At 47.7% G+C, this 284434-nt stretch overlaps 7 protein-coding genes, 1 long non-coding RNA gene, 2 other non-coding genes and 1 pseudogene across 15 annotated transcripts; 3 read left to right on the top strand and 8 right to left on the bottom strand.

Annotated features, from left to right (window-relative positions):
• Positions 1–18007: 18007 nt before the first annotated feature.
• Cx3cl1 (C-X3-C motif chemokine ligand 1) lies at positions 18008–28495 on the bottom strand. Its single transcript, XM_059262702.1, has 3 exons — positions 28364–28495; positions 22502–22610; positions 18008–20845 (listed from the first exon to the last, which is right to left on the bottom strand). Exons 1-3 carry the CDS (start codon positions 28431–28433, stop codon positions 19849–19851), a joined length of 1176 nt encoding a protein of 391 aa, XP_059118685.1. The 5' UTR covers positions 28434–28495; the 3' UTR covers positions 18008–19848.
• A 10318-nt stretch (positions 28496–38813) lies between these two features.
• On the bottom strand, positions 38814–39812 carry LOC131911169 (guanine nucleotide-binding protein G(I)/G(S)/G(T) subunit beta-1-like; annotated as a pseudogene).
• A 15537-nt stretch (positions 39813–55349) lies between these two features.
• Ccl22 (C-C motif chemokine ligand 22) lies at positions 55350–59349 on the bottom strand. Its single transcript, XM_059262701.1, has 3 exons — positions 59277–59349; positions 58389–58512; positions 55350–55431 (listed from the first exon to the last, which is right to left on the bottom strand). The coding sequence occupies exons 1-3, from the start codon at positions 59347–59349 to the stop codon at positions 55350–55352; spliced, it is 279 nt and encodes a 92-aa protein (XP_059118684.1).
• A 39842-nt stretch (positions 59350–99191) lies between these two features.
• On the top strand, positions 99192–99274 carry Trnal-cag (transfer RNA leucine (anticodon CAG)). The gene has a single exon. It is a non-coding gene; the product is annotated as a tRNA-Leu (tRNA).
• A 274-nt stretch (positions 99275–99548) lies between these two features.
• On the bottom strand, positions 99549–99631 carry Trnal-cag (transfer RNA leucine (anticodon CAG)). The gene has a single exon. It is a non-coding gene; the product is annotated as a tRNA-Leu (tRNA).
• A 9043-nt stretch (positions 99632–108674) lies between these two features.
• Pllp (plasmolipin) lies at positions 108675–128775 on the top strand. Its single transcript, XM_059264581.1, has 4 exons — positions 108675–108831; positions 124794–124967; positions 126940–127062; positions 127972–128775. The coding sequence occupies exons 1-4, from the start codon at positions 108697–108699 to the stop codon at positions 128086–128088; spliced, it is 549 nt and encodes a 182-aa protein (XP_059120564.1). The 5' UTR covers positions 108675–108696; the 3' UTR covers positions 128089–128775.
• Positions 128776–129639: 864 nt separating this feature from the next.
• Positions 129640–130923, bottom strand: LOC131912074 (uncharacterized). Its single transcript, XR_009379513.1, has 2 exons — positions 130154–130923; positions 129640–130107 (listed from the first exon to the last, which is right to left on the bottom strand). It is a non-coding gene; the product is annotated as an uncharacterized LOC131912074 (long non-coding RNA).
• A 174-nt stretch (positions 130924–131097) lies between these two features.
• On the bottom strand, positions 131098–138293 carry Arl2bp (ADP ribosylation factor like GTPase 2 binding protein). Of its 2 annotated transcripts, none has more exons than XM_059264582.1 (6): positions 138034–138293; positions 137283–137344; positions 134023–134129; positions 133046–133131; positions 132373–132469; positions 131098–131353 (listed from the first exon to the last, which is right to left on the bottom strand). In XM_059264582.1, exons 1-6 carry the CDS (start codon positions 138069–138071, stop codon positions 131252–131254), a joined length of 492 nt encoding a protein of 163 aa, XP_059120565.1. In that variant the 5' UTR covers positions 138072–138293; the 3' UTR covers positions 131098–131251. The 2 variants fall into 2 exon arrangements, with proteins under 2 accessions (XP_059120565.1, XP_059120566.1); XM_059264583.1 differs by lacking the exon at positions 138034–138293 and adding an exon at positions 137713–137884.
• A 5733-nt stretch (positions 138294–144026) lies between these two features.
• Positions 144027–202264, bottom strand: Rspry1 (ring finger and SPRY domain containing 1). Of its 3 annotated transcripts, XM_059264576.1 has the most exons (16): positions 201761–202264; positions 193398–193539; positions 186624–187125; positions 180579–180631; positions 179855–179967; positions 176244–176370; positions 175244–175302; positions 170710–170776; positions 169430–169561; positions 167737–167852; positions 166438–166581; positions 158141–158252; positions 154009–154111; positions 153532–153684; positions 150236–150340; positions 144027–145599 (listed from the first exon to the last, which is right to left on the bottom strand). In XM_059264576.1, exons 3-16 carry the CDS (start codon positions 186971–186973, stop codon positions 145503–145505), a joined length of 1731 nt encoding a protein of 576 aa, XP_059120559.1. In that variant the 5' UTR covers positions 186974–187125; positions 193398–193539; positions 201761–202264; the 3' UTR covers positions 144027–145502. The 3 variants fall into 3 exon arrangements, with proteins under 3 accessions (XP_059120559.1, XP_059120557.1, XP_059120560.1); XM_059264574.1 differs by lacking the exon at positions 193398–193539; XM_059264577.1 differs by lacking the exons at positions 144027–145599; positions 150236–150340; positions 193398–193539 and adding an exon at positions 150387–151937.
• Psme3ip1 (proteasome activator subunit 3 interacting protein 1) lies at positions 202204–234250 on the top strand. 3 transcript variants are annotated; one of them, XM_059264580.1, is made up of 8 exons: positions 202204–202521; positions 215465–215555; positions 215973–216128; positions 216798–216896; positions 217448–217570; positions 223193–223322; positions 227367–227431; positions 233369–234250. In XM_059264580.1, exons 3-8 carry the CDS (start codon positions 215999–216001, stop codon positions 233584–233586), a joined length of 765 nt encoding a protein of 254 aa, XP_059120563.1. In that variant the 5' UTR covers positions 202204–202521; positions 215465–215555; positions 215973–215998; the 3' UTR covers positions 233587–234250. The 3 variants fall into 3 exon arrangements, with proteins under 3 accessions (XP_059120563.1, XP_059120561.1, XP_059120562.1); XM_059264578.1 differs by having other exon boundaries at positions 202205–202521; positions 215991–216128; XM_059264579.1 differs by lacking the exon at positions 202204–202521 and adding an exon at positions 202781–203014 and having other exon boundaries at positions 215991–216128.
• A 5702-nt stretch (positions 234251–239952) lies between these two features.
• On the bottom strand, positions 239953–263240 carry Cpne2 (copine 2). Its single transcript, XM_059264573.1, has 15 exons — positions 263031–263240; positions 260580–260759; positions 260127–260201; positions 258383–258454; positions 257036–257119; positions 256693–256782; positions 256121–256219; positions 255669–255755; positions 254466–254525; positions 253455–253588; positions 251906–251960; positions 249270–249321; positions 247984–248117; positions 241505–241741; positions 239953–240362 (listed from the first exon to the last, which is right to left on the bottom strand). The coding sequence occupies exons 1-15, from the start codon at positions 263208–263210 to the stop codon at positions 240255–240257; spliced, it is 1647 nt and encodes a 548-aa protein (XP_059120556.1). The 5' UTR covers positions 263211–263240; the 3' UTR covers positions 239953–240254.
• Between the last annotated feature and the right edge of the window lie 21194 nt (positions 263241–284434).

Raw genomic sequence — 284434 nt, 5'->3', positions numbered from 1 at the left:
CTCTCCCAAAAAGTAACCATCGCCCAGGGCAGTGGCACATGCCTTTAATCTCAGCACCCAGGAAGTAAAGGCAGGTGGATCTCTGTGAGTTCGATGGTAGCCTGGTTTACATAGTGAGTTCTAGGACAGCCAGGACTAAATAGAGAAACCCTTCTCCCCCCACTCCCCCCAAAAAGTAGCCATAAATGGTTCTGTATGGTTTGGATATATGAAATGTCTCCCGAAAGGCTTATATGTTCATGCTGGAGAGATGGCTCAGCAGTTGAGAGCATTTACTGCTCTTCCAGAAGACCCAGGTTTGGTTCCCAGCATCCACTTGTTAGCTCACAACAACCACCTGTAACTCCCCAGTTCCAGGGGACCAGACATCTCCTTCTGAGCACCAGGAATACGTGTGTTATACACACACACACATACAGGAAGCATTCATTCGTGTAAAATAAAGTAAACAAGCATGGCAGTTTGGCTCAGTAGCTAAAGGCACTTGCTGCCAAGCCTGATGACTGGAGTTTGATCCTCGGAACCCACATGGTAGAAGCTGAGAACCAACTCCAGCAAGCTGTCCTCTGACCTACACAGGCACATGGTGGCACATCTCTCTGTCTCTGTCTCTGTCTCTGTCTCTCTCTCACACACACACACACAATAATTTTTTGCAGTGATTTAAAAACAAATTAAAGAGAAAGGTGATTAGCTCACAAGGGTGCTAACATCATTCTTTGGTTTATCCACTGATGAATTCCAACTAAATGGGCTGTGAGAAAATGGGGTGTGCATAAAGGAAGTAGATCACGGGGGGGGGGGCTGTGCCCTGTAAAAGTATCCTGGATCACTTCCTCTGTATCCCGACCTCCTTGAGACAAGCAACCTTGCTCCACCATGTCCCTCTGTCATGCTTTTCTGACTCCACACAGACCTGAGTGAACACACTAAAGACACAAGCCAAGCTAGTCCCTCCTCCTCTGACCTGCCTCCCCCATGTCCTTCCATGTCTGGGTGGCTGTCCCTTTCAGTCCTGAAGGATGTCTCCAAATCTGTCCACTCCTTGAGCATAATATCCTGGAAGATGCGAGACCAGTGCCCCTTGGAGTTAGGAGCAAACGGTAAGCTGGGTACTGGCTGGGACTCCAGTCTACCATTCACTTTGGGTTCAAAGTCACCTCCCTCTGAGCCTTAGTTTCTACATCTGCAAGATGAAAATAATAATAGCACTGACATCAAAAGTCTATGGTGTCTTTTGTGACTATAGCCGGCAAATTGAGGCTGTTCCTGATTTTTAAATGCCATCTATGTGCCGGTGACTCCGACTTTCACAAACTGCAGACTCAAATATCCAGCTTCCTACTCAACACACCAAATAGGCATCTTCAACCCCCATGTCCAAAGCTGAGTTGCTGAGTTCCCGATTCCCTCACTCCCACTCCTATTCCTCTCCCCCATTCTCCACCAGCCCCTTCCTTCCGGCTGAACGGGCCAGAAGCCTGGGTTCTGTCTTACCTCCTCTTCCTCTCTCCCTGCATTACATCTGCTGGAGAGCTCTCAGTGTGGCCGTCAGAGACTCAGAGTCTATTCTCTCTCCCCTGGATTCCTTCATCCACCTCCTGGCCTCTTCTGCCACACTTGCTCTGCACTCCGTCCCCAGCACAGTAGCCCAGAAGTCACTGCTCTTCTGTGCTTAGAAATCTCCCGAGGCTCTGTGTTCACTCAGGGAACAAGCCCACAGCCTTCCTGTGCCACTCTGGCCTTCTTGAGCCTTCCCTACTCTGGCCTCCACACTGACTTCACACTCTCTCCCGGAAGAAAAGTCTGAAGACATCTGCACAGCCTCAAGATCCTTGTTCGGATGTCCCACGAGGCGCCCCTGTTTCAGCCGGCATCTCACACCTCCTGGGCACTTCTTCCTTTCCTGCATTCTACTGCGGACTTCCTCTCGGGTCTGCTTCTTGTCACCTGCTTCCCAGCTGCACCCAGACCATGCTCCCACTGGGTCGAAATGTGTCCTTTGTTCAGTGCAGTTTATCCCCATCCCCCCCCCAAAGTCAGCTGAGAGAGAGGAGTTGTGGGGGGAGGGAGGGAGGGCAAGCTTGGTGTCATTCCTGAGGTAGAGCATATAAGCCTTTGCAAGGCTCTCACTCATGATAATGAGCCTGTCCCCACAACTCTAATGTCTGGGTCTCAGGATACTGAACTCCCTCCAGCGTATAAGTCCCAAGGATCACTTATTCCGTTGCCTGGTTATTTCAAAGGCAGGTGCTTGGTCCTTGAACTGGAACAGTTCAAGGCTCAATTGATGGGTGCAATGAAAGAAGCCATTGAGAAGTCAGCAGTCTGCTCATAGGGTGACAGCTTGTTTGGGCTGCTAGGGCCTCTTTCCTGCCCATTCAGACCCTCTTAGTTCAGCACCAGGGCCAGCGCTAGGCACCCAGGTCTAAGGGGGTGTAGTCTGGACTCTGAGGAACCTACTGGATGTGGCCTGGTTAAAAGGCTTGTGTTGAAGGATCCCCCTGTAACCTTACCCAATCCCAGGTAGATCCAAAGGCCATCAGGAAGATGGGTCAAGCCTCATCAACACTTGGTAATTTGGCCTCATAACCACTTCATGCCTTTCCCTAGCAGACAGGATTGGGAAGGGTGGCTCCTTCGGAGCAGGGTCCAGACCAAGGAACCATGACCCTGGAGACCCCTTTCCAGAGAGAAGCTGGCACCCCACAGCCTCTGCCTCAGCCAGAAGGGGCAGCAGCTTTCTTCTTGTCTTGCTGCACAGCCCCCTCTTCCTGCCACGCCTGGGCTCCTTCCAGCTCTCAGCTGAGTGCCGCTGCTTCTATTTTTAAATGAAACTAGCAGAGCTGAATCCACCTCCACAGATAACTGGAGTTGCATCGGCTTTACAGATTTCTCAGGGAGGACGGACATCTGTCCCATTCATCCTCTCTACTCCCCTTGTCCTCCCCAGCCAGATTCCCCACCTTTTCTCTCCCCAGGAGCAGATGGTGGGGCTCCTTCCTCTTTGCATAGCCCTGGCCATCCTGGAACATGATCTGTAGACCAGGCTGGCCTTGAACTCAGAGATTTGCCTGTCTCTGCCTCCTGAGTGCTGGGATTAAAGGCGTGCGCCATCACCACCAGGTTCTTAGGTGGGTCTTTAAGGATGCACAGGTAGGTCCTGGTGGCACAGGGCTGTAATCCAGCTATTTGGGAGACTGAGGCAGGAGGATCACAAGTTTAAGGCCAGCCTGGGCTACTTAGTGAGACCCTGTTTCAAAATACAAAAGTAAAAGCAGGACTGGACTCCTGCTGCTGGGGAGATGGCTCAGTGGTTAAGAGCACTGGTTGCTCTTTCAGAGGACCTGATTCAAGTGCCTGCACCCATGCGGTGGCTCACAGCTGTCTGTTAACCCCAATCCCAAGGGATGTGACGCCCTCTTCTGGCTGCTGCAGGCACACTAGTGGTACACAGATACCCGTGCAGGCAAAATATCCATACACATAAATAACTGAAATAGTTTCAAAAGAGATGTGAATGAGAGGTATAGCCTTTGTGTCTGGATATATATGAGGTCCTGGGTTCACTCTCAAGCACAAAAAAACAAAACCAAAACCCCAGCATACAGTGGGGAAGGAGATGGTGAGGGAATTGGAGAATAAGGGGAAGTGGTGGAGCAGAAGGGGAGCTTCAGCATGCTGCCCCAGGCTGCTCAGGAATATGAGAAGTCAGACCAACCGAAGGGAACCAGGCCAGTCAGGCACCAGCACTGTGAGCTATGTCCATGTGTCCTCTCCAGGTACCCAGATGTGTTAGCCACGTCCCCGAACATGCAGGTTCTTCTCCAGTCACATCCTCTAGGAAGAGCAGAGTCGGGCATCTGCTGGCCCCACATGTTCCCTTGTACTTCTCTAAGCAATATGTACACCTTAATATACAGTTGTTTCATGGTACCTCAGGGGGTGAAGCCAGGGCTCACTGAGGAGCCCAACATCCAAGGATGTGAAATGACACAGTATTTGCCCAGCCTCTCTGCTCTTCCTCCTACACACTCATCTCTAGATGATCACTTACACTGTGTGAACGGCGTCTACCCAGGACTGCTGGGGAGGAATAAACGATAAGGGAAAAAAGTCCTATGTGATCAACAGAACTTTAATTCTTTATGGAGACAGAACTCGGGGCCCTGTGCATAGACAACAAGCATTCCTCCACTGAGCTACATCCCCAGCCCTGTTTTTTGCTTGTTTGTTCTTTCTTTCTTTCTTTCTTTCTTTCTTTCTTTCTTTCTTTCTTTCTTCCTTCCTTCCTTCCTTCCTTCCTTCCTTCCTTCCTTCCTTTCTTTCTTTCTTTCTTTCTTTCTTTCTTTCTTTCTTTCTTTCTTTCTTTCTTTCTTTTGTTCTTTGAGGCAGGTTTTCTCTGTGTAGCTTTGTGCCTTTCCTGGATCTCGCTCTGTAGATCAGGCTGGCCTCGAACTCACAGAGATCTGCTTGGCTCTGCCTCCTGAGTGCTGGGATTGAAGGCGTGTGCCACCACCTCCCGGCTGTTTGTTCTTTCTTTAAGACAGAGTTATCAAGTGGTGGTGGCACACGCCTTTAATCCCAGCACTCGGGAGGCAGAGCCAGGCAGATCTCTGTGAGTTCGAGGCCAGCCTGGTCTACAGAGTGAGATCCAGGACAGCCATGGCTACACAGAGAAACCCTGTCTCGAAAAACAAACAAACAAACAAACAAACAAAACAAAAAGGCAGGGTCTCACTAAGTAGCCCTGGCTGGCCTGGAACTCATGATGTTGTCGAGGCTGGCCTTGATCTCACAGAGCTCCACCCGACTGTGCCTCTCTATTGTTAGGATTAAGGGTTTGTGCCACCACACCTGATTTGTACGTGATACTTGCTTTGGGCCCGTGGTTGGTTGGTTTTGTGTGTGGACCCCGGGGTATAGGCTGACTGTGTGGAATTCTGAAAGCATCTTTGGTTTTACACTAACAGTGTCACACTGTGTGTGTGTGTGTGTGTGTGTGTGTGTGTGTGTGTCACACCCCCTCACACTGCTCACTTGTCTTATGGGTGCTTACATCTCCCTTCCCATGGCTGTATGTTATTCTATAGAATAAGTACAGCACAAATGACGGAAAGCAAGTTGAGCTTTCTAGAGGCTGACTGCTGCTCAGCCACTTACTACCCGTGTGACTTTGGATATATTCTGGAACCTTCTCTGTGCCTTTGCACACCCACCTGAAAAAGGTTTAAGAATGGACTCTTAGAGCAGGACTTATGAGAGTCTGAAGGCTCACAGCAAGGATGGAGATCTGGCTTGGTGGTTAGCATGCATGAGGCTCTGGTTGCCTTTTCTAACAATACATGCACCACACCACACACCACATCACACACCACATACCACACCATACCACACACCACATACACACATCACACACCACACCACACCCCACATACACACATCACACACCACACCACATACACACACCACATACCACACACACACACACACACCACAGACACACACCACACACACACACACACCACATATACACACACACACCACACCACATACAACCACCACACACACCACACACACACACTCACAAAGCTCATGGCTTTTTGTTTAAGTGGACCTCTCAGGAAGGTGTCAGTGAGATCAGAGCCTCTGGCAGCTAATGATGGCTCTTCCTGTCATCCCCTTCTTAGCCATCACATCGAGGAACAAGATGGGTCGTGTGGATGGCACTCCAATCCTACATATCCGATGGTGTTCGTGACACAGGGGCCACTGGAAAGAGGTCCCATGCACACAGCAGAAAGCCATGTGGACCAGGAAATAGCTTAGGAATGAGCTTAGGTTCTCAGACTGCCCAGAGCTCAGGGCTGCTGGACTCCTCTACTAGCTACCTGTCTAAAGAGGCTGGAGGACAAGCAGGGTATCGTCCAAGCCCAGGCTTCCTGGGAAATCTAGCCAGGCCTAGGAAGCGATATCCTGACAGGATGTGGCAGTGGGTGGAGGCTCACCCAGTTCAGCGGGGACTTGGGTGTATTGCACTGGCAGCCACCGACCTCTCACACCTCATGGAGGCAGTTAGGTATAAGCACCAGACACGCAGCTCCCCGCAGATGGACTGGCTATAAGGGGTACAGCACAGACACATCAGTCTAGGGAGTGCCAAGGGACACAGGTGGCTCTGTCCCTTCCTCTTGTCACTGCTTCCGGTATCCATGGACTGTCACAGAGAGGGGAGCAGGACCCCCCCCCCCCAAGGAGGCTATAGAAGTACTGTGTGTTAGGTTTCAAACCTGGGACAAATGGGTGAGGGGCCTGTTTAACACATCAAAGTGGCCCTGGCTGCCAGGGTCTCCCTGAATCCTTCAGTCCCCACCAGTTACAGGGTGCTCCTGGCTGGCATACCGTGCCCCCTTATCCTAAACTTCTCCAGTGCAGGGGCTGCCTGCCCTTCCCTGTATAATCCAAACCATTTGGACTACCCGGTCCCTGCATCTACTCTCCTTGGGCCTCCAGGTGTTGCACCTGGTTCCCTCCTTCCCCTTCCACTTCCTCCCTCTCCTCACACTCCTCACATGGCATTGCTCAGTCTGGTCATGTCCACTCTGGGCTCTCCCAGATGTCCCTGCCCCGGCTGTGCTCTCCCACGTATCTACAATAAACGTTCTCCTCCACTGTATGCAGGACCACTCATGTTCCTTTCCTTTCTCTTTCTTTCTTTTTTTCCTGTCCAGAGTGGGAAAGCTGATCCTGCCCCTCCCCGGCTGCAGCACTTGAAAGATCAGGCCCTGCACCTCCCCCAGTCGGCACAGTAGAGCTGAGCTGACCCTGTTGATGGAGGTGCGGGGGATCCAGTGCCTCGAACGTGTGTGGGAGATCATCTGCCACATGGTGGATGGCTGAGGGAAAGATGACCTCCCCGACCCATCGCCGCCTGTGGCAGGTGGGAGAGCTGGCCCTGAGGTCACGAGAGTGGGAGAATTGGTACTGCCTCTCACGGGAGCTGCACTCGGGAGAGCAGCATCTGCACCCTGCCGCACAGCACAGTAGAGCGGATCCTCTTGGTGGGGGCGCAGGTGAGCCTGCCCAGAGGGTGTGAGAGCAGGAGAGCCCATCCTGTGCCCCTTGTCTGCCACGTGGTGGCATGGGTGAGGGAAATATGCCCTCCCTCTCACCCCTTGCCACCTGCGGCAGGCAGGCGAGCCAGCCTCTAGATGAGAACCAAAGAGCTGGCCCTGCCCCTCCCCAACTGCGGCAATCAGGAGAGCGGGCCCTGCACCTCTCCTGGGCAGAACAGTAGAGCTGACCCTGGTGGTGTGAGTGTGGGTGAGCTGGACCCGAGGGCGTGAAAGCAGGAGAGCTGGCCCTGCTCCTTGCTGCCTACTGCATTGGGTGAGCTAACCGGGTGGGCCAGGACTAGAGAGCTTGTCCTGATGGTGACCGTGAGGGAAAGCTGGTAGGCTGACCAACCCATGTACCACCCATGTCCAGAACCAGGACTACAAGATAGCCCAGCCCAACATCCACCTCCTCTATGAACTGCTGGAGCACGTGAAGGGGCCAGGCCTGCAGAACCAAAGCTGCAGGATCTCCAGAACACAAGGCAACAGCAGGATATCCAAGGAACCCCAGTGAGAGCCCAGTATTGATAGTGCAGCAGAAGCCGGAGGCCTGGAACCAGACCAACGACTCCCTGCAATGAACACTTGCAAGTAAAGACATATGGACTAAAAGGTAAACTATGTGACCACACTACAGTATGGTGATATTTTATTTGTACTGAAATGTGATTTTATTTGTATGTTAATAAATAAAGTTGCCTGGGGGTCAGAGCTAATAGCAAGCTATAGCAGAGCTGGGTGTTCATGGCGCACGCCTTTAATCCCAGCACTTGGTAGGCAGAGCTAGGTAGATCTCTGTGTGGTCAAGGATACAGCCAGCATTGGAGACACACGCCTTTAATCTCAATACTAACCATAGAAGATCTGGAGGTCTGTACAAACAGGCAGTGATGAGGCGCTCATGTGGTTGGGTTTACAACCAATGAGAAGGCAGAACAGAAAGTCTATATAAAGACAAAAACACAGGAAGTAGGTCTCTTTCGGAGAGGTCTCTCTTGGCTGAAGAGGCTAGCTGCAGCAGACGGGTAAGGCTCTTAGCTCTGATCTTGGCTTTCTTCTCTGCATTGGTTCTGTGTTTCTTATTTAATAAGACAGTTGGTGACATCCACACTACAGCAACCATGCCAAGATTTTTTTGTATGTTTTGTTGTTGTTGTTGTTTGTTTCTGTTTTTACTTTCAAATTTTGTTTTGTTTTGGGGGAGATTTCAAGGGCAGAGAGCAGAAGCAGAAGCAAAGGGACAGGGAGATGAGTGAGATTGGGATGCTTGATGTGAAATCCACAAAGAATCATAAAAAATTTAAAAAAAAAGAGAGAGAGAAAAAGAAAAGGCCTTTGAAAGAAGTGACGCTCGAGTCAAAGGTGACTGGGAGTTAGTAGGGGAACAAAGATGGGCAATCTGTCTATCCCAGGCAAGAGGACCTACAAAGTGTGTGACCCAAGGGGTGGGTGGGTGTGTTAGTCAGGGTCTGTAGAGGAAGAGAACTGATAGAATGATCTGTATATACACAAGGGGAATTCACAAAAAGACTTAGAGGCAGGCCGGGCGGTGGTGGCGCGCGCCTTTAGTCCCAGCACTCGGGAGGCAGAGCCAGGATGATCTCCATGAGTTCGAGGCTAGCTTGGTTTACAGAGTGAGATCCAGGACAGGCACCAAAACTACACGGAGAAACCCTGTCTCCAAAAGCCAAATAAATAAATAAATAAATAAATAAATAAATAAATAAATAAATAAATAAAATACAAAATAAAAGACTTACAGGCTGTGGTGCAGCTGGTCCAACAATGTCTTCTTCTCAACAGAAAGTCCAAGAAACCCGTAGTTGTTCAGGCCACGAGGCCAGAAGTCTCAGCTGGTCTTCAGTATCCGTTGCAATTCCAAAGAAGTAGGCTCTAACGCCAGCGAAGGAACGGACCTGCCAGTGAGAGCAAGGGCAAGAAGGCAAAGAGCAGGGCTTCCTTCCTCCATGTCCGGTGTGTGGGGTGCCAAGAGAAGATGTGGCCCCGATTTAGGTGAGTCTTCCCACCGCAAATGATCCAATCAAGAAAAACCCCTCCCAGGTGTGCCCAGCTGTGTGGGCTTCTATTTAGTTCAAGATGTAGTCAAACTGACAACCAAGAAAAGCCATCACTAGTCCACCCCTTGACGCACACTCGTATCTCCTTATGTCAAATGCAAACAATAACCAGGCCATAATTATGCCTAACAGAATATAATTACCCCACGTACAACCTCAAACACTTCATGCATTTTCAAACAGGTGGCAATGTTGCTTGAGGGACATTCTTTTAGTGTCTCGTAACTTAAATATGAGAGGCACTGATAGTGCCTCAATTAATGTTACATCACATGATAAAGTAATCAAGGAAAGAAAACAGATGTCTGCACAAACACACTCTTAACAAAATACGACAGAAACGTGCATGTGAATTTAATTTTCGTTTCTGCAACTGGTCACGTGGCCTTAGCTGGCATTTCTACCTGCCTTCCTCTACTACCCATTCTGTGTTTCCTCCACCTTCAGCAAGCACCTCCACAGGTTTTAGTTCTTTGTCAGCCTGACTGTATTGGGTTGTCGTAGTTTTAATCACAGGGTGTAATAACTTCAAGAGATGCCCTCACATATCTCCTGCACTCCAGATGTAATTTTCCTTATCTCCAGTGCAAAGCAATCTAATTTCCCCATGGTAATTTGGATCAATCAGTCCTCCTGGCGCTGTTACTTCCTTCCTAGCCTGTTGGCTTAGGCATCAGAAACCCAAAGTGGCCAGTGGTCAGTCTGAGTTTCCAGTTCAGTGAAACGTTTGCTGTATCTCCAGGCTGAGCACTCCCCACTCTGGAACCAAAACTCAGCAGAATTTAAGATCCCTGGAACAGAAAGCAAAAATTTTCTTGTGTGTCAGTAGGGGCGATAGTGAGTGGAACTGTCCCTTTCCACCCTTGAGTAAAGTTTGTGACTGTCAGCTGTCTTTCTCCATGATCCGTTTGTCTTCTGCTCAGGTCAAAGAGGAAGGTTAGAGGGAGATGTGGTGGGAACGCCCCCACCCCCTCACCCCCACCCTGCATCTTTCAAGTCTTGACTGTGGCACTCTTTTGCAATCCCTCCAGGGACGCGATACTGTTTTTGGTTCGCTATTTTCCCTGGTAAAGATAACTACAAAGGCCTTCCATCTAGCTTTTCTAACCATAATAACCCTCGCTCCACAGGCCAGGAAACCAGAGCGGAAATTCTGCTAATTTCTAAGTATATCCATCCCAATTATACTTTCTGGCACTGGGGAAATAACCACAGGATGAGTTCTGTGACCCACTGGACCTACTGTGAGTCGGACGGACTTCAACCGGAAATCCATTGATCATCTGACCTCTATAAACTCCTACTTTAACTGGAGGGCCACAGTGTTTCTTGGGGTCTCCTGGAATTAGAATAAATTCAGAACCAGGGTCCAGCAGACGCAGAAAGTCCAGTTGTTTTCTTTCCCCCAGGGTATAGACACCCTTGTAAAAGGTCATGGGTCCCAAACAACTGGGGAAAGGCATTACATCAAGGTCCTTCCTCAGGGGAACCTGCCTTCCCTTCAGCCAAGGGGTTCTGGGCCTGAACACTGGCTCAAGTCTAAAATCAATTCACAGACCAAGACTCCCTTTTGCCATGATCCAATGTAGCCTTTCTTTCATTTGTTTAAGAATTGTTTCCGGCTGGGCGGTGGTGGCACACACCTCTAATCCCAGCACTCAGGAGGCAGAGCCAGGCAGATCTCTGTGAGTTTGAGTTCAAGGCCAGCCTGGTCTACAGAGTGAGTTCCAGGACAGGCACCAAAACTACACAGAAAACCCTGTCTCGGGAAAAAAAAAAAAAAAAAAAAAAGGAATTGTTTCTGCTTATACAGATCAAGTGAAAATGCAGTCAGCTTCCTATCTATTACATGCTTGGAAACACCATGACTGACTAGTCACTGCCAAAGGTCCATACAGGTCATGCTACTATATAGATATTCACTTTGCTTGTGCTACTCATTACAGGTCAGGCCATTATGGACATTGCTTTGCCTATGGTAACTACAATCACCTTGCCGTTAGCATTCAGTAATGTCACCGGACCGCTGCTACTTTGGGGCCCAATGAAACCCATTGAATTCAATCACCCAATAGCATCTCTGACCCTAAGGTCCGGCCCAAGGAAAGGGCAACTACAAAGCTCTTCAGAGTTGTGTCTGCCCCCTCACCATTTTGCATCTTATAGGATTAGTGAAGGGCATGTCTTCCAGGCCTTCCCACTTCAGAGGATTAGGTTTTACACAAAGTACTCACTCTAGCATCATGGTTCCCCTGAGCCTGAAAATCCCTTCATCACTGTTGTGGGGTATTCACCAGAGAAGACTGCTTGGACATGGGTCTAAGCCAATAGAAAGTCTTTATTAGCCAGCCAGCAACTACACTGGGTGTTTTGGATCCCAGCGTAGCCCCGAGCTTTTCTCAGGGTGAGCTTGTGAGAGCACAAAAACCATGTTCTGGGTTGACGCTTCAGTTAACAAGAACAGTTAGCCTGGCTTTCAAAAGCGTCTTCCTTCTGCGTCCTCTGCACAGGTTGCCTTGCCTAGTATGGCCCAGATTTGGGGTGGGTCTTCCAACCTCAGATGGTCCAATCAAGAAAAATCCCTCACAGGTGTGCCCAGCTTGGGTTTTTAGATGGAATCAGGTTGACTACAGAGAATAGCCATCATAGCAGGGGACATGGATGCAGGGACCACATGGGTGAGCAAAGCTGGGGCTCAGCTGACCAACGGAATCTTCGTAGGACACTGATACAGAAAGTGCTCCGGAACTGTGACAATGCATTCTGAGTCCTGCCCCCAGGTTTCCACGTCTGGACTTAGAGAATGTACCAGAAAAGCATTAGCTTGACCAGAGTGCTTGGCAGAGCTGTGCCTGATGGCGTTAGCATTCTCTCTGTTTATTCCCTTGTGAGCTCATCCAGGTCATTAGAACCCATTTGATGAGTGTCAAAGGCAGCCGAAGGCCCATGTAGATGCCCATGCCCTCTTCATTGAGGGTGGGTAACCAGGAAAGAGCCAGCATGTGGGCAGCATATTTATGTCCATTAAGAGACAGTGTTCAGCTAGGTATGGTGGTGCATGCCTGCAATCCTGGCACTTGGAACCTGGAGATAGGAAGAGCAGGAGTTCAAGGTCATCCTCTGCTATATAACAAGTTCAAGGCCAAATGGATGCCTGTGATACAAGACCTGTGTCCAGATCAGAAGATGCCTTTGAATGGCATCATGCCCAGTCAACCTCCAAGCAGAGGTTGTCTTTCTCGATGGTGCTGGAACCACCAGGATGGACTGGTTATGCTGACTCATAAATAACCTCCAACCCTCCCAGATTAAAACCACAACGGTTTATTTGTTCTAACCCTGCATGTTTGTGTTGATCAGCTGGCCTCTTTCCACAGCCAGACACTCCACGTCCCAGGTACTTCCTGGGCTGAGCCAGTGGTCCCGTGCCTCTTTCTGCATGGCTTTCGTCCCAGAATCCTAACTGGAGGCAATGAAGAAATGACAGGAACATCTGATGGAGAAGCCCCAGCACCCCAGAAACTCAGTATGCTTATATATACAGCTGCACAGGGAGGCGGGGTTGTTACACACGGATACATGAAGAGGCAAGGTGATTGCACACAGCTCAACAGGGAGGCAGGCTTGGCTGATCGCAGTGGGGGCAGGCTCTGCGGAGAAGCAGTCCTTAGGCCATAAACATGGGAGTCGGGGGAGAGAAAGCTCAGGGGGGGCACTGGCTGCACACGCTGTCAATATTTTCACTTGGACCCAAGGAAGGCTTCGCCATCCCTCTGAGCCTCACCTGGGGAAGGCGTTGGCACTCCCACGGGGTTAAGGCATTTGGGTCCTTGACATGGCCATGTGGACCGAGCGCATTCACTGAAGGCTCCACTTGCTCCCTGCAGTGTGGAGGCTCTGATGGAAGTCCATCTAATCAGCCAACACAAACTCCGCCAAGCTGAGACCCACACACTGCTTCCGGTCTTACTCACCAGAGCTGCTGGCTCAGCCCCAACCAGCCCAAGAGGAGTGCCAGGTCATATGCCTGAGAGGCAGCACTCCAGGGACATCAACAACAATCCCAGTCCCCAAGGACTTGAAAAGTTAAAAAGTTCCCTTTCTGTCTAAGCATCTTCAGAGTCTGGTTTGAATTATTTGTGATTCAATAATTTTACTTTACTAGGTTCAAAATGATAGAGAGGAGAAAACCCCTATCCACTTGAACAGCAAGAAACAGCTTGGGGAAATGGTGCAAACTGAGGATTATTCTTTTGTTGACATTTTATTTTTTTTTATTTTATGTTTTTGGTTTTTTTTGTTTTATGTTTATGGATGTGTATCCATGTGCCTGCAGTGTCTGAGAAGGCCAGAAGATGGCGTCAGATTCCCTGAGAATCTGAGACTGGAGTTAGAGATGCTTGTGAACCACCATGTGAGTACTGGGAACCTAACCAGGTTCCTCTGGAAGAGCAGTCAACGCTCCTAACCACTGAGCCATCTCTCCAGCCCCAAATTACAGATTATTCTTATCTGCTTAATAATACCATGATGTCTTTTTTTCTCCCTTCTCCCCTCCCTCTCTCTCCTCCCCTCTTCCTCCTCCTTTTCCTTTTTTTGAGATAGGTCTCACATTATAGCCCTGGCTGGCCTTGAACTCTCAGCAATCCTCCTGCCTCTGCCTCTCTAGTGATGGGACTACAGGCACAAGCAAACAGGAGTGATATCTGGCTCTGACACACTATATTTCTTTACTAAAATGAAGACTGGGAAGACTGTATTTGTTTACGGTCACTCTGTGATTCTATGCTCTTATTTGAATACCCAATAGCAACTGTATTCCCAGATACTTGGGAGGCTGAGGTTGAGAGGATCCTGTGCCTAGTTGTTTGAGGCCAGCCTTGGCAACATGTGATATCCCCCCTCACCACCACCACTACACCTCCCCAGTTAGGCATGGTGGCAATGCCAGCACTTGGGAGGAGAGGCAGGAAGATTGGGGATTCATGGTCACCCTTGGCTACACAGTGAGTTCAAGGCCCATCTGGCCTATGTGAGACCTTGTCTTTTTTGTTTTTCAAAGATGTCCTTTATTATTTATTTGTTATGTGTACGTCTGTGTGTGAGTATGTGTACATGATATGGTGCCTTTGGAAGCCAAGAGGGAGTCAGATCCCCTATACAAACAGTTCTGAGCTGCCTGCCGTGGGTGGGAGAGCTGAGCTCAGGTCCTCCAGGAGAGCAGCGAGTGACTTTAACCACTGAGCCATCTCTTCAGACTCCAAGATCATGTCTTCAAAGCGGTATGCGCGCGCGCGTGTGTGTGTGTGTGTGTGTGTGTGTGTGTGTGTGTGTGTGTGTGTGTGTGAAACCATTTGGAAACATGGATCATGGGTTCTGTTTACTTACTGGGAACCCACTGGGACACATCACTTTTCTTGAATGTTTGGTGAGGATTATGTCATGACTTCTCTACTCTGAGATTAGTTATCATTCTTGTTTTATATAGGAGAAAAAACAAGACCCAGGAAGGGTAAGTAACTTAGTCAAAGTCACACAGCCAGCGAGTCCCATGTTGTATTGTGTCCCTATATTGCTAGAGACAAGGCCCTCATCTGGAACAGTTCTGTGCTGCCCCCTAGGGGCAGCCGAGTGCCCTGGAGGCTGAGGAAGGGCATCTGGAACTCTCCTGGCTGTAGAGGCAGCTCTGACTGGAAAAGTGTTGACATTAGAGGTCCCTCTGGGGTTCTACCCGCTGAACTTGGCTGCTAGTTCAGGCAAGCCAGCCTGGAACTAGGTTTTCAAGTCCCTGGAGTTGAAACATTATTTACTGAGCACGTGTGCATGGACCCTTGAGGCCCCTGAGTTCTCCCCACCACTCAGAGCAGCTGTATGCACGTGCATACCACACACTTGAACATATAACATATACACTCTAAATGCACGTGTGCACACACAACACACACATTCCCTCCCCCCTCTCTCTCTCTCACACACACACACACACCCTCTCCAAAACATCTATTATTCAGCTCAGAGCTGGAAATTCCCAGCCATTGGTTTGTGTGTTTTTCTGCCTGGCCTCACCCTTCTTAGGAATGCACACTGGAGCTACTCTAAGGGCAAAAGGCCTAAGGTGGTGGGAGAGCTGAGGCTGGCTACTGCCTAGGGTCCTGATGCCCTGGGGGGGGGGGGGGGGCGGCGCACCTGCTGCCGCAGGCTTTGAAACTCTGGCCCCATAGCAAAGTCTGAGTGTGAGATGGAGGCAAAGGGCGAGGAAGAGGGGGCTGCAGCTTGATGCTGAAAGTCCAGGCCCACGTTCCCGGGGGCTGAGTGTGAGAGATCTGAGGGGGCTCAGGAGTCTGCACATTTAAGAATCCGGGGCTCATGCTTTCAGAAACAGTGCCAAGTTGGGCATGGTGGCACATGTCCCAGCTCTTGGAAGGGTGAGGCGGGAGGGTAGACTATCTAGGCTTCATTCAGCAGGTAGCTCTGTCCTTTATGCCTGCTGGACTCCTTGCAGTGAGGTAAGTAGGGGGAGGTCAGGGGAGAGCATCAAAGCCAGCCTGGGCCACACAGGGCGAGCTGGTCTCAAAAACCAAAACGAAAGCCCTCAAAGCCTACGGACACATTCCCTAAGATTTGAACTCTGGAGGAAGGCTTGGTCCCGTGCCATCTCTGCAGTACCTGTGGACTGGAGCAAGCCACACTTCTCCATATCTTGCCCCGGGGATGATACACAGGGTCAGGTACTCTACCACTGAGCTGCGCTCTCGGCCCGAGTTCACGATAAAAGTCACTATCACAAGAGTTTGGCACACAGCCTGGCATGTGGAAACCATGAAGAAAGAATGGTCGCTGTCAGCATGATTGCATGGGGTTTCAGAATATCTGCCCTTTCAAACTTGGCATTGGTGGTAGGACTTGCTTTACCTGACTAAGTCTAGCTCGCTAACTGAAAGAGAAAATGCGAGGCCGCAGCGCTGCAAGGTCCCTGGGGAGCCCTGAACCGGGATCCAAGTTTCCCCACTCCCTTCCTCTTCCTGAACTTTCGTAGGACGTAGCGCACACCTCCAGCAATGCCAGCCAAAAGCCCTTGTGGCCACGTCCTGCAGGGCGGGAAGGGCCTGGGACAGCAGGCTGCAGTGGTTCCTTCTTGGATGTGGGAATCAGGTCAGTAGGATGAAGGTCTAAAGAGCTCCCATCGGAGAGGGAGAGCTGACTGCGGCTTGCACGGGGGTGAGGAGGCAGCCCCTCTCCTTCAGGAACTCTTAAGTCCCTGCTCCTGATGCAAATGGGTAGGAAACATTGGGGTGAGGGAGGCCCCAGAACAGAGGGAAGTGAAATCATGACTGTCTTTCCTTGATGTGTTTTTGATAGAGACAGGAGACCCGAGAAACATATCCTTACCCTGGGAAAACCAAGAGGATGAGGGTGACAGATGGAGCCGATGGAGCCCATGAGCCTGGAGCACCGAGAGTGAGAGACGTTGAGATGCAAAGGTTGGGCAGCCTCTAACTCCCACCCTCAACCTCCGCCTGGCACCGTGAGGGAACACAGGCCTAGGGGGTCAGACCTTTCGGAGTCATTGAGAGAATATGAAATAGAAAAATGAATGTATGTGGCCAACTTGCTGAATTGAAATGCTGCCTCTAGTTTTATTTTTAAAGAATGACTTAGTTTTATTTTATGTGCATGTGTGGGTGTGTGCATGTGTATGTTAGGTGCCTATGGAGGCATCAGCTCCCCTGTGAGTTGCTCGAGGTGAATGCTGGGAACCAAACCTGTGTCTTCTACAAGAGCAGCAAGTGCTCGGAACTGCTTACTTAGCTAGCTCCTTCTCCAGCCCCGTGCTGCCTCTGATTTTAAGATGTTCTTGTTAGAAAGATGTTCTGATAGTTAATAACAACAGAATACGTAATCCTAACTACTCAAGAGGTTGAGGCAAGAGGATTATAAGACCTGCCTGGGCTACAGAATGAGTTCAAGGCCAGTGTGAGCAACTCAGACCATGTCTCAAAACAAAATGTTGGAAAAAGTCGAGGGTGCAGATCAGGAGTACCACACCTGCTTAGCATGCTTGAGACCCTGGGTCTTGGTACTACTTCAAAAATAAAGATAAGTAAATAAATATATAAAATGAAGAGAGGAAGGACCCTGCTTTAAAAAAGATATCTATCTTAGAAGTCACGAAAGACACCAATAGGCTGGACTTGACCTGTGGCACCTTTGGGCTGTTCTCAACCTGCACAACAGCTCAAACTTTGGTCATATCTATGAACTTCCTGGTTTCTTGAGAAGAGCCTCTCTCTCTCTCTCTCTCTCTCTCTCTCTCTCTCTCTCTCTCTCTCTCTCTCTCTCTCTCACACACACACACACACACACACACACACACACCCCAAGAATGAGTAGAGACACTATAGAGGAAAATGTGGACACCAGTGGCAGCATTATCAGGAGTACCTAGGTGGTGGTTCGTGGGACACTGCGTAGGACCCACAGGAATCCTGAGTCTTGCCAGACCAAGAGACCAGTCACACCCACATGCATAGAGGCCCAGAGAGGTGAAGGCATTGGCTAACCATTACACAGCAAGGCAGCACCAAGCCAGTCCAGGGCCTGGTTCTCCTTATTCCCATCTGCAGCGCCTTCTATAAAAATCCCTGCCCCTGGTGCAAATGAGCTAGAGACAGGGTCTCAGAACTTGCCCCCTCTCCTGCCCCCCCTCCCACTGCCCCCTCTCCTGCCCCTCCCCAGGCCTGCCCCACAGAAAGCACCCTTATTTGATTCACAAGACTTTAAAATTTTATTAGTAAAATACAAAATGGCACAGACATTGGTAATGATGCTTGAAAAAGCCAAAGGATTAACCAACTCCTTCCAAAGTCCTCCCCAGGTCGTCTTGGCTCTTATCCTGCTGGGGAGAACCCACAAAGTCCGACAAGGGGACCGCATGTCCCAGCAGCTTTCTCAATAGGGAAGGGGGCATCCCAACCCTTGAAGGCTCCCCACTGAAGGAGCCAGGACAAAGTGCACTCAGGCTGATGCTCCTCCAGCCCACAGTGAATACCCTGGAGCCAGACTAGAGCTTGCCACAAGCTTCCCAGGACGGAGGGTCACCAAGGGGCTGGCTTCTTTACTCTGGGACAGAGCCAACTCTTCTGAGCTTCCTGTCAAGGAGGGAGTCACTGGGTGAAGCCCACCCATGGGAGGCTCGGAAGGTAAAGGGTTAGGGCTATTAGGAGCAGGGTTGGGAGAGCTGCCACCAAGGGGCCCTGAGGGGCGAGGTCTGCAAGTCCAGCTCCAGCTGGGGGCGCTGCCCAACTCTTCTTTGCTGGGCATGCTGGAGGCTTCATCAGTCACTCTGTGCCCAGGGCAGAGTCCCTTCCAGGAATTTTCACAGGGCTCTTGGAGAATGTTATGGGAGTTCTGGCCCTGCCTGTAGTGGCGCAAAGGTTGGCATGAACAGTGCTTACAGAGTTGAGACGGGACCCAGCCTCCTAACCACCTGGGCTGTGCACACACATGTGCAGGTCCCTAAACTTAAATCAGGCGCGTGGCTGCTCCAGGTGCTTACCCTGGACTCCCTGCCTCCCAGGCGCTCGTCATCCTCTTCCTTCTGTGACTTGTCCTTCAGGCTGGGCAGACCTGTGGCTGTAACCTTGGTGAGTGGGTTAGGGGTGCCTAGTGAGGACACAGAGGGGCCTTCTGAGTTTAGCCTCTGTTCCTGCAAGTCCCTACCCAACTCAGCCTCCATGTGGGAGCCCACAGGGTAGGACCTGAACTCTCAAGCCACCCCTTGCCAGCCCTCGGAGTCACAGGGTGCAAAGGTGTCTGTCAGTCCAGTGGGATGGCAGTGACTATCAGTGTTGATAGGGCTGGGGTTGCATCCAGGGATGGGGACAAGGATCTCAGAGAAAGTGACGGTATCAGGGCCGTGGGATATTGCCATCTCTGGGCCACGCTTCTTCTGCCGATGGGGCACCTCGTTGTGCAGGTAGCTGAGTGGGGACTAGACCCTGCCTTCAGGTGCAGCATGCCCTCACAGCACAGTCTGGAGGAATGCATCAAAGCCCCGCACAAGCTCATCTCCCTTCCCAGAGAGCTCCAGGAAACACAGCGTTAACCTCATGCAGGAAAGGACACAACACGGTGTGGATGGTGGTGGTGGTGGTGGTGGTGGTGGTGTGCTCTGTACAGGGGACAGGGAGAGATGGGAGAGAGAGCACCGTGGCTGGCCGAGGAGGGGGAGGGGCTGGCGACTGCAGCAATCCCAGGAGACGTGAGGAGGTCAGGGGGACAGGCAGATGGGCCTGACCTGCTGCTTGTGAGATGGACGGACCACGGTGCTCACAGGAAACAGGTGTCACGGGGCTGGGAATTCAATAAATAATTGTTCACTAGGGGTTGGGATGTCAAGGGCCCCTCCAACCAGCCAGCAGCAGAGGAGTCTCTCAAATATAGGTAAGCTGGAAGGCCACCTGCTGTGTCTGATGTGTGGGGAACGGTAAAAGGTAGCCTCCAGGGCCACATCTGGGGGCTTGGAGCACGCGGCTCCTGGAGGACCCAGCCTCCCCATTCCCATTGACCCAGCTTGGGTGAAGGTGGGTATGAGGATGGGGGTCCCCAGACAGCTGTCTGAATCAAACTAGGGACACAGGCAGGCAGGCAGCTCACACCGGCACCAGGACGTATGAGTTACTGCCACAGCTCCGGGGGACATAACGGAGGCCTTCCACCATCTCCCCTGCCATTTTGCGGGGACAGCCCTGGAGGCTCTGGTAGGCAAACATGGCCACCCCCAGACAAAAGAGTAGACCCAGGAAGGCCAGCAGCCCCACTGCCTGCCTACGGGTGGCTGCCTGGGTGTCAGGGACAGGAGTGATAAATACGCTCCGTTTCTGGGGAGCCGAAGTGGCAGGGATGGGCTCCTTTGACTTGGGAAGCCAGCTACCCGAAGGCGTCAGCTCCTGGCTGGGGGTCCCTTCAGAGGAGGTGGGGGCCGCTGAGGGATGGACTGTGTTGCCAGGCCTCCTGTCCTGGAAATCATCAGTATGAGCTTGGCTTGTCTCCTCAGGCCCTAAGGACTCCTCAGGCCCTAGACTGGGGCTCTGTCCCTGGACCCATGTGGGCTGGACTTCAGACCCAACATTCTCCTCCGGGGTTGCATGGAAAGTGATGGGCGCCTGGGTGGATGGAACTGTAGTGGATGGGGGCTCAGTAGACTTCTCCTCAACCTGGAGTCTAGATTCAGATCGGTAGATAGCAGAACTCTGCCAGATGGTGGTAGGGACGGTAGTCTCCTCAAAAATCCCAGTGCTTTGAGGCCTGGTCACAAGCCCTGCATCCTGAGCCTTGGAAGTTAAGGATGATGATGCAGTCACTGCTGCTGGCGGCTGCTGGGAAGTCCCCATTGGACTCTGGGCCTCCTGGGAAATAGTAGTCAGCTCCAAAGGAAGGCCTTTCACTGTGGCTTTAGGCTCTGCCGGAGAAGATGGGGACAGTCCCCTGGTGGGCAGAGTGATCCCAGATGTCATATTAACCAACTTCTCAAACTTGCCACCGTTTTGAGTCGGGGTAGTGGCCTGGCGGTCCAGGTACTTCATGGCGTCTTGGACCCATTGCTCCTTTGTGTCAGCACAGAAGTTTCTGTGCTGTTTCGTCTCCAAGCTACAAGGAAGACAGGGGGCTGGTGATACCCAGATTCTAGACAGCCAGGCTGGGGTGGTGTGGGGCACTGCCCACATACCCTGCAGGGAAGCTGTCCTGACTGACTAGCATGAGGTGTTGGACCCCTCCATGCCCTCTGTCTCCCAGCCCTCATCTGAGACATTAATGCCTGTGGTCTGGAGGGGAACCCACCACCTCAGACCGGGCATTCTCAGCCTGAGGGACTTCCCCTTTCAAAACCAGGAAAGCCCCCAGGCAAATGGGAACCCTACTTCTGTGTTATTGTGAAGCAAAATAAAGGGTAAGCTAGTACCTAGAGAAAGCATCTGAGTCAGAGCAGGCATCTAAAATTCAGGAATAATTACGGGGTCAATAGCCACATCATTACCATCAAGGCAAGCAGCTCTGGATTCTGATATCCCAGCACGCCAGAGGTGTTCTCGGACACCAGTATGTGACAGGGCGGCATAAGTTCTCTGTCCCGTGGTGATGGCTGCTCTCTGGACCCCAACTTCCTCCTCAGGGTTTTGTCCTCAGGCTGAAGCTGCTTCTCAGAGCCAAAGCCGAACAGTATCCTCACTAGGATCTCGAATGTGGTCTACATCTAGAGACTCCCATGAAGCTGTGCGTGGCTGCTTTGTCCCAACAGCAGCTCAGAGCTGACTCTCATTCCACACTACAGCCTCTGCAGGTCATGCCCGGTCTGCACCGCAGCCAGCCAGCACGCTAACCCCATTTAACCAATGGGAAGATGAGGCTGACAGGGATAAAGAAGTGTGCCCAGCTGGGGTATGCTGGGAAGCCATGGCACTCCCAAGGGTGCCATGGTCCCCTCTTCCACTCTCTTAGAAGACAGAGGCAAGTATTTGGGGGTCTCTGGAAGAAGCAGTCTGTGGTGGGGAAGCAGAGGGCAGGCAGAAATGCATTTGGAACCTCACTCCTTGGGGGAGCTGTCTAGGGGACAGGAAGCGCTGGACTTCCGCTAGCAGAGCCTGAGTTCAAAAGGACTCTGGTCATTTCCTGCATGGCTAAGGTTGCTCAGGGGGCCACCGTCGGTCCTGGGGAAGACTCGGACTGAGCAAATGGGCAGTATTCACCATGTGCCCCAGACAGAACGAGGGACCAACCTGACCAGGTAGAAAATGACTGACTGGCCTGTTTCCTGCCCAGAGGGGAACGCTGAGAACTCTCCCGTCGCTTGGTGGCAACCACCCTCGTGCCTTCCAAGGGCTTAGCCAACCATTTCAGTTCCTCCATCTCCTCTCACCCTCTTGCTACCCATCTCCCAGATAAGGCAACTGAGGTGTAGAGGTAGGAAGTGACCAAGGCCCCTGGCTGACCTGCTGGAGTCTGGATCCTGCTCTGGTAGGCCACTCGCTCAGCCTCCTCCATGGGATCTAATGGGCTGAGGGCTGTGTAAACAGGACTCTGGCCTGAGAGGGAGCCCCATCCTGGGTGCTGCCCTGGATCACAGTGGGCCACGCAGGAACCCATTCCTCACCTGTTGTTTGGCACTGATCATAAGGTCAGTGAGGTAGCTTGTGGGCGGGGAACGAGGGGGCACTTGCCAAGGTCTTTGGCAGGAAGCCCAGGATGAGGCAGAGAGGAGAGGGTTGAGATGTTACAGGGCCTTCTGAGGCCCCGAGTGATACCTACATGACGGTGCTCCCACAGGATTCCTGATAGCCGATGAGCAAAGTCTTCGGGATTCGTGAGGTCATCTTCTGGCATATGTTCTTGCATTTCCCCACGCCGAGCTGTTGACCTGAGTCCACAGAGGCCCCCAGTCAGTAGGACCCCTGGGCATCTGGTGTCCCCTCCCATTCCAGCCTCTCCCGGCTATACTCCCAAGCCAGAGCCCTTGACCCACAGCTGACTCATCCTTGATAACCTGCCAGACAGCAAGAGTCTCTGCCTCTGGATTTGTTTTGGACTGATAAAAATAAACCTTTATTTATAAAGCTCCTTTTGTCTGGCACCTAGGAAGTATTTAATTTTGTTGTGGTTGTTTTTCAAGTCAGGGTCTGTCTATGTAGCCCTGGCTGTCCTGGACAGGACACTTCCAGCAGAGTATCCTGTCATCTACTCATTAAGTAGACCAGGCTGGCCTCGAACTCACCAAGATCCACTTGCCTCGCCTCCCGAGTGCTGGGATTAAAGGTATGTGCCGGGAAGGGTTTAATTTTTAAAATGAAGTCATAGCAGAGGAGAGGAATCTAAGGGAGACACAGATCTGCCTATGGTCACCTGGCCTGCGTGGCAAGGGAGTGACCTTGCCCAGTCCCATTCCCTGGCCCGTAGCCTTACCTGCCCCGTCCATCCCTGTCTTTGGCCCTATAAGTCATGTACTTAGCCATCACCCTACACCTGCACCCTCCTCCTCACACATGGATCAGGTAAGCTTGCCTGTCTGGAAATTGGGGGGTCATCTAGTGAGCAGGTGCCCCTGAGTACTGCAGAATGAGTTTGAGATAGGTTCAGGAGAAAAGGCAGGGGGTGGGGCAGGATAGGGGCCAAGGGCATGCAGATAGCTATGTAGCAAAAGCCCCTGGACAGGGGTTTCTAAACGGGTAAACCCCGTTATCTGATATAAACATTTGACATTTTTTGCATTCTATTTTTGTCAATCCCCTTCTAAATCAGTGGTTCTCAACCTTCCTAATGCTGTGACCCCTTAATACAGGTAGTTCCTCATGTTGTGCTGACCCCCCGACCATAAAATCATTTTCATTGCTACTTCATAACTGTAATTTTGTTACTGTTATGAATTGTAATGTAAATATCTGATGTGCAGATGGTCTTAGGTGACCCCTGTGAAAGGATCATTTGAGAACCACTGTTCTAAGTTTCCAGCAGAGTGTCCTGTCATCTGAACAGTGTATACTTATGGAAAATGGGGAGAAAAAATGAGGAAGAGCTTGGATTCTAGATCTGAGTAAAGGCCATGCCAACCATCTAGAACCCAAGACTCCCCAAGAAGCAGTGTGGCGTGACCAAGCTGATCCGGTTCAGTCTTTAGGACCTGGGAGCCCAGTTGTTCCCCAGCTCCCACTAAACCACACTGCTTGTGCACAAATACTTACACACATATGATGTGAAAACACTCTCCATCTTGCCAAGAATGGACACGGGAGGCTGGAGGTGGAGCTCAGGGACACAGTGCTTGCCTAGTAGGCATGAGGATGGTTGTCCTCAGCACAGTCCCTAAAACAGAACTAGCCAAAGGCAAGCACACATCCGGACTTCCTAACCAACTCATCTGTCCACCTTGTGGGAAAGGAAGCTTGGGCTGTGGGTCTAAGCCGGGTCATCAAAGGTCAGCATTAGTAGCTACTGAATTCACTGGCTGAGTTACAATGCTGTCCCCACTTCCCCAAGAACCAGAATATGAAAGTCACAGTTCAGGGCTGGGGAGATGGTCAGCAGGTAAATGTTTGCCACACGAGCTTGAGGACCTGGGTTGGATGCCCCAGAAACGGTGTAGAAAACCAGGCATGGTGGGGGGGGGGCAGAGACAAGCATTGCTGGGGCTCACTGGCCAGCCAGGAGAGAAGAATCAGTGAGCTCCAGACCCCAGGGAAGAGACTGTCTCAAAAACAAGGTGGATAGTGGAGGTAGTTCCTGAGGAACAGCGCTGGGTTGATGTCTGGCCTACATACAGAGACACAGACACAACCCCCACCCAAATTATAGTACAGACTTGCCACCCTCCTCCATCCCCAGTGGACCTAAGAATAACTTAGCTGCACCCCCTCCCCCAAGTCCCTGTGACAGTAGCTTGGTGGCCACTCCTGCCTGGGTCTCGCAGATACCTTCCTGAGAAAGCCCTGAGGTGACCTGAGATAAGAGGAAGAAAAGGAGACTGGCAGGCAAGAGTAAGACAGAGAGGACCACTGCCTGCATCTGCAAAGCTGTGCAGAGCCAAAGCCAGCCTCGGCTGTAAGCCCTGTGGAGGGGAGCAGCACTTGGTTCTACCAGGACAGCCGTGTCACTAACGGGGGGAGGCCTTTCCCTTCTTCAGAACCAAGTCCTCATTTCTAGAAAAGGAGACCGTACTTCTGTGCAGCTAGCCATCTACTGTCCACCCAATGAGTCGGGGGATCAGACTGCATTGTGTCTGTCTCGCTGGCACCATGCATCTCTGCGCTGACCACGACCTGGGTACTCAGTAAATATTCATAAAAATAAAGTAATATTTCAATCTACCTGTCCCTCCTTTAGATTTACCCACTCACCAACGCACCCATCCCTCTATGCACCCATTTACTTATCCATCCGTCATCCACCCATCTTTCTACCTCCTACTTCCTCCGTCCTCCTAGCTACCTTCTACTCATCCCCATCCATCCATCTACCCACCTGCTCATCTGTCACTCTTTCAAAGTCCCGCCCTCCCCATCAATTTCTTTTCACCCACTGCCTGTCACCAATCCACTCACCAGTCATCCATCCATCCATCCATCCATCCATCCATTTCCTGAATCAGCCAGCACCGACTTGAATTATTTCTGAGTCTGTACACAACTTGGAGCTCTCTTGTCTTTAACTCTGAGAGCTTCTTCCTGCAGATGCTGAAATTCTTCGTAGTGATCACTGTTTACTGAGGTAACCAGCAAATGCTGGCTCCTCCCTCTTGCCGGGCCCTGAGCTAGGTGCTATGAGGCATCGGGGGTGAGGGGGTGTAAATGGAGCCTGTCTCTTTCTTCAGAGGGGCCCCAGAGCTACAGGCAGGTAAGATGATGATGATGAGAACCTCTCTGCTAGCACCTACTGTGGTGTGCATCAGATCCCTGAGGTGACCTGAGATAAGAGGAAGAAAAGGAGACTGTGGCAGACAAGAGTAAGACAGAGAGGACCACTGCTCCTCTTAGCTCCCAAGCCCTGCAAAGGGCACATAGTTATCCTCTTCTTACAGATGCAGAAGCTGAAGATCAGAGAGGTTCAGTCACTTGCCCAGAACACCGTCTACTTTGTGGCAGAGCTGGTTTAGTCCTGGTAAAGGATTCAATGTTCTGGCCATAAACAAACATATTAGGATTTACAGGAATGTGAGATAACTTTCAAATATGAGTAATCAGGGGAGGCTTCCTGGAAGAAGTATGCATTAGGTTGTCTGTAAGGAATCATAAGACACACTGGGTCCTAGGTGTGTGAGTAGAGGCTTGAGCCTTTACTCATCTGGGCCCTTCCTTAATTTTCTCACCTTTAAAATGGACGTGACAGTATGGAGTGACTAGAGACTAGATGTTTTTTAATGGCTGGAGCACTCTGCTCTTGGGGAAGCTTTTCTCAATGACCATACTGTTCACATTTCGGACCTGCTCATTCTTTGCTGTGGAGGCTGATGCGTGGACTCTATACCAGGAGCCAAAAATATTGGGACATCTGTAATAATAAAAAAATGTCTCTGGAAATTGCCAATTATCACCTGCGAGGACCATCACCCTAGAGAGAGCTCAGCCATTCCCTAACCTTCTTCCCATAGATGATGTCAACATGGTAGGCAAAGGAGCAGCACATTTCCTATCCCAGCCCTCTCCCAGGAGGCTGAGACAGGAAGAGCATGAGTTTGAGGCCAGCCTGGGCTACATGGAAAGTCCCTGTCTCAGAAGCAAAACGAAAACCAAGCAAAGAGCCCACAAGTGCCCCCCCCCCCAACAATGCTTTTTCCTTCTAATAGACTAAATGGCTGACAGGTTTATTTTTGTGTATACTGCAGTAAAATTTCAGCTGGGCTCCTTAGCCCCTTTACTCACGGCTATGGTCCCAGCACCCAGAAATGTGCTTGTCACCCAGCAGGTGTCCTGCTCGTGTTTGCCAAATGAATGGACAAGATGCACGCAGAAGTGCTTAACCGCATATAAAACCTTGACCAACGGAGAAGTGGGGGAGCTCTTAATTAAATCCACAGGGCCCTGGATCTGACATGAAGCTGTATGCCCCTGCTCCCCTCCACCCCCACTGAGGGTGGGGGAAGCAGGCTGTAACAGCTGAAAGCAAATTTTTTTTTTCTTTTCTCTTTCTTGCTGAGACTTGAGTGGGAGGGGAATGCGTCAGTGCTGGGGGCAGTCTTTTCGGCTCTAACTTGCATTTGCAGGCCTGTTACATAAAGCGCTGAGCGATCGCCTGACATAGCCCTGCAGACCCACATTTGGGGACTGACGCAGATACCCTGCACCAGCCATGCACCTGGCTGCAGCAGCCCTGATGCCTGAGATCCCCCTGCTGGGGAGCTCCAGGGTGGACCTAGCTGAATACCTCACTTAAGGGGAGAAGAAACTGAGGCTCACAAGGGTTGCATCATGCCCACCATCTCCTAGCAAAGCCAGCAGCCACGATTAGGGTCCTCAGACCTCAAACATTTCAGGGTCTTTTTTCCAGCCATGCCTAGGTTTTTCCTACAAGCTTAATAAAAGTGATATCCCACTACCACCGTACACACCCTCCAAAATGCCTCCCTAGACACTGGAGCCTTCTCACCAGCGAGGCAATGGCTACATGGCCAGGCACAGTGGTTGAAGCCAGAGAAGTCAAGACCCAGCTCAGGGACACACAGCAAGGTGATGGCAAAGCATCCTCCATCTGACTCCCACTTCCCCGTGCTCACTGTCTCCAAATATCCCAGGCCTGCAGCCAGAGCTCAGACAGCAGAAAGCTGGGCACAATTTTATTTCACCACCCCCACTCTGCACCCACTCATCACCAGCTCCCTGTGGCACTGGTGATTTAGTTCCATGGAGATATCCTGGAAGCTGGGGGTTGGTTCTTATTCTCCCAGTTTCACTGTGTGCCCTAAGGCAAAGTGCAACCTTCTCTGAGCATCATCCTGCCAAATGGCCTGGACCCTCCCTGAGGATGGGGCTAACTCTCGAGGCAGGGTGGTCATCAGAGGATGCGCAAGCCAGTTGCTCTCTCCTCCATTAAGTCCCTGGGCATCACCCTCTCCTGCCCTGCGTGCTGGCTCTCTATCCATCTCTGGGTCTCCATCTTCCCTTCGTCCCTAGGAATGTCTACACCTTGTACTAGCAGGTAGTGGAGTCCAGAAAACAAGCCCGTGGAGATAAAATATTTCCTAAGCTGGGTTTGGGGGAGGTGGCCAGGATGATGCCCCCATCCAGACAGACAGAGGGACAAGCTGCATGCCAGTATAGAGGCAAGTCCCATCCGCAAGCTGCAGTGACCTTGACCTTAACTACTCCTGGAGGCCTTGAAAAACAGAGCAAAAGAAAGTCCTGACTCTTCTCTGGCCTCGGGCCGGGGCTTATACAGGTTATAGTTAACCTCACTAGGAAGAACTAGCAGAGTCCCCCAGCCAGGAGCCTGCTCAGGGTCTCCCAGCCCTCACTCCTCCCCACACACCTTGTGCCTCCCACAGACCCTCCAAGCTGTCACCCCATTCTTGCCCCAGTAGCCACTGGGATGGCCGGGGCTAGCGGGGACCGAGTTCCCCAGGGAAATGCAGTCTGTACCCCAACACACTCCTCCCTTCTTCCCCAGGCAGGGTCGAGACCCACTCACCTGCCAGCAGGGAGCACAGATGGCAGAACGCGGCGAGGTGCAGCAGCCGAGCGAACAGCGAGGGAGCCATGGCTGGAGTGCAGGAATCCGGTAGGCTAGGAGGCTCCGCCGCGTTGCAGCTCCGAGTAGTCCTCTGCCGCCAGCCTCGGTTGCTTTTTATAATGGACTGGCAGCCTCCGCCCCCGGCGCCTGCAGTGGGAGGCGGTGGGAGGGGAGAGGAAAGAGCCCGTGGCTGCGGCTGGATTCCTCCCGGGTTGCCAGGGAACCATTCGCGCTGAGCTCTGCTCCGGGAGTGGCTGGGCGAGAACCCGGGAGGTGGGGGGTGGGGGGACGGGGGGGGGGCGTTGGGCTACCTTCCCTGGAGAGCCTAGGTCTGGTCTAAGTGGACACTGGGCCCCGCCATACCGGATCTGCCAAGCCCTTTCCTATCTGGGGGCAGTCGGGGTCTTTCGCCCATGTGATGCAGAACCCCCAGCCGTCATCCCTTAGAAGCTCCGAGTACCTTTCCGCCAATGCATCTGTAAGGCTCAGCACAGAACCCGGCAAGAATAATCCAGTCCTGCCTCCTAGGGACAGATGGGGAAACTGAGGCCCAGAGAGGGCACGGAGCATTCCAAATCATACAGAGCTTCACTGTGTAGAATAAACTTATCAGGAACACAGAGAAGAAGACAACAGAGTGGCGATTGCCTAGAACACGGAGAGGACCCAGGCCTTCAGGCCTGCTTAGCTGTTGTTTGCCCGCTCTAGCCTTTGCCCTACCCTCTGCCAGCTCTGCCGTCTGCCAGCAACCAGAATAGCACGACCACGTTATTGTCAGGGTCATGGGCCTCTTGGCTCTCCCTGGACCCTAGCGCAGAGCCTTGGAGAGGTCCTGCCTCCCAGCAGGGCAGCTCTGCCCGCTGTACAAGGAGAGTCTGGCTAATAGAGCTCTGATCTTCTAGAAGCTTCCTCGCTGAGACCAGGCAAGACCCAGCAGCAAGGTCTTGCTTGGGGTACTGCACATAATTTGCTTTCCCAGCAGGCTTCCCTGAAGACAGGGGTACAATCCTGGCAGTCTAGAACAGTTAGCTAGTAGAGCCTCTCCTGTCTCGGGCCAGCAGTGAACTGCGCTACTCTTTTTGGGCTGCTAGCCAGGGGGAAAAACCAGTTTGTCTAGAAAAGAGTCCCAGGCTATGAAGCCAGCTGGATCATGGCCAGGCAGAGAAGTTGCAGCTGCTACACCAGAGGACCTCTTGTTCTCTCCTGCTACCCACTAAAACAGGGCTGGCACCTGGGGTGGGTGTGGGGCAGCGGGACACTTATAGAGTTAGGGGAGGCTCCCCTGGCAGGGGTCAATGTCCAGTTGGGGCCCAGATGACCTTCCCTTTCTTGGCCAGATAAGAAGCTAGGAAGCCTCGTTTTACGGCTTGAGAGACTTTAACAAGGGGTGATAAAAAATGGCGGTGCAGGTCAGGTATGGTACCTCATACTTGGAATCCCAGCACTCAAGAGGCTGCGGGAGGATTGCCTGAAGTTCAAGGCTAGCCTGGGCTACATACATAGTTACGTTTGTATGGCTAAACAAATACAAAAAATCCAGAGACCTAGGCTTCTTTGTGCTGCGCTATGTAAGACAGAAGATGGGATGAGAAGAGGTGGGAGGAGAGAGAGCAGAGGGAAAGAGAAAAAGGGAAGAAAAGGGAGGGCGGGGAAAACCAGGGAGCATTATGGGAAAACAGCACTTGCATTCGTAAGGGAGAAGGATGTAAGAATGGAAACCTGGAATCTTGGACTTGAGGGTGTGCTCCAGAGGACAGTCTGGAGGGACGGGGGAGGACTGGCAGGAGGGATGGGGAGGACTTGCAGCACACAAGCCTGGCCCTGGAGTTGTGGCACAATGTTTGGATTCTGTAACACTGGGAAGGAGTTACTAACTTACTGCGAGCCAAGCACTCTCTTATAAGGTTTCCCACAGTGCTGGAGGTGTAGCTCAGCTGCACAGCACTCACCTGGCAAGCAGAAAGCCTATCCCCAATACCTCAGAACAAAACTTAAGCGTTTTTCCACGACTAACTCCTGTAGTCATGACAACAAACCCAGGGTGTAAGACTAATATCTCTGTCACTGTGGTGGTTCACTTTATGGACAGGGTAGCTGAAGACAGGAAGTGAAGAAGGATGGATTGACCCAGCTAGCTGTTCCTTGGGTTTGAGTCTCCATCCCTTGTCAAGGAACCATCTGACAAGCAAGTGTCGGAATGCCCACACTGTGGGTGAAAAGATAAAAACAGCTTTACTCTAACCCGCTGGGTTCTAGAGACAGCCTGAGCTCCCTGCCGGTTCAGCTTCTTGCTTACGGTGCTTGTCACCACCCATCTCACCCAGGTGTCAAGGAGAAGCTGCTGAGATGCAGTTTGGACACAGTGGCCAGGCTTTCAGGCCACCGGACCCAGTGAAACACAACTCTGCATCCTTAAGGGTCCCACTAGGGCAGGGTGCAGTATCCCCATCTGTACAATGAGATGCTAAGGGCCGCCCCAGCAAGTCCCTGGGGAGTGAATAAAACTAACGGCTTTGCCGGTGCCTGGCATGAAAGAGTGGCACACTCTTTACAACGGTGTTTACAGTGCCCTTGTGTGTGTCTGGGACTGTGGTAAGACAGAGACCCAGGGGCAAGCAAATCAGCCATAATCATTGGCCTCAGTGAGCCCCAGCTCAGTAGCAGGAGGAAGATACAAGGGCCTCCCAAGGACTCTCAGGCTGTGGGCTGAGGCAGGAAGTAAGGAAGCAGTAAACTGGCAGTGTAGCTCAGTGTTAGGGCATTTGTCTGGCACATATGAGGTCCTGGGCTCCATCTCTAGACTATAAAAATAAATAAATAAGAAAGGAAGGAAAAATGGGGCTGGGGTGTGGTTCAATTGGTAGAGTGCTTGCCTAGCCTGGGTTCCATCACCAGAACCACGGGAAACCAGGTGTGCTGGCTAACACCCCTAATCCCAGTACTTGGGAGGTGGAGGCAGGAGGATCTAGATCATCATCAACCACATAGCCTGTGATATATGAGACCCTAGGAGAAGGAGGAAGAGGAGGAGGAGGAGGAGGAGGAGGAGGAGGAGGAGGGGGAAGAGGAGGAGGAAGAGAAGGAGGAGGAGGAGGAGGAGGAGGAAGAAGGAAAGAAAGCAAAGAAGGAGGGAGATGAATTCTTAGCTCAAAGATAAGCAAAGAAGATTTGGTTCCTCAACCTTTCTTTGAAAATTTTCAAACAAAATAGAAGAAAGGCACAAGGGTTTTCATATTTTAACCTCCACGATTCAATGGTTAACATTGTTCATATTTGTTTTATCATTTTTTTTTCTTGGCCAAACTATTGCAAAGTAAATTCTGTCTGCTTGACATTTTGCCCCTAATAGACCAGTGTGCACCTCCATTTTCATTCCTAAGTATGAGACAATTATAACTGTTCCCCTCACAGAGTTGATAGTAAATCTTCTATGTCATCCCATACCCAGTTCACATTCACATTTGTCCCAGAATGTGTTCTTCTCTCTCCTTCCCTACCTCAGATCCCTTTCTTGCTTTCCTTTTGGTCTTCCTTCTTTCTTCATTTCAGGATTTATTTTTACTTTTGTGTAGGTTGGTCTGTGTGTGGCACCTGTGAGTAGGTTCCTGTTGAGGCCAGAACAGAGTGTGAGATCCCCTGGAGAGGGGGTTACCGGCAGTGGTGAGCATGTGACCTGGGTGCTGGGAACTGAGCCCAGGTCCTCTGCAGGAGCAGCAAGTCCTTTAACTGCTGAGCCGTCTTCCCAGCCGTTTTTACCTTTCCTTCTCCCTTCCCCCTCCTCCCTCTTTCACAAGGCCTTGATACATAGCCCAAGTAGGCCTTGAACTCAAAATCCACCTGCCTGAGCCTCACCAGTGCTGGAATATCCAGGCTTGAGTCACAGTTGGCAACTCCTGCTTCCAGTTCTTGAATTAGGTTACCACTAGGTGTGTGCATGGCATGCAGCTATTTTCTGTTCGTCCTTGTGGATCACTTGCATGTTTTTATTTTTATGACATCGACCTTTCGGAGTCAAGACTGTGTTTGAACAATGTTCTCACTCTAACTTATCTGGTTCCTTCCTATGAGTCATCTAATTTTTCCCTTATCCTGTGTGCTTCCTATAAACCAGAACTTTAACCAACGTGTTGGATGAGGTCCCAATACACATTCAAGGAAGACGCTGGGATGAGTAATACTGTGAGGCATGTATGAGCAGAGTGCTCACACTTTTCCTTTTGATGGAATAGATCGATTGTCAGTGAACAAATTGACTTTATTGTCGAAGTACTATTGTCTTGTGACTCACAAACTTTGGGCCATGCCCTAGGCCTATAATATGCATACAGGCAGGCTTGTTGTTTATTGTTCATCCATCCATCCATCTTTCTCTTGTGTAGTCCAGGCTGGTCTAGAATTTACTATATACTCCAGGCTAGCCTTGAGTTTGAGATCCTCTGCCTGCGCTTCCCAAGTGTGCGGTGACACCAGACTTACAAGCAGGGTTCGAACAACTCTCCAGGCAAGGGAGAGCCTGCTCCAGAGGAAGGTGCAGACTCCTTCGTAACAAGGGGGATGTCTACGCCAGTGGCTCTGAGGAAGGGGCTCTAGAGAGGCTGCAGTTGGACCACAAGGAAGGACAGGAAAGCTGGGGAGTGGGGGCGGGGAGGGACTTTGAGCTAAGGAATGACTGGGGAAGCAATTTTAAAGTGTGAAGCACTAAGAAGGGGGCTTCCTCTAGTCGCACTGAGGTGACTCTGAGGCCACCTGGGGGGGGGGCGGTTCACAGCCTTTTCAGGCTCCCTACTCGCCCCCAGCTCTTCTCACTTCACTCTCTCTGGCCAATCAGGAGGGCACAGCCACATTCCCCCCTATCCCCCCTTCCCCCCCCCTCTTCCTCCAGCTCCAACCCATAGACTTACATGCTCAGGAGGCTGTTGACAGTCTGTGCCTATGCCTCAACTCATCTCCTGTTCTTATTTTCGCCTTACTTACTAATTTATTTGTATAAAATGTGCATTTTATTCCATGTCATTATATAGTGGGGTACTTTATGATCAGGGAGCAGATTCTTATGTAGCCCAGGCTATCTTTGAACTCCAGAACCTCCTGCCTCTATCTCATGAGTGTTGAGATGTGAGGCATATTCCCCCAGGCCTCATGTTTTTCTGTGAGAGAGGTGGAACCCAGGACTGCAGACTTGCTAGGCATATACTCAAGGCATACACTCTACCAACGGAGCCGAAACCCAGGACCATGCAGTGTTACCCAAACAACAGACAATGGAGAAGGTTGTTGTTACTGTTTCATTCCAGATGTTGGGTGTTGTTGCCCTATTAAGCATGAAGATGGGTCGGTAAAACTGTCATGCCATTTCAGGGATGTGGAAGGGAAGTCAGCCTGGCATGTATGTTAGCCATGGACAGTAAGATGGGTAGTGAGGCTGTGGAGTTGGGGAAAGGAGACTGACCACATATGGAGAGATGGTGAGTGTGGGGGATACCGAGGAAAGGGATCCTATCTCTGAGGAGCTTCTTAGAGCCTACTGAATTCTCAGGGAAACCAGTGACCCTGGATCCAAAGAGAAACTGGTTTTGCTGCTAGAGGGGAGGGAATCCCTTGCCACAAAACAAGGCATCAGAATTCCCTGAGGGTCTCCCAAACCATTATCTGTGGGATCTTAGGCATGGGCATTATTTAACAGTTTCCCTGGTAAAAAGATCAGATACCCAGATTGAAAAACTCTTGAGCGGTGTGGCATTAGCCTTTACTGTGTGTTCTTACATAGGAAGGGCAGCGTTTTTATTCATATTTTACGCTTATGTGGTGTTTTGAGGTGAGGAAGCCTATCTAAGATCTAGGGAAATGAAGCTACATACCCTGTCCATAAGCCCACTGCTTCTCCATCTAGCAAGCAAGTGCAGAGAAACTCAAGAATAAATATAAAATTGAATCTAAGGTATCAGATTGGCTGTGCTCTTAGGTAAAACTGCTTTTAATCCTCAGACCATGGTCTCACATTTTTTTTTTTCTCTTTGAAATCACATCCCCAGCACCATATAGATGAACTCTTAATGTTTTTTCATCAACAGTTGTATGAAGTACCTTCCCTAATCCTTTATTACCATGGAAGGAGTAGAAACCACACTGAATGCCATCCCTTGGAGCTGTAACAAGCTTTGAGAAGCACGAACAGCATGGTGTTCAAGGTCCTGGCTTTAGTGAGCACAGACACACAGGAGACAGAGTCTCAGCTCATAACAAAACTGAAGACAAAACACTTCATGCCTGCAGAATTCTGAACAAAGACCACAGGCGGTGGAGTTTGGCGTGTGGTGGTTCACACTAATAATCTCAGCCCTTAGGGGGCTGCAGCAGGAGGTTGGGAAGTTCAAGACCAGCCTTGGATGCATTCTAAGACCCTGTCGTACACCAAAATAGAAAGCATATTTTATGCCACTAGGTGCCCATCCAAATCCTGTAATTCAGAAAGGGGGGGGGGGAAGCCTGCCCTTTGCCCAGACGACCACAGGGAACTTCTTAGAATTTTTGTTGGTCATGCCCCAATCCACACCTGATTGCCCCCCAGTAAGTGTGTAGCTACAAAGTCGCATCACAAACCTGAGAAGTGGCACTTTTTTCTTTTTCTTTTTTTATTTTCATGTCAAACTGCTTTATTACATCTTAAATAACAGTACAGTTTAATATAGTATCTATCTTGCATCCAACCTCCAGCCTCCTTGCAATATACTGACTTTAAGATGAAATGCAAAAGCTGAGGAGGGTGCAGATACAGAATTCTGCAATCGTTTGGTGGAGAGAGAAGGGGCGTCACCGTCTCCGCTTTCCCAGGTCCAGGCTTACTGCACAGTTTTGTACATGATACCACTTCAAAACAAAAACAAAACAAAAAAACAAACAGGATTTCTGCTATAGAAAACGGAATAATGAAGCCACTACTGTTGCTACAGGGGTGGGGTGGGGTGGGAGTGGGGGGTGGGGGAGTGTAGGATACAGGGGGAGGGGAGGGCCCACAGAACACTGTGGTCCAAACGCTGCTGCTGCTGCTGAACACGGCTCAAAATGAAAACCATGAAGGTCTGCATGGCGTAAAAGTGGTCTTCCTCCGACGCAAAGGCTATCCCATGGAGACAGGCTTCCAGGAAGTGACAAAGAGGTGGCTTCCCCCCCCCCCAATCCAACAGCCATTATTCCCAACAGAACTGTTACATTTCATTCTGTTTTTGTTTTTTTTTTTTTAAGTAAAGAAAACAGTGACTTACACCATCATTCAAGCTTGTGAAGCCCTTGCTAATTCCAGTATGTGTGCAGAGGAACAACATGAATGGACAGAGCCACCGCTGTCTAAGGACTGAATCCTATATGCACTTCAGAGCACTTCCACAGCGCGCAATTCTAAGAATAAACCCATTCAATACGGGGTGGGGTGGGGGGAGTCAAGTCGTTTAAAACTTGACTTAGGAAATCTGAGATCATTATTTTCAAAACATTGATTTGTACATTGTTTCACATACAAATAACATACTGACTGTCCATGCACAGGACAGGCACCTCTCTGAACAAGTCTCTGACAGGAGGGACAGGATGGCTAGTGTCATGTGACTAAAAACTTCCCTCCAACTTCCCAGGAAACCCTAGGTAAGAGCAGAAACCAGACAGTGAGGACAGGGTAGGAGGGAAGGGTGCCTGGACAGGTTCGCCGCTCAGCAGAGGGGAAGGATGCCGACCAAGCATTCACGGCCACCGCAACCAACGTGTGCGTGGCTAACTTTGCCTCTGAATCTTTTTCCTTCCTATGCTGCGTTGTGTGAAACAGCCATCTGTGACATGAGACAAAACAGAAAACAAAAACCAGGGACAAACCGCATCACTGACAAGTCAGGGTCTGCCGTGAGCTCTGGTTCTCTCGTTCTTTCAGAGGTGAGGCGTGGAGGAAAGCGTTCATTAGGTGTACACTTCCACATCTGTAGTCTACCTCTGAAGGAAGTCAGTGCAGGAACTCAAGCAGGACAGGAATCTGGAGGCAGGAGCTGATGCAGAGGCCATGGAGGGGTGCTGCTTACTGGCTTGCTCCCAATGGCTTTCTCAGCCTGTCTCCCCCACACACCCCTTTTATTGGAAATAGATTCTCTTCTCATATAATATGTCCAGATATGATTTCCACTCCCTCTGCTTCTCCCAGTTCCTCTCCACTTTCCCACCTATCAGGATCCCCTCCCTTTCTGTCTCTTATTAGAAAAGAACATGCTTCTAAGAGATAATATTCAAATAATACACAATATAACAAGGTAAAGACTATCACATCAAATTTGGACAGGACAAGCCAACAGAAGGAAAAGAGCCCAAGAAAAGGCATGAGAATCAGAGACTCATTTACACATGCAGGAGTCCCATAAAAAAATGCTAAATTGCCGGGCGGTGGTGGCGCACGCCTTTAATCCCAGCACTCGGGAGGCAGAGCCAGGCGGATCTCTGTGAGTTCGAGGCCAGCCTGGTCTCCAAAACGAGTTCCAGGAAAGGCGCAAAACTACACAGAGAAACCCTGTCTCGAAAAACCAAAAAAAAAAAAAAAATGCTAAATTGACTCGGGAGGCAGAGCCAGGAGGATCTCTGTGAGTTCGAGGCCAGCCTGGGCCACCAAGTGAGTTCCAGGAAAGGCGCAAAGCTGCACAGAGAAACCCTGTCTTGAAAAACAAAAAACAAAAACCAAAAAAAACCCAAAAAACAAAACAAAAAACCCCACTAAATTGTAAGCCATAATATAGACACAGATGACCTGGTGCAGCCCTGCGCATGCTGCTTCTGTGAGTTCTCATGAGCTTTATTCATGTTGATGAGGGTCTTGTTTTCCTGGTGTCCTCCATCTCCTCTGGCTCTTACACTCTTTCTGCCTCCTCCTCCTCTGGGTTCCTTGAGCTCTGAGGGGAGGGATTTGTTGGAGACATCCCATTTACAGCTGATCATTCCAAGGTCTCTCACTCTTTATGTAATGTCTACCTGTGGGTCTCTGCATTCTTTCCATCTGCTGCAGGAGGAAGCTTCTCTGATGATGGCTGAACAAGGTACTGATTTCATTCCTACACACCCCCCCCCCTTTTGACCAATAGTATTTGGTTTTACCCTAGGTCCCTGGGCTATCTATTCTCTGGTTCTTGGTCAACATAGCAGTATCAGGTATGGGTTCCATCTTGTGGAGTGGACCTTTTGTCAAATAAGTATTGGTTGGTTACCTCCACAAGCTTTGTGCCACCATTGCCCTAGCCTCTCTTATGAGCAGGACAGCAGTGCAGACCAAAGGGTTTGCGACTGGCTTGGTGTTAATGTTTCTCCTTTGGTAGCCTGTAGGGTACTTCCCTGTACCAAAGACACTAGAACGTAGGGGTGAAGGCTCTACGCCCGCACCAGCTTGACTTCTCCATGTTCAGTGAGTTGTGTGGGTGTTGTCTTCAGCAATGGGGCCTTGCTGTCAGTTTGTGGAGAGCAACCTACTGTCTTGGCAACAACCTGGGTTGTTTGGGGGTTCCCATGAAACCCCCTTGACCAATGACTCAATTAGATGAAGCTTCATTTGGTGACAAGAGATGGCCAGTTAGGACTCTGTTATTTGGCAATTTCATTGAGATCACATTCATGTGTGTATATATTTTAGAAAGTTTCTACTGTATTAGGTTTCCATGCTACCCCTCAAACACCCCTTAATTTTGGTTGTTTCTCCCTGTATTCCCCACTCAATTCCTTCTTCCCTCCCCCTCCCCACTTGAACCTCCCATTCCAACACCCCCCAATCTGTCCATAATTATTTATCTAGTCTATTTCCGTTTCCTGATGAGATCTGTTCCCTCTACTCTCACTCTATACCTACCCTCTGTGGTTCTACAGACTGTGAGCTCTGGTTCTCTTAACCACCAAACATAAAGGAATAGATTGAAAGCAGGAAATGTGAATGCTCCCAAAATCCTGCTACAAATGACTTGATATTTAAAAGCAATTATATATAAAGTCTTCAACTAGTTTTTGATAAAGCCACAGAACAGGATCACTGGTCTAAAATGTAAATGAATTCATCAAGAGGCATGTCTGTTTCACAGTCACACTCAGGGTTACCTTCTGATAGCATGTTTTACTGTAGTATTTCCTTTTAAAATTCATCCAGGATGACAAGAAACCAAAGACAATGGCCCAGAAGAAATGTACAATGTGTTTTAGTTTACAGCACAGAGATCCTTCTTTAATGGGAACTGTGTTCCTGGCTTCATCAATGAGTAAAGGGAAAAAGATCTTGCCCCTTTGAAGTTCCGAGGAGAGGTGTGGGTGTCAGAATTAGTATGGTTGGATAGGATATGCTACTGCTTTATAACTCTTCAAGGTTGGAATGGCCTTGCAGTCACTGTGGCACCCACCTGTGGCCTTAGTTCCAGATCTTGAGAAAGCCGTCCCAGGACACTGTTGCTACAGCCATGTCATCTTTAGTCACCCCCAAGCTGATGCAGATGTGGTATCCAGCTAAGACACCTGCTCTGCCAGCTTTGAATGCATACCACATGTTGCAGTTGAAGTCATTGTCATACCCAGTGAGGAGGAGGCAGTGGCCACTCTTGGAGAAGAATAATGCAGATGTGATCCCTCAGATGATGTCATGAGCTCCTGATATGCATGGATGGCAAATAGCACGTAGCATCGTCTGAGCCAGTGGCAAAGGCATTGCCATTGGGAAAGAAACTGAAGGCTTTGACGTGAGACTCGTGTCCTGTAAAGGTCTGCAGGCACACCCCTTTTTGAACATCCTGGAGCTTGGCTGAACTACCACAAGCACCAGAGACAGTCTGGTGTCATGAGGACAGGATCATAGCATCTCAAGTGTGTCCAGTTAATGTGGCTGTCTGCTGGCCTGTCTTCTTGATGTCCCACAGGGCACATGTGGTGTCTCCAGAGCTGGTGACTATCTGATTGTCGACCAGGAAGCAGCCACAGGACAGATAATCTGTGTATTCTGCCATCTCACAACTCTCACACACTCCCTTAGGAAGTTTTCAGATTGTAAATGGAGCAGACATTATCCAGGCCACCAAAGGCCATCTAATTCCCCGAAAGAATGTCTGCATATGTCATGACCCAGGAGGAGTGCAGATGGGTGGCATGGACCTTGTTTATGACGTAGCTGTTCCAAATGATGAGTTTCCCATCATGAGAGGAACTGACAAGGAGTTTGGAGTCTGTGCCTCAGTGCATGGCATAAAGCTTGTCCCATTGTCCCCTCAGCATGCTCCTGGTTCACATCTGGATTATTCCTACTGGACCTCTTGCCTCCCTCTGCCCCTAGTAACTACCATTTTACTTTTTACCTCTGAGAATTTTTTAAAAGTACATTGGATTTTAGTCATTTTCATCCCCTATTACCTTCTCCCATCCCCACAACCCCACCCCTGCTAAAACTCTCTGCTTAGTCAGTGTTCTATTGCTTGAAGAGAAAGCATGCCTACAGCAACTCTTATAAAAGAAAGCATTAATTAAAGCTTGCTAATAGTTTCAGAGGTTTAGTCCCTTATCATCAAGGTGGAGGAATGGTGGTATGCAGGCAGACATGGTGCTGAAGATGTAGCTAAGGGTTCTACATCTAGATCTGCAGGCAGCAGGAAGAGGGAGACACTAGACCAGGCTTGGGATTTTGAAACCTCAAAACCCACCCCCAGTGAAACACTTCCTCCAACAAGGCCACACCTCTTAATCCTTCTCAAATAGTTCCACTCCCTGATGACTAAGCATTCAAATATATGAGCCTATATAGGGGAGGCCATCCTTATTCAAACCACCATATTCCACTCCCTGATCCCCATAGGCTTGTAAGCATATCATAATGCAAAAAAATGCAACAGTCCAACTTCAAAAGATCCCATAGTCTATAACAGTTTCAACGCTGTTAAAAGTCTAAAGTTCAAAGTCTCTTCTGAGATTCATGACAATTTAACTGTGACCCCCTGTAAAATCAAAATTAAAAAAGCAGATTAAATACTTCCAACCTACAATGGCACCAAATATACATTATTATTCCAAAAGGAGGAAAAAGGAGCATAGTGAAAAAATACTGAACCAAAGAAAGACCTAAAACCAGGCAGACAATCTCCAAACTCTGCAGCTCCATGTCTGATGTCAAAGTGCCCTTCAGATCTCCAAATCCTTTCAGTTTTGAGGACTGCAACACACTTCCCTTGGGCTGGTTTCACTTCCTGCTTGCAGCTCTCCTCAGCAAGTATCCCACAGCTCTGGCATCTCCAACATTTTGGGGTCTCTGAGGCAATCCAGGCTTCACTTTCACAGCTTTGTGCAATGTTCTTTCTGGGCCTCCAAGCAGGGACACCCCTGACATATGCCTGGCCTCAGCAGCTTCCCTTAGCCATAGAGGGAGAATCCATAACCCCTTTCTTGTATCCTTGACTCTAAAGCCAGACCCACGTGGCTGAAGCTGCCAGCTTCTGTTGCTTGTTGGGGCTGGAACTTGGCTCCCTTGTTCAAATATACTTTCATCAGCTTTGTGTTCGATGGTTTCCTTCACTGCTAAAGCTTTTCTTTCATTCCTTTTCACAAGCTGGAAGCTTGGTTGGATGGGGTCTTGCCCTGAAGTCATCACTCCCTTTATTCCATCCAGCATTTAGCTTTTCTTTAAACTATATGTCTCACTGGACACCAAGCTTAGCTCTTCCTAGTGTTTCTTTTCTCCTCAAACTGTACATTTTGTATTTTTCCTTGCTCAGCTTTGTTGCAGGATATTTGATCACACGGGGAAATTCTGAGACTGAGTTAATAAAATTAATCTTGGATCGGGGGCAGAGCCAGTGACTAGTTGACAAAGATTAGCCATAGAAAATATGGAGGAGCCAGGAATACAGATAGAGAGATGTACAGGAAGGAGTATGGAGGGACGTAGAGATTCTCAGGCTTTTTTGGTTTGGGATGGATTGAGAGATACTCTCTTGCTGGGTCTCCAGCTGAAAAGGAAGGTCAGCTGGTTGGTTGCTTCTCGGCTTCTCTGATCTATCAGGTTTTCATCCCAACATCTGACTCCTGAGTCTTTATTGGTAAATAGAACAACTCAGATAAAAACAACACAGCTTGCTCCTTTTCATTATGGATCTGCATAAGAGTGGCTGCTAATAACAACACAACACAGTCTATACGAGGCTGCCTTGAAATGTCCTCTGCCAACACCATTAATCCAAAACTCTTCAATTTAGCCTCAGGCAGATTTTTTAGACAAGAGCAGAATGCAGCATATTATTCACCAAACTATCACAAGATTGGCCTCTAGGCCCTTTAATAATATTCTTCCTCTGAAACCACCAGCCCACAGCTGTCACCACCCACAGTAGACTGGGCCCTCCCATAACGATCATTAATCCAGAAAATGCCCCACAGACACACACACAGGCCAGTTTAATAAAGAAAATTCTTTATTGAGGCTTTCTTTTCCCAGATTACTCTACTTTGTGTCAAATTGACAAAACCTAACCAGCATGAGGCCCTGGGGGGACATACTAACATAATTTTGATAAGTGGTCACCTAGTCACTTGACTTCTCCATGACCTATGTCCAAAATGTATGATATCTTCAGCAATGAGGTTTATCACCAAGTTCTGATGGGCAACCATGAGCAATAGCAATAGCTTTTATTGCTTTGGGGACCTCTGTAGACTCCTTGACCAACATCTGGCACTAGGCTTTTTGTTTAATGGCTTTTGGGTTCTGGGAGGAGCATTGCCCTTCTGTGTAAGGTGCCTTCATTCAAACTCTTTTACTAAAAATTGTAGTTTTGATGAGTTTACAAAAGACTAGGTTTCCAACGACTCTTTTGTAAACCCTTAATGTTGGGTATCTCTTCCCCTACTCCCACCTCTGTCCTCCCATACATCCCCTCCCCATTTAAACATTATTCCTCACTTTGTTTATGTGTTTATTGTGTCTTCATGTGTGTGTACATGTCACAATGTGCATGGGGGGTCAGAGGACAATTTGAAAAGGTCATTTCTCTCCTTCCACCATGTGGGTCTGCCTTAGGGTTCTATTGCTGTGAAGAGACACCATGACCATGTCAATTCATATAAAGGAAAATATTTAATTCGGCTGGCTTACAGGTTCAGAGGTTTAGTCCATTCCAGTCATGGCAAGAAGCATGGCAGCCTGCAGGCAGACACGGTGCTGGAGAAGGAGCTGAGAGTCCTACATCTTGATTCAGCAGAAGGAGACTGCCACATGAGGCCCAGCTGGAGTGTGTAAGACCTCAAAGCCCACCTCCACAGTGACACATTTACTCCAACAAGGCCATCCCTCCTAATAGTGCCACTTCCTATGAGCCAATCATTCAAACATGAGTCTCTGGGGCCATACCTATTCAAACCACCACAGGATCCCAGGGATTGGACTCAGCTCATCTGGCAAGCACTTTTACCACAGACCTATCTCTCTGGCCCCACTTGATGGTTTTTACCCCTTATTCCCCTTTCCACCAGCATGTCACCTGTGTTTTACTATTCCCCGCTCCCTTGAGGCTTTCTTCTCCCAAATCCCTTTCTGGGCTGCAGAGATTGCTCAGAGGTTAAGAGTATGCATCGCTCTTGTAGAGAGACCCTGGGTTTGGTTCCCATTACCCACAGTTTGCCTGAAACTCCAGTTCCCTCTGGGCACTGAGCAAATGTGGTACACATCAACTCACACAGACACAGACACACACACACACAATAATAATAATAATAAAATAATAATAATAATAATAAATATTTTAAAAATACCTATCTTCAGGCATTTTTGTAATTCTAAAAAATTGTTAATGTGTTACTGTTGCAGCTGTATGTGCTTCATGGAGATGCACATGTGCCACAGCTTGTGTGTGGAGGTCAGAGGACAGTTCTGTGGAGCCAGTTACCTCCTTCCACAGTCACACAGGTTCCAGGGTTTGAACTCACGTCACTAAGCTTTTCCAGCAAGCACCTTTATCTTCTGAGCCATCTCGCTGACCCTCCGTTACCATTTGCAGTTCTTTTGGGAACTCTCTGTTCAGTTCCATAACCTGCTTTCTAACTGGGTTTGTTAGAAACATAATAGGGTCTTACTACACAGCTTTGACTGGCTTGGAACTCACAGGGTAGACCAGGCTGGCCTCAAACTCACAGAAACCCACCTGCCTCTGCCTCCTGAGTGCTGGAATTAAGGGGATGGACCACCATGCCCAACTAAGGTTTATGGTTTCTTGATGTTTAATTTTTTTTTTAAATCAACTCTGTGTAGGCAAGTGCATGTGTGCTTGTGCCCTCAGAAACCCAAGGAGGTGTCAGATCCCCTGGAACTAGAATTACAGGTGTTGTTTACCACCTGACATAGGTGCTGGGACCCGAAAGGACCCTGAGGTCAGCACAAGACATACCAAGACCAAGTTCTCAGCACAAAGGAAATGTATTTGCCCCAGAGGGACAGAAGGCCGGGAATAAGAGACAAAGACAGGAGACAGAGGACCAGGGAGAAGGGGAAGGGAACAAGGGAGGGGGAAGGGATATTTGCCTTGGAGGGACAAAGGACTGCCTCTGGGTAGAGAGGAGATAGACATGGTTTATAGGAAAATGGCAGTTTATAAAGGTACAAGGAGGAAACCCCGTGATAGGATGAGGTGTTTAATTTTAATTAGGCATGTTAATTAGGGTAGCCAAAAGGGGACTTTTGATTGTTGGACCTCAATACTTCGATAGCTGGACCTTGGTAGTCAGCTTCAGGAGGAGGAAGTGGCCAAATAAAGGAGTAGACCTTGGTGGCTAGCTTTAAGAAGGTAATAGGCGGGCAGTGGTGGCGCACGCCTTTAATCCCAGCACTCGGGAGGCAGAGCCAGGCGGATCTCTGTGAGTTCGAGGCCAGCCTGGGCTACCAAGTGAGTTCCAGGAAAAGGCGCAAAGCTACACAGAGAAACCGTGTCTCGAAAAACCAAAAAAAAAGAGAAAAGGTAATGGGTTTTAGCAAGAAAGAGGGAATAGGGGAAGGGCAAGGCCCACCAGAGCAATGTTTGCCTCGCTCTGGCCTGCTAGAGCCCCTTCAGGACTCAAACTCTGGTCCCCTGCAAACCCAGCAAGGGCTCTTAACCTCTAAGCCATCTCTCCAGCTCCCCGCTTCCCTCTTCAAAGTGACTGTGGATGGGATTGTTTCCCTGGTTTGTCTCTGATATTTAGGATGACTAGTGGTTTGGGCATGTTAATTTTGTAACCTGCCGTTTTGTTGAAAATGTTTGTAAGATCTGAGAGTCTTTGGGGTCTCACACACAGAATCATATCATCTGCAGATATGGATACTTTGACTTTTTCGTTCCTGTTTGTGTCCCTTTTATTTCTTCCTCTTGTCTTATTGCTGTAGCTAAGACTTTAAGCACGATATTGAACAGAAGTAAGTGTCTTGTTTGTTCCTGATCTTAGTGGGGAATGCTTTGGTTTTTGTTTTTTTCTTCTTCTATTTATCGTGATAGTGGATGTAGCTGTGTCATTTATAGCCTATCATTTTAAAATATGTTTTCTCTATCCCTAGTCCCTTCGGGGCTTTTATTTTGAAGGGATGTCAGAGTTTATGAAAGACTTCTTTTGTATCTGTTGAAATAGTCATGTGATTCCCATCTTTAGTCCATTTATGTAATAAATTATATTTATTGATTGCTGTATATGGAATTATCTTTGCTTGTCTGAAATGAAGCCACCTTGATCAGAGTGAATGATCTTTTTGATGTGGTATTGAATTTGGTTTATATTATATTGAGAATTTTTACATCTATCTTCATTGGGGAGATTGAGCTATAATTTTGTTTGTTGTATATTTATCTGGTTTTTGTATCTGAATAAAACTGGCTTCCTAAAAAAAATTTGAAAGTGTTCCTTTACTAATTTTTAAAATTTAAATTTTATTTGTTTATTAATGTCAGGTGTGGGTGCTCAGAGAAGCAAGAGGACACTTCTTAGGTTCTCTCTTACCACCTTTATGTAGATTCCAGGAACCAAACTCAGGCTGCTGGGCTTACACAGCAAGGACCTTTACTTGACCCTCCTCCTTTTCAGTTTTATGAAATAACTTGATATTGTTATCCATTCTTCTTTTTGCAGAGCTGGTATAATTCTGTATTGAGTTCACCTGGCCCAGGCCTCTTTTCAGTTGGGATATTTTCTTTTTTAATTATTACTGCAATCATGTTCCTTGTCATAGATGTGTTTAACTTTGTTAGGTAGTTGTCTTAGTTAGGATTTCTATGGCTGTGAAGAGACACCATGACCACACAACTCTTATAAAGGAAAACATTTCACTGGGGCTGGCTTACAGTTTCAGAGGTTTAGTCCATTATCATCATGGTGGGAAACATGGTGGCATGCAGACAGACATGGTGCTGGAGAAGGAGCTGAGAGTTCTACATCTTGAATCACAGGCAGAAGAAGGAGATTGTGTGCCACACTGGGCACAGCTTGAGCATACATGAGACCTCAAAGCCCACCCCATCACTGACACACTTCCTCCTACAAGGCCACACCCTCCAACAAAGCCACACTTCCTAATAGTGCCAATCTCTATGGGCCTATGGGGGCAATTTTCTTTTAAAGCACCACAGTCATAATCATCTAGAACAGTGGTTCTCAACCTATGAGTCGTGACCCCTTTCACATGGGGTACATATAAGACATTCTGCATATCAGATATTTACATTATGATTCATAACAGCACAATTACAGTTATGAAGTAGCAATGTAATAGTTCTATGGTTGGGTGTCACCACATGAGAGTCACAGGGTTAGGAAGTTTGAGAACCAATGATCTAGAAAGTCATACACTTCTGTTAGATCTTCCAGTTTAGATGAGTTATACTCATTTGAATCTTAAAACACATCCTCGTGGTTTTCTGAATCTCCTCTGCTGTGATGTCTTCTTTCTCTTCTTTTTGTACATTGGGGCTTTCCCACCTTTCTTCTGATTAATTGACTGAGGGTTTACCAGCCCCGCCTTTTTAAAGAACCAGCTCTTTGCTTCATTGATTCCTTGTATTTATTTCATTGATTTCTGCCCTGATCTTAATGCATCTTGAGCTTTTGACTCCTCTTAAGGCAGTCTAGGTCTGTGGTAGAGCACATACCTTGCAAGAATGAAGCCCTTGGTTCAATCACCACTGGGGGTGGGGGTGGGTGAGGGGTGGCAAAAAAGAATGAACAAGAGCAAAAGTCCTATTACAAACAGAAGAATACAATAGTTATCTTTGTGAGTGGGTAATTCTATTTCCCTTGGTATAGTGTCCTCGGAGGTCACGCATGTGATAGCCTGTGTCAGCATTCCCTTCTTTAAATGCTGAGTAATATTCCACCGTGGCTGTGCACATCTGATGTCTACTCTCCTGCTGATGGACACTTAGGTTAGGTCCACCTTTGGACACCTGCAAAGAGTGTTACAGTGCACATGAATGTGTACCCTGCTTTCAATTTGTTTGTATGTATACATGTCACCCACAGGTGAAACTGTGGGTCACATGACTGTGGGGTCACATGACTGTATCACTTCATTTCTGGAAGAAGAGCCAGTGATTTCACCAGCAGCTGCATCGGTCTGTACTCCAAGTACCTGTGCCCAGGAGTTCAAATTTCTCCACATTCTTGCCAACACGTGTTATTTTTCAGGTTTCCTGTTGTATTTCCTTTTTCTTTCTCTCTCTCTCTCTCTCTTTCTTTCTTTCTTCCTTCCTTCCTTTCTTTCTTTCTTTCTTCCTTTCTTCCTTTCTTTCTGGTTTTATTTGTTTGTTTTTGTTTTTTGAAACAGGATTTCTCTGTGTAGTTTTTCAAGACCAGGCTGGCCTCGAGCTCACAGAGATCCGCCTGGCTCTGCCTCCCAAGTGCTGGGATTAAAGGCGTGTGCCACCACCGCCCGGCCTTCCTGTTGTATTTTCTGTGGATTTTATTCCCATTTCTCCAAGGAGTGGTGATGTTACGCATATTCCCATCTGTTTTCTTGGCCACTTGTGTATCTTCTGTGGAGAAAGGTCTCTTCAGTCCCTCCGAGACAAGACAGGAGACAGGGAGGATTTGAAAGGACATGGGAAGGGAAAGGAGCCCCTCCATCTAGAGACTAGTTGAAGCCTCTAGCCAGCACAATTAACCTTGGCACGAGGAGTCAACACAGCAACCACACTTCTTTCTAACAGACATTGTACGTTAGCACAGCAGCAAGCCTGAGACCTGAGCGCCTATGACTTGGGGAGGGGTCTGCTCCACTCCCAGACATTCTCGGGAAATCTCAAACACTAACTTTGTTCACAGTGATGCGGACTTATCAAGTGTGGTCCTGCCAGATGCTCCTCAGGAACCGCCCCAGGATCCCACCTGGATTCCCTAGCAACCCTTTAGAGATAAAGCCTCAGAACTCATCAGGCTGGTAGATGCCGAAAGACAACACGGCAGCACTGTCTTTGAGAAGCACCCAACCCATGCACTCCGCTTCATCTTTCCTCTTGAGTTCCTCTCCATTAACCCCTGTAGCTAGAGTTTTCCTGCCTGGCCCACAGTCAGGACAAATCTCTCTCACCTGCCAGTCCCACAGCCGCTCAGACCCAACCAAGTAAACACAGAGACTTATATTGGTTACAAACCATATGGCCGTGGCAGGCTTCTTGCTAACTGTTCTTACAGCTTAAATTAATCCATTTCTATAAATCTATACCTTGCCACGTGGCTCATGGCTTACCGGCATCTTCACACGCTGTTTGTCATCGTGGCGGCTGGCAGTGTCTCTCTGACTCAGCTTTATTTATTTATACTCTACTCCACTTCCCTGCTTTATTTTTCTCCTTGTCCCGCCTATACTTCCTGCCTGGCCACTGGCTAATCAGTGATTTATTTATTGACCAATCAGCAGCACACTTGACATACAGACCATCCCACAGCAAAACCCTGCTTCAAAATCTATTAAGTCAACTCCAAGGTGGCTTCCCATTGACTTGTCCTGGGATTCTCTTCTGTGCCAAAGGCAAGGACCTGGTTTCTCCTGAGCAGAGCTCTCTGAGAACTCTTCAGGGTGCTGTGGGCACCGTTCCTGTCACTGCTGACACCTTGTCTATTTTGTTACTGGGTTGGTGTCTGGGATCTTCTTGTCTTCTCAGGTTCTCACTGATGCCCACTGTTTTCCTCCTTGCTCACACAGAGAGAACTGAGGCTCCAGGACAGAGCATCTTGGTTCACCCTCAGAAGCACTGCATCAGCCTGAAAACTGATGTAAGTCCTTCCAGATGCTTCCTCACGGCAAGTGCTCTGCCTCTGCAAAGACTGCCTGGAGAGTCCAGAGAAGCAGACGTGAAGGGAGCCTGTAGCTAGAGTTTTCCTGCCTGGCCCACAGTCAGGACAAATCTCTCTCACTCGCCAGTCCCACAGCCGCTCAGACCCAACCAAGTAAACACAGAGACTTATATTGCTTACAAACTGTATGGCCGTGGCACGCTTCTTGCTAACTGTTCTTCTATCTTAAATTAATCCATTTCTATAAATCTATACCTTGCCATGTGGCTCGTGGCTTACCGGCATCTTCACATGCTGCTTGTCATGACGGCAGCTGGCAGTGTCTCCCTCACTCAGCCTTCCACTTCCCAGAATTCTCCTCTCTCCTTGTCCCGCCTATACTTCCTGCCTGGCCACTGGCCAATCAGTGTTTTATTTATACAGAACAATATCCACAGCAGGAGCCCTTGTTGATAGGATGTAAAAGGACTAGAGTCGGGACAAGACACCCCAAGGCCGAGTTCTCAGCACAAAGGAGATATATTTGCCCCAGAGGGACAAAGGCTGGGAATAAGAGACAAAGACAGGAGACAGAGGACAAAGAAGAAGGGGAAGGGAACAAGGGAGGAATGAAGGGATACTTGCCCCGGAGGGACAAAGGACTGCCTCTGGATAGAGAGGAGACAGACATGGCTCATAGGAAAATGGCAATGTATAAAGGTAAAGGGGGAAACTCCATATTAGAATGAGGTGTTTAATTTTAATTAGGCATGTTAATTAGGGTTGTCAAAGGTAGGGTTTTTGATTGCTGGACCTCAATACTTTGATAGCTGGACCTTGGTAGTCAGCTTTAGGAGGAGGAAGTGGCCAAATAAGGGAACAGGCCTTGGTGGCTAGCTTTAAGAAGGTAATGGTTTTTAGCCCATAGGAAAATGGCAAGTTATAAAGGGACAAGGGGAAACTCCATGTTAGGATGAGCATGTTAATTAGGTGAGCCAAAAGGGGCTTCAGAACTTTGATAACTGGACCTTGGTGGTCAGTCTCAGGAGAAAGAAGTAGCTAAATAAGGGAATAGACCTTTAGGACTGTAATCTAGCAGTTTAGGAATGAAGAGGGAATGGGGGAGGGCAAGGTCTGCCAGACCTATGTTTACCAACTTGGGCCTACTAGAGACCTTCAGGATGCCTGTGGTTGATGCTTACACTCAAGAAAACACAAGACATTGAACCTGAAGAATTCTTCTTTCTTGCCTGGGCAGTGTGAGATATATGTGTGTGGTGGTTTGAATGAAAATGACCACCATAGACTGATAGGGTGGGGCATTATTGGAGGTGTGGTCTTGTTGGAGGAAATGTGTCATGGAGGGTTGTAGCTAGAGTTTTCCTGCCTGGCCCACAGTCAGGGCAAATCTCTCTCACCTGCCAGTCCCACAGCCACTCAGACCCGACCAAGTAAACACAGAGACTTATATTGGTTACAAACTGTATGGCCGTGGCAGGCTTCTTGCTAACTGTTCTTATAGCTTAAATTAATCCATTTCCATTAATCTATACATTGCCACATGGCTCGTGGCTTACCAGCATCTTCACATGCTGCTTGTCCTGGTGGCGGCTGGCAGTGTCTCTCTGACTCAGCCTTCCACTTCCCAGCTTTATTCTCCTCCTTGTCCCGCCTATACTTCCTGCCTAGCCAACGGCCAATCAGTGTTTTATTGATTAATCAGCAACACATTTGCCATACATCCCACAGCAGAGGGTGGGCTTTGAGGTCTCAGATGCTCAAGCCACACCCAGTGTCTCACTCTCTTCCTGCTGCCTGCCTCTCAGCTACCTCTCCAGCACCATGTCTGCCAGCATGCAACCATGCTTCCCACCATGACAATAATGGACTAAACTCTGAACTGTAAAAGAGCCCCCCAGTTAAGTGTTTTCCTTTGTAAGAGTTGCCATGGACAGCTGGACAGTTTTGGCCACATCTTTAATCCCAGCACTCAGGAGGCAGAGGCAAGTGGAGCTCTGTGAGATTGAGGCCAGCCTGCTCTACAGAGCTAGTTCTAGGGCAGTCAGGGCTACACAGAGAAACTCTGTCTCAAAAAACTTAAAAATAGTCATGATGTCTCTTCACAGCAATAAAAACGCTAACCAAGACAGAAGTTGGTACCAGGAACTGGGATATTGTGATAGGCCTGACCATGCTTTTGTTCGGAAGAAAGTGGACTTTGGAACTTTGAATTAGAAAAATAGTTGAGTGCTTAAGTGGAGCTTAATGGGCCGTCCTAGTAAGAGCATGGAAGGCAGTGGTGCTGAGGGTGATGTGAACTGTGGGGGCCTGGCTCAAGAGGTTTCACAGGAGAAGAAGTATGTGGCCTAGAGACCATTCTCGTGATATTTTGGCTAAGAATGTGGTTGCTTTCTGCCTTTGTCCAGAAAAATCTGTCTGAGGTTACATTGAAGAGTTTTGGATTAATTGAACTAGCAGAGGAAATCTCAAAACAGCCTAGTAATGACTCTGTCATTCACTCTTATGCAGATCTATAATGAAAAGGAGCAAACTGAGCAAGGAAAAAAACAAAATGTACAGTTTGAGGAGAAAGGGGGCACCAGGAAGTTGAATGGAGCTAAGTCCTGCGTTCAAGGAGATAAACAGATGAAAGGAAATCCTGATGTTAAATGGAAAAAGTGAGTGGTGACCTCAGGGTCACCTAAGCAAGCTAAGCCTCCAACTTGTGAAAAGGAATTAAAGAAAAGTTTAGAGCTGGGGGTGGTGATGCACACCTTTAGTACTAGCACTCCAGAGTCAGAGGCAGACAGATCTCTGAGTTTGAGACCAGCCTGGTCTACAGATCCAGTTTCAGGACAGCCACACTTAGGTGGTGAAGGAAACCATTGAAAACAGAAAGCGGGTGAAAATGTATTTGAAAGAGGGGGTCATGTTTCAGCCCCAGCAAGCAGCAGAGCTTGGTGGCTTTGGCCATGTGGTTCTGGCTTTAGAGTCAAGGATAGAAGAAAGGGGTTACAGAATCTCCCTCTTTGACTAAGAAATGTAGATGGAATTTTCTCCAGTCCTGCCTTGCCCAACAGTCCAGATGATCTATCCCATCCATGGTCCCACAGCTGCTTATAAAATAATTACGCAGAGGCTTATATTAATTACAAACTGTATGGCCTATGGCTTTGGCTTCTTGCTAGCTAGCTCTTTCATCTTAAATTAATCCATTTTTATAAATCTACATGTTGCCACGTGGCTGTAGCATTACTGGTCTGCTGGCATCTTGTTGCTCCTTCAGCGGCGGGCTCGAGTCTCTCTAGACTCTACCCTTCTTCTCTCTGAATCTTTGCTTGGATTTTCCACTTTGCTGTAAGCTTTCTTGCCATAGGCCAAAACAGTTTTATTTATTATCCAACAAGAGCCACACATATTCACAGCATACAGAAACGTACCCCACAGCAAAGGAAAGCCACTGAGGCCAGATCAGGGGTGTCCCTACATGGAGGCCTAGAAAGGCCATTGTGTGAAGCTGTAAAGGTGAAGCTTGGATTGCCTTGGAGACCCTAAGTGTCAGAGATGTTGGAGATGCCAGTGTTGTGGGACACCTGCCAAGAAAAGCTGCTAACAGGAAGTGGAACCAGCCCAAGAGAAAAAAAAATGTGTTGCAGTCAACAAAACTGAAAGGAGTTGGAGATCTGAAGAACATTTTGGCATCAGACATGGAGATGCAGAGTTTGGAGTTTGCCCAGCTGGTTTTGGTCTTGCTGTGGTCCATTTCCATAGCCTTCCTCACTACGCTCCCTTTCCTCCCTTTTGGAATGATAATGTATATTCTGTGCCGTTACATGTTGGAAGTATGTAATCTACTTTTTGGTTTTGGTTTTATAGAGCATTATAGTTAAGAGATTTCATGAGTCTCAGAAGAGACTTTGAACTTTGGGCTTTTAGACAGTGCAGAGACTGATAAAGATTATGAAGACTTTTGAAATTGAACTAAATGCATTTTGCATTATGATATGGCTACAATCCTATGGGGACCAGGGAGTGGAATGTGGTGGTTTGAATAAAAATGGCCCCCATAGACTCATGAGGAGTGGCACTATTAAAAGGTGTGGCCTTGTTGGAGGAAGTGTGTCACTGGGGGCGGGCTTTGGGGTTTCAGATGCTCAAGCCAGACCCAGTGTCTCACTCTCCTCCTGCTGCCTGCTTGTTCAGATGTAGAACTCTCAGCTACCTCTCCAGCAACGTGTCTGCCTCATGCTACCCTGCTTCCTTCCATGACAATAATGGACTAAACCTCTGAACTGTAAGCCAGCCCCTATTAAGTGTTTCATTATGAGAGTTGCTGTGGTCATGGTGTCTCCTCACAGCAATAGAAACCCTAAGACAGTGTGAGGACCCAAGAAAGGGGCTGGGCCTGTGAAGAACTGAGCAACCTCAGAGAGTCCCCCACAGCCTGACTCTGTTTCCCAGCTTCCTGTGCAGTCAGGATGCCCATGTGACTGAGTCCTGCCAAGGTAACATGGCACAATGGGTGTATACTCTTTTCATCATCCCACAAACCTCCCTTCTCTTCCAGGGAGGAGTTCAGACACTGGAGGAGGGGAGGACCAGGAGAAGGAAGGCTCTAGGTCCCTGGATATCCACCTGGGAGGCTGTCCATTGATCAGACTGTTGGATGTGTCTATATGAGAAAGAACTGTCCTATTGAATGAACATTCTAGGCCTAGCTCTGGACCTGGGGATGAACAGTGATCTTGTGCATGGCTAAGCCAGGTTAGTGGAAGCTTGGAGACAAATCCCTGGCTTTCCTTTTGGTATTTGTGTACCCGCCTCCCAAGCCTTGTATCCACCCATAGGTTGACCTTACACAAGTCTCTTTATATTTAAATGTCAAACCTTCTCCAGTAAGTGGCATGAGTCATGGGGCCCCATCCTATTTCACAGTGACACAGATGACAAGGAACCAAGGCAGACACTGTTGGTGAACATTTATTTTCCCAGAAGTAGGAGAGGAGGTGGATCTCAGGATACTTGAGGCTCTGTGCATGGGCAGTGGGCAGATTAGCATTAATGGTGCTCCTGGTTGGCAGATGCTCCTCCTGGGTTCTGGAGGGACATGAGCCCCAGACACAGCTGTGGCTGGCAGTATAAGTCCCTTGGTTTGGATTGAGCCCTCCGTGGTCCCTTCTTCTGTTAGCTGAGGCTCAGAGAGGTAAAGCAATGTCCTCAGGGTCACATAATCCAGTCATTCTGCTAAGCTGAGCCACATTCCCTCCAGAGAAGCAAGCAGCTTTATTCCATCCCCCAGGACACTCCCCAGGGAAGCACAAATGAGTCCTAAACCCTTGGCGTGGCCCAATCACTCAAGAATAATTCCCAACCAAGCTCTTTACCTTAATTATGCCACCACTGCAGCTACCACAGCCAGCTGCTTTCTGAGGACAAGAATGCATGGCCTTCCCTGAGTCCAGTTCCTAAAACACCCCAATTCATCTATTTGGCCTCCGACATAGTTATCCTCTTTTCCTATATAAATATGACTAGAGCTTATAATACCAAGCCACGGCAGCCATTGACGCCATAGCATAAATTTGATTATCAGTTATTCAGTCAAGGAGTCAGGAGAAGTAGAGTGAGGAGGAAGAAAGAGTTAAAAAAAAAAAACCCTAACATATGGTTAAAGAGGGATGGAAGTAAAGTTAGGGTTTCACAGTTGACGTACATAGTCCCTTTCTAACAACCCGGGTCTCTGTGTTGACAGGAAACTGTCCTGTATCTAGGGGTGGGGGGAATGTACTTTTATTGATGGAGTCTGCAGCTCCTTTCAGAATTCTGATTCTGAGTCTGCCCCTGTGCTCCCTGCCCCATGCCTCCGTGCTCCCTGCCCCATGCTCCCTGCCCCATGCCCCTGTGCTCCCTGCCCCATAGCCCTGTTCTCCCTGCCCCATGCCCCCGTGCTCCCTACCCCATGCCCCCGTGCTCCCTGCCCCATGCTCCCTGCTCCATGCCCCTGTGCTCCCTGCCCCATAGCCCTGTGCTCCCTGACCCATAGCCCTGTGCTCTCTGACCCATGCCCCGTGCTCCTTGCCCCATGCCCCGTGCTCCCTGGCCCATGCTGGAGACCAGGAGACAGGAGGAACTCTGGTGGAGACCTCGGCCTAACCCCAGGGCTTGATGGATTAGCCTGAAATCCTGAGAATTCTACTGAGAGAAGGAGGAAGCCATGGAAGTCTGAAGAATGAGGCTTGGCGGGTGCCCACCAGGACTGACTGAAGCCTGAGAGGTGAGTGGCTGGATGAGTGCAAGTGGCAAGAATAACATTCTGGATATCAGCAACCTTCCAGGAAGTGGAACTGAGTAGCACAGACTTGAAGCATGTGGGTCTTCCCTAGGCTGGGGAAAGGGAAGCACCCAGATCTGCAGGACCAGAGCACCAAAGCAAGGGCTGTAGCCTTAGCTAAAGCAGTGCGGAGGGGATGCTGGGAAAGGGCTGGCCAGAATGTGCTCCCTCAGCTGCCATGTTGGCTAGAGGGGCTGGAGGGGAGGTGGGAGGACCAGGGGCCTGGCAGAGTGAGGACCAGGGCATGGAGGCTGGCGAAGGCAGCATTGTTGGCAAGGCTCTTGCTGGACGGCAGCGGGATAGGACTTGCTGAGCCTTCCTGGAGTGGCCATGCCCATGGTCATCAGGCCTTCCTCACTAGGTCAGTTTGGAGAGAATCCTCTTCACCCAGGACACGTTGGGGTCAGCACAGATGTCCCGGTTCTTGAAGGTTATCAAACTGTGAGAGACACAGGGAGTGAGCAGTAGCATTAGTGGGCTGGAGACAAAAGGATGGACTTGGGAGCTGGCCTAGCTGGATGGGATTCTAGGTTTACTCCTTGTTAGCAACTCAGGTAACTTCTCTGAGCCCTGGTTTCCACCTCTATAAAATGGGGTGACAGTCCTGCCCAGCTGCGTGAGATTTTGATGAAGCTATCAGGATACATACTGACCTGCAAGGGTCACAGCACATAGTAGGTGCTATATAATTGTGTCAGAAGATGTCCTCAACTTTTTACATTGGCTTTTGTTTCTCTCTCTCTCTCTCTCTCTCTCTCTCTCTCTCTCTCTCTCTCTCTCTCTCTCTCTCTCTCTCTTTGTGTGTGTGTGTGTGTGTGTGTGTGTGTGTGTGTGTGTGATGGATGCATGTGCACAGGCATGTAGAGACCAGAGGTTAACATAGAGTGTCTCTCTCACTTGCTGTCCATCTTATGTTTAAATACAATTCACTGACATTGAAGTTCCAATTCAGCTAGACTGGCTGGCCAGCAGTATTTCTGTCTTTGCCTCCCCAGCACTCGGATTACAGGCACATGCTGCCAGATCTGGCTTTTTTGCGTGAGTGCTAAGGATCCAAACTTAGGATCCTCTAGCAAGCACTTTACTGACTGGGCAATTTCCTGGATCCCTTTTATAATAGCTTTCTTAATTCTTACAACAATTTCACGTGTCCCTAGTCTACCCACAGATGTAAAGAAATTTGGCCGAATATAAGGAGTAAAGTATGTCTGAGGTGGGGACTGGACTGTGACTGAAGAACGTCCCTTCCAGGCCTCTTTGAGAGTCCTAGAGCATCTGGTGGAGAAATAAGGTTCGCCTGTGGTGATGGAAGAGTTAACTGTCAGTCAACAGTATCTAGGATCACTTTGGAGACCTCTGGGCATGCCCATGGGGATATCTTATTTTAAGTGATGTGAGAAGACCCATCTTAATTGTGGGTGGGACTCTTCCCCGGGCAGTAGAGCCTGGATAAAGTGGAGACATGAGCTGAGCACGTGCATCATCCCTCTCTGTCTCCTGGTTGTGGATGAGAGTGACCAGCTGCTCCTGCCACCTTGATTTCCCTGCCCCGATGGCCTGCACCATGAACTGTGGGCTAAAACCAACCCTTTCTCTCCTAAGCTGTTCTTGTCAGAGTATTTTATCACAGCAATTAGAAAAGAAACTCAGTCGCCCACCAAGTGTGGCCCCAAGGCTCCTGCCCTGCACAGTCATAACAAGTACTGGGCCAGACCTGGCCATGGAAGCTGGAGTTGGCAAGGTGGGTACAGGCGGGCTGGGGCCTCTTCTCCCTTTCCATAGCTGCATCCAGCCATCCAGCTGAGAGCTGCTGGATCCCACATCCCTGACCTGTCCTTGTGTCACAGACGACAAATAAACAGTGCCCGAGGACAACAGCAACACTGAGCTTGGCTTTTTTCTTTTTTTGAGACAGGGTCTCTCTACATAGCCCTTACTGTCCTGGAACTCACTATGTAGACCAGGCTAGCCTTGAACTCACAGAGATCCACCTGCCTCTGCCTCCCAATGCTGGGATTAAAGGTGTGGGCCACCACGGCCAGCCTGAGCTTGACTTCTTGGGCATCTTATGCAAGGCTGGTCCCTCCCTATGCGTTCATCTCCCCATCTGTCAAGCTGTATTTTTTCTAGAGTTCCTTTAGGCTCTGAGTCCGAGGATCACTAGGTCTGTCCTTCACTGAGCATCTATTGTGTTACAGGCCAGAGCTCTGTGACTTCCACTTGCCGTAGCTGCCCTGTGATGCTGAAGAGACCCTTAAGCTCATGCCACCTCGGCAGTGTGCAAGGGAACCAGACGGACAGTGATTGCCGCACAGGGCTGTTTCTAGCTAAGGGCTTATGTGCCTTGTGCTCAGCACACAATCTTTCTGCACTTGGGGAAAGGGGAGTTATGGCTCTACTGAAGTGGTGAAGAACAGTCTCAGAGCTGAAGGGCCAGAACCTTGGGAGGGCTCCTGCTCTGCCCTTCTTAATCCTTCTCCAGTAGACATCTCTAAGAGATGGAGTTAGCTGTGGGAGGAGGGAGCGAAGATAGAGAGCCCAAGGGGTGGGGTCATGACCCCAAATCCAAGAACTATCCAATAGGTGATGTGGCTGGAAGTAGGCTCTAAGGGATTAGACGCAGCCAGATGGGCTACCACAGGAAAAGATGGGTCCTCCTGCCAGGTGGAGAAAGCCGGGGTGCAGAGGGAAGAGAACACTCCTCCCAGGAATACAGGAGCAGCCTGGGAAGCCTTGCCCCATGCTCTTCTTTAGTGAGCCTGCTTGTCATTCCCCTTGCTGAGCCTAAGTCCTCTTCCCTTTCCTGAACCTGGGTCCCTTTCTCTTTGCTGAGCCTAGATCCCTTCTCTTTGCTAAGCCTGAGTCCCCTTCCCTTTGCTGAGCGTGGGTCTCACCTGCAAAATGGTCTAACCTCCCGTAGAATTGCTTCAAAGACTGAATGAGTCACATAGGTAGTGCTCAGGATAGCCTGAGCACATGGGTGTCAGCACTTAATAGTATGTCTCTGGCCAAAACGGCTACCTGGAAGAATTCCGGGGGACTGGGAGGACTCAGAATGTCTCAGCAGGGAGTGACTCTAGGCATGCTGCTTGTACCCCTACACCCACACTGCTTCCCATCAACAACAGCCTGTGGCTGTGTACTGCCCACATGTCCATGCCATGCTGGGGTGGTACCCATCTATTCAGCTGCCATCCACAGGTCTGTCATGTTACAGATGTTCAACAATATCTGTTGAATGGTACCATCATTTTGGGATTTAGAACATCCAAGCCTGCCTAAACCATCCCATTCAGCCAAGCCTCCTTGCATTGAAGCTCGCTACATCCTGCCCACCCTTGGTCCACATCTGTCAGGCCCCTCCTCCAAAGCCCTGTGGCCCAGCTTCCTACTCACACAACACCAGGCTTGCGGCAGGACTTGGAGGTCCAGAAGAACTCCTTCACTACACGTAATGGCAATGGACGACGGATATAGTCTCTGCAGCAAATAGTGTCTTCCACGTTGGTACCATAGGGACCTGGTGGAGGGGTACCCAGGGCACATTAGCTGGAGTGCAGAGATTATGGCCCCAGCCATAATCACAGACTGACCTATAGGGGAAAGATTCTCTTCCACACCGATGGATATCTTCTAGGCCTCATACAGAGATGCCACTGAGGGCTCAGCAGAGTCAGACTCAAGGCTCAGTCAGAAGACAGTCACGACAGACCTGGTTCGAGTCCCACTCTGCCCCTGAGTGACCCTAATCACTTGTCATCTCCAAGGCCCATGGAAGAATACCAGTTCCACAGAGCTGTGCTTACATGGGGGCTCTCCAGAAACTTGACCCTGTGAGCAACAACTGGTTGGTTGTAGTTGCCTCATTCTACTGTGGAGACCCTTCTCGTCCAGCCCCAAACAGGGGTGTTGATAATGTGATAGGAAAGAGGGGTCAGGACCCTGCGTTGACCTCAGGCTCCAGAGCAAACCTTGGCTAAGAGTGTCTCTACCTTCCCCAACTGATACCTCGTAGGTCCTGTATCTACTTCAAGAGCCCCTATATTTGAGCTGTCTGGGCAACAGGGTCCCCAGGCCTTGCATATCACAACCCCCAAACCAACTGAGGCAGATCCTAAGCCAAACCTTCCTGACTACCCACTTTATAAATGGGCCCATTTAGAAGTAGTAGCGCTAGCCCAGGGATGCGCCAGAGCTAGCCCAAAGCCACAAGAGCCAATGGCAGACTCACTCTGGCGCTCTTCCTAGACACTCCAGTGTCCACCCTCCTCCTCCCCAGCTCACCTGCATCGGATGTCTGCAGGGCCACAGCAAGAAGGATGAGAGCCACGAGGAGCGGGGTCCGCAGGCTGGCCATGCTGTATCTGTTCTTGCCAGGTGTCTTCTGGCCAGAGGACAGGGAGGCCTGGTACTTAAACACTCTCTCCACCCACTGGTTCAGATATCTTAGTCACCACCAAGCCTGACATTCATGCCCTAAAAGAAGAAGTCCTACTTCCCCAGATGGGAGATCCAAGGACGGGGAACTACTCAGGGGGACTGCCACTCATCCAGACTATGGGTCTCCAGAGACTTGTAAAGTCCCCTCAGCGGTGCTCTCCAGAGGCTCTTTGCCCTGTGACCTCAGCCATGTCGCCAGGGGTCTCCTGGTAGAGCTGGGGAGCCCGACAAAGCCCCACTGCCCCACTCAGTGGCTGTCGGCACATGAATAGCGGACAAGCACAGACTGTTGCCTGGAGCTGAGGCCTTCTTCATGCCTCAAGGCCAGGCATCAGAGTCTCTTTTCAAAGGTGGAGCCCATGAGCCCTTTGGGTCAGGCTTTTGCCCCATAGCCTGACTTCTAGGGTTTCTCAGAAAACTCAGCCTCACCGGCTCACGCGGGGTGCCCCTCAGCCTGCACAGAACCTGCACCTCTCAGTCCTTCCTCGCCCACTTCATCCCCCCCTTGCCTTCCCACTGGCTCGACTTGCTTTGCATACAGCCCCTAGTCCCTAGTCCTGTCCAGCTCCCCCACCTGCGTGGACACCGACAGGTTCCCCTCCCCACGCTGCAGCCGGAGTGAGTGTGCGGACTCCGGGCCCTGTGGCCCTTTCCTACTTTAAAACCCTCCTGGGGCTCCCCATTCTCCTGAGGTCTGAACCCAAACTCCCCACTAGGACCCTTAGGGCCACTTTTCCAAAACCATTTCCCACAGTCAGAGGGACCACACCACACTACTAAACAGTTCCTCAAAGGGTTCTGTGGCCTGACCCTGACGATGTTTCCACTTTCTACGTCTCTACTGCAGAAACTCCTACTCAAACGTCAAGGGCTGCTTGAAATGTCACTTCTTTGGTAAGCCTACTTACTCAGGACTTCACATTCTCCATGTGACCTGGAATGTGGCCCAAGAGGAGCCAGAGGAGACTTTCTTCTAAGCACAGGACAGCTGATCTCTTTTCATCCTCAGGATTCAACCTGTTGAGCTGTCTGAAGCTGTCTGTGTGGCCCAGGTTCCCAGTTTTGTGAACTGTCACCTGTACTGGGGTGGGCTTTGGTCATGCAGCTGTCTTTGAATAATTTTTGCTCCTGTAAGTAACCTTTCACCCATATTCCTGTGAGTAACCTCCCAAAAACTCATTGTTCACCAAATTGGACCTCAGTGGTGAGGTCTTCGGGTTTGGTCTGTCTTTGGGTTCCATGTCTGGGGTGAGTAGTTGTGTATGTTGCATCTCCCCGTGTAAAGTCTTGTCACATAACATTCAGCAAATTAGAAAGTTCTAGAGATGGATGGCAGCCATAGTTGCAAACATCTGAACACACCTAATGCTGCTGAGAATACTTCACATGGTTTGAAATACTAAATATGTGTTGTGTATTGCATACCAGAAATGTGGCCCTCTCCAAGTCAAACCAAGCTTCCAGCACTAATTTCTAGTTAGAGAAAATACAGGAGTTGGATATGGTGGCTTACACGTGTATTCTCAGCTGCTGGGGAGGGTGGAGAAAAGGGTTGCTTAGGCCCATGAGTTCAAAACCATCTGGGTAGTATAATGAGATCTAGTCTTTAACAAAATAACAACAAAAAACTGGAAGAAGATAAGTTACTCCACAAAAGCAATTTGCCAAACCCCAAAGGACCTTCAAATCAGCTGCCCCAGATTTTATAGTGTGTGTGTGTGTGTGTGTGTGTGTGTGTGTGTGTGTGTACATACATCTATGCTTCAAAAATTAGGGCTGGTCATGGTGGTATATACCTGTAATTCTAGCACTCAGAAGGCTGAGGCAGGAGGATGCCTGTGAGTTTGAGACCAGTCAATGACCCTACAATACAAAGCTGGGGTTGCAGAGATGGTTCAGTGGACAAAGTGCCTGTTGTGCATGTGTGAAGACCTGAGTTTTGGTCCCCCAGACCCACAAAGGTCAGACACATGACTGCAATCCAAGTGCTCCATGATGAGATGGGAAGTGGAGCCAGGAGGGTCCTTAGAAGCTAACCTGACTCACAAAGTGATGAACAAGAAACTCTGTCACAAAAAAAGGTAGAAGGCGAGTGCCAACGCCCGATACTGACCTCTATCAAAGACCTTCCGAAGCCTGGCATGGTAACTCACTCACAGTCTCAACATCTGAGTGTGAGATAGGAAGATCACCATGAGTTTGAAGCTAGTCAGAGCTAGACAGTGAGTTCTAGGGAAGCATGGGCTAGATTTAGATCCAGCCTCAAAAAAATAAAACAAAACCAAAGACCTTCCAGAAATAATTGGGGAAACTGGAATGCAGACTGGTATTGACTGCTATTGTTTCTTAGAGTAGATTTGCTTCATGCATTGAAGACCTCAGGGTGTGTAAGGGATGGTCGCGTTCCCAAAGACGGCACACAGAGGTATTTAGGAGTGAGAATCATGATTTCACAGTTGGGGGAAAATACATGGTGGTAAATGTAAAATGTGTATGTGACACCTTTGGCTGTGGTATCAAATGCACACATGTGTACATAGATTGATATAGAGAGTACTGTGTATATATAGACTTATATGCATGTGCGAGATAAGTATGTGCCCGAGATGTATATGTGAATGTACACGTGTGTGTCTAGAGGGGGAAGCAAAGCCAAAATGGTAAGATGAAGTCGCTAACAATGGTGGGACTTGGTCACATGCTGAGCTAGTCTAACAGCACACTTGACCATCAAACGTGTATCTCATTGAGCTTGGTGGTACACTCCTATAGTTCCAGCACTCAGGATGCTGAGGCAGGAGAATCAAGAGTTTGAAGATAGCCTGGGCTACATAATAAGACCCTATCTTGAAAACAAAAAAACCAAAAGCAAAGATCTGTCTTTGTTTTGAGACAGGGTCTTGCTGTGAAGCCAGGCTGGGCTCTAGCTTACAGCCATTCTCCTGCCTCCATCTCCTGGGTGCTGGGAATACAGGTGTGTATCACCATGGTTCATGCCAAAAATAAAGGGTGTGTGTGTGTGAGTGTATGTGTGTGTGTGTGTGTGTGTGTGTGTGTGTGTGTGTGTGTGTGTGTGTAATAGAGTCTCATTATATTGTCCAGACTGATTTCTTTATGTTGTTCAAACTTCTGAACTCAAGTGATCCTTCTGCCTCAGCCAAAAAATTTCTCTTTAAAAGACTTTTTTTTGCATTTATTTCTTTACTTATTGGGAATATGGGGGCAAGATCTATGCTTCCATCATGTAGATTCTTGGAATTAATCTCTAGTCATCAAGTTCGGCACCAGCACCTCTGCCCTCTGAGCCATATCGCCGGCCCAAGAATTATTTTTGCATGTGAAACTCCTCTGTGAGCAACGGCTATCAGAAGAGCAGTGTAAGCAAGTAACCCTTGGGGCTTTCTTATGGGGCCTCTTAGGGCCCAGGGCCCTCCATGGTGGGCCTGGGGGTCTCCCCCTGGAGAACACCTGGGTCCCCAGGGACTTGGCAGGTCCCAAAGCTCTCATCCTGGCCCAGCTTGTGGGCTTAGTGCTGGCCCCATTCTCCCTGCCCTGGGCACACCTGCAGCCTGGCAACCTCTGGCTACCAGGGCTCTTGGCCTCCCTGACTGGAGGAGGGGCGGATATGGAGTTAAAGGAGCCCTGATGCCCAGTCAGAGCACAGAGCATGGGGATGAGCTTTCAAGGGAAGGAGGGGGAATTCTTGGGGCTGCGTGTGGTAAAGCCCCAGGACATACAGTGGTGGTAGGGATAGGGACGGGTCTCTAATGATGAAGGGGCTGATCTCTCCTCCTCCTGGTGGTCACACTGCCTCACTTTGTACCTTACAAGGTATAGAATCTCCCAGATAGTCCTCTTGTCCCAACTTCTTTTTTTGTTTGTTTGTTTAAATTAATGTTTGTTTGTTTTGGAGAAAAGATCTCACTATGTCGCCCCAGCTGGCCTCTGTAGACCAGTCACTATGTAGACTAGGCTGACCTCAAACTTGCAATGGTCTTCTTGTCTCTGCCTCCAGAGTATTGGAGTTACAGTTGTGTGCTAGCATTCCAAGCTCTAAATTAATTTTTATTTTTATTTATTAAAAGCATAAAGTAGGAGTGGGGTCTGATAATACACACCTTTAATACCAGCACAGGAAAGACAGCAACAAGTGGATCTCTGTGGCTTTGAGGCCAATCTGATCTACATAGTGATTTCCAGGACAGCAAGGGCTATCCTGTCTAAACACACACACACACACACACACACACACACACACACACACACACACACACCCAATAACAGCATGAAAACCATAAAGCAGAACCTGGCAGCAAGTACCTGTCATTCCAGGTGCTTAGGAGGCTGAGGCAGGAGGATTGCTTGAAGCCTAAGAGTTAAGGATCTGCCTGGGCATCATAGCAAGACTCCAGAGAGACAGAGGAGAGGGAGATGGGGAGATAACTTAGCAAAGTGCTTGTGCTCAAACACGAGGACCTAAGTTCAGATCCCCAATAACCGAGTAAAAAGCCAGCGACAGTGGCTGGGGCCATAGAGACAGGAAACTCCTTGGGGCCTACTGGCCAGCAGGAACAATTCAGTGAAAGCCATAAACTCCAGGTTCAGAGATAGACCTTAACTCAAAAAATAAGGCGAGGGCTAGAGAGATGGTAGCTCAGCTGTTTAAAATGCATACCCTACTGCAGGGGATCTGAGTTCAGCTCCCAGCATTCCCATCAGGTGGCTCACAACCACCTGTAACTCCAGGTCCAGGAGATCAGATGCCCTCTTCTGGCCTTTTGGAGAACTGCACTCATGTGCATATACCCACATACACACACACACACACACACACACACACACACACACACACACACACACACTTTAAAAATTAAAAGTTACACCTTAAGGCAGGGCATGGTGGCACACACCTTTAATCCTAGCACTCAGGAGGCAGAGGCAGGTAGGTCTCTATGACTTTGAAGCCAGCTGGGTCTACAAAGTAAGTTCTAGGACAGCCAGGGCTGTTATGCAGAGAACCCTGTCTTGAAAAACAAACACAAACACAAAAACAAAAACAAAAAATACTTCTTAAAAAATAAGATGGAGAGTGATTGAAGAAGTCACCTGACATGGCTTGAACCCTCCACATGCACATGTACACACACACACACACACACACACACACCAAAAGAAGAAGGAAGGGGGAATAAGAGGAAAGAGAGGAGGGAAGAAAAGAGGAAACGAGGAAGGAGGGGAGGAAGAAAGGAAGGAAAGAGGAAGGGAGTAGAGAGGAAAGAGGGAGAAGGGGAGGGGTGCTCAGCAAACATGACCTTGCTTCTTTTCACCTACAATGCATGTTGGCTGCAGTCCCCTGAGCCCCATTGTCCTTCACAGTTCCGTGGTTCTCTGCTGCGTACATAGGGTACATGGTCAATGTCCCACTGGTAGACAAACTGGGGTTTTCTAGATTTTGCCTTTACATAAAAGTGCCCAAAGTTCCTTGAGCGAATTTCCAGGGGGAAGACATGTGGTAGATAATTCCTAGAAGTAGGGCGTCTGGGCTTTTGCTTTGATTGCAACTCAAAAAGAAAGTCTTTGACCTGAGCAGCCACAGGAACTTCCTCCTTTCAGCTAAGCAGGGGGTGCCCCAGGTGAGGGGTCCCCATGCATGCAGAGGACTGTGATGGTGCTCTGTTCTGAAGCCTCCCCCGGCATCATGCCGTGCCTCTCTTTGGCTGGGCGGAGATGGGCTTCCCAGTTTGACTCAGGAGCAGGGAAGGAAAACACACTTTGGAAAGAGACAGGAGCGAAGCCAGGTTCTGGCAAAGCCGGGGCCCTATGAGCAAAAGAGCAGTAAGAACCAGTAAGGAGGCGCGCTTCAAAGCTTTAACGCTGAGCCTAGACGCCACATGGGCCAAACCAGGAATGAAGCAGATATGAAACTCTGGGATAAAGAGAGGGCTGGGATGGAGAAGTGAAAGCCTTTTGGAGCTAATTGGCCCAAAGATGACATCACTACCGTAACGATATTTAATAGTAATTCCAGCTGTGATACAGTTTGGATCTAGAATATTCTCCAAATGTCCCTGTGTTCATGTGCTTGGCTCCCCAGTCACTGGCACTTCTTTTTGGCCTATCCCGCCCTTAAGAGGTAAGACCTGATTGACGGGAGATGGGCAGGTTCTGCAGTACACACTCCTACCAGTATGTGCTGTCTCAACACAGGCCCAAAGCAGCGGGGCCAAATGGAGATGAAATATCCAAAACAGTGAACCAAAATATACCTTTTTTCTTTATAAATTGCTTACCTGGGCTTGTATTACAGTGACAGATGCTGGTTAACAAAAATGAGGACTATCATATGAATATTGAATGAATATTGCATACACATCTCATACATGCAATATCTTTGATTCTTTGGGGTGTAGGTACAGGAAGGAGTGAGATTTCCAGGTTATATGCTAACTGTATTTGACTTCTTGAGAGCTTACAGAACTGTGTCCAGGGAGACCTGGTAATTTCCATCTCCTCCAGTAATGTGTGATAGTTCTGTTTTATAGTTCCTCACCCTTGACTGTCTCAATTATGGACAGCATGGTGGGTGTGAGGTGGTGTCCTGTGGTTTTGTGTACTGGTGTTGAGCATCTTATCATGTGCTTATTGGACGTTTGTTCAACTTCTTTGGAAAAAACAAAATCTGCCTGTGTCCTTTGTCCATTTTAAAGTCAGACTGTCTGAACAGCGTTTGATGTGGGTATTAGAACTCCATCATGCATGTGATTTGCAAATGGTCCCTTCCGTTCTTTGTGCTATCTCTTTGCTTGCTGGGAATCCCCACTGTGATGACCTCTAATTTGTCTATTTATTTGGTTCCTGTGTTTGCATGGCATACCAAACCATTGCTGAGTCCACGGCCATGCAGGTTGCCTATAAACAAGACATTGCCTCCCATGTTTTCTTCTAGGAGTTTTATAGTGTTATCTCCTCTGGTAAGCTCTTCAACCCATCTGGGGTGATAATATGTGTACCTGCCTGCACACTCAGCTGTTAGGTCCACTTACTTTTCAAGATTTATTTATTTTTTAAGCATTTATTTACTCTGTTTGGCTTGTATATGTGTGTGCCTGAGTGTTTGTGTGTATGTGTACCGCCTGTTGCACAGAAGCCCATGGAGGTCAGAAGAAAGCATTGGATCCCCTGGAACTAGAGTTATAGGTGATTTGTGAGCCACCATGTGGGTGCTGGGAACTGAACCCGGGTCCTCTGGAAGAGCAACAAGTGCTCTTCATCGCTGAGCCATCTCTCCAGGCCCAGAAGTACTTATTGAAAAGACTATTTCCCCCCTTAGATTGTCATGGCACACTTGTCAAAAACCAGCTGCTTTAAATGTACGGACTTGGTTTTAGATTCTCAGACTCCATTGTCTTGATTGCTGTGGTGTATCATAATTCTCTCCTCTGGCCTTTTCTCTCTCCTTCTATTCTCTGCCCCTTTCCCTTCCTTTTTTTTTTCCATTTAATTTCTTCTTCTGATCTCAGAAGGAGTCTTGCAGTGTAGCTTTTTACTGAAGTAAAAACAATCCTTTTACCTCAGTCTCTCAAGTGCTGGTACCACAAGTGCTGGCCACCAGCCTGGCCTTATCTTTTATATTGACAAGTCTTTCAGACTTAGAGGTGAGAGTTTTAGGACCCACTGCCCAGGTTAAACAGTAGATAACATTTTACTGTATTTTGGTTCCTCTCTTTAGTTATCTTTTTTTGGTCATTAGGATGTTAATTATTTTTGATACAATCAAAGCTGGTCATCTCACCCTTTGCCCTTCCCTTTCTCTGTGTGTAACCACAAAACCAGGACCCTGAAAGTCACTGGGGATCCTTCCCTAAGCATACGTTTGTAAGTTTTGAGCTTTGTAAATAAAACACAGCACTGTTTTGAGTTGCTGTGTTGTGTTCCATAAGGTTTTAATCAGCTTTTGGGGTTTTTTTGTTGTTGTTGTTGTTTTAAGTGTCTGTTTGCATCTTCTCTCTTGCTGCCCTGGTGATCCCCGGGGCCCTATACTTACATTTTCATGGTCCAAGTCCCTCATTGCCCAGCATCTAGGTTGTTTCCAGGTTTTCCTTACTGACGGCTCTTTCATCACGCTGAGGCATCCCTGTGTGTGTTTGCCTCCTTCCTCTCTTCATCTCTTCACTCCCTCTTTGCTCCTTTGGGGGCTTTATGTAGTTCTTGATGGCCTCAAACCTACCATCTTCCTGCCTCAGTCTCCTTGAGTGCTGGAGTTACAGGCACAGTCCACTGCCTCTGGCTTCTCGTTCTTTTGCTCTGAGCTTGGCTCTCTTTAAGGATTCTGCTTTCCTGTAGCCTTCTGAGAAGAGGCTGCTGTTCCCACACAGCTGTCCCCTACAGGGCTGGGGCTGGGAAAGGCACTCCCTTGCTCTTCGTGGCTTCTTCTGAGCCATCTCCTCCCCAAAAGCCCGTGCTTCCTTGCTAGGCACCCAACACCCTCTGCCCTCTACCACCTACTTTCTTCCTTGGTGACAATGACAGCTGCCAGCTCATGGTCACTCTCTTCACCAGGGTTCTCGATAACAGTACATTCAGTAATCGTTCTTCTTGGTTCCACAGCCCCCTCCCTTCCAGGGAACTTGTGCCTCACATCCTCAGCCTCTGCTGCTCACGGTCAGGCCCTTGACCATGTCAGCACTGGTAGCTGCTCCAACGTGATCTCCACTTCAAACTCTCCACAGCCATCCCCATCTCACCCTCCACTGAACTCCAGCCATCCAGCCCCAAGGGCTGAATCGGTCCCTTGTCCCTGGCTCCCTGACATGTTCATTATCTTGTCCTTACTTCAGCTTCTCTGCCTCAAGTAGTGTTTGCCTATACCCTCAATGTGCATTCTTGATATCTCCCTCTCTTTCTTGGAGAATCCAGGGCCCCAGGGAAGGCCCATCCCCACCAACTTTGTGCCTGCCTTGGTGCAGCCAAGCAGAGCTATGGAAGAACTGATCTTGTCAACTGCTGGTCCAGGCCACAGCCTCCTTTCATCCATAGTGCTGGCCCCAACCTTATCCTAGTTCCCCAAATCAGCCATCTCCCAGTCAGATGCAGGGGGTTTTCTCACAGGAAACTTGAAGTGGGTGTTCCCGGCCAAGTGCAGGTCTCTGGGTTGAAAGTGGCTCTCCTGTGCTCAGCTGATGAGCTAGGGCAGGAAAACAACATTGCTTTGGGTGTGCTGTGTTGTGTTCCAGAGCGTGGATGGCTCTTCTGGTCCAGGCCTGGAAGCCAAGGGTGTCTGCTCTGATCACATTCAGTCACGTGACCTTCCATCCACGCACAAGAGGCTGGGAAGGGGCCCGAAGAAGGAGGTGGTTTGATGAGGGCCAGACTGTCTCCAGGGTGATTAGTGACGAGGCCAGGGTAAAGTGACATACACTTCAGGACCTTGTCCAGAGTGCACATTGCGCTCCAGCCTGGGTCCCTAAAGCAAGGCCCACTGCAAACTCCCGAGTGCTTTTGTCTGAGTCCCTTCAGAAGCCCAGCAGCCTTCACCCTCCTCCGGCCTCTTTAACAGTTTGGTGCGTTGTGTGGATTGCTGATTTGGGTTTTAGTGTGGCATAAAAATGGCAGGTACGCTAGAGCCTGTAGGATGTGACCTGTGTGCTAACGCCCCAGGTCCCAGAGATACAGCTGTCTTGTCTCTACTCCCGGCTAACCGTGAGTGCGGCTTGTGGGTGAGTGACCCTTGCTGCTGCCGGGTTGTTTTGGGGATCGAGGACGTCTATGCTCTTGGTCTCACACAATTCACAATAGCCACTGGTCCTGGAAGTGTGTGGATAACCCTTGGAAAGACCCACACTGGAGAGGTGGTGATGCGGGGCCCAGGGAAGCCCCCGCTTGTAGTACTCAGACAAGAGGTGCTCCCTAAAATTAGGTCAGGAGATGGCATCCTTCTGGAAGGGAAGCAGAAAGGGGAAGCAAAGAAAAGCTAAATCATCGCGGTATGAGGGGAAGAAAGAAAACCCCAGACATTCATCCAAGGCCCACGGTTCTTTCCACAGCCTATCCTGGCATGTTCTGTCCTGGTCAAACAACACATAAACAACACGTAGGGACAGAAGTGACATGATCATTTCTGTAGGTGCAGAGAAGGCCAGCAAAATTCCACATCTCTTCATAATAAAAGCCCTGAATGGACTGGGAACAGAAGGAACACAACTCAGTATGATGAAGGCAGCATACACCTAAGCTAGAGCCAGCACTGTATGACATGGCCACGACCCAGGAGCATTTTCTCTAAGATCAGGAGTCAGCTAGGGACGCCCAATCTCACTTTTCTTATTTCATATAGTACTTCAAGCATTAGCTGGATCAATCAGAAAGAAAGAAAAGGGTTTACAGATAGGAAGTGAAGAAGTCAGTTTGTCCCTGTTTGCAACCCACAGGATCCTATGGGGAAATACCCTGACGACTTCAAAGAAAGTGCTTAGATCTGGTGAAATTGTCATCGGAGTAGCAGGTAGGGAAGTCAAGATACAAAGATAAATACCTTTCCTGTAGACCAACACACTTGCGGAGAAAGGAATCGGGCAGAATGATGCCTCTGACAGTGGTCTAAATAAATAAACTCGTAGGAATAAACCAAGCCAAGGAGGTAAAATATCACCACAGTGAAAATGTTAAACCACTGAGGAGCCTCACTAGAACTATTCTGGTGGAAGATCTACCTCCCCTCCCCTCCCCCATCTTTTTCTCTAAAACTGCCCTTTCAAAGCCCGCCAAATACAGTTCCTCCCCAAGAGAGGCTCAAGACCCCTCCCACAGGGTATATAAGCTGCATCCCAGAAAACAGACACATGGTTCTTCCGGTCTCTCAGTCTCTCGTCCCAGTCTCCTCTCTGAGGAGCCAGGGAATCACCCCAGATGCTTTATCTAGTAAACCTGGGCTTTTCCAATTCGGTCTGATTCAGTTTAATTTGGATTGCTGTGTCGGCAGAGAGGCCTTCGGGTGCAATAACTTATCAAGAACCTTTGTAAAAGGGAAGAATATAGACCCCAGAAAATGAGCCATCTTCTTCTTTTTCATGAGTGGTTTGTGTCCATCACATCTTACCCCAGAACGGCAGGGTCCTATGTCTGTAGGCACACATCCCCTATGCCTGCACATCGAACAGTGTGCAGCACCATGCCACCAGACACAGTCTTCCTAAGGGTGCAGGATGGGAGTGTGGCAGTGTGCCACGTTCTTCCACTCTCCAAGACAAGTTTATGTGGGTCTTTGATACTGCAGGAGCAGATTCCATCTTATCAGCACACACCTCTGTTAATCTCATATATAACATGCAGTAATGTGATAAGGACCTGTTGAAGCTAGTTGTGGTAGAAGTCAGCAGTAAAATGTTAAAGCCAAAGATGGAGGCAGGAGGATCATGAATTCACTGCCTACCCCAGCTACTTCTCTCTCTCTCTCTCTCTCTCTCTCTCTCTCTCTCAAAATAAATAAGAATCAGGCTGAGGCCGGGCAGCGGTGGTACACACCTCTAATCCCAGCACTCAGGGGGTGGGGTAGAGCCAGGCAGATCTCTGTGAGTTTGAGGCCAGTCTGGTCTACAGAGCGAGACCCAGGACAGGCACCAAAACTACACAGAGAAACCTTGTCTCGAAAAACCAAAAAAAGGAAAAAAAAAAAAAAAAAAAAAAAAAGAATCAGGCTGAAGAGATTGTTCAGCAGTTAAGAGTACTGGTTGTTCTTCTAAAAGACCAAGGTTCATTCCTAATACCCATTACAGCTTACAACTGACTATAATTCCAGTTCCAGGAATTCTGATGCCCTCTTGACCTCTGTGTACTCTGCATGCACATAGTGCACAGACATACATGTAGGCAAAATACTCATACACATAAGATTTTAAAAATAATAATTAATTAAAATAAATTCTCTGTCAAACAATAAAAATAAATAAGTAATGCTGTGGCAGAGACTGGCCCCCATAAGCTCGTATGTTTGAATATTTAGTTCCCCATTGGTGGAACTGTTTGGGAAGGATTAGAAGGTGTGACCTTGTTGGAAGAGGAGGCCAACATCAAGTACCTCCTCACTATTAGGAGGCACAGTTTGGAGCACACAGTTAGGGCTTGTCTAGTTACCCTTGCCTCAAGAAAAGAGCCGTGACTCAGCTAGAAATGCACAAACAAAACCTGGAGAAAGATAGCATCATAAATAATTCTAATTTGGAGGACAGTGATGGAAATGTTGTTCTGTATGCTGTGAATGTGTGTTGTTCTGATTTCGTTGATAAATAAAACACTGATTGGCCAGTAGCCAGACAGGAAGTATAGTATAGGCAGAATAAGCAGAGAGGAGAATTCTGGGAACAAGAAAGCTGAGTCAGGGGTCACCAGCCAGACACAGAGGAAGCAAGATGTGAAGGCAGAACTGAGAAAAGGTACCAAGTCATGTGGCTAAACATAAATAAGAATTATAGGTTAATTTAAGTGTAAGAGCTAGTCAATAGTTAGCCTGAGCTAATAGCCGAGGAGTTTTAATTAATCTAAACTTCTGTGTGTTTACTTGGGTCCAAGCGGCCAAGGACTGGAGAAAACTTCAGCTATAGGACAGCTTGGTAAAGTGTTTTGAGCTTCACATCTTAGAAGGCTTATATAACCCAGGAGGCATAATATATATACACATGAGGTAGCAGCAACTAGAATCATCCACCAGAAGAACTACATGGATGCCCTTGACATTGCCTTGGTTACTTTTCTGTTGCTGTGATAAGACACACAGGACCAAGGCAACTTATAAAAGAAAGTATTCAGTTTGGGCTAATAACCTCGGCGTGTTAGAGTTCATGATGATGGAACCAAGGCATGGTGGCAGGAACAGCCAAGAGCTTAAATCTTGATCCATAAAAAAGAGAAAGTACGATGGTTTGAATAAGAATGGCCCCACAGGCTCATATATCTGAATTCTTGTTCCATAGTTGGTGGAACTGTTTGGGAAGGATTGGGATGTGTGGCATTGTTGGAGGGGGTGTGTTACTAAGGGCCAACTTTGAGGTTTAAAAAGCCCCCACCATTCCTAGTTTGTTCTCTCTGCCTCATGCTTGTGGGTCAGGATGTGAACTCTCAGCTACTGCCTGCATGCCTGATGCCATGTTCCTCACCATGACAGCCATAGAGTGTAGCCCCTGAAGCTGTTAGGTCCCCAGTCAACTTTCGTCGGTAAGTTGTCTTGGTCATGATGTCTATCACAGAAAAGTAACTAAGATAGGCAGAGGGAGAGAGGGAGGAGAGAGAGAGAAAGGGGGATGGAGAGAGAGAGAGAGAGAGAGAGAGAGAGAGAGAGAGAGAGAGAATACCCTGGGAATGATATAGGTGTTTGAAACCTCAAAGCACCTCTAGTGATATACCCCCCAAAAGGTCACACCTAATCCTTCCCAAACAGTTCCACTGGGGACAGCTGTTCCAGTTCCCAGTTGCAGCTGGGGACCAAGTATTCAAATATGAGCCTATGGGGGCCATTCTCATTTAAGCCATCATACATTAATTTTAACTTTTACTTTTTAAATGATTTTTTAATTTAAATTACAATTACATCATTCCCACCTTCCCTTTCCTTCTTCTAACCCTTCCAATGTAGCCCCCCTTTCTCTCTCAAATTAATGACTTCTCTTTCTTTAATTATTCATATATATACATTATGTATGTATGTATATAAAGCCTGCTCAGTCTGAACAATTTTTTATGTATATATAATCTCAGGACTGACCACATGGTATTGGATACCCAATTGGTGTGCTCTTCCCTGGGGAAGACTATTTTTCCCACTCAGCATTCTTTAGTTACCTGGAGCTCCCTGTCTAGGGTTGAGGCCTCATGAGTTTTGCCCCTTTCGATTTAGCATGTCTGTTGGGTCATCACTGTTCAGGTCTTGCTTAGGCAGCCATGTTGATGGTCAGCTTTCACCTTTGAAGCAAAATTTAGAACTGTTGGCTGAGTAGGGTGAATCTACAGTATTGACAAAAATCAAAAGTTTAGACCTCATACAAATTTAGAGAGCTGTGTTATCATAAATACTGCAAGCAGATTTATTGTTTCTGTGAAAATGTATCTTATATATACAATAAAAAAAGACCTACTGAGTCAGGTCAAGCAGATACAGGCCAGGGTTCCTAATAGTGGGATTGCCTGAATGGCACATTTAGCAACTATCTGCCTTTTGGTTTGCCCTTTCTCTCCATGCAGGATCCTCTTTTAAAAACTCTTGACCGTTGTTTTTATTATTTTCCCAGGTGCTTATCTAGATCTTTTTACAGAGGGTAGGCAGCGTTCCTAAACACCCATGTTGTCTACCTCAAGTGCTGCTTGGTCTCAGGACCAGCAGCTAAGGGGACACTTACGCAGATTCTATCGCTTGTATGGACTTTCCTCAGAAGGGCAGTCAGGCACAGCTGTGTGGATCGGGTGGGGTTCCCTTGTGAGCTGGCCTCACCCTCAGTCTCTGTGAGGTGTTTCTCTTCCTCTTCCTGGGGTGCTGCTGTGGGTACATCTGCACTTCTCCACTCTTAGTGAGGTTGTTCAAGCTCTTCCATATTCCACCTAGCCCACAGCGGAGGAGGAACAGGATTGTTCTCTGACCTGTTGGTCCATTGCTTAGCTGGCTCTACTGTGGCCACAGCTGCTGTTATCTGGCTGCTGAGATGGCCTCATGTGCTCACGGGTCTCTCTGTATGTTCTAAATCTTCGTGTATCTAATTTTATAGGTTTTTTAAATTATATGTAAAGTTTAGAGAAGCCACTCTCTTTTCAGTTGCAGATGCCTAGGGAATTAACTGTACTAAAACGTGGTAAAATAGCTGCTTACAAAGCATCCATTCAAAGGGTTTTAACATAAACAGTCACTTGTGTGAACTTTGACTTTGTTAAGATATTTTCCTGGGGCTGGAGACATGGCTTAGTGATTAAGACTGTGCTTCAAATATTAGGACTGGAGTTTGCAATCCCAGCACACATGTGACAGGCCAGGTGCTCCACAAATTCCCATAATTCCAGATCCAAGTGCAACAGAACAGGAGGGTTGCTGTGGCTTGCTCAGCCTAGTTGACACAGCAGAGTACCAGATTTGGGAGGTGGCCCTGCCTCGGGAGGAATAGGCGAGGCCAATGAGATGGCTCCAGGGGTAAAGGCACTCACTGGAAGTCTGGGCACCTGTGTCTTATTCCCAGGAACCACATGGTAGGGAAGAACTGCCTCCTGAAAGTAGTCTCTGACCTCCCCCCTCTCCACGGTGTGAACCCATGCTCACACACTGTTTTAGTGAGGGTTACTATTGTTGTGAAGAAATAACATGACCAAGGCAACTCTTATAAAAAGAAAGCATTTAACTGAGGCTTGCTTACAGTTTCAGGGGGTTAGTCCACTATCATCGTGGCAGAAAGCATGGGAGCATGCAGGCAGACACGGTGCTAGAGAAGTAACTAAGAGTTCTACATCCAGATCTGCAGGCAGCAGGAGGAGAGAGACACTAGGCCTGGCTTGGGCTCTTGAAACCTCAAAGCCTACCCCCAGAGACACACTTCCTCCTCCAACAAGGCCACACCTCCTAATCCTTCTCAAATAGTGTCATTCTCAGATGACTAAGCATTCAAATATATGAGCCTACAAAGGCCATTCTTATTCAAACCACCACACACACACACACACACACACAATAAATAAATGAATGATTAAACAAATTTTTAAAAATTTTATTGCCAGAGGGGGATAGAGGACACTCAATGCCTTCTTCTGGTCTCCATGTGACCTGTGCACATAAACTCACACAGATACATACATACACACAAACAAAGAATCTTTCTAAAAATGAAAGTCTCTTAGTCAAAAGTCTGAAGCACAAAAAACAACAAAAAAAAAAAGCCCGAAAACTTTACAAACAAAACATAAAATCTTGACTTTTAAGTCAATTACAAAATGTTAGTAAGAGTAGAAGCTTCTAGAGAGACGGCTCAGTGGTTAAAAGCATTTACTGCTCCACCAAAGGGCTTGGTTCAGTTCTTAGTACCCACCTGGGGCCTCTCACAACCTCCTGTAATTCCAGTTCCAGGAAACCCAGTGCCCTCTTCTGGCCTCTGTGAGCACCCACATGTTGTGGTGCACATAAACTCACACAGACACACACATACACATAATTTTTAAAAGAAAGATGAAAGAGCAGAACAGTATCTTTAAGGACGTCTTGTGTCAGATGCAGGGTTTAGGTTTTAGTTTTACATCAGTGCTGTAGTAGTGGAACACCAACATTTTTTATTAGCAAATCTTGGTTTATTAATTTCCAAACTGTAGATTTTTATAATTAGGGGAGAGGTACTTTTCCCCCTTGTTTTATTTTAAGCCTTAGTCTAAATCTATGTCAAAGAAATTATTTTTCCCAGTTAAGTACAGAAAGATCCAAGAGCATCAGGTAGAGGATAGAGTTTCAAGATGTCAGAACAGCCATCACTACACAATGCCAATATACAAATCCACCCTCAAACAGCCATGGGCACCGACTCACTGTGGGCTTTAAAGGCAAACAGCTGACAGCACCTTTCTCAGCAGCCCTGCAATTTTCCACAGTTGATGAAATAGCTTATGGATGATGGAGAAATAAAAATCAAATTTTAAACATAATCTGGGCATCCATCACTTACATTTTGAATTTTTAGAAAAATGAATTACATCTTGTGGTGATTTGAAAGAAAATGACTCCAAAGGGAGTGGCACTATGAGTAGGTGTGGCCTTGTTGGAATAGGTATGACCTTGTTGGAGGAAGTGTGTCACTGTGGAGGTGGGCTTTCAGGTCTCATATATGCTCAAGATACCACCCAGTGTCTTAGTTCACTGCCTGTTACCTGCAAGATGTAGAACTCTCAGTTCCTTTTCCAGCACCATGTCTGCCTGCACACTGCAGGCATCATTGTGACAATGAACTCAATCTCCGAACTGTAAGCCACTCAGTTAAATGTTTTTCTTTATAAGAGTTGCTGTAGTCACTGGGTGGTGGTGGCGCACGCCTTTAATCCCTGGAGGCAGAGCCAGGCAGAACTCTGTGAGTCAAAGGCTAGCACGGTCTACAGAGCGAGATCCAGGACAGGCATCAAAATTACACAGAGAAACCTCGTCTCAAAAAACAAAACAAACAAACAAACAAAAAAAAAAACCAACAAAAAAGAGTTGCTGTAGTCATGGTGTCTCCTCACAGCAACAGAGATCCTAACTAAGACACATCTGATTTTTAAAAATATTTGTTTTATTTTTATTTATTTGTGTGTGTACACATGTGGGTGTCCTCAGGAACCAGAAGAGGGTATTAGATCCCCTTGAGCTGGAGTTATAGGTGATTGTGAGCTGTTCAATGTAGATGCCTGGAACCAAACTCCAGTCCTCTGCAAGAACAATAAATGATTCATTCTAGTTACTAGGAGGCATCTCTTAGAGAAGCAGGGCACAAAGGGAGGAGGATCTACAGCTGTTTCTGGGTGCTCTATTTAAAAGGACAACTGATGAGTTTAAATTCAGCTTCAGAGTTTTAAGTAAAAGGAAAGGAAAGGACATAGGTAATTAAGATAAACTCTATGTATAAATGTGTCTTGGGACTGGAGAGATATCTCAGTGGTTGAGAGCACTTGCTCTTGTAGAAGACTCAGGTTTGGCTCTGAGCACCCACATGGCAGTTCATAGCCATCCATAATTACAGTTTCAGAGAATCCAACACTCACTTTTGGCCTCTGGGGGCACCAGGCATGCATGTGGTGCACAGACATACATGGAGGCAAAACACACAATGCATACAAAATGAAAATAAATTTTAAATCTTAAATAATTTTAAATAAAGAAAGGCCCGTGAAATGGCTTACTATGTGAAAGTGCTTGCCACCAAGTCTAACGACCTGAGTGCCTTCCCTGGGACCCACATGGTGAAAGGGGACATAAAATAATCACTCAGAAGCTTATGTTAATTATAACTGTATGGCCATTAGCTCAGGCTTATTACTGACTAGCTCTTACACTTAAATTAACCCACTGTTCTTATTTATGTTTAGACATGTGGCTTGGTACCTTTTCTCAGTTCTGCCTTGTCATCTTGCTTCCACTGTGTCTGGCTGGTGACTCCTGACCCAGCCTTCCTCTTCCCAGAATTCTCATCTGCTTGCCCCACCTATACTTCCTGCCTGGCTACTGGCCAATCAGCGTTTTATTTATCAACCAATCAGAGCAACACACATTCACAGCGTACAAAACATCCCACAGCATCTCAACACATCAAGGAAACAGCAAAAGAAAAATGGAAGATGTGTTCAGATGGAGAGGGAGTGCGTACATCCTGTTCTATAAGGAAGAAACGAGACTTCTTTCTCCAACAGCAGAAAGGGCAGGCTCCTTAGTGCATTGTTGATGCTGAAATTGTCACATAATGCTGGAGACCGTAAATATACATACCTGTAGCCACTGTGTTTCATTCAAAACAGATCTGAAAACTGAAAATATGAACAAAATTTCTAATAGCATTTTGGCGGGTTTTGTCTGTCAGAGTTACGTTGTGTATGTCCTAAGAACATGTTCTGCTGTGAGCCAATTGAGTTTAGTGACTATAAACCAGTACCCTAAATCTCAAATTGCTTTTCTGTGAATAAAGCCATTTTTATCTCGCTGATTCTACAGTGTACATACACACTACAGTGTATATTAAGATAGCTAATTTGGGGACTGGTGAGGCCACACAGTGGGTAAAGGCACTTGTGGCATCATCCTGGAGCCCTGAATTCAGTCTCCAGATCCCACGTAAAGGTGGAAGGGGAGAACCAACTCCACCACATCGAGTTCCAATTTAGAATTTTTTGACCATTTAACAAAAGCATATTTAAATTCTCATTTTTTGTTACCCTGACTACTTAAAAACAAGTAAAGGGCTGGAGAGATGCTTCAGTGCTTAGGAGCAATGGTTGCTTTTCAGGGGTTTGAGGTTCCATCTCTCCAGCATGGAGATGGAACCTCAAATCTCTGTAACTCCAGTCCCAGGGGATTCAACTCCATCTTCTGGCCTCCACAGGCACAGCACACATGTGGAGCAGAGGCAGACATCAGGCAAAACACCCATACACATAAAATAAAACTGAAGGTTAAAAAGAAATTTTTGTAAATAGATTTTTTCCCTACAATATATTCTGATCATGGTTTCCCCTCCCTCATACCCTCCTGGATCCTCCTCACATCCCCACCTATCCAACTCCATGACTTCTTTCTCTCTAGAAAACCAACAGGCAACATAAAATGAAATACAGATAAGTAAACAAATCAGAATAGAAAAAAATAATCAGAGGGGGAAAAATCAGAAAATGAGAAGCATACACACACACACACACACACACACACACACACACACACCATAAAAAACATAAAATTGGAAACCTTAATACATAAGCAAAAGACTAAGTTTAAAAAAGATTGCCCAGACAAAGCATACAGAACAACAACAAAAACCCTCAATTTGAGTTGGCCATCTATTGCTAGGCACGGGCCCTGCCCTGGAGTGTGCTTTGTAGACCCAGTGAGACTCCGTTGGAGAGAACGAGTTTTCCTTTGTGAGCAGTTGTCAGTTGGAGATGGCTTCTCCAACAGGGATGAGAGGTCATATCTACTTCCTCCTCTCAGTGCTGGGTCCCCCATCGGGCTTGGACTTGAGTAGACCCTGTGTATGGGGCCACAGTGTCTGTGAGTTCATGTGTACACCAGTCCTGTTGTGTCTGGAAGGCATTGTTTCCTTGTTTTATTGTTTTCCATCCCCACTGGTTCTTACACTCTTTCTGATTCCTCTTCCACAAAGTTCCCCGAGCCCTGAGGGGAGGAATTCGATGGAGACATCTCATATAGGACTGGGTATCCCAAAATCTCTCACTCTCTACACATTGTCCAGTCATGGGTCTCTATGATTGTTTCCATCTCCTGTGAGTGGAAGATTCTCGGATGATGGCTGAGCAAGACACTGATCTACAGATAGAGCAGAATGTTGTTAGGAGTCACTTCATTGCTGTGTCCTTTAGCAGAACAATTGTATTTAGTTGTCCCCTAGGTCCATGTCCTATCTAGTTCCAGGTTCTTGGTCACCCAAGCAACGTCAGGTACAGGTCCCTCTCATGGAGCGGGCCTTAAATCCAATCAGATAGTAATAGTTGGTTACTCCCACAACTTTGTGCCCCTATTGCACTAGGAGATCATGTAGGCAGGTCACCTTGTAGACTGAAGGGTTTATAGTTGAGTTGGTGTTTACATTTCCCTCGGGTAGCATGCAGACTACAGTGTGCACTCTTCAGTAGGGATGCAGGCTCTTAGTGGGCACCAGCTTGACTTCTCCATGTTCAATGAGTTGTCTAAGTGTTGTCTTCAGCAATGGGGCCTTACCATCAGTTTGATAGAGAGCAACCTACACTCTTGGTAATAGCCTGAATTGTTTGGGGGTTTCCATGAGGCCCTTTTGGCCAACAACTCAATTAGATGTAACCCATTCCTGGCACTGGAAATTGCATTTGGGGGTAACTTAGATTTTTCATATATGTATATATGAAGAAGCTTCTACTGTGCTTGTTTCCATATGACTCTTCAAATGGCCCCTAGTTTCAGATGTCCCTCCCTGTATTTTCTTCCTTATCACCCTCTCCATCTATTATTCCCATTCCAGCCTTCCTCTGGAAATCCTTCCCTCCCACCCAGTTCATTACTCTATACCTAACCTCTGTGGTTATACATGTTGTATAACCTATCATGCCTATCAAAGGCTTAAAAGCTAACATCGGGCATATAAACAAATACAGGCCATCTTTGTCTTTTGGGGTCTGGGTTACATCACTCGGGATGATTTTTGTAATTCCACCATTTACCTGTAACTTTCATGATGTGTTGCTGTTGTTTTTCAAAACTGGGGTTTCTCTGTGTAGCCTTGGCTGTCCTGGAACTTGCTCTGTAGACCAGGCTGGCCTCAAACTCACAAAGATCTGCCTGCCTCTGCCTCTTGAGTGCTGGAATTAAAGGCGTGTGCCACTACCACCCAGCATGATTTCATTTTTTTAACAGCTGAGTAATATTCTGTTGTGTAAATATTTTTTTTATCCATTCTTCTATTGACAGACATTTAGACTGTTTAAATAGAGCAGCAGTGATCATGGATGAGCAACTGTCTCTGCGGTAGGATGTAGAGTCCTTTGGGTATATGCCCAAGAGTGGCATAACCAGATTTTGAGGTGGATCTATTCTCAGCTTCCTGAGGAACCATCACACTGATTTCTACAGTGGCTGTGCAAGCTTGCACTCCCACAGGCAAGCCCACATCCTTGCTAGCACGAGCTGTCATTTCTTTTAATGATGTTGGCCATTCTGACTTGTATAAAAAGAAATCTCAAAGTGGTTTTAATTTACATTTTCCTGATAGCTAAGAATGTTGAACATTTCTTCAAGTATTTCTCAGCCATTTGTGTTTTATCTTTTGAAAACTCTGTTTAGATCTGTACCCATTTTTTAAATTGGGTTATTTGTTTTCTTAATGTCTAGTTTTTTTAGTTCTTTATTTTTTTTTAGATATTAGCCATCTAACCGATGTGTAAGTGCTAAAGATCTTTTCCCATTCTGGGACCTGCCACTTGGCCCAAATGACTGTCCTTTGCCATACAAAAGCTTCTCAGTTTCATGAGGTCCTATTTATTAATTGTCGTTCTTAGTGCCTGTGATATCAGTGTTCTGTTCAGAAGTTCTTCCTGTGCCAGTGAATTCAAGACTATTCTCAATTTTTCTTCTATCAGATTCAAGGTATCTGGTCTTACATTGAGGGCTATGGTCCATTTGGAATTGAGTTTTGTGCAGGGTAATAAATATGGTTCTATTAGCGTACTTCTACATGTAACCATCCTGTTTGACCAGCACAATTTGTGGAGATGCTTTCCTTTTTCCAGTGTGTATTTCTGGCTTTTTTATTTTTTTATTTTTTTGGTTTTTTGAGACAGGGTTTCTCTGCTTAGCCCTGGCTGTTCTGGAAATCACTCTGTAGACCAGGCTGGCCTTGAACTCAGAGATCTACCCGCCTCTGCCTCCAGAATTCTGGGATTAAAGGCATGTGCCACCACTGCCTGGCCTACTGGCTTCTTTATTAAAGATCAGATGTCCTTAGGTGTGTGAACTTATGTCTGAGTCTTAAATTCAATTCCATTGATCAACATGTCTATATTTATGCCAATACTATACTATTTTTACTACTATAACTCTATAGTACAGTTTGAAATTGGGCATGGTGATACCTTCAACAGTTCTTTTATTCAGGATTTTTTTTTTACTACCCTGGATTTTTTGTGTTTCCATATGAAGCTGAAAATTGTCCTTTTAATTTCTGTGAAGAATTGTGTTGGAATTTTGATAAAGATTGCATTGAATCTTTGGATCTAAAGATTGCATTGAATTTTACTTTTGTTAGGATGGCCATTTTTACTCTATTAATCTTACTGATCTGTGAGCATAGGAGGTCTTTCCATCTTCTTACATCTCCTTCAATTTCTTTCTTCAATATCTTAAAGTTTTTTTTATTATGCAAGTCTTTCCCTTGCTTGGTTAGAGTTACCACAAGATATTTTTTGAGGTTCCTGTTAAGTGTGTTGTTTGTCTGATTTCTTTCTCAGTCCATTTGCCATTTAGGCACAGACAGTCTCATGGTTTTTGTGTGCTAATTTTGTATCCTCTACTTTGCTGCAAGTGTTTATCAGCCATAGAAGTTTCCTGGTGGAGTTTGGAGTTGATTTATGTATGCAACCATATCGTCTACAAATATCAAAATCTAGATAGTCAATATAAAACTTTGTAGCTTAACAAAACTTTTATCTTACATCTGTAATAAATGTAATTTTAAATAAACTATTTATACTCTTAGTATTTTAGATATTATCTCTCCAAAAACAATATTTACAAGATATCTTGTATGAATTGTCTTGATTTTTTCTCCTCAACCTCAGTTTCCAGAATTAAAATGATAGTTTCAGGCGGGGCGGTGGTGGCGCATGCCTTTAATCCCAGCACTTGAGAGGCAGAGCCAGGCAGATCTCTGTGAGTTCGAGGCCAGCCTGGTCTCCAAAGCGAGTTCCAGGAAAGGCGCAAAGCTACACAGAGAAACCCTGTCTCGAAAAAACCAAAAAAAAAAAAAAAAAAAAAGATAGTTTCAATCATTTTGTCATTAGTATTTAATGTGTGTTTGTGTGCTAGTTGGTACTGTGCATCTGGAAAGAGGGAGTCTTAATAGAGAAAATGCCTCCATAGGATTGGTCTGTAGGCAAGCCTGTGGGGTACTGTCTTGATTAATGATTGATGGGAGAGGGCCCTGCCCATGTGGATGGTGCCACCCCTGGGCAGCTTGTGCTGGGTTGTACAAGAACACAGGCTGAGCAAGCCATGAGGAGCAAGCCAATGAGCAGCACCCCTCTGTGGCTTTAGTCCTGTCTCCAGGTTCCTGCCTTGACTCCCCAGTGATGGAGTGTGACCTGAGAATTGTAAGATGGAGTAAACCTTGTCTTCCTCTGCTGTATTCCGGGAATTTGATGGTCTGGAGTACTGATCCCTTTAACTTCCTTCATTTCCTGTGGGCCAATTCTTTTCAGACCAGCTAATTAAATTAAGATGTGATGTGGACCCCAGCCAATGGGGGAGGGGGAAAGATGCAGTCATTGTAATGATAAATAAACAGAAAGGCAAAGTGGGCAACTTTCGGCAGCCCTACCGAGGTTTGCCACTGAGCAAACACACCATGCACAACAGTTAGTGCAAGAGGTTTACTGGGGGAAGGGGAGTCAAAGAGTGAAAGGCCATGCTGGAGCGGGGACATGAGAGAGGCGGGCAGACAGACAGACAGACAGACAGAGAGACAGGGAAGAAACAAGAGGAAGAAGAGAGGCAAGAGAGCCAAGAGCCAAGAGAGCGGGCTGTGCTCTGGCAGGCATTTTTAAAGGGTGCACATGTCACAGAGCTGACGGTGGGAAGGCAGCTGGTGGCAGGTGATGACTTAAAGGTTCCTGTCTTGAGTTCCTGCCCTGACTTCCTTCGGTGACAGACTGTCACCTGGAAGTGTAAGCGGAAAGAAAAACCATTTTCTCCCTTAAGCTGCTTTTGGTCAAGGTGTTTTATCGCAGCAATGGAAAAGGAACTGTACCATGTGCAAAGCTGGTATTTACCTTTCTAGTGTTACCTGGGAAATGGGGGGAGGGAGGTGTCTAAAGTCTCCGTGGCCTTCCCGCCATACAGCAGGCTCTTGTAGAGCCACATATTTACTCCTTTTCTTTTAAATACTGAGTGGCCACAAGCCTAATCATGTTTCCCTGGACACTTGGGGCTTACTCACTGTCCCTCGAAGCCCTGCTTCCCTTCTGTCGACAGCTGCCTACAGACCTCCATTGCAAACGGCATGACTTTCGTCTCTCTCTACCCCATTCCCTCCTCCTAACAGCTGCCAAGATTTATAGCCCGCACTGTTGTTAAGTGTCCTTCTGAGTCTGTTTTTAATTTTTTTTATAAAGGAGACAAAGAGGTCCCCAAAGAGAACCCCCACGGTTCCCTGTTAACATCAGGGGCCTGGACAAAGGATGTGGGCAAGGGGGAGCCATGGCGGATGAGAGAGTGATAGCATCTGTCATAGCAGGATGAAGACCGCCTCAGAGAAGCGAGTCACGGAGAAGGCAGAGCACACGCTGCAGGAAGCAGAGGTCCCGTCCCAGGGACAGAGGGTTCTCAAGCTCGAGTGAGAAACTGCTGCTCACAGGGGCCCTGTGTCACTCCTGGCCACCCTGCCATCTCCCATCCCACCCTGGCCATTTCAGAGCATCCCCTGTCTTTCCTCAGATTCAAGCAGAATTCTTTCTGGGTCATAAATCTGTGCCTCCCTCTCCAACTGGCTAGTCCTGCAGCAGCCTTAGGCAAGGAAGCCTCTGTAGGGCATGGGGGCCTCTGTAGGGCATGGGGGCCTCTGTAGGGCATGGGGGCCTCTGTAGGGCATGGGGGCCTCTGTAGGGCATGGGGACCTCTGTAGGGCATGGGGGCCTCTGTAGGGCATGGGGACCTCTGTAGGGCATGGGGTCTCTGTAGGGCATGGGGGTCTCTGTAGGACTGGATGGCATCCTTTCACTCTTTGGGGTCTTCCACACTGGCTGAGGTTGGAGCTGGTGTTCTTTGGAGCCAATTACAGCAGAGCATGAAACCAGAGTCCAGACTCCGTTGTGGCCACAAGGCCATCCTCCTGAGCCCAGCTGTGTGTACATTGCGGGCCAGTGGCCACATGCCCACCTCTCTCCACGCCTCTTAGTGGGTTTATTGAATTCTCTCGAAAGCCTTTAGCGGTGAGTGTCAATCCTCTCTCTGTTTTACAGAGAGGGAATGGAGGTGCCAGGCTGCTAACATGCTTGCAGAAGTCCACAGTCCTGAGACATGAAGCCAGGATTCAAACCCTGCCGGTTTGCAACAGCAAGGCTCTCCCATCAGATATCCTACAGCCTCTCACAGAGTCTGGGCAAAACCCCGGCCCCTGAGCCTCACATCCTGTTCTTTCTGTCACGTGTTGTCCTGCCTTCTCCAAGCTAAACATTTTTCTTCTTGACCCAATCCAAGAGCCTTCCCTGCTGTATCCCCACTAAACACACACACACACACACACACACACACACACACACACACACACACACACAGAATCCCAGGGTACTCTGTATCCTCCAGTCTGACCTCACTCCCCATGGGGCTAGGAGCATTTCCAGGCAGACCTTGGGCCCGGTCCCACCTTGGCAGCCTTAGCCTCCAGCATGTTGCAGCCAGTGCCAAGTGAGTTCAGGGTGCCAGGTTGGAGCTTGCCACCTCTGACTGGCTGTAGGCAGAGGCTTTGGGTAAATGCTGGCCTCTTGCCTCGGCTTCTTCTCTGGAGCTCCAGAAATGAGATTTTTATCAGCTTGGTCCTTGTTGTTTGTCTTATGGCTGTGGCAAAATATCTAACAAAGGTAACTCAAGGAGGGGGGGTTTATTTGGACTTATAGTTTGAGGGTACGGTCCATCATGCCAAGAAAGGCATGGCAGCAGGGGTGAGGTAGCTGGTCACCTTGCATCCATAGTCAGTGTTTAAAATGGGTCTGGGGGCATCTTAGGAAAATGACCATATAAACCAAAGCACTTCAGCAAGGCAAAATGATGTACTTCTGAGGAAGGGCGCACAGCTGCATTGGAAGCACGCAAGTCCACCTACCAGGAGTCCCGATGGGTTTTTATTCCTAATACAAAGGGGTCCTGTCCCTCACCCTGGTTGGTCTTACCCCAATCTGCTAACTTAAAAGTGGTACAACTGATAAGCAAAGTGTGTTTTTCCAGAACAGGATGCAACTTGGAGCACATGCTTTGATCTTGGACAAACGCTAACCGGAAGAGGATTTTTCTCTTTCTTTTTTTTGCCTGATGGTGTCTTTTACCAGTTCATGTTAGGTAATGGGCCTGGCCCTTTAAACCCAGAGGCCAAGCTCTGTCTTAGATTTGGCAGGCCCCTGCTGAGAAGATAAACCGGTAGGTGGATCTCAGGAAGAGTGACCCAAGGACCTGAGACAACACCAAAAAGAAGATTAGGCTGACTCTGAAACCTATTTACCCTTTAAAGATGAAACGTCTTTCATCTTTCGTTCCATTTAACCCTTTGATAGGAAAGCCAGGGGATTAGTTTCTGTTTCCCAGGTCAGGAAGCAGAGGGTGGGGTGCAAGGCTAGCCCTGCTCCTTTTTATTTAGGCATGACACGATGTCACCCACATTTGGAATGGGTCTTACTGCCTCAATTAATGTAATCTACAAACTCCTTCATAGATGTACCTGAGGTTTGTCTCCAAGGTGATTGTAGATTCTGTCAAATTGACAATATTAGCCAACACAATCCTGGTGGCTGGAAGCCCCCACTTGGCTCACAGGGGAATCCCCTGGGACCATCCCGTAGCGGATGGCTGTGTGCCCGGTGACTTGGGAGCTGCTAGTTGGGCAGTTGGGAATTTCCAGAATCCCAAGTCTGTCCTATGAGAATGTTGAGTCACTTCCCTGCTGTGGGTAATAAAAGACTAGTATTCAAACACCACTTTACCTGCCCAGGCCTGAGCAGAGCCATCTGGTAACTGCCCCTCTGGGAGAATCAACACTAAGTTTATAAACTTACCCTGTCAGTCACAGTGCGCACTTCCCAAGGCAGGGAGACAGAGACTCAGGACAATAGGCTGGAGCCCGACTTCTCCCAGCCTCAGTGTCCTCATTTGTAAGGTGGAGCAAGAACACTTTTCCTGGCAGGATGCTTTGAAAGCATGCAGGCAAGCCACACAGGACATGCAGCTGCTGCTCAATGCTTGGGGAACCACCATCTGGCTCAGACCAACACCAGGTTCTGCACTGTTTGCTGCATTATGTGCCAATCACTGGCTGAGTTCTGCAAGTTAGAAAGCTTATTTATGGTAGTTGGGGTTTCCTTTTAACACAGTGATGTTTACCCCTCCACATACCTCTGACCTCCCAGGGCAGGATCTCTGACCAGAAAAGGGAAGAGATGGACAGAAAGAGGGGAAAAAAAGATATGGGCGCTTACAAAACTCAAACCTTGCCAGGCATGGTGGCACACACCTATAATTTCAGTACTTGGAACGTAGAGAGAGGAGGATCATGAGTTCTAGGCTAGCCTGGTCTACAAAGTGAGACACTGTCAAGAAAGATAGGCTCTCTGTGAGTCCAGCCTGGTCTACATAGTGAGTTCTATGCCAAGGCTACACAGTGAGACCATACCAACTCCCCCACCAAAATAAAATCCAGAGGCGAAAGGAGGGAGCAGGGGAGGAAAGGGGGGGGGGCTAGAGAGGTGGCTCAGCAGTTAAGAGCAGGTGCTGCCTTTGCAGAGGACCCCAGTCCAGCTCCAAGCACCCATAACCAGGTGACTCACAATGGCCTGTAACTGCAGCTCCAGGGAAATCCTGTACCCCTGTCCTCCTGGGGCACCTGCACCCATGTACACATACACACACATGCACATATTTTTTTTTTTCGAGACAGGGTTTCTCTGTGTAGCTTTGCGCCTGTCCTGGAACTCACTCTGTAGACCAGGCTGGCCTCAAACTCACAGAGATCCGCCTGGCTCTGCCTCCTGAGTGCTGGGATTAAAGGTGTGTGCCCCCACCGCCCCGCTCACATGCACATAATTAAAAATAAGACATTTTTTAAATCTGAGAGAAAGAGAGAGAGAGAGAAGAAAAGGGAAATTCAAGTCTCATTGTGGTGAAGGTCTAAAAGGAAAGTGAAAGCCGTTGGCCTCCCCCCCAGAGGGAAGGAAATAAGACAGAAGCCAGGAGCTTTGGGTAATTCACTGGGAGGAAGAATTGCATGCCCTTAAATGGAGAGAGGGAAAGGGAAACAGGCTTGTAGGTGCCAAGTCCCATCTCCCTAGCTTTTGGCAAGTGACAACCATTTCTGCAGGTAACTGTCCTCGCCAGTTGCTGGCTGGGCTCCAGGCGCCAGGCTGGTGTCCAAACCTGAGGGGCTTCTGGAAGCAGCCTGCTTGTCTTATCCATGCCAGGCAGGGACATCCCAACTGCCTCACTGGAGCCTGCCCGGCCTGAAGTCTTGCCAGCGGACAGCCTCACACCTTGGCTGCAGACACAGTGGTTCTGGTTCTCTTGGACCCCAAACATCTCCCCAGATCCTGAGAGAAGCAGTGGGCTATTCCAAAACACAACTGTTGCTTTTCAGCTTCCTTTGTTGGAAGGTCTTGCTATATCATATTACATATAGTATAGTATGGTATGGTATGGTATGGTATGGTATGGTGTGGTGTGGTGTGGTGTGGTGTGGTGTAGTACCCAGGCAAGTCTCCAGTTTGAGGTCCTCCTGCCTTCTCAAGCATCTCTAATGCTGGGATTATAGGCCTAGTTTATTTGTTTGTTTGTTTGTTTGTTTGTTTGTGTTTGTTTGGTCTTGCTTGGGTTTTCAGGCTCATTTTGAATTCCTGAGCTAGAGCAACTTCACCACTTCCCCCTCTGAGTAGCTGGACCCACAGACATAAATCACTACATCCAGCTAAAAGTGCTCACTACCACCCCCGCCCACACACACACACACACAGCCGGAAGTCCTCCCTGGCCTCCAGCCTGTGTTCTGTACCCTTAATGCACCAGGCTGTTCAGTACACATGTGGCTGTTTCTGTGAAGCCCTGGCTACAGATGTTCCCACCATAGACCCCCCTCCACATGGTAGAGCCTGCTTGGACTTCCCCCACCCCGCCTGGGACCTTGTAGGAATCCTAGGAATGTTCATTGCTGAGCAGATGAATACACTTCCAATTCAGACTCTTCTACGTGTGTTTGCAGCCGAGGACTGGGTCTCTGTGTTCCTTTCTTGGGATTACATCTTGGGACTGGACTCTCCTCACTTAAAGTCTGGCTGTTGAGGAGGAGATCTCCTCCTTCTACCTATTCAGCTCTTTGAACATTCCCCACAGGATCAAGTCCCACTCTATGCCAGCCTGAGGACTCCTGTGTTGAGGAAAAGAGGAAATGTTGAAGTCCTCGATGGCTCAGAGCCTATGGGTTCCTGCTCTCTTTCCCTCCCAGAGCCACAGCCCTTTGTGATGATATATTGTGTGTCCTAATAAATTTGCCTGAGAATCAGAGGACAGAGTCAGCTACTAGATTAGACATAGAGGTCAGGCAGTGGTGGCACACACTTTTAATCCTATCACTCGGGAGGCAGAGATCTGTCTGGATCTCTGTGACTTCAAGGCCACACTTGGCTACATGAAATTGATCCAGTGTAGGAGAGAAACAGAGCCAGGTGTGGTGGCACACGCCTTCAAGCCCAGCACTTGAGATCTCATGCCTTTGCTTGGGAAGTACACAAGTATTTAATCCCAAGAAGTAATATGGCAGGGCAGAGAAAGGTATATAAGGTGGGAGGAAACAGGAACTCACTCTCTTTAGGCTGAGGATGTCTCAGAGGTAAGAACTAGTGGCTGGCTGTTCTGCTTCTCTGATCTTTCAGCTTTCACCGTGATATCTGGCTCTGGGTTAAAAGACTATTTAAGATTCAAACAACAGCCCTTCTCTCCTCAGAAGTCCTGCTTAGATGGGGCTGGGCCTCAGAGAGCTGGTGATACTGGACCCAAGCTTGTTAGGTTGAGAGCGGACGCCGAAAGGCTGAGGAAGCGGCCGCCCGCTAGGGCCTCATGATACACACTCAAAGTGCAAAGGGGTACGGTCTCTGTACACCCCCAGAACCCCAGCTCCCCAGAAGGTCATGCCCGTCTCTGCTCTCAGGCTTCTCTGCCCATCCGGGGGTCTCCTCACTCTCTGCTGTTCTTTGTCCTACCCCAGGACTTTCGAGCATGCTGGGCCCCACCTGGAGTACCTGCCCTTCCTCTTGGCACACACCAAGAAGGCTTCTCCTCCTCCGCCTCCTTTGCTCCTCCCTCCTCTCTGCATCCTTGGTGCTCCCCATCGGCAGGGGGATCTAACCTCTTGTTTGCTGAGATTTTGAGTGGGTGGGCCAGGTATCCCAGTGCCGTCCAGGAGAAACACAGCCCCTCTTCCCCAGTGGCAGCACTGAGAAGGAAGCAGAAATGAAGTACTCTAGTGTGGCTGAGTTTTAAAAAGATGTGACTGGTGGTGTCCTTGCTAGTTTTGTGTCAACTTGACACAAGCTAGAGTTATCTGAAAGGAAGGGGCCTTAATTGAGACGATTCCTCCATAAGATCCAGCTCTAGGGCATTTTCTTAATTAGTGATTGAGAGGGGAGGGCCCAGCCCATGGCGGGTGGTGCCATCCCTGGACTGGTGCTTCTGTAAGAAAGCAGACTGAGCAAGCCATGAGGAGCAAGCCAGTAAGCAGCACCCCTCCATGGCCTCAGCATCAGCTCCTGTCTCCAGATTCCTGTCCTGTTTGAGTTCCTGTCCTGACTTCCTTCAGTGATGAACAATGATATGGAAGTGTAAGCCAAATAAACCCTTTCCTCCCCAACTTGCTTTTGATCATGGTGTTCATCACGGCAATAGAAACTCTAACTAAGACAACTCGCATTGCACATGCTAACAAAAACAGATAACCACAGCCTTTGTGCAAGGGAAGGCCTAAGAATAGACTGAGCAGAACTAAGGACAGCGGAGGGCATAGGGATAGGAGCAACGATAGTTTCCTGCAGAAAGACTACACTTCCCAGCTTCCCTTGCGGACGACAGAAGTCAGTTCCGCCCCTGTAAGGGGCGGCATCCCATCTTCTGTAGGTGTTTTAGGGATGTGCTCATGTGGGTGACAAGAATGCCCCCTCCCCGGGAATAAACATGGTCCTGCTTAAGGTCAGACCAAGCCTTTTGTGCCGACTTCTGTCTCTGCATAGCTACTTTTAAGTAATCTAACGGTGGAGGTGGCAGGGATGTGGTGGCAAGGAATGGGAGACTCATTTCCATGTAATGTAGTGTGTGTTCTGTTTAATGGTTTTAGCCCAGCAAACAAGCACCAAGGCAAATGAATGCCCAGATGTTCTAGACTTAGACATGGCCCCATGCCACATGCTAAGGACACAGCCTCCCGACAAAGATCTGACATAGCAAGAAGAGCAGGGGAACTCATTAGCAGGGCTAGAAGGTGGCTCCGTGGGTCCCTGCTCTTTCAGAGGAGCAAGTTCCTTCCCAGCACCTACACTGGATCCCAGCACTCCAGGGGATCCAGCGCCCTCTTCCCGCTGCTGTGGGCACATATGTACTGTACCATCACACACACACACACACACACACACACACACACACACACACACAAATAAATAATAAAATTTTAAATCTGTTAGACCACAGAGGCAGAGTGCATGAGCTTTCAAGAGAGTCTCAGGGAAAAACAAAACAGTACTCACAAACAACATGTGAGTTTTTAATAATCCTTGAACATGTATAAATAAATAAACCAAATCCATATAAACAGGAAGGCTGGAGGTGCCCAGCCCAGACAGAGGAAGGACTGGTGTGCCAGTGGAGAGGGTTGGGCAACAGGGCTCAGCAATAAAGGTTCTAAGGGAAGGAAAGCGCCAGGATGCCTCAGCAGAGGGGCCTCCAACTCCCTGGGCTGTACCCATCCATTTGTCTGTCTGTCTGTCTATCCATTTGTCCACCCATCAACCCACCCATCTGCCCATCCATCTATCATCCACCCATCTGTCCATCCACAATTTATTTGTCCCTACTTACCAAGCCTCTAGACCAGCCCTTCCTGGTGGAGAGAGCCCATGGCGAGGGAGGGAGCCTATGGCGAGGGAGAGAGCCCAAGGCGAGGTCCCCGGCTTCCCATAGCTGAGCCTGGCGGGAAAGAAACATAATCAACAAACAAATGAGATCTGGGTCAGGAAGGCTGGACAGTGACAGAGAAGAGAGTGGAACCACATTAGCCAGGGCACAACAAAGACACGTTTGAACTGCCATGGGAAAGATGAAATTCAGAACCTGTCCTGTGTGATCTGGGAAAAGATGGCTCCGGACAGACCACAAGGAGCGAACACACTCTGTGTATGAGAGATCAGAAAAGAGGGAATCCAGTGAGTATGGAGACCCATGCCTACGACTTGGGAGGCTGAGGCAAGAGGCTCATGAGTTGATTTCCCGGCTTGGCTAAATAGTGAGATTCTGTCCCAAACAACAACGAAGAGGTGGTGGCGTAGCGGGGACTAGGGATGTAATTCAGTGGCAGAGTGTTTACCTAGCACGAACAAGGCCCTGGTTTGATCCTCAACACCAAGGAGGAAGGGAGGGAGGGATGAGAAAGGCGAAGGTAGGAAATGGGGAAGGGGAGAAAAAAGAAGGGAGGAAGGGAGCAAGAAGAGGAGAGGAAGAGAAGGAGATGGGAAACAGAAAGAGGGGGGAGGGGACGGGGGAGGGGAAGGGTTTGGAGATGAGAAGGAGATGGGAGGGATGCTGGACAGGTTTCAGGGTGAGACAGGACAGCCTGGGGTTCGGTGGGTGGCCTGCAGAAAGCCTCTCTGCGAAGTCAGGTTGGCATTCAGAACCTGCCCCACAGTATTCACAGTGGAGAAACGCAGTCTTGCTTGCGATGCTGGGTCCCCCTTCCAGGCAGCACTATGTGGCAGGCCACCCGGTGCCCAGCTTGTCCTAACTGACCCGCAGATTCTATTGCAGAACCCACCTTCGAAGGTGGGTAAGCTGTAGCCGAGTCAGTTCCCCCTAAGATCACAGAGCTGTCAGAGAGCAGAGGCGTGGACCCAGTGTCCCCAGCCCACATGCTCCCTTAGTCCTGACGCTTCTGGCTAAAACTGGCCCCATGCGCCACAGAATAGCAACCAGGAGAGGCTCCACTGTTCCTGGGCATCTTTTTAGGGTGATCAAAGGCTTTCAGGCCATGCTAAGCATTCCAGAGAACTTGAAAGTAAACGTCTGACTTTGATACCGTTCTGGTTACACAGACACACTCAAGGTCCATGTGACCTATTCAAAGTGAAAAACTGGGTCACGGAGGGTGGGTTGGGTGGGGGCTAACCTTGGAGGTCTTTGATGGACCTCACCTCTTGCCTTAAAGACTCTGCCTACCTCATCCACTTCATTATCAGACTTCCTGCCCCTTAGAATGTCCTGCTTCCCACAGGGCCTGAGATGCCAGACCAGGGCCTTGGCACAAGTTCATCCCTGGCGCCTGATGGCGTCTGCCCTCCTCCTTCAGCCAAGGAAAGCAGAGCCTGGAACACAAAAGCTTGGCTACACCACTTGCATGGTCATGCTGGGAAAAACCTACCCATTCTTTTAGTCTCCTCCAATAAAGACAACAGTGCTAAAAACAGCCCTTCCGGGTCCAACCTGCACCTGACTCGGCAAACTCACGGCTTGAATTTCTCCTCTTCCTCCTAAGGAGGCAATGGGAAGAGACCAAGATGAGGCAGATAGGGGCTGGAGAGATGGCTCTTCCAGAGGACTCGAGTTCAACTCCCAGCATCCACCCACATGGCAGCTAATGTCTATAACTCCAAGATCTAATGCCCTCACACAGACATACATGCGCATACAATAATAATGAATAAATACAATAAAAACGAACAGCTTATTTAAAAAAGAAAAAGGTAAGGCAGAGTCAAGAGGTACAATAGGGCTGGAGGGTAAACCCCCAAGGGTCTGCCTTGGAAGTTCATGCCGGCGCTGGGGTAGGAGGATTGCCATGAACTGGGGGCCAGAAAGGTCGTGGGATCTCCTGGACACGCGAGTGTTGGGAACCGAACTCAGGTACTCTTCTGCACTGAGCCATCTCTCCAGCCCCAACCCCCCAAGGAGGGAGCTTTGATGCAGATAAATCAGATGCATTTATTAGCTGTCTGACTATCCATGAGTTCCTTGCCTCTCTGGTAATAGAAATCATTGTGGTGCTGTTAGGACGGTGGAGTCCACAGTGGAGGAGATGAAGGCATTTGCCAAACTTTGGCTTCCTGCCACCCTTTCCCCTGGAAGAGGGTGTGACAAGAGCCAATGTCACAGGAATGCTGAAAGTCCACCCCTCAGGCCCGTGCTGGATGATCACCAGGTTCCCCCACGTGACCACTCAACTCCACTGGTGACCAGAGCCCAGCACCTCAGGAGCCACACGGGGACTTCCCTTTCTGCGGGTGGACTTTCCAGACAGCCCCGGGGACTTTCCTCTTCCAAGCCGGACAAGTGCCTGACCAGGAGGGAGAGGTGAGGACTGTCCCTCTTCAGGCTGTTGTGGCTGTTCGGGGTGCTGACTAGAGGAAGGAAGACATTGTGCTTTGGGGAGTTCAGGTTGGAATGGGGCTGTGAGAAGCCTCCTCTGGACCAGAAAGTGGTCACCTAAAAGGAAGCAGGGGTCGCAGTGGGAGATGTGGCTGACCCTGACAAGTGTCCATCCCTACAGGCCAGGAAGGTGGCTGCAGCCGGCCACCTTGTGCTCTGGACCTGCCTGCTCTGTCTGAAGTGATGTGCACTCAGGTAAGCTGGGGATACTGAAGATGAGGTGACCCCAGGAGTACTGGGCCCCAGCGCCAAGGGGGACCTTGAGCAACATGGCTGAAAGTGCAACTTCAATGTCTGCCTGCAAGCATCTGCCTCAAAGTGGAGTGAGATCTCAGGTCCCTCTGTGATCTTCATGACTTCCTGGGGCAGCCTCTCTGCATCCTGACATCCTCCACACAAGCCAGGCAGTCTCTCTCTGTATATGACATCCTCCACACAGGCCAGGCAGTCTCTCTCTGTATATGACACCCTCCACACAGACCAGGCAGTCTCTCTCTGTATATGACATCCTCCACACAGACCAGGCAGTCTCTCTGTATATGACACTCTCCACACAGGCCAGGCAGTCTCTCTCTGTATATGACACCCTCCACACAGACCAGGCAGTCTCTCTCTGCATCCTGACATCCTCCACACAGGCCAGGCAGCATCTCTCTCTGCATCCTGACACTCTCCACACAGACCAGGCAGTCTCTCTCTGTATATGACATCCTCCACACAGACCAGGCAGTCTCTCTCTGTATCCTGACATCGTCCACACAGACCAGGCAGTCTCTCTCTGCATCCTGACACTCTCCACACAGACCAGGCAGTCTCTCTGTATATGACATCCTCCACACAGACCAGGCAGTCTCTCTGTATATGACACCCTCCACACAGACCAGGCAGTCTCTCTCTGCATCCTGACATCCTCCACACAGGCCAGGCAGCATCTCTCTCTGCATCCTGACACTCTCCACACAGACCAGGCAGTCTCTCTCTGTATATGACATCCTCCACACAGACCAGGCAGTCTCTCTCTGTATCCTGACATCGTCCACACAGACCAGGCAGTCTCTCTCTGCATCCTGACACTCTCCACACAGACCAGGCAGTCTCTCTGTATATGACATCCTCCACACAGACCAGGCAGTCTCTCTGTATATGACACCCTCCACACAGACCAGGCAGTCTCTCTGTATATGACACTCTCCACACAGGCCAGGCAGTCTCTCTGTATATGACACCCTCCACACAGACCAGGCAGTCTCTCTGTATATGACACCCTCCACACAGACCAGGCAGTCTCTCTGTATATGACACCCTCCACACAGACCAGGCAGTCTCTCTGTATATGACACTCTCCACACAGACCAGGCAGTCTCTCTCTGTATATGACACCCTCCACACAGACCAGGCAGTCTCTCTGTATATGACATCCTCCACACAGACCAGGCAGCATCTCTCTGTATATGACATCCTCCACACAGACCAGGCAGTCTCTCTCTGTATATGACACCCTCCACACAGACCAGGCAGTCTCTCTGTATATGACACTCTCCACACAGACCAGGCAGTCTCTCTCTGCATCCTGACATCCTCCACAGGCCAGCCATCCTCCAGCCTGTCTGACCTTCCCAGCCAAGTTTCTCTGGTTTCTCCAATGGCCACCTATTTTCCATGGACAAATAAAGGGATCATTTAAAGGGCCCTCAGGATCCACCACACCCCACTGAAAGCACTCTGGTGATCACATTACAGATGACAGAAAGCTAAAGTCCTTTCCCTAAGACCCAGCCTGGTGTAACACAAACCTAAGCCTCCTCCACCCTAATTCCAGTGTTGAGCAGACCTTGACATACCACCCCTCCTCCTCAAGAGACCATACTTGTCTTTGCTGTCTCCCATCTAGAGTGTTACCACCCTCCTCACCAACACTGATTTTGTGTCTTTCCTTTTGAACTCACCGAAACCTTGGCAGGCCTTTTCTACCCACTATTTGTAAAAGCCCCTAACCATTCTTAATCACTGTTTTTGTTTGTTTTTGGTTTGATGCAGGGTCTCCTTGGATAGCCTTGGATAGCCTGGAACTCACTATGTAGATCAGAACTCACACAGAGACCAACCGGCCTCTGTCTCTTGAGTGGTGGGGTTAAAGGTGTGCATCCCCAGGTGTGGCTCCCAATCACTTGCTTGTCTGTCAAATTTTACTTATTGTTGTTATTATTGTGGGGAGGAGCTGTATGCCATGATGTGTGTGGTCCCTGTACGTGGATATCACAGTGGCCGTAATCTCTGCCCTGGGGATGTGGAGACAGGAGGATCCATGGGGGTGTCACTGGTCAGCCAGTATAGCACAATTGGCAAATCTCACATCCTAGTGAAAGACCCTGTCTCCAAACACAGATGGCCAGGGCTTGAGAGCACCAGCCCCTGAACTCATCTTCTGGCTGCCATGATTGTGCACACATGTACACCCCACAAACATACTCACATAGGAAACAGAAATGATTAAATAAATCATTTATTTTTTTTGTGTGTGGCACAGCTTGGGTAGGAGACTTGCCCAGTGTGTCAAGGCCCTGGGCCCCATCCCCAGCACAATAACTAACCAACTTTCTAACTACCTTATTGATCAGTGTGGGAACCACTGCCATGTTAACGTTTACAGGAGAACTGGAAGACATGCGTGCTGCCAATTGAGAAAGCTGGCATGAATGTATGAGTGGGTAGGAATCTGCTTAGTGCCCACAGAACAATAGCCAGTTGCATTTCACACTGAGGAAAAAGGCATGAAAGGCAGAGGTCCTTTACGCTGTCGGCCACCGAAGCAGGGCCTGGTGGTGCACACCCCTAGTGATGACACGTTTGGTTGTCAATCTGACACATCTGGGAAGAGGGAACCTCAATCGAAGGAGTACCGCCATCACATAACAATTATTACTATTGGTAATGTGTGTGTGTGTGTGTGTGTGTGTGTGTGTGTGTGTGTGTGTAAGGGACAGATAAAAGGAGTTGGTTCTTTCCTTCCACCTTTACACGGGTTCCAGGAACTGAAATCAGTAGGGTTGGCCTGGCACTAATTTGATGAGCAAAGGCCCAGCCTGCTGTGGGCAGTACCATTCCTAGGTAGGTAGGCCTGAACTGTATCAGAGAGGCAGCTGATCCAGAAGCTGGGAGCCAGCCAGCGAACCCTCCCTCTGTGGTTTCTGCTTCAAGCTCCTACTCTGGCTTCCCTCGATGATGGACTATTTAGATGAAAGAAACCCTTTCCTCTCCAAGTTACTTTTGATCATGGTTGTATACCATAGCTACAGAAGAGCAAATTAGAACACCAGCACTTGGGGGACAGAGAATTCTGAGTCTCAAGGCCAGCCTGAGTTACATAGGGAGACCCTGTCTATAAACAAACAAACAAACAAACAAACAAACAAATAGTCAAAGGGGCCAATGAGATGGCTCACTGGGTAGAGATGCTTGCGGGGTAAGCCTGGTGGCCTGGCTTTGAGCGCATGCGAAGGTGAAAGCCAGCTCCACAAAGGTTGTGTTCTTACCTCTACACACACAAGCACACATACAGAGAAAAAAGGAATGAATAAATTTATTTAAAACAAACAAACGGAGAAGTTAGCTGCATGGGTACGCCCGACACTGTACATCTTTTCTCCTGCTCCATACTCGCAAATGCACTCTTCTGTCTTTGAGTTTATCTACACCTTCCTCCGACGAAGCAGGCTTGAGGGAGGGCCTTCAGTTTCGCTCACAGCATCCGGAAGAATCCGGAAGAATCCGGCACACATCAAGAGCTCAAGGTTTGCTAACCTGGTTTGGTTACACTGTCGGGGCAATCTGCATTTCAGGAAAGGCCACTGCAAACCGATCCTGGCGGGACTTGGGGGACCGGGAAAAGGAAGTGGGAGTCTGGTCGCATCTGGAATAGTAACCAGGGTCTCTGTTTACGCACCCAGATTATATCCCAAGCCCTGGGGATCCTGAGGCAGGGGTGGGCGAAACTGTCTTCTTCCTCAGGCCTCTCTACACAATCTCAGGCAAATGTGAGGACTCCAAGGGACCAATAGAACCCTAGCGATCACGTCTTCCGGGCTTGACCCCCGGACTTCTCAAAGAACTCATTTCAGATCCTCTTCCAGACTCTCAGAGAGGGCGAGCGCCGGCCATCGTCACACAGCAAATCAGAGGCAGGCCTCCGGTCTCCTGCCTGTGCCTCTGGGGCCTCGGAGGAGCCTAGGGCCCCAGACGTGAGGTCCCAGGAGGAGGAAAGGCACCCTCGGGGCTGAGATTTTCTGATGCCTGTGAGCAAGTCTGAGGTTTGGGGAAGAAGGGACAAGAAGAACAGAAGAGGGTGCTACGCGGGGGCGGAGAGGGGCGATGAGTCACGGAATGACCGGACGCGAGACGCCGTGGGGGTAGGGGGAAGGCCTGTCCTGCACGCCTACTGTGTTCCAGGCTCTGTGTGGGTCCTGGGGACACGGCCAGAGCCCGGATCCGACCGTGCCGCAGCAAGCTTCATCTAAGCCAGGGTCTGAAACAAACCAGTAACCGTGCAAATGGGAAGCTGCGTTTTTGACCACTGTTTGCAACAGGGCCGGGACTTTAGGACGGCCCCGGATCTGGGTAGCAGAGGCTAAGCACTGTCAGCTGTCACTGGTATACGGACCTGATTGCCACGTGCCAAAGAGACACGGGGGGGGGGGGGGGGAGGCAAGTCGCTGGCCGATCCGCAGGAAACCAAGCTCATTTGCATTCATCTGAACGAACGGCCGGGGTCTAGCGCCTTTCACATTTTCCAGCGGGATGCGAGCGCCCTCTTCTGTCCACTGTGCCGCACTGCAAGGGCACTTGCTCCGCCCCATAGGGAGGACCAGGCATCGGCTGACACTCGGCACGCATGCGCACACAGAGAATCTTACAAAGACGTTTGACTAGAAACGTCTTCTACAGTTGTCAGGATGGCCGAGCGGTCTAAGGCGCTGCGTTCAGGTCGCAGTCTCCCCTGGAGGCGTGGGTTCGAATCCCACTTCTGACAAATTGCTGTTTTCTTGCTCACGGTTCATTGTAAATAAACTAAGGCGGTAGCCGCTGACGAACTTTTCATAATAGTCTCGTCTCCGTCTTTTTAAATGCCACCGTCTACTTTTTAAACCATCTTCTTCCTAATATGTATTTCTCTGAAACTGTAAACCGAATGCAGGAGAGAGAGGGAAAAATATTGATAATTCCCACCCTGGCCCGACCAGCGGAAGTCCCGTTTTCAAATTTGCTTTCGAGTTTCAGAGGATTATGGGCAAAAATGGAGATATTGTCAGAAGTGGGATTCGAACCCACGCCTCCAGGGGAGACTGCGACCTGAACGCAGCGCCTTAGACCGCTCGGCCATCCTGACATACCCTACTGGGTCTTTCATGTACACTTTAGTTGTTGGCACTCCGTGACACTAGGCCGCCCCCTACTTCCCTACTCCTGCTCGCCTCCACACTGCGGTCCTCATGCCCGGCCAGCGTCTCTCCCGCTCTGGGTGACTTCTACCGTCCCGTCCACCCAGGGTTAAAAATCACCGGTAGTAGCAGGGCGCGGTGACCCTCACCTGTAGTTCCAGCACGCAGTGAGCTAACGCAGAAGAATCGCCTCGGGTTCCACCAGCTCCACACCAGCCTGGGCTACGGAGTAGACTCCGTCTCAAAAAACCAAAAAACTAAATAAACAACAACAGCAACAACACACACACACACACACACACACACACACACGTGTGGTTGTTTTCACTGGAAACAACACGGAAAACCCATTTCTCTTACACTCTATAGAGAATAGACGTAAACACGAGGACGAGCTACCGTGGCTGAATTCCAGGCGACACCTGGCCCCGGGCCACAGGGTGCGGCCGCTGCTCAGCAGGGCGGCGGGGCTGAGGGTGGCCAGCAGCGGGGGATGCTTCTGAGCAACTGGAGAACTTAAGAGAACTGTCATCTGCCCTCAAACCCTCCGAGACCAAAGCAGTGAAGGTGTCCTCAGTCCTTCCTGCCGGTCGACCTGGGGCCCCGACCTGCGGAGGCACGGTCTGGAAGAGAGTTTGAGGGTAAGGCAACAGGGCATCTGAGTAGACGGCCGGCCCGGCGGCCAGCAGCATTCACGACCAAGCTGGACAGTCACCCAGCGGAGGTGTTACTGCTGCTGTAACAAAGGACTACAAACCCAGCAGTCGGAAACGACACGGTTTGCTTGCTCGTTTGTGTAGCTGCTTGGTTGGTTGCCTTTTCACCAGGATCTTGCTCCCTAGCTTGGATTAGCCTGGACCTACCTCACTATCCTCCTGCCTCAGACTTCTGAATGCTGCGACTATAAACAGGCACATAAGCCACCAAGCCTGGTTTAGTCTTAATTTTTTTCAAGGAAACACCACCACCGTCACCTCCTTGCTGTTTCCTACCACCAGTGAACAAGAACTCCTACTTCATATTCTTCCGACTTTGGTGTTTGTGGATTTTTGTTGTTTTGTTTTTGATTCTGTTGTGTGTGTGTGTGTGTGTGTGTGTGTGTGTGTGTGTGTGTGATTTTATTTTTTTTTGTTTCTTTGTTTTTTTTTTTTTTTTTTTTAAACACGGTCTCACATAGCCCAGGATGACCTCAAAATCAAATCAAAATGCAGTCGATGATGACCTTGAATTCCTGATCCTTGGATTTCTGATCCTCCTGCCTCCACCCACTGAGGGAACTGAAGACGAGCCCCGGCACCAGGGCTGCATGCCTGCTAGACAAACATTTCATCAACTTGGCTGCATCCTTCTCCTGTGAATACATTACTGTTTTTTTTTTTTCTATTTTTAGTTGTAAATGGATGTTCATGTTTAAAATATTCAAGGTGTGATGGTGCATGCCATCCTTGCACTTGGGATACTGAAGCAGGAGGATTGAAATTTCTGGGCCACCTGGGCTACATAAGGAAACCTTGTCTCCCCCAAAAAAGTAACCTGAATTGTTTCTCAGTTTAAAATGTCAAGCAATAGGGCAGCTGTGATGGCACATACCCATAATTCTAGCCGTGGAGAGGTGAAGAAAGGAGGATCCCGAGTTCAAGGTTATCCTCAGTTACATAGTGAGTTTAAGGTTAACCTGGGCTACACAAGACCTTGTCTTTAAAAAAAAAAAAAAAAAAAATCTTGGCAGCAGCCTGGCAGTCAGTGCCAGCCTGTGGCAGGGTGAGGAAAAGACCAGCCACCCACCCCAACGGGCTACCATGCCAGCAAAGGGAGTGAAGCGCCTCTCGGTATTTCCCTCCCCTGGAGGTGTGGGTTCGAATCCCACTTCTGACAAATTGCTGTTTTCTTGCTCACGGTTCACTGTAAATAAACTAAGGCGGTAGCCGCTGACGAACTTTTCATAATAGTCTCGTCTCCGTCTTTTTAAACGCCATCGTCTACTTTTTAAACCATCTTCTTCCTAATATGTATTTCTTTGAAACTGTAAACCGAATGCAGGAGAGAGAGGGAAAAATATTGATAATTCCCACCCTGGCCCGACCAGTGGAAATCCCGTTTTCAAATTTGCTTTCGAGTTTCAGAGAGGATTATAGGCAAAAGTGGAGATACTGTCAGAAGTGGGATTCGAACCCACGCCTGGCTCTGCCTCCCGAGTGCTGGGATTAAAGTCATGTGCCACCACCGCCAGACTCGGGAGCTGAGTTTAATACCCAGAGCCTGTGTACAGCTGAGCTCAGTCGCGATCCCAGTGTCCCTGCAGTGAGCTGGGAGGAGAGACAGGAGAATTCCCAGACGCTTTGGGGCCTGCTAGCCTAGAACACTCCGCAGCCTCAGAACCTTAAGGTGGAAGGCTAGACCAAACACCAGAGGCTCTCCTCTTACCTCCGCACACGTGCTGTGCCATGTGATCGATCGTGAACACACACACACACACACACACACACACACGCACGCACGCACGCACGCACGCACGCACGCACGCAAACACAAGCAGCTAAGAGCACTGGTTGCTCTTGCAGAGGATCTGGGTTTGAGTCCCAGGACTCTCATGCCAGCTCACAACCCTCTGGAATTCTAGTTCCTGGGGATCCAGTGCCCTCATCTGGCCGCCTCAGGCACTACATGCATGTGGCACACCGACAAAACACACACACACAGAGAAAATAAATAATAATGGTTAAAAATGTTTCAATATGTAAAATAACCCCATTTTTGTTAAAGTAAACAAAAAGTTTTTACATAAACACACTCAGGTCTCTATATTTCTACATGCACACATCAGTGAAAACTTCTGTGAAAACACAGAAAAAGATCTGAGAAAATTCATCCAAGTTATAACAGACATTTATTAAAGGGCAGAGGTAGAGGCTGGCGGTGGTGGCCCTCATCTTTAATCCCAGCACTCGGGAGGCAGAGGCAGGAGGATCTCTGTGAGTTCGAGGCCAGCCTGGTCTACGGAGTGAGTTCCAGAACAGCCAGCACTGTTACACAGAGAAAGCCTATCTTGAAAAACCCAATTAGTTAATTAATTAATTAAGGGCAGAGTGAGCCTGCGGAGGGAGCTGTGACTGGCAACAAAACATGTGAATGAATGAATTAACTTTTAATTAATAATTAAACTGGAAGGAACACACCCCACAGCATCAGCACAAGAATGAGATAAATGTCAGTATGTGCGAACTGGAAACCAAGAAGCTCGCAGGAAGCGTCCTGTAAATGTCTTAGAATTGTTCATTAAAATAGTGTTACTATCCTTCGGTGACCTGTTTTGTATTATTTTTCCTCACAGCATCCCTCAACACTCTTCTTGTTTTCGTTGTGTGTGTCTGGTGTATAGTTCATACATGGGAGGGTGCAGGTGAACCCCCATATGGGGAGCCCAGAGCAGGACATCGGTTTCCCCTTCCATTAAGACAGAATCGCGGGCTGGAGAGATGGCTCAGTGGTTAAGAGCACCGACTGCTCTTCCAGAGGTCCTGAGTTCAATTCCCAGCAACCACATGGTGGCTCACAACCATCTGTAATGAGATGTAGTGCCCTCTTCTGGCCTGCAGGGACACATGCAGGCAGAACACTGTATACATAATAAATAAATCTAAAGAAAAAAAAAAGAAAAAAAAAAAAAAGACAGAATCGCTCACTGAACCAGAAGCCTGTTTCTGGGATAGGCCAATGAGCTCTAGGGATCTGCCTGTCTCCAACCCCCCAGTGCTGGAGTCAGTCACCGAGGGCCATCCCAGCTTTTTACCTGGATGCGAGGGACTTGAATCCCAGTCCTCATGCTCGCACAGTGCTCTTACCCACTGAATCATAGTCCCAGCCCTTGTTGATTTTTTAAAGATAGTCTCTCTATTTTAATTAACAATTATTTAGGGTTTTGTTGTTGTTTTGAGTTTGTTTTTTGAGGATCTCTCTATGTAACACTGGCTGGCCTCCAACTCACTATGTAGACCAGGTTGGCCTCAAGCCCATAGAGGTCTACCTGCCTCGGCCGCCTGAGTGCTGGAATTAAAGGTATGGGCCACTATTCCTGGGCCTGTTGACATTTGGAGAAGGAAGAGCCTGTTGATATTTCTGAGATAAGGTCCTTCTGTATAGGCAGGCTGGCCTGGAACTTAGGTTGATGCCCCTGCCTCGATCTTTCAAGTAGTTGGGAAGACAGGCCTTTCATGACTAGGCCTGGCTCCTGGACTGCGGTCCATCTGCCCTGTGAAGAATCCCAGTGTCTCTCCGATCTTGACAGACCCAGAGTTTTGCCAGGGAGCACCCACCAATGCACGGGGTGAGCAGAGACCATCCCTGGAAAGAGGGTCAAGCTGACTCCCCACCCCGAGCTGTCTGTCTGTCCCTGCTGTATAGTCCGGCAATCCAGAGCTCTCATTGCATGAGTGTGGCTCTGGGGGGGCAGCTGGTTCCAGCCTCGCTCAGATCCCCTCCCACTGTTTCTGATGGGGGTGGCTGCAGTTGGCCCAGAGTGCCCCACGATGCCATTTGAAAGGAATGAAAGTGGGATTAACCAAAACGACAGAATGCAGACCAAAGGCAAAACAAAAACACACCACTGTTTTAGAATCTGCCTCGAAAACAATCCCCTCATTGTTCTCTGTGTCATAATAAAATGAGGAGCCCACCCAGCTTTGTTCTCGGCTTGGACTGGTCTCTGGGTTACAGTTTTGCAGTACTGAAATGCACTTTTTATTTTCAGGGTAGCTGCTTTAGATGGCATGTGTGCGTGTGCGTGTGTGCGCGTGTGCGTGCGTGCGTGTGCGTGCGTGTGCGTGCGTGTGTGTGCGTGTGTGTGCGTGTGCGTGCGTGTGTGCGTGTGCGTGCGTGTGCGTGTGTGCGCGTGTGTGTGTGTGCATGTGTGTGTTAGCGCGCGCCCAAGGGTCCCAGGTGCACTGGGGAGAAAGGTTTGAGTAGTAAAGGGTTAAGCCACCATCAATCAGACATTCTGTCAAAGAGCTTAAGCCCTCCTGTCTTGTCTTTTTGAAACAGGGTCTCACAGGCTTGCAGCACTGTGCCAGTTGAGGACCTTGCAGACATCGTTTCAGAGGGCTGAGTAATGGCCATCCAATGATATTCCGAATATCTTTGTTCTAGTCCTCAAAATTTGTGGACTTACTTTATAAAGAAAGAGGACAGCTGGGCAGTGGTGGTGCACATCTTTGCGTTTGAGGCTAGCCTGGTCTACAGAGCAGGTTCTAGGACAGCCAAGGCTACACTGAGAAACCATGTCTCGGAAGAAAAAAAAATAGGAAAAGGATAGACCCAGGCATAATGACACACACCTGTAGTCCCAGTGATGAAGCCATAGAAGTAGGGATATCAGGAGTTCAAGGTCATTCTCAACTATGTAGTGAGTTCAACGCTAACCTGGACTTTAGTGTTAGACTCTGTCTGGAAAGGAAGGAAGGAAGAAAAAAAGAAACCTCCAGGTGTGGCAGCTCCCAGAACTAGAGAGATAGAAGAGGATCCAGTCTGCTGCAGATTTGAGGCCAACCTCGGCAACCTTGCAAGATACTCCTGTCTCAAAAAAGCCGAAAGGAAAGAAAGTGTTGTCCACTGTCCCACTGGTCTCCAGGATAGATTCAGCTGATGTGGCTGGCTGGGTAGGTGTCTCCTTCTTCTCTCAGGGCTCCATGTACGCCCCTGCTGCACACTCAGTGGAAGAGAACAACCCTTCCCTGAGGGACTACCCTTTCCTTTCGGTTCTCTGAGCAGCTACACTCTGCTACTACAACCTCCAAAGCAGAGGCTCTCAACCTGTGGGTCGCGACCCCTCCAGAGCTTCCACATCAGCTATCCTGCCTACCAGATGTTTACATTACTATTCACAACAGCGGCAAAATTACAGGTATGAAGTAGCAATGAAGTAATGTTATGGTTATGGGTCACCACAACATGAGGCACTGTATTAAGGGGTCACAGCATTAGGAAGGTTGAGAACCACTATTCCAAACAAACTTTAAGAAATAAAAGGGCCACTGGTGTAGTGTGTCGGGCATAGTGTGTAGTGGCTGGGTGTTAGAGTATTTGTTTAAGATGTTCAAGGCCCTGGGTCCGATCCTCAGCACAGCATAAACTGGTGTTTATAATCCCAGCACTTGAAAGGTAGAAGCAGGCCAGAAATCCATCCTTCGTCACATAGCAAGTTCAGGGCCAGCCTAGGCTACACAAGACTTTGGCTTGGAAAGAAAAGAGAGAAGAGGAGAGAAGAGAAGAGGAGAGGAGAGGAGAGAAGAAGAGAAGAAAGGAAAGGAAAAGGAAAAGGATCTTTGCAGATGGTTAAGTAACTGATGATGGAATATTTAAGGTTCCTGATTTGAGGAGACCAAACTGTATTATTATCTGATGGATCATATCTATATCCTTACAGAAGACACACACACACACACACACACACACACACACACACACATACACACACAGGGAGGGAGGAAGGAGAGAGAAAGAGAGAGAGAGAGAGAGAGAGAGAGAGAGAGAGAGAGAGAGAGAGAGAGAGAGAGACCGGGCTCCTGTGCATAAGAGAGTTGAACCCCAGAAAAGCAGGCTAGGTGGGATTTCAGAACCCCACTGATGGCTCCTCTGTAATACCCACATGTGGGGACCTGAGACAGGAGGAATGTCCAAAGCATGACGAAGTCAGTCTGGGCTACAGATCAATCACCCTGTCTCAAACAAAAGTGAATAAAGAGTAGAAACTCCAGAGGCTGCTGGGCCCAGGACACCGTGACTGGGGCTTTAGACACTGCTTTTGCGGGGCTGGCCTCCATAACTAAGAAGACATTTTTGTGACGTTAAGACATTGAGCTTGTGATAAGTTGTCACGGCAGCCACAGGATAGTAGGGTCATCTACGTGGCCTCTGTGACCTGGCCCTACCCACAGGCCCAGTCTCCCCCTCATGTGCTCTGCTCCAGTCCCACTGGGGGACCTATTTTTTATTCCTCCAACTGCCTAGCTTGGCTCTGCCACGGGGCCTTTGCACAGACTTCCAAGGTTCCCTCCTCCTCATAGACTCAGGCCTCTGCTCAAGCGTCATTGCTTCTGATAGGTCTTCCTTGACCATTGTGCTGGCTCATTTCACGTCAATTTGACTATAGCCAAATGAGATGAGGAAACCTGGATCGAGAAAATGCCTCCATAGGATCCGGCTGTAGGCAAGCCTGTACGGCATTTTCTTAGTGGTTGATGGGGGAGGGCCCAGCCCATTGTGGATGGTGCCATCCCTGGGCTGGTGGTCCTGGGTTCTATAAGAAAGCAGGCTGAGGGGCTGGAGAGATGGCTCAGAGGTTAAGAGCACTGACTGCTCTTCCAGAGGTCCTGAGTTCAATTCCCAGCAACCACATGGTGGCTCACAACCATCTGCAACGAGATCTGGTGCCCTCTTCTGGCCTGCAGTCATACATGCTGTAACCTAATAAATAAATAAAATCTTAAAAAAAAAAAAAAAAAAAAAAAGAAAGCAGGCTGAGCTAGCCATGAGGAGCAAGCCAGTAAACAGCATCCTTCCATGGCCTCTGCATCAGCTCCTGTCTCCAGGCTCCTGCCCTGCTTGAGTTCTTGTCCTGATTTCCTTCAATGATGAATGTGATGCAGAAATGCAAGCCAAATAAACCCTTTCCAAGTTGCTTTGGTCATGGTGTTCATCACAGCAATAGAAACCCTAACTAAGTCAGCCATCCTATCTAAAAATCTCCCGCTCACTCTGTCTCCTCCTGTTTGATTCAGTCACAGCAGAGGTTGTCACTACCTCAATTAATTCTCCCTCCCTGGTCTATCACCTGTCACTTACTGCTTGTCCCACATAGACATTGGGACCCATGAAAAACTGGTCTAGCTGTAGATGGTGAAGAATGCACAAATTGTCTGTGCAAACCTCTGTGACTCGACATGTCTGTGCACGCCACAGCAGTGAAACCCAGCATCACCTCCCCTCTCCAGGGCAACCCTCCCTGACACAGTTGCAGGTTTCCACGGGACATTTCATTTGCTCCCTTCAAATAGTTCTTCAAAGTGAGCACCAGTCTGCGCTCTAGGACGGAGAAGAAGCCAATGTTCAGCCATCTCCAAGTTACTATATGTAGTGCTGAGGACTGAACCCAGGAACTTGTGCCTGCACTGCTACACTAGGGAAAGCACTCTGCCGTGCAGCTCCATCCCCAGCCTTTTTTATATTTTTAAAATTTGACGCACACCTTTAATCCCACCACTCGGGAGGCAGAGGCAGGTAGATCTCTACGAGTTTGAGGCCAGCCTGGTTTACAGCGCGAGTTCTCTTTTACACAGAGAAACCCTGTCTTGAAAAAACAAACGAAACAAAACAAAAAAATTTGAAACAGCAGCCCAGAAAGTTGTCCAGCCTAGCTCTGAGCTTACTCTGTAGCCCAGGCCGGCCCTGTGTGTGTGTTGAGGCAGGGTCTCACCCTGTAACCTACATAAGCCTGGAATTCATTATACAGCCAGGTTAGCCTTGAATTTTCCGAGATCCCCTCTCCTCCACTCCTCTTGGGCGCTGAGATTACAGGTGTAAGTCATCTCCCTGGTTTGCTTTATCTCTTTAGAAAGGAACCCACCGGCAGTTAGAAAGGACAGTCCTCCACTGCGTACCCCTAGTCTGGATGGACCTTTCCCGGACGCTGATTCACAGAGACCCACTTTCCTCCTAAGGGGGCGCAAGGGATTGCCCAAGGATACACAGCACCCTAGGACTATGTGAGAGAGACCGAGGGCCCTGGTAGATGGGTCTGCTGACCAGGACTTCAAAACTGCTATCCAGAGCAGCCTGGCGAGCCGAGGGTTAAGGGGTGGGGCCCCAGATAGGGGCGGGGCCTTTGGCGTCTCGGGGCGGGGCGTCGTGCACCTGTCGGCTCTGCCTAGGGATCCCAGGCAGAGCCTGCAGCGGGAGCCGCAGTCGCAGCCCCGGAGCAGCGCCGGGAGCGCGGCCGGAGCGTCGTGGGCTCCCGAACGCCATGGCCGAGTTCCCGTCGAAAGTGAGCACCAGGACTAGCAGCCCGGCGCAGGGCGTGGGAGCGTCGGTGTCAGCGCTGCGCCCGGACTTGGGCTTCGTGCGCTCCGCCCTCGGGGTGCTCGCGCTACTGCAGCTGGTGAGCGGGGTGGCTCGGTGACGGGATGGGGGACTCTCCAGGGACACCACCCCCTCCGGGGACGCATGCCCCCGAGATCGCCTGGAACCTCGCACCTCGGGACGCCCGTGTGGCCATCACTGAGAGCGCAGTAAGACTCATATGGAGGGGACGCCACACTCTACCTGGGTGGTTCCCGCGGCGAAACCGCAGCTGAAATAGCCGCGCACAAGTGTCCGCCAGTCTGTTCCTCTCCTTTTGCCCTGCCCCCTTTCCCTCTAGGACCGGCTCACGGCCTTCTCCGCCGGGCAAAGTCCACTGCCCAGTTCTTTACTCGGCTGCAGCCGCTCAGTGAGGCAGCCCGGAAGCCCTCCCGGACAGGGCAGGACAACACATCCGTGGCCCCGACGCGTGCGCTCCCTCCGGGGCACCTGCCCAGGGCCCGCGGGTGCAGTCTCCTGCTCTGGGCTGTGGAGATTCGCGGGAGGCCAGAAGCCACGCGCCTGCCACCCCTGGATCTCTCTGCTGGCCCTAGCTAAGGACCCAAGGAGTGTCCCTTCCCCCTGGGTGCATCCTGAGGTGTCAGTGTCTTTTCACACTACCCTCCTGTGAGGCCTGTGGCTGACCCTGGGGAGCGGTCTCCAAAAATTGAGGTCCGCTGGCAGAGGCATAGGGTGGCACTGGAAGTAAGGTTAGATCCCTTTCCATTACCATCCCTCCAGTGGGTGGGCACATCGAGCAGGCTGCCAGGGCCAGGCTGGGGAGCCTGGAGGCCCTCGGCAGAGATTAGGTCTTCCCTGCTCTCCAGGGGAGCGGCCACCTGGGGCCTGCTGCCTTGGTTTCGGGACTTCTGATCTTCCTTCGTGAGCCCTCACACTTCATCCTCCTCCATCTCCTGCCTGGGTTTGTTTAAAATTCAGAATCGTGGGCCCCACCCCCGGAAAAGAAATGTGAAATTGCTCTTTGAATCTCCGGAAGGGCAGCAAGAAATTTGCATTTTAAAAATCTTCTCCCGGAATGCTTTTTTGGGTCTTGTTTGACTTTGATGAGATTGGGGACTGGTGGCATGATGCCCGCTTCTGGGACCAATTTAAATCGGCAGCAGTAGATACTGTCAACCCAGGAGTGTTGGGCTCTTGGTAATTGGTTTGTCTGGTTGGTTGGTTTGGTTTTATCGGGTTTACTTTTCGTTTTTTGAGACAGGGTCGCATGTAGCCCAGATTGGTCTTAAATTCTCTCTGTAGCTGAAGCTGGCTTCATACTCCTTGTGTAGCCGAAGCTAGCCTTGAACTAGATCTTCCCAAGGTTGGATTACTCTCTGGCACCCCCACACCAGGGGTTTCTTTCTGGGCTCTTTGAACCCCACACCTGAGGGTCAGCTTTGGAGCTAAGTGACTTGTGGAAGGGACAGAGAGGAGAGAGGTCTAGTCTGCTCTAGGAAGGCTTCCCGGGGGGGTAGGGTGGGGGGTGGAGGGCACGGAGTAGAAGGCTGGCTTTCGAGCTGGGCCTTCACTGGAATGGGAGGCTGGGGCAGTGCAGGGAATGGTGGAGGGATTGCAGATGGCAGAGGTGAGTGGAGGTGAGGAGAGTCGCTCACAGGCTGAGCAGGAGTTGAAGCATCAGTTTCTGGTCTGCATCTTATGCATCTCAGGCCAGAGCTGGGGTCTTGGTGACCTTCGGAGGGTTAGGAGCACTGTGACATCAGGTGGGAAGTGATAGGTTCCTTTTACTCCCTAGCTCCTTCCCCATATTAGTTCCACAGACTTCACTTGGAGACTGTACCAGTCTGCTTGTCTGAGACTCTGTTTCTGTGGCAACCCTTCTACTCCACTGGGGCCAAGATGGGGGAGGGGCACAGACCTGCACCACGTCTGCTGGCAAGCAAGCCACTGGAGGCTAGCCTAGACCTTTTGGTTAGGCATCTTTCTTTGTTTGTGTTTTGTTTCCTGGAACTCCCTTTGTAGATCAGGTTGGCTTTGAACTCACAGAGATCCACCTGCCTCTGCCTCCCGAGTGCTGGGATTAAAGGTGTGCGCCACCAACACCACCTGCCTTGATTTTCTCCTCTTAACATGAAAAAAATAAGAGGCTCAGGAGTTTTTTTCTAATCACTCACTCACTTCCTGGGAATGGTTTTTCTGACTTCTCTGGCCACTACTCTTTATTATTATATTGGTTTGCTCTTGCTGTGTGTGGGTGTGACGCTTTAGAGGATGTGGGAGAGCCTCCATGCCTAGTGCCTGCCCCTGGGGATCAGGGAAGGCTGCTTGAAGGAGGCAGTAATTGAGGGGATGATGCTCCTTGCTGCCCAGCTTGCTCTGTACCCCAGGGTATAGAGTGATCTGTGGTGCTGGTAAGGTGGCTGAGTAGGAAGCCCAAGCTACTTCAGCAAAGCATCGTTGGTCATCTAGCGTGGTAGTTCGCCAGAACCTGCCTCGGTGTACAGATGTCTGACGGTCTTTCGTACTCTGTAACCTTACCCATCCCTCTCCAGTCCCAGAACAAATATCAGATGGTGCTGTTAATTGCTAAATCAGAAGAGTTAGTGTATTTCTAAAACCTGATGGTTGGGAGAGAGAAACTGACTTTAGAGACCTTGCCTAGCAGGAAGCCTGCAGGTTTAAACTGTTGGTTCGTGGCTGAGCTTCCTAGTCATGTAAGCAAAAGAAGAAACACGAACCTTCATAGCTAGCTTCTAAACAGGCAGGCAAGTGTGTCCCAGAAACAACTCTTCTAGTCCTGAAGCGCCAGAGTGCCTTGTGCTACAGTTCTTTGGATGGATACTGTGTATGTGGCTGATGATACATGTGTATGCACCCATGGTGCATCCTAACGACTTTAGAAAAAGTATGAAGACTATGGAAGTGAAGTGCCCGTCTTTTTGCTAATTTTAACACCTCCCCTGGCCCCAGCTTTGGGACAAATAATGATCTTACCTGGAACTCAGTGATAAGCACAGAGGCACTTGAGCAAAGTCACATGACTACAGTGGGGAAAGGGTGGCATGCAGCAAGGCTGCTGCCCACTGGTAGGATTTGCACTCAGATCTGGCCATCTGAAGCCTGGCTCCAGCTATGTTTCCTGTTGCCTTTATTTGGGGGTCTGGGCTCCTAGAGGGCTTTACAAGAGGATGACTATATCAGGAAGGAAGACTGCCCAGGCTTTTGGGGAGGGCTTCCTGGCAGAGGTGAGCTCTTAAGAGTCTGTCTAGATGGATGGGGTTTCAGAAGAAGGTTCTAGCAGGGTGTGGTGACACAGAGGCCTGTAACCCTGGTGCTTCTGTGAGTGATTGGGAGGCTGAAACAGGAGGATCATAGATTTGAGGCCAGCCTGAGCTAACCAGTAAGACCCTGTTTGGGGGGAGGGAATTTAGGAGCGACCATGGATTAAGCCCTAGTGCTCAGGACAGGGGGGACTACATGATGGATGCCTTGAGGGAATGGGGGTATTGAGCACTTCCTAGCCTTCCTCCTAGAATTGGGAGCAGCCACACAGTTCTGTTTTTAAGTAAACAGGTTAGAGGCCTCCTCTGCCGCCACAGTGCTCCAAGGTTTCTTTGAGAACACTGTAGGCCTGGAAGCAGAGGTCTTGGGTTCAAATCTAGATTCTGTCTCCTTCAACTTGGGATCCTAGAGAAGTTCTTAATCCCCCACCCCACCCCCATACCCTTGTCTGTAAAATGGTGATGGTAGAGAAGTGGGGCCTGCCGAGGGCTTAGCTTGGCACTCGATGGAATGAAGGCAGGATTCACTGAGCCCGAAGATTCTAGGGCTCGTAGGCAAACTTGAATGTTTCTGGGGACTAGGAGCTCAGCCTCCAAGGCTTCCTTCATCCTCTGCTCCTGGGGACACGAGGAAGCCCTTCCTGGTGATTCTGGCTCTATGTCTGCCCAACAGGCGAGCTGGTTTCTCCATGGAGGGACAGGACAAAGCCCAAAAGAGCCCTGACTTCCAAGAAGGGCCTGCTGTGTTTCTGAGCAGATGTGAGCAGTGGCGGATGGAATTGGGGTGACAGTATTGGGGACTTCCTTAGCACTGATCTGAGTGAAGTTCTTTGGTAGTCTCAATGGAGCCTGCAGGTTCCTGTGCAGAAACCACAGTGCCCTGTATGGATAATTCCTGCCACACTCCTACTCACTGGGCAAGAGTGTGATAGCTTTGGGAATTTATTTGCAGTTAACTATTGAGCATATGGATATACTCTCCTTTAAAAAATAAAAACAAGCCGGGCGGTGGTGGCTCATGCCTTTAATCCCAGCACTCGGGAGGCAGAGCCAGGCGGATCTCTGTGAGTTCGAGGCCAGCCTGGACTACCAAGTGAGTTCCAGGAAAGGCGCAAAGCTACACAGAGAAACCCTGTCTTGAAAAACCAAAAAATAAAAAATAAAAAATAAAAAATAAAAATAAAAACAAGCTGGGCGATGGTGGCGCACGCCTTTAATCCCAGCACTCGGGAGGCAGAGGCAGGTGGATCTTTTGTGAGTTCGAGGCCAGCCTGGTCTACAGAGCGAGATCCAGGAAAGGCGCAAAGCTATACAGAGAAACCCTGTCTCAAAAAACCAAAACAACAACAACAACAACAACAAAAAAAAAAACCCACAAAATCCTGCCAGGTGTGGCGTGTGTGTGTGTGTGTGTGTGTGTGTGTGTGTGTGTGTGTGTGTATGTAACCCAGCATTCAGGAGACTGAGGAAACCCAAGGCAGCTCAAGGCCAGCCTGGGCTACATAGACCCTATCTCAAAAAAAAAAAAAAAAAAAAAAAGTAAAGACATAAATGTGCCCACAGTGCTAAAGTTGTCTTTGGATGCAGCCGCTCTCCCTACCAGGGCAGATATTTTAGAGCATTTCCCATCCCCTTTCTATGCATTTATAGAACACTGATGGTCTGGGAGCAGGGTCGGGGAGTGAGATGACTCAGCAGACAACAGCTTCTGTGACCAAGCCTGACGACCCACACGGTAGAAGAACCGATTCTGGCAGTTTGCCCTCCGACCTCCATAAGGGCACCGTGGCGCGGGAATGCCCATGCGTATACACGTGTACACACACAATTAAATGTGTAAAGGTGTGGCTTTCGAACACCAGCAACGGCTTTACGGTCTGTTGTGTGTGGGTTACTTGTGCCACGTGCCACTTTAGCTGCCGTGGAGTGGCTATGGTGTCTTTGCAGCCTCCGTACATTTGGCTACGTTTCAACTTTTCTACAGACCCATCATTGCATTTTTAAAATGTTTGTTCAGCTGGGCGGTGGGGGCTCGATCCCGCCTTTAATCCCAGCACTATTGAGGCAGAGGCAGGCAGATCTCGAGTTCGAGGCCAGCCTGGTCTACAGAGAGAGTTCCAGGACAGTCAGGGAGAGAAACTCTGTCTCAAAAAAAAAAAAAAAAAAGTTTTGTTCTTTAAAAACAACAACAAAATCAGACGTACAGCCAAACATCCCAATGGTACAAAGAGAAATCAATAAAATGTGGTCTTTTTCATATCTGGCCAAGTCCCAACTGTCCTCACCAGTGCATGTGTGACGGGGCAGGAGGGCTGGGGGAATGTGTGTGACGGCACAGAACTCCAGCCTCAGTGAAAAGCCCCGTGGATCGTGATGAGTGTCACAGCGCAGGGACCATGCACACCCACACCCCCATCCCACAAAGATGGGTCCTACTTTGGGGCACAGGAAGCTGTGTGTATCTGGGGCTTTCCTCATCTTCATATTTTTTATATTTTTATGATGTTGGGGACTGAAGATGCTAAGCTACTACTTTACCCCTGAGGGTCAGGCTACAGATTCTTTTACGTGTATGAAGAGATGAGACTTGGATTTCTTGGGACTGGATTTACACACAGTTGTGAGCCACCATGTGGATGCTGGGATTCAAACCCTGGTCTCTGGAAGAGCAGCCAGTGCTCTTACCCGCTGAGCCATCTCTCCAGCCTAGAGTCTTCATTCTTAAATAGGGGGCTAAGGAGCTACATAAGAGCGCAGCTAAGAGATGTAGCTCCAGGTCTCTTCATCTGTGAGGGAACACACTCACCTCCTGGCTTTTCTAGCAGCTCATGGTGCAGCTGGACCCTGACACACTTGAATTCCCATTCCTTTGCTATCTTACACGCCTCTGCCATGCGTGACTTCGAACATGCCACTGATGTGTCTGTGTGACATGTTTCCGTAAGTGGGATCCCAGGGTCAGAGGGCACATGCAGTGTTTGCACTCCACCCCCACCCCACCCCGCCCAGGCTGTGTAGGTAGAGATTGGGCTGTTCACCTGCAGTTTTCACAGTTACATGTTTGCTGTGTTTCATTTTAACACATTCCTGGCCTCCTTTTTACTCTTTTCAATCTTGACACAGGGTGTCCTTAAGTTGCCCAGGCTGGCCTTGAACTCACTTTGTAGCCTAGGCTGGACCTGAACTTACAACCCTCTTACCTCAGCCTCTCTAGCAGCCAAGAAGACAGGCCTGCGCCACCACACCCTGCATCTGGGATTGGAATGGAGAATGCCCAGTGCCCTCCACGGAGGTCACAGCTGTGTCCTATCTCCAGTAGGTGCCTGCTCCCGTGGCCACCCTGGCCAGTCATATGACACACTCCTGGACGCACCCCAATCTGATAGGCAGAGGTGGCAGGTCGGTGTGTGGGGTTAGTCTGTCCCCATCCTCCTAGGGATGGGCACGGCTTTAAAGAGAAATTGTCTCAGTGTTTGTGTCCTCTGTAGAAATGCTGGCCTTCCTCTGGCCTGTTGGAGAAGCTCTAGGAGATTTACAGATAGTTCTTCCTGCTTGGTTTTATTTATTCATCTATCTATCTATATTTACTTGCCGTCCTTTGTTCGTGGGTTTTGTTGAGACGTGGCTGCGTAGCTGAGCCTGCTCTTGAACTTCTGACCCTCCCTACCTTCATCTCCCAAACAGACCCCAGGTATTCCACCACACCTGGCCCTCTCAGGATGCTTGTTTCAAAGTGTGATTTTGTTGTTACTGAGGGTCCCCTACACCTTTCTTTCTTTCTGGCTTCTGGAAATTGAGTCAAGTTGAGACCTTCCCCCAATTCAGTGTCATTAAGAGGGTCTGTGTTGAGCTCGGCCGTCTGCATTAATCACAGCCAGAGAGTATGTCAAGGAGACGGCCTCGGCGGCTTTTCCAGTGGATTAACGTACAATAGTCACCTTTTCCCCTAAGGACACATTCTGAGACTGGGCTGAGCCCTAGGTACGGTCCTGCACAAACGCAGCTGTGGTAAAGGTTACTTTATAATTGAACACAGCAAGAGATTAACAATAGTAATTGTAGCAACACACTTTTATGAAAGATTTTTAAAACTTGTAAATTGGGCCAGGTGTGGGGCATACTCCTTTAATTCCAGCACGCAGGAGGCAGAGGCAGGCAGATCTCCGTGAGTTTGAAGCCATCCTAGTCTACATAGTGGTCTCCAGGCCATACAAGACTACATAGTGAGACCTCGTCTCAAAAACCAAAAACAGTATCTGAATAATATGAATTATTATTTAAATTAAGTATTATTTATTTGTGTGTGTGTGCGCACGTGCGTGCGTGTGTGCGTGCGTGCGTGCATGCGTGCATGTGTGTGTGTGTGTGTGTGTGTGTAAGTCACAGGCAAGCTACTACATGAGTAAAGAGGCCAGAGGACAACTTGTGGGAATTGTTTCTCTTCTTATGTGGGTCTCAGGCATGGAACTCGCATCATTGGAGTGGGTGGCAGGCACCTTTACCCAGAGCCATCTTGCCAGCCCTATAATACTTATTCCAAATTATATAACAAGTGGGGCATGTTGGCACATGCCTGTGGTCCTAGCGATCAGGAGGCTAAGGAAGGAGATTTGTGAGTTCAAGGTCATCCTGGGCTACATAGGACAAACCAGCCATTGGGCTAAGTAATAGGACCTTGTCTCTAAAAACCAAAATTAACAAATGAACAACCATTAAGAATTCTTTCCAGCCGGGCGGTGGTGGCGCACGCCTTTAATCCCAGCACTCGGGAGGCAGAGCCAGGCGGATCTCTGTGAGTTCGAGGCCAGCCTGGTCTCCAAAGCGAGTTCCAGGAAAGGCGCAAAGCTACACAGAGAAACCCTGTCTCGGAAAAAAAAAAAAAAAAAAAAAAAAAGAATTCTTTCCAGCCGGGCAGTGGTGGCGCACGCCTTTAATCCCAGCACTCGGGAGGCAGAGCCAGGCAGATCTCTGTGAGTTCGAGGCCAGCCTGGGCTACCAAGTGAGTTCCAGGACAGACACAAAGCTACACAGAGAAACCCTGTCTCGAAGAACCAAAAAAAAAAAAAAAAAAAGAAAAGAATTCTTTCCACTGGACAGTGGTTGGCTCATGCCTTTAATCCTAACATCCAGGAGGCAGAGGCAGGCAGAGCTCTGTGAGCTCAAGGCCAGCCTGATCTACAAAATAAGGTCCAGGACAGCCAGGACTGTTACACAGAGAAACCTTGCCTTGAAAACCTGAAGGGGAAAAAGATAAATGAAAATGTTAGGAAGTAAGGAATTATACATAGTTTGTGGCTATGCTCAAAGCTGTGAGGGGTGTGGATGCCTATCAGGACCAGAGAGGGAGGTACTTTCCTCAGGGCCACACAGCAGTGAGTGCAGGACTACTGGCTGGGTAGCCTGGGAGTTTTTCCTAGTCATCTGTAAGCAGAAAGTGACCTCTGTTTCAGGAAGGGACCAGCTCACATTTGCGAAGTCATCCTGCACATCGGGCAGTTGCCGTCTCTCGGGCTGCGGTGGCTGCGCTATGTCGACCATTCTCTTGGTGGTTGCTGTGAACCTAGGCGGGGGCTGTTTTCCCTGGCAGCCGCTGACCCAGCCCTGGTACTGACAGAACAGGGCTTTGGCTTTTGCTGCTGGGCAGGGTGAGCTCCTTCTGTTTGCTCAGGGAGGAGAGGCAGGGTGGCACACCAGGGTCTCCAGGAGAGGACCAGGCTGAAGGTCAGGTGGGGCCCAGCAAACAGGCTGCTCTGAAGTTCAGCTATGCCGGGGCTGGATGCTGTCTGACACCAGATGACTTCTCTTCTGCCAGCCCGGGGTGTGTGTGGGGTGGCACCAGCCCCTCCTGGGAATGGAGATGGGAGAGATCTGCTCAGGCCACCCCCAGGGAATGAGAAAGGCCTTGCCCCTCCCTGGCTGCTCAGCCGGATCTGTAGGCTTTACTGGGCTGAGAGAGTCACAGGCTGTGGTAGTTCCCCAGCTCTGGAATCCAGGCAGTGACAGTCTCCAGGACAATGTCCCCACCTCCCAGGAGCCAGTCCTAGCAAGTCTACCCCTGGGCTGTCTATCACCCCTCCTACGAGTGTCCTTAGGCCAAATCCTCATCTTCTAAAAGAGCCTCAGTTTTCCTTCTGTGGAATGGGCTGAGTGCTTCTCTTGGGAGAAAGCTGGGCCCAGAGGGGAAGGCCCAGGAAGTGAGGCCTGGCCAACTGGATGCTGGAGTATGGCTGGAGCAGTGAATACAAAGGCTCTACCTGGGCCTTCTCAAGCAGAAAGGGAACTTCCTGAGATGCCCGTCACGGCTGGAGGGATCCTAGTGTTGGGAAGACCCAGGCAGGCACTCTGGGGAACCCTGGGGAAGAGTGAGGAGTGGGGCACAGACGGGTGCTGTAAGTTTCTGAAACCCCTTCAGGCACAGTGCCACTTGATGGGGAGCCAGAAGAGATTGAGGCGGGGGAGGGGGGTGGAGGGGTAGGGTGTGGGGGTCACAGAGCCTCCACCTGCCTGGATGTGACCGGAAAGAGACCTGCATAGGCTGCTGCAGAGGGTCGCATGGGGCTCCAGCTGGGGTTCTGTAGGAAGCAGTCTGAGTTCACGTTAGGTAGATTTTCCTACTAAATAATAATATATAAAATTTTATATTATATATTTTTATATAGTTACATAAATATATTTATATTTCCTGCTATGTAAAATATAATAATAAATTTAGGTATTTATTGTTGTTATTGAGACAGGACAGGGTCTTGCGTAGTCCCGGCTGGCTTCACACTTGTGGCAACCCTCCTGCGTTTACCTCCCGAGGATTACAGATGGGTACCATCAGAACGGCTGGGAAGGTTTTTTTTTTCCTCAAATACTGGGGACACTTGGGGATCGTGTAGTTGAATATACTTCAGGTCCATATGACTCAGCCATCAGCGTGTGTTTGTGTGTAAACCCTTGTACCTCTGGGATTTCAACACTCTGTTCTAGACCTAGGACTTGAGAATAATAACAGGGTTGCATGGAGAAGGCTGCATCTGGAATACTGTGATGCTAGTCAAGGTCCGGGTGGATTCTTGCAGGCAAGGCCCCGCTGCCCACCACCCTGCTGCCTACCACGGACCTGGAACAGCCTGGCACAGAACTGGCCCTAGGAATGCGCACTGGCTGAGTGACTCTGTGGTTCCTTGTGTGCCTGTTTCAGATAGAGAAAGGGACAGCTGGGTGGTTCCTGGTCTTCCTTGGCCATGTGGATGGCCCCAGTGTTCTAGAATGCTTCATATCTAGGGCAGGAATTCCAAGGTGCCTCCCCCAGCCCTCCTTTGGCACAGAGGGGGTGGTGTGTGGTGGTGGTATGGCCTGCCCAGGCGCCTGGAGCCTCTGTCTCTTACCCCTTTGTCTCCTGTGACACAATGGGTGATTTTTTTGTCCCCATAAAGTCCCTTTCAGTGTAGGGAGAAAGGCCAGGATGGGGGTGGAGGTTGGGCTAGGCCAAGTTCTGTGTGTCCTCAGCTGCCTAGCTGTGCCCTTAGTGAGGGGGAACCCCAGGAAGGGTCATGGTCTGCCCTGGGCCTCAGTTTCCTGGCAGGGTAGTGGGGAGCAGTTGCTGAGGGCCGTGGAAGACTTGGTGGCACCACTCACCTTTGGAGGGCCGGCCCTCGCCCTTTCTAAAGACATTTGGCTTAATTGCTAACGTTTAAATACTGAAGATGCCACATAATTAAAAACACAAACAAGCAATTTCTAGCATCCCCTCAAGACTTAGCAGCTCTGTTGGGAGGGGCTCTGGATATAGCCCCTGTCTAGCATGTGCAGTTCCACTCAGCAGCCATTAGCTCCCCAGGCCTGGGTTTCCACCAGCAACATGCCTTCCTGTTCCAGTGTTTTAACTAAACCACATAACCATACCGCCTTCACTGTGGCTCCAGGGCCCACTTGCTTGGCACACCTGTACAGTAACCAGGGTAGGCATTTCTGTCCCCAAACCTCACCCAATAAAAAACTCCTTCATGTGCCCCAGATGAGGACATAGACCAGAAAGGTGAAGTGAGTCTCGCAAGGTCATACCGTGAGCTGACTGGGGTCTGACACTGTTTACAAAGTAGAGGGTAGATGGACACAGAGGTCAAGGTGACCCAAACTGTGGGAGGTAGAGCTACATTCCCTTCTAGAGTTCCCCCATGATTCTCTCTGTCCCCTCCTTCACTTCCCTAATCCTTATCACAGTTTCCTTAACCAGTGAGCTCTTCCTCTGCCCTATATCCAAAATTGATCCTCCTTCTGGTCCCCCTCCTCACCTGAACGGGTTCCCACAGCACCCACCCCGTGAGCATGCTTATTTTGAGCAGTTTATGCATTTGGTCTGGTCCAACTTGCTGGTGTGGGAGCACCCTGAGGGTGGGACACCCTGACACAGAAGTGCTACAGGGGAAGGTTGTGAAGAGAGGCACCCAGGGGCAGGTCATGCTGGAGAGATGTGTGAGCTCCATGAGACATGTTCTGGACCCAGAGTTCTGGTCACAGGGTCAGGGAGTAGAATTGGGAACTCTGGTCTGATTCTCTGCTCCCAGTGACCTGCTGCCTTTTGCCACCCCTGAATAACAGACCCCTTCAAGGCTTCCGGTGCTTCAGCTAGAGTGGGATCTGCACCAGGTGGCATTTCAGTGAGCCTCGGGGTCCTGCAGCTTCTGGAACTTCCCTGGCAGGACCACCCACATCAGTTAAGGGGTCAGTGAAATAAATACCCAGGCTGATGGTTTAAGGGCCAAGAGAAACCAGTTTGTTGAGTTCTAAAAGAGGAATGGACCTTCCTTGTTCTAGGGCAGAAACCAAGTCTCCTGCCTGGGCTCTGGGCCAGGCAGGACAGCCCAAAGGATCACAAATTCCCCTGCCTATCTACTGCTTTATCTCTATTACATGTTTGCTGATCTGGAAAGCAGGGGTGGGGTGGGACAGGGTTGGGACACCCAGTTCCTACAGCCCTGCCCTTGGAAGGGGCTAACACATTTTGCTTTATCCATCCCTCAACAACTCCTTTCTCACAGCTCTGGCAAGGCAGAGCTGGGTCCCAGGCTCAGCCATCTTTTACCTGTAGTGTGCAGTATGGCTCCTGAACATTTGTGGAAATTGGCAAGACAGCCTGGAAAGAGGAGGGCATGAGTGTGTAAACATGCACGGGCCTTTTCTCAACTGTTGCTCAGATGCCTTTTCTAACTTCCTTTCAGATAGTAGAAACCAGCCAACCCAGTGGCAGGGTGAGGGACCCGGAACCTACTTCATATAAGAGCTGGCAGTCCCTAGCTGGCCTGCATTCCCATTTCTCACCTGAGAAGCTGCCTGCCTGAGATGTTATTCCAAGGAGTCTTCATTCTCCTGACAGAAATGACCACACCCAGTTCTGGGGGTTTGGGACTTTCTAGTATGGTGGTATATTGTGTATCCTAATAAACTTATCTGGGGATCAGAGGACAGAGCCAGCCACCAAATAAGACATAGAGGCCAGACAGTGGTGGCACACACCCTTAATCCTATCACTTGGGAGGCAGAGATCCATCTGGACCTCTGTGAGTTCACAAGGCCACACTGGGAACAGGGTCAGGCAGTGGTGGCACATGCCTTTAATCTAAGCACCTGAGATCTTATGCCTTTGCTTGGGAAGTTTTGTCTGTTTCAGGCACGGTGATTTGGGGTGGGGAGTAAAGGGTGTGTGTAGGCCAGGTGTGGTGCCGCATGCTTGAGCGGAAGTGTGAGTTCAGGGCCTGTCCAGACTAATGAGACCTTGATAAGAAAGAGAGAAGTGGGGTAGGGAGAGAAACGGGGGTTTGGGGGGGGGGGGAGAGAAAGGTGTGTGTGGGGCCTATTCCCAGATATCTTGTCCTGAGTGTGTGTGTATGTGTGTGTGTGTGTGTGTGTGTGTGTGCGCGTGTGTGTGTGTATGTATGTTTGTGTACGTGTAGACATGGGCATGCCAAAGTGCACATGTCGGGGGCAGAGGACAACTTTCAGGAGTCAGTTTTCCCCCACCACGGAGGTTCTGGGGTCTATCTCAGGTGGTCAGACTCGGTGGCAAGCACCTTTCCCCTGCTGTCCTCTCTCTCTTGCCCCTGAGCTGTAATTAAATGAGGGCTTTGTTTCCGGTTTGGCATGTGACCACAGGCTCGGAAGGCCCTGCTACTCTGTCCTATCCATTCTCTTCGCTGTCAAGTGGACACAGGGGCCAGCGCCCCGGGCCTGCTTGTGAGGGTCAGAGGCAAGGACAGATGGAAGGGTGCTGTGTGACGTGGGGTATCCGGGGCTCACCCTAGCTGGGGAGAGCAAGTATAGAGCCTGCTTTGGCCTGCTCAGCCCCAGGCTGTCTCTGGCCTTACCCTGCAAGTGCATATTCCAAACCAAAGAAACTTCCCAGAGTCTTTGGTGGGGTGTTTTGGGAGAAGGTGGTTGGCAGGGCCCCAGCTTTGATTCATGAGCCCTCTGGTGAGGACTTCTCTTTAGATGCAAGTGGTCTGTTGGCAGAGTGGGCAGCCAGGGGCGGGGACTCGTTCCCAAAGACCAGCCTCCCGAGGACAACTTTGCTCCTAATATCTGACTGAACATGGTCTCACCCTTGGGCTGGGGCCACAGGCTTCCATGTGCTCAGGCAGAGGAGGAACAACCCTTCTGTGTCTCAGTCAGCAAAGGAGGCTTTCTCAGGAGCCACAGTAGACTTCTACGCCCATGGTGGCAGAGTTCCAGACAAGAGAAGGGTGGGTGTTCCTCAGTCAGCAAAGAAGAGGAGGCCTAGGACAGCCCCAGGGATGGCACTTCCCTTGGGCCTTTCCCAGGCTCCTTGGACTATGTCTACTCCTGTGTGTGGAACTCTCTGGGCTTGGTGCTGTGTGGCGGAGCTCCAGGGGAAGAAAACGCACCCCAGTGTAAGACTGAGGTTACCCACAGGCTTTGAGTAGCCGCCTGAGGCGGGCGTGGTCCCTGCGCTGTTCGAATGAGGTGCGGAAGCAAGAGCAGCTGTGAGCACAGAGTCACCCAGGTGGGAAGGGGCACAGGCTTTCAGCGGAGTCCGGAGTCCATGCTGCAGCTCACCTCAGCATACACAGTCCCGCCACCGGGGAACAGTGCGACAGACAGTCCCTTGGCCTCCCTGTGTGAGACAGGATGGCGACACCTGTTGGAGAAACAACGGAGTTCCGGGCGGTGGAGGGGTGGAGCATTAATTAGGCTGGAGGACTCAGAACCCTGGAGACATCTCCGCTGAGCCGAGAAAAGCACATGTAGACTGTTCCCATTTGTGTGGAGGATGTTCTGGGAACATGACTTTTTTCTTTTTCCAAAGGCCCCATGGCTCAAGGGAGGGAAGAAAGGGCCTGTAAGGGATCTAATCATTTTATTACACTTATTTATTTATTGTATGTGCACATAAGCACTCTTGTATCAGATGACAACTTGAAGGAGTTGGCATTCAAACATAGGTCATCAGACGTGGTTGCAAGGGCCTTTATCCCCCAAGCCATCTCTCAGGCTCTTCTCATTTAAAAATTTATTTAAAGCCAGGTGTGGTAGCTCATGCCTTTAACCCCAGTATTCGGAGGCAGTGGCAGGAGGATATCTGTGAGTTCCAGGCCAGCCTGGGCTACATAATGAGATCCTGTCTCAAAAACAAAACAACCCCCCAAGGTTTTTAAAATTCAATTTATTATTTGTGTGTGTGTGTGTGTGTGTGTGTGTGTGTGTGTGTGTGTGTGTGAGTGTGGAAGTTGGGACTCTACCTTAGGCTACCAAACTTGGCGGCAGGCACGTTTAGCTGATGAGCCATCTCCTCAGGCCCCAGAGGAGGACTTTTGGGAGTGACTGAGCATTATCTTTCCACTGTGGGTCCTGGGGGGTAACTCAGGCTGTCAGGCATCCAGGTTCTCAAGCTTGAGCAATAACTACTGTTACCTGACGAGCCATCTTGAAGCTCCCTCCTCCCCCTATTTTAGACAGGGGTTTTGTTTTGAGACAGCGTCACATGGCTCAGGCTGGCCTATAACTCACTAGGTAGATGTTGGCCTTGAACTCATAAAACTCCTGCTTTTTCCTCCAGTGTTGGGATGACAGGTATTGCCTCCATGTCTTTTTTTTTTTTTTCCTGCACCTGTAACAAAGCCACGGTCTTGTGTTGTTGTGGACAGCAGTGGTGTAAGGATCATATACTCCGTGGGAGGAACACTGTTTCCACCTTGGCTGTTAGTGTCTGGGGACATGGGGAAGGGCCTTTTGTCACACAGCGCAATGGGGATTGAAGAAGGCGTAAGAGTGGCCAGACAAGGTCCCCAGCACAGAGGTAATACAGCAGTAGGTAAGTCAAGGTTTCCTTTATTTATTAAGTTAGTTAGTTAGTTTTTTTTTCGAGACAGGGATTCTCTGTGTAGCTTTGCGCCTTTCCTGGAACTCGCTTTGTAGACCAGGCTGGCCTTGAACTCACAGAGATCCGCCTGGCTCTGCCTCCCAAGTGCTGGGATTAAAGGCGTGCGCCACCACCGCTCAAGGTTTCTTTTAAAAGAAGCTTTTTTTAAAATCACGTGTGAGTAGAGGTCAGAGGACAACTTTTGGTAGCCAGTTCTCTCTTTACGCCTTTGAGTTCCAGGCACTGAACTCGGGTTGTCAGGCTTGTGGCAAGCATTTCATTCTTTGAGCCATCTTGCTAGCCCAAGATTTTTTGAGTTAACAAGACAGGCTGCCAAGGCCTGGGCCTCCAGCTGGAGCTGTGGGGCTCTGAGAGACTCCCCTGTTTTTTCCGTAGGTGCTGGGGCTGCTGGTGTGGGCCTTGATTGCTGACACGCCATACCACCTGTATCCTGCCTATGGCTGGGTCATGTTCGTCGCTGTCTTCCTCTGGCTGGTGACAATCGGCTTCTTCATCATCTACCTGTTTCAGCTGCACATGAAATTGTACATGGTGCCCTGGCCACTGGTGGTGAGTCTGGGGCAGGGGTACTGTGTGGCTCTAGGCTGAGCCCTCTTGCCTGTGAATGACCCTTGACCTTCTGAAATGTGATGAGGTAGGGGGAAGTTGGTAGAGATCCTCCTGCCTCTTAGCTACTTGAAGAGCTGGGGTGAGCAGATGTGTTAATGATTGAAGTAGGGGCCTGACTTTGGCCCTGGGGAAAGAACATCATCAAGGGGCTGTTGAGTAGATCCACAAGATACCCTGGCCGATTTTGTAGATATACCTTCTTGAGGGTGGTCAGAATTTGAGCTAGGAGGTCTGAGTGTGTCAAGTGCTGGCTGGGGGGGGGGGGGGCGCTAGCATGGATACCAGCTGCCTCCAGCTTGCAGCCCTGGAGAGGATGGGTGCCTCAGGTCTGTCTCAGGCCAGCCTCCTCTGACTAGAGGAAGCACCCTGGCCAGACACAGAAAATGGCTGGTTTTTTTTTTTTTTTTTTTTTTTTTTCCTGGAACCCGGAAAACCCATGCAGCTGGGTTTGAGCCTTTTAGTGAGCACAGAGGCACATGATTGTAAGAAGAGCGAGGCTGGGACTAGGCAGCGATTGTTTACAATTCAATGCCTGTTTAATCAGAGGAAACGTGAGTCATGCTGAGACAGAATGGGTTTGTTAGATCTTGTGTCACTGGCCAGAGCCAGGCAGGGTGTGCGGTGGTCACTGTCTGTGGGGACACGATTTGGGATTGAGGAGGTGGCGGCTGGACTCCTGGATAAGGGTCTAGCCCCCTCTGAATATCCCTGGGCCCCTAACGAAGAGTCCTACAGGGTGGGAGACTTGTCTCTGAGGCCAGGATGGGTTCCTGCACAGCATTCCATGAAGGAGGCCAGTTGGGTTCTGTATCTGTGCTTCCGGACTCTTAACAGCAGGGCAGGGAGGGCTGAGCTGGGAGAGGAGCTGGGTGGTGACACCTCAACTCCGGGACAGAGACTGCCAAATCTTGAAAGGGCCAGACAAGATGGACTAGTGAACTGGGCCAGGAAGGTTCCAGAAACCTTACATGTACCTGGCTCTGAGGAGCTGCCTCTGTCCAGCTTCAGCCTTGAGGGGATGTAGTATTGGTGCCAAGCCTTGAGGTATTTTGTTTGTGTTTTGGTGGTGCTGGAGGGTCAAACTCAGGGCCTCACAAATGCTTTACCAGGGAGATACACGCCCCTCCCTGAGGTTGGTTATTTCTTTTTGGAAACAGTTTTGATGTGTAGACTGGGCTGACCCCTGCAATTCATGGTCTTCCTGCCTCTGTGTCTGGACAGGTTGGCGCCCCTAAGTTACTATGCCCAGCTTTGAATATTTTGATTTGGTTTGGTTTTTTGAGACAGGGTTTCTTTGTAGCCCTGGCTGTCCTAGAACTTGCTCTGTACACCAGGGTGACCTCAGACTCAGAGATCTGCCTGCTTGTGCCTCCCGAGTGCTGGATTGACAGATGTGTACCATCATGTTCAGAAGCCTTGAACATTTTTAATATAAAAATTTTTAGATTTTCATATGAAATTTAATTTTTAAATGTTGGCAATTAAAGAAAAAATGTATAGCACAATGAATGAACTGGGGGTATGGAATGGGCCCAGCTGCCACCTGAGGGTTCACATCCAGTCTTCCTGATGTTGTATACAGATTCCCTGAGGTCCCGGCCCTGGGATTTGCCCTCAAGTTTAGGGTAATGCCAAAAGGAGTCTTGGAGGGTGGGAAGAGGGATGTGAGGCCCCATCCTAGGGCCAGCCACCAGGCCAGGTGCTGAGGTAGTCATAGGGAGGGTGTGGGTATGGCCACGTGCGTGCCACACATGGAGTGGCTTGCATTTCCTTAGCTGGTTAGAGGTTGCCTGGTAGCCTGGCACTGTCCTGCCCCAATGCTCCAGGCCCTCCTGCAGGGGTTTCTGACTCAGCTTCAGGGGTGGTGATGGTCCCTGCGGATGTTTTACAGCTTCTCTCCCCTCCCCCACAGTTAATGATCTTTTTTGTCGCTGCCACGGTTCTCTATATTACTGCCTTTATCACGTGTGCTGCCGCGGTCGACCTGACATCCCTGAAGGGCTCCCGACCGTATAACCAGCGCTCAGCTGCCTCTGTAAGTATGTTCCCAGGGCTCCAGTCTGCTCCAGGGCATCCACCGGTCCAGGCCTCTGTGTGCTCACAGGCTCCTGTCTGAGTGGTCACTGGATGCTCAGTGAGCTCAGCCTCACTCAGTCTTCCTTAGTGAACAGCAGAACCCGGGGGACCTCAACACTTGGGATCACTGTGGACCTCGGCTGTGCCACACTCACGTCACCCTGGGGTGGCTATTAATCACTACATTCTATCTGCATTTTTGACTTGTATTCTTTTACAAAAAGCCCAAGCTTGGGCTGTGTCAAATGGCCATCCACACTCTACCCTCAAGGCCCTGTACATTTGGCCCTAGAGTTAGAGCTATGGGTTCTTTTTCAGACATGGAAACTGGAGTTGTGTTCACGTTCAGGCCAGTCTTCTCTCTTCCTAATAAGAGAGGTTTTAAAATTAGTGAATTCCCTCTCGGGAACTGAGACCTAAGCTGCAGAAAACACACATTCACATAAACTGGCTTGGAAAACTCCTTTTGGGTATTATTACTTATTGTTCTATTGTTTTGTTCTCAATTCTGGGCCTAGAACCACAGGGCCTTGTGAGGCTGTGGCCACATCCCCAGCCCTGAATGTCCCCTGTGGGCATTCTGTCCCGTTAGGTGTGTGAGGTTACCCCATGGTCAATGCTATCACACTGAGCAGTTGGAGGCTCTTGGCTGCCCAGGTACCGCCGGACATGTCTGGCCTGTGGTTGTCCCCCGACCCTCAGAACATAATGCCAGCTGTGTGGTGTGTGTGGCTGCCAGAAGGGCTTCTGCTCAAGCTTTTACCCCCAAGTCCACCTAAGGAGACCCTCTTGGCCTGCTGTCACGTCCCACACGGCTCCCTTGCGCCCTCTGACCCACCCCTTCGGCCTCTTCTCTTCTCCCCTGCAGTTTTTTGCCTGCCTGGTGATGATTGCCTATGGAGTGAGCGCTTTCTTCAGCTTCCAGGCCTGGCGAGGAGTGGGCAGTAATGCGGCCACCAGTCAGATGGCTGGGGGTTACTCTTAGGCCAGCCACGCTGTGGCCTCAGCTGTGGCCGCGTCTTAGCACAGGGTCACTCCCGATCTTACCGGACTCAAGCTCTCTAGCACTCCTGAGGAACAGGCCCATGCAGGCACAGAAGAGCTGCCAAGAACCAGCAGTGGGGACATCCTCCTCCCACCCCCCCTTATTCAGCAGAAGGTGACGGGGGAGGTGGGCTCTCATGGACTTCAGTATCCCAGGCTGGGCTACCCTTCTCACCAGCACTAAATGCACTAACAGATCTTCAGCCTCCGACCTGCCACAGTATAAGCCTAACAAACAGCAGATTATCTTTGTTCCAGGAGAAGCTAAGCAAGCCCACAGGCTGCTCTGATCCCACTCTCTCCTCCCCTGCCCCAAGCCAAAGTGTCCCCTGTAGAGACTTTCATAGGAAGAGCTGGGATTTTTGGACTGGACTATTTCAGTTGGTTTCAAGCAGTTTCCAATGATGGCGAGCCTTGCCAAGTCTCTCCCCTCATGTATAAACTCCCCCAGGAAAGCTAGCATTAGCTCAGGGTGCTTCCCCCAGGCTGCTGATTAGGCACAGGGGACTTCAAAGAGGGGGGAGAAGGGAGCAGGGCCTTGCCTGGTGAGTTGTCATGGGGTTGGTGGTGACTCTTGTTTGGAATTATTTTTTACAATTGAAATAAAATAGAAGTGTCTATTTGGAAAGGTGTTACCATTCATAGTCTTAGACGTTAACATTTTACTTTTTGGTCCTTTAAAAAAAAATGGCAACAATTAAGATGTAATTAAATACTTGGGGCTTTGTTACTGTTAGAGGAGGGATCAGGTCTGGCTCTTGGTCCCAGCTCATACTTGTTGTCTTGGTTACTCTGAAATCTCTGTTCCAAGATTAAGCCCCAAGGAAAGCTTGGGTTCAAGGAAGAGCTGCCCATTTTGAGGCTTAGAAGTGAAATCCTAGCAAGCCAGAGAGCTCACTGTCCTATCAAGTATCTCATGGCCCAACACAGCCTATTCAGGGGAGACATGCTAGGTTCTGCTGCTCAGGTAGGCACTGCTTTCCTGTGGGTGAGGAAGAAGACAGCCTCCCAATGATGCGCCAGACTCAGCATCATCCGGGTTCAAGTTTGTGGGCCAAGACACAAAGCAGTCTGCCTGCCTTCTGGGTCTTTTGTATTTGTTTACATGCATATATGTGCACCATATGGGTGCCTGAGGAGGCCCTGAAGCTGGAGTCAGTGTGAGCTGCTGGGTCAGTGCTAGGAATCAACCAAGGTCCTCCGCAAGAACAGCAAGCGCTCTTAAGCATCTCTCCACCCCCGAGAGTATTTTGCTTCTGTATTTGTCCAGTTGCCTTCTTCAACCAGGCCAGCTGATAACAAACCTCACCAAGTGCATTCAGCATGCTGCCTGCAGTGAGCACTCCTGCTCACAAAGAGCAGGAAGGGGAAGCCAGCCCGAGAGGTGACATTTACGGAGCTGGCCCCACAAGGGCCTTTGATCTCAAAAGACCTAAGTAACAATCACCGGATGACAGTAGTCACATTAAAGTGGACAATGCAGTAATGATGATTCTTGCCAAACACCTCAAATTTTACTCATTTTACAAAAGCACTAAATGACACATTGCTACAGAAAAAACACAGTGCTTAGCTGGTATCCTGTAAAATCAGAATGGTCATATGGGAAGTCAGCGTGGATTCTTATTTTTACTATAAAAGTTAAAGTCAAAAGTATACATTAGGAATTGAACCGTTTTCTTCTTTCTAGAGATGTGACACACATGCTTTCTGGTTGGTGACAAGTCCACCAAAGATGACAGGTGACTGAAAAACTGTAGTGCCCCTGCCCGAGGTGGAGCTGGATCAGGGGAGCATCACCCTGGCAGGAGAGACTGTTACGGGAACAAATTGCAGACAACCTACTCTCCCAACAGCAAACCCAGCTCACTGGCCTGCACAATGGGCTGCAGACAAGCACGCACAAGCACACTCAGCATGCTGTTGTGACAGGACTGTAGACAAGCACGCACAAGCACACCTAGCACACTTGTGACAGGGCTGCAGACAAGCACGCACAAGCACACCTAGCACACTTGTGACAGGGCTGCAGACAAGCACGCACAAGGACACCTAGCACACTGTTGTGACAGGACTGAGAACAAGCACGCACAAGCACACCTAGCACACTCGTGACAGGACTGTAGACAAGCACGTATAAGCACACTCAGCATGCTGTTGTGACAGGACTGTAGACAAGCACGCACAAGCACACTCAGCATGCTGTTGTGACAGGACTGTAGACAAGCACGCACAAGCACACTCAGCATGCTGTTGTGACAGGACTGTAGACAAGCACGCACAAGCACACTCAACATGCTGTTGTGACAGGGCTGCAGCCTGTTTCTAGTGTACAGCCTGTTTGCACTGGTGCACTAATCGGAAAGCAGATTTGCACGCGCAGCACTCACAACTAAGAAGCACACAGCATATAATACTTTGATCTTTGAAGTGGTTGATCATGGGCGTTCCAAGATCATACTCACTAGGTTAGCCTGAGTTTTCATGTATAAAAATGTTTCTTGAAAAGAATGCTTAGAGACTTAGAGGAACGATGGGCCTGCAGCAAGAGCAGCAGAACTGTGTGGAAAGGATGCTGATGTAAGACGGGAGTTCCTGTTCACTGGGGTAGAGGACATCTCTCATTGATTCCTACAGCCAGGCAAGCTGTAGTCACAGGAGACTCAGAAACCAGGACAGCTGGCCCCAGGAACTCCCTACATAAACACTCCCAAACAAAAACCCCATTGAGGCTGAGGACTGAAACTGACCCACATAAAAACAGGTGCACAAGGGCTCATGAGGGTGTGTTGTCCACACTGATGACACACTACACTAGCACACTGCTGGGGGAGGCCCCCAGGTGAGGTGGACACAGGGGGCCTGCTCCAGGAGTCATTCTGAAGCACCTGGGGGAGGTGCCTGCATTGGGACGGGAGGGATGAACATGGAGGTTACTGACTACATGGTGTTTCTGGACAAGGGCCAGGAGCGTTGGTCATGTTTTCCAGGACTCATCAAAACTTCACATGAACGAAGATGCATCTGTCATCAGCAGCCCATGTTTTCTGAGCCGGCTGGGCAGGTGACCTCATAGTGATCACACTCATGTCTGAAGGTGGGACCTAGTGCCGCAGGTTGTTCTGGGAAGCTGGTGAAGAAGAGGACTTGCACAGAGATGTCACCACCAAGCCGCTGCTTAAGTCCAGTCCTCGGCCTTCCTTTTCCTACAGGAGAAAGCAGAGAATGTTGAGATGCTAGGAATGGAAAGAGCTTTCCTAACTCAGGAGCCACTGGGGTTGGGGAACGGTGGGGACAGCAGGGTAGGCATGGGAGCTCCCAAGAAGCACACAGGAGGGACAGGCAGCAGGTTATTTCCATTTTCTCTCAACTATGGCCTTAGACACGCTGGGGGGAAAAAGACTTTTGGGGCTGGAGAAAGGGCTTGATTAAAAGCACTGGCTGCTTTTCCAGAGAACATGGATTTGACTCCCACATAACTGTCTCTTAACTTCAGTTCCGTGGGCACCAGGCATGCATGTAGTGCACAGACATACATGCAGGCAGACACTTATACACATAAAAAATTAGTAAGTTTAAAAAACATGACTGGCCAGGTGGTGGCGGCGGCGGTGGCGGCGGCGGCGCACGCCTTTAATCCCAGCATGTGGGAGTCAGAGGCAGGCCTATCTCTGTGAGTTCAAGGCCAGGCTGATCTACAGAGTGAGATCCAGGACAGCCAGGAATACACAGAGAAGCCCCATTTCAACAAACAAACAATCAAAAGACTCTAACTGGGAATGGGCGTAGTGCCACGCTTTTAATCCAAGTACTCAGGAGACTGAGGCAGGAGGATCTCTGAATTTGAGGCCAGCTTGGTCTACATAACAAATTCCAGGCTACACAACAGTAAGACTGTCTCAATAAATACATTCATAAACAAGGGAGGCAGTTGCTCACTGCTTGGAACGTTGTTTTAATTTAAAGGAGCCTGCACAGTAAAGAGACAGAATGAGACTGGCTCTTTGTTGGGAACACCGGGCAAGTTTCATCAAAACACAGAAAGGTCCTAGGCAGCATGGAGCAGCAACTTCTATTTATTCCTCAAAAGCTAACAAACTAATACTAGCCATCTTAAAGGGGGACAAAAGGTAGAGGGTCCAGGGCAGGTGGTTGTCTCTGCAGCTCCACCTCTTACTTCCTGTGTGGCTCACTGGGGCTAAGTGTGTGAGCAGTCGTAACTTACTGCTCTGTAGTACAGGAACATCTCCTTGAAAGCCAGAAAATCCGTGAATGTGAGCAGCATGTCAAAGATGTCACCAGCCACTTCATCCTTATGGTGCCTGCAAAGGACAGAGTACTGGCTTTGTGAATCAACAGGGAGACAAACTCCCTTTCAAGGTGCACAAGCCAGGCATTGGGGTGGGGGGTGGGGGAGCGTGCCTGTCAGCTCCTGGGTGGAGGCAGAAGGATCATGCTTGTAGCCATCCTTGGCTGTAAGAGATCCTGTCTCTAAATAAATAAATAAACTAGGGGCTGGAGAGATGCTCAGTGGTCAAGAGCACTTGCTGCTCTTGCAGAGGACCCAGGGTTATTCCCAGCATGCATGTGGCCACCCACAGTTGCCTGTAACTCCAGTTCTAGAGGACTTAAAACCCTCTCCTGGCCTCTGTATGCTCCTGCACACACATGGTGCATATAAACTCATGCAGGCTCACATACATACACATACATTTAAAAATGAATAAACAAATCTCTTCAAAAATAAAAATGAAAAAAAAAATGCCTTGCAAAGGCATAGAGGGCCTCCCAGTCAGGACCCAGGCACCAAGAGCTCTCAGTGAAGAAAAGGAGAGTGGGTTTTCTTCAGTCTAGGGAGGAAGATGGGCAGCACAGAACCAGAGTCAAGCTCAACTCACTGCAGTGTCGTTGTGAAAGCCGCCATGTTGAAGCCTGGGATACGTTCCAGCAGCTGCTCTTCAATGTACTTCTCTACCAGGGAAATCTGCAACAGTGGGGACAGGAATGTGTGGGCCCTCTGGGAAGAAGTGAGACTTTTTTGCAGAGCCTCCATCTATCCTGGGCAGTCATCACCTGCGATGGTGTGTGTGTGTATGTGCACACACACACATATGACATGAGTGAGTGTAGATGCCTACAGAAGCCAGAAGAGGGTGCTGGATCTTCTAGAACTAGAGTTATAGGTAGTTGTTAGCCACTGGACGTAGGTGTTGGAACTGATCGGCAGTCCTCTGGAAGCCATCTTGTCCAGCCTTGTGTTTTATTTCATTTATCATTTATTATTGGGTGTATGATGCATGTATGAGTGAGCATCATGTCCACAATGTGCACGTGGATGTCACAGGACAGTGTCTATGGACTCAGTTCTCTCCCTCCATCTCTTGCTGGCACTGCTGTTTATTTCTCACAGCACACAAATGCAAGGTATCACAGCTGAGAACAAGACTACGGAAAGGCAAATCTGTTGTAAACAACATGTTGCAAGCTCATCAAATATTTCACGAATGCCCTTTTGAAAATAGTTCCAAGATCCGGCAAGAGAAAGTGATCTAGACCAGATTCATCAGCATTCCTCTGGGCCGTGCTGGCATTCATAAAAAGTAAACCAATTCCAACTTTTTTTTTAAAGAAATAATCTTGCGAAACAACCTAAGTTGACTTGAAATTCACTAGGTAGCCCAGGCAGGCTTATAACTTGCAGCTATCCTCCAGCCTCAGCCTCCTTAGTGCTGGTTTACACGTGCTACCAAGCTTTGTAACATCTTTTGATTCTAATCCAAACTTCTTGATAGAATATATTAGTTATATATAAAAGGGATCTAAGTTCAAATTTTAAAGAAACCCTAATCTTGGTAGGAGAAACAGATCTACTTACATATTCATTAAAAATGGGGGTGTAGGTGAGTTTATTCTCTTCTGTGTCTTCAAACTCCTGGTAGTACTTGTCCAGGAAGTTCCTCTGCAGTAACTGGAACTCGTCATCTGACACAAGGGAAGTTCATTCTTTGTGATGAGGTGCGATGCTGCAGTGCTCTTTCCCCACAACCACACCACAGCTCACAACCTCTGTTCTCAGGTGCCCAAGTCTGACGCCCCTGTCTGCCCTCCACAGCCATCAAGCACACACATGGTCCACATACATACGTTCAGGCAAAACACTCATAAATATAAATAAACAAACACAAAAACCAATTAAAAATTTAGTAAGATATATCTAAAATTAAAAACGTCAACCTTTTAAAAACATGCAGTTTGCTGGCTTAAGTGTGCTCACATTGCTTTGCAATATTTTATTTTTTAGCTTTTTGAGGGTCTCTATAGATATATATTCTTGGCTGGCTTAAAATTCACTATGTAGACCAGGCTGGCCTTGAACTTGTAGCCATCCTCCTGACTCTGAGTGCTGGGGTCACAGGTATATGCCACACTGGTGGTGGGGGCACATGCCTTTAATCCCAGCACTTGGGTGTCAGAGGTAGGCAGATCTCCAAGTTCTAGGCCAGCCTGGTCTACAAAGTGAGTTCCAAGGTAGCCAGGGCTACACAAACCCTATCTGGAGAAACCAAAAATAAAAAACCCAGGTATATGCCACAATATATCCAAACAGGATAGCTTGTGAACTCCCTCACACTAATTGTTCACCAAGAACTACCTGGTATCTCTCTTTCACACATAACTGATTGTGTATACAAAGGTCAGCTCTCAAATTGGGAGATTTCAATGGCAAGAAGCCCAGTCTCTCCTAGTTCAATTTTTTTACTATTAAATAACATTTTTATTTATTTTTATGTGTGTATGTGCACATACTTGCCACGTGTAAGGGCGGAGGTCAGAGGAAAACCTGCAGAGAAGGTTCTTTCCTTCTACTATCCACACACGAGTCTTGGGAATTGAACTCAGGTTATCAGGCTTGGCAGCAAGTACTTTACCCACTGAACCATCTCATTGGCCCTCATTTTTTTTTTTTTTTTTAAGCTATATATTTATTTTGAGACAGGGTCTCACTGTGTAGCCCTGACTGGCTCGAACACAAAGATCCTCCTACCTCTGCCTCCTGAGTTCTGGAATTGATGGCATGTGCCATGGTACCCATCTAGAGGTTGGGCGGTTGATTCTGCTTCTACCATGTGGGTCTCACAGTCTGAACTTGGACTGTTAGGCTTGAAAGCCATTTTGCTGCCCCCCTTTCTCATTTTTACTATCATTTTAGCAACAGTATTGAAAGGCATATAGTGGGGTAAGGGGTAGGGCCTGCAAGAGGCCACTGCTTGGGTTCAAACCCTACCTCAGCCATATACTTTGTATGGTCTTGGACAAGTGGCCGTATTTCTGAAGACCCCAGTCTCCTCAACTATGTGTCCACCATCACAGGGGCTCGTTAGGTGGGATTCAGAGGAGAGTCCAGGTAGATTCGAAGCAAACACTCAAGGTCAGGGAGGAAGGAATTCTGACAAGGAACACACTAGCATTTCTACAAGGAGAAGGACACCTTCAAAAGTGACCCAGACTTGAGGAAGCTCATTTCTCCACAACAGGCAGGATGTCCATGGAGAACAAAACAACTAAAAACTCATCAGGAGAGAGCTTCTGGTGAGACATGGGAGGTAAAGGTTCAAAAGTGTTGTTAGTGGTTCTTCAGACTAACCCGGGTTAAGTCACATACCCAAAAATAAGACAGCAGGGTCTTTTCCTAACTGCTAGAAAAATTGGTAAACTGTCAAAATTTTGTCCAATTTAGTTTTCCCCTCCTACCTATTTGCCTTCAACTTCGGATTTATTACTGCCTTCTGGTCACTTAGTAGAATAGACAGATGCCCAAAGGGATGCAGAAACAGGAACCAAGAAGGGAAGGAAACAGGGAGTATGTTGGCTCATGCCTTCAATCCTAGCACTAGAAGCTGAGGCAAGAAGACGGTAAGCTCAAGGCTGGCCTGCACGTGAGACCCTAAAAGCAAAACTCTCAGCACAAAACCAACCAACAAAACACATCAAGAAAATAGAGATCCAAGTCATTGGTAGTGGCCTACACCTTTAATTCCAGGTAGACAGATCTCTGAGTTGGAGGCTAGCCTAGTCTATAGAGTGAGTTCCAGAACAGCCAGGGCTACACAGAGAAACCCTGTCTCAAAAACACCAGCACCAACAAAAACTAAACAGCAGTACCAACAAGAAAAGGAAACAAAGATCCAAGGAGATTAGACGCCTTGTCTTTTGCATGGACAAGTGTAGCACAGGGTCATGGTTCATGTTCTGTTCAACAGCATGAAAATGTCAAAGCTCAAAACAATCCAAAACCTGCCTTACTGTATATGTGAAATAAAGTTGGTTAACATTTCCTGAAGCCTTGCCGAGAGCTCTGCCCTACCCACCAGGCAGGTTTTCAGAATCTGTCTCCTCTGAGACCTTGAATCAATGGTTATTATTTAAAAAGCACTGGATCTTACAGAGCAGAGCCAGGACCTGGGGACACCCCCCGCCACCTCCCGCCTACCTGTGCTGAGATAATAGAGGTGTGCTACATATTAGGTTTTGGGTTCTTTCTTTTTTAATTATATTTTTATTTTGTTTGTGCATGGGCACATGCCTGCTACAGCCTGTGTATGGATGTCTGAAGGCAACTTTCGGGAGCCAGTTCCACCTTGTGGATTCTGGGGATTAAACAAGGATTGTCAGACTTGCTGGTGAGTGCCTCTACCCACTGAACCATCTTGCTGACCCTACCTGTTTCTAAGACAAATCTTAGTATGGCTTGCTTACTATTACATTGTGCTGTGTTAAAATTTTGGTGTATCTTGATGTTTTGTGTTTTAAAAATTAACTCTTCAACTTTATTTCTTTGCATGTTCTTATAAGCAAAGGTTTGGATTGTTGAGATGGTTCAGTGGCTAAAGGCACTGCTATAACAAGCCTGGTGACCGGAGTTCAACCCTCAGAACCCACATAAAGGTGGAAAGGGAGAACCAACGCCACAAAGTTGTCTTCTGACCTCCACTTGTGCCTAGTGGCCTGGGAAACTCCCTGACCCCAATCACACACATAGATGAATACAATTAAACAAAAACTGTTTTAAAGCAAGGGTCTATCTACATAAGAATTAAGGAACTAGAGGGGTCACTTAATGGTGTGGAAACTTACCCATAATAATGTCCTCTAAACACCCAACCACAGCATCAAATTCTGCATCAGAGGCGGAGGAGCTAAAAACACATCAGGATTAGGTGCTAGTTCAAATAATTATTTTACAAGTTGAATTTATGTTTTCTGTGAGGATGGGGATTGTACACAAGGCCTTGTGCATCACAGGCAATCACAACAACAAAGCCCATGACCTTTTTTTAATGTAAATTTTCCAACGTGCATAAAAAGAATCGCAAGATGAACCACCCATCACTCGGTTTCAGCAGTCAAGGATTACCGTCTAGCTTAGAAATTTCAAATACAGGAAAAACCCCCGTGACCAAGCCCTAGGTATGGCAATCACAAAAGAAACAAACAATACGGGGAGGTGAGGCTGACGTGGCACATCTTTAGACTGCCGCATTTATTACCCACGGGATCTACTCACCGCATCCTGGCTCTTAGGCCAGAGAGGTCTATCTGTTGGTGGTGAGTGTGACCACCGGAGGAGCACCGGCCTAGAGGGTAGGTAACTGGATCAGGAGTGGCCTGAGACGGGCGGTAAGGCCGCCGCCGCCAGTCCTGGCAGCTCAAGGCCCTAGGTTTTGTTGACGGCCAAGATTCAGGCCAGAGGATTGTGACGGAAGCGCAGGTAATCGGTGACACAGCCCCGCGGTGGCCGCGGGTAAGAAACGCCCGGCTAGAGCGGAGCCTCAGCCCCGGCCCGCCCGCCCGCCCGCCCGCGCCCGACCCCGGAGGCGTCACTCACAAGGACAGCGCGAAGCTCTCTTCTTCTAGGGCGTCCATCGTAAGGGCGCCGCAGTCACCAGCCCGGGCCCGCGGCCCCGCCGCCTCCTACCGCACCCGCCGCCGGGCCGGGCTCCGCCGTGGTCCGCACCGCCTCAACCGCATCAAGGGCCCGCAGGAGGCCGCGCCCGTGCCCCGCCCGGCGATCGCGCGAGGCCGGGGCTGAGGCTCCCGGCTGGGCCCTGCGCCCGCCCGCCTCTCGCGGGGCCACCCCGCCAGTCTGTTAGGGCCCGCGGTCCGCCGCAGCCCCGCCTTCCGTCACCATGGTTACCCCCGCGGCTCCAGCAGCCAATCACAGTCCCCGGTTCTCGGGTCTCACGCAGAGGGTTGCAAAATGGCTGTGCGTTGAGTCTTGCTGTTTCTGGTTGGCAGATGAAGAGATGGGAGCCAAGAGCCTCAGTTTCTTCACTTGTAACTTAGGGGTAGTAAAGATTATGTTGTTGAAAGCGTGTTTTAAGAGCGCTGGAGACGGCCAAATTGCTCGAAAGCCAGTTTATCGTATTTTGTCCCAGATAAAGCAGATGTCTGATTTACCAGAAAGTTACTTCTTGGAAATATGAAAGGTTCCAGGGCATTAAATGGATGTCTTGTAATTTAACTTGCAATCTTCAAATCAAAAGCAAGAGTGGAGTGATGGCATGAGTATGAAGTCCCAGCATTTGGAAGGTGGAGGCAAGCGGTTAGAAGCATTCAAGACCTGCTTCAGCTACAAAGTTTCCTTGCTGTCAGCTTAGGTGAAGAGAGACTTCGTCTCAATAAACACAAGAAAACCAGAAACAACAAATTATTAGACAGTAAATGGCTTCTTGGATAATTATGCAGTACAAAAACGTTGACAACCACTTGAAGCCAAATAATCAGAAATTAAATAACTTTGCTTTGGCAAAAGTCCCCTCAAAAACTGTCACACGGTGAAAATGGATTTCCTGGGACTGATTTCTCATATTACTATTATTTTTTCCCATATTACTATTATTTTATTATTTTTGGAGACAGGATCTCAGTTATGTAGCCTTTGTTGGCCAGGAGCTCACTATGTAGAACAGGCTGGCCTTGAACTCAAAGATCCACCTGCCTCTACCTTCCAAATGCTGGGATTAAAGACGTGTGCCATCACTGCCCGGTTTTGATTGTAGATTCTTTTCTTGACATGATTGATGTGGGAGGGCCCAGTCCCCTGTGGGTGGGCAGGTGTGGGCTTATATAAGGAAGCAGAGCAAGCTACAGAGAAACAAGCCAGTAAGTAGCATTTCTTTGTCTACCTACTTCAGTTCTTGCCTCCAGGTTCCTGCAGCGAGTTCCTGTCCCAACTTCCTTCAATGATAGACTATGACATGGTCCATAAGTAGAAGCAAAATAAACCCTCTCCTCCCACAAACTGGCTTTGGTCAGTATTTTGTCACAGTTCTGATAAACTAGGATGACAAGCATCTAAAAATTCTGTTCCATCAACCTGTTCTGTGATATTTGTACACTATGTGAAGATATATTGTTGTGATTGGTTTAAAAAAGAGCTGAATGGCCAATAGCTAGGCAGGAGGTATAGGTGGTACTTCCGGGCAGAGAAAGAGGAGGAATCTAGGTGCTCCAGAGGCAAGACACATGGAAAAGCAGGATGGGCAGTATGGAAATAAGGTAAAAAGCCATGAAGCAAAATGTAGATTAATGTACATGGGTTACTTTAAGGTGTAAGAGCTGGTGGAACAAGCCTAAGTTAAGGCCGAGCTTTCATAATTAAGAAGTCTCTGTGTCGTTATTTGGGAGCTGGCTGGTAGGACAGAAAAAGACTCATTACAATCAATCACTGGCCAAACCCAAGGTCCTATAACACACTTTCTCTGTATCAACTTCCTTCTGTGGTACACAAACTTGCCTGCTGTTGTTTCAGGACTCAGCAGGAAAGGAATGAAATTTAATTTTGTCTCTATTAGTTACTTGTTGCTATTTACCACCTCTCCTTCCCCGAGAAACCTAGTGGACTAAAACAATTAGTTTACTCATTAATCTGTGTTTTGGGAAGGGCTTGGCAAGGACAACTAGCCTTTGTTCCATTTGGTGTCATTTAGTAGGGCTGCAATGGAGTTTGAGAAGCCTTTCACAGAGCTCAGGTAGGAGGCAACTTGGTGGTGGCCCAGAGCTAGGAGTTGGTGAGGACTGGGGTGCAGTTGGGGTTGGGGTTAGGTGAGGTTGCTGAGGTTCCTTTCTACATGGGCTTTCTGGAGATGTTTGGGTTTTCTCACACAACATCAATCGGGCTCAAGAGCAAGTATTTCTGCTGGGCATGGTGAAGCACACCATTAACCTCAGCACTTGGGAGGCAGAGGCAGGTAGATCTCTGTTTGAGGCCAGTCTGGTCTATGGAGTTCTAGACCAACCAGGTTATATGAGACCCTGTCAAAAAACAAAAACACCCCTCCACACACACAGAGAGACAGGAAGCAGAAGATTTGGGCAAAAGTCTGTGGTTTTTCTGTGTAGTATTGGCTGTCCTGGAACTCACTCTGTAGACCAGGCTGGCCTTGAACTCAGAGATCTGCCTGCCTCTGCCTCCCAAGTGCTGGGATTAAAGGTGTTCGTGACCACCTCCCTGCATAAAATAAAATCTTAAAGAACAAACAAAACCAGCCTTCCAGGCTGGAGAGATGGGATGGCTCATAGGTTGGGTACTTTATGCTCTTCCAGAGTTCAGCTCCCAGCACTCATATGAGGTAGCTGTTTACCACCAAGGTAAACTCTAGCTCTAGATTCAACATCCTGTTCTTTAAAAAAAGCTAAGTAGAGTGGCACATGCCTTTAATTTCAGCACTGAGGAGGCAGAGGCAGGAGGATCTCTGTGAATTCAAGGCCTATTCAGGGTTACATAGTGAGACTGTCTAAAAGAAAATCCAGCAAACAAAAATCCCTTTTTTCCTTTAATTAAAAAAATTACATTTTATTTGTGTATGTATGCATGCACAAGGTCAGGACAACTTGCAGGAGTTGGTTCTCTCCTTCTACAATATGGATACCAGGGATCAAACTCAGGTCATTAGGCCTGGCGGCAAGTGCCTTGGCCTACTGAATGAGCATCTTGCCAGCACTTTTTCATTAAAAATAACATTCAAAAATGTATTCTATGTGTATGGATGTTTTGCTTGCCTATGTCTCTGCACCACATGCATGCCTGTTGGCTGAGGGAGGCCAGAAGTGGGTGTGTTGGGTCACTTGGAAGTGGAGTTACAGATGGTCGTGAGACACCATGTGAGTGAGTGCTGGGAATCAAACCTAAGTCCTCTTGCAGAATAACCAGTGCTCTTAACTGCTGACCCATCTTTCTAGTCTGTTTTTAGTTTTTTTTTTTTTTTTTGGTTTTTCGAGACAGGGTTTCTCTGTGTAGCTTTGCGCCTTTCCTGGGACTCACTTGGTAGTCCAGGCTGGCCTCGAACTCGCAGAGATCCGCCTGGCTCTGCCTCCCGAGTGCTGGGATTAAAGGCGTGCGCCACCACCGCCCGGCCTGTTTTTAGTTTTTTGAGATAGGATCTTATTCTGTAGCCCATGCTGGCCTGGAACTCACAATGTAATCTAGGCTATCTACAAACTCATGGTAAACCTCTTGCCCCTAAAATGCTGGTACTATAGGCATAAGCTGCCACAACTAGCTACATTAAAACTATTTCTGCTGGGTGTAGTAGCATACACCTTTAGTCCCAGCACTTGGGAGGCAGAGGCAGGCAGATCTCTGTGAGTTTGAGGCCAGCCTGGTCTACAGAGTGAGTCCTAGCACATCCAAAGCTACATAGGGATACCCTATCAAAGACCAACCAAACAAAAAACCAAAAGAAAAAACCCAACAACAAACATAAAAACAAACACACAAAAACTGTTCCTGCTCAGAGTGGTGGTACAAACCTTTAATTCCAGCACTTTTTTAAAAAAAAAGATTTATTTATTTTATGTACATGGTGCCCTATCTGCATGTACACCTGCATGCCAGAAAAGGGCATCAGATCCCATTATAGATGATTGTGAGCTACCATGTGGTTGCCAGGAATTGAGCTCAGGACCTCTGGAAGAATTGCCAATACTCATAACCGCTGAGCCATCTCTCCAGCCCCCTAATTCCAGCACTTTGAAGGCAGAGGCAGAGGGATCTCTGAGTTCCATGCCAGACTGGTCTACATAGCCAGTCCTAGGCCAGGACAGTAGGAGCTACACAGTGAGACCCTGCCTCAAAACCAAAAGTTTATATATACTTATTAAAAATATTATATATATATTTCCTAAGTGAATAAGCAGTAGCACAAGATAGATAGTGGACACTATTGGAAAGAGCTGGTTTGTTTAAGGATACATATTCAAGATGGCTGAAATCATAAAAATCATTTTCTACTGCCGAAGTCTTCAGTTCCTGGAACTCTGCAAATGGCACCAGGATTTTTTCCTGCTTTACATCACCCAAAAGAAGATGGCAATTCACTAATTTTTCTGGCCCAAACTCTAAACTTCCCGAAGGAATCACTGGGGAAATGCTGTAACAGGTCTTTTTTTCCCACTCTGATTCAGTATCTGCATGTGGCTTACCAATCCATTTTTTTCTTCTCTATGTGCAGTATGTACCCCTTAAAAGCAGCTTCAAGATAAATTAGCTTCCATCCTGAATGGTTTATCAGTTCGCTACTGAAGCTCTTCTGTTTTATAGTCTCAAAGTTAAAAACTGGAAAAGCAGGCCACTTTAGGAGCAAAGTTCAAGGGGAAATTTCTAGAAAGCTGGCAGGTTCCTGCAGTCCTTCGGCCCCTGTTTTAGATTTTCTGCTTCCCTAGCTCCACCCCCACTTACTCTTCTATTCCATTCCCAAACAGAGGGCAGAGCCATCTTCTAAGGACACTATGTAGGAACTTCCAAGCTTGATAAACACCATTGCCTTATTGTTCTTAGGAGGAAATACAAATGCCTTAGCACACTTCATAAGCAGCTCCTGACCTCCTGCAGCAGAGCATGCTATTCCCATCATGTCCTTCCTGTCTTCCTTGTACCAACCTTCTTCCTTAATGAGGACCTTTGCCCACAATGCTATGACCACCTATATACCCAGTTCTAGAAGTCTGTCCTCAGACCCTCTGCCTGGCTACATCCTTATGTCTCCCTTAGTTTTCTTCCGACAACTTTCCCTACCCATGTTAGCCAAATATCTAAAGTAGTTCTGCCTCATTCTCCCCATATCTACATACTTCTGTTCTGGGCAGCATATTCTTTTTCTTCATGGCACTAGCAAATTAGCACAGTACACAGAAATTACACTGCCTCTTCCTGCTGTTGCTCTGAAAGAGATGTCTGACAAGCCACACAGGCACAGTGAAAGCACCTATTGTAGCCTATCAGTGAAGGGCTTTTTGATTGATATGTAATTAAACAAGATCTCACTATATAGTCCTGGTTGTCCTGGAACTCTTTTTTTTCCCGGTTTTTCGAGGCAGGGTTTCTCTGTGTAGTTTTGCGCCTTTCCTGGAACTCACTTGGTAGCCCAGGCTGGCCTCGAACTCACAGAGATCCGCCTGGCTCTGCCTCCCGAGTGCTGGGATTAAAGGCGTGCGCCACCACCGCCCGGCTGTCCTGGAACTCTTGAGACTGGTCTACCTCTGCCTCCCAGGTGCTGGGACTAAAGGCATGCACCATACTTGGCTAAACTTAGTTCTTAATTTTCTTTTCCTTTGAGGTTCCAGGGAAGGAACACAGGGCCTTGAGCATGCTAGGCAGTAATCTACCATTGAGTTAAAGATCCAGGGCTATATAGCCCTGACTGGAACTCACTATGTAGCAGCCTAGGCTGGCTGCACACTCATGTAAATCTTCCAGTCTCAGCCTTCTCAGTGCTGGTGATACAGGCCCAACTTTCTTTCTTAGTTCTTACACTTGGTTCTCTCCTACCCTGAGGAGTAGAAGCTTAAGTAGAAGACACCAATGAGAGCTGTGAAGTCTTAGAGTAAAAAATGCAACAGATATTTTATTCTTCAATGCAAATTACTGCATTCACCACAAGCTGAAGAGGAGAACACATAACTATCTGTATATATACTTATATATATATATACACACATATATATATTTGGATTTATGGAAGACTAGCAAGACATGGAAAAATCCAGCACCCCAGCAAGTACAGCCAGGAAGGAGTCACCTCCGTGGTAGGACAGGTTTAATTAACTACAAACAAGAAAGAGGGAGAGAGAAGGAAAAGAATGTGCAGTGAGTTTAAAACACTGTAAAACTCAGAAGACATCTACTGTTCAAGTATAAACTCAGTAAGGACTTGGCATAAATTGAAAGGCAGTTGCTGAGGTACACCATTATGAAATAAGTCTTAAAAATTTACAATTCTACCTTCCAATTTTCTGGGAGAAAAAAGTGAACTCTTGAAGGCCTTCACCAGAGACCCTGAGAGGGATATAAAACACTTTTGATGAAGACAGAGTCAACAATTCATGATTGAACTTGCTATTCAAAAACATGTATTTATTTAAAACAACAGGATCTGTGTTCTCAGACTGTTCTCTAGAGACTATTAATTCAAGCGTTTCAAAGTATATTATTTCCAAAAACAATACTGATTAAAAAAATTTTAAAAAATAAAAACCAAAAAAAACAAAAAAAAAACCTGATTTGATGGTACCTCAAAGATACACTAACTACCAAATTTTCTCCAGTCTAACATTGCAATTGGTTTAAGAGTTCCTCCTGCATTGGTAAAACACATCTCCTCACAAAATGTGGGTACTGAAGCTGGATAGAAACACCATGAATGTGAAAATACCACCAATTTTCTGTAGTTTAAAAAAATTAGAATGTTCTTTGGAATCACTGAAATATAAAAAAAAATTGTTTGTTTTTTTTCCCCTACAGTCTGTGCACCTTCTTTCAGGATCTCCATGTTGCTTGAAGTAATGACCTGTGTAATGCTACGTTTACAGATTCAAGTCTTGCAGTGCAATATCCATGCTTAACACACCGGGGTTTCTCTGACCAATGACGCTAAACCCAGACACGCTGTCAATTACTTCTGCAAAGTGACTTCACCCCAAAATAAAAACTGTAGACTAAGACACAAAACACCTTGTGTTAAACAATCGAGTGAGCCCAACATGAAGAACTCCGGCGTGGTCTCAGCACTCAGGAGACCCTTGTCACCTGTTGTTTTCATAGACGTACCACAGGCCCAGTTGCTGACATTCAGCCTTCCTTGGCCTCAAAAGGAACTCAGGGCTGGCAAGTTGGATTAGACTCTAAGAGAATTTGTCTTTGACAAACTACCAATTTTAGCATAAAATCTGGCCATGGCTATAAGTTTCAATGTGCGTACAACTGGTTAGAGATGTTTGTGGTTTTTTTTTTTTCCTTTTCTTTTCAACATTGCTGGAATTGAGTAGAAATATGTCCATGATATCTCTTCACATGTGTCATGAAATATGAGAAATCTGTCTGATTCTAGACACTATTTCTTTACGACACAATGGGCAGGTCTCCAGTTGCAAGGCACAATCCATGCACAGGTCGCTGAAGAAAAAGATACAAATACCAGTTAAGTTAATGCTTTAAAAGGCCAAACTCTACCTGCCAGTTAAATCTAAAATGCTAACAAGTCTGTTGGACAAAGCGTACATATTATGCATGGTTTGGAAAATAACATGAAGAAAATATATAAATAAAAATTAAATCTCCCTCCTATTTTTGATCCTCAATTTTCCTCCTCTGTGAATTAAATAAAAAGTTCATTTTTCAAAAAAATCTATATGTACAAATTATACACACACACACACACACACACACACACACACACACACACACACACAAGCTTATAACTAACGTAAGAAAAACTATATACAAAAGTACAATAACTATGCCAGGCGGTGGTGGCGCACGCCTTTAATCCCAGCACTCGGGAGGCAGAGCCAGGCGGATCTCTGTGTTTGAGGCCAGCCTGAGCTATAGAGTGAGTTCCAGGAAAGGCACAAAGCTACATAGAGAAACCCTGTCTCAAAAAACCAAAAAAAAGTACAATAACTATATACAATATATACAAGTAATAAATACCTAAACAATGTCTAGTTCATTTGTATTTGACAAATTCAGAGAAAATAATTCCATTATCTATCCTATTGTATATAATTCACTTTCTATCCTAATTAATCTTCAACTATAACTAACTAATCTTCAGCTCCCTCAGAGACCCAAGAAGGAAATATTAGCTAACAAAAATAAACGTGTGTGTGTGTGTGTGTGTGTGTGTGTGTGTGTTCAGGGATATATATGCGAGTGTGTGTGTGTGTGTGTGTGTGTGTGTGTGTGTGTGTGTGTATGTTCAGGGAAATATGCTATTTTTCCCCATCAGCTAGTCATTTATCCCAGTAATATTTACTAAATACATCTTTCGCCACAGATGTTACTTTATTATATAATATGTGACTAATAAATTAATGTATAATGACTAATAAATGCCTTTATTATATATTGGATTTTCAGTGTTTTAAAATTCTTCTCTCATACATTACATCCTGACTGCAGTTTCCCCTCCCCCGATTCTTCCTAGTCCCTTCCCCCATCTCTCCTCTCCCCAGATCCACTATTCCTCCATTTCCCTTAAAAAAAAAAAAAAAAAAAAGAGCAGGGCTCCTAGGGATATCAACTGAACATGGCTTAAGAAGTTACAATAAGACTAGGCACAAACCCTCATATCAAGGCTGGATGAGACAAGAGACAGTTTCTCTGTGTAACAGCCCTGGCTGTCCTGGAATCAGGCTGGCCTCAAACTCAGAGATCCAGCTGTCTCTGCTTCCTGAGTGCTGGGATTAAAGGTGTGCACCACCGTTGCACAGTTAGATTTTCAGTTTTTAAAAATGTTTTGTGTATGTGTACTATGTGCGGCACCTGCAGAGGCCAGAAGAGGGCAATGGATCTCCTGGAACTAGAGTTACATATAGTTGTGAGCTTCCATGTGGGTGCTGGGAATTGAACCTGGATCCTCTAGAAGAGCTCATAACTGCTGAACCATCTCTCCAGCCCTCCTAGCTTCTTTACAGAAGCACAACAAACTTCTCGGCTGCATTCTTAGTTGTCTGCTTTTTTCCTAAGCCAGTATAAAAAGGACTTTCAAACGGATCAACGAACAGGCTGGTGCTTAGGCACACAGTAAGAAGAGGTGCTGGCTTACGTTGTAAATCAAAGTGGCAGGAACAAGCATCTTTGTCTTGTCCCTAACATCTTAGAATGTTTCTGCATGTCACTATTAAAAAGATGCCAGTCACTCTGTAGTCACGCGCACAGTGCCAGCACTTGTGAAGCTGAGGCAGAATGGCCTGGGCTCTACAGCAAGACCTCATCTCAAAAACAAACACAATTTTCAAAAGAAAAAAGAAATAAAGAAAAAATGTTAGGCATTGCTCAGTGCCTAGCATGTGTGAGGGTCTGGGTTCTATCCCTGCACAACCCAAAGATAACACAAAAAGATGCTAGCATTTAGCCAGAAAACACTTTAAGGAATTTGAGGAGTTGCTATCTGTTCTTATTTGATTTATGAAAAATTGTTTTAGATTGACTTATTTTTTGTGTTTCACCTGTATGTCCAGATTTCTGTGCACCACTTGCATGCCTGGTGCCCTCAGAGGTTACAAGGCGTGGGATCTGCTGGACTAGAGATGGCTGTGAGCCACCACGTTTCCTTTCTCAGCTTTTAGTGTGTTACCACGCAGATTTTGTAAAAATAGTGCTGTGGATTTATTTTGCTTGTGACAGAGAGAAGTTTAGAAAGATTTGGACTACTTCTCCCTGAAAATTATAAGAAATTCACCAGTGAAACTCTCTGGGCTTAGCGCCTTTGGGAGGAAAGACAATGGCAGACTTCATAACCATACCACTTCCTAGATAACAGGAGTGGTTTCATTTTCAGTCTCTTCTAGGGGTCAGGTCTCATCATTTATTTTATCCTGATTTCTTTTCTTCACTATCACCCTCCAAGATATAAGAATATTTAGTTTAACTTCTTTACACTCCTAGTATTGAAAAGGTACAGCCTTTATACCATCTAACTGGATTGAGCTAAATATTCTTGTAATTCTTTTAGTTTTCTTTCCAACTCTGTTTTGGATGTTGTAGAAACTATGACCACATATTCAGGATAATTAGTTCTAAGTCTTTACACACTAGCCCTTATCAATGACTCCTAAATTGTGTTTAAAAAAAAACATAGGAAAGGGGCTGGAGAGATGACTCAGCAGTTAAGAGCACTGGTTGCTCTTCTAGAGGTCCTGAGTTCAATTCCCAGCAACCACATGATGGTTCACACTATCTGTAATGAGATCTGGTGCCCTCTTCTCGACTTCAGGCATACATACATAATAAAATCTTTTTTTTTTTAATATATTTATTTATTATGTATACAGTGTTCTGTCTGCATGTGTCCCTGCAGGCCAGAAGAGGGCGCCAGATCTCATTACAGATGGTTGTGAGCCACCATGTGGTTGCTGGGAATTGAACTCAGGACCTCTGGAAGAGCAGCCAGTGCTCTTAACCTCTGAGCCATCTCTCCAGCCCCAATAAAATCTTTTAAAACAATAACAAAACCCCCCCAAAGCATAGGAAGGGCCAAAGGGCTCAAAGATGAAGATCAGATCCTACTATTTGGAAACAAAGACGGTAAATTCTGTATCTATCTGTAAGGCCCTGATAACTAAATCGTGCAAAGGTGTTCAATCTGAGAAATTCTGGGCTACAGAAGTGAAACTTCCATAACTACGGGTGAAAGGAAACACACTGCACTTCTAACAGTCTATTAGGGACAACCTGCTTCAGAACACCAGGCTTCAACAATCCAGGCTGAATCACGCCTGTGATGGCAAACTGTGGTCCATAATTCTAGGGTCAAGACACCTGGGCAATAAGGTGGTCAAAGTTTGGTCAAAAACCACAGAAACACAAAGTGTTGGGATGTGATGGATACAAGAAGCTTATACTGTCAGCATGAGTGTTGCTCACAGGCTGTCAGCATGTGTAAAAGGCCGAGGCTGCTATACTACTCACACCTTCTAATATTGGCCAGGATGGCTTTCTCAGGAAAGACCAGCTTATTTGCTGCCCTGGTGATGCTAAGACACTGTCCTACAGGATCCAGGATGTCCTGTAAGTTCTTTTTATAGAGCTGAAATTTGGTGAGATGGTATGGAAGCTGCACTTTTTCAACGGCTAGGAGTGAAAAAAGATGGTAAGGAGGTAACCTCTAAGTAACTTCCCAAGAAGCTTACAAATAGCATTAAGCCTTTCACATTTTTTTTTGTTTGTTTTTGGTTTTGTTTTTGTTTTCCGAGACAGGGTTTCTCTGTGTAGCTTTGCGCCTTTCCTGGAACTCACTTTGTAGACCAGGCTGGCCTCGAACTCACAGAGGTCCGCCTGGCTCTGCCTCCCGAGTGCTGAGATTAAAGGCGTGTGCCACCGTCAGGCTGCCTTTCACATTTTGTAAAGCCAAAATTATATACAAAATATAAGTCAGGCTTGGTAGCACATGCCTTTAATCCCGGCACAAGCGAGAGCTCTGTGAGGCAGGCAGAGCTCTGTGAGTTCAAGGTCAGCCTGGTCTACAGAGCAAGTTCCAGGACAGCCAAAGCTACACAGAGAAACCCTGTCCTGAACATCCTCCTGCCCAATATATTTGTGTGTATGTGTTTATCTGAATAAACAAAAAGCAAAAATTCAAAAACTAGGCTTTCCATATCAAATAGCTTGTTCTATTCCAGGTACTTCAGGCACTTTCTGGAAGGTAGCAGATCCTTCTTGGTAACTTAATTCCTCATTCAGCCCACTATAGTGCTAATAATTTAATAATCCTTTTTTTTCTTTTAAAGACTTATTTATTCATTATGTATACAGTGTTCTGCCTGCATGTATCCCTGCAGGCCAGAAGAGGGCATCAGATCTCATTACAGATGGTTGTGAGCTGCCATGTGGGTGCTGGGAATTGAACTCAGGTCCTCTGGAAGAACAGCCAGTGCTCTTAACCTCTGAGCCATCTCTCCAGCCCCTAATTTAATAATCCTGATGAACAGCTACGGACCTGCTAATGCCCCAGAAGTCACTCAAGAGTAGTATGCAATGCTGCTGAGTGTGAGCTGTGGAAGATGATCCCACAAGCGGCCCCTCTCACCTGTGTCCACATGGCTTCAGCTGTGTGTCTGCTACCTCATCACAACAGAGCGAACAGCAGTTCTCTCGAATACTGACTTGCTTCAGCAGAGCGAGGCGCCTGTGCCTGAGCAGACAAAGCAGTATGAAATTCATTTGGTCAACAAAGAGTCAGTTAGCAAGTGGGGCACATGAAATGCTCTCAGGAAGCCGTACACAGGGAAAATACACTCCACAATCTTTGTTCAATAAGGTTTTCACACATTTCAGTCTTAGCAGAGTGAAGGAGGCTTGACCGTCATTTTATAGACAAAAAAATTAAAGTTCAATGAGATGATTTATATAAAACTTAATATACAGAAATCAAATTCAAATCCTTTGGTTCTAAGTCCAAAAGTGTTCTTTTACCAGCAAATTTCAACTGTTTAAGTCACATATATTGAGAATTTGGTGAAAAGCACAAGCCTTTCCCAGGGAAAACACCCACAGTTTTCACACAAGGACAAGTGATCTATGACTTTTAGACACCTGAAGTTTGAACTCTTCCACTACACTTCCATTCAGCATAGACAGGAAAGTAGACAGGAAGAACTGCTCCCCTCAAGTTCACTCATGGGCTTGCTATGCTCCTGACACTACTCCAAACGTGGGCAATTCAACAGTGAACAGGAGACCAAATAAGTGTCCTTAGCTAGGCATGGTGGCACACAGCTAGAATCAGCATTTGGGAAGCTAGGGTAGGGGACCTCCATGAGACCAGGGCAGCCTGAACTCTAGGGCACACAGGGTGAAAAAAAATAGCAACCTACAAATAGAAAGAAGAAACTGTTTTCACCGAGCCTAAGCTCTAGAGTGGTAGTGGGGGAGACAGAACTAAAAATGAGAGCATTAAATGCTGATGAATACCACGACAGAAAATCAACTGGGAAAGAGGAAAGGAGTGCTCACAGGTTGAGAGGCATTGGGGTTAGGATAATGGCAGCCAAGGAGGGCCTCACTAAGCAAACTTTAGTAGACTTGTGAGGGCCATGGGGGAATTGAGCCTTGTTGTCTAGAGAGACCATTCTAGGCAACAGCCAACAGAGAAACTGGAATGGAAATAGGGATATTAACAGATAGATGAGGGAAGGCCACAGGAGAAGCAGTGGTCATTGTGGCTCACTACCATAGCTAAGGATGTATGTGCTTCACTGTACGAGTCTTTTAAAATTTTGTATGTATTTGAATCTAGCATAATAAAGAGGTTAATAAAATACATGAAGAGACTAAACATAATAAATATAAACAACAAAATTCCAGGTAGTAGTTGCAATCCTCCTGCTTCAGCTTCTGTAGTAGCTCAGATTATAGGCCTACACGGCCAAGCCTTTATCAATAACTTCCTCTGTGTCACTGTCAGGGACATCAAAGTCTAGATTCAGAATGAACTGAACTAACTTGTAATCTGTTGTTCTTAGTCAAGACAGGACAAACTCTGAGTGTTATATGAATATTCAGTCACCAAATTGATAAGCATAAACTGGCCATAAAAGATGACTTCTCAGCCCTATTCTGGGAAGTTTAACCCTGAAGAAACAGGGGAACTCACAGATGATCAGTTGTGCCCTTCAGGTGAATGATGAGCCTCACTCCAGGAAATAGCAGGCAGACAAACAAAGGACTGAGGGATGACAGATGGAGGGAGTGTCACCTCAGACTTTCACCAAGAGCAAAGTTCACGATCTCTGTCAAGCACCAAGACAAATTGCACAGAAGCCCTAAGGAACAAATCTCAGATGTGCCTGAACACACAGCAAGTGGCCTTTATAGTCTTAGAATACGGCCAAGGCTCTGCTACTCCTACTGAGACATGTTCTATTCATCTGAAACCACTGAGTCACTAAGACAGGGTGTAAGGTAAACAAAGAGGGCTGCTTACATACCTATGTTTTGCTTCAAAACAGAAGCCAGGATTTCCCTGCATTATAGTTACATTTATGGGTATTACATATTGTTTAACACAAGATACATCCTGGCCAGTATGATCTCCTCGACTGATGAGTGTCTATCTTATTGATATAACACTAGTAATATGAATCTCCTACCCCACACTGGTCCAGGCAGCTGCCCTGTTAAAAAAATGATAAACTTTAACTCACAATGTGTAACAGGCTTCAACATGCAGTGATTACCAGGAAGCCACGGGAGTCTCTCACTAGCTAAAGGAACAGACTATATTCATCTTATAAGGAAGACAAGCAGACACTCACTCAGGCAGACAAGGCCAGTGTCAGTTTCTGTCAAATAAGGGCAATGCAATTTTACCTGAGAAGGCTTTCCTTGTGTTAATGGCTGTAGAACAGTGTTAGCATGTTTGCTATGCAGTTTAAACCCAAAAGGAGTTGGTTTCAATAAATCAAATCTGTTAACAGAAGTACTGATTTTCTAATATTAAGGATTTTTATACAGATATTCCAGTGAAGTTAGTTTGCATTTGTGTGTGTGTGTGAATGTGTTCTATTTTTCTGATTTTTATTTTTTGAGACAGGCTCTCTTTTCTGAGACCAGGGTGGCTTCAAACTCACAATGATTCTATCTCTGCCTCCCAAGTGCTGGGATTAAGTGTCACATACCAGACCTTTTCTGATGTCGTCGTCATGTGTGTGTCGCCCCCCCCCCCCCCCCCCCCCCCCCCCGAGCTAAGGATCGAACCCAGGGCCTTGAGCTTGCTATGCAAGCGCTCTACCACTGAGCTAAATCCCCAAACCCCTTTTCTGATTTTTACATTAACATTATTTAACTCATAAAAAGAATGTGGACATGCTCCTCCTTCTTCTCTTGGTTCTATAATACTTTAAATCAGTGGTTCTCACCCTTCCTAACGCTTCGACCCTTTAATACAGTTCTTCATGTTGCGGTGACCCCCACCATACAATGGTTTTCATTGCTATTTCGTAACTTTTGCATTTTCCAATGGTGTTAGGTGACCCCTACAGAAGGGTCCTTTGACCCCCAGGTTGAGAACTGCTGCTTTAAAAAATAATGAAGCTATCACTCACAATTTGATAGAGGGAGATCTTGTGAAACCACCTGCTTTTGTCAGAAAAAGCTTTCGATTTTTGTTTTCAAATAATTTTACACTATGTCCTGGCCAGTATTGGTGTTTATATATATCTTTCTGGGATCTGTTTTACTAATTTATATTTCCCAAAAAGTCAACCTTTTCAGTGAGATTACTTGTTCAAAATTACTTGTTCAATGCTGAAAAAAAAAAATCTCCCATAAGCTGTTATGATTTTCCATGAGATGGGTCTGGAACGAGCCTGGGCATACTCTTACCTTGGCAAAATGATCTTTTCTTCAGCTGTTAGGAAGGCGTAATCATTAAAAGTGCTAAATTTCATAGATGGTGGGTATTTGAATGGTTTTGCTCCAAAATTGAACTCACATTGTTGATAGGACATGAAACTAGCTGCAGCAAAAAATCCCGATCTACAAAAAAGTGAGCACAGAGGTCAGCAGCATGCACAGAAGCAAGGTCACACGCAGAGTCACTGTGAGGAGGTCACTCTGGGAAAAGGGAAGCGGGACAGAGACTATCAACCTAGACAGGTCCGTGAGCCAGGGGAGACACCTTTGTTTTTCTGTATCAAACTCTTGGACACTGAGGACCCACCAAACAGAGCTCCAAGTAACTGAAATAAACCCATTTCTCATAATTGCTTAGATAAATGAACAAGGGTGTTTGGTTTTTCACTCTTGAGAAAAGTACATTCCATGAATCTACTCACTCTTTGACTGAAAGGAGCTACTTACACGGTGGATGAAAAGACTTGCTTCTCAGGAGGCAGCTGGTTGCCATTTAAAAAGAAGATCATTTGCTTTTCATTCAAGTCTAACAGAAACCCTACTGTGTCTCCTAGAAGATAAACCAAACACTGTTAGGCTTGTGCTACCCAGATCCTGAAAGGGCCTCAATGGCCCTGTACTAAGCCACATATTCAACACACTTATCTTTATTTCCTGTGCGGCTGGCTTATCTGACCCTCACAGAGCAGTATGTTCATGTATCGTTAAAGAAAAAAAGCTTCCATTAAACCATAACAAGCATCAATTGTATAAGATGCATCCTAATTTCAAGATGCTAAAATGTGAAAAAAAAATGTACATGCTGGGTAAGATAAAATTATGTGCTGATTTGCCTCTCGGGCAAGATTTAAAATTCTCTAGATAACAACTACAAAAATGTTTTTGTTTTGAAGGCATACATTCGCTCTGATCTTCTAAATCGAGATCTGATTTTTTTGTTCTAGTTTATAGTAAAATATTAAAAAGCATTAAAAGTTATTTTGTTTGTTTTTGGATTTTCTGAGATAGGATCTTTGTATGTAGCCTTAGCTGGCCTCAGACTGGCTATGTAGCCCAAGATGGTCTCAAAATGTGAAATCTTCCTGCTTCAGCCTCCTGAATGTTAGGATTATAGGTATATCCCATCATACCAAGCATCATGTTTTGTTATTCTGGATTTTTTTTTTTTGGACAGTGTCTCTAGCTCAGGCTGGCCTTGAACTTGGTATGTAGCTGAGGATAACTTTGAACTTTTGATCCTTCTGCTTCTACCTCACGAGTCCTGGGAATACCAGGTACACCACTATATCCAAGATTACTCAGTGCCAGAGCTTGAACCTAGGGCCGCCTCCATATGTGGTAGACAGGCACTCTATCACCTGGGCTACATCTCCAGCTCTAGCAGTGTTATTTTTCATAACCTAGAAACCTGTTCAGGAATTGAAGCATAACAATGGAAAATACATACATGCATACATACATACATACCAATTTAAGTGCTTAAAAAAAAATCTCTAGGGCTGGAGAAATGGCTCAGCAGTTAAGAGCACTGGCTGTGCCAGGCGGTGGTGGCACATGCCTTTAATTTCAGCATTTGGGAGGGAATCTCTGTGAGTTTGAGGCCAGCCTGGTCTACAAAGTGAGTTCCAGGACAGGCTCCAAAGCTACACAGAGAAACCCTGTCTTGAAAAACCAAAAAAAAAAAAAAAAAAAAAAAAGCACTGGCTGTTCTTTGAAGAGGACCTAAGTTTGAATCCCAGAATTCACATGGTAGTTCATGACCATCTGTAACTCTATAGGCACCTCCGTAGGCACCAGACATACATATGGTATAAAAACATACAGGAATGCAAAACACCCACACATATTTATATATGTTTACTTACACACACACACATAACGCACACATATGTGTGTGTATGTCCTAGTTGGTTTACACTCTGTCAACCTGACAATGCATACTAGGAATTATCTGGGAAAAGGAAACTCATTAGAGAAAGCATCCCACATCAGACTGGCCTGTAGGCAAGTCTATAGGGCATTTTCTTTGATGTAGGAGGGCTCAGCCCTTTGTAAGTGGTGCCATTCCTGGGCAGGTGGTGTGGGATGTATAAGAAAGCTACTGAGCAAGCCAGGAAGCAGCATTCCTCCATGACTTCTGCTTTAGTTCCTGCCTCTAGGTCCCTCAGTGATGGACTGTTAGTAGGAAGTAGAAGATGAAATAAATCCTTTCCTCCCCAAGTTGATTTTGGCCATGGTATTCTATCACAGCAATAGAAACCCTAACTGAAATGTGTGTGTGTGTGTGTGTGTGTGTGTGTGTGTGTGTGTGTGTGTGTTTTGGAGGGAGACACGGGGATAGAGGGGGAGGGAGGAGAGGAATTAAAATTGCTTTGCAGTTTTCTATTTTTCAAATTTTAAAATAATAAATGCATTCAGAAGTATTTCCTTAAGTTCTGATTTACTTTTAAGAAGCTGGGCATGGTGGCACACACCTCGAACCCTGGCATTTGGGAAACAAAAGCCAAAGGACTGCTCCAAGTTCCAGCGCCAGCCCAGGCAGGACTAAACAGTGAGCTCTACCTTGAAAAAAGAAGTTTTGAAGACACTGCCTCTATGAAATGCATAAGCTACACATCTTCAAAAATCTAGGTGCCCTGGCTGAGCATGGTAGTGTACACTTTAATCCCAGCACTTGGGAGGCAGAGGCAGGTGGATTTCTATGAGTTCCAGGACAGCCAGGACTATGTAGAGAGACTGTCTCAAAACAAAAACAAAAACAAAAACAAACCAAAAAAAAAACAAACAAACCAAGACAAAACAAAACAAAAAAACCTGGGTGCCCTTCTAGTTTTCCCAGACTCATTCATTTCCTTTTCCATAGTATCAATTTAGTTCTATGTGAGTGGTCAAACCCCTGCTTTCTTAACATGCTTGACATGTCAGTTTATAATGTTGATTAGCGTAGGAAAACGAGAGAAGGATGCATGGAGAAAGAGCTAGGCTACTTTCCTTATCTAGCTCCAATCCTGAGAAGAAAGAGGTTCCATTCCTTACTTATGTATGGGACATAATTCCATATGACCCTACTTACAGCATGGCCTGTGTCTACCAAATTCCTATTCTATAGCCACTTTACTTCTGAAAATATCCTCATTTTAGTGTCACAACAATTCCAATGTCCTTAACATATCCATGGCCCCTTTAATTTAAAATACAAACAAAAAGAGGAAACTAGACTTCACAGTAATTGTGTGTGTGTTACTGGGCTGACATCAAACAGGGTCTCATGATTAGTAGGCAACTGCTCCACATTGAGTTACAAACAGCCCTTCCTTAACTGTAGAGTAGTGGGAATAGTGATTCCCACCTGTAATCTAGCACTGTACAGAGTGACTTCTATGGCTGTGTGCACTAGAGTGAAACTCTATCCCAAAACTAACTGACTGCTAAAGGAGGGCTGTGTTTTTGTTTTTTTAGTTAGAATTTCATTACTTTTTCTAATTTGTATTATTTTTCAGAAGATTTTAATGTTATTTCGTGTATATGTATGTGCATTTGTGTGAATATATGCCACATGAATATAGGTGTCAGTATTAGCCAGAAAAGGGAGTCAGATCCCTCAGAGATGGAGTTACTGGCAGTTCTAAGTCTCCTGATGTGGGTGCTAGGAACTGGAATCAGCTTCTCGGGAGTAGCAGCAAGTGTTCCTAACCACTGAACTACTATTTACTTATTTACATTGTGACAGCTCATTATGTGGCTCTGGCTGGCCTGGAACTAGGTATATAGGCCAGAATGTGCTTGAACTCACAGTGATCCACTTGCCTTTGCCTTTTGGAGTGCTGAGATTAAATGCATGTGCCATTTTTTTTTTTTTAAAGATTTAGTTTTATTGTTTTAAATTATGGTGTGGTGGTTTGAATGAAAATGGTCCCTATAGACTCATAGGGCATGGCATTATTGTAGGTGCGGCCTTACTGGAACAGGTGTGGTCTTGGTAGAGGAAGTGTGTCACTGGGGGTGGGCTTTGAGGTCTCAGAAGCTCAAGCCAGGCCCACCGTCACTCTCTCTTCCTGCTGCCTGTCCATCCAGATGTAGAACTCCAAGCTCCTTCTCTAGTACCATGTCTGCCTGCATGCTACTATGCTTCCCACCACGACAATAATATACTAAACCTCTGAATCTGAAAGCCAGCCCTTCAGTAAAGTCGCCATAGTCATGGTATCTCTTCACAGCAATGGCACATGAGTGCAGGTGCCTATGGATGTTAGAAGGTACTAGACTCCTCTGGAGCTAGAGTCAGAGGCATTTGGGAGCCACCCAACATATGTGCTGGACCTCAGATCCTCTAGAAAAGCAGCACATGTTTCTACACATGAGCCATCTCTCCAGACCCTAAGAATTTATTTTCTGAAATGTTTTTGCTTCAGAAGGGTTGCCACAATAGGCAAATTTATCAGGGAATGGCATTCACAATCCTGGCAGTGATACTGATACTAAATCTCCTACGAAGATATTTCAAAGCCTGTCATAGTAAATGCCTGCTAAGAACTAGCTGTCCTAACCCGGGTGACAAATTCAAGTGAAGAATGAATACCTTCCTTCCAGCACGGGTGCACATGAGGCTTACTTCTGGCATTGTACCAAATCAGCTGCCGGCAGCCATCATAGGCACAGGAGTACTCATCGTCCCCAATGCCGTATCCTTCCTGGGGAGAGACAAGGCCCAGAAGATTAACAAGACTCTACCTACTCTAACCTGGGGAGACCTAGCACGTGGCATCCTAAGCTTTTTTGGATGAAGGGAAAGCCTATGGTACTTGGAAGATATCAACAACTTGACACAGAAGCCTAGTCTAGGTCACAGACACTGGCTCTGCCAATAACCGCCTGTCCATGCTTCCTTCGCTGCAGGCCCTCTCTCACTTGCCAGTTCATCTAGTTCTTACGAGCACCACGGAGGAAACAGACTTGAAGGGTAGGCAGCTTCCTTGTAGACTGGTTCTAAGAAAAGCAGATTTCAGTTTGGACCAAACTTCTAAGACCTTTAGCCTCATCAGTTCTCTGTGGCCAAGCAAATAACTTTCTTGAATGTGGCGGATTCAAAATGCCCACATCCTCAGATTTTATGAATGGATACTTAGCTCAAAATTATTTTAGTAACAGTCCAATTTGAAAATTGTATAGGTTCTCAACAATTTCTTCTTTTATTACTTGCTACCTTTCAATTGTCGCCCAGAATTATTTATTAGCATACAAGGGTGAACAGAAGCCAGGCACACCTCTAAATCCCAGCACTTAGGAGGCTGAGGTAGGACTAGGAGGGTTCATGAGACTCTGTCTCAACAAATGAAAAGGGCAAGTGAGAGCTTTATTATTATTATTCTTTTACCTTTTATTAATTTTTTTGTGGATTTCCTATCATGCAACCGATCTCACTTATCTCCCCATCCCCTGGCATCACCCTCTGCCCATGCAACTGCCCCCCTAAAACAAAGCAAAATTTAAAAGAAAAACCAAATACCAAGCCAAACAAAAAAAACAAACAAAACCAAAAAAGGAAAAGAATTTCATTGTGGAAGCTGTAATGTTGCTCTGTGAGTCAATTTACCCTTTTGTCCATTCATCTTTATTTGTAAGTGTTCATTGCTATTAGTCATTGGTCTGGTTTGAGGCCTCTGGCTTCTGCTACACTATCTGCTAACCCTTCCTGAGGTGGAACAAGTCAGTAAGTAAAAATCTACACACTTAGAAAGAGGCCCGGGAACCAGACTTCAGCTCCAAAAACTCAACCAAAACAAAACAAAAACACTAAATTTGAGTGTTGGGAAATAGGCAAAGGCAAACAATTTTTTTTTTTACCTTTACTTTCTTTCTTTTAATTTTATAATTAATTTAATTTTACATATCAGCGACAGATTCCCCTGTCCTCCCTCCTCCCGGCCCCCCCCCCCCCCAAATCAATGTGTTCTTTTTTGTTTGTTTGTTTGAGACAGGGTTTCTCTGTATAGCTTTGTGCCTTTCCTGGAACTCACTCTGTGGCCTAGGCTGGCCTCGAACTCACAGAGATCCGCCTGCCTCTGCCTCCCGAGTGCTACGCTGTGGAGAAACCTCAGGTGACTGTTCAGGCAGCTGGCTGTTTCTGTCAGCTCACATTTTTTGGAAGCTGCTTACATGCACTTACTGTTTTTATTTTTTATTAGGTAATATTACTTCCTTCTTGGGTCTCTGAGGGAGTTGAAGATTAGTTAGTTATAGTTGAAGATTAGATAGTTTTAGTTTTCTTTGTTAAGAATTTCAGAAAAGAAACTCACTAGAGAGGTGTAAGTGTACAAATTTGAAAGATGTTATAAGATAGTTCTGTTAGTAATATAAGTTAGGATAGAGAGTGAATCAGGTACATTTTGGACTTACCAAAATAGGATAGATAATGGAATTATTTTCTCTGAATTTGTCAAATACAATCGGACTAAACATTGTTTAGGTATTTATTGCTTGTATATGTGGTATATAGTTATTGTACTTTTGTATATAGTTTTTCTTATATTAGTTATAACACTTTTCCTTTTTTCTTTTTATTAAAATAGAAAAGGGGAAAAAAGAATTTGTAGTGTACTAAGCTGATAATAGAAAAAAAAATAAACAAATAAAAATGAAAAAAAAATTCCTAGATGACTGCTAGGAGGTCAAGCCATCACCTTGCAAGATCCTCTGGGTGAAGCTACGGGACAAAGGGAAACTCTGATTCAATTTTAATCACAGATCAAATTCTGTAGCGCTAAGAAGGAGATGCTCAATGAGCTTACATCTTAGAGTAAATTCTTTCAGCTTAAAAACTTTTAGGATTAATGTTGGTTTCCACTGGCAATGTCAGATTCCCTAGGAGAATAGAGTAGCTAGCTTGATATTCTGGTATTCTTAAATTTCTTATTTCTTAGTCATGTATATTATAGCAATAGAGGCAATTTAAAGATGTTTATTATAGCTTATCACCAATGGAGTAGTATGAATCCTTTCCTCATACAGTGGAAAGTCATTTTTCCCTGATATACAATATCCCCAAACCTTCCTATTACTCAGCATATTGCGAAGATTGTGTCCTGATTCCTGCTCTGCAAGTGGACTAAGAGTCACTAGGCTCTGGCAGGCCCCTCCCACCAGACTCCCCCCATTACCCCTTTAGGGCTTATTTGTGCTAACAGTGTTGCTGCACTCTAACAGAGTAGTCTCTCCAAACACTAGCTGTTTTATTTTCTTTTTCTAGATTCTAAAATTACCTCACAGTCTATTTCCTACTATTTTAGAGTCTAGAAGCTCCCAAAGGCTTCCAAGCCTTTTTTCTTTTTCCTCTCTGAGACAGGGTTTCTCTGTGTAGCTCTGGCTGTCCTGGAACTCGCTCTGTAGACCAGGCTGGCCTCCAGATCTACCTGCCTCTGCCTCCTGAGTGCTGGAATTAAAGGCATGAAAGGCATACACCACCATGCTTTCTCTTCATTATTAAATGGGAGAGAATGTGAAAGACCTATCATGTTGGATGCTCATGAGAAGGCAAAAGCTATTTTAGATAAACCTTTAGTCCTCAGTGCTGCAGGCCGCAGGAATATATCATAAGAACTTAGCTGGTTATGGCAAAGTCACTACCTGGAGGGATCAGGGAATTCCTCCAGAGGAAGCCAAATCCCAAGGAGTTTTTGGTGTTACTTGGCTTGTTATATATCAGCTGTCTTCTGTTATGAAAATCATGTGTGCCTTTATAGTTTTCCCAATTGACTTTTCCCTAAGAAGGATTAACAGTGTGGACTGATCACCCTCTGGACATACACATTCCAGGTATTTGGAGAACAGCCGCAGGAAAGGCTTTCTCTGGAATCAGATATCTCCCTTAGCCACTTTCAAGGACTATAGGAAACACCACCCAGGTGGGTGCCCAACTTCCGGGGATAACAATGGTTAACAGCCCACATGTAAATTCCACAAGGAGACACCACCTAGGAGAGGTGGACGTTAAGTAATAGCTTTACACAATTTAGCTCGGACCCTCCCTTTATATACCGGGACTTCCAGGGCACAAGGGGAGAAGAGAGAAGAGAATGGAAGAACTAGATGGGTAAGAACTTGAGAGGAACAAACTGAGATGGGGAAGAAGAAGATTGAAGGGCTAGAAGAGAGGACTAGAGGAACGAGATGGAAGATGAGGAAGAGCCAGATGGGGAAGAACAAGATGAGGAAGAGCCAGATGAGAGAGAAGGAGATGGGAGAGGAGCTGATAGGGGAAAGAACTAGATAGATGAAAACCTAGAAGGGACAGAATTAGATGAAGGAATTAAGATAGAACCTAGAGGGGACAGTAGATAAATATAGAGAGAAATCAGGCAAGAACGGAGCTAGACATGAGAGCAGAATAGAAGCTGTGTAGAGAGAGAACTATCACAGAATAATAAAGTGTATGAACTAAGGAGTTTCGTGTACATAGATTCATTTCTTTTCATCAAAGATTAATTATCAGCTGGCTGTAGATTCTTCCCGGACCCTGGGAGGGGACTATCGAGGGGCTGGACCCCCTTAGTCCCCGATACCTCAGAATGCCCCATCAAAACTAACACTACATGGGGGCTGGAGAGATGGCTCAGAGGTTAAGAGCACTGACTGCTCTTCCAGAGGTCCTGAGTTCAATTCCCAGCAACCACATGGTGGCTCACAACCATCTGTAATGAGATCTGGTGCCCTCTTCTGGACTGCAGTCATACATGCTGTATACATAATAAATAAATAAATAAATCTTAAAAAAAAAACAAAAACAAAAACAAAAAACAAAAAAAAAACCTAACACTACACAAAACAAACTATCTTGTAGGTGTCCTATGTAAGAACTCTCCTGAAGCTTCTCATTTTAATGTTCCATATTGGAACCCAGAACTTTATTTGCTTGAGACTGAAACCCATGTAGTAAGAGTGAAAATAAAGAGACTTAAACTCTTTGAAACAGGTGTTATCTGTATAATTTATGCCATAAAACTGCAGGCTGCCTATGCAAGTGAAAAGATGAATATTTATCAGAATAATATCATGGAAACAAGTTTACATTTGAAAAAAGACATCCTATCTGACTTCAACAGCTAACAGGATCTCAACTAGTTCTTGGATCAGGGAAAATAACTGTTGCTTAAAAAAAGTCAAAATAATCAGGGTTAGAGAGGTGGCTCAGAGGTTAAAAGTGTTTTCTCTTACAGAGGATCTGAGTTTGGTTTCCAGCAACCATGTTGGGTGACTCACAACTGACTTTAACTCCAGCTGCAGGAGATCTGATGTCTTCCTCTGGCCTCCAAATGTATCAGCATGAATGTGTGCGCGCACACACACACACACACACACACACACACACACACACACACACACACAGAGTAAATCTAAAAAGCCAAAAGCCTATCGCAATTTGGAGGGCAAGAAACTATTTTTAGTCTTAATTTGAGGTGTCAAATATCTACAGCTCTATAGCGGAAATAGTTTTAGCCACAAGCTTCATTGACCATTAAAAAAAAGTACAAGCGTCATTGTTAGTGTGACTGCTAGAAAATTCCAGTAGAAAAACAGAGAGAAAAGGGACCTCCATTTTAGAATCCCTGTTTTCTTTATTTCTGGATTACTTTATCACTTTCAAATGAGGAGACTAGATAATCCTTTCAGATTCTCCTCATTTTTAGAAAGAAAGTAAAAATCTGTTGTAAAATAGGAATGAATTCAGTCCTGTTCTTTATTTCCTTTTCTCAGTACTAATTTTTCTCATCTTTGAAATGGAAATTGTGAAAAGAAAAAAAAAGACACCTAAAAAAAGGTTGTAGAAGTCAGATGATAGACTTAAAGAAGGTGGTTTTTGAGACAGGGTCTTGTTAGGCTGCATGCCAGCTCAAGATTATTATTGTTATTATTATTGTTCATTTTTTCAAGACAAGGTTTCTCTGTGTAACAGCTCTGACTGTCCTCGAACTCACTCTGTAGACTAAGCTGGTCTCAAACTCAGATCCACCTGCCTCTGCCAGTGTTGAGATTAAAGGCCTATGCCACTACATACAGCTCAAGATTATTTTTTAATGTTAGAAAAGAAATCACTTTTAGGACTCTATTTCGAACAGGCAACTAGAGATAAATCAGTGTTAGAAACTAGACAATGGAATTGTTTTCCAGACCTAGTAACTTGTAACTGCATAGCAGCTCAGAATAATCTCAGGCTTCCAAATATTACAGGTTCCCAAACAAAAATAGCAGCAGAATGGAGTCCACACAGTTTAAGAGTCCAGCCCACCCTGCCTTGCCCATTAGCTCTCTCCTTACAACTATTCTTTTTGTAGTCCAGGAGTTTTATAAAATATTCCTGGACAAAGCTGAATTGATTTCCAATAGCTTATTTTTTTTCCAGACTTAATTCACTTTATTTTTCTGGTATAAGAACCCTAAGTGGTAGCCACAGCTGAAGCCTGGGTCCTCTGAATGGAGACTCTGGTATGTGTTTTCACAAGATGGTCAGTGAATTCCTGATAAGGAGACTGGATGAACAGTGTCTTTCCAGAGATCAGAAGTTGGTTAGCTGTGAGATGGCATCAAAGGTGGCAAAGTTGCCCAGGGTGGCAGTGCAGCCCCTGGCTGATGTGTAGCTGTTATCAAAACCTGCTTCTTGGACACAGGAGCAGAGATGATGCTAGTGCCTCTGCCCCTATGAGGCACACCAGCACAGAGCCTCAGTGCCTATCACCTTGTGTGGGATGATGCGGGGCTTGCCCATCTTGCTCCCCCAGTAGCATCTCCACACAAGGATGATGGAAAGCATGGCTAAGATGATGGTCCTTCAGATGGTAGTTGCTACCTGCTTGGAGCACTTAACATCAAGACCAACATGGCTACTGTACTCCCCAATAGTGACAAAAGCCTTGAACCTGGTCTTTTGGCCAGCAGTTTCTTGCTTCTGCCCTGGAAGATCTTTAGAACCTCATCCTTTACGGATGCACCCAGGAAAAGTCAATAATCTTGGATTCCTTAAAGGGCAGGAAGAACAGGCAGATCTCCTCCAGGGACTAGATCTTTATGTCCTTGACCAGGGAGCCCAGCCTGGTAATGGGGATTTACTCCTTATCTTTGGCCTGGACCATGACTCAGTCTTATCAAGGAAGCTGGCTAGGCCTCCCAAGGACTGAGGGCCCTTCCTGCTCTACTGGCATTACCTGTCGTTTCATGTTTTCTCCAAGAAGAAAGCTCAAATATCTTACAATTTGACTAACAGGAGAAAGCCAGTTGGGTTAGGTGTTAATGGGTATTGTCTAGACAAGGTGTAGTGGTGCAGGCCTCTATCCCTGCACTTGGGAGGCTGAAGCAGGAGGAGCACCATGAGTTTGATGGTATATATATATATATATATATATATATATATATATATATATATATATATATAAATAAATAAAATGATCTAGGTTAGCAAGACCTTATCTCCAAAAGGAAAAGTATCCACGTGAAGGAAGGACCCATAACACTTCCACATCAGTAGTATCCCAGGCCTGCTTACTATAGCCGATTTAGACTTCCCTTTACTTCAGTACTTTCTATAACAAAAGATAAACACACATTGAAAATAAATGTGCCTATTAATTACAAGGTAAAGTTAAATGAGAAAAGTTAGCCAATATTTAATGCTATGGAAAGAGAATTTATACAAGGTTCCCTTTTTTCTTTGGGACAGGACTTCTTCTCCCTCCCTTCTTTTTTCTTTTTTTTCCCCCTTCCTGAGACAGTGTTTCTCTGTGTAACAGCCCTGGCTGTCCTAGAACTCACTCTATAGAACAGGCTGGCCTCCAGCTCACAGAGATCCATCCACCTGCCTCTACCTTCCAAGTGCTGGGATTAAAGGTGTATGCCACCACCACGCACGCCTTTAATCCCAGCACTCGGGAGGCAGAGCCAGGTGGATCTCTGTGAGTTCGAGGCCAGCCTGGGCTACCAAGTGAGTTCCAGGACAGGCGCAAAGCTACACAGAGAAACCCTGTCTCGAAAAACCAAAAAGACAAAAAAAAAAGGTGTATGCCACCACCATCCAGCAAAGGTGCCCCCCCACCCCAAAACTGAGGACCAAACCCAGGGCCTTGCACTTGCTAGGCAAACTCTCTACCACTGAGCTAAATCCACAACCCCGGGTTCCTTTTTTAAAAGACGAATTTCTATTTTTTTTTTATTTATATGTATGTTAGTGTGTGCGTGCCACATGTGTGTGGGTAGCCACAGAGGCCAGAAGGGGTTGTTGGACCTCCTGGAGCTGGAGTTACAAGTGGTTGCTGGCAGCCTCATGGGGTACTAGGAACCAAACTCAGGTCCTCTGAGATGAGCAGAAAGTCATCTCTTCAGTCCCCTACAAGGTTCCCAAAACTTTAATCTCAAGGTAAAATCATCCATTGCCAGCCAGGCTGTGGTGGCACACACTTTTACTCCTAGGATTCAAGAGGCAGAGACAGGTGGATCTCTGAGTTCGAAGCCAGCTAGTTCCAAGACAGCCAGGGCTACAGAGAAACCCTGTCTCCAAAAAAAAAAAAAAAAAAAAAAAAAAAATCATCCCTTGTCACAGTTCGATAACTGGGTCCCAAATATGTCTGGAACTACAGGAAAGCCATAAAGATACACCTCTAGGTAGGAAATTGAGGTGAACCTAGAGGCTGACCCGCATTTCCACTTGTTTCTTATTCCTACGTCAGTATAGCAAGCCTGGTAGGAAATCTGGCACCACTTAGCTACTGAACAAACTTATCTGAAAACTAAACACATCTGAAATCTCTACCCATCCACCAGAAGAGCAAGCTGCTGCTGCTTCGTTTGCATGCCACCACCACCACCCCCTGCCCCCCCCACCCCCGTACTCACGTGGTTGAGAAACTTGCTGTCTCGAGTAGCCCAGCCAATCTGCATGACACCAGAAGTGACCACTGTTACTTCGTAGTACCACACCCCAGTGTCCACACAAAAAGTACAGCGTACACTCTCAAAGGAGGAGGCATCACAGCGAGCCTGGCAGAACCAAGAAGTACAAATCAATTCATCAGTGCCTGACGGCCACCTAGTAACTGGCCTAGGGAAGGTGGGATGGAGTTTTCCTTATTAAAGCCCCTAGTAGATTCCACAGTCCATCTTCAGTGATTTAAAAAAGCATAAAACTGAGTGAAGCAACCCTATTATTACCTTAGCTTGACTTCTAGGATTTCAAAGATAGTTGTAACTGCAAGTAGTCAAAGCTACTGGCTTTGTTTTTCAGTACTTAGAGAGTCGGCTTTGAGACCAGAATCTTTACAAACGCAAACACTGCCTTCACCAGACAAAGACAGGGAAGGGTAAAGACAGGCTATCTACCTACAATTCACAGCAAAAATAAACGAGAGAAGGGATTTGGCAACCACTGTCAAATTGTACTACAATCCTGAAATGCCTCGTCCCGTGGTACTTTCCTATATAGAAGCAGCTCTTATATCAACCTGCACTATACAATTGGCAATATTCAGCACGAGGAAGGGAAGTACCAGGTCTAGTACAATTGGCTATGTGGGCATTTGCAAAAGGAGAGGCTTCACTGGGAAACACTTGTCTTCATACTTTCAGTTGAACAAAATGGCAAAGATTAAAAGCAGATAGAGAGCTAAGAGAGATGGCTTAGCAGTTAAGATCATTGGCTACAAAGGATGTGGGTTTGAGTCCCAGCACCCACATGGTAGCTCACAAATTTCTGTAACTCCAGATCCAGGGGATCCGATGACTTCCGGCTTCCACTGGCACCAGGCAAGGAAATGGCATATAGACGTACATGCAGGCAAAATATCCATATACATAAGATAAAATATTTTTAAATGTTTAACACCATCTCTTTAGCTAGGGCTGTACCTTAGTAGTGGGGCACTTATTTAGCAACTGTGAGTACTACAAACAACTCAGACATATTTGAACTAGTCAACAAGCACTGTAATGCTACAACAGATGCAGTAACATGTGGGATGTAACAGATGGATAATACCCCAAAGCATTCTCTATCCCTACCACTTTTACCACTAACCACTCTTCAGATAGAAGAAAAGCGTCTACATATTCTGTTAGACATTGCTTTTGTTCTGAAGCAGAGCGTGAAAAATGGGAACAGAGTAATTTTAGCCCTTAGAAGGTCTGTGAAGGTTTTACCTCCAAGCCGTGAGGTGAGATCTTCAAGTACTCGCTGACATCATTGCTGTTCAGCATGGCCCTAATGTTATTCAAGTCCACTTTCTCGTAGGTTAGTTGTCTACCTTCTTTTAAAACTGCAAAAGAAAAGGTGGTCATGTTTCCTAGGGCAGGCTGTGGAAAAAAGGGGAAACGGTCATCTCTAGCTGCCACACAAGAATGGAGAACTGGTAGGGCCTAGCATCTTATCTGTTACATGGCCTAAGCAAAGGCCAGAAAAGGCAGCACTGTGGGTGTGGTATTTTCCAGTCCCTGTATCTACTGGAGTGCATGAAACAAAATCTAAATAGCAGGTCTCACTGTGTACCCGACCTGCCTAGACCTTGTCATGTAGACCAGGCCATCCTTGAACTGACAGAGATCTATCTGTCTCTGTTTCCCGAGTACAGGGTTAAAGGTGTGTGCTACCATGCACAGGTTAGTTTGTTGTTGTTCTGTTTTGGAGGCAGGGTCTAATGTTGCTCAGGTTGGGTTTACACTCACTATGTAGCTGAGTATGACCTTGAACTCGTTTCTCCTGCCTTTGCTTCTCAAATGCTAAGATTATAGCTATTTGTCTTCACTCCCAGCTAGCTTCCAAACTGCATTTACTCAGAATTACTCTTTAACTAGCACTACATAGGCTGTTAGAGAAAGAACTGGAGGTTATGTGTTTGACTGTGCATTAGCACAGTGCTAGTTATAGAGACAGGGAATGGTACAGCAGCTTGGTTTGTATTCTAGTAGCCTTTGGAGGAGAAAAAGTTAAAAATAACTCCACTGTGTAAGTAAGAATTAGTTTGGGTTTGTAGAGACCATCTGAGGTCAGGAGAAGAGTACAAGGAAGGCAACAGGGCTGGGGCTATAATTCAGTGGCAGAGTACTTTCCTAGCATGAACAAGGTTCTAGAACACGTTCCTAGCACTGAAAGCTAAATGAAAAACAAAAAACAAAAAAACCAGGCATTCTGTCTGTTTTCTGGCCTCCCGGAGGAGGCTATTCTTCCCACCTTCCTGCCATGGAAACTGAGAGCAGAAACTATGAACCCAAATCAGTAATTCTTGCCAGGAGGTTGTTTATGTCAGACATTCTGTCACATGACAATAGAAACACCACACATGCACACACAAAAAGAAAAGACAAAGGAAGTGCAAGTGTAAACAGGCCCAGAGGTGGAACTAGCTGGACCTAGTTGGAGGGCAGTAAGGAAAGTGTGTGTTGGCAAGTTATTAGACAGAGCTCTATAATTAAGGAGTCTGACTCAGCATGTGTCAGTAAAGGTCTGTGAACTGGAGAATGCTGGCCTTAGAAACATTCCATTGAACTCTCATCTGAAAGGTGCCTAAGATACTTTTCTATTAGAGTATATCCACCCTGCAGTAAGAAGCTTATTAAGAACTCCCACTCATTACAGCAAAAGGAAGGCTATTGAGCCTACTGAAGACCGGGATTTAGAAATGTAAACAAATTTTGGCTGCTGAGATGGCTCAGTAGGTATAGGCACTTGCCTGATGACATGGAAACCACATGGCGGAAAAAGAGAACCAACTCCTGAAATTTGTCCTCTAACCTCTACATACGTGCACACCCATCCTCCCAACTCAACATAAATAAAATAAAAAAATTAATATAGAGAAGCAGAAACATGGTTTAATAAAGAACAACTCCCACTTACAGAGATTGTCTAAGCTCCACTGGGCACAGAAGCCAACTTGACGTTTCAGATAATCAGGATCATCAGCCCACAACTCCAAGGTGACCAGTCGGTCACTAATACTGGATTCAGAGATAGTCAATTTATTCTCACCTGTTCGGAAGGATGAAATCTTTAAATAACAATGGAAGAGGAGGAGGATGTGTTGGGCGGATTAGTGGTGGTAAGGAATGAGGGGAGACAAGAGAGAATTTGGAGACTAGAACAAATTTCCATGCTTCCTTCTAGGGATGACACAGCCAAAGAGTTGTGGCTACTTTCTATAATTTCATTACTATTTTTAAAAGATTTATTTGTTTATTATTTATTATTATTGTTTTGGTTCTTTTAAGACAAGGTTTCTCTGTGTATCGCTGGCTGTCCTGGAACTCACTACCTAGACCAGGCTGGCCTCAAACTCAAACTGCCTCTGCTGCCTGAGTACTAGGATTAAAGGCATGCACTATAATGCCCAGCATACGGTTTTTATTTATGTATAGGCAAATGAGTCTGTGAACGAACCCCGTGTGCCTGAGTGCCTGTAGAGGCCAGAAGAGCGTGTCAGATCTCCTGGAGCCGGAGCTATAGGTGGTTGTGAGCTGCCCAACAATGTTGGTGCTGGGAACCAAATTCCAGTCCTCTGGAAGAGGATCAAGTGCTCTTAATTGCCAAACCACTGCTCCAGCTTCATCATGTCCCTGCAATTATTTTTTTAAATTGTGTGTGTGTGTGTGTGTGTGTGTGTGTGCGCTTTATGTACATGTTTATGTCTGTGTGAATATATGCACACATGTGTAAGGCATGTGTGGAAGCCAGAAGAGAGCACAGATGTCCTTGTCTAAGTCTCAATACCATTCCTTTTGAGGCAGGAGTACTCCTTGAATCAGGGGCTTCCATTTTTCTGACTGGGCTGGAAGCCAGCAAGCCTCAGCAACCCTTTTGTCTTTCTTTACCTCAGGGGTATTCAGGAGGTGCTGGGCTTGCTAATGAGTGTTGGGATCCAAACTCAGGTCTTCTTGATTGCAAAGCAAGCACTCTTAACTGCTGACCCATCTCTCCATCCCCTGAGCGCTAAGGTTTTAGCTACAAAAGTAATTATAGTCACCATGCTTGGAATCTCAGCTGAGAATAATCTTTGTTTTTGTTCTTGATATACTCTGCTGGTCTTATAACCAGAATGTATGTACATCTGATGGAGTTCAAAGTGTAGGCTCACGTTTTTATAACCAAAGACTATTAGTGCAAGAAGTCACTATACCTACTTGTCTGGGCAAACTTTTCCAGTGCAATCAGTGCAAAAAGCATGACTGTGGGGTGGGACTGTAACTTCTGAAAGACAACAAAAGATAAAGACAAAAGTCACACCCCTGCAGAAGCAGTAAGGTATCAATTTCAGATTCTTAATACATGCCAGATTATATACTTGGGACAGCAGAAAAGTCTCTCTCATTCAAAGTCTCAACTGTCCACTTGATTACTGGAGGATCAAGATAGTCATTGAGTTAATTTATAGAACATTTCAGCAGTGTTTCATTAAAAATGTATTATGCTATTAGACTTAGTAACATGTGTATTAGGGCTCTATTAACTAAAATAATGTTCATGCTTATACTCATTTAAAACAAGCCAAAAAGAAAACTAGAATTATAGTTAAAAATGACCTTTAGTACCCCCAAAGAGATAATACCAGTTCCAGAATTACAAATAATGATACTATCACTTAGCATCTTAGTTTTTTGTTTGTCTGTCTGAGACAGGGTCTATTATGTAGCTCTGGTTGTCTCGGAATAGGCTGGCCTTGAATTCACAGAGATCCATCTGCCTCTGCCTCCCAGTGCTAGGACTAAAGGCGTGTGCCACCACACCCAGCAATATCTTAGTTTTAATCTAGTTCCTGCAGGGAATTCTACAGATGCTGATGATGACGGGAGAGAGACAAGAAGTGTACTTAACTTACATTTGAGTTTACATCACATCAGTTCCCACTCATCAGGCCTACATGTTTATTATCTTATCTTCTCACATTCTTGCTTTCTCCCAGCTATGTTGGGAGCCTTTGGAGAGTTCTAGAACACCAGTGTATTCCCATGCATCTCTGTGGTGCCTGCTGAAGCTTAGCACAGCTTACAGAAGCACTGTTCTCCCGGCTGCAAAGCCTCTGCAGCATCTTTATCCTCGCCACTTCCTTAACCCTCCTGCCTGGCTCTTCCAGCCCTAAACCTTCCACATGGCTACTCCAGTTCATGTCCTCCTATCTTTGAACACCGCCTTCTCTGATCAGATAACTGTCACTAGGCTTCTGCCATGATGCTTTAGTCAGGAAACTCACTGTGAGTTCCTAATCTTAACCTTGTCATAAGCTAGCTAAGCCCACATGAGGAAGTCTGTCTTTCATGATTACCACAGGCCCCTTGTCACCCCATCACACCCTCACCCACCCATCATCTTCTCAGAACTCTTACAGCACTCAGTCTTCAGGAAGCAATTTGCTCTTGATCACATCCTGTCGAGTTAAGTTAACTGTTGTCTGAATGGTTCTATTCCTTTAAGTTACAGTGAACTTTGTGAAGGTAAATGACTCTCCTACTACTTTGGTATCTACCAGTGCTCATTCAGAGCAGTGTAAGGGTTATTTTAATCACATATTGTGTAGGCACCAACAAATGAATTCTTTTAGACTAGAGTTTTTAAAAAGGCCAATGCTCACTAGGCTTGCAAAAATAACTTAGAAACACAGGCTAGTCAGACTGCAGGCAAGTGCTGTGAGTGACAGGGAGTCACTGTAAGGATTCGGTCCTTAATTACGTCATCAGCCTTCAATGGTGTCCCAGCCTAAAAAGTGGGTGAGCCCTCTGTGGGTCCCTCTCTTTCCTTTCCGCTCCTTCCTTCCATATGCCTCTCTCTGTCTCTGTCTCCTCCCGACCCTCCCCAATAAAGCTCTAAAAAGGTAACCATGGCTGTGATTCTTCCAATCAGCACTCTCCTCTGCCAGCATGGTCGCAGCAGGCGGCAGCCAGCCACGAGCAGCGCCATTTAACCAACATTGGTGCCATTCAGACTCGGCTACACCACCGAACACTGAGGACCTGCTGTGACCGCTGCCGCCTGCCGCCTCCTTCCCCAACCCAGCAAGACTGTGAGACCATTAGCGCACGCGCGTCCCTCACCACCTCTACTGGACCCCTACACAGCTACGGATGCTGTCACTACAGTGAGTCTGCTGTTCTGCGGCTGTAGTCTGAGTTATATTTTTTGTGACAGACACCCCGGGGGTTGTCCTCGGGCTGTACTGGCAAGGGCAGGCACATTTTCGTCCCTGATGAGGGGGTAAATGGTGTCTAGGGATCAATGGTGGACCAACTGCAGTACACCCGAGCCCTCACCTTCCCTTGATGAAGTGGAACGGTGACTTGAGCTGATTCACAGATCTCTCTCCACTCTCAGGGACGCCCGAGATTGTAGTCTGATCCCGGTTTGTTATTTTAGTTTTTTATTTTTCTTTCGGCTACAGCCATGAGACAACGGGGCGGATACGATACATTTACCACCTACATTGGCGGATAGGGGCGGGCACAGGGTAAACCTGGCCGCATAACACGGGTAAACCTGGCCGCATAACAGCGTCACGGGAACCTCTGCCAGGCAAATAAGAGTTATTTTATCTCCAAGCTTTCTGCTAAAGTTCTAAACCCTTCTCCTTCTCCACTTCTGCATCTGCCATGTGCAACTTTTTCTGTCTGACTTCCGCCAGCAGTGGGCGGGCTCAAATGGGCAGGCTTGGGCAGTTTCTACGACTTGCCCTAACTCACCTTAACTCCACCCACTCGTTCTCAAACTGCCTTGAGAAGCACAGACGGGTCAACTGAGGCAGCTAAGATCCATACAAATAAGTTTACAGTAGTCAGGATGGCTCTTAAGCCAAAAAATCAGCTTATAGCCTCAGACAAGTCTTCCAAAAGGATTGGTTTATAGTCTGCCTACTGGCAGATCTTCCAAAAGCTAAGCCACCAATCGTCAGGAAAAAAAAAAAAAAAAATTCAGGACATGGAATAAAATCCGTCTCTTGTTCTCCAGACCTCCCCGACTAAAACTTAAGCATCTGGAGAGCAAGGCTCCTGACCCCACAGGCAAAAGAGTCATCTGTGGCATTTAAGGTGTGCCAGGGAAGAGATAAAAGCCCGAAAACAAAATTGCCAAATGCTGGCACTTGCTGACTCCCAAAAGCTGTTGGGTCCCTGTTTTAAGTGAGGAAAAAGGCCACGGGCTAGCGAATGCCCTGCCAGGCCATCAACAGCCTTGTTAAAAGTGCCGCCTAGAAAGACAAAGAGTCAGCTGACTGCCCCCAGGCACCAAGATGCATGGGTACATCAAGCTAAGACCTCCAGCAGACCTTGGCTACAGACATGGCAGGGAACCCAGAACGCAGCAGGGAAGCGATCCGTTTCTTTCCTTCTGGACACCAGAGCCACTGACTCAGTCCTGGGAGTTTTGGGATGTCACCTCTCCTTTATTGTCGGGTACAGAGGACAGCCTTACCACCTCACCAGATTTAATTGCACTTTCAGAGTTACTTAATGAAAAAAGATTTCCAGCTAAAATAAGAGCTCATTACTTCACTCCAGATCCACTGCCTGTGTTTCTCACGTGCATACAGACAGGGCCCTGATCTTTGCCTTGTCCCTAATTCCAAAAAAAAAAAAAAAAAATTTCTCATGTACCACAAGCTTTTCTCTTCCCAGTTCCCTGTTCTCACTGTTCAGCTAATGGTACAAGACCACCACAGAACCGGAGTCCAGAGATCATCAAGTAAGAAACTGTACAGCTAAAAGCATCTTGTCAAACAAAAAGTTCCCAGCCACAGCCAAGAGGGATACATGTCTCCAGAGCAAACGGATGAAAGACAGCATTCCACAACGCCTGTCTACCTCAGAAAACTCTTCTCCATTCCCTCAGAGCCAACCGACGTCCAAGAGTTAGCTGGAAGCAGGTTTTGAGAGGAACAACACCCCTAGTCCCATCTACCTGCTTTTTTTATAATAAGGGAAAGTCTGGGATGTAAGGATTCAGTCCTTAATTACGTCATCAGCCTGCGACGGTGTCCCAGCCTAAAAAGCGGGTGGGCACTCTGTGCGTCCCTCTCTTTCCTTTCTGCTCCTTCCTTCCGTCTGTCCTCTTTCTCTTTCTCCCCCCCCCCCCCAATAAAGCTCTAAAAAGGTAACCATGGCCTCTGATTCTTCCAATCAGCACTCTCCCCTGCTGGCATGGCTGCTGCTTCAGCAAACCACAACTTCATGGGTGATACATCAGACACTCCAACAATGACAGTTGTAACTGTAAAGGGAAGGGTGGGCAGGAGTAGAGTTTTATATACTCTGGGAAACCGGCCTGTCGTTGGAATGCCATGAATTTTGTTTCCACTGTGTGTGTGTGTGTGTGTGTGTGTGTGTGAATATGTGGGGTGGCGGTGGTATTTTTCATTACTTTTTGGTAGACTATAAGAACACACAAAAAGTCCCAGCAGCTATCTCATGACTAAATTTAAAACCAGACCAATTCAATTGTTATTTGCTTGTAATAAATACCCACCTCTCTCTCCTGTCCCCCGCCCCCCTCTCCTGTCCCCCGCCCCTCTCCTTTCTGTCTCTAAACATAGGAAGTGATAAATAAATACCCAGGAAATACCTGTACATAAAACTTACAACTCACCCTATTCTCTGCACCAGGGACTATGCTAGTGATTTGAGAAAAACAGACAATCTGTAGGATGAGAATAATAAGCTCTGATGTCTTACTTACCAGACACTGTAGCAAATATTCCAATATTCCTGGGCTAAGTAAACCTATGCTTGTAGGACCTAGACAAACACAGCAAATACTGGACATAATTAAAAGTGTCACACTATCTGAAATCAGTTAACTAACAACAACCAAATTATTTTGCTTGAATTCTGTACTCTTATGCACGTTACTCAGGCCTCCTCTCTCAGGCTGTTCCTACTATCATCTCCATTTCACAGCTTGGCAACTGAGTCCACCATAAACAGACTAGTTGCAGGGCTCTTGGGGAGCCATAATAGTCTGAGCCAGCACCCACATGTTCTGAGTTTCTTTTCTTTTCTTTCTTTCTTTCTTTTTTTTTTTCCTTCGAGACAGGATTTCTCTGTGTAGCTTTTCACCTTTCCTGGAACTTGCTCTGTAGCCCAGGCTGGCCTTGAACTCACAGAGATCCACCTGGCTCTGCCTCCCGAGGGCTGGGATTAAAGGTGTGCACCACCACCACCCGGCTCTGATTTTCAATCCATTATTTCTTCTACTATATATAAAATAACTGGCTGAGACATTCTCATGCGATTTGCTGTTGATATTTCTAAAATGGGTAATATTCATTTCTCTAAATGCATATAATAACTATTTGTTATACTAATTTAGCCTTTTTCCCTATCTTAAGCAAATAAATATAACAGATTTATCTTAAATTTCTCTGAAAAAATAAAGCTAATTTAGATTGCATTTAACTGTATCTTTTGAGTAATTTTCTTCCTTTTAGTTTATTTCTGTTCATTTCTTTTTTGTTTGTTTTGAAAAAGGGTCTCCCAAAGTTCTGGTTGGCCTCTAACTCACTATGCAGGGGAGGCTGGCTTTGAACTCTTAGCCCTCTTGTCTTAAAGTGCCTTGGTTATAGGTGTGTGCCACCACACTCAGCTTCTTTCTGCAATTAAAGGTGCCCAAAGGTCTGCAAAACAGGTGTCTCAATGTCAAACAAGTAAGGCTCTTGGGTGGTGTGTTCTAGAGTTACCTGCTAGTTTCTCAGCCAAGCAGCCCAAGACTGCGGATGTGTTCCTATGTTTGGCAGGGTGGCCTGAGTCCTGGCATGCTACTTCTCCATTTAAATTGAGAATTTCAGTCAATTTCTGGAGTGCATCCTATAAAAAAGTTACAAATAGATTTGATGAATACATACTCTGCAGGTTATTTTCCCAAGAGAATTCCTGGAAACAAAACTATAAAAAGGTATTCAATGAACTTGGAATAATCACATAAAATTACTCCAATGGTATCATTATTATTTATGGGAAATGTCTGACCAACCTTAAGTTTTCTCAATGCCAGATTTCATTTTATTCAAAATGTACCAGTTATAGACAGTGCGTATTTTACACTTCTGGGTTTTGAGATGGAGTATATATAGCCATACATATAGCCATATATACCAAGGCCATCCTGGAACTCATTATGTAGCCCAGGCTGGTCTTGCTTATGGCAATCCTCCTACCTCAGCTTCCTGAGTGCTGGGATTATAGGTATGCACTACCTCATCCAGTTTATTTTATACATATATGTATGTATACACAATCTTGAATCATTAACCAGACTAAACTCATTCAAATGTCAACATGATTAATCACAGTAACTTGGTCATGGTGGAACATACTAAAATTTCAGGACTCAGAAGGCTGAGGCATGAATTTTGTAATACCAAGGCTAAACTCAAGACCAGCCTATGTTACACAGTGAGACCCTGTCTCAAAAAGAAACCAAACATACACAGTGAAACCCTAACTTAAAACAACAAATTCCAAAACATAAAACCAAAAGTAATTATGACCTAGTGATATTGAAATAAAAAGTTACTACTGAGAGCTGCTGGTAGCAAAAGACCATGGGAGTATACAGCAGGTTAACAACTAGTGTTCAGAAGGTCAACCTATCAAAATCAAGGGTTCTGTTGGAGGAAATCATCACGCACGGTGTTACAGAATTACTGCCTTTTGAATGAATTGGCTGTTTCTTGTTGTAAACTTCCTGTGCAATAACAGCTATGATAACTCCCAATTTACCGTATATTTACATGTAATGTGTACATGTAATCTCATGATTACATCTCAATCTTATGGGCACACATAATTGTGGATAGTCTAGAAGATGGTTTCTTATTTAACTGTACAATTTTTATGATTAGGAACATACTAAAATATGCTTCATAACTAGGTCTATTGTTCCATGTGGCTGTAGACACTTAGAGGTCTTGTTCTACATCCTTAGCCATTGACTAGGCTAAATAAGCCAGACAAAGTGTCCTTGTAGAACTTTCACAGAGTGGAATTGAAGGTGCCTGGCCTTGCTGGATCAAAACCCTTCAGAAGAATTATAGTGAACCAGAAGTGATAGTGCAGGTGTCTGGCCTTGGTGTATCTTAGTCCTTCAAGAGATCAACATCACCGATGTTGCCCTAAGCTTCCTCCACCAGCACCTCCCCACTCTGATTCAAAAAGCAATTAACACTGTGTATTTATTTCTATACCAGTTTTTAATGCAAGAATTTAGGCTTAGTATATTAATTATATATTGGTCCTGAGATACAGGTGATTAACAGAAAAAGGTTATTAACTGACTAACTATGTCTGGATATTATTAATCACATAAAATAGTACACATTTTCTTTGCTTTTTCCTTAAATCTCTATTGGTTTAATTTCTTTCCTTGTAACCCTTGTAGCTATCCCTTTAAGAGATAGCCAGAACTTTTTACAACCTACAGTTATTGTCAATCACCAATTAAGCTGTCCAAGTCTTTGCCAAATGTGACTCTTATCAGAATCCTTGCTCCTGAGAGCTTACTTGGTAGTTTTTACTAACAGGTTGTTAATGAATGGAGATAACAAGCTGTTAATGAATGGGGGGAGAACAAAAGAAGAAGAATTGAGAGAAGAACTGAGAGAATAGCAGAAGAAGGGACAGAGAGGAGCTAAGTAAGAGAACAGCAAAGAGGCTGTGCAGATAGGACTGACTTGGAAGAATAAAGCGAATGGACTAACGAGCTCCATGTGCTTAGATTAATTTGATATCCCTCAGATTAATATCCCAGCCACTTGTCTGTCTTCCCCAGGACTCTGGGAGAAATCTCCTCAGGGCAGGCACCTGAGGGGAATTCCATAAGTTACTTTTTCCCCCAGGACAAGGGCTCAGTAGTTCAGCCCAGGCTGGCCTGTAATTTCCTATATAGTCCAGGCTGCCCTTGAGATCATGCAGAAGTACAGGCATGAGCCACCTCACCCACTTATTTATTTATTTGTTTGTTTGTTCATTCATCTATTATTTATTTTGGTTTTCGAGATGGGTTTCTTTGTGCGGCCTCGGCTGTCTTAGAACTCGCTCTGCAGACCAGGCCTTGAACTCACAGAGATTCACCCGCCTCTGCTTCCTGAGTGCTGGGATTAAGGGCGTGTACTACCACTGCCAGGCTATTATTTTTTAAAGACAGGTTCTCATGTGGCCCAAGCTGTCCTTAAACCTGCTGTGTAGCCAAGGCATCGAGTCTTTCCTGGGACTTCTGGAATTCCTACTTCTACGTGCTGAGTGCTAGAATTATAGGCATGTACTACCATGCTTGGCTGACAAAAAGCTCTATCAGTGGACTGGAGAGATGGCTCAGCGGTTAAGGGCACTGGCTGCTCTTCCAGAGGTCCTGAGTTCAATTCCCAGCAACCACATGGTGGCTCACAACCATCCATAATGAGATCTGGTGCCCTCTTCTGGCCTGCAGGCAGACACACAGGCAGAACACTGCATACAAAATGCAAAATAAATAAATCTTAAAAAAAAGAAAGTTCTATTAGGCAAAAATAAATCCCACCAATTTTTGAAGCAAACTAAAAACTAAAAACTGAAATAGTTATAAGCATGGGTAAAGCTGACAATGACTAGGCTAAAGGCATTTCTATCCGTTCATGTTTTCCTATTAGAGAGCTCAAGGATCTAAGGCTTCAACATACAAATAAAATACATCAGAATCCAGATTTTTGAAAGTATGTATGGGTGTGGTGGTGCATGCCTTTAATCCCAGCACTAAGGCAGATTTCTATGAGTTTGAGGCCAGCCTGGTCTACAAAGTGAGTTCCAGGACTGTAAAGTCTACATAGTGAGACCTGGTCTCAAACAAAACAAAACCAAATAAAACGTGTGCATGGAGGCAGCCTGTAGAAGGCAGAGGCCAAAGCAATGGAAACTTGAACATTTGTGTCCTCGTTAGATCATAAGCCAGGCTATGCAGATCTCTAATGTGCTTAAGTAAGACTCAAAAGGGCTTTTGGCACAGCACTTTTCCTCTTCATAGAAAATCTTTGTTATGAGGAAGTTGCTGAGAGACCGATAAAATCAGCTCATTTTCTTCTAGTTTTCAAGCCAAGACTGTCTGTGCAGATACAAATGTTTCTACTTTAAACATTAAAAAACACTGAACTAAAACCTATTGGTAGAGGATATAGTACTTCATTAACAATAAAAATTTTCTTGCTACTACCGAATAACACAGATCTCAAGTACGTAAAGTCTACTAAATGCTTCTGTCATTATTCTTCCTGTGCACAGATGACACAGATGACATTCCATGAAGATCAGTTTCACTTACTTTAGTGGGCAATGGACATTCGTCTAGTAACAAGGTTATAACAGCTGGTCCCAATGGATCTTCCAATGGAATAACTCTAATTAAAGACTGGACAACATCCAACCATCCTTCATCTAAGGGCAAACCAAGAAGATTATGTAATGGAGTCACTATTTTGGAAACATGAAAACATACAAGGACTTTACATTAACAAAGAAACACTTTTGGCCTTTATGTGGTGGCTTTAAGAAGCTAGAAGTTGACATGGTACTGTCATAAATTCCTAGTCGTCATGATGAGCCAAACGCTGTTACAGGTGTCTGGTGACTGAAGGGAATCTTTAATTGAGAAAATTAAGCTATGGCCTCGATTCTCAGATTATGATTAAAATAGTCTTAAGCATTTGTCAAATAGGACTTAACTACATACACTCAGTACTTGGCTCTGTTTTGGAATGACACTTTAGGATGTTGAACAACAAACAGTTATCCTCCCCATTCTAGGACAAGTACAAAGAACCACCAATAAAATAAATTTTCTTATCTCAATTTCAAATGAGATACAACCATCACTCAGACGTGCAGTTTAATATTGAGGATGCAATATATGGTTCCCATTAGACTTTTAGAGGGGACTTCCACACACCCATAACTTTTTCTATGTTATAATCTTTAAAAAAGTGGTCATACATTTTTCATTATTTTTAATTCATTAGGAAGTATTAAAAATAAAAACTTGAAAATACCTGTTTCTGCCATTTCATGTAATGTAATCATTGAATAGGGAGGTTCCTGATCACTGAAAAACAAACATTCAAGACATTAGACTTGAATTTAATTCCAAATAAAATTCACACTGGAAGTATGGGGCCAAAATGGACAGAAATCAACATGAGTGAATGTGAAGGAAAGAGATGAAGAGACCACCAGAGAAACAACTGTAAGAACAAGTGTAGGCCATATGTGCTCATTTCCAGTCACTGGGACAGCTCCCAAGAAAAGAGCTAGGGAGGGACACACACAACCCCACTATGTTACCTAAGGAAAAGCATGGTACTAAAACTTAAACTTTCTGCTTTCTCAAAGCCCAGTGCCAACTGACATGTGCCATGAAGGCCAACAGCATCTGCCTCACATTTCCCTTAAACAGATGTTAGATGGGAGATGGTAATTCCACAGAGGACTTAGGAATCAAGGGCCTGTAGACACACTGCACTTACAAGACTTATTCTGAAAAAATAGCACTATTTGTTCAAACTTCATAAAATGGTAACAGAAGAATCCAAAAATGAAAGCAAGAATAATTTTTTAATAATGTAGATACTTCTCTAAAATGGAATTAAATGTCTATTAGGGTTTTCACCATGTCACTCCAGGAATTCTAAAGAGGTGTTTGTTTTAGGGGAGCGTCAGTGCTAACATTTTCCACCAAACAATGATAACTGAAATTGCTTAAGGACTCACCTTTTGGTTGTAAGTTTTGAATTTCTGTTTTTGTTGTGCATTCACTTGGACACACACACACACACACACACACACACACACGCACACACACGCATGTGTGGAGACAAAGATCGATGTCATCCTCTATCACTCTCCACCTTATTTTTTGAGACGGTATCTCTCAGTAAACCGGGAGCGTACCATTTCAGCTATCCTGGGTGGCCAGTGGGCACCCCTGGGCTCCACCTGTCTCCACTCTCCCAGTGCCAGGGTTACAGATACACCCAGGTTTTACATGGGTGCTGGGGATCCAGAACATAATATTGAGAGAAAATTTTTTAAAGGTTTGTATAATTAAATTGATGATGTACATTTTAAAATCCTCACCCAAACTCTCTCTATAAATATTCTCCTGATATAGATGCAAGCAAATGTGGTATGTGAATATAGGTGATGAAGAAAGTAATATTAAAGAAGAACAGAAAAATAATAAAATGCAACAGAGCCAGCAACCAACAATGAAAAGGAGTATTGCAATTCTATGTGGAGGTACACAAATACATCCCTCTGCTCAAAGAAGATAAATGCCCAACGAGGCAGAAACAGAGCAGACATTTCTGATAGCAGATGGAAGGTATGCTAGAGGATTACTGAGCTGTAGGCTGTAAACTGGACAGAGGACTGAGGATGCTTTGCTTGCTAGGTAATAGGACAAAAGCCTCATCTATGGAAGGCAGGAAAGTTGCACAAAGTACATCTAGAGCACGGATCCCTCCCAATGAAAGGAGTTAAGAAAGTCAGAGGATAATCAGAGATACAAGTAGCATAAAGTACAAGTCTCCTATGACAAATAAAAAAAAAAAAAGGTAAAATAAAATGTATGCTGCAGGCCTTAGCTTTTTACAGTTGGAAACACAGAACTCCCATTTCAATTAGGTTTACTTGGAGACTGGGGGAGCACATTAGCTCCTTTGAATATGCATGGCATGAAGTATACATACAGGTGAGGAAAAACCCAGGAGGAAATCTGCAGCTGGGTATGATGGCACAGGCTTGTAATCAAGTAGTTTAAGAGGCTGAAGTGGGAAGACCTCACAGTGTGGCCTGCCCCACCTACACAGTGAGACCTTGTCTCAGAAAAGAGAGGAAAAAAAAAAGGAAATCTGTAAATTAAATTTCCAAACATGTTAAAAAAACAAAAACAAAAACAAAACTAGCGTTATTTCAGTCACTACTCAAAGTAAGCAAATAAGAACTTTAAAATGACTTTAAAATAAGGATATTTGCAAGAACAACAACTACAAGGCCAGGAAAACAAAACAGCCAAACAAAAACCAAGAAGCAGACTTGAAAAAGGAAAGAAAAAAGGAATTCAGATATGTCAGAAAGAGAAACTGAGTGAATCTGAAGAGAACACTGGCAGACATGTGTGGTTCTACATGCCTGGCATGTAGGTACTCTGGCATTCAGGAGGCTGAGGCAGGGAGAAAATCCTGAGTTTGAGGTCAGCTTAAGCTACACAGCAAGCAAGACCCTGTCTCAAAAAGGGGGCAATATTTGAAAAAATACTGAAGGATTCAATTTGTATACCAGAAATATTCAAAGAAATAATAGCTGAGAAATTTCCAGAACTGAAGAACAAAATACAAAGGATTAAAATCAACAGCCACAACAAGAAAAAATCTGGGTATAAAGGCATGGAGCAATTAGGTATTTATTTCAAAATAAAGTTGTGGAGAACTAGAAACCAACAGCATCCAAACTCTCTTCCAAAGCTCCTCTCGGCTACGGGGGCACTTGCTGTCTCTCCTACCAGTTGCATTTCTTCCTAAGTAAACAAGAAAATACAACGAAGAGACTATTTGCTAGCTGCCATCTGCATCTGTAACAGACTCAGATCTAGTCTTGCTACATCCCTTTGTCCTGTCCTTCCCAGCTCTCTTTCACATTGCATCTTGACAACCTCAAGAATTTTCTAAGCTATAAAATTACCCTTTAGTATCTTCTGAAATTAAGCCACAGGACCGCGGAGATAGCTCTGTAGATAAAGCCCAAGTGTGAGGACCTGAGTTTGAGTCTCCAGAACCCACATAAAAGTCTGGTGCAGCAACCCCAGAGCGTCTACAGCTAGATGAGAGGCAGAGACGGCAGTCCTCCAAGGCTGCAGAGCATTTCACCGGGTGCAAGCAGTGAGAACGGCAAAAGAGGCAGGTCTCAAACAGGTAGAGGGTGAGGACAGACACCCGGGCTGTCCTCTGACTGCCACACCCACGTCTATAGCAAGCATGTGCCTGTACTCACACATGCATGCACACATCATACACACAATAATAAAAAAGAAAAACATAATAAAATTAAACTATAAAGCTGGGTCACCCCTGTAATCCGAGGTACTCTGGAGGCCAAAACAAGAGGATTGCAAATTCAAGGCCTGCTTTATTTTTCCAGTCTCAGAAATTATACTTATCATTCCATGAAGACAAATTTAAGTAAAAGTCACTTTGTTACTCAAGCATATAGTACTTGCCTCCCTCTCTCTGTTGTTTTAGAGACAGAGTTTCTCTGTGCAGCCTTGACTGTCCTGGAACTTGCTCTGTAGACCAGGCTGGACTCAAACTCAGAGATCTGCCTGCCCTGGCTGGGATTAGAGAGAGTCACCACCTGCCTCTGCTGGGATTAAAGGTGCACTTGCCTCTCCTATGTGAATTAGGAGCTTGATTAACAACAACACTTACAATTTATAATGTTTGCTTAGAACTGGGAACTAAGGCTTGCTCCTATTGCCTTTAAAATACAGCAAAACCTACACTGCCCCCCCCTCCATTTTTTTTCCCCAATGTGCTTAATTTAACATTGTTGTGGTTTACTTCCGTATTTGGAAAGGATAATTTTCTATTGTAATTATATACTATGAAGAATAACTTTTTTTTTTTTTTTTTTTTTTTGGTTTTTCGAGACAGGGTTTCTCTGTGTAGCTTTGTGCCTTTTTCCTGGAACTCACTTGGTAGCCCAGGCTGGCCTCGAACTCACAGAGATCTGCCTGGCTCTGCCTCCCGAGTGCTGGGATTAAAGGCGTGCGCCACCACCGCCCGGCGAAGAATAACTTTTAAAAGAAAGATTCTTCTTTTTTTGTGAGTGTGCTACTGGAGGTTGAATCTAGTTAAAAGCTTAATGAATATTAGTCAAGTGCTCTAACCACTGTGAAATATCCCTAACCCCCAAAATTATTATTCTTGGAGATCAACAAACACTTCAGTACTGTGTGGAAGACTCTAATATAGCTCTAAGGATTTGCTTGTATATTTTAGGTGTATAGTGGTTATCATGTTTAAAGAACTAAACAAAACTGCTTTTATTAGTGTGATTATTAAATACTTAGATATTTTCTACCAGGGCCTAAAGTAGAAACTCAAAATGACTGCTATCTTTTGAGTATTTCTTTTTTTCTAATATAAGGTATCATATTAGACCATTTATACAAACTATACAATAATAGCAATTCTTTTAATTATTGAGTTTTTTAAAAAAGATTTATTTTATGTACGTTAGTGTTTTGCCTGCATGTGTATCTGTGTGAAGGTGCCAGATCCTCTGGAACTGGAGTTACAGACAGTTGTGAGCTGCCATGTGGATGCTAGGAATTGAACCTGGGTCCTTGGGAAGAAAACCCAGTACTCTTTAGCCACTGAGCCATCTCTCCAGCCCCTAGAATAATAATTCTTACTTTAAAAAAAAAAAAAAAAGGATTAGAGAAGTACCTTGCTCAGTGTCATAAGGCTAGTAATGAAAAACAATCTGAATCTAGGTCCTTTGTGGTCTAAAACTTAGGCACTTACTAAATCTTACACTGAACTTTTCTCAATCTGAAAAATATCCTTTAATTTCACTGTCATTCAAACTGAGATTTTTGTCTTTAGACAAAGCAGGAGAAAGAAATCACAGGCCCAGGTGTGCCCTGCAGTTTCAACTTACAATTTCCTCAAATGGATCTAATAGGCTAAAAAAGAAATAATAAAACAGGAGAGAAAGGTAAAACTCTCTTTAACTGCCCACAGAAGTTGCATGCAGCCATACTCTTGGTAAGACTACTCATCTTGAATATATGGTCAGCAGAACAGATTGGCAAGAACAGTAATGGATCCTCAAGAAAGCATTTCCTAATTTCCTACTACAGCAATTAATACAAATTCACTCCAAGGTTACTGTACTCCTTCATAAAGACCATATTTTCTGCAATGACAGAGAAATGGATGAGATCTACATGAGCAAACTGGGGGAGGGGTAATGGAGGGCAAGGGTCGGGGTGGGGAAGAGAGCTTAGGGGAGCGGGAGGTACCAGCTGGATCAGGAGCAGAGTAGGAGAATGGGGAGGGAGATACCATGATGAATGAAGACCCCAGGGGAATAGGAAGAAGCAGAGTGCTAGAGAGGTCCCCAGAAATCCACAAAGATACCTCCACTGTAGACTACTGGCAATGGTCAAGAGAGTGCCTGAGCTGACCTGCTCTGGTGATCGGATGGCCGAACACCCTGGCTGTCATGATAGAACTTTCATCCAGTGTCTGATGGAAGCAGATGCAGAGATCCACAGCCGAGCCCCAGGTGGAGCTGCGGGAGTCCAATTGATGAGAGAGAGGAGGGATTGTATAAGAGAGAGATAGAGACCATGATTGGATAAAGCACAGGGACAAATAGCCAAACTAGTGGAAACACATGAATTGTGAACCAATGGCTGAGGAGCCCCCATGGAACTGGACCAGGTCCTCTGGATAAGTGGGACAGTTGATTAGCTTGAACTGTTTGGGAGGCCCCCAGGCAGTGGAGCCGGGACCTGTACTTGGTGCATGGGCTGGCTTTTTGGAGCCTGGGGGCCTATGCTGGGACACTTTGTTCAGCCTTGGTGTAGGGAGGAGGGGACTGGACCTGCCTCGGCTGAGTCTACCAGGCTGGGCTGACTCCCCAGGGGAGACCTTGCCTTGGAGGAGGTGGGAATGGGGGTAGATTGGGGGGGAGGGTTGGGGGGGTGGGAGGAGGGAGGACGCGGGAATCCATGGCTGATATGTGAAATTAAGTTAATTATAAATATATGTATATATAAAAGACCATATTTTCAATGAGTTTTCTGTACAGAAATATTCAAATTTTTCTAGACAGAAGTAGATGACAGCAAGTAAAATCATCCAACCTTATTTACTCCACCATCAGAGGAGAAATAAGTGTTCTCTCTTAGCGTAGGAGCACAAGGCTTGGCAAATGTTATCTTAAATGAACGTAAGGAGTTCCAAAGTGGTGGTTCCTGGCAGAACACTTTCCGTGACACTGGTGGCGATGGTGAGTCGGATACTTACTTATCTACAAGAGTCCGTATTACCGCCAGTGTATCCAGCACTAACCCATCCACATTTTGTTTCTTTCTCCTTGGCTCATGTGGTCCTCGGCCTCTCCTTGGAGGCCGAACAGGGTCCCGAGGTTGGCTCCTAGTGTCAGCAGTAGGGACTGCGCTGTTTTCGGCCTGCTGCTGGTGGGTGTCAACACTGTCTTCTGCTCCACTGTCATCTCGGCAGATACAGGAATTACCCATAGTAGTAGTGGCACCTGTAGTCCCCAGTAAGTGGGCTATGTGTTCCTCGAGAGTCAACAGCAGACCCTGACCAAGGCTTCTGCTTGCTAAGAACACAGCCCAACCAAAGACAATCATTTAGATAGTTTTCAGTTTTCCGAGTACTGTTTTCATAATGTGGAGCTGAACTTGCATTCTATTCATTTTTAACAACTGAATGCTGGAGAAGGTTGAACAGCTGATTTCCAACATTATCAACCACCAGGAATGCTGGCCATGCACTGGCAGTTCTACAAGAGAGAAAGAGAGAAAGGAAATTAACTTAAGATCTTGGCCACTCAATTACTCAAATTTTGCTAGTGTGGTTTTAATAGCATTCAGATTACAATGAAGAATTCTTGGTTATTTTTATAGGTTCTCACCATAAAGATATCTTTCGATAACAGAACAATCAACATTTCCTTTTAAATTAAAAAAAAAAAATGAACACAAGTGTTTTGCATGTATGTGAGTGTGAACAAGTGTATGCCACAGCACACATAAGGAGGCCGAAGGACAACATTCAGAAGTCAGTTCTCTCCTACCATGTGGGGCCTGGGGATTGAATCCCGATCATCATGCTTGCACAGAAAGTGCTTTCACCCACTAAGGCATCTCACCAGCACCAAGAATGTCTTTTTATCATTCATTAAATATAAAGTGGATTGATTGCATACCCTTGTAAGCCACAGGAGTTCTAATCAATGTTTAAAAATCATGTATGTAGTTCTTATCTCTACAGAAATACATTTGACAAATCTGTGCAACATTTTTAAAGGCTCCTTCTGTGATAAAAAAATGAATCATGTCCTTTCTTTATTTAAACATACGGGGCAATTTAATGTTTCAAATAAAACATCTAATTACAGATGTCTGCTGTTGAAAAAGTTATGATACAAATATCATAGCTCCTATCTAATAATACAAGAATGTTTCTCTTAAATGAAGGAAACTACACCAATTTCCCAAAGGAGGGTCACTCAAGAATTTACATAAATCAGGGCTGGGGAAATGGCTCAGTGGGTAAGAGTGCTTGCTCTACAAGCATGAGGACCCGGGTTCAAGTCCCCAGCACCCACAGAAAAGACTGGGTACGGCAGTGTGTGCTTGTAAACCTAGCACTGGGAGCCAGATCCTGGTAGATCCCAAGTAGCTAGGCTAGCTAAAGCGGCCAGCCTCTAGTTCAGCACAAGATTCTATCTCAACAGTAAGGCACAGAGCAATAGAGAAAAACAGTCCACATTCTGCTCTGGCCTCTACATGCCCACAGAGGACACACACACACACACACACACACACACACACACACACACACACAGAGGTAGGGAGGGGAGAGGAAGAATTTATAGAAATCATGCAAGTGGTTATACACAAACTTTTTCTGTTACATAAGGAAGATTGTTCAGAAAAACATGAATTCATGATGAAAAGTTATGTTCTTCACAATGATTAGTCTGTTGCTACAAAGTTAAGAGTAAAATGTACTGATTATCTCTGCTTGAAACACTCCGGGCAGCTTCTGCCAAGCACCAGGCTGAGACTAAGAGGATGAAAACAGGGAAGGCACAGTTCCTGCACTCCACCAATCCATGGACGGCTAGTCTCATCCCACACAATGTGCTTACCATCATAAATGATGGAAATAGCTTTTCATTGATCTGAAAACATGTGATTAGGTTCTGAAAAGAAGTTTTGGAAGCAGGAGACAGAAAAAAGGATGGTACCTAAAGGTAAAAATGAAACAAAATAAAAACCTACAATAAGGTGTGGTGGAGCATCCTTTAATCCCCGCACTCAGGAGGCAGAGGCAGATGGATTGCTGAGTTCGAGGCCAGCCTGGTCTACAGTGTGAGTTCCAGGGCAGACTCTGTCTCGGAAAAACAAAATAAAGTAACAATAACACCAACCCCCCGTCCCCCCAAAAAAAACCATCAAAAACAAACAAAAAATGGAGATGAGAATTCTTTTCTTTAAGGTTTTTTATTTTTATTTTTTTATTTTTTCTTTTTTATTTTTTTGGTTTTTCGAGACAGGGTTTCTCTGTGTAGCTTTGTGCCTTTTCCTGGAACTCACTTGGTAGCCCAGGCCGGCCTCGAACTCACAGAGATCAGCCTGGCTCTGCCTCCCGAGTGCTGGGATTAAAGGCGTGCGCCACCACCGCCCGGCTAGGTTTTTTATTTTTAAATTTTATTAGAGTTTAAAAGAAAAATCCTAGGGCAGGCAACATGTAAATCTCAGTGGCTACTTAGGGGAAAAGAATGGAGAAGGAAAAAAATACCCATGCCATTTGAGTTACACAGTGGGAAGGGGGACTTTGAGAAAGAGTAAGAAAACCTGAAGCACCAGAAAAAGCATACTTAGGCTCTGGCCAACGTCAGAAAAAAGAAGAGCTGAACCTTTCAGAGAGGTGGGCAGACCCAACAGAACCTCATGGCAGCTTGTAGAGAATGCTAAAATAAAATGTTTACATACATACATGTATACATACACACATATATATAACATATATATACAGGTGTACATAATTTCACCTAGTACCAGGGAGGAGAATGGAGGTATGGGAATAGACAGATATTATCTGCCCCAAGACTACTAAGACAGCAAGGGCTCAACCAATAGCACAAATGTTCTTAGTTTCCTCGAACCAGTGAGGCTGCCTTTAAAATTTGGAGCTTGTACTTAAAAGGATGTAACAGAATATATAGGTAAGAACATGACGCAAGGACGCAACTGGAAATAGGTTTTTTAACGTAAAACTCACACTAAACTCACAAAAAGTTGCATGACATTCCTATTACTGTGAAGGCCAGGGTACAATTCCCTCTAGAGAGTAGATAATCAAGAGTTTTCAGTGCTTAAAAGGACAGAGGAGAAAGAAACCAGAAATAACTTTACACAGTTAAAGTGGTTTTATATAAATTATGCTGATTTCTGAAAAAGACCAAGTAGCGTGTAAGAACGCATGCTCTCAGCCAGGCCTGCAATTCTAGCACTCAGGAGGCGGAGGCAGGAGGATTGTGAGGCTTTTGTTTGGTTGTTTGGTTTGTTTTTGGAGACAGGGTTTCTCTAAGTAATAGTTCTGGCTGTGCTGGAATTTGCTTTGTAGACCAGGCTGGCTTTGAACTCACAGAGATCTGCCTACCTTTGCAACCCCAAGTGCTGGGATTAAAGGCGTGTGCCACTATCACCTGAGGGATTGTGAGTTTTTAAAGGCCAGCATGGGTTATATGGGTTATACAGCAAGACTCTGTTACATATGTGAGCTCAAGTTTTGGCCCTTCCTGTCCAACAAACCTTGTCATACATCTGCTTGCTTTGATACCAATTATTAGGCATTTGCAACCTTTTATTTGAGGTTACAAATAACTATTTACCTTTTATTTTTTGAAAGCCTGGGCTAGTTTGAATTCAGCATGCAGCTCAGGCTGGCCTGGACTCAGAGAGAGATCCTCCTTCATGTGCCTCCTGAATGCTGGGTTAGTAGTTTAAGATATGAAGTTCAGCAACTTCCTATGCAGTATACACAGAGCTACCTTACCATTTATGGAAACACACTTCAGCTTATCCTTGGTTCTCACACATTATGGTATAAACATCAGTGGCTAAATCTACTAACGTTTTGTGGATGCTGGAAGGGAGTGGTCCAAGATCCAACACAAGGGGTTCTTTTAAGGAAAGGCATCATCCCCACAGAAATGCTAATTCCAAATTGCTTCCTCATAAAGGTCAGAGCCCATGACCATGCTCAATGTCACCAGAGCAGAAAAAATTTCACTGGCTTCTCTTACACTCCAGTCTTTACACATCATCAGTATGGAAAGCAAAATGGGACACAAGATACAAACAGCTTCAGTCTAACCAGAAACATTAAATTGAGGAAGGCACACTGGAGCAAGGTAGACAGTCTGGTACTAAAAATAACTTGTAATGATCTCAGAATGTCAAAGTAAGTTTAAGTCCCACAAAATAGAGCCCTGAAGGAGGAAGAACAGGTCCTGTAAAAATGAGAGTTTAACAAAACAACAGATAGAAAGTTATTAAGCATCATTTACAAGAAACAATACTGAGGGGCAGGAGACATAGGAAACATGTTTGGTTCTCAGTGTCCACATGGCCGCTCACAGCCACCTATAACTCCAGTTCCAGCAAATTTGGTTTCCAAGGGTTCCTGCAAGCAATACGGTGCACATAAACTCATGCAAGTAAACACCTATGGCATAAATAATAAATAAATCTTCAAAAAGACAAAAGAACAACGTTAAAAGTACCTGTGAAGAAGGCAGTTTGTTGGGTCTCAAATCTTAGACTTCATTCTATGTAAAATTATTTTCCTAAGGCTTGCATATGTGTAGAGTAATTAATTCCTTAATGTAGATTTTTTTTTATTTAGTGTAATTTCAAAGCGATTAGAAGATACCCCATACATGCGGGTGTTTTTAAAACCTAAGTTTGAAGTGAGAAAGGAAAATTTTAATTTTTTTTCTATTTCTGAATTGAAGTCAAGTGCATTTTGGGTCAATGTCTGCCAAAAGAGCTATTTCCTTAAATAATTCAGAAAACGATGTCCATTATAAATTTCTTAGGAAGAATATGGAGGTTATTTTTTTTGGGGGGGGGGGTGTTTTTTAAATAATTTCACTAAGCTGTCCAGACACAGTTTAGCATTGAACTCCTGGCTCATGTGAACCTCCTGCCTCAGCCTCCTAAGTAGCTGTGACTATAGGCAAAATGCTACCAGCCTAGTGAGACAGACACATTTTTAAGTTTTCAATTATTTTAACCAAAAGACTTTTCCTTTCTTTCCTTTATTTATTGTTTTTTGTTTGTTTGTTTGTTTGTTTTGGATACAGGGTCTCACTAGGTAGCTTTGGGTATTCTGGAACTCAGGCTGGCCTCGAACTCATAGAGATCTTCCTGCCTCTGCCTCCCAAGCACCAGAATTAAAGATGTGTAACACCACGCCCGACTAGAGACTTTTTCTTAACAAAAAGCTATAATGTATAATGATCAGGTGTGATGCAGGTGGGAAAAGCCATGAAATGTTACACAGAGGATCACTCATGAAATATACAAATAAAAAAAACTACAGCAGTCATTTTTAAAGAATTTGTGAAATGGCCATATTTCAGCTTACAGCCATGGCATATACATGTACAAAGTATAAACTCCTTCAGATTCATTCAGTACTACAAATGCATAGCTTCTTTCTTAGAAATAGGAGCTACCCATGACATATTTACATAGGAAAGAAGCTGTGACTACTGATTATTTGGGTGATAAGGCTAAACAATTACACTTCAAACAGCTTTGTTTTGTCTCTAAAGAAAAGAGGCTTTATGTGTTCCACTTGCCAAGGACCACAGTTTCAAGACAGTACCCCCAGCTACGGCTTCTGTGCAGGAAACCAAAGGCCTCCTACAGCACAAGCACAGTACATGGACATCACAGTCAGACAGACCTGGGTACAAGTCCCAGCTCTGCTATATTCACTGGCACCCATGCTAATGAACCTGACCGTGACACACTTTACAAAAGGCAACACAGTAACAATTCTTACTTCCGAGTAACTAACTCCAAAAAAGAGTCAGAATCCACATTTCTAGGATGTGGCCCAAGCTGTGACTTCTTAAAAGCTCCCTTGGTGATTTTGATGGCAGCCAAGTCTGGAAATCACTATTAGTACCTGGCACAAAACCTGGCACCTACTGAATGAATTATAGGACAGACTAAAATACTAAATGGTGATTCTTGTGAGGCCAAATATGTCAATATTCCTTCCAGAAAAATAAACAGATTATTTTTGAATGCTTGGAGATGACAGCCAAAAGAGCCATTAGAAAGCAGTCATACCTACAAAATTGTGGGGGTTGAGGAGCACTCCAATCTGCATGTATAAAAATTTCACAATGAAATACTTTTATTAGTGAAAAACAATAAAAATAGCTCTGTATAGTATTTTCTATCAGACCTACCCTGTGAAGCATCATAAAAAAGTAAATGGTATCCTGCTTATGGGTACTATCATCCAGAGTCTGAGAAGACTGGAGATTATATAAAGGCAATACACTTTTAATACCTATAAACTTCAACGTTAGCTTTTCACCATTAGCACATGAAGTCAATTTTAAGACCAAACATAAACAAAAACCAAGAACAAAGCCCTGGTCACTTAAGCATACACAACTATTCTATCTGTGACCGGGGCAGCCCTCAATTGAGTCAAAGAGAATTCTTATCACTGAATATCAGTGCTCAGTATATTTTTCTCACCATCTTAATGACAACAACTTAAACCATTAACCATTTTATACCTTTTTGCTGCAAAATGATGATTATAGACAATATAGCATTTGCAAATACGTATCTTTGAAGTGAGGCACTTTTTATAACATTTGTATATTTAAAATTTTCAAAATTCCTTAAGGGGAAAAAAAACCCAACAAGCTCAGCAGAGCTTAGTAAATTTCATGTGAAATCAGTGAGGCTATGGTGCTCACTGTCTCACCGTCAGTAAGAAACATACCAGTTCGCCACAGACATGAGGTTTTGTCCAGCTGGTCTAACTCTTTCTAACAAATGGTCCAGGAATTAGTGATTCATCTCTTCAAATATTTGCTTGCATTTAGTTATTAAGCACATGATAGAAGGGACTTCCTTTTCCAGTGCTGTCAAGAATGGAGAAGCTGGGTAAGTGGTCATAAGGACAGAAAACAAGTCACTATGTCCAGAATGCCAACTAATGTGATCTTTACCTCATTGTTCCAAAACAGTGTTACAAGACACAGGATGTTTTCTAGCCCTTCACCCTCAAGGCTAAACCAAACAGCATGAAAGGCCATATTATGTACTGCTTCAGTGATTTTCTCTCATTAAGAAATGTTTTTAGACTTTCTCTCAATATAGTGTCTCAAGCAATGGCTTCTGGCAACATCTTTTATTGTCCTCAACGAACATGAGCACTTTCAAGCATATAGCAATGGTGAACTAATTCACTGCAAATAGTATCTATATACGTACCACTTAGTTTGCCACTAACATTTTGTATTTGCTTTATCACAAATTTGTCCATCACTATATCCAACATCAAGCCATCTACATTTAAAAAAAAAAAAAACATTTCAAAGTAAACTGCGTGCTTTAGAATGCCCCAATAATTCAGCATACCTATCCCTAGTTAGACTTTAATGTTTTTAGAAGCTAAATTTACATGTATCATGCAAACCTTAAGTATTTAAATGCTGAGTTTTGCTGAACACATATATCTTTGTCTTCAAACCCTATCAAGATAGGGTACATTTCCAGCATGACACTTGCCGTAACCACAGAGGAAGAAAAGAAAAATATAGGATATATTACATAGAAATAGTGTTTTTCGAAAATACTTTGTAGGATATGCAAAGAGCATAGTTTCTTCAATTACTGAAGTTAGATGGAGGAAAACAAAGTAACAAGACTGATTATTTAGTATTGCAATAAGATAAATGAAGATGTATTTTGAGAGCTCATGCTAGTTGAAATAGAAAGTACCTAAAGTTTTTATTTGTTTTTTATTGTTTTATTTTATGTGTTTGGGTGTTTTGCCTGCATGTGTCTGTGCCAGAGGAGGCCAGAAGGAGTCAGATCTCTCAGAACTGGAGTTCCAGATGACTGTGAGTCACTATGTGGGTGCTGGGAATTGTACCCATGTCCTCTGAAAGAGCAGCCAATGCTCTTAATCACTGAGCTATCTCTCCAGATCTCCTAAAGAATTTTTTAAAATTACTTAAAGTATTTAAGTTCTAAAGCATTTGCTATTTTGTTGGAGGAGAAAAGGGAAATTCATAAATAGTCCTCCATCTCCATGGGTCCTGCACCCATAGGTCCTACTAACTACAGATAAAAGATACTTGAAAAAAACAATGATTGAACTTCCTTTCTGTTGTTGTGATAAAAAAAAAAACCCAACTGGGGGAGAAAAGATTTCTTTCAGCTCACAGTTCCAGGCTGGAGTCCTTCATAGTAAGGACGTCATAGAGACAGGCGCTTGAGGGAACTGGTCTATCACATCAATAACCAGGAACACGGAGCAATGAATGCATGAATCCACTCACTTTCTCCTAAGTCTAGGGAATGGTGCCACCCACTTTTAGGCTGGGTCTTTCCACATAAATTAACATAATAAAATCACTACCCTACAGCCATGCCCATTGGCCTACTTGATCTGGACAACCCCTCATTGACACTGGTGTGGTTCTGGGTTGTGTCAAATTGACAGTTAAAACTTAACAATCAAATGTGCTAAACATGTACAGGTTGCTCCTGGGCTATTATTTCCTAAACAATAAGTGATTAACAACTATTTATACAGCAGTTATATTTTATTAGGTATTGTAAGTACTGTGGAAATGGCTTAAAAGTACAGAGGAAGATGCATGTAGATTATATGCAAACATCATGCCATCTTATATAAGGGAGTTAAGCATCTATAAATTTTGGTACTGTAGGAGACCTGGGAATTTCACTTTACACCCAAAGGGAAAGGCAGCCTTGATAAGGTATTTTATATGACATTCAAGTGTCCAAACTATGTCAGCAGTAATGCTGACGAGCATTTGAGGTTTAGGTTACACACAGGGGACTATTATCCCACAGATTGTAATCTTCAAGTGGCTGGGATAAGCACAAGATGATTCTCCTCTTGTGTGCTGAGGTTGATGTAAGAAAGGACATCTTTGGAGAAAATCAGGTCATCTCTCTGGTTAAACTGAAGGAGTACCTGAGAAAATTTTCACCTAAAATACTGAACGCTTCTAATCCAACGGCAGTAAGATTTGGTGTCAAGAACTTACATAAGAAGGTGAGACTATGGCAGAAGGAATGACAGACACAATCCCGACCTACCCATCACAAAGAAGAAAAGACAAAACCTTTTAGCATTCAAAACCATAGGTTAAAAAATAAAACTGGCTGGGTATAGTGGTGCATGCCTTTAATCCCAGCACTCGGCAGAGGAGGCAGAGGCAGGCGGATCTCTGAGTTCGAGGTCCAGTCTGGTCTATAGAGCGAGTTTCAGGACAGTCAGGGCTACAAAGAGAAACCCTGTCTGGAAAAATCAAAATCAAAACAAAACAAACAACAACAACAACACACTGTGGCTGGGAAGTGGCTCAACAGGTCAAGGCTTACTGTGTGAGTGTGAGGACTGCAGTTCCGATCCTGAAGACCCACACAAATGCTGGGCAGGCACAACAGACAACCACAATCAATCTCAGCACTTGTGAGGCAGACGGAATCCCCACAGCAAACTGGCCAGCTAGACTAGCTGAACAGATGCACTCTGGGCTCAGCCAGAGACCCTGCCTTAAGTAATTGAGTAAGACAATGTCAACCTCTGGTTTCTACATCCATGTGCAAATACACATGACCAGACACACGGGAACACATAATACACACATGCACGCACACTACACACATACACAGGCAAAAACCATTTAAGTAAATAATAAAAATAAAATTTAGGCCTTGGCTAGAGCAAGGAATTTTCAGAAGTAAATAACAGAAAAAACAAACAGTAAATATCCTTAGAATAAGTCTTAAGAATGAAAAAATATCTGCCTTCTATGCAAAAAGGAAATTCCAAGTAAGAACTGAAGTAAGTGTTAATGATGGCTGCAGAAGAGGGGAGAAAAACAAACTTAAACTTCTTGATTACTTGAAGGTTTCACCCCAGAAGACCCAAATAACAGAAAGCATGTTGCTACATTATCCAAATACACCTAAGTTTGAAGGAAAACTTTTTTCTTTTTTTTTTTTTTTTTTTTTTAAAGATTTATTTATTTATTACATATACAGTGTTCTGTCTGCACGAATCCCTGCAGGCCAGAAGAGGGCACCAGATCTCATTACAGATGGTTGTGAGCCACCATGTGGTTGCTGGGAATTGAACTCAGGACCTTTGGAAGAACAAGCAGTGTTCTTAACCTCTGAGCCATCTCTCCAGCCCCGAAAACTTTTTTCTATTGAAAAAATTCTATGCTATTAAGAAAAGTAAACAATGTACAAGTGGCACAAATGGCAAAAAATCCCTTACTAATACCTGTTTAAAATGCTGTCTAAAACACCTGATTGTACACACAGTTGTATGCCCATCAGATCCAATAGGTGGTCATAAATACCTAGGTGAATTTATTCTAAAATCTGCAAAACCAGAAAGTGTTAAAATATTTCAAAAACAGAAAATTTTACAAAGTGTTTAAAGCTTTAAAAATTGTGATATCACCATTCAATAAATATGTACCAGGTACTGAACAAAGATGAAAAATGTCTGTGTACTCTTGGCAGAGGGAGCTGGGGATGGGGATGAAGGACAGCAATAGACAACACACTTAACTCCCTACCAAGGCCTATGGGTAAAACAGGAGAGCCACAAGAAGGAGACTGTTGGCCACACCACTTTCTAGTTGAAAAGGAACTTGACCACTCTGAAGTATCTCTGAATGGGCCAGTTCTTAGCAGACTATAAATCAGCACTAGCAACTGCATTGCAACATGCTCTCCGATTATCACAGCGCGGACCAGTGAGATGGCTCAGTGGGTAAAGATTCCCGCTTTCCCACACAAGCCTGGCCACCTGAGTCCAACCCCTAGAATCCATGGAAAGGGAAAAGAGAAAACAAAGTCCTTCTCTCATCTCCACACACTGAGAACAAAAATAAATTTTTAAAAATTCAGAAATTTAAAACCACACAGTGAAAGGTTAACAGAGAGTTTGAAAATTAAATTGATAAAGCTAAGGCTAAACAGTAAGTTTAATGAAAACAACAACAAAGATCAGAAATCCAATGGAAAACCAAATTATTTTGAGACAATATGGATGTTGTACCCCAACTTAAACCCTTTCTGAATGCTGTAGGAATCCACACTCTGTACCCGGTAAGTGAGAAGTTTTGCATTGGTGCCAAGTGTCCCAGGACAGACCACCTGAGGAAAAAAGGGACTAGAGACTACAATAAATTCTTTTGGAAAAAAAAAATCTTGTGTGTTCAAGTTCACAGGTGAATCAAGGCACATGTGCCACAGAATATCTGTGGAGGTCAGGACAACCTCAGGCATTGGTCCTTGCCTCCTATCTTGACTGAGGCAGTCTCTTGTTTTGCCATGTACACCAGGTTTGCCAGCTTCTGGAAATCCTATCAATTCTGCCTCCCATCTCCATGTAAGAGCACTGGGATTATAGATTCACCCCACTGCTCATGGCTATACATGGGTTACGGAGATTTGAACTCAGGTCCTCAAGCTTCTGTGGCAAACGCCTTTGCCCACTGAATCTCCCCAGTCCAATTGCAGTAAATTCTAATTGCTTTAGTCTGAGGTAACAAATATCTTAGCAAGTCTTAAAAATTGACTTCAAAAGTTATTAATATGTAATTCACAGGCATCTGTAACTATGAGCAATGATGAAGCAATAAGAACTGAATAAAGGAGCTGTATTTCCCATGAGGAAGGGTGGAGCAGGAGTCATATTTTGAGAATACTGCATTCAGGGAACAAAGGAGAGGAAACTTAATTCTTTAGGAGGTAGAAGTAAGAAAAAACCAACTCTGAAACATAAACTACAGAGTAATAATACACTTGCTGAGTAAGAAATTTCAAACCTTCCAATTGAAGTGCACAGGACCCATGAAATTATGCCCGGATACTGTAATTTCAGGCAGGAGAACAGCTGCATGCAGAGGCCATTCCTTACCAAGTTCTGGGAGTACATCAACTTCTTGCTATTTAAGTCTTTTCTAGTTCTCAAAGCTCAGACAAAAAAGGCAGGTAAGCAGGGTTTGGACGGCTGGCTCAGTGGCAGAGCACGCACAGCTCTTGCAGAAGACCTAGCACCCACGTTGCATGGGTCACCGGTGCCTGTAACTCCAGCTCCAGGAAGAAAATATTCATTCTTTTGCCCCACTACAAGTTGTAAAAGTTTCCTAAGGGCTGTGGCCTAGGTTTTGGCATTCACTACTTCCTGACTATTCAGTTTTTCAATTTTTAAATTTGAATACCAGAAAAAAATATTCATCCCACTCAATGGCAAATGCCTTGAAAATGCCAAAAGCTAGGAGGAGGAGGAGGAGAAAGAGGAGGAAGAAGAGGAAGGAGGAGGATAAGGAGGAGGAAGAAAAAGAAAATAAAAAACCAACTAAATAAACCAAGCAACGGTTGAAATTGATCACTGGTTCAGTTGGTCACTGATGGTGCCTGCTTACTTCCCCTTACACTTAGAATCTAATGATGAATATTAAGTTTTACTTTACAAGGATCTGACCCTAAAATACAGAAAAATTCCCATTTAGTGTTTTGTAATAGAGATCACCATCTTCAGGAATTCCTAATAGGGCTGGAGAGATGGCTCAGTGGTTAAGAGCACCCAAGTTCTGTTCCTAGCACAAACCGGATCACAATTGCCTAGACCTCCAGCTCCAGAGGCACCTGCACACATGTACCATATTTCTCTTCCACATACACATAATTAAAAATAATAAAAATAAAATCCCTTTAAAATTTGCTTAGCAAGAAAATTTTTTAAAAAGAATTCCTCATAGTTTTTTTTTTAAAGCTATACAGATTTTAGAGTACTAAAGAAAGTTGTATTTTAAAACCTTCAAGGTGATTCTCCATCATAAAACACGACTTCACTGGATATGGTGGCACACACCTTTCATCCCAGCACTCTGGAGGCAGAGGCAGGTGATCTCTGTGAGTTCCAGGCCAGCCAGGGTTACATAAGGAGACCTTGTCTTTAAAAAAAAAAAAAAAAAAAACAAGCCAGGTATGGTACACACCCGCAGTCCTACCACCCTAAAGCCGGAGGTAAGAGGACCATTGATTCCAGGTCAGTTTAGGATACATGTTAAGACCCTCCCTCAAAAAAAAAAAAATTACTTTATTGTTAGAAAAAAAATTATATAATCCTCAAATACTAATTTAATCTCGTGAATTTAAACAGATTGTTTAAATACACTTCAGAAACACAGTTACCGTTACTAAACTTGCTAACCACACTTCAGAGCTGAGAGAACTGTTTCTTCTCTGCTCAGTACAGAAAAACACACTATTATATACAATGCTAAGCTTTTAGTTTCCCTTGATACTTACTAAAAAAAGTTATTTAGCTGACAAAGCATAAAAAAATCTACATAGGCCATGGTGGAATACTTTTATATAATCAATAGCTTAAAAATATTGAGTCTAGAAAAAAAATGAAGGTCTTGTAAAAATAGCAAAAAGCAGAATTAACAAAGATATTAAGCAGAAGCCCTGGGCACTATGTATCCTGGGAAATCAAGACCCTCGCAAAATCACCACAATAAATAAAATAACAAAACAACAATCATGAAATGCAAGATTGAAAAACAGGAAATTTAGGTCAACTTTTTAAAAAAGCCTATTTTAAAAAGACAACAACAAAAACCACAAGAAAATCACTAAAATTTTGGGACACCAGCCCTAACAAAGCAGCGCTAACAAGTACCACTAAGCAAAGGTTAGTGAAGTGTCTGTCACACACTGACACAGCTTCTCATATTACTGTAACCTCATAATAACCGGGATCTACAAAGCAAGTTATCACCCCCCAAGAAATGCAAACTCTACAGAAAATGGAAAACTGAAAGAAGTGCCTTGTAATCTCTACTCTGGGGGTACCACAAGGCAGAATTCATGGAAGGAAAAATGCAGGCCTATTTACAGATTACAATTGAGGGAGGCAGCATAGCGTTCACTACGTATAGCCATCCAAAGGCCAGGAATACATACAAGAAGTAGGCCTACAATATTGAGAACAAATTTCTCGGAGAAAAACTTCCTGAAGGAAGTGCTAACTCCTACCAGCACCATCAGAAGTCGAAAGTAAATGAAAACTCTGCAAACAAAATCTGGAAACCTCTTCATGTCAAGGAAGCAGGGTTTAAGAGTGTAACATCACCTAAGAAGCTGGAACCTTTGAAGCACTCAGTAAGGTGTGGTTCTCAGAGCTATAGGTGATCAACACCTGTATTTATGCTAATCTCTTACATCAACTGTTTTACAGGTTAGAAAACCCTTTATTTCTCAACACCAATCCATTACACTACCTTATTTTCACACAGCGTTGATTATTGAGGCTGTTAAGTCACTTCAACCAAGGACAAGCAGATGGTAAGTGAGGGGCCTGGGAGACTGCAGGACGCTACTCAGGCCATAACAGACACTGCCAACTTTTAAAAGTTCAAAGTACAACACTCCAGGGGACGCAGCCTCACTCAGACATCTACACAAGACAGAGTCTGAGCGTTTTCAGCCCAGCAGCTCTACCTAGGTCTCCTGTAAGAACAGGGAAAGCGAGGCAGACAGCAGGCAGGAAGTAATGCCAAATTTGGAGGTTCGCAGGGGGTGCTGGTGGGACGACTCCCGCGTCCCCCTCTGGCGCTGAGCCCAGAGGCAGCAGAATCCTTGTCTAGGACACCTGGTCAGTCTCCAGAGAGAGGGAAGAACCCTGGCTATTCCCGTTTCCGCTTACTATCCCGAACTCAGGTTTTCCAATGCAAAGAGCTGCCCAGAAATCTTCCCTCCCCAGGGTTTTACCCAATTTTTAGCTCAGGCCTCGAGAGAGTAGGAGAATCCGCTAGGTCTGGCTCCCGCCTCCAGCCTCTCTTTACCGCGCAGAACTCTCCACAGCCTCTCTCCACCATGTAGAACTCTCCACCCCAAGGCACCACCAGATCTCCCCAGGGGGAAGTCTGCTTGCCACCGAAACGCAAACTCCCTAAAAGGAGCCCCCGGGGGCCCACGGCGTGCGCCCCTCGACCCCTTCTGCTCCGAGCAGCCTGGACGAGCGTTCCTCCACACCGGGAGCCTCGCCAGGGGGTACCTGCCTCTCACCTGGGCCCAGTTAGCCGCAGTCTCCTCGGAAGGGTGACCCCAGGACCTCCTCCAGCCAAGATCCCCCAAAGGGGAACACCCTCTTCCAGGAACCGCTTCAGGCGCCTCCAGCGCGGGCCTCGGAGGAGAACGTTCCGGCTGCTTCCCAGGCTCTGCCCAGCGCCACCTTCTCCCAGAGCCCTGCCCGGAGCCGGCCGCGGCCCCAGTCCGGTCTCTCCGACCCGGGCTCTAGCGGCTGTTCCCTTCCCTCACAGCCGTCCCTAGCCCGTAGGCTCCCTCCCGGGCCACGTCCCCGAGGGGCTTCCCAGAGCAGCGAGGCTGGGCTGTGGCACTGACTTTCACTAGCTCCCGGGCCCACCGGAGGGAGGGGACAGCGGCAGCGGCGCGACTCCTTTGTGACAGGTCCAAGAGAGCGGTAAAGATGGACGCGGGGACACGGCACTGCCATTACGCGCAGGGCCCACCCCCGCTTCGCACCGCCCGGGCCCTCCCTCGGTCCCCTAGGAAACGCCCCTTCCTCGGTGGCCATCCCTCTCCCCGGCAGCCAATCAGCGTTCAAGGGCCGCGTCACGTGACCCCGCGGTTCGGCCCGCCACCCTGGAACGAACTGGCTAATCCCCTTGCCGAAGGGCGGATGGCCCAATCAAATCTCTCCATCCGGGGTTGGAGCACCGGATTTCCACGAGGCGCTCGGGGAGGGAGCGAGCTGTTGATTGGGCTCTGCCGCCGGAAGCGGGGTGGGAATTTGTTGTGGCGGTGAGGTACAGGAAGCCCCGAAGGGTCAAAAGGAATACAAAAGCAAAGTCTGATCGCTTGCGTTAAGCCGTTGTCCTCTCTGTCTTTCTTGGCTATTTTTTTTTTTAAGAGCGAGTGGCCTTGGCGGCGGCAGCGGGGGCGGCGGTTTGGGTTAGGCGCCGCGGAGGTGAGGGAGGCTCGCCTCCCGCGCTCTGGTAGGTGAGTGTGGCCTGGGTCCGCGCCGGGAGGCGAGACCGGGTTTCTTCTTGGCCGAGGCGAGGGTGAACGACGGCCGGAGTTAGGGTTAGGGCCCAGACTTGTCTTCAGTCCGCGTCCTTGCCCGTGCCCGGTGTCCTGAGTCTCCTGGGCTGGGAGTTTGCGGTGGCCACCCCGAGCGGAGCCGCGGCAGCCTGCGGGACGGCGTGTGGGTCGCGGTGGGAGGTTCCGACCCTTTCCTGCTCGCCAGGCCGCTTGCTGCCTTCAGCGCTTTTCTGCTAGCTGGAGCCATCCGGGCCTCACGTAAGCCGCAGCCGCCGTTCCACTCGGAGCAGCTGCACGCTCCTTAGAAAACGTGGCATGTCCGAGTGAGAATCGTTGAATCCCAGGGTGGAGTTGCAGGATGGGAAACACATTTGTTACGGACCGTGTCCCAATCGCTGGGCCCCGCGCATTCTCCTACTAGGAAACAAGGCGGTGTACCTATTAGAACTAAGACCGACAGTTGAGATGTCTTACTTGAGAGTTGGTGCTCCTTGGACGTCGAGGGGAGGGGAGACCTATTGTTGATGGAAGTGTTTCTTAGAGGAAAACATTTTAAAATACAGATCTTGTACCTCACTTCTTAGGTAGTCTAATTGGTTAAGTCTAGAGTGAGACCCGAAAGGCTGATACGAACCTGATGTTTAGGATTTACGACGACTTTTTTTGTTTGTTTGTTTTGTTTTGTTTTGTTTTTCGAGACAAGGTTTCTCTGTGTAGCTTTGCGCCTTTCCTGGAATTCACTTGGTAGCCCAGGCTGGCCTCGAACTCACAGAGATCCGCCTGCCTCTGCCTCCCGAGTGCTGGGATTAAAGGCGTGCGCCACCACCGCCCGGCATACGACGACTTCTTGTGTGTAACCTGTGAGACAGGTTTCGTTGGTTAAGTTAATAGATTTATTGATGTGTCCCCAGAGACCCATAAAATGATTTGGAGGATCTCCGTATGGTGATACTGAAATCCTAGGTCCATGGAGGCTAGGGGTTTGGGAGGCGGTCAGTTGGAGACCAGCCTGGCCTGCGTAGCAAGACTCCATCCGAAAACAAAGCAGGATAAACGAACAAACAAAATGGTTTGGAGGGTACTGCTTCTGAAATAATTGAAAGGAATCTGTAGAGCTCTCTTTGATAGAAGGAATTGAATTGAAATAACGGCAGCTTTTGTGTTTCAGTTAGACCCTAAGATGAGCTGTGAATAATGTCTAAGGGTTTGAAAGTAGGTCGGCCCAACTCTTTTGAAGTTGAAGTCTTAATGCCTTTAGGAGGAAATTCTGGTTTTTAAAAAGGAAGAATTACGTGAAGACCATTTACCTGGTTGTCACCCTTCACTGTCACCATCCAGGGATCTGAACGTTTGCTTAGAGGCAGTCTCCTGCTTCAGAAGTTGAAAGCCACCCATATTTTGACAGTGAAGTAATTTAACAGCATGGTTCAACTGTAAGTTTGGTTATAGTGTCATATGCTTTCAGGGCTGCAAGCTTAAGCAATTTTAGTGTGTTCACCTTTTTTACTTACTTTTTTTAAAGATTTTGTTTATTTATCTATTTATCTAGATGTTTATTTACTATGTATACAGTGTTCTGCCTGCATGCCAGAAGAGGGCACCAGATCTCATTACAGATGGTTGTGAGCCACCATGTAGTTGCTGGGAATTGAACTCAGGACCTCTGGAAGAGCAGCCAGTGCTCTTAACCACTGAGCCATCTCACCAGCCCCTTTGTCTTGATTCTTAAATGATCAGTGGTTTTAGGAGTGTTTTGCCTTTTGTTTTGCGTTTTCAGGTATAATGCTTCAAACTGTGAGTTGTTTTCTTTCAATTGTCTTAGTACATGACTTTTTTTTATTGTTTTTAGATGGTCATGTTAGCCAAGCTGGCCTTGGATTTGATACGTATGGAAAAATGACCTTGAGCTCCTGATTTTTTTTTCCTTCTGTCAAGTGTTGAAATTACAGGTGTATGCTACTACACTTGGCAATGTTAAGTAGCCTTTTGACTTTGAAATAGGGATTTATTCTGTAAAATTCTAGTCACTTATATTTGCTATATTGCTTCTTCCTGACTGTTTCTTTACTGACTTCCATAGACATTTTCATCCTATATCCCTGTTAGGCTGTTTTTGTTTGTTTGCTTGCCTTTTTTTTTTTTTTTTTTTTTGAGACAGGGTTTTGCTCTGTGGCCCATGCTGGCCTAGATTTCAAGATCTTTCTGCCTTATCCTCCCTCCAGACTGGGTAATTTCTTCATTAATTCTCTTCTATTCCTACACTGTTATCTTTTTTGTTTTGTTTGTTTGTTTGCTTTTGTTTTTTGAAACATGGTCTCCCTATTTAGTCCAGGCTGTCCTGGAACTGGCTATATAAATCAAGCTGGCCAGGAACTCGTAGAGATCCACCTGCCTTTGCCTCCCCCGTGCTGGGAATAAATGAATGCACCACCATGACCCTCTTAAACACATCTTAAATTCAGTTATTGCAGTTTTTAGTTCCTGAAGTTTTTGTTTTCTTTTTTCACTTTAAAGAATATTTCATATTTTTTGCTATTAACTTCAAGGTTTGATTTTTATTTTAAACATCGTAAGCATATTTGTGTGATCCATGTATTTAATTCCTGTCAATCTGTTTCTTTTTCTGTTTTCTTCCTGTTTCCCTTTCCTTTCAAGGTATAGTTCTTTGGGTACCAGATTAAGATGGGGAGAGAAATGGTTATCAACACAGCCTGTGAGCAGGCTTTGCCTGTTCTGTGGCCTCATCATAGTACTACTAGAGTGAACGTTGAGGTCAGAGAAATGTTCAGATTGAAATAAATCTACTTGAATCTTGGGTTTAATTTCTGGTTTCCACCCTCTAGATTTTGTCCAAAGTCTTTGCCATCTTTTTAGCTTTTATTTAACTACTATTTAGTTTACTTTTGGATGTGATGAGTTTGATATGTATGTGCATATATTTGTATGTGTATATGTGTAGATTTACACACCACATTGTATATTGTATCAGAGGACAACTTCAGATATTGGTCTTTCTACTTTTTATTTTTATTCTAAGATTTATTTTAGATTGTGTGTGTGTGTGTGTGTGTGTGTGTGTGTGTGTAGTTATGTATGTGTATATATATACCATGTGTGTACAGATGCATGAGGAAGCCAGAAGAGGGCACCAGATCCCCTGGTTACAGCAATGATGACCTGTTATTGTACCTGGAACTGAACTCATTCTGTGGGAAAGCAGCACACTCTCTTAACTGCTGAGCCATCTCTCCTGACCCTGACTTCCATCTTGTTTGGGACAGGGGCTCTAGTTGTTTACCACTGCATTTGTCTGGCTAGCTGGCCCATGGCTTCTGGGGATTTTCCTGTCTCTGCCTCCTGTGTCTAGGAAGGCACACTGGGATTGCAGGCCTGAACTACAGTGTCCCATGTTTATGTGGGTTCTGGAGCTTCAAACTGAGATTTTCATGCTTGCTTGGCAACCATTTTATCACTGAGCCATCTTTCAGCCCATAATATTATTATTAATATTATTATTGCTACATTTCCAGCTTTTTAAGCATAAAAGTAGAGGACAGATTATCCAGAGATGAAAGCCTCTCACCCCTTGATTCTCATATTGGAATGTGAAGTTTGTGATTTACAGTACTCTTAAGTGAAATATGATGTGATGTTTCTACATAAAATGTCCAATATTTGGCGGGCTGGAGAGATGGCTCAGAGGTTAAGAGCACCGACTGCTCTTCCAGAGGTCCTGAGTTCAATTCCCAGCACCCACATGGTGGCTGACAACCATCTGTAATGAGATCTGGCGCCCTCTTTGGTATACATAATAAATAAATAAATCTTTAAAAAAAATGTCCGGGCCGGGCGGTGGTGGCGCACGCCTTTAATCCCAGCACTCGGGAGGCAGAGCCAGGCGGATCTCTGTGAGTTCGAGGCCAGCCTGGGCTACCAAGTGAGTCCCAGGAAAGGCGCAAAGCTACACAGAGAGACCCTGTCTCGAAAAACCAAAAAAAAAAAATAAAATAAAAAAAAAAAAATAAAAAAAATGTCCAATATTTTCACTGTGCAGTGTCACAGCAGCTATAAGAATTAGACTTGTTTGATGCCTTATTCTAGTCTTCTTGAAAGAGTTTAGTGCTTAAACTGGGCTTGGTGGCACACACCTTTGATCCCAGTACTCGGGAGGCAGAGGCAGGCAGATCTCTGAGTTCGAGGCCGTCCTGGTTTACAGAGTGAGTTCCAGGACAGCTGGGCTGCACAGAGAAACCCTGTCTTGAAAACCAGAGGGGGCAGAGGGGATATTTAGTGCTTAGCTTCTAATCCTATAGCGTTAACTGCGGCCTACTTTTCCTAAAATTGCGTGTGCCACATTCATTACATTATTGCATTGACTGTATGCACCTATTTAGTACCTAGCACTGAGCCTTGAGAAGATTTGCCTTGGAAAGAAACTGGCTTGGCTGGAGAGTGATGGGCCTTTATTTAGAGGTAGGGGAATCTCTGAGTTTGAAGCCACTCTGGTCTGTTTATCAAGTTCCAGGCCAGCCAATATCACATAGTGAGAATCTGGCTCAGAAAACCCAAACCAAAACAAAACAACTTTTAAAAGCTGGCTCGGTTAGCCTTTTGCCACTAGCATTACACAGGCCAATTCCTTTTTTCAGTTTGATTGTAGTGTTAAGGATGGGTGTGCAAAAAATGGAGTAGGATTTGGTGTGTGGGTTGGGTCTAAGGGCAACCCAGATGCCAAAATAGTTTAGAAAAAAGCTCCCCTTGAAAAATTCTCAGAAAGGCACCACATTGAAGACTAGTGCTGAAAAATTGTAATGTAGTTGTGTCTTCCCAGTTTGCGGGGCTGGGAGTCGGGTGACAGGACCAAAGATACTGCTGTTTTGATTTCCCTGAATTCCTGATGAAGTCGTTGCTTTGCATTCGCTTTTCACATTATGTAGCAAAATACAAGTCAAATGAGAATCCCACACAGTGAGGGGATTGTTTATATTCTGAGAGCTATAGTGTGAAGTAGAGAGCTGAGCACCAGTAAAGGAGCGAATATTTAAATTAGTTTCCCTTTTTCTTTAGTGTAAGGAGATGAATTCGATGTATTTAAGAAGAGATTACGACCTTGTGCTGTGGAAAGATTTTTGCTTTGTGTGTAAATACATTAAATATTTGACATATAATTGCGTATTTCTTTGATGCCTCAAAATGTATTACAAACTGCCCTTTATAATACACATCTTAATATAGATTAAAATGCTTATGCTGTAATCTCATTTTGATTCATTAGCTCTCTTGCTACTATGGTATATTATTAATAAGCTTCAGTGTTGGAAGATTGATATTACTTTGCCCACTGATTGCTTTATCTGGTAATAAGTATTAGCAGAATTCTTTGTTAAGTAATTGTCATTCTCTAAAGAAGTTTTATAATAAGGAGAAGTTGGCTTGATCTAAATTACTATTGCTTGGTAGCAGTGTCTTCTGGCCAGAATGTAGTCTCGGCGGAAGTTCGGTTGGGCTATCTAGCAGGGCTCATTTGCTCTTAGTTCCATCTTCTGTTTTTCTTTAAAAATGAAAAATAAGCCGGGCGGTGGTGGCGCACGCCTTTAATCCCAGCACTCGGGAGGCAGAGCCAGGCGGATCTCTGTGAGTTCGAGGCCAGCCTGGACTACCAAGTGAGTCCCAGGAAAGGCGCAAAGCTACACAGAGAAACCCTGTTTCGAAAAACCAAAAAAAAAAAAAAAAAAAAAAAAAAAAAAAGAAAAATAATCTAGGGGTGTGTGTGTGTGTGTGTGTGTGTGTGTGTGTGTGTGTGTGTGTGTTTGCACACACATGCATGTGTGCATACTTGCTCATACCTTCATACTTGTCCATCCATGAACGTGAAGGGTGCAAGAGAGTGCTGGGTACCGTCTGTTACTCTCGTCTAATCCTTTGAGGCAGAGTCTCCCTCTGAACCTGGAACTTAGGTGTTTGCAGATTGGTTGCAAGCCAGCAAGTCTCAGCTAGCCTCTTGTCTCCACCCTGTCATAGCTTGGGTTATAGAAGTGTGCCTGATTTGTGGCTTGTTACTTGAAAGATGGGATCTAAACTGTGGTCCTCAGACTGCACAGCAAATGCTCTCAACCAATGAGACATCTCTCCATCTCCTTTATGTTTTGAAGTACAGGAAGACTTACATATTAGGGTAAAAATATTGGAAAGCAGTCAACTGACAGAAGAAAATGAGTTTGCTTATTTCTGCTACCCTAACTAAAGCCTTATTACATAGAAATCTGAATCCCTGAGTGTGTTTCTACATGTAGGGTCTAATTTTAGAAGGGTATAGTGGCCAGCCTGATGTAAACTTAGTTTGCCATCACAAAAGTCAATTCCATAGGAAAACAAATCTCATTAACTTGTGTCATGGCACTCGTTAAGTGAACGAATTTTTTGGTTCTAGGATAGCAATTACTTTGTAAGTTGTGCGTTTTAGAACTTGCAGAATATGCTATTTCAGACACCACCTATTTTGTCTCACCAGCCTGGAAATTAAATACGGTCTCCAGGAGAAACACAGTAGGGCAGTGTGTAACAGTTACTCTGCCTTGAAGCATCTTTGTTTTTTGGCTGTTAAACAAATTTGTAAGCCATGGCTGTTTTTGGAGACAGAAGTCTCACTATATAACAAACCAAGTTGGCCTCACACATTTCAATCCTCTAAACTTTTTGAAGTTTAAATAAAGTAATTTTGGTTTTCTACAAAATCCGTATTGAAGAACATTGAATATTTCTTTTAAAAATAATATTGGGCTGGGTATGTAGTTCAGCAGCTTGTAAGTTGCTCTAGGTTTGATCAGCACTACAGAAAAGGCTAACCTGGAACTCACAGAGATCCTTCTGCCTCTGCCTCTTGAGTGCATGCTGGCATCAAAGATGTGCTCCACCACACCTGGTTTATTTAGTCTTCCTAAAATTGAACATGGAAGTTTCAACAAAATAAACCTTCCACTGTGAATCCTCTGCGTTCCTGTGTTGATCTCGATAGTTAGCTCTCCATAATCCTGGCTCTTTGCTTGCTTGTATTTTATCTTTATTTATTTTAGCAAACAAAAAGGGGAAGTATAACTTGTGAGAATCAGAAGTCAGTGCCGTCTAAACCCCTAAATTGTGTAGTTCAGAAGAGGGTCAGTACATTGTGGGTACGGGCCACTTCTGTTCTGCAGAATAAACAATTAGTGTGGGCTCTGAAGAAAAAGGTCCACTTCTCAATGCAAGTGTTTAATTAAAAAAAAAAACTGTAAATATTGCCAATTAATTGTGGAGAGAGAGGTGTGAGTGTAAGGGTGCAGATGCATCGAATGCATGTAGAGGTCGGAGGACAACTCCAGGAGTTGGTTTTCTTGCCATCTGAATTCCAGGAATCCAGCTCAGGTCATCAGGCTTGCAGAGCAGCTCTTTTACCCACTAAGTCAGCTCCCTGGCGGCCCAGCACAAGGATTTTCAGTCAGTTTCAGTGGTTCTCAATCTTCCTAATGCTGTGGCCCTTTAATACGGTTCCTCAAGCTCTAGTGATCCCCAACTATAAAATTATTTTCGTTACTACTTTGTAACTGTAATTTTGCTACTGTTAGAAATTATAATGTAAATATTTTTGGAGATAAAAGTTTGTTAAAGGGGTCATAACCCACAGGTTGAGAAACAGTGAGTAAAAAAGGAAGATAGTAAGAGTTATTTTTTGAAAGATGGTTTCAATTGTGTAACAAAGTTGTTTCAACTTTGGTTGTGTGTTTCCTGTTGCCCAAAGTTGGCTGATATTTGAACAGAATTCCTTGAGACCCTGAAACTGCATTAAGTCCTTGATTAATGACCACTGTTGGCTAAGCTAACATTGGACAGTATTTGGGAATAGTCGTTGAATTCATTTTTCCCTGCTCAGATTCTTTACCTCCTAGTGGTTGGTTTATTTAGTAAATACTTATTGTACACATGACATATGCTCCACACTGTGTTGATAGCTAGTGTGGGTAATGAGCTGTTGCAACATTTAGCAGTGGTAAAGCATAGTTAATGGGTGCTATCTAGAGTTTTTTAAATTATATAATAGGGACACAGGAAAGAAATATGCATCCACTACTCTACAAGGACATGGGAAGCTTAGAGGTGGGATCTTCATTCTGAGTCTGAGCAGAGACATTCAAAGATGAAGCAAGGTAGAGGCAAGGGCAAAGTCTGCAGAGATTCGAGACAGATTGCGAGATGTGCAGCGTGGCTCTGCAGTACCATATGTGGAGGGATTATTGTAAATTAAGTTAGGAAGATGGGGGAGGTGAGATAGTTGGGGATCACATAAATGAAAATGGACTCTGCTCTGATAGAGTGTTTTTCCACTCCAAGGTACTTTCACCCACAAGAAGTGTTTGTGGCAATGTCATTTAGCATCTTGATTTTCATGCTGTTGTGTATGGGGTGGTGGTGATGATAAACTGGCATTTTAAGCAGACAGTAACAGGCAGGTTTACCTTTTAGAAGGACCATTAGATGATAATGGGAAGAATGAATTGAAGGGAGGCTAGAATAGAAACTGCCTATGGAATACTTGTAAAGTAGTCCATGCAAGATGGAGCCCTGAAAAAGAGTTCAAAAGGAAGGGGCCCCCCTCCCACAAGAAGAATAGAGTAGATTAAGGAGAGGTCATTATGAGGTTAAAAACAACAGAACTAGGTGACAGACAGGCTATAAAGGTATAAAGAATGAAAAAGAATGTAGGTGCATGTCCAAGGCTTGAGCCTGGGAAACCATCCATCCATGTGTGTCCTGCAGTTCCCAATTCTGCTTGTACTGTTCACTTTGGTGGTTTATTATGTAGCATGTTAGTTTAAGTGCAAGATTGTTGACCTTTTTTTGTGTACTTCGTAAAGTCTAGTCCAGTGTTGGACAAATAGTAGAATTACTAGCTTACGTGTGGAGAGAATTAGATGTGTGCACATTAAGGTTACATGTGTTTTCTAACTCCTCAGTTTGATTTTCCACTTAAAGGTCATATTTGTTTATGATTGATTTCTTCCCATTCTTGAGTACACACGGTTTCTCTCACTACTGTACCCTGCCTAGAGTTTAACATAGTTCTGTATGGTAACGGGAAGCCTTTCAAAGCATCTTGAAATGTGCCAGATACTGTGTCAGGTGCTTTGTATGAACTGTCTTGTTTTCCCACACAAAGACTTCATGTTGTCCAGTGCTGTCTTGGTCACCTTTGGTGAGTGTGACCTGGGGATAAGGACATCAAGGCTTGGAAGAATTAAGTGACTGACCCAGTGTCATACCAAGTTCTTACCCTGTCAGAGTCCATGGTCTTTGTCATTGCCTGTGCCCCTTTAATAAGAAGAGCTCAGCAGAAGGTACTTGCTGACGGTTGGTTGAAATTGGGTCGGTTGTATTGAAAGCTGTCTAATAAATTAAGCTAGCTCGCCTGCAGTCCTGTTTCTTTATATTGAAACCTAGAACTTGGGATCTTCCTGCTTCAGCCTCCCTAGTGCTGGGATTGCAGGTGTGAGCTATCACATCCGACCTACGTGGTTGTAATTATTGACTGTGAAAGAAGATTGTGATCTCTGAACTGTCCGAATATTTTTGGAGAAATTTTATGAATATTATACAGAATATACAGAATTTGCTACTCATTCATCGTTACTTTTTTAATGTGTGTCTGTGTACTCCACACACGCATGTGGAGTCCAGAGGACTGCTTTCGGGAGTCCATTTTTCCTTCCACTGTGTAGATTCTGGGGATTGAACTCAGGTCCTCAGGCTTGGCAACAGACAAGTTTACTCTCTGAGGCAATTGGCTGGCCTGGTTTTTGAGGTATGTCTCATGTATCTTAGGCCAGCCTAGAACTTTGGATCCTCTTGTATTTGCCTCAAGTGCCAGGATTATAGGCATACATGTGCCATCAGGCCAGGCAACTTCACTGCTTTGAAAGACATTTCTGTCCATCTTGTAGGATTAAAATATTGGATGTTTACCTTGGAAAAGTAGCAAGTTAAGAGGAGAGTAGGAGTTATCTTCCTATAATTGATGCATTGTCCTGTTGGAAAAGATTCATCTCAGTGGACTAAATTTGTATGTGAAATTCATAGAACAGAGATTTCAGAGCAAGAGCTGTAAGGGTGCCTGGAAAGGGTGTACAGTGGCCCATCTTGAGAGTCTGAGATAGGAATTGTTGCTTCTCTCCTTGTTGTGTGTGATTGGATTCTGATGCCAGGGAGAGAGAAGCTGTGAGGACCTGTGCTGTTGGGAGTTATTCCCTAGGAAATAGGAGCAGGGGGAAGAAAGTAGACAGCTAGTACGGGGTGGGAAGGGAGAGCCACAGCAGACGGCAGGAAGGGAGAAGCAGGCGGAAATGAGGGCCCCCCGTGACTCCCATTCCATCAGCACCTGTGTAGTGCACGTTCTCTGCCGGGAACATTTTGTAAACTGTTGGCTCTGGTTTCCTAAGAGATTGCTCTGAAGAGCTTGAGGGATTTTGCAAAGTCACAGAGACAGGGTTGTCCTGCTTTTGTCCTAAGCATCTGGCTGGAGGCATTGGGTGCTACCACAAGAAAAAGCTCCATTGTGGGCCAAATGGGGGTAAAAGCGGCTCTCGGCTGACTTAGTTTTTTTTTTCTTTCTAGGAAATTTCACATCAAACTAAACCTCAACAGTAGGATTCAAGCTAAGATGATTTCTCCTGTTTTGAATGTTTGGGTTTATTGCCCAGATTCTGTTGTTTATCTTTACTAAACAAAAACATTTGATATAGAAAAAATAGCTAAAATTGACATGCCCTTCTTTTCTCATGTGTCTCTCCCTGTGCTGAAGAATGAACCTAGAGCCTAGTACACTGCGCTACATTCCCAGCTGGTGGTTTGAATGAGAACGGTTTCCAGAGGCTTATGTATTTGAATGTTTGGTCCCCAATACGTAGAACGGTTTGGGAAAGATTAGGAGGTGTGTCATTGGGGGTGAACTTTGAGGTTTTAAAAGCCCCTCTCCATTCCCAGGTAGCTCTCCTTCTGCTTTGTGCTGTGGATCAAGATGTAAGATCTCTAGCTACTGCCTTAGCACAATGCCTGCCTGCCTGTCACCATGCTCCTTGCCCTGATATTCATGGGCTCTAACCCTCAGGAGCCCTGTACCCCAAATCACAACCTTCTTCTATCAGTTGCCTTGATCATAGTGTTTTTTTTTTTTTTCACAGCAATAGAATAGTAACTAAGACACCAGCCCTTAGTTTTTTGAAACAAGGTCTCACTGTGTAGTAGATATTACCTCTAGCCTATCTTTCTGCCCTTACCTCTGAGTGCTGACATTACAGGTATTGGTCACCATGTCTAGCCATGTCTTTTTTTAAGGTGATGAAGTAGGTAAGAATATGTTTTGTGGTTTTTTTTTGTTTTTTTTTTTTTTTGTTTTTTTTTTTTTTGAGACAGGATGTCATTATATAGCTCAGGCCGACCTTAACTTGCTGTGTATTCCAGGCTCATATTAAACTCATGATCCTCCTGCCTCAGTTTTTTTTTTTGAGACAGGATGTCATTATATAGCTCAGGCCGACCTTAACTTGCTGTGTATTCCAAGCTCATATTAAACTCATGATCCTCCTGCCTCAGTCTTCTTGAGTGTTAGGATTACAATCATGTGCCACTACATCTAGCCAAGGGTATGAAAATTAGATGTCAGACTTGGCTTTGACTCTCAACTCTACCATGCTGTGTGGAGGATGCTTTGGACAAATGGCTGAACTCGGGCTTCGGCTTCATCTATAGAGTATCTCTCATAGGTTCTGTTCATGCACATCAAAAGTGTATAACACATGGGGAAAGCTTAAAAATTGTTGCTTCTTTAAGACTGTAGGCTTTTTAAATTTGTATTATTTTATGTGTATGGTTGTTTTGCCTACATGTATGTCTGTGTCCCACATATATGCCAAAGAAGCCACAAAAAGATGTCAGATCCCCTGGAACTAATATTACAGACTGTAAACCAAAATGTAGGGACTGGGAATCGAGTCCTGAACCTCTGGAATCACTGAGTCCTCTCTTTAGCCCCAGACTTATTTTCTAATGATATTATTTGGGTTGTCAAAGGTCATCTTGGAATAGACATTGAGTTGAGTTTGTGTCTCTAGTAATGCCTTAGATAAAACATGTCAGAGTAGATGATTAATTCCATAACTCTTTAGAAGAACAAAAAGCTGGCAACACAAGGCTATAGCACATGCTAGGCAAGTGCTATACACTGAGCTATATCCCCAGCTCCAGAATGTTGACTTTGAGAAGGAATAAGACTTTCCTGTCTTTATTTCCTTCTCCCTGCTTCTCTGAAGAGTTCAGAAAAGAATGAGTGGAAAGGAGGTTTGATATCTTCCACATAAGCATATGCTTAAAGGGCTTGGGCTTAGGAGTAAAGATCTCCAGTCCCCTGTTTGGTGGTGCATGCCTTTAATCCCAGCACTCTGGAGGCAGAGGCAGGTAGATCTGTGAGTTTGAGGCCAGCCTGGTCTACAGAGCAAGTTCCAGGACAGCCTGGGCTACACAGAGAAACCCTGTCTCGGAAAAGAAAGAAAGGCCTGAAGTCAGAGTCCTGGTGGCACAGATGTGGCCCCTGCTTCACCGGGGCAGCTGGTTAATAGAGAGTGCTGAGCTGAAGGTTAGGCCAGCTGGCTCCTGTGGTCTCACACCCGTGTTTTGTGTACCTAGGTCTGTCACCTCCCTGCTGTGCAGACTGAACTTGACTCAGACTCTGAGTACCTGGATTCTCTATTAGAATCTGCTGTGGAAGCAAGAACAGGTAAATCAAGAGAGTGTCCTGCTCTTGAATAGCTGCTGACAGAAGGTGCAGTGGCAGATGCCGCCACTAGAGGGCAGGAGACAGCTGAGAACAAGTTGTGGCAAGAGGCCCATTGGTCTAGAGTGGCGGGACAGAGATACCTTCAGTGTGACATACTGTGGAACACCATGTCAGAAGAGTGATTGCAGAACCTCTCACTGACTGGAAAACATGTTCACTGATAAGGCAGGATAGCCTCCACCTGGAAGGCTCCACTTCTCATGTGCAAGGAGTACAGACGTGTACTACACCCAGTGCATGAGGTGCTGGGGATTGAGCCCCGGGCTTCCTACATGATAGGCAAGCACCCTACCAACTCAGCTACATCCCCAGCCCTTCTTTTCAGAATTTTAATTGTAGTTCTTCAAAAAATTGTAGATTTTTTTCCCCCTGTAGACTAGTCCATGATGGATGGAGGGGATGATGGTAACCTTGTCATCAAAAAGAGGTTTGTGTCCGAGGCAGAACTAGATGAGCGGCGCAAAAGGAGGCAAGAAGAGTGGGAGAAAGTCCGAAAACCCGAAGATCCACAAGGTATGTAGACACTCAGTTAGTCACTCTTTTTTCTAATGATTTCTTTGTTTGTTTTTATGTGCATTGGTGTTGTACCTGCATGTATATCTGTTTGAAGGTGTCCGGTCCCCTGGAACTGGAGTCAGCAGTTGTGAGCTGACATGTGGGTGCTAGGAATTGAACCTGGATCCTCTGGAAAAGCAGCCAGTGCTCTTAACTACTGAAACAACTCTCTAGCCCCTTATTTAACTCTTTAATCCTCATAAAACCCTGCCAAGAAGGTGCTAATGTCCTTGCTAGAGTTTAAGAACTGGACTCACAGGGTGCAGTAGCCTGTCTGAGGTCTCCATAGCAGAACCAGAGTACTCCATATGTGCCCTCTTCTCTCCAGTGTCTTCCAGGAGATTCTTTCTGCTCGTCTCTTCCATTGTTACAGGGGGAGGCACAGCTTGAACTGAGGTTTGGACTGGCTGCTCATCCAGTCAGCAATGTGACATTAATAGTTGCCTTTGAAAACCACCTGCCCCTTTCTGACTGAGATACAAAGGGAAAATATAGACCTTATGCTGTTTTTGATATTTTCACCCTCAGATCATATAGAGACTTAACTATTTATCCAACACTTTGTGATTCCAAAATAATATGAAACAACCTAAATTCTGTGTCTGCTTTATCCCATCTTCCTTTCAGAATGTCCAGAGGAGGCTTATGACCCCCGGTCTCTGTATGAGCGGCTACAGGAACAGAAAGACAGGAAGCAGCAGGAGTATGAGGAGCAGTTCAAATTCAGTAAGCCTCGGAAATCACATTTGAGAGAGTCACTGGGCCTGTGATGGTCTTTGGCCTCATGGAACTGTCTTCATTACTAGCAATAGAATTATCTTAATTGTCCAGCCTCCAGAAGTCAGTCTGGTGGAAAAAAGGCCGTCTAAGCCTCATTGGACAATTTTACTTAGAGCTTAAGATACCATTTGAATTCTGTGCTAATATCTAGTAATGGGAGAAATGCTTTGACTTTATGTTATTTATAAAAAAGCCATGGTGTTTAACAATTCTTTCTTTTAATTGCCCGAAGAATCTGCTGCTTATTTAAAAAGGAGAAAGGCTAACAGTATGGCTCAGTGGGTACAAGTACAAGCTGACACGTGTGTTGATCCCTGGATCCCACAGTTGAAGGAGAGAATTGACTCCCAAGGGCTGCCGCTGGCCTTCATGTATGTGCCATGGCACGTATGACACACACACCATAATTTTTTTTTCCATGTAGGAAAGGAAAAGTCAAAGAAGACTACATTTTTCTCTTAGTCTTCTCAGTATCCCTTGTTCAATTATTTCTTCAGAAAACATGGTAAGAGGTTTAGATGAAGATGAGACCAACTTCCTTGATGAGGTTTCTCGGCAGCAGGAACTGATAGAGAAGCAGCGACGAGAAGAAGAACTGGAGGAGCTGAAGGAGTACAGAATATCCTTTGTACTTGGAGGGAATAACTCGCTTTTCTCATGGACAGACAGTGGCCTTGTACCTAGTCCTTCCAGTGTGTCCGCTCTGATGGCCCTGTGACTGTGAATGACTGACTGCCTGGGACCGTGGGCTGTGCTGCATGTGCATGTCTGTTGTAATCCAAGTCCATGTTTTCCAGGGTCACCAGGTACACATTCTCATAGTCTGCAGCAGGATGTTCTTGCCTTGTAGGATTAGACTTAGACGGATGGGCAATGTAGCCAACCTCACTGGGGAGAAATTGGCTCCTGAGATTTAAAAGGGCATGTTTATGATCTTTTATATGCATGTGTGTGCACAGTACATGCCTGCTAAAGTCAAAGACGATCACCTCCAGTGTCCTGCTCTTTCACTTCCTGTTTATTCCCTTGAGATGGGACCTCTCACTGAAGCTGAGTCCTGCTGCACTAGCTAAGCTGGCTGGCCAGTAAGTAAACACCTAGGTCTGCCTGTCTGTACCATGTCTGGGTTTTGCACAAGTGCTGGGGATTTTAACTTGGGTCCTCGTGCTTGCCAGACAGTGATTTTACTCATTAAGCCATCTCCACAGATCTAAAAAGGCATGTTTAGAAACATTCCTGTTTCTCTTGTTTTTAGCAAGAGTAGACAGTCTTCCCATACCCTGAGAACTATTCCTGCAGCAGGCTCAGGGAACAATGAAGGTCATTTTACTTTGACTTGATATTACCTTGTGGGAAGCTCTGCTTGTCTTAACTTTTCCTTCTTTTCCTGAGATGGTCTCATTGCATAAACTAGGTTGACCTCAAATTTGTGATCCTTCTGCGTCTTGAGTGCTAAAATTACAGAGGTATACCACATGCATTTGAATGTATTACAGAGGTATACCACCTGCATTTGAATGTCTTAACATGCACCTCCAAATGTAACTTAGCTGATGAAGAGCTCTCAGTTCATGCCACAGTAGAGTCTTCTCCTGATCTTCCTGGTCTCCTCTACTCTGCCTCAGCCAAACGACTTAACTGGCTTAGAACTCCCTTTGTAGACCAGGCTAGCCTTGAACTCACAGAGATCTGCCTTGCCTCCTGAGTGCTGGGACCAAAGACATGCACCACCATGCCTGGCTTGTATCAGCCTTCTTTAATCAGACTCTACAAGACTCTACACGACTTGGAGTAGATGACCTGCTCCTGTGTTCTATAGCCACTCTTCATGTCCACTGTACTCTGGCCTCTGGCCTTTAGGTTCCCATCTCATCAAATGGATTCCATTTTCAGGCCTCAAATTCATGGTCTTCAACCTGACATGTTCTTCCCTCGGATCTCCCAAGGCTAGCATTTCATGGCTTAGGTCTCAGCTCTGCACTCCTTTCCCTAAGCACCTGTATGGTTGCAGCTCTTGATTGCCGTCTGTAATCCCGTTTGGTGGTACTTAGAGTGGCATCCAGGGACTTATACATTCTGAGCACATGTTCTACTACTGAGCTACACCCCAAGCCCCTTAATTTTGTTTTAAATAGGGGAAATTTTCATTGGTTTGCTTTGGCACATTTTATCTCTTTACTGCTGGAATGTGAAATAAGTTCTATAACGACCAGAATGACTAATTTTTCCCAGTGCCGGGGTTGTAGTAAATTCTCAATAAATATATAAATAAATGAGTGAATAACCCATAGGAACTATTGGTGGGTTCTAACCCACCTAACTTTCCCCTCCTTTAAGGAAGCTTACTTGGATATTTTAGGCATGTAAGTTGAGTAAACTCACTGTTGTTTGAATAGGCTTTATCTGTGAATTGATAATTGATGGTAGGACAGTGTCAATGTGCATCCCTGGCTGGCTTAGAATTCACTATGTAGACCAGGCTGGCTTCTAACATACAGAGATCCATCTCCTCTACCTCCCGAGTGCTTAAAGGTGTGTGCCACTATGCCCAGCTTGATGATAGGCTTTTATATTTATGCTAGCTAGTGTTTTCCTGCAGTGAGTGTACAGTAGGTCCATTAAAGAGTTACGTGGGAGGATTTGTGGGCAGATGCTCTGGGAGTTAATGTCAGTCAGAACTGGGAGTATAAGTACTGGCTGCCAGTCTTGGTTCTATTAGTGGCATTGGGGTACAGTCTGAGGCTGGGAGTTGATGCAAAGTTACCCCTCAGTTTCAACTGTAGATTTAAGATTGACTTTTCTGAACCCCCACCTCTGCCCTGAGGACTCCAGAATACTATTATGAGCTGACACATTTGTGGAGATAGGCAGATCTTTCTGTGTCATGTTTTAGACAACAGGCTTTTCTCTTCTAAGAAAATATATTACATTTTCCACATAAATTGTTTTGTTTTAGGTTGGCAGACTAGCAGATAAATGTCCATTAGAGGAACATTCTAGAGGATAGTGCTATGAATGTAAAATGCCCTTCTGTTTTCAACAGAAAATGCCCTTCTGTTTTCAACAGGAAGGAAAGAACCAGAAACTTTCTGCCTGGTGACACTGTAGTAGAGAATTGGAAAGACTTTGGGGTGTTGGCTTTAGTTGGAAACTGGGAAAGTTCTTGCAAAACTGAAGAAAAGCAGGCCCTTTACCTGCAGATATATAATACTGATTCCAAACACCCAAGTAGCCAGATATGTAGAGACAGGACTGGTGGGGTTGTATATTCATTTATGAGTACTCTAGATCAGATGCTGACTCCTGGCTTTGCTGTAACGTGTATTTTATAACACAACACTTGTGAACACAAGTGAGCTATGATTTGTGTCATGTAAACAGTAGTGCTTCAGTTGATCCCACTCAAGATTATGCTAGAATTTAGCAAAATTATGCATATCCAAAATTGTATAATTAAAAATGCCTGTCTAGAGGGTGGTGAGATGGCTCAGTTGTTGACTTGCTCTGGCAGAGGACCCAAGTTCAGTTCACAGCTCCCATGTGATAGCTCACAATCATCTATTTCCAGTCCCAGGGATCTGACGCCCTCTTGTGGCCTTCACAGATGCTGCACACCTTTGGCACACATACATATAGGCAGACAAACACGCATACACATTAAATAAAAATAAACTTTAAAAAAAAAAGCCTTACCTGGGCCTGGGAAAGTGGCTCAGTGGGTGGTGTACTAGGTGCTCTGTGTACAGGCATGAAGGCTTGAATTCTACTCCCCAACACCCATGTGAAAAAAAACAGGTATGAGACCAGAGAATCCCTGGGCTTGCTGGCCAGCCAATCTGGCTGAAACTAACTTTGGAATGAAACAGCATTCAGTGAGAGACCCTATCTCAAAGGAATAAGGTGGAAAATGATAGAGGAAAGACACCTGATGTTCTCTCCTATGATTTCTACATGTAGGTCCATCCCCCCACCCCACCCCCAACACACACAGAGTGCCTCATCTAATAGCCTGAAAATTTTGGGATGTATTTGTTTGAAAGGGAGAAAGGTACACAGAGAAAAAATCCTGTACTTTGAATGTAAATAAAAAAAAATTACTCTCCCTGTAAAGGTTGGAGCTTCTCTTTAACTTCTAACAACATTTATTAGTTGAAGGATGGAGCATGCATGTGGGGGTGGGTCAAAGACAGCTGCGGGAGTCGCTTCCCTCCTTCCACTGTGTAGACCCCAGGGATCAAACTCAGGTTGTCAGGCTGGGCCGCGGGTGCCTTTACCTGCCGAGCCATCTTGATGGTCAGAGAAAACTCTGCTTTAAAAAAATGAAAAGTAAGTGGGTCAGTGGTGGTGCACATCTTTAATCCCAGCACTCAGGAGGCAGAGGCAGGTGGATCTCTGAGTTTGAGGCCAGCCTGGTCTACAGAGTGAGTTCCAGGACAGCCAGGGCTACACAGAGAAACCCTGTCTCACAAAACAGAAAAAAAGTAAAGTTAAATATTTTTTTTAATCTGTGTCTAGTTATTATAAATACATGTATGTTTTGGTGTGCTTATTTTTTTCACATTTTGGTACTTAATATTTTGTTCTCTCTCTCTCTCTCTCTCTCTCTCTCTCTCTTTCTTTTTTTTTTTTTATAGCTTCTGTGCCTTAGTGACAGAGTTATAGAACCACAAGGTGCTAATGATTTTGACATTTTTTCCTAGGAAAATTGTTTCTTTCATAAAAATAAAAAGTCCTAAAAATGAACATTTAGGCCTGACAAGATGGGCTTAGTGGTTAAAGCCTGATGGCCTGAGTTTGATTCCTGAGATCCATATGGTAGAGAGAGAGAACTGACTCCTGAAAGTTATCTTCTGACCTCTGTACACTTACCTGGAAATGTGCATCGTGTGTGGGGAGGCGTAAGGGTGGGGTGCGTGTGCACACACTTAAGCATCATTTTAAGAAAACGAAGATTGAGGGCTAGCAAGTTGGCTCAATTGGTAAAGACATTTGCCACCTAGCTTGATGACCTATGTCTGGTCCCTGGTTCTCTCCGTTTTTCAAAGGCTGCTGCTTAGATTTCTTGGGCACTAGATGTCACTGTTGTCCATCACGGCACTACTGCATCCTAACAGCCTGTACTCCTCAGAGTCTTTACCTGCTCAGTAAGTTGTGAAGGGGAGCATAGAATGGAAGGAGCATGGTGCCAGTGGAGAGACCAGCAGGGTGACAGACCTTGTGAGCTGGCAGTGAACATGATGGACAAGTGTTCTGCACAGGACATTTCTCCCTTTTTGTGGTACTGAGGACTGAACCCAGGACCTTACAGATGCTAGGCCGTCTCTCCACCACTAAACAACATTCCCAGCCTTTCGTCTTCTTCTTAGTGTGAGGCAGGGTCTTTCTAACTCACCCAGGCTGCCGTGATTAGTCTGTAACCCAGGGTAGAGCTTAACTCTAAGATCCTCCTGCCTTACCCTCTCAAACAGCTGGAATATAGGCCTGCATCATCGGGTCCTGCCTGCCTGGCCCCCCCTCCGTGTGTGTGTGTGTGTGTGTGTGTGTGTGTGTGTGTGTGTGTGTGTGTGTGTGTGGGAAGTTAGAGGACAACTTGTAGGAGTCTATTCTCCCTTCTATCATGTGACTAGGGATTGAACTCGAGCCTTGTGCCAAGTGCCTTTACTCCCTGAGTCATCTTGCCAGCCACAAAACAGAGATCTTAAGGAATATAAGGAAATTGAAAAATTATATATGACTTCCTTAGAAATAAGTCTCACCTCCCAAGGGTGAGACTGAGTTCTGCAGACTGTCTCATGACGCTGCTGACATTCATTGGTGAACCGTGAGGACCAGCTTGTCCTGCTGGTGCAGCCCTCAGAGTACTTCCAGTAAGAAGATTTTAAATGAGATGTCTGCAGACATAACACAGAGCATAAGCAGGGCTGGGCACATTCACGAGTTTGAGGCAGGAGGTTACTTAATGAAACAAATCTCAAAATCAAATCCTGGGGTTGTGCTGGCCTCCACATGCACACAAGTGACCCAGACACGCCTGCATTCACACACACATGTGCACACACGTGCACACACACACAGGATCTGCTGTCTAGGCCTATATCCCAACCACTCGGGAAGCCAAGGCGGGAAGGTCTCGTTAATTCTGCCAAGGGGCTTGCGGGTTGTATTTGTTGTCCTCTGGATTTACCTTTGCTTTGTAGTGTTTCTTCCATTTTCTTAATCTGACCCTTAACCTGTAACTCACAGTAATCTCAACAAGGTTGGAATTTCTGCAGAAAATAAGGAAGTAGAGAAGAAGCTGGCTGTGAAACCCGTAGAAACCAAGAACAAGTTCTCTCAGGCAAAGCTTTTGGCAGGAGCTGTGAAGCATAAGAGGTCAGCCAGTGTGTACATGTGTAAATCTCCCTCTGGCCATACACTCCGAAATGCCATTTGTAATGGTGCCCAGTACAAATGGTTATTCGGCATGTTGCTGTGACAGTGTCGTTAGTGTGCTTGCCTTTCTCTCCCCTGCCAGATTTAATGTCCCTGTAACCTTTGACCCTAGACTGACTGGATCACTCATTCATATAGCTGACTTATAGCTCTTCTTCACTGAGCACCTGCTGCCTGTCAGATTTCCTCTAATGAGCTCACAAATTCCTCTCACCAGTTCACAGAGCATCATTTATTACAGCCCCTTGTTTTACAGACGGAAAGACAGCGTGGCTGATAAAGAACTTCTGTCCAAGGTCATATAGTCATAAAGCAAGAGTTCAGTGTTTGAGTTTCTGTGTCTCTAGGCAGATGAGGCAGCAGGTGCTTGAGGATTGTTGTTGGTGAGCGGTGACAGCATGGAGGAGGAGCACAGCTCAGCTCAGAAGTTGGAGAGGGGCTGAGAAAGATGTTGATGGGGTAGGGCACCAGGGCTGACAGGCAGGCAAGGGAGAAAACCGAGAGAACAGCTGCTACAGAGGCACTGAGAGAATATGGCAGCTGTGCCGGGGTTACAGACCTGGCTCCAGCTCCTGGTGACTGATGCGGGGTGGAAGCACTACCGTAGACTCCGAGAAGTTCTCTGTCATGTTTGCTCTTCCCTTTTCAAATCCTGAGATGGCACCAGAGTGATTGAATCAGCTTGACCGACCAGACTGTGGGCGAAATGATGTTAAGTGCAGTCTATTAGGAAAATCAATATGGTGTATTGGCAACCAGCCACATGTTTTGAATAGAGTGTATTGATGCAGTCTTGCGGTTTGGCACAACATCTATCTGCTGCAGATGTTCCTAGGAACACTGAGCACATGTAAAAATGTCATCATGGTACAGCAGCACAGGGGGAGGATCAGTGGTCTGAGAAGGAACCTTAAAAACGCATGAATCTTTTAACACCCTGTGTAAGCTTCTCAAAGTTCATTGGCTCTCAGGAATCAGACCTGGGCCAGTTTGATGAGCTCTCCAGGTGGGCACTTACCTCTTGGGTACTCTTGCTGCTGCCAAGTGGGTATTTTAACTGTCTCCCTTGATTAGTCTTTATATCATATTTAGGAAGGGTTCTGTTAGCATATTTGTTGATCTGTATAGAGGCTCTCTTGGGTTTTCAGAGTACATCATTTAACGTTGCTTTTGTAGCAAGGTGACACGTTAGCCTCTTAGGGCAGGAGTTTCTGATCTCCCCTGCCCTAGTTTATTCAAAATAACCTGAGAGTTTGTCAATACTGTGGACTCGTGGGCTTCACTGATATATTAAAGTGTGGGAGTCTTCGTTGTTGAGGTTGCATGGACGATTCAGATCCCCTGTGAAAATCTGGAAGCCCCCAGGGTGTGTATGAAGCATCCAAACAAAACAACCTGTTTCATATCTTTGCTTTTTTCAAGTTCATTCTTGTATCTATTGTTTTAAACTCCTGTGGGATCCCCACGCTCATTCATTTCAGTCTTCAATTAGAGGCGCTCAACGCTGTTTGCTTCTTTCCGCTCTCATCAAGTACACTTTTATATTTCTTACTATGTATTTAAAATTACCACTGTGATTTCTTCTTTGTCTCAGAAATAGGGAAATATATTTTAAATTTTCAATATTGAGGTAACTTCTCCATACTTCACTTGGTTCTAATATACCTCCCCCGACACACACACATTACTAACACCTTATAATCATAGTATCTTAGAGGCTATGAAATTCGGTATTTATTTTTCCCTTACTAATTTCTAACTTAATTGTGTTGTGGTATTGTGGTTTATATATCACAGGGTTTTTTTGTTTTGTTTTGTTTTGTTTTTGTTTTTGAAGACAGAGTCTCATTGTGTAACCCTGGCTGTCCTAGAACTTGTCATATAGACTAGGCTACTCTCTATACTTGCCTCCACCTCCCAAGTGCTAGTATTACAGATTTTCTCCACATGCCTTGCTATCCTGATTTTTTTGGTAGGGTTTTAGACTGTGTCACTTGTTCCTAGAGTTAATGTTCTAAGTGATTTTGAGGAAAATCTTGTTTATCTCTCTGTCTCTGTCTGTCTGTCTCTCTTACACTCCCTGCCATGATGATAATGAACTAAACCTTTGAAACTATAAGCAAGGCCTGAATTAAATGCTTTCTTCTAAGAGTTGCTTTAGTCCTGGTGTCTTTACAGCAACAGAACAGTGATAAGGCACCAGGGTTTGTTTAATTCCAGATGGAGTCAGTACAGAGTGGTCCTCATACTGCTGTTGCCTTGATCTCCTCTGATCCGTGCTTCCACTTTGCATCTTTCTGGGTATTGAGTTTTTGGGGGGTTGTTTTTTTTTTTGTTAAGTTTTTTAGGTAAGTACCTTTAAATGATTGTTTTAAAATGTATTCACTCGGGCTGGAGAGATGGCTCAGAGGTTAAGAGCACTGGCTGTTCTTCCAGAGGTCCTGAGCTCACATTCCGAGCACCCATATGGTGGCTCACAACCATCTGTAATGAGATCTGGCTCCCTCTTCTGGCCTGCAGGGATACATGCAAACAGAACACTGTATACATAATAAATAAATAAATCTTTAAAAAACAATGTATTCAATCTGTTTACTAGTTTGTGCGATTTATGCCGGGCGGTGGTGGCGCACGCCTTTAATCCCAGCACTCGGGAGGCAGAGCCAGGCGGATCTCTGTGAGTTCGAGGCCAGCCTGGACTACCAAGTGAGTCCCAGGAAAGGCGCAAAGCTACACAGAGAAACCCTGTCTCAAAAAACCAAAAAAAAAAAAAAAGATACATGCAAACAGAACACTGTATACATAATAAATAAATAAATCTTTAAAAAACAATGTATTCAATCTGTTTACTAGTTTGTGCGATTTATATTCAGATTTTAAAATATAATATCCATCATCTTAGTGCTTTTTTAAAAAACTTTTGTTCTTTATTTCATTTATATTTATTTATTATTATTTATAGAGCAGGATGTATATATTCCATTTTGGCTTTAAACTCAGTGTACAGCCAAAGATGGCCTTGGACTTCTGATCTTCCTGCTCCACCTAAGTACTGGGATTATAGGAGTGTGCAAGCATGCCCAGTTCATGCTGTTTTCAGGATTGAATCCACAGCTTTCCCAGGGCATTGGCCACAGTCTGCCTGACTGAGCTACATCCACATCCTCTTTTTACTTTTTAAAATATTTTTTCTTATATTCTTGCTTTTAGGGGGAAAATGAGTAAGACTTTAAAATTTTTTTTTCTTTCCATGATACATACTTTGTTTCTAATTCTTTTAGTGATAGGCCTTGAAATTTACCAGGCAGGCATATAAAAAGCTATCTTACCTCCTTAAAAATTATGCAAACAGAAGACCTTGGGCTGGGTCTACAGTTCTGTACTAAAGCACTTGCCTACTATTGAGAAGCTGTGGGTACAGTCTCCCTAGCACAACCCCCCTCCTACAAAAGGGACCTTCAGACCTTGTGCTACATTCACTCTCTTCTGTATACTACTGCTGCCCAGGACTTTGTTGTATTTCATGGTACAAATTAGACTGTGGCCCATATATATGAGATACCTGTTTAAACTTACGTCCCCATCTCTTCCTCTGGTATAATGTCTTTCTCCATTGAAACATTCTTTAGATACTTTTTAGTGAAAAATCTTTCTGGTAACTCTGCATGTCATCACAAGTATTTCCTTTAATAATTGAACTTTTTGTCATTGTGGAAATGTGGAAATGCTCTTGAAATCATCCGTGGTTCTACCCAAGTGAATGAATGATAACAAAGCCAAAGTTGGCATGCTCTGCCCTTGGGTTTGTCGGGAGGTAGATTTTATATTTGGGAGGTTTGGAAGTGAAATGATAGCTTATCGTTTCAGTCATCCCAGCCCTCAAGACTGCCCCAGACTCGTATAAATATCTCTGCTGCTCTGATTCCCTCAGTGTTGATCCCTAAGCGTCAACATAGCTCACATCACCATGTTTTTTTGTTACAGCTCAGAGAGTGGCAATAGTGTGAAAAGACTGAAACCAGACCCCGACCCAGATGACAAGGCTCAAGGTGGGTGTGGTCCCTTCATTTCTTCCTTTTACTCATGGTGGACGAGGACTGTAGGAAGGACAGGACTCACTGCATCTTATAGAAAGGGGCGCATTATTTCTCTTTAAATAAGCCTGCCTTAATCTAATTTGCCAAACTATTTTATACTAAGCCAGAATTCCTACCATGAATGTGTCAGCTGCCCTACAAAAGAAGTGTGTTCTAACCCAGTAGAGCTGGTAAATAACAGTTGTGTTCTCCCTGTGCTTATGAGCCCTGGTCAGATGACCTCTGCTCACAAAAGGTTTCTCTGTCTTCCAAATGTCAGGTTTCTTGATTTCACCTGTGGGAGACACATGCCCTGCTCCTGCTAGTGGTTGGACTGGATTGAGCCTAGTGTCTACTGGTGTTCAGGAGTCTATTGTCCTTGATGGTGGTGACTTTATGTGATGGACTCTGCCTCAGTGTTAGGTGGCACAGAATTGTCAGTAAAGGGACGTGTTCTTGGGCCTGAATGAGGAATTCAAGAGTTTGTTTTTAGTTTCGCCTGTGGGATTGAGGATCTAAATCCAACTCAACAAAGCAGGGCTTACATTTATTTCTTTCTCAAACAAATGATGAATGCTTTTTCAGTTGTTTCTCTACAGTACCAGGGATGGTACCTGTACCTTTAAAAAGGATCATCAGTGAAGAGTCTCTTCTTCCCACGCCCTCTTCCATTCACTTCCAGCCACTTCCTTTTCCACGGAGAAACACCATTGTACATTTCTTATGTCTCCACCCAGGCCTGTTCTACATATGTACAAGCAGTTTATATTTGTCATTCTGAACGTCTTCTTCCTATCCCTGCATTCTTGTACAAGCTAGACAAGAAATACCTTCCTTTGCTAGGAGAAGAGAGCCCAGAAATGACGGGCTATCCTTGAAGTTTGCTTCAATCTTGTCCTCTGCAGGGGAAGGCTTTGCCTTGGTCCTCTAGAAGGGAACTTCGACCCTGACAGAAATTGAGCTCTCCCACTGAAAATTATCTTGAGCCGAGCCAACAAACATGCAAGGTGGCCTATGTACTCTCTCCATCTGCCTGCATTCCAAGAACATTCTCTATTCATAATTTTCTCTAACTTGCTATGACAATGTGGTCCGGCGAAGGCAGGAGTTGGCAGGAAACATCCCCAAATGGTGAGATCAGAGGGCACCATTTTGTTCTCTGTGGGGAGTGAACTGCTTTTGGAATGAAATTTGTCAGAGTTGCAGTCTCTTTTCTCTTGAAACTTCCTAGATAATTGGAGGTTCTGGTCCTTTCCCTTAAGTGATTCCAGCGTCACAATAGTCCAGATGCCTGTTGCAGCTTTGTCCTTAGCCCCATCCTTCCATGGACCAGCACTCCTAGGCACTCTGAACTTGATTCTTTTATTCTCCGCTTCTGAAAGCATTCTGTGTGGTGCATAATAATACAACAAACGCTCAAGGAATGAATTATACAACGTATTGTCATGTCTCAAATATTAAAACCATCCAATTTTTAACCATCACCTCACCTTCCCCCAAATTAACCATGACTCCCATCATAAATTCTGGCCTACTTTTTGCCATACCAGAGTGTGTCTCAGGGTGGGGTGGGGTGGGTGCCCCTTCCAGGGGTCCTCACTTTAGTGGGGAGTACAGATGAGCATCCTGCCCTTGGGCAGGCCTTGAGGCTTCTGCAGTTCTCTTCCTTTATTGGAAGGATATCCAGGGGGTTAGAGGAGTGGTGGGACTATTCTGCTCTGATGAAATGGCCAGGATGCTCTTTGAATTTGCCTTTTTAAAAACAATGTCTGGGGGCTGGAGAGATGGCTCAGAGGTTAAGAGCACTGACTGTTCTTCCAGAGGTCCTGAGTTCGATTCCCAGCAACCACATGGTGGCTCACAACCATCTGTAACAAGATCTAGTGCCCTCTTCTGGCCTGCAGGCATACATGCTGTATACGTAATAAATAAATCTTTAAAAAAAAAAAAAAAAAACAATGTCTGAATGAGTAATATATGTATGTAATAATTTAGAAAGAATACAGTAAAAAAGTAAGTCTCCTCTGCTCACTAGCCACCAGTTTCTTCCCAGGCCATATGCTGCTGCAGGTTTTCATGTTCTGTTTTTTTTTTTGCGGGGGGAGTTGTCATATATATGCATGGGCATGTTTCTGATTCTCTCCAAATTACATATATTGCTCTGCTTCTCACCTTTTTCATTTAGCACGTCTTAGAGACCATTCATTCCCAGTGAAGATAGACATGTTTCTTTTCCTCTTCCCCCACAGTCTGTTGATAGACCCCAGAACTGTGTGCATATGAGGGTCGTACTCTGTGCTGAGTGCTCTGAGCTGCTGCTCCAGCCCCCAGAACTGTGTGCATATGAGGGTCATGCTCTGTGCTGAGTGCTCTGAGCTGCTGCTCCAGCCCCAGAGTCTTCATTCTTAGTCACTTAGTCACTACTGGCCTAGTTTGCTTCTTTGTTGCTGTGTTGAACCCCCACCCAGAACACCTTGGGAGGAAAAGCGTTATTGTACACTTCTAGTTCACAGTCCATCGCTATAGTGAGTCAGGGCAGGAATCAGCAAGGGCAAAGGTAGGAGCCATGGAGGAACGCTGCTTACTGGCCTGGTGGCCATGGCTTGCTCGGCCTGTTTTCTTATACCACCTAGGACCACCTGCCCAGGGGTGGCACTGCCTATAGCGGACTTGGCCCTCCTACATCTCTCGTTAATTAATAACGATAGGCCCCACAGACATGCCTACAGGTCAATCTGATGAGGGTATTCCTCAGTTGAGAGTCCCTCTTCTCAGGTGATTCAGCTTGTCCCAAGTTGGCAGGCACTGACCAGCACAGCTTCTGTAGACACCTCCTTTTTCCTGCTCTAAACAGTTCTCAGGAACATCACTGATGTTGTGAGAAGTCCTTCCCTGCAGAGATGTAAACATCTGCCCCCTTCTTATAAGATCTCAACAACCAAACAGTAAGAATCCACCAGAATTCATCCTGGATAATCACTACGTGATTGGGCTTACAGAGCATGGGTGAGAGGTTACTGCAGGAGCATGGAGATCCCAGAGCAGCCATACTGGGGGGTCTTCACCCAGCATGGACGATGCCTTGCTTTCCTTAGCTCCATAGATGGAGCTCTCCTCAGCTAACCTTCCCTAACCTGTGCACCTTCCACGATACCCTACCCTCTACCCCAGGTGTAGTTAGGGCAGAGTTATAGACGGATGGAGGAGTGGCTGGAGTCTTCCTCTGGTTGTCAGGGTTGTGTTGTGCTGGGGCTTCTTCAGGGAAAGCCTTGGCACTGTGCCTAGGGCCTAGAAATGACTCTTCATCTTTAGAAAGGGAGGTCCAGTGACCCTCTCCATCCATCCTTTCCTTCTCTGAGGGAATGTCAGTCAGCGGGCTTGATTGGGATGGTCTCTTGCAGTAGCCACAGTTGGTCTCATGAAGATAGTGGCTATTTTGCTCGAGGACCACATTCCACAATAGTTGGTTAAGTCTGGAGGTCATTGCCAGATTTTCTTGAGCTGTTGCTCCCATACTCCTTCCTGATAATCGTTTCTTTGCCTGGTTTAGAGCTCACGTTTTAGTGTGCTGTGAGCTGCTTGTGTCGTCGGCGTCCTTTTGTTTTTGAAAGCAAGGTCTCACGTAGGCCAAGCTGGCCTCAGACTCACGGGTAGCCAAGGATAACCTTCAGCTTCTAATCTTCCTGCCTCTGTTTCCCGAGTACTGGGATTATAGGCATGCATTACTGCCTTAATTAGGGTCACTGTTGCCGTGATGAAACACCATGACCAGAAGCAGCTTAGGGAGGACAGGGTTTTATTTGACTTGCACTTCCATAGAACAGTTCATCATCAAAAGCAGTGAGGGCAGGAACTTGGAGGCAGGAGCTGATGCAGAGGCCATGGAGGGGTGCTGCTTACTGGCTTGCTCGGCCTGCTTTCTTACAGAATCCAGGACCACCAGCCCAGGGATGTCCCCACCTACAAGGGGCTGGGTCCTCCCCTATCAATAACCAAGTAAGAAACTGCCCGATAGCCGGATCTTATGAAGGCATTTTCTCAATTGAGGTTCCTTCCTTTCAAATAATTCTAGCTTGTGTCAAGTTGACATAAAACTATCTAGCACAATTACCATGCCAAGTGTTTTGCAATGCTGGGGATCAAAGCCAGGACTTCATACCATGCTAGACAAGAGCTCTAGTATCTATCCCAGGTTATCCCATTTATTATTTTATCATCATCATCATTTACAGTCTTGGCTGGTGTTGGACTTACAGCAGTCTCCTGCCCCAGCCTCCCGAGTGTTGGGATTACAGGTGTGCACTGCCATACCCTGCTCTTTGTGCTTTTTGGTGGGTGATTGATTGCTTATTTTTCTCTTTTTTTGCGGTGCTGAGAATCAAACCCAGAGCCCTCGTACGTGCTGGGCAAGCGCAGGCGCCCACTGCGGAAGCATTTCCCCGGCCCCACAGCTTGTTTTCTTTCTCTAATGGATTGGAGAAGCTCTTTACATCTTTAAAGTTGTAGCTTTGGTGGTGTTTGTTGCAAGCATTTGCCACTGCTTCCTTGTCAGCCTCACTGCTGTCTCCCATCACTGCTCTCGGTGCTTTTTGAGATGTGTGAGCATTGCCTATCTCCAGCAGCTTCTCCGTTGCCTACTGTAGAGGAACAGGCACCCTGAGCTGAATTCTGTGTCCGACAGCTGGTAACTCTTCTCAGGATAGCCTTGGAGTCAATGTCCCTTTTGCATTCTCTTGAGGTATCTGCACAAGCGAATGTAGATTTATGAAAGGCAAACCCCAAAAGGGATGTCCTTGTCAGCCCCAGGCAGTGGCTTAGGAACTGAGCCTTCTGCTCCAGTGAGCTTTGGCATCACTTAGTAGAGCGGCTTCTGGCGCAGGTTTAGTTCAGTGTTGTGTACTCTAGCCTGTGTACTTACCAACGCATTCGACTTCCCTCAGCAGTAAGCAGGGAGCACACCTACATACGAGTTGTTGTCACAGTGACTAAATGAGACTGGAGACATTCAGAGGAAGAAAGAATGGAGTGCTATTCTCAATTTAGGTTTGTTTGATTTTTTTTTTAGAGATTGTGGTTTTAACTATGTGTATGTATACATGTCTGGGTGTATATGCATGAATGTAGTACCATGGAGGCCATCAGAGGGCTTCTGGATCCTCCAGGTGGGAGTTACGGGTTGTGAACTGGCTGGTGTGAGTGCTGGGGACGGAACTCAGGTCCTCTTTGAGAGCACTAACTTTCCCTTTAATTGTCAAGTTTTCATGTTGTCGTTGAGGACTTCGTCATTGGAGTAGCAGAGTCACTGTGCTATCCTGGAAAGAAGAGTCCCTATACATGGTGGCATTGGACATTGTTTTAAAATGTTTCCTTCAGTGCTTCTCAGTAGAAAAGAACTAAAAAGCAAAAGTGATAAATCCGTTTCTGAGGTGCCCATCTCCCCATCCTGGGAAAATGCCCCATAAAGAGCATAACTGTATGGCTGATCCCTGCTAGTCAGTATGCTGGTCTCTAAGTATGGCATCATAAAATGGTTAGTATCGCTCACAGTTGGTCTCCAGTTGAGGGCCTCCAGTTGAGGGCCACAAGAGTAGCTAAGGAAGACGTCAGACCTGAGTCACAGTTGCTGTAAAACCCTGACTTGTGAGGACAGGGAATCAAACTATGATAGGTGACATCCTCAGATGTGGGGGGCACGAGAGTGTGGGCAGACTCCAAGTCCCAGCTCTGTTTTTCTCCTCTCTGTTGGTTCCTCACCTGTAACACAAAGACCTCCAGAGCCTCCTGTGAGTGCATAGGTTGTTCTCAGCACCGGAGCTTTCTGTAGAGAGCCCTGGCATGGTGTCCAGGGCCTGGGTTGACCCTTCAGCATTAGGAAGCGTGAAGATTGACTGCCCGTCCTCCCTTTTGCAGAGGCTCCATCCCGCGTGTCTCTTGGAAGCTCTTCTCTGAGCGGACCCTCCATCCACTGCCCATCTGCTGCTGTCTGCATCGGCATCCTCCCTGGCTTGGGGGCCTACTCCGGGAGCAGTGACTCCGAGTCCAGCTCAGACAGCGAAGGCACCATCAATGCCACAGGCAAGATCGTCTCCTCCATCTTCCGAACCAACACCTTCCTCGAAGCACCCTAGCTCCTGACGTGACCACGGGGGGCATCTCCTCAGAGAGTTAGATGCCTGTTCTGCCTCGACATCACCTCCCTCAAAAAACGTCTTCGCCTGCTTCCTGTGCACATGGGACATTTTAACCTAACCCAGAAATGTGCCGCAGTCCACTTGTGGCTCAAACTCTGCTTGATTTCTCTTCATACTCCAGTGCAGATGACCAAACCTGTCCACTGATAGGAGGGGTTGGGGTTCAGGCAGGTCTCAGAAACGCCACTGACGCTGCAAGGACCGGCACCAGCTGGCTGGCAGGGCTTCACTGTACCTTGTTGCTTTCTCGTTTCTCTCCTTTCCTGGTGGCACAGGAAGCAAAGGCAGACATTCTCTCGATACTGTTGTAGGTGAGGGGGCTGCTTGGTTCTCCCGTGTTGTGTGTGGGCATAGAGGAGGGCTGACTAGCGGATGACAAAGCTCTGCCCTAGAACTAACCCTTCCTGGATGCTGTATGACTAAGATTGCCAGCCACAGCCCTTGAGGTGATGCTCTTCCATGTTCTCCCCTCTCCATCCAGCCTGAGGAGGGAGGAAGGAGCTGGTAATGATGACATGTCCATCTTCTGCCCACCTTCTCTCCCTGGAAAATTGTTTTGATTTTGTTTTTGAAATAAAAAAATTTAGTTTAAAATTCTAAACATTACAGATGCAAACTTACTGAATCATAGCCAGAAACTATAACTGCTGGTAGCTTTGTTAAAGAGATGACTAATGCCTAGCAGTTTCTGGAATCCTCGATTGCAAACTAGTGGGCCGTGCCTGGTACGGCTGTGCTCTACTCCACGAGGCCCTGCTGTTTGCACATACGGAGGGAGTCGTAGCTTTTGACTGTGAGGTATTTCCAGCCTAAGGTGCTGCCTCAGTACTTTTCCTCTACACCCCTTTGTCCCTGCCCCTCCCCCCACCCGCCACTGTCCCCAGGCTTCCCAAACCACAGCTCTGGGCCATGAGCAGCAGGTCTTGGCTGTTTCTGTCTCATGGAGGAGGGAGGGAGCAGGGGTGCAGGACTCAGGTTGGGAGATAGCTATATCTGATGGTCTGTGTGTACCTGCTTCAGAATGAACCTGAGTTTTCACTTCCTGGTTCCGGTATCCGTTCTGTTTTCCTTCCCCTGGGTGTGAGACGAGTGAGACACACACCGAATGTGTTGGCACTGACATCCTGGCAGGCAGAGGAAGCTCCTCAGTTTTAACGTGGGCAGAGAGGGCCCTGGATCTCCTCCAGCCCTTCCTTTCCCCTCCCAGTGTATTGACACTGGTGCCCACCAGCAGATGGTGGTTTTCCTTCACCCGCTGTGGAGGCCTGCGAGCGCTGCCATCCTTTGCAGAGCCTCCTAGGGCCGGTGCTGATCTTCCCTGACTGTCAGTCAAGCGTGTCAGCTCCATCCTCACAAGACTGGGCAAGACTGCAGCACCTCCTGCCCCTTTGTGTCATTGTTCCTGTGACTGTGCTGTCGTCCCTGCAGTGCCTTCCCGCACCCACAGCCACCCTGAGCCATTTCAGGAGGCACACCAAGACATCAGGCATCAGTTTCATGTGGCTTGACTTTTCAGAGGCCACCAGTGTACCTCATGGTCTCTGTTGATGTTGACAAAAGGTGACGGGGGTGTGAGGGTTAGAACTGTCCCCTAACTTCAGTTTTTAAACCTGTCAGAGCAAGCTCTCACTCAGTACCACATGCCATGCTCCTAGCTCTCCCATCATTTGTAGCTGACTGCGCTGAACAGACTCTGGTTTTCGGGTTTTCCTTTCTTTTTGAAGGAGTCTGCTGTGTAGCCCAAGCTGGCTACAAACTTACTCTTTGGCTTCAGCTTCCAGAGTGCTGGGATCACTGATGAGTGAGTGCCACTATGCCCAACTTTGGACTGCTCTCTGCTTTTGGTGTCTCAGGAAAGCTTGAGTCACACGGTGGCCTTTCTAGCATAGTTTGTTGTGCCTAACGGTGTAGAGACCTGTAACTGAAACGCCAGTTCTGTGGCAAAGCAGGCCAACCAACAAGGGAAGCAGCCAGGGCAAACCTCCGTTCCCCCCACAGAAGACAGAATGAGCAGACGTGGAAGGCAACTCCACTCTAACCTTCAGACGCAGCCAGCCTTCCCTCTGTGCTGAACATGTACATGCTTTTCTTATTCCCGAAACAAGAGAGTAACAACTTCTAGAATATCACATTGCTGTAGGCGTCCTAAGTTGATGTAAATCTAGTAAGTAAGCTAGGAATGACTGAAAGTATGCAGGAAGACATGAGCGGGTTCTGTGCAGACAGACCATTTTATAGTCAGGACTTGAGCATCTGCGGTGGTGACCTCTGGGGAGGGTCTGGGGACCAGTCCCACCCGATGTTCTGCTGCCTGAGTAACTGGGATTTTACAGTCAGGACTTGAGCATCTGCGGTGGTGACCTCTGGGGAGGGTCTGGGGACCGGTCCCACCCGATGTCCTGCTGCCCGAGTAACTGGGATTTTACAGTCAGGACTTGAGCATCTGCGGTGGTGACCTCTGGGGAGGGTCTGGGGACCGGTCCCACCCGATGTCCTGCTGCCTGAGTAACTGGGATTTTACAGTCAGGTAAGAAAGTACAAAAGATGGTTGGGGCCGGGCGGTGGTGGCGCACGCCTTTAATCCCAGCACTCGGGAGGCAGAGCCAGGCGGATCTCTGTGAGTTCAAGGCCAGCCTGGTCTCCAAAGCGAGTTCCAGGAAAGGCGCAAAGCTACACAGAGAAACCCTGTCTCGAAAAACCAAAAAAAAAAAAAAAAAAAAAAAGGTTGGGGCTGGTTTCTCTAAGCCTGCACCTTATCTCAGAATTCTTATGGTTCTGAGACCACTTGGATAGAGCCAGCTCTATCTGGGAGGCAAGGGACTGTCCGACTTGTAGCCGTACGGCAGTCACTTCCTGACATTCGTCTACCTGAGGCCTATTGCCCACTTGGATGCGGAGGAAAGAGACTTGAAATTTGAGTCACTGTTTCCCTCTATAAAAAGCAAGCGGCTGATGTGACTGGACCTAGCCAGGTAGCTGACTCCCTGCCTTGTACAGTTTCCAGAGGTCCCAGGACCCAGTAGAAAGCTCATTCCTCAGACTGAGCGGGCAAGACACCCCCGCCCCCAGGAGACCCTCTACTCAGTCAAGTACCTTATCAGAGACGACTCCAGTCCTTATCACTTTCTGCTTTTGCTTCCCAGCTCCTGAATTCTTCCCTTTCGGCCTCCTCCTTTTCACCTAAGGGAAAAGCTCGGTTTGCCTGGACCAGGCCTGCTGTTCAGCTTCTTGAGAGCAGCCTCTTTCCACCCTCTGCAGATAACCCTAGTGACCAGCACAGGGGCAGGCAAGGGCCTTCACCTGCCCCGGTCCTGTCCCTAGGAAAAAGGAGTGGCATCAGCTTCCTCCCTTGCCAGGGTAGGGTGTCTAGAGTCTGTCAGCATGCAGCACACAGGTTTGAGTGGCGCTGGTATCCCCCTGTTGTAGCTAGAACAATAACATGTTGGGAGGGTCAGAGCTGGTTGCTAGCTTCACCAGCTTCTGCGTTAGCTCCAGTTAGCTAAATGTTAATTGCTTAGGCACACCGGGTTCCTTAGCTAGAATGTCCTTGCTGTGGGTATGTGACTCAGCTGTCATCTTAGGCCCCTTCAGGAAAACAAGTCGGGCTCAGTGGCAGTGCACGGCATAGCTATTTGGTTGGACTTGGGTGGCTTCCTGGCATCCTGGCATGCCCAGCCTACTTATACATGCCAGCATGGAATGCAACTGGTGCTCGATGCTCGGCTGGAGTCTTGTCAACGCTTTTGTAGTCACAGGATGCACAGTCACACCTGAAGGACTGTTGTGGGCTGGTGTTGTTCCCGTACCTGCTAAAGGGATGGTTTCAGAGGGAGTTGGAACAGCATTAACAGGCATCCCTGGCCCCAGCTGTAGAGGAGACAGAAAGGCCTCCTGGGAGACAGGCTAGTCTTCTGCTTCTGTGACACCACTGAAGCCTGCTAGACTCGTGTTTTTCATTCTGAAAAAGCCCTCTGAAGCCAGCCCTTCTATACATTCTGTAGAGGAACCCTAAACTCCCAGAGGCCCTGTGACTTGCCTGGGTTGCCCTGCTACATGACAGAACCAGGATTTTTATTTATGCGTAACAGCTGGCTTTTTGTTACCTACCTGGGAGCTATAGCCACTAGACTCCCCAGTTGGCCGAGCCAGGAGTAAATGAGCAGTTAGTAGCTGGGTGTGGTGGCACACATCTTTAGCCCTAGCTCCCAGGAGACAGAAGCAGGATGATCTTTGTGAGTTCAAGGCTAGCCTGGTCTACATAGTTCTGGGATAGCCTGAGCTACATAGTGAGACCCTGTCTCAAACGAGCATCTGGTGGCCGCAGAAGTTTGTTCCTCCCACCATATACGCCATGGCTCCTGAGATGGGGACCTGCCAAGTGCTGCCCAATTCCAGAAGCTAGGAAGGACTAGCCTGGGGAGAAGGCAGAGATACCTGGCTCACATGCCGGTGGAGTAGTGTAAGGTCATTAGCAGCTTGAGTGGGAAAGGCCCTTGCAGAGCTAAGGGGATGCTGGGTATAGTAGGGTATGCATGCACAAGGGTCAGCCACACTTCCATCCACATTCTGCCTGTCTAGTAGGTATGGTGTGTTTCTGTTTCTGCAGGGTCATGGTCGGGCTGTGGAAGGTTCATGAACAGTGCTGGTACAGGGAGCTAGAAACGTGGTGCTCAGTAGAAACATCCACTGTTGGAGTCACATGTCAACCTGTCAAAAGGCCTAGAACTCGGCAAGAAGACAGGTGTTATGTGGAATTAAGGAAGGAACGGGGAGGAGGGCTGGGGCAATCTTGGATAATATTAGAGGGACCAGCCTTAATATTATACATCCCAGGGGCTCAGGAGAGAGAACTACTAACGGCGAGGACTATTTTCAGGAAATAGTATCTCAGCACACCGAGCTCTATAGTCCACTTTCTTTAATTCCTCTGGCATAACATCCTATATACACAGCTTCAGTTCTGTTCTCGTGCCTAGCTCCTTTCTTGCCTGATTTCTCTGTTTATCTACTGCTCCCTCTTAAGTTCTGTCTTAATTCTCTCGTCTTAATTCTGCCTCATCTAGGTCCTTTTCACCTTGTTGTTACCCAGCTAGGGCTTTCCCATCTGACTCTTCCTCATCTTCCATCTCGTTTTTCTAGTACTCTCTTCTAGCCCTTCAATCTAGTTCTTCCCCATCTCAGTTTGTTCCTCTCAAGTTCTTCCCCATCTAGTTCTTCCATTCTCTTTTCTCTCCTCCGTCCTGTGCCTTGGAAGTCCCGGTATATAAAGGGAGGGTCCGAGCTAAATTGTGTAAAGCTATTACTTAACGTCCACCTCTCCTAGGTGGTGTCTCCTTGTGGAATTTACCGTAAGTCAGGAGACTTGCATGTGGGCTGTTATCATTGTTAGTCCTTGGAAGTTGGGTGCCCACCTGGGTGGTGTTTCCTGTAGTCCTTGAAAGTGGCTAAGGGAGATATCTGATTCCAGAGAAAGCCTTTCCTGAGGCTGTTCTCCAAATACCTGGAATGTGTATGTGCAGAGGGTGATCAGTCCACACTGTTAGTCCTTCTTAGGGAAAAGTCAATTGGGAAAACTATGAAGGCACACATGATTTTCATAACACAAGACAGCTGATATATAACAAGCCAAGTAACACCAAAAACTCCTTGGGATTTGGCTTCCTCTGGAGGAATTCCCTGATCCCTCCAGGTAGTGACTTTGCCATAACCAGCTGAGTTCTTAGGATAGATTCCTGCGGCCTGCAGCAGGGCAAGACTCATGAAGAAGAGGGGTGTGTGCTAAGAGGGGCACGGGTAGAAACAGCAGGGATAGATGGAACCTTGGTGAGGGTCCTGAAGCCGAAGACCTTGCCTAGGACCTCCAGAGCTGGAAGTGGGTGGCAGCGTGGCTGTCTAGCTGCCGTGAGAAGTAGACAGTGTGGGCCAAGAGTTAGAAGAGCATGAAGTGTCGGCTGGGCCCAGAGGTCGCTTCATGTCTGTACAGTATGTGAGGGTGCCGTGTCCTGTGCCACTTTCACAGGCATCAATCACCACAGCTGACAGGGAATGCATGTCCCCAAGTAGAAGTGATCACGCTGACTCTTCAAGAGTGTGGGGTGGGGTAAGAGTCTACTCATTTCCATTTCCAGACTGACCCACTGACCCACACTATGGAAGGAGCCGACAGGCAACAACTGATACTCCTTTATTACCCTGAGTGTAACAAGTAGAACACAGTCACAGTATAAACCAGAGGAGGCCACCACACAAAGTATGCACTGGGGGCATGTTCCTTCTTGCAGCTAGTTACTTAGGAAAAGCCAGTTATGATTGTAAAAATTTTATTCTCCTTAATAACAATAATTCCACTAAAATTATACAAAGTACATTCAATACTTAGAGTGGCAGGGGGGCGGGGAGAGGAAGCCGGTTTGTCCTGGAAGCATCATCAGTCGACTCTGACAAAGGAAGCCCAGCTGGGCTGGGGGAAGTTGGGGGCGGAGGTCCGGTTGTAAAAAATAAAAATGTGGACTGGTAAAAAAGGCCACCCACGAGGAAGCAGGGTGAACGTGCACGTTCCTGGGGGTGCTGGGGGCTCAGCTGGCATGCTGCTGCTGGGCACGGGCTCAGGCAGGCTCGGAGTTGGTGGGGGGCAGGTTTTTATGCTTGAAATACTGCACTACTTGCTGCGGCAGCTCCGCCAGCACCGCTTTGGCCAGAGTCTCTTTTGCTGCCTGCGGGGTCCAGGTGGGGAGAAAACGGAAAGAGGAGGAGGAGGTTAATGAGCAGACGTTGGGAGATTCACTATCCCAGAGCTGTGAGAGCAGGGGCCGTGGAGGACTTCAGGGCTGAGGGTCAGGCCCATCTGAAATGAGTGGCCCTCACCCCAGCCCAAACCCTAGCCCACCACTAGCAGTGACTTCCTTGATGAAGTGCTCTTCCCTCGCAGGCTGGAGGTGTTTGGAGGAAGACCTTAGAGGCTAGATTGGGGGGAAGGAATGGCTGTTTAGCCCACTCAGCTGGAAACCTTTCCTGACCAACAAGTCGGCTATGAGAAGCAGCAGTCAATGGTCACTACTGAGCAGCCAGGCACAGCACAGTGTCAAGTCACTGTCTCAAATAGCAACAGATGACCGATGCCCCACATTTGTCCTAGGAAGCCAGAGAAAGGCACACAATCATCCTAGGCAGATAAGTGATAACCACTGGGCCACCACTTGCTGAGCCTGGTTCCCAGGATTTAAGTCCTGGCATCCCCACAGGCTTTAGCTGAGGGAACTGAGGCTCAGTCAGGCCATGGCTTACCTAAGACGCATTACTGATACCATAAGTGTTAGAACCTAGGCTGGCCATGCGTGGCGCCGCCCAAAGACTTGGATCCATCCAAAAGACAGAGCATCTCCAGACCCTTCTGCCAACCCTGGCCTCCTCACAGGTCATCTGAATAAGACCAGAGCCCCTCCCAGGAAGAGGCTGGCTACCACCACTATCACCTAACCAGGGAGGGGCTTCTCGGCTTCCGTCTTCCCATCTGCAGAGTAAGAGTTGAGGAAGGCCCAGGAAGGCCCAGCTCTGGGCCTTGGCTCCCTCAGCCTGCCGCAGTGTTCTGCCCATCAGGATAGTTCTTACCCAGGACACTGCCAAGATTCATAATCTGGATTAGGTCCCACTCCTGGGTTCCTTTGGTTTGTGGAAATAGTGTTCACAATGTGACAATGGCATTGTCCTGGGCAAGGGTGACAGCACCTGACTCATCATGGGCCCTCAGAACCCAACAGGATATGGGGGAAGAATCTGAGATGACCAGATGCCCATCATGGATGGAGCTCTGGGGCAGACCCTGCAGCTGCCCCTCCCAGCCTGGGCCCACGCTCACATTGCGGAACTCCCGGAAGGGCACGAACTGCACGATGTCGCGGGCCGCCTCCTCGCCGGTGTGTGAGCGCAGTCTACGGTTGTCCCCGTCCAGAAACTCCATGGCTGCGAAGTCGGCATTGCCCACACCCACAATGATGATGGACATGGGCAGCTTGGAGGCCTGCACCACAGCATGCCGGGTCTCCTCCATGTCGCTGATGACCCCGTCAGTGATGATGAGGAGGATGAAGTACTGCTGTAAGGAAGAGTCAGCCGGGCAATGAGTGAGAGTGAGACCCTGACGCCCCTCCCCTCGGAATGCCCAAGGCCTGAAGGAGGCAAAGGGCCCACACAGTGGGCCATTCCCTGCTCTGGGCCCTGGACTCAAGGCTGGCCCCGCCAGGTGCTCTGCAGTACAGCTCTGGGCCACTAAGACTCAACCTGCTCTCCTTGAGTTTCATCATCTCTAAGCTGAGAATTACTGCTCAGCGCTGTGTGTCGGCTGCCCGACAGGCCCAGGCTTGCACAGGAACCCATTCTAGCCTATCATTCCTGGGGCTGGCCTACCTCCTCGGTCTTCGTGGGCAGAGATACTTGTAATCTGTTAGCTCAATACTTAGCACGGACGGAGACACTGGCAGGGGCTAAGCACAGGTTATTTGGGCCATCACTTCTGGCATGTGGATCAGGGACATGTCTAGGTCATAGTGTCAGAATTGGGGCAGGAGGAGTAGGTGTACAGTGGTCACCCTGTTCTACACACAGGGCCCAGGAGGCAGCCTTGGTGCAGACTGGTGTCTTAGGCCTCTGGCTTTCACAGACCCTCTTCATCAACAGAAGGTAGGAAGCTCGGGGCTTTGGGCAGCATGGGCTCCAGCTAGACCCTAACACCACTGTACCGTTTGCTCTGTGTCTCCCCGTTACCCTCCATTTATGGCAAGTGGCACTAAACTGTCATATAGCGAGGTGTGTTTTTTACAAATGATTTCAGTTAGAATATATTGAATAGTGGACATGGGTAATCTGAGGATAAAATACACACAGGATGACTTGGTATGGAGAGGATAGATGGCATTCTGGAAATTCACAGGGCAATCCAACAAATGGGCCTTGGACTTGGAGTTGGCTAGTACCTTACTTTCACCTCAGTGCTGTCCTGGCCATCTTGGAGCCCTGTTCGGAGGAATTCAGGGTTCTGCCCTACCCATGAGATAAACAGATAAGCCATGTCCTGATTCACTGTTGGGGGCTCATGTCCTCTAATCTGACTCCTAATTGCCAGAAGAGAAAGCTATGAAGCTACGAGAAAGCTATGAAGCTTGCGGAGGGCAGAGGTGACCCAGGTGGGCGTGAAGCCACCTTCTCACCTAGCAAAGCTGTGCAACTTGCAGATGATACAAACCTGCTTCTTCTATCCCAAAGCACAAACTACAGGTCAGGGTGTGGTGGGCTGGTGCAGACACCGGCCCCACCCTCCTCAACCCCAGCTCCAATGCTGTGCCTTTAAGAGACCAATCCCCTGGCTGGAGATAGTTGTTGCCATGGAGATTGTAGCCTGAACTCAGCAGTAGAGAGCTGCTGCCAGCCCCTAGCCCTGGTTTTATCAGTCCATCTAGACCCTTTCCCTGCCACTGCCAATTGCTGTTTCAGGGTCTCTTTCCTAGCTGGCTTTTTGTCCACATTAACCTCACCTACCAGGCAGTTCAGGGCAATATTCTTGGGATACTTGAGCTGGCAGAAAGGAGGGCTGGAAGAGGCCTGACACGGAGGAAAGCAAGGTCTAATTGGCTGCTCAGTCAAAGGTAGCACTTGTCTTCAAGCCCCGCCCAGCTCAGACACGTGGCCCCACCTCCCCGTGGTCCTCTTGCTCTCTGCTGTCTGCCTCCCCAAGGATCTGAGTGCAGAAAGGCAGGGCCTGGGTTCCTGCAGGACTGTGGGTACGGCACAAAGGGCAAGAGGTTCCTGAAAACACAGGCCCTTTAGCAGACAACCTGACTGTGGGTCTGGCTTAGAGACCGCCAGAAGGCTCAGAGGGGTTACATGGCTTGTTAAGGTCCTGTAACAGGTAACTGACAGGTTCTAGGTTCATGCCCAAATCTGCCTGACTTCAAAGTCGGGGCTCTTTCCACTGTATTGGTAGCTGGGCACGGTGAGCCTGCCAGGGAAAAGCTCTTTTGTCACCCATTAATCTGGGATTGGAGATTATGAATGACTGGGACAGTGGCCTAGGGCAGAGTCCATAAACCCTCCCTCCTAGGTGCCTCAGCCAGCCTGGACAAAGCCAGGGTCATCATAAACTGGAGCTTCAAAGATCCACTACCACTCCAGAGGCCCACAGAGCAAATCCAAAGGGCTTCGGAGGGAGAGAATGGGGTAGGAGGGGTGGAAAGGGACTCTGAAGTCCTGGTGTCCCTACTGTGCTGGTCCCTTCTGATACCCTACCTAGTCACAGCTTGTAAGTTGTTGAGTGTCGAATCCTCTGTCCCAATCAAATGTGCCCTCTGCTTCCACTGCCAGCAATGACTCCACAGGAGGTCCCTACACACACTCCTTCCCTACACCCAAGGTGCCCTGACAACCCAGCATATATTGCAGGTCAGGGGCCTGGAGCCCAATCGAGGCCTCAGAAACAGCCACATCATCAAATAGAGTCCCCGAACCAACTCCCAGCACATCCAAAGCGTAGAGCATCTCTTGCTGATTCCAGGCATGCCTCACGGTGCTAGGGTTGTGCATAACTGCTTCTCTTAATGCACTGATGAATGGATTCATAATAACTGGCCTGACCACAACAGTTCCAGGAAGAGTCTGGGGAGGCTGATAGTTTCTGAAAAATTGGCTGCCAAAGGCCCTGGGATGGGAGTTAGAGCCATTTCTGGGGGGGGGGGGGGGGGGGGGGGGGCTGGCTGCTGCTTATACTCCAACACTGGATGCCTAGGCTACCAATCAGGAATGGGCCACAAAAAAACAAGGCCTTACTGACCAAAGCAGAGACCACTTTCAGGCCACTCAAACCTGCTCATTACCCTCCAGTGACTCCCCATTGACCTCAGGAGGAAACCACACAGAGTGCTTGATGGCTTCCAAGGTCCTGTGGGAAATGGCCAGCCTTCTCAACCTTACCTACCCTGTCACAGTCTCCTTATCCATGCCTTCTATTTGCTATACCCACACCCCATGCCTTTGCACATGCTGTTCCCCATGCTGGGCCATTATATGCATGCACTCACCCATGCACGTGTGTACACACACACACACACACACACACACACACAGGTGCTGGTATTGTGTTCCCCAAAATATTGTGTACCCTAGTAAACTTATCTGGGGTCAGAGACAGAACAGCCACTAGATACAAAGGCTAGAAAATGGTGGCACTCACACCTTTAATCCTAGCATTCTAGAGGCAGAAATCTATCTGGGATCTTTATGAGTTCAAGGCCACATTGGAAACAGCCAGGCATGGTGACACGTGCCTTTAATCCCAGGGAGTGAGCCTTTAATCCCAGGGAGTGATGGTAGAAGGCAGAAAGGTTTATAAGGCGTGAGGACCAGAAACTAGAAGCATTTGGCTGGTTAAGCTTTCAGGCTTTCTAGAGCACAGTTCAGCTGAGAGCCATTCAGATATGAGGACACAGAGGCTTCCAGTCTGAGGAAACAAGATCAGCTGAGAAGTTGGCCAGGTGAGGTTAGCTGTGGCTTGTTCTGGTTCTCTGATCTTCCCGTTCACCCCAATACCTGGCTTAGGTTTGATTTTATTAATAAGAACTTTTAAGATTCCTGTTACACATACACACACACACACCTATGAAGCTAACTCTTAAGACTCTCTCGAGTCTAAACTTGGACATCCCCTTCTAAGCATCAGCCTTGCCTGGGGTCCGCTGTCAGTTAGGTAGCACCTGTGTGGTCCTGTACTGCAAACCATGCCAGGCTTAGTCTCACTGCATTGTTGCTGTGGCCTCCCAGCTAACTCCCAATAGCTTATAAACTGGACCTCACTTGTCCAGGTATCCTTGAGGTCACACAGAAATGCTCAGAAAGGAACAAATGAATGGGAGAGTGAGGCCTGCTAGAGACACCACCACCTGCCCTCCATTTCTTGCACGTGGGTGTGCTGCGTGTGCCAGTGTGAGCGGACAACATGAGGGAGGGTGAAGTCACATCAGATTCCCCAGCACCAAAACATGGCTAAACAGAAGCATCAGCTAATCCATCAATTACTTCCATTTGCTGTGGGCCTCACTGTGCACAGCATTAACAAATGCTAACCTGAGTGGTGCCCTCGGACGTTCCTGAGACCAACACATCGTGTGTGCCAGGTTCTAGGCTGAACAATGCACACGCACATTTGGAAAGTGCTCAGGGAGAAAACCAAAGTTCAGAGAGCTTAAACTGCCTGTCCTAGTGGTACAACCAGGAAGCTGGGGAGGTGGGGCTTGAACTAGGGTCTTTCCCCTTGATGTTGAGCCACCCCACAGCCCTACTCACCTCCTTTGGTGGAGAGGGTAGAGGCAAGTGGTAGAAAAGTCTGTATCTACTCCTGGGCCTCAAGAGTGGGAGGGACAGTAGATACCCCAGGCCCTACTCTCAGAAGGCCTTAGGGGTAACAGCTTACCCCAGGAAGCCAAGGGTGGCTTGGAGTAGCAAGTAAGATCAAAACCGGGCTGATTCCAGAGGGGTCAGAGCGGGTGTCTGAGCACAGGTCTCAAATCCTTTTGCTCAGAGCAAAGGGGAGGCATTCACTGGTGAACGGGGGGTGGACAAGAACCCAGCAGACCTGGAGTCCCTCAGTCATGAAGCCACTGTCTCCAGCCCCACCTCCTGCCCAGCTGACACTTGGCTGGCAGCAGGTACAGCAGGAGTCAGAGCCCTGGCACACTGCTGGAATGTGCTCATGTTCCCTGCCCAGATGGCTTTGCCTGAAGAAGAAAGCAGGCCTGCTTTCATACCTTTGTAAGACTCATGCAGCCAAGAGCCTTGTTGGCACCGAGCTTGGCACCCTCACAAGAGGGTGGTGAAGCTGAAGGCTGCCCCTTACTCTGCCCTATCCAGGCTACTGTATCTCAGAACCCCCCAGGAGCTAAAGAAAACAACGACAAAACATGATCCCTGCCAGGCCTCACAGCAAAGTTGCTGTCAATTCTGGTCACCCCATCTTACATCACCACAGGGGTCAGCACGTCCACTGCATCAGAGGAAACGGGCAGGCGTCAGTTCTCAGCTGCCGCAGTCAGGGGGCTAAACTGAGAGACTCGTCCAGCACAGCACAGATCACTAGCCCCTTCCTGGCTGCCCCTACCTCAGGGCATTGTGGGCACTATCCCCGCCTTCCCGAGATGTGGTTCAGGCCTTAGAGTGGGGTACCATGGGATTATCAAATGCTAACCTCCTCAGGCAGTCTGACATGCTCCCCAGTGACACAAACAGGACACTGATCTGCCTAGGCGCACAGAAAGAAGGGTAGAGCACATGACTGGGATGGCCTTCATCCCCAGAGCCGCGTCTGCCTCCAAGACACTTAGGACAGACCCGGTCCTTCCCAGAGCTAACCCTATGTCCTCTTCTCAGCGCCTTACCCTCCCTTTCTCTCTGCTGCTACTTCAGGAAAGCCAACCTCTGCTTCCTCCGTGACCAGGTACCTCCTTCCTCCGACCAGTCCCACAGTGGCCCCCTTATGCAGTGTGTAGAGCCCTCCCTCTGGGACAGGCTAGTGGCCTGGTCTCACTGACCTAATCCCATCTATCTACGGAGCGCTGTGTCCCTGTCACCCACCAGGCACTGTGCCAGGTTTAGAGTCTACAGTGAAGTGAGCGCAGAGAGCCCTGGCTCACGTGACTGAATCTGGAACCATCAGCTGCAGAACCTGTGGCCAACAGAGGCAAGATCGGCTCGGACGGAGCAGGAGCCCAAGGAGATGGCCTTGCAGGGCCAGTGAGTCACCATGCTGTGTGGGAAAAAGTCCACGTGGAAGCCCTGGCACGTGGCCAGGGAAGGTGATGAGATGACCAGGACTGCAGATGCCCAGGCTGGTCACCTGCCACATCACAGACACTTACCCCACACTGCAATCTTGCTACCGAGCTGCAGGCCAGGGCTAGACAGTCTGTAGCCTTCCCTGTATGGCTTTGGACCAAAGGGCCAAAGGGCCAGCCTCTAGGCCACAGGGATCAGGTAGTAGCAGCCCCTCCCTAGGAGACTTCCGGGGTGACAAGTCTCACTTGCAATGCTCTAATGGCACTGCCTTCCCGAGTAGGCCTCTAGGAAGCAAGGCCCATCATCAAACGAGGCTTGTTCAGCCTCAGAACCAGATGGCCGGCAGCCCAGAGAGAGCCTGCATCTCACCTGGACAGGGAACCAGGGGATATCTTCCTCTCTAGCCCCTTACTGGCAGGGAGATAAGAGCACACTTCCCAATCCGATCTCCCTCCTGGTGGGCAGGGTGCCAGCCACTGCTAACCTCATCCCCGCACGCCCAGGCCCTTGCCGCCTACTTACCGTTGCCGTCTGCTGCTGTGTGGCCTGCGCTGCAAACCGGGCCACGTGGTTGACAATAGGGGAGAAGTTTGTGGGGCCATAGAAGCGGATGTGGGGCAGGCAGGCTGAGTACGCCTGGGCGATGCCATCCACGCCTGCAGAAGACGATCTGGATCAGCCCAGTGCCTCTGGGCTCCTGGCCTTATCCTGCTGCTGACAAGGCACCTACTTCGTGCTCCCCCAGGATGTCCCTGCCATTGCCAGTACGGCCTTGAAACAGAGCGCTCAAGGGCAGGGCTAAGGTGGTGGTGTAGAGCCTGGCTGTGAATCAGATAGGCCTGAGTTTTGGCCTGAGGTGAGCTGTTGACGGTTTCTGAGCCTCTCCTTGTGGGTGAATGACCAAGAAGGGGCCTGACAACTAGGTGACATGGGGAACTATCTGGAGATCCGTTCTGGACATTCCTTGGCAGCTGCTCTGGTGGGGGTGGGCCTTGAACAGCTCCTTACATCCCAGGTACTCTCCAAGTGGCTGCCGTCATGACCAGCCAACACGCCACAATGCTATGTTCCTGGCCAGAAGGCCTCTGGCTAGGGTTGACATGGACCAAACTAAATTAGACATATCTTTGAGGACCTGAGTCCAGGGAGCACCAGACCTCAGTTATGGCCAAGGGATCCCTCTATTCCCAAATCATAGCTATAGCCCTGCGGTGACATGAGGTACTTCCTTCTCTGTGGAGGTCATCCTGTTCCAGCCTCAGGATCCCCCAAAGGGAGTGGATGACCTTCTCATTCCCTCCAGCATCCTCTCTCCTCTCAGTTTCTGAACTGTTATGAGGTACATGTGGGGAAGGGGTGGATCTGTACTTCCACGGCCTCCTGTCCCCTGCCGCCAGGCCACTGTCCATCTTTAGCCATCACGGTTCTTCCATCAAGGGAGAGGGACAGGCAGGAAGTGAGCACAGGTGTGTGATGACGACTTCCTGGACTACACACTGTTCTGCTACCTGTCTTCCCAATTCTCCTCTATATCCCCATTCACCCGGGGAAATGAGCTAAGCAGGCATCACACCTCCTGGGGGCCAGAAAGGGAGGAAAGGCCTGGAGAGGTGCAGTGACTTCTACAGGGCTTCACAGCCAGGAACAGGGGACAGGGACAGGGGGCAGTTATCCCTGAACTCAGGACTGTATGACTCCACACTCCACGTCTCTCACCTGCCCTTCTGAGTGAGTGTGACAGGGATGAGGCAGGAAGGACAGAAACTGGAATCCTGTCCCCTCCCTCTGCAGGCAGGATCCACACTCACCTGAGCAGAAAGGGTTGGTGGGGTTGAAGTTGATGGCGAACTCATGGGACACCTAGAAAGCAGACAACAGGCTGAGAGGCAGCGTCCTGCCCACACCGAGGCCAGCCCCTCTGAGGCTTTGCTCCCTTATCCTGCCATTTTTAGGTTATTGATCCCACATCTGCCTCCCTCACTTCATAATAGGGAAACTGAGACCTTAGATGCCAGTCCACTGTGCTTTAGCAGGGGGGTGTCCAGGCTGCTGTGTACCTCCCTTCGCAAGCAAGAGACCTCCTAAATGGGACAGAGATGGCCCCAGGGGCAGTGGGGCCCTGGAACACTAGGAATTCCCCTGTCCTCTTTCCACTTGTTTGGGCCTTGAAGGTGTTTGCAGTCTCAGCAGCAGGCAGGGAGCTGGACAGAAGTCTACCTCACACCTCGTACAACTGGGATCGGCTGACCACCGCTCACTGCTAAACTAGGGATCAGACCTTGCAGTGGGGCTGAGTGGGTCACACGCAAGCTGTGCAGCAACCCAAGGCCTGTTCCTGCATCCCTGTCACAAGTCCTGGCTCCCAGTCCGGGGCTGGAGGGTGGCCTTAGTGGTAAAGAGCACATACATGTTGCTCTTGTAGAAGACCTGAGTCCAGTTCCCAGCATCTACATCGGGTGGCTCACAACTGCCTGTAACTCCAGCTGGAGATGAGTGAATGCCTCTGGCCTCTGCCATCACCTACAGTCACATGTGCATACCTCCCTCTGACACACACACACACACACACACACACACACACACACTTAAAAATAAAGTAAATCTTTAAAAAGAAAAAAAAAAAAAAAAAAGCTGGCCTCTCAAGCTCTAGTCAAGCCATGCCTGCTCCAGCACCTGCTGAGCCACGAGGCTGGGTCCCAGATCCACTCTGTCACAAACAAAGACCTCACACCCACTGTGTGCCAGGTACGAGCACAGCAGGGGAGAACCAAGCGCCTCCACCCAGAGAGCACAAGTAAATCACTGGGTGCTGTGAGGACAGGGCCAGGGCAGAGCGCCAACCCCCATGGGAGTGTGGGCAACATAGGCCAGGGTTCCCAGGGTGCAAAGGCACCAGGCTGGGACATGGTGAGGCTGGGACATGGTGGAAGGAGGGAGTCCACGGGGAGGGGTCAAAGGTGAAGGGCATGGCAAGGCCCTGAGGTGGAAAGCGAGAGAGGAAGGCACGCTCACAGGACAGGGGTAAGGCGGCAGGATAAGGACCGGGAGGCCTGCTATACTCTGGCAGCGCAGGAGACAGGGCAGAGCATCCGTGCTCTCCTGGCCTCTCACAGTGCGTGGTTTAGCACCACTGGGTGCTTAGCCTGGCCAAGCCCCAGCACCCCAGCATTACCCTGTGACATTTCCAAGGCTTTTGCTCAAGAAAACATCTCATTCAGCTGAGTTCTTTGGAAGCTGGCTGTTGTCCTAGCAACCAGCTCTTGCTGGGCCTGGCCACTGGCTCCCCCTGCCCCCACCGTGGCGTCTATGCTTGCCCAGAAACCCAGCCTGGGTCCCACAGAGTCCCGCCTCATGCTGTGCAGGGCCAGGACGTCCACTGTTCCCGTGTCAGACCCAGAGCCACACAGAGGCTCCGGGTGAGCCCTGAGGTGAGCTAAGAGGATGGGAGGCCATACTTGTTCTAGAAGTGTGAAGCACAGCAAGGGCAGGCTAGACGGGGAACTGGCTGAGCTGGGCATGCTCTCCCCACAGGCTCCTCCTCTAGGAAGCAACAGAGTTGGACACGATCCCAGAGTTCATCTGCCCACCTGGATCCCAGGCCCCTGTGGTGAAGGGAACCTTAGGCAAGCCACATTAAAGCCCTGAGCCTTGGCTGCTCCATCTGTAAAATGGGATAGTGTTCTATGGCTATGGCTGCAGATGCTCTCCAGCTCTGTGGTCTGTGTTCTCGGTGACTCCCCAAGCTGGGCCACCCAGAGTTTCCTCCTGCCATATGTGAGCTCCTTACCTGCCCTGCACCAAGGCCACCCCAAGGGCATCTAGGGTCTCCTTCTCCTCCTGTCTCCTTCCCAGCATCTGAGACCTGCCTGCCCCGGCCCCCTCCCTCCCCGATACTTCATCTCTATGGTCCACCCCATGTCCAACCAGGCCTCTCACTATTTCCATCCACTGGAGTCCGGGAGGCTGAGGGTCCCTCTCCCTGCCCTGTGGCTCAGGCCACTAGGTACTCTATAGTGTACCTATCGGCCTGAGTCACCTCTGCAGCCGTGATAGGATGAAACAAAGCTGCCAATCAGGTAGAGTTGCATGCAAAGCGTTCCAAGAGCCAACGAACGAACACTGCTCCTTGACCTTTTGCCTTTCCTGACTTCCATGCTGTGACTGCTCCCTGATCTGCACTCCTGCCCCCTAGCTCAGTCCTGCTTCCCTGGCCAGCTCCGTGTGCCTTGCCTCTCCATCCCACCCAGAGTGGATCTTGGCCCGGAAGCAGGTGTCTACCCCTTTGCCCTGAGTTCCAGACCATCCTCTGCTGGTCTCTTGGCCTCACTCCCAAGTGTAGTCTTGGCTGAGTGCACAGTAGACAGAAGCCCGGAGCCCTCCACCCCGATGTGGCCCCAGCCCCAATCCCATCTCAACCAAAGGAGGTAGGGTCCGTTTCACTCACCTTCCAGTCTGGTGGTAACTGGGCCCCAAACCCCAGAGCAGGAAACATCTTATCACTGACCAGACAGAGAGAACATGTGAGACATTTGGGGAGCCCTCCCCACCCCGCCCCCGACCACACTCTTCCCTCCTGGTCCACAGCCTTGTGTACTTTCAGGGACAGAGAGCAGAAATTCACCCCTCTAGAGTTATTCCTCCCTAAGCCCAAGCCTAAGTCCATGTCTGAGTGGCAGTTGAACATGGCTTGACACATTTGTATCCACGGCAGACATTGTCTTAGCTTTGACCAGTGGGCCTGGAAGCACCCTGTCAATTCTTCTCATTAAGGCAAGGTCACAGTGGAAGCGATTTCCTGTTTATAGTTGGGGAAAAACACCCCTAAAATGATCTCCAGGACCTGCCTTCATCAGCCCCAGAGCCTAGTTTTCCCTTCTTCTTCCTGTCCCTGAGAGCCACCCCCCCCCCCCCCGACCCTGGCCTCTCACAGTTCCTCGGATATATAGGACACTTTACCTCAGCTTCAGCCACTATGCTCCATTTGAAATAGCCCTCCCCAAATCTGTTTTCCTTAGGAAACTCCTACTCATCCTCCAAGGCCCATCCAAAATGGCTCCTTCTGTCTATGGGGCACTGAGGGGCCCCTGAGACCCGCATAATGCCTCTCTTTGGTGCTCCTATGACGTCTGCCTCACATGTAAACAGGTGTCTCTGAATCCTAAGATTTCTACTGATGAGCGCTTCCTAAAGGCAAGGACAATGTCTTATTTGTTAACTCATTCAAACTTCTATCAGACACTCTGGCTGCTGTGGAGAACATGAACTGCCCAAGTCCAGGACAGAGCAGGGAGACCAGTTAAAGGATGTGGGCAAGAGGCAGAGGCCCCAACCGGGTGTCTGAGCTCACTGGGGTTTTGCTCAGCCTGAGTGCCAAGGAAGGGCCTGGGTGACCCTCAATAGCAGGGTCTTCTGCCTCACCACGAAGCCTTCCTTGCTCTGCACGACCTGTGTGTCTTAAAGGTGGAAGCACAGCCACCTTTCAGGCCTGATCCCCTGAAACAGGGCCATCCAGGCCCTAGTCCTCGGCTGTGTACATTTAGACACATTTTTTTAAAAAGATAAAAACTAGAGTCTTACTATGGCTGGCCTAAAACTCACGCTGTAGACCAGGTAGACCTAAACTAACATAGACCTGCCTGCCTCTGCCTCCCGAGTGCTGAGTGCGTTCGGGCACTTACTAAGTCCCACCCAGGCCTGTTCCCTAGCTGTGAAAACAGAGACTGAGCTTCGTCTTCCGTCCTAACTCATTTTCCTACTGGATGATTGGTACATCATGTATAGAAAGATTCCAGTTTGAACTGGGCTTGGTAGGTAGGCGTACAGGAATCGATTGGCGATGTCTGCCGTGGGGACCGGAAGGGACGATAACTGTGTATGCCACTTGCTCACTATAACTAGGCTTGCAGATCCCTGGGTCCCTTCTAGCTCTGACAAGCTGAGCTTCCCAGTCTGAAGGGACACCGGCTGACCTTCAGAGTCATCTCCAAGTATACCTGTCATAGTCCTGAATGATCTGTCCCACTGCCCAGATGGCTGACAAGTATTCGTTGGTGCCCATGGGATTGATATAGTGTAGAGAAGAAGGGTCGAGGGGATTCCCGTTGGAGGCTGTGAAGTCTATTCCAACCTGCAGAAGGAGGAAAAATGCCAAGCAGTGTGGCCACCCACCCCAGATGCCCAGCACAGCCTCAGAGACTAGGAGGGCTTAGTGGACACAGGACGTCTACTCTAGTCAAGATTACGGCTGGAACCTGCAAACTATTTGATCGTGTTACTCTTCTGCTCCAATACCACCCGTGGCAGGAATGGCTTGCAGCCCTCTGGGGTGAGGAACGGGAATCAGGCTCTAGGGCCATGTGGAGTTTATGCTACAGCCACAGGCAAAGGGGCTTTTCATCTTGTAAACAAGTAACAGACAGTCCAGTACTCACTAAGTGGCAGGGGCTATGGTAATGAGCTGAGGAAGGAGGAGAAAGAAAACAGAGTTCAGGGCACTTCTAGTCTAGGGGAGGGGCAGATGCAGATGAGTGGAAAATTCCTAAGATGCCTTCAGACAAGACAAAGAATGCCAGATGGGTCCGAGGACAGGAAGCACCAGGGGAGGGTCTCGGAGAAGGAGGCAGAGGGAACGTGCAAAGCCCTCGGGTGGGCAGAGAACAGCCAGGAACAGAGCTGTGGCTCAAGTGAGCGGGACAGAAGGCAGGAGCAACAGGGCAGGGGAACCCTCCTGGCCAGTGGGAGGAACTGACCTTCCTTCTCTGTAGACGGGGCTGGGGAGGGGGAGGGGGAGGGGGAGGGCCTGTGTAACCTGCTCTGCCCCCAGCCAAGCGTGACTCAGTCTGCCCACCAGGACAAACTCCCTATGCCCTCTCCTCTGAGGCCAGTTGCATCCCTTGCCCCAAGGAAGTCCTTGCTAAAGTCTATCACAAGTCCCTGCTGCTGTGGCAGAGGCCTGAGCCCTGAGGGAAGACGGTGGATAGGCTGGTGATGCGGAGGGGCCTTACGGTGAACATGAGCTGGCAGCCTCCCAGGATGTAGTCCAGGAATGAGTAGTTTCGGTGTATCTGGAAGAATGGGTGAGTCAGTGGGTCCTGTTTGGCTATGAATGTCCCTGCAGGAGTTGGTGCTCACACCCTGGAGCCCCAGGAAGAGGCCAGAGGCAGCAGCTGGGCCTGATCTTATCACAACAGACGCCAAAGCTCTCCAGCAAAGGCAAGGAGTGGATGAGGACCCCAGAGCACAAGTTCCACTCGAGGCAGGGACCAGCTTCCCAGAGCCAGTCACACCTGCCAATTGATCGTCCAATAGAGAAAGTCTCCCTTCACCACTCACTGGGTGCTGGGCAGCCACCTCCCTGAGCCCTGGCTGCCTCCCTGGCTAACACCCACAAAGTGCAGACGCCCGTCCAAGGCCTCCTGAGAGACACCACGTCTGCCATTAAAGCCTTTGCCTCCTCTCAGCAAAGCATGTTGGCCTTTCCCGGTCAGTGGCATCAGGGATCTCTCCAAGGGAAATGTAATTCAGCAAAATTTTAAAGGGGAATCCCTCTCCCACACCTGTCATGCCTGCGCTTGGAAAGATGACACGTTAGAGGCCAGCCTGGACTGCACAGGCAGACCATCTTAAAATTGGGCTGCAATGGAAGAAACAGCCAGGCGAGTGCCGAAATATGTTGAGTGCAGGTGTTTCTGAAATGGATCCAGAATCGAGCTTGGCATTTACAGAGCACTGTCTGTAGCACTGCCACTGAAGGCCCCTGTGACCCTGTGACAATCTGGCCTCTAGACTAGGGTGGGGAGGCCTCAGCAGGCAGCAAGGCCATGCTTTCCTGCCCCTCAGGCTGAGCCAGGGGCACTGTCCACTCATGCCGCCTCCTGACTGTCCTGTCTGCCAACATGGCTTGGCCACAGTGCTCTGAGCCTTGGTGGCCTCATTTCTACCAGGGAAACCACAGCTGCCTGGGTCCTCACTGATGCCAGAAGCCAGGGTGCTCAGTCCCACAGCCTCTTGCCCAATGCCTCCAGGGTGGGCAGAAATGACTCCCTGTAGTCCTCCAGGTAGAAAAGTCACCTGGGAAATCAGCTCATACCCTCCTTGGCTCTGCAGAGGAAGGGAGTAGGAGATTAAGCCGTAGCACGCTCTACCTTTTTGACGCAGCCATTCTACGGACAAGGAGACCAAGGCCTCTCTCTGCACCCTCCGCTCACCTTGCATGACCGCAGGATAATGATGCCTGAGTTCCTGTAGCTCTTCTTCTTCCTCTGCTTCTTGGGGTTGATGCACTCCATCTCCAGCTGGCCCCATGGGAAGGAAGGGAAGCTCAGCTGGGGTATCTCAAGACCCCATCCTCCCAGGGCCCCAGAATCCCCTCGACAACCTGGACCCAGGGGCAGATGCCTCCCCAGAGAGGTTCCCTGGGTGGCCTCCTCCAGACCACTCTCCGGGTGCCCAGGCTTTGGGGGTTGCTCTCACTTCATCCATACCCTGAACCTTTACCCCATAGACAGAGGGAGAAACTGAGGCTCAGGGAGACTGTCTCGCTCAAGGTCATATAGGCAGAAGAGGTGTGGTTGGGCATCTGTCTGCTTGGGTCAAAGTCCTGGATTTCTTTGCAGTCAGTGCTGAGACCTGGGGATCACAGCACATATGCCCATCTTACCGGAACACCATCCCGAGCCTCATTCATCTGCAGCACAGAGGTCTGGAACTCGCCGATGAAGTCATGGCCTCCATTACTGTCATAGTCATAGCACATAACCTGGGACAGGTTCACCACGGTCACCCCAGAGCTGTCCCCACGAGGTGCTCTCAGCCTGTTCTCACACCTGAGCAAACTTCATGTCTAGTGTGTGGGCATTCCCTCCCATGGTCTGGTCTGTCTAGACTTGGGGCTCCTGAGCTGCCTCCTGCAGGAAGCTTTCCATGATTACCCAAGGGTGGAGCCTGTGCTGCTTACTCTACCCACCTGGCATCTGCTCCTCCTCTGGCCAGGCCCGGACCCTCTGCAATCCTATGCAGCCACTCTGCAGTCTTTGCAGGTGGATTATAGCAGGGCTCTTGGGGGTGGGGACCCTGCCCAAGTCCTGAGGGCCAGGTAGATCCAGGCCTTGAACCTAGGACCCCTGCCTTCTCATAAGGGGCTCTTCCTAGTTGCAAATACTAGGAGCCTCATTGGGGTGGACTAGGAGGTGGGGCTGGCAGGGTGGGGAACATGGCCCCAGAGTCACTAACCTGGATGGGCTTCTCCAGGTCCCCATCACACAAGGACACCAACGGCACAGTGAACGGCTTCCACACAGGGTCCAGAGTGTACTTGATCACCTGGGAGACAGGGAGGAGCAGAGCGCTCAGAGGCCCGTTAGAGATGGGTGTGAAGAGACAGGCAAACCCACAGCCGTGCTTCCAACTCTGGAATCGAATGTTCCTGTGGCCCTTTTAGTGTGATCTATCTGGCTGGGGCAGCACAGGCCACCCCCTACTGTCAGCTTGATTAACCAAAAAGTTGTGAGGAACCACCCCCACCACCCCCCCAGCCCCCCCACCCCCCCACCCCGCCCAGGACCCTGTTACCTACCTCTGTCCTATGGACTAGCATCCATTTGCCATCGTCCCCTGGCTTATAAAACTCAAGAAATGGGTCTGACTTCCCGAAGAGGTCCTGCGGGGAGGCAGGACATGTGTGAGAGGGGCTGGCCCTACCAGATTCGGTGGGGCTGGAGTGCAGGCCAGCCAAATACCCTGATTCAGGGTTGGTGGGAGCTACAGGGCAGCCAGTCTGTCCCTCATCCTCCTCCCAGCCTCTTCAAGGTTCAGCCAGAGGCCTGGTGCTACCACCTGAGAAATGAGACGCTCCCACAGTGAGGCAAGGGTTCCATGTCTAGAGACCCATGCCTTGGGTGCAGAAACAGAGGCAGCACACGGCTCCAAGAGGGCCATGCCTGTCGGAAGGCCAGGCCCAAGGACTTTAGTGAGACCACAAACCTAACCCTACAGTGCCGGCCAGTGCCATGGCTCAGCAGAGGATGCTTGCCACCAAGCCCGATGACTTGAATTCGCCCTCTAGAATCCACAGGAGGAAGGAAGAGAGCTGACTCCAGAAGCTGTTCTCTGACTGTGTGGCCCCCTCCAAGTGATAAGTAAATAAACCTCTGATGCGCGTCACCAAAGGGCATGAAGGCATCTAGAAATTCACTTACGTAAGTTAAAAAAAATGGCACTCTGAAGAAGTTACATGGAAGGGAAGGAGACAGAGTGAATCGATAAGAATGTACAGGACAATAGTGTGCGCCAGAGAGACGGGCAATGTGAGTGATGACAGGCGACTGAAGGCCACTGTCACGTCTGTCCCCAAGAGGGGGTTACAGAAGGACAGTTAGAATGTGGGAAGAGCACCATGGCAATGTTCACAGAGGAGGGTCTCAGGCGGAGAGAAGAGAGTTCAGTGGGCCTGGGACGGGAGGATGCCTGGTTTAACCTGGGCACCCGGTGCTGTGGCTCCATGGCAGAGCCCTGGCCTAGCAGATATGAGGTGCTGGGTCCCATCCTCAGCCCTGGAAAATGAGAAAATCAATAAAGCGGAGGAAAGCAAGAGGGTCTGGTCTAACCGGGCGGCTGAAGGAGAGGAGGGGGAAGGGCAAGAATTCGGACCCTGGAGGGTCATGGCGGAGCGGGGGGGGGGGGGGGGGGGGGGGGGGGGGGGGGGGGAGCGTGAGAAGGGGACCACAACAGGAGGACTCCAGTCACAGTTGGCCTCCTAAATGGCAGTGTACTCCCACAGTGGGAGAAAGCCTGACTGGAGTAGTTCAGTACTTAGGCTGTCCCTCGTGGGAAATAAAAATGGTAGAGCCCTAGAGGGCAGGTCCCGGGGCCCTGGGCTGGGGAAGAATCTGTCGTTGATGGAAGCCCTCCCTGCCCGGCTTACCTTCTTATCCAGCTTCCTGCCGGCCAGGCTCAGCGTGATGACTCGGTTGTCTGACAGCTCCTGAGCTGCGATCTGGAAGGTTGACGCTCTGAGAGTGGGTCTGCTCCTCCCCTCCCCCACCCGGCCAGGACCCAGCTCTCCAGGGCTGGGTGCAGGGCTAAGGGGAGAGTGAGGGCCCGGTGAGCCTGCACCAGCCTCCTGACTTCTACACCTCGCTTTCTGTTTTCCGGAGAATGGGGTCGTGGTCAGACTGGTTATGAAGACTCAGCAAGTGAGTCGGTCCTGTGGCTCAGGAGAGGGGCTGTAGGGACACTGAGGGGCAGGTAATATGGGGACTAGTCAGGGGAGGTGGTCATGAGCCCAAGGGAGAGCTCTACACCAGGGAGCACAGGCCTCCTCAGGGAGCACAGGCCTCCTCAGGGAGCACAGGCCTCCTCAGGGAGCACAGGCCTCCTCAGGGAGCACAGGCCTCAAGCTTTCTCTCCAACCCAAGAGCTCCTAACTGCCAAGCAGCCAGCTGCACGCAGCTGAGTAAACTGAGGTCCAGGGGAAGGGTGGAGGCCTCACACATGTCATCTATTCATGTCTTCCCCGGAGCCACAGCCCTCAGACCTCAGCACAACCGCCAAGGTCCACTGTGGCCTCTCCCCACAGATGGACTCATGGCCCTGCCTATAACTAAGATGGTTTGCCTGACAACAGTCTCGCTTGAGACTGGCCAGCCCTCTGGCCCCTGCACCACAGGCCAAGGCCCTGGGGCCCTTTCCCCCTCCCTGTTCTTCACCTAGACTACAGGATGGTGCCTATTGTCCCATCTCCCAGAGGAAGGAACCCAGGCCTAGGGTGGAGCCACGGGGATGCCGGACAAACACTGAGTGGGGTTCCCCCTGCTGGCATCTGAGGGCAAGGGAGCTGCCCTGACAGCTGACTGAACTCTGAGAGGGGTGGGGAGAGTTGGGAGGTGCCTTTCAGGCTGCAGCAACAGCCTGGGCACCATCTTGGGGTTTTTTTGAAACACGCTATGGATTTGGCTTGCCCTGAACTTGGGGCATGAGGAGAAAAGAGAAACTGCTGAGGTGGGGAAGCAAAGCAGCTTGGAGGAAAGACTCCACCGGCAGCAGGGAGCCACGGGTGGGCATGAGGGGCCCAAGAGCACACACAAGCATGAACTGCCCTCAGCACACATCACAGGCTGCATGGGGAATCGCGCTAGGCGGACACTCTTGCTCCTCCTGGGTCTCACTTCCCTCATCATGAGATGGGGTTTGCCCTGCCTTCTAGGCCTCTGAGGACTAAGGAGCCCATCCGTAGGAAAAACCTGCACGCAGCTGGAATCACTGCAAGGTGCAGGGGGAATCATTGCAGTTGCTGGAATCACGGAGAGGCAGTGTTATATGCATCAGGAGCTGGTGAAACACTCCGGGGGGGGGGGGGCTACGGGGCTAGTATTGGTGGGGGATACTGTGAGGGCTCTGGACACCCCTCCCTCCAATGATAAGGAGGCTCCTGGCCCTGAGCCGCTCATCATCATGGAGGGCCCTCTGACAGTCCCTCAGCCAGCAGCCCCCGGTGCATCATCTGTAGAGCCAGAAGCCCGTTGCTAAGAGACCTGTTGCTAAGTTGTAAGTTGGGCCTTTTTACTCCCAACAAAGCTGGTGATTATCTGCTGGAGAAGCAGTCCATTGATGGGGGAGGGCGGTGGAGACAGAGAAGGGATGTGAAGGGCAGGGAGGGGGGCAGGTACCGTGATCAAGCCCTTCCCTGCCGGCTTATCATTCATCAGCAGCAGAGGCCTAGTGATCTTCTTGCTGGAGACAATCTGGGGTGGGAGAGACAGAGGGGAGAGTTCAGGGGCGAGAGCAGGGGCTCTCGGGGATAGGTAAGAACCAGGACTGCGGTGGCAGCACCATGCATCACACTGCCCCCTCTTCTCTGCGGCAGCAGGTGGCTGGCCCTGGGTTTGGTTGCTCCCTTCTGCAGAAGCTTTCTGACTGGCCCCAAACTCACTGAGCTACACCACTTTGGGTCTGTTGGCTCCTGGGGTGTCTGCACACGGCAGGTGGGGGTGTGCCAGGAGGATCGGCTAGGGAAAGGGAGGGGGATGGGAAATCCTGTTTGAAGGCTGCCTGACCCCAAGAGCAGAGGTTGACTCTGAGACCTGTGTGTACCCCACTCCACTTGGGAGCCCCAGGCTCACCGTGCCGAGGCTGCAGGAGAACTGACCCAGGAAGTCATGCTCATCCAGCTGCGCACTGGACTTGTCCTGATCAAATAGGGCGAACTTGAGTTTCTGCACCTCCTCGAAGTGGTAATCCAGCACAAACTTCTTGGAGAAGGCTGGGTTGAGGTTGTTGATGGTTGTCTCTGTTCTGTCATACTGGCGGAGGGACATGAAAATGGGAGGCAGAGTCAGGGTGGCCCGGTTCCCTCTCTAGCTGGCCGCTGGCAACCTTCCTACTGAGCACCTCCCACCAGCGCTCACAGCCCCCGAACCCCAGCCCACAGACGAGGACACCAAAGCTCTGAGACTTAGTTAAGTCAAAGGGAGGCAGGATTCAAGATTGGAGCCCAGTCCTGACTCCAGAAACCTCACTCTTAACTCTGCAAACCCTCTCCATTTCCAGGAACCAGGGTAAGAGCTCAGGCCACAGCCTGGACTGGGTAAGTGACAGGGGACAAATCCCTGTCCCCATCTGGGCCTGCTTCTACCTCTGTAAAACAAAGGCCTTTGACTATGCAGCTTTCCTGTTTTACTTTGAGAAAACCCTTTTCTCAAAATCACACTGTACACGTTACTAAGGGAGGAGGTGAGTTGCAGAGGCAGGTGAGGTCAAGGGCTGGGGTGGTGGGGGTGTTCATGTCTTGGACAGAATTCTGGACTTGTGCAGTCTAGCATGCCCACCTGCCTTGGACACCAAAGCCTGGGTGGGGACAGGGCTGGGCATTGTGGGCACATGGTAGTCTGGGCAGGAAGCACCTCCTGGCCTCAGAACACACACACACACAGCAGAGCCTGAGTGACAGTCTATTTTGAGACCTGGGCTATGTTGGTTTTTTCCTTCCACCCAGGCTTCCAAGGACAGGAGCAGCAGGGATCAGAAGAGGCCTTGACCTAAACTATTTTTAGCCTGTGTGGACAATCCGGGGGTAGCAGAGATTGTGGGGTGTCATGAGTTGGGGAGACACCACTCCCTGAGGAGCATGGAGGGTTCTGGAGACATCTCTGAGGGGATGAGTACCTACAGGCCTGGACTGACCTTGGACTCCTAGGCTGACCCAGTGCCACATCGCCCTCTGTTGGCGAGACCACCAACACACTGGATGACAGAACCCTCCACAGTCCAGGCCCCACGCTCACCCTCTGTAAATGGGTCAACAATCCCAGTTCTTTTAAAAGACTTATTTTTCATCGCAGGAAGCCAGTATCTGTGAGGACTGTAACTGAAGCCTGTTCAGTGAGTGTCTGCCATTGTCCAGCTCAAACAGGAACTCAGTATGGCCGCTCACCTGCCATCCCAGCACTCAGGCGGAAGAGGAAGAACCAGGAGTTCTAGGTTATCTACTGTTACATAAAGCAAACCGCTAGTATATATTTTGGGCACTATACATGCATGTAGAATGTTCTGGAAGATGAGACACTGAACGGTGATTAGGATTCTCCTTGGTAGGCCAGTCTACAATTCTTTAGATTGTCTTCCTCAGGTTAATCTGAATTTGATAAACAACCAACATAGCCTCCTTTGTAATAGGAACCAAAGCCGGTTTTGAAGGCTGCTAACAGGAGCAGTTCAAGTTTCTTAGTAACCTTCCTGAACCACAGCCCTTCCCAACTCTCAGGCCAGAGTCTTCCGGCTCAGAAGTCCCCAGTGCTGAAGTTAGTCACTGGAGGTGAGGGAAAGGGACAGGGGTTCACCTGAGATCACACAGCGGGGAGGAACATTGCTGGCAGGAGTCCATCTCTGGGGCTCAAGTTTGAGCAACTTACTTCTCTTTGCTTCTGGCCAACAGGGTGATTGTTAGACACAAATCAGGAAGGTCCCTTGCAGGAAGCAAGTCTGTACAAAACTATAGAAGCTTTGCCTAACTATAGCCATATAAACTATTAGGATATAATAAATATGATAATTATATATCCATGGGTGATAATTTAGACAGAAGTCTAGCTATAAATCTATATGTATTTATAGGTGCTTTTTTTTTTTTTTGAGACAGGGTCTTGTTATGTAGCCTTCGTTGGTCTGAAACTCACAGAAATGCACCTGTCTCTGCTTGTATTGGTACTAAAGGTGTGTGCCCCCACACTACCACACCAGCCAGAAATATATTTTAAAGTAATTATTTTATTTCTCTCTGTATTATTTTAGGGTTTTTTTTTGAGACCGGGACTTTTTATGTAGCCCTGACTGACCTGGAACCTGTGGTCCTCCTGCCTCAGTGCTGGAATTACAGGTGTGTACCACCACACCTGGCTTAAGTAATATTTTAAATACACTTAAAGTTTAATTGTAAAAAGTGACAGTTTTCTAAGTGATGTTCTACCACCAGCCCTCATGCCAAGGGCAGGAGCCCAGCATTCCCTGGATGGAGGAGGAGCCCCTCCACAGCCCAGCCAGTCCTGGCCCATCACAGACACTGCGGCTCGCCTCACCTCCATCCACCTGCCATTGTCTTCTGTAAACAGGACACAGAAAGGGTCAGACTTGGAGGTGACGTCCCGGTCCAGCAGGTTCTGGCCACTCACGGACAGCTCCACTTTACACACACAGCACTGAGAGCCCAAGGGGATGGCCCCGGTGGCGGGCACACCCCCATCTGGAGTGTAGGCCATGGGGGTTGGCGGCAGCAGCAGCAGTTCCTGGCAGTCTGGAGAACAGGAGTCAGCATCAGGAGGGGACAGATACTCTTCACAGGCTGCCTCTTCACAGGGAGACCTCAGCCTTGACCTTCGATATCCGGCTATAGGCTGGGAACACTGGGGCAAGCCTGTAATCCCAGCATGCAGGAGGCTGAGGCAGAAGGCTGAGTTCAAGGCTAGCCTGGGCTATAGGGCAAGACTCCGTTTCGAAGTAAAAGAAAGAAGTGGGTGGTGAGATGGCAGATGATGTGTGTGTAAGACATGGGCAAAGGCTTGTCGAAGAAAGAACGCGAGAAACCTGGAAGGAACGAGGAGTCCCAAGAGGTGTATAGCTTGCCTCATTGCCTGTTCTCTGCCTTGGTCAGTCCTTACCCAGGAGATATGCACAGAGCTATGTTGCCCATGTACGATCACAGGACATCATAGCGGACACGGGTATCTTACATGCATTGTGCCAGGAAACCTGGGCTTCTCCTGAGCAAATGCATGAGTTAGCATCCATGGATGGCTTGGGTTTTCCTCGTTGCTTTGGCCACAAGGATGCAAACTTCTGGTAACTTACTCAAAACTGGACCTCATTCACTGCCCGTCATGTTCCTCTTATATCTCTACCCCAAGCTTGTGGCTGGAATACAAAAGGCTTCAGAGTGTATATGAAGGGTGTGTGCCCAAATAAGTGAACCAATATACCCTCCTACCCTACTCTGGTCCTGTCTGTCTTGGACCTGATCCTGGTCTTCAGGTCTTCAAGTCTTCAGGACAAAACTGACACTCTCAGGCACCCTGCTCAGGACCAGTGCATCTCTACTGAAGCTGCGCACACTGCCGTCAGTGGCTCTGTTTTCCTCAGAGGACAAGGTGTCCACGTGCCGGAGTGGAGTGACTGTCTCCATGAGGTGAGGTAGTTCTGGGACCCCTTTGTCACTGGCCCTGTAGACAAGCCTAAAGTTCTCCTATCTGCCAACACATTGTCTTACCTTGGTTCTTTGAGATTCCCAGGGGAAGAGCCTATCTCACAAATGCATACACATTAACACGGGCGATGAGCCTAGTTCCCAAACACCTCAAAGGCTTCACTAATATTCGGTCCCCTCACTGCTCAATGAATTACTGTATCTTCCCCAGGAGGGGGCTTATACCCCTGCGCCTTAAAGCATTGTAGGACCCCACTGATTTCTACCTTAGTCTTGTGGGTACATAATAGTACTATCCTATTTTCCAGGGGAGGAAACTGAGGCTCACGTATTTGCTCTATGTTTGTTGAGTACCCGTCCCACCCCAAGACCTGCCAGTAGCCTCCTGAGCACATTGGAGTTCTGGTCACCTCTGTGGCTAAAGATCCTGCAGAGACTCCAGCCAATCACCGTGAGGACGTAGGACAGGGACTGTATTACGCCTAGATCACTATGAGCAGTTGGACTTCATAGCGAGAGTGACAGCAGCCAGAAGCAGGGTTGGCAGCATCTCGTTTGCCCTTTGTGTGTGTGCATTCACACACGTGCACATTTGTGAAGGCCAGGGGTTGACACGGGCGTCTTCCTCAACAGCTCTCCACTTTGCTGTGTGTGAGGTATGTGTGAACATGAGGGTGCATGTACAATGGCCACACAGGCAGAGGCCGGAACAAGATGCCAGCTGTCTTTCCTCAATCTCTCTGCCTTACTCCCTTGTGATAAGGCCTCTCAATGAACTCAGGTTTATCTTTTTGGCTAGGCTGGGTGTCCAGTGAGCTCTGAGAATCTTCCTGTCCCTTCCCCTCGATGTTGGGGTTATAGGCACCCACAGTCATGCCTGACCTTTTACACAGATCCTGGGCCTTCAGACTCAAGTCCTCAGAGCCTCCTGCTTACAGAACAAGCACCTTACTTAGTGAGCCACCTCTCTGAATTTTGGAGACGGGGTCTCTTGTTGAAGCTGGAACTCACCTGTCTAGCTAGAATGGCTAGCTAGCGAGTTCCAGGGATTTGCCTGCTCTGCCTCCCACAGCCCTGGGGTTCCGTGTGCACATCACCGGGTCTGCCACTTACACGGTTGCTGGGGAACTGAACTCTGGTCCTCATGCCTGCACATGGGCCGTCTCCTAGCCCTTTACAATTTTTATATCTATCTGTTTGTTTTTGTGCGGGTATGGGTGGGTGTGCATCCTTGTGTACATGGAGGTCAGGGAACAACTTGTAAATCAGTTCCCTCCTTCCTAGAAGGAGAGAAGCCCAGGGAAGAATGGAGGTTGTTAAGCCTAGTGGGAACTTCATCCACTAAGGCATCATCCTCTCCTCTCTTTTTGAGGTAAGATCTCACTATGTAGCCCAGGCTGCCCCTGAGTTTATAATCCTTGTTTCTGCCTGCTGCCTGCTGGGATTACATGTACCAACACATTTGTCTTCCGGTCTTCTCAAATGATCACTTTGCCTGAACCAGCTGTCACGTTAAAAGGAGCAGCAGCTGCTGTCCCACAGCAGGCCAGGAAAGACCGAAGTCCCTCCCCAGTGCCCGCTTCCTAAGGGACACTACAGACGGGATGCATTGCCTGCCCAGGGACCTCCTGGCAGGGAGGGGGCATGGAGAGCGAAGAAGCCAGTCCTCAGCTCCCCCCTCCTACAAGCTGTCCCTAGAACCTCATTTCAGTCACAGTTTCCAAAGCATCAGGACAGCTCTGCAATTTGCCGGCAGGATTTATTCTTGTCAGTAAAAATCAGTTTCTGCAGAAAAGGCTAGGGAGCCATGTTCGTGGTGTAAGCGGCTGGGGATGGAGAGCAAAGCCTCAGCTGGCCAGTGGGCATCCAAGGTGTCCACACGGCTCCTGTTCTGTCTGGAGTGGGCATGGGCAGGATCATCACCCTACTTTACAGACAGGAAATGGAGGAACAGGAAGTGGAAGCTGACCAGGAACCGCCCAGGGCCACCATCCTCACAAGCAGAGGCTGCTTGTGAGACCATCTCTTCATGCCCAAGCCAGTGCTGGGCCTTCTCACCTGGGGAATAGTAGGGCAAAGTGGGGACAGCCTGGGAACCCACGAGACCAGGGAGCCTGGGACCAAGAGGCAGCAGAGCGGGAGAGCCAAGGACAACCCCTTTTAATGTATGTATGTATGTATGTATGTATGTATGTATGTATGTATTTTATAGTGAAAGAAGCTTAAAAATGGGGCTCCCTACATGTGAGCTAAATGCTCTACTGAACTACATTCCCAGTCTTTTTTTCCCCCCTCTTTTTCTTTTAACATATTTTTTAAATTTTGAGACAGATCCAGGAGGCAGAGGCAGGTAGATCTCTGAGTTTGAGGCCAGCCTGGTCTATAGCGTTCCAAGACAGCCTGGGTTACACAGAGAAACCTTGTCTCAAAAACCAACCAAACAAATAAATTTTGAGAGCGTGGTCTCACTAAGTCATCCAGGCTGGCCTTGAACTCACTCTGTAGGCCAGCAGGCCTTGAGCTTGCCATCCCCTGCCTCAGTCTCCCAAGTAGGTGGGATGGCAAGCCTGTGCCCATAGGCTGGCCCCTGTAGCATGAATCTTTTTTTTTTTTTTTTTTTTTTTTTTGGTTTTTCGAGACAGGGTTTCTCTGTGTAGCTTTGCGCCTTTCCTGGAACTCACTTGGTAGACCAGGCTGGCCTCGAACTCACAGAGATCCTCCTGGCTCTGCCTCCCGAGTGCTGGGATTAAAGGCGTGCGCCACCACCGCCCGGCTTGTAGCATGAATCTTAAAAGGTCTTATTAATAAGAACAAACTCAGAGCCAGATATTGGGGTGAATGGGAAGATCAGAGCAGAACAAGCCACAGCTTCCTCACCTTGCCAGTTCCTCAGCTGATCCTGTTTCCTCAGACTGGAAGCCTCTCAGTCCTTATCCAGAATGAATCTCAGCTGAACTGCTGCTAGAAGCCTAAAAGCTTAACCAGCTCTAGTTCCTGGTCCTCACGCCTCAAATACCTTTCTGCTTCCTGCCATCACTTCCTGGGATTAAAGGCTCTTGTTACCATGCCTGGCTGTTTCCAGTGTGGCCTTGAACTCACAGAGATCCAGACAGATCTCTGCCACTGGAATGCTAGGATTAAAGGTGTGTGTGCCACCATTTTCTGGCCTCTATATCTAGTGGCTGTTCTCTGACCCTAGATAAGTTTATTAGGGTGCACAATATTTTGGGGAACACAATATCATCACAGGCCTCACTCCCCATTTTAATGAGGACCTAGAACCCAGGTCCTTAGCTCCTATCCACCCTATCCACACCCTCATAGTCTTCCCCCACCCCCATCACTGACATGTCGGCCTCACCCACCTCCTGTTCGGAACACCGGCCCACTACAATGGATTTCATGCATCCTAGGCATGGACCTCTATAGCCCAGAGTTCTGTTCCTACCTGGAAGGGGTCAGGCACACTTTCTGGTGCAGCACATGTGGTCACATGTACACACTCTACACACACACACACACACACACACACACACACACACACACACACTCAAACGGACAAATAAAAAGGCCTAAGCTCACATGACCACACTCTGAGGACACACCCTCATGGTAGTCACCGACCTGTCCACGTACCCAGAATCTTGTCTTTGTGACTGTACTAACATCCCATCTCTAACTAGTGGAGGGCATAGCCAGGAGGGCCTGGTCCAGGGAAGCCAGTTACAACTCCACCTGGGTCAGCTCCAGCTCTAGCTGAAGAAAAACAGAGCTCTATGAATGGTGGGCGGGGAAGAGGACTCCTCCCCAACCAGGGGCAGGGTTCCCATCTCCAACTCACCCTCTGGCAGGAAGCTCCTGGATCCCCGAAATGGGGAGCACATGGTGTCTGAGGTTGGGACAGGCAAGGGATCAGAGTGGCCCTTGGTGGCAGCCCCGCGGCGGGGCAGGGATCCGGACCCTGAGGCCTGACGCAACGGAAAAAGAAACCGCAGCCTGGTTGGGCCAGCCCCCTCCCCTCCCTCAGCAGAAGGCAGCAAGGTGTCATTAAGGGGGGGGTTGGGTCTGTGTGCACATTGGGCAAGATGGGAAAGCTCCAGGACAGCACCATCTGCAGGTAATTTGGGGTTTGAGGCTGGAAGAGGGGGTGCAGGCAGCGAGAGCCTGTTCCAAGGTTGATCCTGACTCCTGGCACAGGTGGGCACAGGCCCCCGGGAAAGAGCTTGGAGTCAGGCATGCAAGAATAGTAGTCCCGTTTACAGATGAGCAGAGGCAAACGGAAATGACTGGGGAATGACCTGTCACTGGTCACACATCCACTCAACAAGCATTCCATGTATATCCTAGAGCTCCAGTAACAAGGCTCAAGAGCAGGTAGTGGTTGGCACGGCACCCAGAAGTAGAAGCAAGAGGACCATGAGTTCAAGTTCAGCCTGGTCTAGACAGTGAGACCCTGAATAAAACGTAAAAAAAAAAAAAAATGATACAGAGTTGTGGCCACTGCCAACAGGACCAGGCATCCTGCTCCTGATAGAAGGATGGACTCTGATGACATTAATACTAAGCTACACACCTAGAGTATTGTGGCTTTGGCCAGAACTCTAGTAATCCATGGCCGATGACTCCCTGCCCTCCCTCTCCCATATCCCATGGGGCAGACTCTTCCCACCTGAGGCCACCATCAGCCTCATACCTCCACTTCCCCTGCCACGGCCTGGCAAGCTACAAAATCTCCTGCTCAGCGATGCCTAGCCCATGCAGCTCTTCCCTATCCTGCCAGAGGGACTCTTTAATTGTGTAAGTCAAATGCTACCACAGACTCTTCTAACGTCTTTCCCTTCCAGATCACACAACTCCCCGCACCACTCCAGGCTGAGGGAGCCGGGCTGGGCTGAGCTGATCCTCCCCCGCCCCCCCCCAAGACAGGGTTTCTCTGTATGGCTTTGGTGCGTTTCCTGGAACTCACTCTGTAGCCTAGGCTGGCCTCGAACTCACAGAGATCTGCCTGCCTCTGCCTCGAGAGTGCTGGGATTAAAGGCGTGCTCCACCACTGCTTGGCAGAGCTCATGCCATCCTCCCCAGTTCCCTGCCAAGCTCCACAGGCTTCCCCTCGGATTTCAAACATGCCCACCCTTCACCTGCACAGAACCCTCTGCTGTCCCACTTGCCACAAATGCCTTTCGTCTCTTGAAGGGTGCCAGTTGTCAGTGTTCTCAGAGGCCTTCCACGACCACTCGAGTCAGTGTGACCTGTGTGTACTCCACACCATCTCTGTCAGTGATCACCGTCTCCTACACCACCTCACACGCTCCTCCACAAGCTCCCATAACGTGAGTTCTCAAGGGGGCCCCTGCACTGACCCCCAACACGAATGCAGATCTGAATATTGTGAACACCCAGCAAATGTAGTAAGTGCATGAGGAGCCAGGAACCCAGCAGCAGGCTGCTCCTCTCCATCACTCAAGAGCGAAAGCCGCGTCTCCAACCTTGGACTCTCATAACCCTCTGAAAGATCAGAAAGAGAAGCAACAGCCCTACGTAACGGGGAGGAAACTGAGGCCCAGGAAGGGGCAAGGGATAGATGGAATCAAGGTCCACTGACTCTGGACATAGGAACTTGATGCAGTTGAGGGGACTCTGGAGCTCAGCCAGATGGCAGGACCCCAATTTTGAGGCTGTAGTGACAGGAGAGGCCAAGGGAGGCAGGCCCAGGAGACAATGGGTTGCCGGAGGCCCTGGGGACCCCGAGACAAGAGTAGAAGGTGGGCAAGGCAGATCAGGTGGCCCAGCGGCAGCGGCAGCTCAGCCCCAAGATTCTTGGCTGTGGCCACTCTAGGGACAGGGGGCCTGTGGGACCGCCGATAAGGACTCTTAGGGGGCATAGGCAGTGTCAAACAGCATGCCCAAGGCTGAGGAGATGGCTCAGCGGGTAAAGGGCTTGTTCCACAAGCATGAGGATCTGAGTTTGACTCACCAGAGCCCAGGTGAAGTCAGGTGTGGCCGCGTGTGACTGTGAGCCCAGAGCTTCTGTGGTGAGATGGTAGGCAGAGCCTGGAGCATCTCCAGAAACTCACAGGCCAGCTGGCCGGGCGTACACAGCGGCAAACAACAGGGAGACCCTGCCTCCAGCAAGGCGGAAGGAAGGACCAACACCCGAAGTTGTCCTCTGACCTCCACACAACTGCATGTCCAACCTGACCTTTGGGAGACGAAAAAATTCTGATTTCAATGCGAAGTATAAGGAGCCAAGTGTTACAAAGCCTTGCTAGTGGCAGTCGCCTAGACACTTGGTCCTCCGGCCAGCACCAAGAGGCAGTGAACGGCGCAGACTCTGGATGTAGTACCCTCCCCAGTGTAAGCCTCTGGTTCCACCATTTCTCCGCTGTGTGCCTTCAGGCGTGTTACACACTTCACTTCTCTTCCTCAGTTTTGCCCTCTGTAAAAAGAAGGCAATAAAGTATGTTCCTGGGTTGTGGCGAGGATTAAGATAAAGCAAACTTGCTATTACCAACGGTTCTTAATCTCCGGGGTGGAGACAGCAGACCCAAAAACATCGGAATGTGTGGCCAAACAAAGAGGGCCAGGGACTAAGACTGGCTGAGACACATGGTTCCCTACCGTAGCCTTTTCCTGCTGTGGGCATAACGCACCATGCCAGTTAGGCCGACGGTGGAGGCTGGGGCCAGGGAGGAGATAACAGACCTGGGACATGGTGACAGTCCTTGAGGTTTCCAGCCACCTCTGGCCTTGAGACCCCAAAGGTCACAGAAGCCACAGGACCTGAGTGGGCACCACCTTCGAAGGGGTGTAGCTTTAAGCTCAGGGTTTTCCTGCTCCAAGCATGGCTCCCAGAATGTACCAGAAGCTTACCATCTGGCCCCACCCAGACCTGCTCCGTCCGAAGCCCCAGGGAGGCACCTAACCACCCGTGTATGAACAAGCCCTGCAGGCAAGGCAGAGGAGGCCAAGCACACACAAACCACGGGTTTGGCAGGCAGGTGCGGTTTCTGACACGCTCCCCAGAGGGAGCTTGAAGCGGCCTACCTTCAACCATGACGGGAGCAAGGAGGCAGACACCTGAGGCCAGTACCACGCCTTGGGGATGGCTCTAGCTTGGCCTCCATGTAGCCTAGTTAAGCAGATGTGATACTTGGTTTCCATACAAGCCCTACCTTGCCTCGTCCAGATAGTAATTCTCTGCTAACTAGAACAGTCAGTGACCCCTTGCCTGCTGGCCCTGCTAAGTCCTCAAGGCTCTCATGAGGCCTGAGACCGGTCTTGAAGGGCATGGTCACCCCACTGATCAAAATGACAAAGTCCAGGAACACAGAGAGCAAACACATCATCAGGACTCTCCAGAGAAACTGAGATGGTAGCATGTCTGCCTTGGCACAGCAACAGGCTGGTTTTAAAGAATCTGTTGGGGCAGGGAGACTGGGGGCTGGAGAGATGGCTCAGGGTTAAGCGCACTAACTGCTCTTCCAGAGGACCCAGGTTCAATTCCCTGCACCCACATAGCAGCTCACACTTGTCTGTAACTCCAGTTCCAGGGCTTCTGACACCCTCACACGGACAGACATGCAGGCAAAACACCAGTGTACATAAAATAAACTTTAAAGAAGTGTTTTTTGTTTTTTTTTGTTTTTAAAAAGAATCTGTTCATAGGACAATGACAGGGGTAATCCTGAAGTCTGGGAGGCAGCATGGGCTGGAAACAAAGGGTTTTTCTGTGTTGTGGTCTTGAGGTCCAAGACCTCATCTTGTAGGAAGCTCAGTCTTCGGCTGGAGGCTGGCTACCAACTGGCCGGAGCCCATGCATAGAGGTTAATCGGCTTCGCCCAAAGCCTGATTTAAATGTTAATCTCATCTTAAACATACCTTCACAGAAACATCTAGACTGGTGGTATTTAGCCAAACAACTGGTCACCATAGCCCAGCCAAGTTCACAGAGATAGTAAGTTTTGAGGGATAGGTTTGGGGTACCTGTGTGGGGTTCTGACTTCTCACACGGAGCTCCAGATCACCTGTCAACTGGAAGGGGAGGGGAAGGTGGGTACGGCCACCCCAACAGAGACAAAACTGGAATAAAGGAAAGTCACAGCAAGGCCCGATCCCTTTCTGAGTGCACTATGAGCTTTACCTTCCAGACACCCCTGCTCAAGGCCTTGTGACCATGTGACCACACCCACTGTCAGTGGAGGTTGACTGACTGCCTAACGGTTCTTGTCTTCTGGCTCCCAGGCTGATAAGTGCTCTTGATATCATTCTCTGGGTCTTAGACAGGATCCTCCTTCCAGACTGATGGGACCCTGGACAAGCCATCGATCTACTTTTGTATCTGTTCTCTCTTTCTTTCTAATGTGCATGTGCAAGTGTGCAAGTGTGTACATGTGCGCGCGCGCGCGTGTGTGTGCGTGTGTGTGTGTGTGCATGAGAGAGAGAGAGAGAGAGAGAGAGAGAGAGAGAGAGAGAGAGAGAGAGAGAGAGAGAGTATAGAGCTGAGAGGACCTCAGATATCATTCCTCAGGGCTTCTTTCTTTCCTTCCTTTCTTCCCTTCCCTTCCCTTCCCTTCCCTTTCCTTCCTTCCTTCCTTCCTTCCTTCCTTCCTTCCTTCCTTCCTTCCTTCCTTCCTTTCTTTCTTTTTCTCTGAGACAGAGCTTCTCTGTAGCTCTGGAAGTCCTGGAACTCACTCGGAAGACCAGGCTGGTCTCGAACTCACAGAGATCCGCCTGCCTCTGCCTCCCGAGTGCTGGGATTAAAGGCTGCACCACCATCTTGCAGTTCATCAGGGTTTCTTGCCGGCCTGGAATTTCCCAGGCAACACCAAGCTGTCTGTCCTTGAGCCCCAGGGATGGACTCACCTCTCTGTCTTCCCAGCTGGGGTTACTTTTACATGGATTCTAGGACCTGAACTTGGGTGCTTGCCATGTAAGCTCTGTATTGACTGAGCCGTCTCCCCAGCCTCCTGCGTCTGCTTTCTTACTCACAGAAATGCCAGGACACACCGGAAGCTCTGTACCACAATAACAAGCGTCTCTCGGAGGCTCCCTTCCCTAGCCCCCCTGGTAGGGCTTCCATGGTCCTCTCCCTCACCACCACGGCTCTACCGTGCTCTTCACTACATGAGGTTCCAGCGATACTGTTTTGTGTATCTCTGATTTTGCACCTGCTGTCCCAGCTGCCTGGAATGCACTTTATCTTTCTCTACTTGACTCCTTTGATTCTTCACATTCAGTAAAACCAAATATGACCATCACGATCCTTAGGATGCTCAAAACTGTAGAAGGCTGACACACACGGCAGGTTGGTAAGAACGCAGAGTAACCAGAACTCTCACAGTTTGCCAGAGGCAGTGGTGTTCCATGCAAACCACTTAGGAGAAATATTTGGCAGTGCCTGCAAGCTAAACTTCCAACACAATCGCTCACCAAAAGACACACGTGAGGATGCCCACCGCAGCAACTGCATGAGCTGCCGCCCTGATCCGGGATCAGGGATCAGTGTGCCAGCAATGGGGACGGACCACTCATCGCACCGGTTGAAGGAGCATGAATGAGGATCTAACCCCGCCCCCGCCGGTCTCCTTATGTGAGGTTAAGTGTGGACAAAGGAAACCTGTGCTGTTGGAAGTGATGGCGGTGGTGTGACAGGAAGCCAGCGGCATGACACTGATGACAAGGGACAGCAGGAGGCTGCGGCTGGCTGTTCCCACTTCTGCACCCCGCTGCTGTTAGCCCAGATGCACGGCTTCGTCATGGTATCCTATGTTGGGGGTGATTCTCTTTCAGTTTTGAGGTGCTGGGGACTGAACTGAGGGCCAGGCACTCAGCCCTCTTGAGGTGGAGACAGGGTCTTGCTATATAAACCAGGCGGACTAGGAACTCACAATACAGCGTTTAAGCAGGTGAGGGGGTGGGGGAGGGGCAGCGCACTAACCCACACACCCCTCCACAAGGCCCTGGCCGCCTCCTGGTCACTAAGGAGAACCAGTCTGATATCACCAAATTGAAAGCGCTGGTTGAGCCGCCAATGATATCACTTTCTTCTCCGCTGTGGCGCGTTGCAGCAGGTCTTGCTATGAAGACAAGGCTGGCTGTAAACTTTCGGCAATCCTCTTGCCCCAGCCTCTTGAGTGCCGGGGTACAGGCATGCGCCACCACACTCAGCCTCATTATCATCCCCGCTGTTCCCAGCACTGACATGCACGGAACAGGAGCTGAGCAAATTAAGGAACATGATGGACGCGGGAAAATGGAATCACAGAAGCCTAGGATCACAGATTCCCAAAGTTCCTGGGCCTGGGAATTCTTGGAGTTTCTTTTCATTATTTATTTATTTTATGTGTTTGACTGTTTTGCCTGCATGCATGTATCTGCACCATGTGTGTTTGGTGCCCACAGAGGCCAGATAAGGGTACCATATCCCACAGAACTAGAATTATGGGTGTTGTGAAGTGCTGGGAACTGAACCCAGGTCCTCTGCAACAGGTGCTCTTAACTGCTGAGCCATCTCTCTAGCCCTGCTTTTGGTTTTTTGAGACAGAGTCTCACTATGCAACTCCGGCGTCTAACCTGAATGCATGTAGGCCAGGCTGGCCTGGAACTCCAGAGAGCTACCTTGCCTCTGCCCCCTGAGAGCTGGGATCAAAGATGCGTGCCACCACACCTAGCTGAACTCCGGGATTTTAGAGTGACAAGTCCTTTGATACTCTGGGCTAAAAGACTGCAGTACGTCTCACCTTCCAGCCATATAAGAACGCCAACCCCAGTCCCACCACTTCAACATCCCTGCCTGTTGGGGAAGGAGAGGTTCAGAGCCAAGACTCCTACTCCCGGGGGACCCTTCTTGTGCACTGTGGCTGTGTGGCTCCTGCCAAGTGACATGGAGCCCCCAAGAGTAGGCTGGCACTCACTCTGGATAAGGCGACAGAGTCGGGCAGCTCTGCACTTTCTACTTTAGCTATGGCACCGGGTGCTGTGCTTAAAAGACACCACACTCTGCCAGGCAACCGGGCCATTATAGGGATAAATATAGATGAAGATAGCCAGGCGAGGGCTGTGGCAGGGGTTGGCTCGGATGCTCTCCTGGGACCCTACACTGGGCCAGGCCGTACTGGGAAGGAGGCTGGTTAAGTCTCACCCAAGCTCCGGCTCTTGGGGAGGCCCTCTTCAGGACCCCCAGGCTCCATGTGCAGCTCAGCTACCTAGGGTCTTCCCAGTGTTACTACAGGGGCTGGCCAAGTGGTCATCAGTAGCAAGGTGGTAGCCTTTCCTGTCAGGTTCTTCTCCTTCCGCTCCTCCCTTCCAGGTCTCTGCAAAGGAGGCTTGGGTACCATGCCTCTCTCCTGCCTCTCTGGAAGCTGAGGGATGGACACATTGTTCTCCAAGCTGCTGAGTGCTCTGAGCACTTAGGGGACCTCAGGAGTGAGTCTGGCCAGAGGGAGGACCTTGACTAATGGAGAGTTTCACTCCGAGATTAGGCTCAACCTTTGGCCCCCACTATGGCGCTCACACCCACCAGGGGAGTGTCATGGGGCAACTAGGCACTGCCTAGTTATGTGTGAATCTCTCCCCTCTGTACCTGTTTCTCTGACTGTGAAGTAAGCAAGGTGTGGCCAAGCCTCCTTTGAGTCTTGGGGGTGTGGCTACAGATGCCCCTTTATCCTTCCTAAACTCTCCCGCTCAGGGGCAGAGCCAGGCCATGAGCTGCTTGGGACACATTTGCTAGGTGGCCGAACAGCTAACTGTGTGCAGGGGAGAGCGAGTTTCTGCCCTTAGGTTGCCCATTTCTTACATGAAGAAACTGAGGTCAGGGGCTGAGGTTAGAGTTCAGTGGTAGGGCAGTTGACTGAGCAGTCTAGGTTAAGTGGGGAATGGGTGACACTTCCCAGCATCCCTCAGTCCACCGGCGGGCAGGCCATGGCAGCAAGTAGTAACAGTGGCTACCCACAACTCCCAGATTTCTGTGCCAGGAAATCCTGCCCTGTTCTGACAAACACCTTTCCACATCCCCTCCTCCACATCAAATCCCTGGCACCCAGCATAGTGAAACCAGTGTCCCTCCAGGGACTCAGAGTGGCAAGCTCATAATCCTTCTAGGTTGTCAACCAACACTCAGGACCTCATTTGGGAAAAGGTAGACTGCCATTCCTCACACGGCATTTTACTGATCACCTACTATGTTCTAGACACTGCTCAAGCATGGAGGCACAGCCTGTTCAGTGCCCACAGGAGGAAGGGGTAGGTAAGGAGCTGATGCACAGATGAACCAACACCCCAGGGAAAACAGAGTGAGGGAAAGGGACAGGGATACGCCTCTCCCTCTAGTCTCGTCCTTTCCTGTTCCAGGGGACAGCAGTGTGGCTGTAGGTGACAAGTAGGTACTCCAACACACTGAACAGTCGTCTCCTTGACCTCCACGGGAGCCAGGCTCAGGAGGCAAAGGACGGCAAAGGACACAGGAGGCACCTCCAGCCCCGGCTCAGGCTTCAAGCACTGGGAACCTTCAATTGGCTCTCCTGGATGGTCACCGTCTCCAGCCGCCCCGCCTGGATGGCAGGGTGACCCAGCCTCCTGCTTCCGCAGAGTCCACACTGACCTTTCTGAAGCCATGTGCTGTGAAGGGGGATGGCTGTTTTCTAGAGGGGTTCTGCTCCTGCCTCTGCGGCCCCAGGCTGCAGGGGAGGGGAGGGCGGAAGACCGGAAGGCAGGAACAGCAAGGAGCTTCTCGGCAGGCAGAGATGCTGCCTCTCCAGACAGGAGTGCAGTTACTAGAGAGAGCTTCTGTTCAAGCCTCAGAGCCCAGTGAGGTCAGTGCCAGGTGGGGTGATGGGCAACCCACACGGGATGCACCACCTCAAACAGTGTTCTCCACACTTTGGCAGGGCAGAACCTTCTTACCCAGGCCTCTGCCTCCAGAACAGCCCAGAAGGGCCAATGTCTGGATTCCAGGACTCGCCTCTGCATAGAGAGGTGGTTAAGCCCCCCCCACAAAGGGATCCCGAATGCAGTTATGCGAATCAAGTGTACTAATATTCCCAGGAACAATGTGGGTGATAGCTGTTCCCCAGTGCCTCCCGCACCAGCCACAGGCTGGCACACAGCCCTTTGTCACCTAAATGGATCCTCACAACTCTCTTTAAGGAAACACACAATTACCCGGAAAGAAAAGGGAACAGAGGGTGCACACCTCACTATTACAAAGATAGAGGAACCGAGGCCCCATTTTGACCCTCTTCTTCATGTAGTCCCCTTGAGTTTTTAATGCTCGCGCCATTGGGGGAGGGCTTGAAATATAATCAGAGACTCTCCTGAAGGGTTCACCCCTTGTAAGAACTCCTGCCCTCTTTCCTGACTCTAGCCTCCCTACAGCTCTGCAAATGGGCTGATATTGAAGTTTGCCTCATTTCACAGATGGAAAAATACCCAGGCCCAAAGGTGTGTGTGTGTGTGTGTGTGTGTGTGTGTGTGTGTGTGTGTGTGTGAAGGCATGAAGGCAGGAAGCGACATAGGCCAGGAGAATTCAAGCACCCACAGACTTTGTCCTGGTGTTTCCATGCAGAAATGCATCTGATGAACCCTCCCACTCCAGCAGGCTGGATCGCCACCTCGGGACAGCCCCAGAGCTCACTGGGCCCCCTGCCAGGGTGGCAATAAATAAACTCACTCCTTCCTATTTGTGCCTGGTCAGCTTCCAAGTGGCCCTGGAGATCAACCCACTTTACAGATGAACTGGAGGCACAGAGAGTTGAGGCCACCATCCTACTTCTGGTCACAAAAAGGTGTTCAAGGCCAGGTCTCTCACACCTTCCATACTGGGGCTGTCCATAGGCCACCAGACAGGACACACAACCAAAATGCCTCTCTTCCTGTGAGAGAAGGGCTCTCTTCCAATTCAGACAGCAGTGTTCTTGACCTCACCAGGGGAGTTACAGCCAGGTGACCAGAGGTCAGAGAACATAGGGCCAGGAGCCAGGAGGCACCTCTGGGCCCTGGCTCAATCCTCAAGCACTGGGGACCTTACATTGTCTCACCTGGACAGCATGTCTGGATGGTTACTCTCTCCAGCTGCCCTGTCAAGATGGCAGGATGACCAAGCCCTTCCACTTTGACCAGCCCACACAAAGTCCCCTCTGAGGCCATGCTCTCCAAGGTGAGGGAGCTCTATTCTGGAAGTTATGCTACTGCCTCAGCAGCCTGGAAGAAGGCAGAGGGAGGGAACATCTCCCAGGCAGGAAGGCAGGACCCCGACCCTGGACTAGGGACTTCTCAGTAGAAACCCTGCCTGGCAACAATGCCACCAACCACAGAAGCTGTAGATGCCTCAGAGGGCAGAATAATACCCCTTCCCACCTCTGGGTGACAGATCCACACCCCTACATGATAGATCTATGGTCAGACAAAACAAAGAGGGGCCGGGCTAATCCTCCAAGATCTTTACCCTTCTTCCAGAATATTTATGGGTTAGGAAGAATCAGAATGCAAGGCAGACCCTTTGGAGGGCCACTCAGTTCCGGAGTGCTATTGCACCTGTGACCTTGGGCACTCCCAGCCCCCGATTACAGGTAGCCCCTTATCCAAAGACTAGCTTGCCTACCAAAGGTAGGATTCGGATTCCGGAGGGGAGGGGAGGAGAAGGAAAGAAGAGCATTAGTCTCCTTTATTTTTCCCAGGAGCATCGCTGCGGGGATGGGAGGGAAGGAAGAAGGCTTCTCGCTTCCTCTTCCACCCCTTGAAACACACAGGTGCCAGACAGCTTTTGCGCAAAAACTAGTTTGCAAACACACTCCGACTTCTGGAAAGCTGCCCAGCACAATTCCCCATCTCTTCTCGCCGGCTGGAGCAGGAAGTCGGCCCTAGGGCCGATCTGAGCAGGGCCAGGTCGGGGTCAGGGTGGGGTCAAGGGGTGCGCCCTTCTAGAGCCCCGCGGCCCGCTCGCCTCCCGCGCCTGTGCTGGTGGCAATGGGATGCCATCCCCGGACGCCCTCCAGACATCTAACGGAGGCAGAGGGTCCTCCCCAAACAGCTAGCCAGTGTTCTCGAGGCCGCCCTGTCACCGGCCCCCCGCAGACGGGCGCCCCCGCGTGGTCGGGTGGTAGCTGAGTCACCCCGGCGTGCTGCGGGGGGCGGCGGCCACGGACGTTCGGAGTCCCTCCGGCAGCACCCGCTTCCCTTGGAGCCCCAGGCCGAACTTGGGCGCACGCAGTGCCCGGCCCGCCCTCGCCGCGCCCGCCACGGGCTCCACTCACCGCGCGTCCCGCAGCCTCAGCGTGCTCCGGGCCGCCGGGGCATCACCGCGCGCTGTGCTGTCGGCCGGGCGGCGACGCGGGACAGGCTCAGGGCGCTGCCCGCGCGGCCGTGCCCACTCGTGCGCTCGCCCGGGCTGGGGCCGGCCCTCCTCGGGCCGCGGCTGCTGCGCGGGCTCCTCCCTCCTGTCGAGGGAGGATGTGGGCGGGAAGCGGGCGCGAGGCGGGCGCTTCCTGGAGGGGCGGCTCTCCGGGCTGCACCGGAGCTTGTCCCGCTCCCAGCTTGTGACCCGCGAGGACCTGGACGCAGCAGGCTGCCACTCGGCGCGACGCCGCAGGTTCGCACCCAGCCCCGGGCCCGCCGCTCTGGGCGTCACAGGCACCGCGGAGCTCCGCGCGCGGCTCTCAGGCTAAAGACGCGGGAACCCGTGGTGCGATCGCCCGGCCCGCGGGACTCCGGGGTGCGATCGCCGGACCCGCGGGACCCCGGGGCACCGCCCGAGGATTCCACCCCAAAGCGTGCGGGGCGTAGCTCGGAGCCCTCGGGGAGACGCCCAGGGCTTGCTTCCGAGCTGTTGGGGCCGCACTAGAACCGCAGTGTTTTTCTTTTTTTTATTTTATTATTTTTTTTTCCCTTTCAATAGCGTTTTCTTGCCGCCAGAGACTGGGAAGATGACACATATTCCCGTGACAAAGACGATGAGATAAAGACGTTTGGAGTGGGGTTTGGGCTCACCGGGAGAGCGTTCCGCGGAGCTGAGGCCCCCCTTCTGTGCAGTCCGCTTTTGACCCAGAAGAGGCACCAGATCTTAAGGGACTATTCTGTCACTGGGCAGCTGGTGGCCACTCAGTGGTATTTTGTACCCTCCGAGCGTGTTAACCACTGGACATCAGGGCCAAAGCTCTTTTAACCAGATTCCATGCCCGGGGCGGGGGGGCCATGGCTGACCAGAGATCTCATAGGCATGGCTAAAGCCCTTGGCCCTGGTGTGCACGGACTGCGCGGCTAAGGGTTAAAGCCTGGCGCTTGGGTTGTAGGTTTTTCTATTCCAGACAGAGGAGGGTTAACGCGGAGACTCACGCTGCAGCTATGAACTCCCTCTACGTCTGAGTCACAGGCACTTTGCAGCCTTAGAAGGGCCCCCACCAAGCAGCCCCAGGGCATAGAGCTTTGTTCTCTGTCTGCCTGTCCCTGGAGCATCCTGCCTTTCTCCAGATTCTCCTGTCTTCTTGCCCCAAAAGTCCTTGATGCTCTCTGCTCAGCTCTGGGACAAAGCAACCTGTGGGGCCTCTTAGAGCCGCTCCAGCCGTACTTCCTCCAGGGAGCCTTCCTTGATTGTCCTGGTTAATCCCTGGCATCTCACTGGCCTTTAGGCACTGGGGTAGAAAGTGGGGACTGGATAGTCTTCTCAAGCTGCTGGACTCTGGGAAGAAATGCCAGGTCTAGGTAGATAAACAACAGATGGATGAGAAGTTCGGGGTAAAGGCAAGTAGCATAGAGACCCAACTCAGCCTTGGCTCTTGACCAGCACTCTTCTAAGCCCGGAAGAATAAGGGGATTGGAGTGTCCAGGCAGGGGAGATGTCACTAGGCCCTGGTGGGGAGGACAGAGTACCAAGGTCAGGGGTCACAGCAATTCCCTTCCTAGGTACCTACTTACCCAAGAGAAATGAAAATGTATGTGAACACACAAAGTTGAGCACGAATGTTTGTAGTAACATGGTTCACAAGAGCCAGAATCCAGTATGTGTCAACTGTTGGTAAGGGAAAGTTCGGTGTACAGGCCACAGGGTGGAATATTACTCACCCAGGGAAAGTATTGAAACAGGAAGTCCATCATAAAAGGCCACAGACTGTATAAGGGAGTGTCCAGAAGAGACATATCCACAGAGGCAGAAAGGGCCTTGCGGAGAGAGCAGGGGTCCTTGCTATTTGATACAGGGTTTCTTAGAGGGACAAAAAAAGTTTCAAAATTGGAATATAGTTATGATTTGGATCTGGAATGTCCTCAGAGGCTCGTGTGTTGAAAACTTAGTCTGTAAATCATCTCCCTTTTGGGAAGTGATACAAAGTTCAGGAGGTGGGGGCCTGGTTTGAGGAAGGTCACCCCGGTCACGCCCTTGAGGGTGTCTTCTCCCTTTGTCCATGGTGCAATGGCTTCCCTACCATGCCGCTGTTCTCTCACCGTCATGAGGTGTGACATTTTTGCCTCCCGGAATGTCCAATAGCAATGGAGCCAGCACACCGTGAGCCAAAACCACAAGCCAGAGGAAGTCCCCCTTGTTGCCGATCTCAAGTGTTTCGTCACCTTGATGAAAAGTTGACAAGAGTTGTGTTACTACATAAGCCCAAAGGACATGCATGCTTTAAGGGCAAGTGCCAGATGTTGTTATATCTCAATAAAGCTGCTTTCGAACCAAGGGCAGAGGTCAGGAAACACAAGTCAAGGGTTCGTCCCAGCTCAGTGTCATAAACGGCATGCAAGGTGCGAGACTGAAAAGTGGGGGTGAAGAACTGCCTTGCACAGGGAGCCTGGAGAGTTTTCTGTGCAGTCGGAGGCCTGAGCCCCTTAAGAGGTCCCTGTGGGGTGCCTGTAACAGCACACGCTCCTGGGGTTTGTTTCTCAGCTTCTGGTTCTTTGGACCAACTGCTCAGAGTGACCCAGGTTGCTGGTACCCTTCCCTTCCTTGTGCTTGTGAGTCAAAGGCATCCTGCTGCCTGGACCTGGCTGGGCCTCAGGTGTGTGGGAAGGGAGGGGACAGAGGGAGTTGTGATTATAATGTGTGTACCACTACCCTGAGTACCCACTACTCGCCTCCTGGTTCTGAGATCACCTGGGCTCAGTGAGGGCAGTTTTTGCCTGGGTTCTCCAACAGTTCAGGTCAGAGTCATAGGGAAAGTTTCTCAAGCTCAGGTGAGATCAGGAACATTCAGGCTGGTGTGGCCATAGGCAAAGGGGGGCTTTCTTCCACTGTTGATGATAGCTGCCCACCCACTGGTGACTAGAGGTGTGACCCACTGGTGACTAGAGGTGTGACCCACTGGTGACTAGTGGCATGACCTAGGCTGCCTGGTAATCTTCAGCACATTGACCACAGAGAAGTCTTTCCTGTAAATTCTGGATGAGACCTGATCTGGCTGGTCAAAACAGAAACCAAGAGGGATGCAGGACCATTTCACTTTCTGGGGGGACCCTTGTCTGGTGAACACCCGAACCAGCAGGCTGCTTCAATCCCCAGCCTAGGACTACTCCCAGAATCTCTTTCGGCTTCTTAGAAACGCAGAACACCAGTTCCAGGAGGCCCAGGCTTGCTGAAGCTGAACTCCTCACTGCACATGGAGGCTTTTTTTAAAAAATATAACTGGACCTTTATAGGGAGCTTTCTCATCAATTCCCCAAGGCGGTTTGGAACAGTGGCTTCCAGACAGCTGTGTGTGCTGGGAGACAGACAAAGCAGGAAGGCTCCAGGTCTGAGACAGAAGAGTAGCTATGATTCCCATCAGGAAGATAGACATCCATTCCATCTGAACCCCTAGGATGATGAGCACGTGATTAGCAGCCCTGCAGGCAGACTTAGGTGCTCCCAGGCCGGGCCTCAATCCTCACATCCCAGAGAAGGCCCTCACACTCCTCGCTGGCCTACCACCTCTCTGGATTACATTTGCTTCTCTCTGTATTTTTAAACTGAGCCTACTCCGGGAAGAAACTGTCAGGGACACTGGGCCCCACTAGCTTGAGATGAAAACCTGCCAAGGTTCCCAAGCAGGTAGGCGGCAGGAAAGGAAGTTTCTCAAGGAAAAGAACAAGGAATTGGCAGACAGACTTGAGGTGTGCCTAACCGGCTCTCTGCATTGCCGATCAGCCCATGTTTGAGTTTCTTGGAGTTTAGAATTTGGGCCGAGTCAGAGAGGGAAAGCCGACCGCAAAAGAATGGGCTGAAAAGGGGAAGAGCGTCCCTGTGCTCTGGGCTCCCTGTCCTCGGGGACCACCCTCTGCATGTCACTTGGCCTGCCACTCTTGGTGGATGTGCCTGATTCTTTCCCAAATTTAACTATTCCGTCTTCAGTGTGGGTCCGACAGGGGTCAGCACATCTCCCGCTTGCTGACCTAGCAACTTCCCAGGAAAGGGAAACAGAATTTAGACCCAGGATTTCTCAGTAAACTTCTTGAATCCTCTACCTGCTATGTTCCTGCCCTTGATCATGATGGGTGGCGACAGGTGTGCCCTGATTCCGGCCCGATAAGGGTGTCCGGGTATGATGGATGGGTGTTTGGCACTTGGTCGGAGGACTTTCTCCTCGTACTTGGCGGGATGCCGGAGACAACGTGGAGGGCCAAAAAGGTCAGGGCCAAGTCGTTCTGGGAAGCCACAAGTACGCTTTGACATCCCAAGCTCCAAATGGGCACAGCCTCCAGCATCACCTAACCTCCTATGGGTCGCAGGGCCTTCTTCCTGGTGAGAGCCATCGGGAAATCACTGGTGGGCCAGCCTGCCCTCTAGTGGCCCTAAGCCATAAGTGCACCCTCCAGGCCTGGCTTTTCACAATGTGGTCGGAGGGACTTGTACCCAGTGAGAGTAGGTACCATTCTGTCTCTTGGGGCATTTCTGCACCCTTTATGACACTCAACCCTAAAAGAGAAAGGGAGCTATCATGTAATCAGTACTTACTTTGTTCACCTTGCTTTCCTGACCTTGTGTCCATACAGGTGCATACGTGTGTGTGCGTGTGTGCGTGTGTGTGTGTGTGTGTGTGTGTGTGTGTGTGTGTGTGTCTAACCCAAAGAAATAGTTCACACCTTCCAAGATAGGTAGCAAGAGGCCAAGTTTCATTCTCAACCGTGTTGCAAATGTGCCACACACTTGGCCAGGCAAAAAGCGAAGGAGGATGGTTGGTATGATGTCAAGATGACAGGGGAGGCGTCGTAGCAGCCCCAGGGATGCGTGCCCCATCTAAAGGTCACATCCGTGTGGCTCCATCAGAGTAACCTTGTACATTCAAGTGAGAGGGCTGGGCTAGCTCCTCCCTCCGCCCAATA

Source organism: Peromyscus eremicus, chromosome 5 (genome assembly GCF_949786415.1).
Source record: "Peromyscus eremicus chromosome 5, PerEre_H2_v1, whole genome shotgun sequence".
In the NCBI taxonomy this organism is placed as follows: Eukaryota; Metazoa; Chordata; class Mammalia; order Rodentia; family Cricetidae; genus Peromyscus; species Peromyscus eremicus.
The sequence above is the reverse complement of the archived record's forward strand: the minus strand, read 5'-3'. Positions and strand labels throughout refer to the sequence as shown.

Bases quoted from the DNA above. Each gene is read 5' to 3' on its own strand.
- Psme3ip1 (XM_059264580.1), top strand. From the start codon at position 215,999: ATGATGGATGGAGGGGATGATGGTAACCTTGTCATCAAAAAGAGGTTT. The intron at 216,897-217,447 runs GTAAGCCTCGGA...TTATTTCTTCAG, and splicing joins TGAGGAGCAGTTCAAATTCA to AAAACATGGTAAGAGGTTTA. The intron at 227,432-233,368 runs GTGGGTGTGGTC...TCCCTTTTGCAG, and splicing joins CCCAGATGACAAGGCTCAAG to AGGCTCCATCCCGCGTGTCT.
- Ccl22 (XM_059262701.1), bottom strand. From the start codon at position 59,349: ATGGCCAGCCTGCGGACCCCGCTCCTCGTGGCTCTCATCCTTCTTGCT. The intron at 58,513-59,276 runs GTGAGCTGGGGA...CCCCTCCACCAG, and splicing joins CCTGCAGACATCCGATGCAG to GTCCCTATGGTACCAACGTG. The intron at 55,432-58,388 runs GTGAGTAGGAAG...TGTCTCTCACAG, and splicing joins TGCCGCAAGCCTGGTGTTGT to TTTGATAACCTTCAAGAACC.
- Rspry1 (XM_059264576.1), bottom strand. From the start codon at position 186,973: ATGATTGTCTTTGGTTGGGCTGTGTTCTTAGCAAGCAGAAGCCTTGGT. The intron at 170,777-175,243 runs GTAAGTAAGACA...GTTGTCTTTCAG, and splicing joins AATATTTGCTACAGTGTCTG to AAGTTACAGTCCCACCCCAC. The intron at 145,600-150,235 runs GTGAGAGGGGCC...CTTTTTCTTCAG, and splicing joins CTGAAGCCATGTGGACACAG to CGACCTGTGCATGGATTGTG.
- Arl2bp (XM_059264582.1), bottom strand. From the start codon at position 138,071: ATGGACGCCCTAGAAGAAGAGAGCTTCGCGCTGTCCTT. The intron at 134,130-137,282 runs GTAAGTTTCCAC...CCCTTGTGTCAG, and splicing joins TTTAGAGGACATTATTATGG to ATGACGAGTTCCAGTTACTG. The intron at 133,132-134,022 runs GTAAGTAGATCT...CCACTGTTGCAG, and splicing joins CCCCCATTTTTAATGAATAT to ATTTCCCTGGTAGAGAAGTA.
- Pllp (XM_059264581.1), top strand. From the start codon at position 108,697: ATGGCCGAGTTCCCGTCGAAAGTGAGCACCAGGACTAGCAGCCCGGCG. The intron at 108,832-124,793 runs GTGAGCGGGGTG...TTTTTTCCGTAG, and splicing joins TGCTCGCGCTACTGCAGCTG to GTGCTGGGGCTGCTGGTGTG. The intron at 127,063-127,971 runs GTAAGTATGTTC...TCTCCCCTGCAG, and splicing joins ACCAGCGCTCAGCTGCCTCT to TTTTTTGCCTGCCTGGTGAT.
- Cpne2 (XM_059264573.1), bottom strand. From the start codon at position 263,210: ATGGCCTACACTCCAGATGGGGGTGTGCCCGCCACCGGGGCCATCCCC. The intron at 256,783-257,035 runs GTAGGTAACAGG...CCTGTCTCCCAG, and splicing joins TGCTAGTCCATAGGACAGAG to GTGATCAAGTACACTCTGGA. The intron at 251,961-253,454 runs GTATACTTGGAG...CTGTCTGGTCAG, and splicing joins ATCATTCAGGACTATGACAG to TGATAAGATGTTTCCTGCTC.
- Cx3cl1 (XM_059262702.1), bottom strand. From the start codon at position 28,433: ATGGCTCCCTCGCTGTTCGCTCGGCTGCTGCACCTCGCCGCGTTCTGC. The intron at 22,611-28,363 runs GTGAGTGGGTCT...CTGTGGACTCAG, and splicing joins TCTGTGCTCCCTGCTGGCAG to GTCAACAGCTCGGCGTGGGG. The intron at 20,846-22,501 runs GTAGGTATCACT...TCTTCCTTGTAG, and splicing joins TCCTGTGGGAGCACCGTCAT to CTTGGAGACGAAACAGCACA.